The sequence below is a fragment of the Schistocerca serialis genome, chromosome 1 (genome assembly GCF_023864345.2).
Source record: "Schistocerca serialis cubense isolate TAMUIC-IGC-003099 chromosome 1, iqSchSeri2.2, whole genome shotgun sequence".
Classification (NCBI taxonomy): Eukaryota; Metazoa; Arthropoda; class Insecta; order Orthoptera; family Acrididae; genus Schistocerca; species Schistocerca serialis.
Genome location: NC_064638.1, coordinates 307,214,311 through 307,502,668, shown reverse-complemented (window position 1 = coordinate 307,502,668; position 288,358 = coordinate 307,214,311). Strand labels below are relative to the sequence as shown.

The 288,358-nt window shown below is 42.6% G+C and overlaps 2 protein-coding genes and 1 long non-coding RNA gene across 3 annotated transcripts; 1 reads left to right on the top strand and 2 right to left on the bottom strand.

The window, feature by feature from the left end:
* Positions 1–33,760: 33,760 nt before the first annotated feature.
* On the bottom strand, positions 33,761–80,816 carry LOC126469197 (uncharacterized). Its single transcript, XR_007585999.1, has 2 exons — positions 80,684–80,816; positions 33,761–36,353 (listed from the first exon to the last, which is right to left on the bottom strand). It is a non-coding gene; the product is annotated as an uncharacterized LOC126469197 (long non-coding RNA).
* A 158-nt stretch (positions 80,817–80,974) lies between these two features.
* LOC126469365 (glycine-rich protein 1-like) lies at positions 80,975–81,547 on the top strand. Its single transcript, XM_050096631.1, has one exon. The coding sequence runs from the start codon at positions 80,975–80,977 to the stop codon at positions 81,545–81,547; it is 573 nt and encodes a 190-aa protein (XP_049952588.1).
* A 3,124-nt stretch (positions 81,548–84,671) lies between these two features.
* On the bottom strand, positions 84,672–267,716 carry LOC126469208 (regulator of G-protein signaling 11). The gene is made up of 12 exons (XM_050096618.1): positions 267,578–267,716; positions 246,057–246,107; positions 225,235–225,344; positions 206,578–206,694; positions 179,648–179,719; positions 176,602–176,735; positions 166,445–166,669; positions 161,790–161,863; positions 156,534–156,663; positions 151,599–151,820; positions 133,851–133,951; positions 84,672–85,003 (listed from the first exon to the last, which is right to left on the bottom strand). The coding sequence occupies exons 1-12, from the start codon at positions 267,714–267,716 to the stop codon at positions 84,672–84,674; spliced, it is 1,707 nt and encodes a 568-aa protein (XP_049952575.1).
* Between the last annotated feature and the right edge of the window lie 20,642 nt (positions 267,717–288,358).

The following is a 288,358-nucleotide window of genomic DNA, read 5'->3' as shown; positions in this document are numbered from 1 at the left end:
GCATCTTGCAAGGCTCAAATGGAATGGTTAACATATTTATATGAAGCTTAATGCCTGATGGTCACAATAGACTTTTGTATGTGCTCCTGTTAAGTAATGGTGAAACTTCTTGAAAGACTACACAACCAAAAGTGCTTTTAGTTCCATGGAGGTGTAAGCTAATATGCAATCCCACAGATTTTGATTTGTGAATGTAACTGCATGAAATATTGGTGTTAGTTCTATGTACTTAATTGATAGACAGGCACCTAATCTGATAGATGATGCATCTGCCAAAAACTCAAATTCAAGTGACACAGTAAATTCCTGACAGGATTAACCTTCTTGCTGTCAAGTAAGGGCCCAATTGATATAAATAAGAGACCAAGAAAGTTTAACTGCTGGTGTCCAAGCTCTGATTTTTTTCAGGTTTTCTTTTTGTTACTCTCACCTTGAAAAATTCTTCTTGCACTTTCTGCAACAGTGCAAGTTGTTTTTATCACATATGAGATTCTATTAATAAGTCAACAATGAACAATGTCACTTATTTATTTATTTATTTAGCATCCAATAGATCACACATATGATATAAGGTTTGTCATTTTAATACACAACACATAACAACACATACATATAATAAATGGACAAACATATACAAACAGCAAAACAAATTACATACACATAGTACATAAGTAGTGTACAAGAACTTATTACACAAAAACAAAAGTACGTGCTCACGATAAACAATTATAGATCGTGAACTATGCCTTATACACAAAATGTATTACGGATATTTAACAGATTTTTCATAAGTACCATAATTACGAAGTTGAAAACATAATTAAATTAGTTTGAATTTTTAAAAAATAAGTACAGTTTTCAATCCACAGTCTGAGACAGGTATTCATTTACACTGTATTAGCATTTTCCCATCAAGTATTTTTTCTTTGTTTTTTTTTTTTTTTTTTTTTTTTTTTTGTTTAACACTCGAAATTATTTTTGCCTTTCAACTCTTTAATTTGAGATGGAAGTGCATTTAAAAGCTTTATTCCTAAGTGGCTAACATGTGAAAGTCTTTACAATGCCTTGTATTGTGATCATGGTAGCTTGAGTTGGTTTGGAGATCGCAGTTATTTTTACTGATCATTTCCAGGCATTTAAAAATATATGTCGATGGTATTGTCACTATCTTTAGTTGTCTGAATAAGGGTCTACAGTGACTTTGTGGTGGGCTGTGTGTCATGATACGAATAGCTCTTTTTATTTTTTTTAATAAAAATGTCATTTAGTCTTGACCTGGTTTTCCCCAAAAACTTATGCCATAGCTTGCAACTGATTGGAAATAACTAAAGTACACCACTCTAATACATTCTTTGCTACATACCTTGGATATTATTCTTAAGGCAAAACATGCTGAGCTAAGTTTCTGAGTAAGATATACACTGTGTTCATTCTAGTTTAAATCTTGGTCAATTCGCATTCCCAGAAACTTTGTGATGCACACTTTTTCTATTTGTTTGATATCCAGCATAAGGCACATATTTTCCCCTTGACATTTGCTTCCATACTGTATAAAGTTTGTTTTCTTTGTATTTAATGTCAGCTTATTTGAATAAAACCATGACTGTATGTATGAGAGCATTTTTTCTGCTGTAGTACACAATTATTTTTTTATATCACTAATTATGATACTCGTGTCATCTGCAAATAGTAGAATTTTGGCTCAGCTGTCTGGAGCCTGTGTATCATTGTTATAAATTAGAAATAACAATGGGCCCAGAATGCTGCCCTGTGGAACACCTATTTCAATTTGTTTTGGTTCAGATATGAGTTTAAAATTTGTGAAGATTGTTGGATGACCTCAGATCAACAACTTGTGGCCTGTTTTGCAGATAAAATTCAAACCATTTTTTAACAGTTTCAGTTGCTTATTGCTTCAAGTTTCCCTAGTAATATTACATGGTTCACAGTATTAAAGGCTTTGGATAAATCTAGATTAATTCCAACAACCTGTTATTTGACGCCAGATTTCTTACTATTTCTGTTGTGTAGTCCAATATGGCTGTTTCTGTACTGTGCCCTGCTCAGAAACTATGTTGACTGTTATTTATTAGTTTATGTTTTTCTAGATATTTTGTAATCCTGATTTTCATTAATTCCTCAAGTATTTTGGAGTAGGCTGGGAGGAGAGATATAGGTCAGTAATTTTCTATTTTATGTCTGTCACCATTTTTGTATAGAGGTATCACTTTAGAGATTTTAAGTTTATCCGGAAATATCCCATCACTAAGGGACAAGTTTGCTATGTGCACTATAGGTTTGACAACACATGGAGCAATTTTCTTAATTATTGATACAGGTACATCATCCAGCTCAGAGAAAATGTTGGATTTCAAGCATTTAATGACTTTTAGAACTTCATGCTCATCTGTTGGAATTGCCATCATGCTGATATTTACCATTGGAGTCGTCACTGTTGGTTGTTGCTTAAATTTATTACTTAAAGTAAGGGGAATATTTACAAAATAATTGTTTATATAGTTTTCCGTGGTATCTTTTTCTATGGGGATATTTTCATTATTTTTAAGATTGATTCCCTGTTCTTTAGTTTGACCCCCAGTTTCTTTTTTTACCATTTTCCACATCATTCTGGACTTTTGCTATTACTTTGCGGTAAGTCTTTTTGTATGTCCCCACATACTCAACAAACTGCTGATCATGACATGTTTTTAACTTTAAACTTAGTAATTTCATGGTTTCACTTGACTTTTTAATTCCGGGTGTAATCCAGGTCACTTTGAATCCAGATGATCTATAACTCAAAAGCTTTTTTGGGAAACACATTTCAAAGTATGTCATAAAAGTGGAAGCAAATATATTGTAAGCATCATTTGTGTTTGTTTGTGCCAAGACTTCTGACAAACCTGCATTTTTTAAATTATTTTTGAACTGATTACAATTGTCAGTAGAGAAAAATCGTTTGTACTCTTTTTTATTTTCCTCCTCCTTGGGAGTTGCAGTGAGATTAAAAGTTAGTGCATTATGATCTGATAATCCTATATTCACATTTATAACTGCAACTTCATGTGTGACCACATTTGAGAAGATGTTATCTATTAGGCTTTCACTGGAATCTGTTGTCCTAGTGGGAGCTGATATGTGGGGGAACATGTTGAACCTTTTTAGTATGTCTAAAAACTTGTTTTTTACTGAACTCTGGGCCAATAGATTAATATTAAAGACACCACAAAGAATTATGGTAGAGTTCTCATTTGAGAAAATGTTGAGCATTTCTTCCAAATTCTTAAGAAAGACTTCAGTATCTCCAGATGGTGATCTGTAAATTACTGCAACAATTATTTTCTTCTTTAAACTATATAACTGAATGGCTACTGCTTCAAAATCCTTTTCTATGATTAATGATTTAGCCTCATATCTTAACTTAAATTTAAGCTAGGGATTTAGATAAATGCATACACCACCACCTTTGGCATTTTGCCTATAGTACTGACTGGCAAGTTTATATTGGTTTAAGTTTATGCTGTTCAGTTCACTGTCCCTGCACCAATGTTCCATAACACATAAACAATCAATATGGTCACTATCTGCTGCTACCTCAAGTTCAAGGTACTTGTTTTTAAGACACTGAATGTTCAGACTCATAATTCTTAGCTGATTTGAACAATTTGACTGACCTGTGACTTTACACTCTGTTGAGGCATTTTCTCTTACACTGTTACAAGATTTCATACCTTGTTGTAGATTCCTCTGCTTGCAAACATTTACCTGTTGCCCCGTTATGTGCTGTTGTTCACTGTTTTGCCCCAGCAAAAATCCTGGCTTCTCAAGGGTGGCTGCCTTCTTCTGGTGTGACGGTTCAAATGGCTCTGAGCACTATGCGACTTAACTTCTGAGGTCATCAGTCACCTAGAACTTAGAACTAATTAAACCTAACCAACCTAAGGACATCACACACATCCATGCCCAAGGCAGGATTCGAACCTGCGACTGTAGCGGTCGCCCAGCTCCAGACTGTAGTGCCTAGAACCGCACGGCCACTCCGGCCGGCCTTCTGGTGTGATGACTGCTCCTATTACCGCTGCTGCTACTGTGTGCTGTTGCAGTGAATGCCAATGATTCTGGTTGCTTGGTTATTGATGTTGGATCTACTGCTTCTGATGTTGCTGTGACTGCTAATGATTCTGGTTGGTTGGTTTTTGATGCTGTAACTATTGCTTCTGATGTTAGTTCTGCTGCTGCTAACGTTGGTTCAGTAGTAGGTTTTTCTGTTGCTCCTGTTTTTTGGATGGTGCATTTGCGTGCTGCTGCTGTTTGTGCTGGTGTTTCTGCTACTGGAGATTTATACCATCCCAGTTCAGTGGCTGTCACTTTGGAATTGCATTTAATTGCTTCCCTTATTAAGTTTCCATACCTGGCCTTCCCATTTCTGTTAAGGTGAAGCCCATGTTTCATAAAACATTCTCTATCAAGTGTGCTTGAGTCAATTAATTTCACATTGCTGAGTAGCCTACAACTACTTTTAAGTTTCGCATTAATTCTGTGAATTTCCTTATTCACACATGACCATTCAGGTAAATCATGCCTGCGGGTAAAGTTCACCAGTAAAATGTTTGTATTTGACAGTACTAGCAAAACACTCAAGAGCTGTTTATACATTTTCATAGCATTGTTTTCGTAAATGTCTTTAACTCCAGTGCAAATTACAACACTGTCCTGCTTGTCATAGTTATATTTTACAATGTTTTTTGCCACTTCTTTGAAACCAGCACCTGGTTTAACCATTCCTGTGACTGTCGTTGATTTACTGTTTACTTGCAGTTCTTGAGAAATTCCTTTGGTGTGACTGTCTCCAAAGATGTAGACTTTTGATTCTTTCTTCTTTGTCACACACGTCGGTTTTTGTTTATTTGTATTTTCACTTTGTTGCAAAACATTGTATTTGTTTTTATCGCAAAATGTGACAGATTTTACAGAGTTTGTTATTCTTTTAGTGGATAAGGGATTACCTTTGAGCAACACTTTTATCTATTGAGACGTTGTTCCACTGTCTTGCATCACTTCACTAGCGTTTTGCTTATCCTTATTGCAGTCATCACTACTATTTGACAGAACACTATACCTGTTTTTATCTGTAATTATAATTTCATTTGCTGCCTTTGATGCCTGTCTATCACTTCCTTTCTGCTTCTCATAACTCACCAGGTTCCTGTTTTGTGGCTTAATTCTTTTATCATTTAGAATATGGCGCAACTTCTTCAGCTCACAGTTTTCATTAGTTATATGTGAAATCTCATGTCTTAGAACATCTACAAATTTTTGTAAACTTGAAATGCATTCATTTAGTTTTTCAATTTCAAGGCTGTGATAAACACACTTGAATTTATGTTGTGTCCAAATGACAATACTTCTCCCAGAATAGATAAACAGAGTGTATTTTCTCAATGATAGGTGCAAGGGAATTTGAGTATGAGTTACTAGTTGTAGTAGTTTAAGAAACCCAGACCACTGGGATTTGGTCAGTGAGGTTGATTAAAAAATATTGGACTTAATTTGTTCCTCAGTTGACAGAACACCCTTGTTCCAGGCTGCCGTCTTCTAAATCTATTACAATCATTATCTCTCCACTTGCTCATAATGAAGCTTGGATTGTTACATTTCCTAGTTTCAGAGTAAATCATGTCTGCACCCTCACATTTCTTGACTGGCTCCCAACTGCACCAATGATTCAGCAGGTAGTTATGGGAAAGATAGGTACTTCCACTTCCTTCGATATTCATCTGAGTAATTCAGTCAAAATCACATTAACAGCTGAACCCATGTCTTTGACTACTTTAACCTGTCTACCTTCAATTTCTGCATCTGTGATGGACTATGGCAGAGCCAATTTATTAATCTGCCATGGATTAACATTTTTGGATGCTTGTAGCCTGGATTGTACCATGTCTATTATGACTGTTATTATTAGTCCCACAGTTATTATTTCCACAATTATTCCCACAATGCTTATTTGGTAGGTTTGTAACCCATTATTTTGTGCCCCACAATAATTACTGGTTCCACTGAAGCCATGATAGTAGTGTGCACCTGGTATAACTGCCTGATGGATAGCTTGCAATGTCCTGGATTTTGCATCTTCAAGTGTTATGTCAGACTGCTCAAAGACCAACATAAACTCTTCCAGATTTGCTTTTGATATATGTATTAACTTTTCATGTATCTCTGTTGGTGACTCATCCTTTAAAATTCTTAAGATATCTTGATGCAGCAGTAGTTCATCACACTTTTATTGATACACTTCTCAAAACATTTGCAGAAACTGTCTTGTCTGATGTGGAGAGGTCATGGACTGAAGGTTTCTTTCCTTAATCATGTTGTACTCCACTGGACCAGTACTTCACTAAAGATACTCTTTTGAATTCTTCATAAGTAGCTCTTGATTGCATCTATTATCTAGAGATTAGATTAGATTAGATTAGATTAGATTAGATTAATACTAGTTCCATGGATCATGAATACGATATTTCGTAATGATGTGGAACGAGTCGAATTTTCCAATACATTACATAATTAGGTTAATTTAACAACATACTTAAGTTAACATAACAACTTTATTTTTTGTGTTTTTTGTTTTTCTTTATTTTTTATTTTTATTTTTATTTATTTATTTTTTTTATTTTTTTTAAATATTTTTTTTTCTTAATTTATATCTAAAAATTCCTCTATGGAGTAGAAGGAGTTGTCATTCAGAAATTCTTTTAATTTCTTCTTAAATACTTGTTGGTTATCTGTCAGACTTTTGATACTATTTGGTAAGTGACCAAAGACTTTAGTGCCAGTATAATTCACCCCTTTCTGTGCCAAAGTTAAATTTAATCTTGAATAGTGAAGATCGTCCTTTCTCCTGGTATTGTAGTTATGCACACTGCTATTACTTTTGAATTGGGTTTGGTTGTTAATAACAAATTTCATAAGAGAGTATATATACTGAGAAGCTACTGTGAATATCCCTAGATCCTTAAATGAATGTCTGCAGGACATGTCATTATCGATGATTCCACTTATGTATCCTATTTTCTGGTCTTCACTCCAAGAGCATGGTAGTGCACTTCTAAAAGCTTGTTTAAACCATTCCATGGCCATTGCAATAGATTTTCTTCCAACATACTTTTAATATTGTAAATTTCATGGTCAAGGTCTTCACCTACACTGTCGTTCTTTTGCAGTAGTCTCTACGACAGCCTTAACCTCCTCTACTATTTTTAAAGCTAATTGTGCATCCTTTGCAGGTGTCCATATTGCTAATTCAGCAGTAAATTTATCCTGATGAAGGGCAAATTACTAATTAATCTTTCTTTCATGTTCTAGAGATAGAGCAATAAAATGTTCCAAGAGTTTCTCTTGATTCAGGTGTATCTCAACTACCTCACAAGTTAAAAATGTGATAGTCTCCAGTAAATGGTGATGAGATTTTTCTAAATCAGATGTCTCATTAACTAAAGTTGTATATGATTCCAAAATATTCTTGTGCACGGCAGCCTGACTCTCTGAAATCTCATTTGTTAAACTCTGATGTCGGACAATTAAATCTAATTTTGTAAAAGTTACACACTGCGTTTTCGACACTGCTTCCTATTTCTCAGTAAGTACACCATCCTGATTAAAAACTGCAACTAACATTCCACCAGTTTTACCAGTCCTACAGAATAATTGCACTAAAATATCAGCATTCTATTTGTCCTTAGGGACAGTCTCAATGTTATGCACTACTTGTTGAATGTTACTTTCCATCTTTGTTATCCATTTTTGCCCGACAATGCATTTTTACCATAACCCAAAAAGTACCAAAAGGAATGAAAATGCCCTAGTGACAATTAAAACACTAATAAAGCTTCTCAAACACACTTTTATTAACTAAATATTACAACAATTAAGTTGAAATATTGAAGGAAAGGTGAACAACGTGGTAACACTTTTCTGTAAGCTGTGATAAAGGGGCAATTCTTATGCTAGAAAACTCTTAAATTACTACAAAAGTACTAAAAATGAGATCTGACAAAAATTTAACGTTTCTTGATACCCTGGGCACAGGCAAGGTGAAAAGTGGAGTAAGTATGATGCATGTTGCTGCTGCAATGTAGTTTGTATTCATCAGATTACTCCTGGCATTTTAGTTTCCTTGTCCTTTTCCTCCACTCAGGACACAAATCAAGGAGCAGAGAAACATACAAGACATGCTATGTAATATACACGATACCCAGTTTCAAAATGCTGTATAATAAGAACCACTGACAGAATGTCATCAAAATTGAACACGGGAACAGGGGAAATAGGGTCAGCTACAAATAACAGATGAATCACAATACGACAGTTATGGTTTGAGTTGCACATTACACCATATGCAATGTTCAAAGCACATGACTGTACAAGTTCAGTAGACAGTAGTTATGGCACTGTTAGTTAGGTAAGCCCATCCACCATGGCAATGTCGTAGCATATTGGGTGGGAAAAATCAGCTTTTAACTGCCCTGAGGCCAAAAACCACATAAAAAGCAAAATGGGATTGATTTTTAGTTGTCATGGAGTACTTATTGGCTTCTCGTTATTGACACCTGCTCTAACTTTCCTTTCATTGTCCATTACACGCCGCCTACCACCATGGCAACCACCACTGCTCTAGCTTGCATTTTCTCTTTGGAAGGCCTTCCCTCTACTCTTGTTACTGATAACGGTCCACAATTTGCCCATCCAATTTTGCAGATTTTTGTGCCCATCATGGCGTCATGCATGTCACGGCCCCTCCGTTCGATCCACGGTGAGGCTGAACGACTGGTCCGCACATTTAAGGCTCAGATGAGGAAACTCCTGACTTCTTCTGCTGCTGATGATGTGCTTCTCCAATTTCTGGCTTCTTTCATTTCACCCCCATGGGTGACCACAGCCCGGCTTACATGGCTGACAGCCTCGCATGCTACTTCATCTTCTAAGGCCTTCCACCTCACGGCCGCGGGTGCCTTCGCTTGGCTGGTTCACCGCTGACGACCTTGTATAGGTACGGGGATATGGCAGGTGGCCAAAAATGGAGTCCTGGCCACATCTTACGACACCGTGGCCAATGCTTGTATGAAATCCAGACGGACATGGGTGTTGCAGTGCGTCATTCGGACCAGCTTCGGCCTTGTGTGCCGGCAACGCTTGTTGCGGATGCCACTACACTGCCTTTGGCTCTACCTGACACTCGGGATACTGGAATCTCTCAATACTCACAACGCAGTCCTCTCACCATCATATTGGTGCCAGCAAATGAACTGATGCCACCAGGAGATGTGCCCATGCAGGAGCCAGATGACCATCATCTGTTGGAGCAACTCTACTCGCCTCCTTCTCCTACGGACGCGGACACATCGCCCATGTCTCCTGTTGTAACAACCGGACTTGCTGCAATGGGCAAATTGGTGCACAGGGCCCCATCAGATTCGACCCCCAGGTCTCCTGTCATCTCGATCCATTATCATCGGGTACACTTCCATCCGTACGGGAAGCCTCCTCCTTGAGACTTTACAGCCAGTCAAACAACACCTATGGACATTAGCAATCTACAGGTCACCTCCATCAAGACCTGTGCAAAAAATTCAAAGTGGGGAAAAGTTTTGTGACTCGCCGATCTTTCAATGTGCTGCCGCGCAGTTACGTGCATCCTCTACATGCGGCGCTGTCTGCCAGCTATGCAGCAGCAGTGCCACTTAAGCGGCCACCCTGCCAGCGGCCGCTGGGCTTGGACTCAGTTACATTTTGACTGTTAAAGTGTACACATATCTTACTCTGTTTTCTTGATCTGTGACTTTCATGTATTGCGTCTTCCTTGAAATATATTTGTTCAACTTGAAGTTACTACAGATCCATATTCTCAAATATTTTTTATTTCATATATTTCTTTTCTGACCTGAAACCTCAAGATTATACACTGCTATTCATGCCATATGTCCTTATTCTACTTTAAATCATACCATTGGCATTTTTTCATTTATATAAAAATAAATTTCTAATTTATTCTTCCACTAATCTATTAATATGACTACTCCACAATGCGCTCTTACTTTTTGCTGTATTCTTCTAATCTAGGTGAACCAGGCCTCCACTGACAAAATTTTGGAGGTTGTTCAGGTATATTCTCAAAATATTTTGTTATAAGTGACGCAAGGTCTCCAGTGACTCACTAAAATTTAACTCATTATCTTTGATTTATTGTACTGTATTGGTATTGCATTAAAAATATGAGTATCTGCACAATAATGTCAATGTTCATGGTAAGTGCTGTGTGCCCATTTTGGAAACAAATTTGTTCCAGTCATTCACAATAGTAGCTCTTGACAACAATGAGGTTTACTTTACTGTTGGTAATCAAGCTTGCATTCAGTACTGCTTGATCCTGCCTCAGTTTCTTGTGGCAGTATATTAACAGTGATATACAACAAAATAGATAATTTTACTGATGAAGAACTGGCTGACATGTATCTCCTATTGGTTCAAATCCCTCATTACTTTCAATTTATCTTTCATATCAGTTATAGTAAGTTTATTTATGTCTTTCATCTTTAATTCTTCTTCCAATTCTTGCTCCTTCCTGTTTATACTCCTCATATTCCATGTACCAAGTTTTAAAATGTCTTTTATTTGAGATCCAGATGTAGTCCTCTTAACATATCCAGGCCAATTTCCATGACATCCATCTGACTGTGTATTTTTTTTTGAGTCATCAGTCTTTTGACTGGTTTTATGTGGCCCGCCATGAATTCCTCTCCTGTGCCAACCACTTCATTTCAAAGTAGTACTTGCAACCTACATCCTCAATTATTTCTGTATGTATTCCAATCTCTGTCTTCCTCTACTATTTCAAGTACTATCAAAGTTATTTCCTGATGTATTAACAGATATTCTATCACTTGTCCCTTCTCTTCATCAGTATGATGGCGCAAAGCATACATGTGTTTGGTGAAAAACAGAATAAAAGTTATAGTTTTACAGTGAAAAAAACTAATTCATGGGCACTACAGTAATGAAATAGTGAAAATTCATAAATGCCTACTCATTTTACAAAAAAGCATTGATGCCTTGAATTGGGAAGTACTAAATCTTCAAAACAAAAACGAGGAACTGCAACAACAGGTACAAAATTGTTAATCAGAAGAAAATGATCGTATATGATAGTTCACCAAATACCTACTCATGCACTGATAATATGACTGCTAAGTGTTGTGCGTGCAATGAAATCATAACAAAAGGCTTTCAGACATGTGCAGTCTCTCAGCAGTGGGCACAAACTATCTGTTCATGTTCAGTAAACAAAAACAACAACTTCAAAGAAGTGCGGCAAAATCATAACAAAAGGTTTTTTGACGTATGCAGAATCACAGCAGTGGGTACAAACTAACTATTCATGTTTAGTAAATAAAACAACAGTTTCAAAAAATGTGAAGTGGGAAAGATAGCACAAGAAAAGCACGTAAATACGTCAAAGGAGTTGCAATTGTTTGATGAGTTTTCAGATGTAGAAATTTTCTCAGACAGTCACGAATGAAATCTTCCAGAAATATTTTGCTATGACCTTAATGTGAAAGCATGTGGACACGTTAAACCTGGAGCACCTATGAAGGATGTTACAAAAAACATAGGATTAGTAATAACAGAGAAGAAAAATATAAGCTTCATGTTGATTGCAGGCGCAAACAATGTTTACAGAAACAAACTAGCAGCAGCAACCTACAACCTAAAGCAAGCCTTACACCTCATAAGAGAGGGGAGCATTGTCGTTAGTGGAATACCTCACAGATATGATGTAATGTCCACCTCATGTGTAAATCTTGAAATCAGAAAGGCAAACAAACAGTACCGTAAGTTCTGCAAAATAAGCCGAAATGCATATTTTCTCAGTATGGACTTTCTCCAAAGGAGTCACCATACAAAACATGGAATGCATTTAAACAGAAGTGGTAAGCCTTTACTAGGTACAAAAATTCTTCATATGTTAGAAAAACTCAGTCAACAAAAAAATGGTACCGCCATCCCAGTGATGTTATCAGGAGCAAAAGAGCAGCCTTCAACATCAAATAACCGCTAATACAAATGAGATGATACTGCAAATACTACTCTACTGGATACACAACCACAGACAAAAATAACAGAAGCAACTGGACAACCGATAAGAAAGAAAACTTCAGAAACCACAAGAAAAACAGTTAAGCAGCCATTAGCTTCTCCAGCAGATGAAGAGACTTCCTCAGTTTTTCCACCAGCAATAAACAAAAAGACGCCATCAGAAACCAAATCAGTCAACCCACCATCAGTCTCACCAGCAGTGATAAACAAGGTGACACCTACAGCAGAGAAAATGGTGGTCTACAGAAGAACTGTTGTTCCTCTTCCCAGATTCAACGATTTTTTGTGGACAGGACTGAAGAGGAAAAAGCCACCACCAGCCAGCTGCAGCAAGTAAGGTAGAACCAAAAATTTTGTCAACAGTGTTCAGTACTTTCTGACTCTTACAATCAGCAAATTTACTTCCACAATGTACAAGAACTCAGAAACAAAGTGAGTGAAATAGAAATTTTAATAAATAGAAACAATGAATTATCAAATATCCAAATACCATGTATTACTGAGCTGTTCTGAAACTGAATGTGTTATGTTACCACAGTTCAAACTGGTAAATCACTTCTCAAGGAAAAATTCAGGGGTGGAGGGAGCTGCATATCTGTAAAATACAATACTATTGCTCTACCACTGGACATATGCAACTCCCACAGCACTGAAAAAGACATAGAATTATCAGGCATAGAACTCACTGAACATTGTGTTTACTTAATATCAGTATATAGATCACCTTCAGGCAATCTAAGCTGTTTCTATAAGAACTTGGCCTTAGTATTAGAAAAACTAACAAAACGGAAATCCTACAGTATTGTAATCTGTGCCAATTTCAACAAAGATTTCCTTGTAGAAAATAACGACCATGTAAACTTCAAAAACTTTATGAATCTCTACAATTTGGAATTAAAGGTTAAATCCCCAACCAGAACAACCAACCACAGTGAATATTGTCTTGACCAAGTAGCTACTGACACAGAATGCACAGCATGATACGTAAAGCTAGGATTCTCTGACCACTTCCTGTCCCACATGCAAACTGGCAGGATATATATCAGTCTCAAAATGTAGATAACAAATTTGAGACTTTTCTAAATACTTTTAGTTATTATTTCAACTACCACTTCCAATTAAAAACAAAAAAAACCATTTCCAATAACAGTAAATCCTCCAAGTGGATAACCCCAGGTATTATCACCTCAGCAATAAGAAAAAGAGAACTCTTCAACCTCAGCAAGACCGAATTTGGCAATACTGAAGAATTTACGAATTGCTTTACCATATCTAAGAAAATCTTTACAAATGTTGTTATGCAGCCAAAAAACTGCAAAATGATAACCTGCTCAAATTATCACCTAACAAAAGCAAATGCATGTTGAAAATCATTAATACACACAGTGGCAGAAATCAACAGCTGATACGCAATATGAACCTAAAAATAAATGGGAAATCAATAACAAACAATAAAGAAGCAGCAGATGAATTTAACTCATATTTTATTAAAAATGTTGAAAGTCTCACAGACCACCTTAAAAATAATCATCTCTCAAACTTATAACAAAACAACTGCACTAACACACTGTTCTTATTACCAACAACAGAGGCAGAAACAGAAAAAATTAATCATTCAAAAATTAAGAAAAAAATCCTCTACAGGACAAGATCAGATCCCCTGATTTCTTCTCCATAACTGCAGAAACCTCATAAGTAAACCACTGTCCCACATAATAAATCCATTCCTCAACGGAATATTTCCTAATAAACTCAAGACCGCAAAAATCATACCCATTCATAAAAAAGGAAGTAAAGATGATACTAGCAATTACAGGCCAATAACAGTACTCTCAGTATTCAGTAAAATATTTGAATACATTATTGCAGACAGACTAAATTCATTTCTGGAAAAAAGAAATGCCATATTACCTGCTCAGTTTGGTTTTCCAGGAGGAAAAACCACAACTGATGCAATACAGCAACTCCTAGATTACACTTGAACATCTACATCTACATTTATACTCCGCAAGCCACCCAACGGTGTGTGGCGGAGGGCACTTTACGTGCCACTGTCATTACCTCCCTTTTCTGTTCCAGTCGCATATGGTTCGCGGGAAGAATGACTGTCTGAAAGCCTCCGTGCATGCTTGAATCTCTCTAATTTTACATTCATGATCTCCTCGGGAGTTATAAGTAGGGGGAAGCAATATATTCGGTACCTCATCCAGAAACGCACCCTCTCAAAACCTGGCGAGCAAGCTACACCACGATGCAGAGCGCCTCTCTTGCAGAGTCTGCCACTTGCGTTTGCTAAACATCTCCGTAACGCTATCACGGTTACCAAATAACCCTGTGATGAAACACGCCGCTCTTCTTTGGATCTTCTCTATCTCCTCCGTCAACCCGATCTGGTACGGATCCCACACTGATGAGCAATACTCAAGAATAGATCGAACGAGTGTTTTGTAAGCCATCTCCTTTGTTGATGGACTACATTTTCTAAGGACTCTCCCAATGAATCTCAACCTGGTACCCGCCTTACCAACAATTAATTTTATATGATCATTCCACTTTAAATCGTTCCGCATGCATACTCCCAGATATTTTATAGAAGTAACTGCTACCAGTGTTTGTTCCGCTATCATATAATCATACAATAAAGGATCCTTCTTTCTATGTATTTGCAATACATTACATTTGTCTATGTTAAGGGTCAGTTGCCACTCCCTGCACCAAGTGCCTATCCACTGCAGATCTTCCTGCATTTCGCTGCAATTTTCTAATGCTGCAACTTCTCTGTATACTACAGCATCATCCGCGAAAAGCAAAATGGAACTTCTGACACTATCTACTAGGTCATTTATATATATTGTGAAAAGCAAGGGTCCCATAACACTCCCCTGTGGCACGCCAGAGGTTACTTTAATGTCTGTAGACATCTCTCCATTAATAACAACATGCTGTGTTCTGTTTGCTAAAAACTCTTCAATCTAGCCACACAGCTGGTCTGATATTCTGTAGGCTCTTACTTTGTTTATCAGGCGGCAGTGCACAACTGTATCAAATGCCTTCCAGAAGTCGAGGAAAATAGCATCTACCTGGGAGCCTGTATCTAATATTTTCTGGGTCTCATGAACAAATAAATTGAGTTGGGTCTCACATGATCGCTGTTTCTGGAATCCATGTTGATTCCTACAGAGTAGATTCTGGGTTTCCAAAAACGACATGATACGCGAGCAAAAAACATGTTCTAAAATTCTACAACAGATCAACGTCAGAGATATAGGTCTATAGTTTTGCGCATCTGCTCAACGACCCTTCTTGAAGACTGGGACTACCTGTGCTGTTTTCCAATCATTTGGAACCTTCCGTACCTCTAGAGACTTGCGGTACATGGCTGTTAGAAGGGGGGCAAGTTCTTTCGCGTACTCTGTGTAGAATCGAATTGGTATCCCATCAGGTCCAGTGGACTTTCCTCTGTTGAGTGATTCCAGTTGCTTTTCTATTTCTTGGACACTTATTTCTATGTCAGCCATTTTTTCGTTTGTGCGAGGATTTAGAGAAGGAACTGCAGTGCAGTCTTCCTCTGTGAAACAGTTTTGGAAAAAGGTGTTCAGTATTTCAGCTTTACGCATGTCATCCTCTGTTTCAATGCCATCATCATCCCGAAGTGTCTGGATATGCTGTTTTGAGCCACTTACTGATTTAACGTAAGACCAGAACTTCCTAGGATTTTCTGTCAAGTCGGTACATAGAATTTTACTTTCGAATTCACTGAATGCTTCATGCATAGCCCTCCTTACGCTAACTTTGACATTGTTTAGCTTCTGTTTGTCTGAGAGGTTTTGGCTGTGTTTAAACTTGGATTGAAGCTCTCTTTGCTTTCGCAGTAGTTTCCTAACTTTGTTGTTGAACCACGGTGGGTTTTTCCCATACCTCACAGTTTTACTCGGCACGTACCCATCTAAAACGCATTTTACGATTTCCTTGAACTTTTTCCACAAACACTCAACATTGTCAGTGTCGGAACAGAAATTTTCATTTTGATCTGTTAGGTAGTCTGAAATCTGGCTTCTATTACTCTTGCTAAACAGATAAACCTTCCTCCCTTTTTTTATATTCCTATTAACTTCCATATTCAGGGATACTGCAACGGCCTTATGATCACTGATTTCCTGTTCTGCACTTACAGAGTCAAAAAGTTCGGGTCTGTTTGTTATCAGTAGGTCCAAGATGTTATCTCCATGAGTCGGTTCTCTGTTTAATTGCTCGAGGTAATTTTTGGATAGTGCACTCAGTATAATGTCACTTGATGCTCTGTCCCTACCACCCGTCCCAAACATCTGAGTGTCCCAGTCTATATCTGGTAAATTGAAATCTCCACCTAAGACTATAACATGCTGAGAAAATTTATGTGAAATGTATTCCAAATTTCCTCTCAGTTGTTCTGCCATTAATGCTGCTGAGTCGGGAAGTCAGTAAAAGGAGCCAACTATTAACCTAGCTCAGTTGTTCAGTGACTACCTCAAAGACAGAAACCAATATGTCAAAACACTAGTAGACAAGAAGCTTCCAGCCATAGGCATTTTTCTTGACCTAACGAAGGCATTTGATATGGCCAATCACAATATACTGCTCCAAAAAATGTATTCCCATGGAATAAAGGGCACTGGCCATGACTGGTTGAAAAGCTACCTCAAAGACAGAAACAAATATGTCAAAATGAATGCAACGAATCGACCAGGAATTGCTAATATTGTGCAGTCATCTACCAAAATCACAGAACATGGAGTTCTCCAAGGCCCAGTGTTGGGACCCTTATTACTCTTACTTTAGGTAAATGATCTCCCCTTAAATTTACACAATAAAAGAACCTTCCTCTTTGCTGATGATACCACAATTATGATATCTGACTCAAATGAACATCTTCAAGATGCAATAAACAGGAGCACAGCACAACTAAACTCATGGCTTAATTCAAACAGACTACTCCTATATATAAAAAAGATAGCTGGTATTACTTTCCACACAATACAAAATAAAAACCTGCAAGTACCAAATATATCACTGAGTGATGATAAAATAAATTGTGTAAAGGAAACCAAATTTTGGGGGGTTACCATTACTGACACACTTACATTGAAAAGTCATATTGATATAACCTGCACCAAATTGAGTAAAGTATGTTTCATGATTAGACAAATAAGGAATATTGTTAACAACAGCACCCTCATATCAATGTACTATGCTCTTTTCCACTCTATATTAAGCTACAGAATTATCTTTTGGGGCCACAGTGCAGAAGCAGTAAGACTGTTTAAACTCCAAAAAAAGTAGTTAGAACAATATTAATCAAGCAGCAGAAAGAATTTTGTAAACTACTGTTCCATAATCTGAACATATTACCCCTCCCCTGTCAGTACATACTGGACCTACTATGTTTCACCAAGAAAAATATTAGCAACTTAGATATAAGCTCAAACTGGCACCAACATGATACAAGGTCAAAGAACTCTCTACGAGTAATTCCCCATTCAACAAAACTATACAGTAAAGGTGTCAAATATATGGGAATAAAACTCTACAGTCATTTCTCAATAGCAATGAAGAACATTACACAAGTGAAGGGTTTTAAAGTAAAACTACAGTCACTCCTAATTAAACACTGCCTCTACAGCATACAGGAATTCCTCAAAAACAACCTGCTATAAGGAACTGCTATAAGGAACTGCTCAACAAAAACATCAAATAATGGATCCCAAACCATTGACTTTATGTAACATAACTGAATGTAAGTTTTATTGGTATAAATGCTAAATTCTGGTACAGAATAAATATAAGACCTAAGTACATTACACGTGATACAAATATGTAATCATTTTATATAGTCATAGATATGTACCTCTTCTTATAAATGCCTAATATGTATCAAATGACCTGTCCTATCTCACGATGTGCATTTCTGTGCAATGTATGATTCAGAGGATCAAAACAAATAAATAAATAAAATTAAAAAAAAATTCCACATATTCCTCTCCTCTCTGGTTCTTCACAGAACCTCCTCCTTCCTTACTTTATCAGTCCACCAGCATTTGTCTGTAGCACCACATCTCAAATGCTTTGAATGTCTTGTGCTTTTTTTTCATATATGAAGAGGAAAAGAAAAAAAAATTTTGCACCCATCCGTGCACGTACCCGTGTCCTTTCGTATCGCATTCCCATGCTCTAACCACTTTTTTTTCCCCTAGAAAACAAAAATGAAAAAAGAGGAATAAGGGTTTTGGAAGGCTTGGTTTTTATTTTTTATTCATTTTATTTTATTTTATACAAATGGATAAAGGAAAGCTGTTCCTCTTCAGCTACATAACCAGAATAATACAAAGCCATCCTGTTACGACATAAGGAATTGTTTGATGACTGTCATCTCATTGCTGTGTTTTTTCTACTGTTTGTTCAATCTCATAGAAAAAAGAAACTGGAAAGAGGTGCAATGGTTATCTTCTCATGTCATCGATAATCCATCTGTGAGGCGGATTACAGAATGTGCTCCAAAGAGAATTAGAGAAATATCGCCAGTATTTAGGGTTCTTGACAATCGCACAATGTCATTCGTTGAGGTAATACCAAAAATTGGGTACTGTTTTTTCGCCATTACCGAATAGGTCGTGAACAGCATGGCTGCCAATCCATGTGACAGTTTGTTTTTGCTTTTGGGAAATAGATATCATTGAGGAAAAGAAGTGATTGGGTAGTTATCCTTTTGGGAGTCTTCTGTATGAGAAAAGCCAATATCTGGTGCTCCAAATACAAAACGTCCTTTGCCAATCCGCATTCAAAACGATGTTCATCCGTGTCAATCACTTGGCATGTGGCATGCAACGGTGAGTTGGCGAGGTGGATGTGATGTAGGCGGGACTGGCACAACTTTTTCCCATTAACAGCTACATACCATGCAGCCTGCATGTCAGTATCAAGGGTGATGGCATTCACTGCCTGCCACACAGCATGCCACTTTGTAGTGGGGTGTTTGTTTTCAATCACATTCGGCATCCTGTTCAGTTGCGTGGCAGCATAAATTGTCCTCATCATCATCAAGCGTGTGGGTAGTAGTGCAGTATGGATGTAGCTTTATTCAAGGAAGAATTGGCTAATGTAGAAGAAAGGAGCTGGGATGTCCATTACCATCACAGGGGGTGCGAGTGAGGTTGGTCGTAAGGCCTCCAGTAAGAGACTTGTGAGGAACATCAGGCTTCGTCGCCACAGCTGTAGGTGACAGCTGACGAACAGGGCCTTCACTCTGTTCTGAACATGACAAAGGCCTAAACCCCTCTGCTCCTTGGTAGGGTTAGGGGTTCGTAACAAATCTTAAATAACATGCCCGTATTAACAAAGAATCCCAAAACCGCCAACATGTGGTGAGTCAGAGTAGATGGTATCGGGAGTATCTGTGTGAAATGGAGGATATGTGACACCAAATAGACATTAGCATATCGCGTCCGTTGCAGGAGGTCTAGATGTCTAAGATGGTGGTCATTTATTCCTGCCCTCATCTCATTCAATAAACACCTGTAGTTAAGGGCTGTTGAATGCTTCATGTCAGATGTGAAATCAATGCCAAGACAGCGGATTGTGTCACTGATTTGGATTGGTGTGACGCTCTTGTCGGACAGACTTCTGCCTATAGAGAGGGCATGAGATTTATGAAGATTGAGATTGCTCTCCAATGCCGCGCCATAGGTCACCACCCATGCCAGTGCTGCACGAACATCGTCATTACTGCAAAGAAGGAGTACCAGATCATCTGCATAGGCAGTGCAGCAAAAAGTGTGTCCACCAAGGGACATCCTGGTCAGGTGTTGTCGGAGACCGCAGAGGAGTGGTTCCAGGACGAGGGCTTACGATATCGCTGAAAGAGGGCAGCCTTGTTGCACCGATCACTGGATCTGTATCGGTGGCATGAGATGGCCATTATATAACACCTTGGACATCGTGCCACATAGGAGATGCATCAGTACCTCAACTATGATGTATGGATACCCCATGTGTTGCAGTACCTCCATCAAAAATGTATGGTTGACTCTGCCAAAGGCCTGGCTAAAGTTGAGTGAGGCCAAAACTCCTGGCAGTTGGCGAGCTTTGGCTAGTGCGATCATATCTCGATATCGGCACAGTGCAGTGTGAATATTATGGTCACCTCATAACAATGCCTGGTCCTGCGACACAACACATTGTACCGATCACTTTAGGTGTGCCGCCAGACGCCAGGTGAAAATGTTCATGTCACTGTTGAGTAAGGTCAAGGGACGATAATCACTGATCCTGGATCTGCCTCATGGTTTGAGTATGGGGACAATCAGTCCTTCTAGGAATGCCCAGGGATCTGCGTTGTGGGTAACATAAGATCATGGCAAATATCAGTCCATACTGGTGCCAGCAATTGTTGATATGTCCAATAAAATTCGAGAGGAAGGCCATCAGGTCCTGGGGACTTATGATCAGCTCCCGCCTGTATTGCTTCAATGATTTCCTCTTTCGTTACATCAGCAGTCAAATCCGCTGTGCTGTCGGAGAGATCGTGCCATAGGTGAGTTGAGAGACTTTGGTGATCACCTCTGGGGGATGTTGGCATTCTGAGTACAGCCTAGTGTAGTGGGCATGAAGGGCGTTTCCTATATTGCGCTGGGTATCAAGGTGTCGTCCGGCTTCCATCGTGACAGCTTGGATCAGTGTCCTGTGTCGGCATTGTCATTCTGCAATGATGTGGTACAAAGAAGGTTCTTCCTGGGCCACTCTGTCTTGAGTGCACCCTCAAGGTGGCAATGTGTTAATCTGATGATCTGTGCCTTGGTACGGTTCACCGTCACCTGCCTTGCAGATGAGTACAGCAATGTTGTACATTCCCTTAAGATGCTGTAGTAAAAGTCCATGGTATGTCTCTTCCATGCTGCTACATCACATCCATAGCCTATCAAGGTCTTCCGGAGGGCTGGTTTGGCACAGAGTAACCACAACGACAGTGCAGACTGGTAGGTGCCACACCAGCGCTTACAGGAATCCCACATGTTCTGTATAAGGCGTCAACATTCCTGAGAGGCTAGGTGGGTGACGTTCAATGTCCAAGGACCACAGCTGCATCACACCTTCTGGTGGCTGAGGGTAATGGCGCAGATGTAGGCCTTGTGGTCAGAAAACGCTGTGGGCCAAACTTCGACAGCTCTTGTCGCCACAGCTATGGAGTGCAAGATGTAAATCCGGTCAGTGCGGCTGGAGGAATGGCTGGTGTAATGTGTAAATCCGGGCCAATCGCCACGAACATGTTCCCACGAGTCCACCAATTTAAGATTATTTATAATTGTCGCAAGCTCTGTGCAGGGAGAATGATGTGGTAACTGATCCTTAGGTACTTGGCTACAGTTGAAGTCCCCTCCGAATATCAAGGTGTTCTGACGGCCCATAAAGAGGGGTGTGATTGTATGAGCATAAAAGGTGGATTGTTCATGACACTGACCAGATCCAGATGGCGCATAGGTGTTAAAAAGTTTGACTCCTTGGATAGTAAGAGCCATGCCTCTGGCGTCAGGGAGATACTCGACGTCTTCTGTGGGTACACCTTCATGGAGAAGGATTGCCACACCACTGCCATTGCCCGACACATGTGAGACCCAAGTTGGGAGCCATAGGGTTCCATGAAGTCTGTGATATACACCTCTTGAAGGAGCACAATATTGATGTCTGCTACATTGAGCAGATCCTGTGGCATCGCAAGTTTATGTTGGGCATGTATGTTGTTAATGGTAATCATTGCTAGATGGTATGTTTGGCCAGCCAGGTAGGCAACTGGGTTGTTTAGGAGGTCAGGTGTGGGCGGCAGGGGCGGCCCCACGGAGGTTGATGATACAGCCGTAGTCACTGTGGTTGGTCGGTGCTGGATACAGCGAGGGAGCATCTCTGCCCTCGGCATCCTCCGAGTGCTGTGGCTCATCCATCAGGATGCTTAAATTTAAGTCCATGAGCGTGTCGGCACACAACATCAGTGCACACCTCTTCATTGATCAGTTTTATGTATGTGATGATTCTTAATGATGTCTTGAGGTGCAATATGAAGCTCTTTCCGGATGAAATATTCAGTGTCAAGTGCTCAAGGTCTGCTTGAAATGTGATCTTAATTGTGGACTTGTGCTACGAGTGTGCCATGGCACTACCGAGACATGGAAACATGACACTCGCCGCAGCGGAAGGTAAACAGGAAACACACGTGAGTGCAGTACGCAGACAGGCGGGACACAGGCACGACAACCTTGCCCCACTGATGCTAACAGTGAACTGAAACCTTTAGACCATGGATGCTGTGTACTAAAAAACAAGTAAGTAAAATTTGATGTTGGAAACACACCAGGATTCGGAACAACACTCTACTGGAAGGTGAAATGTAGTACGTAGCAGCTCATTCTTCATATGATTCCAAAAACTATTTTAGCTTTTCTTTCACATAACACCAAGGCTAATTCAAGTTGCTTAGTGAACTAAAGTATTATATCATTTGATAGAACCTATGTAGGTAATTTCACCTTTTGAACACTGAAATGTAATTTTTGGTAAAATGATGTCTAAGTTCTAATCAATATTACAGCCACCCATTGCTAGGAAGGTGTAGAATCAATTGCTATGGTTATAATTAGAACAATTCAGTTATGAACAATAAAATAATGAAAGAGATACCAAAAATAATGTTTTTAAAATGTTTTGAACCTTTAACAACTTCGATTAACACACTGTCAGCTTAGTAATGCAATAGCTAATCACAACAACACCTAATTACTTATTAATTACTGAAACTCATAAAAAAATATTATTGATGATAAACAAAACGATTATTTGGACTACTGTACTATTTATTGAAATTCTGTTAACACCAAAGAATAATGTATGTATATTTGAAAACTCAAACGGGTTAGGAAGATTAGCGGTTGAGTAATTTCTGCATAATTCAAAAATGCACTCAGCATGGCTTATTCAATTTTACTTAAAAATACAGAGAACTGTGGCTGATTTTTTATCACATTTCATTTGAAACTACTGGATGAGGCCATTTTTTTAATTACTGATAGGTTTTGAAATTGTAATTGGTGAGCTTACTGTATGGAACAATGTACTGAGTGTTATAAAAGGTATATAAATAGTGTAATAGGGGAAGTATGGATGGCCTGTAAGATGTGAGACTTCAGTGAGGACTCTGTGATGTAATAAATAGTGCACCTGAAACAATAACTGTCTTTATACAGTTATTGAGAAACCATACAGTTTTCCAACCCCTTTTTAACTTAACAAAACTTCCAGGAAAACAGCATCCACAGTGAACTTCAATGGCATCAAGAGAAAGGTAAGTTGGTGACAAATTATTATTCTGAAGATACTGAGTTACACCCACCAAATAACAAGATCTTTATTTACAGCTACTATTAACATTATAAAATGATAATTAATTTCAATATATTTTCTTTTTGGGACAACTTCCTTTTATCCCTGTGTTGCAGTTACACCCCAAAGGGTAGTTTTTGTTTTCAGAGCTCCTTTTCCTAGAACACTTGCCTTCACAATGGTTCATGAATGTGTTCTATTCAGGCTTTTATTGGCAGTCATGTCTTAGATAAGATTAGAGATTGAAAATGAAAGACACCCTCAGGCTCCACAATCTAATAGTGTTGAGGATAAAACAAAAACAACAGTTCACCAAGAGAGGCCAATAGGTAAGGAAAGAGAAACAGTCTCAAAAAAGTAAGTGGATGAAATATCAGACTTAGCTAAGGGTGCATGTAGTTGTGCACACATACTCCCAGAAGAGAGCCCTCTTGGGGGACTTGTTCTTTGTCTGATGTCTCACCTACTGACCAATTTGGCATGAGTGACCCTACCAGGAGCATAGTTTCTACCATGCATAGTTCCTACCAGCATAGTTCTGTAAATCATTGAGAAGCATGAACCTCCTCACAAGAAGCACTGGATAATGAAATTGAATGTTTCAATAAAAATAAAACCTGGAAAAGATGACATAATGAGTTGCAGACAGATTTCAGACAGGCACAAACGAAAAACAGTTATACACATTTTCAGCCAATGCCTTCTTCAGAAAAGAAAACACACACACATTCACACAAGCAAGAACACCTCATACATACATGATTGCTCTTTCTGGCCACTGTGGCCAGAATGCAGTGGTGTATGTCAAGTGGAAACTCCAATCTGGAGTGGGTTGTGGAAGGGGTGGAGATACCAGTGTATTGATGGTGAATGGGAGGGGGGGGGGGGGGGAGAGGGGGAGAGAGAGAGAGAGGATTAAGTGCTGCCTGACAAAGTGGCCAGACAAGGCTGCCTGGCACAGATTTGAGAAGCTGTGGATGGTAGGGATGGGAAGTGGAAAAGGAGAGCAGAAGAGATAAGGAAAGGACCAGTGATGTAAGCAGAGAGCAGAGCAGAAGAAAAGTGGGAGACATGAATTTGGAGGAGGTTACAGGTCAGATGATGATGATGATGATGATGATGTTTGGTTTGTGGGGTGCTCAACTGCACAGTTATCAGTGCCTGTACAAATTTCCAACCTTTGCTCAGTCCAAACTCACTTTCATGAATGGTGATGAAATGATGAGGACAACACAAACACCCAGTCATCTCGAGGCAGGTAGTTATAGGTCAGAGGTGCTGGAAACTGTTGAGTGGAAGTGTGGGGCAGTAGGTAACCTTAGTTGAGGCTGGGATGGTTTTCAGAGCAGCCAGTGTGTTGTAAGGATAAATCCCATCTGCAGAGTTCACAGAAGCTGCTGATGGAGGGGAGGCTCCAAATGGCTTGGCTTATGAAGCAGCCATTCCATACAAGCATATTATGTCACAAATAAGGTCTACATTGCTCTTAGATATAGTTTGAGAGTGTCCATTCATACCAATTTAGAGGCCACATCACCTTTGAAAGTAGCGATGTCATACACCAGTTCTGCTGCAACCACTGAAGAGCTTTTTATACTGGTATGATTACCAGCCAGTTCTTTACCAGTACGAATGGCCACTGCTGAACAGTGACCAAGAGCAAAGTGGGCCACAACATGCAGCTGAATATAACATCCTTTATTTCAATGGCTGCTTCACAATCTGGGCCATCTACACACACACACACACACACACACACACACACACACACACACACACACATATTCGCACAAGCACAATGCACACAAACATGGCCTCTGTCTTCAGGCACTGGAGCCTGACTGACTTAATTGTATGATAAATGGATGTACAGACTGAATTTCTTAATGATAAAGTCTTCTCAGAAATTTCTGTAAAGCAACCTCCCGGACAGAAGAATGGGCAGGTGGAGTTTTTAAATTAATTAAGGTTTTATATGACTTGAGAGAAAATTGTCAAGCATGACACCATTAATTGGATGTGTTTTTAAAAAGTCTAAGTTTTAAGAGAAGTTTGTATTATTATTACCTGTATATACTGATAACTGTAAATTACATGATTTATATAATTGTGTTTGTTGATAATTTGCTAATTTGCTCTAAAAGTAAAGGAGAAATACGAGAAATCAAGAATCAGTTATCCAAGAGATTTCAGATGAAAGACTTAGGTAAAGTAAAGAATTACCTGAGGATAAATATTAATAATGCAAACAATGTAATGACTCTCAATGAGGAAAGCTACACTGCATCTTTAGCTAAGAAATATCATTTATAGTATATGTCCATAGTGTCACTAGAAAACAAAGTGGAGTTTTAAGTCCAAACCAAGCACTGGTGAGAAAGTGTTATGCTTGGTGGGCCAGCTAGTTTTCCATCAAAATTACAAGCTGTTTATGCACTGTGTGGATTGTCTAAATGTCAGCAGGCACAACAAATACAGCATGTGTCATCTGCTAATTTGGATGGATTTTGCTGTATTGCTTGTGGATTTTTATAATATGAAAAGAAGGAAGAACTCAAACAAATAAACAGTGAGCTTTACAGTTTAGCATGCAAACATCTCAGCTTCTGGTACCATACTAATGTAAGCTAGTGATTAACTTTTTTAATTGTTTAATGGTATTTGGGAGTATTTGTGAAGTTGTATACTGTGAGTGGTATCCTGTATGTGGCTTATCTTGAGGTGTGATGAGTCTGTATTTGTGTGTCAAACATGTTTTTGTTGTTTTTGTGTAGTTGGACTGACATTTACTGCTGCTGATTTGTGAATACTGTGTCTTTTTAGGTTGCTGTGTCTTGGATACATGTTTCACTGCAGAATTTTTGTTTCTATAATTCCATTTCACAACTGTTTCATGTAATATGGTAATGCTAAACAATTTGAGGCAACTTTATGATGCAAGGAGAATTGAGTGGATGCCCCCTCCTACTTCCTGTTGAACGCCTTCCTGTCAAGGACCTGCTCATTAATGTGGATCCTACCCCAGCCAATGACATCAACTGAACCACATCATTGACTCCATCACACCTGGTCATTATCTGTTGCAACATCCAACTAGTTCTATTATCACTAAATTATCCAAGAAACCGAAACCAAACTTTTCCTTATTGTGACCATTTTGCATATAACACCACAGTGACAATTTCTTTTTAACAGGAATAGCTAAACATCTTTCTAGATGACAGGTCATGTAAAACATTTATGAGAAGAAACTAGATTTGCAAAAACTCCAGAGCTACTAAAGCCAAATATATTGAGTTACACCAGTAATTGTGAACCAAATACAATGACAACTTGTTTAAAAAAATCTGTCTTCATCAGTTTGTCACTCTGTAAAGTATACCATAGTATTTCCTTCATAGAATGTAAAATCGCTTACGTTACTTGTAAAGTGACCCTGAAATGGGCAAATGTTTGTCTAAATGAGGGTATAACTTTTTATTTTGTCTGTCTTAGTCACACTGACACAAAATTTTGCTGCAGTGGTTACCAGTTTCAGGCTGACATACCCACTATCAAACCACACCCCAAAAATTGCAAAGTACATGCCATACAATAATGTATACATACGTTATGCATGTCCATATTACAAGTATTTATATGCTTATAGACACACATTGTTATTAACTGTAACTATTCATACAATAACACTATGATGCCAAAAGTCACAAATAGCTTCTGTATAGAAAGGTGCACCTTGGGCAACAAGTAGCCCCACTGGTACAAGCCTATGTGTGTGTTACACCTGATTGACACAATCAAACTAACAAACACAGTAGTCAACATGACACCTTGGTAGGTGTCACCCTCATATACACTATGTGATCAAAAGTATCCAGACACCCCCAAAAACATATATTTTTCATATTAGGTGCATTGTGCTACTACCTACTGCCAGGTACTCCACTTCAGTGACCTCACTAGTCATTAGACATTGTGAGAGCGCAGAACGGGGTGCTCTGTAGAACTCACGGATTGCGAATGTGGTCAGGTGATTGGGTGTCACTAATGTCATACATATGTACACAAGATTTCCACATTCCTAAACATCCCTAGGTCCACTGTTTCTGATGTAATAGTGAAGTGGAAATGTGAAGGGACACATAGAGTACAAAAGCATAAAGGTTGACCTCATCTGTTGACTGACAGAGACCACCGACAGTTGAAGCGGGTCGTAATGTGTAATAGACATATATCCAGAGCATCACACAGGAATTCCAAACTGCATCAGGATCCACTGCAAGTACTATGACAGTCAGGCGGGAGGTGAGAAAACTTGGATTTCATGGTCGAGCAGCTGCTCATAAGCCGCATATTATGCTGGTAAATGCCAAATGGTGCCTCACTTGGTGCAAGGAGCATAAACGTTGGGTGATTGCATGGTCGAAAATGTTGTGTGGAGTGATGAATCATGGTACACAATGTGGTGATCCAATGGCAGGATGTGGGTATGATGAATGCCCAGTGAACATCATCTGCCAGCATATGTAGTGCTGACAGTAAAATTTGGAGGCAGTGGTGTTATGGTGTGGTCGTGTTTTCCATCAAGGGGCTTGCACCCATTGTTGTTTTGCATGTCACTATTACAGCACAGGCTACATTGATGTTTTAAGCAACTTCTTGCTTCCCACTATTGAAGAGTAATTTGGGGATGGCGATTGCATCTTTCAACACGATCAAGCACCTGCTCATAATGCACAGCCTGTGGCGGAATGGTTACATGACAATAACATCCCTGTAATGGACTGGCCTGCACAGAGTCCTGACCTGAATCCTATAGAACACCTTTAGAATGTTTTTGAACATGACTTCGTGCCAGGCCTCACCGACCTTCATCGATACCTCTCCTCAGTGCAGCACTCCATGAAGAGTGTGCTGCCATTCCCCAAGAAACCTTCCAGCACCTGACTGAATGCATGCATGCAAGAGTGGAAGCTGTCATCAAGGCTAAGGGTGGGCCAACACAAAACTGATTTGCAGCATTACCGATGGACATTGCCATGAATTTTTAAATCATTTTCAGCCAGGTGTCCAGACACTTTTGATCACATTTGTATATGTGCATGTGCACATGGCTACCTATCAGTTCTGTATGGTGCTGCTGCAACCATCATAATTTATTAATAACATTGTTAAAAAGTAAAGAAATGTCATGTTCACATTACAGGAAATGTTAACAATTTTGTTTTACAAAATAATGTAGCATCCAAATGAAACATACAAATTCAGGAGGTGATGACAAAATGTGCTCTCCTGTATACAACCCTGTACTTTTTTAGCAGAGTACAGTATAAAACATTACTACGTTGTATATAGGGAGTCAATGCTAAAATCTAAAATATGTTGTTTTTATTGCATGTTATCCACAAACTATCTAGAAATAAAATAAGATGAAAGACATAATATGGTTACATCTTTTTCAAATTACATTATTAGTGTAACATTCAGTAACAAACCCACAGCAACACAATAAATGGACATTATGCAGAACTGAGGATCATCCTACATAATCATCATTCATTGTGTGAAGCCCTCATTCAATACCAAAACCTTATTTGTGCATTTATCACATTTACATAAAAATCATACATATAAGTATTATATAAAATGCCAGTAACACATCATTATACAGGCCTACATTACAAAAGAGCATGTTACAAATAATATGTGCCTTCACAAGATATGCAGATACTGGTCATACACATTTGGATTAGTATATCAAACAATTATGCTTGCACTCATCATAAGCAGGCTAGTAATATATCAACATATGAATTTCACTCAGAAAAGGAATAACCATAAGTATTGCTGACACATACAGCACAGCACAGCACATTTTTGTAACCAGTGACTACTGTACAGTGCCTATGTTGTGGAATCAAACCCCTTACCACCTTTTGTATCAAGCACTAAATTTTTTCTTATTAAAACAGAATCTCCTATTGCTTACAGGTATCATGATTAAAATATGGAAATGTTATAAAAATGTAGTTCATGTGTATATGCAGCTATGTGAACAAATATCACAATATCTGATACCTTCCTAAATTTCATATATAAATACAGTTATTATAACTAATTTCTATGGATAGTTCTTGTGGCATGACATCATATATTATAGCACCCTGATATGTATTAGCCTAGTTATTGATAGTGCAATATAGTCTAATGTATAGTGCTCCTATGCCCTAACATCCATTTCGGGTTTCCGATTCAAACCCACAACCCCCCTATATATCTGGTGCTAGCTACTACGTATCAGGAAAATTACAAATTGCTTGTTGCTTACACAGCAGTCTGAATGCATTTTCAATTATAAGTGGTGATGTTACATGGTGCTAGCTACAAAAAGTACCTAACAAATCATACTTAATCCAGACATGAAAGAATATGCGCATTGTAGACTGTAGTACATATATGTGTGGTCATGCTAACAACTAAAGTTGTGGTGAAGTGCGAAGGAATGGATCATGCCTACATGACAGTCACAGCAATGATCCTCATATCACATGAAATGGCACCAGTATAAATCACAATATTTATCTGTTTCAACCAAATGGAAAAATTCATACACTATAGTCCCAACTGCCTTGACATCCTGTGGCAGCATGTCTCAAATAGCCTTTGTCTGAGACATTCAAGGGGCATTGTAATAAATTATTGCAATTTCGTTGAGCTAATCATTCTGGTGTTATAATTAACTCACATTCTTGTACTGAATGTATCCATGACTGAAGTTCAATTATCATCTGTTTTAAAAACAATGTGAAGAATACAGGTATAGTCTTCTTCTAGAAACCATCTTGTCTCATGTCTTGCAGAATATAAACATACACATTTCTTGCTCTCTGTAATGTTGTCATCAGTATAGAACTATGTTTTTATTTATTAAGTACTACATCACTACCCTTTACTAATAATATGAAAAACCTTTCTTCATATTTCAGTTTTAAACCTTTCTTCATGTTTCAGTTTTTTATAAAGTTGGGAAGAGACTGGTTTGGTGACATGTCGACTGTATATCTTCCATGCATCATTGCTTACACATTTCATAAGTCAAACCTTGCAACTGAAATTTCTTGTCACAGACTCTTATCACTGTTTTTCTTTGTGTAACACACATTATTCCATTGCATTGTACAATACATCATAATTGCGTGATCTGCCATTACGAAGTTTTTCTACTCACCAATAACGATTCTGCAAATGGCTCTAAGCACTATGGGACTTAACATCTGAGGTCATCAGTCCCCTAGACTTAGAAACTACTTAAACCTAACTAACTAACCTAAGGACATCACACACATCCATGCCCGAGGCAGGATTCGAACCTGCGACCGTAGCAGCAGCGCGGTTCCAGACTGAAGCGCCTAGAACCGCTCGGCCACCACGGCCGGCAATGATTCTGCACCTTACTACAAAGGCAAAAGGTAACAGAGCCATACTGGCCAAAATAGGAGGTTGGTGAGTGTTCAAAACATTATGTATGCACACAATTATTTATTTAATAGAATACAGAATTGTGGGAAAATGTTGTCCCCACTATTAACCACAATCAGTGTGAGGAATGACTGGCAATATCTATGGATGACAGGTATGACCAAGCAGATAATTGATCAGTCATGATAATTGTATTCCTGCAGGGAGACTGGCACTCAGTCAAAATTTTTGCCTTAAAATATCTACTGAAAGCTAAACAAGAAAGAGAAGCAGCATCTTATATCAAATATTGTTTAATACTATCAGATACATTATCAAAGCTTATAAGCAGTGAAGTAGAAAATAATATTCTCCTGACAACTTATTAGTAATAACATAACAGTAATACTAGACAGATCCTTCCAGCACTCGATACTCAACTTGTGTTATGACAGTAAATTAATTTTAGATTCCCACAGTAGCAAGTAGGAATGTTATTTTTTGCTGCAACCAAAGAAGGACTAATTTATCAAAAAACAAAGATGATGTAACTTACCAAATGAAAGCGCTGGCAGGTCAAAAGGCACACAAACAAACACAAACATACACACAAATTTCAAGCTTTTGCAACAAACTGTTGCCTCATCAGGAAAGAGGGAAGGAGAGGGAAAGATGAAAGGATGTGGGATTTAAGGGAGAGGGTAAGGAGTCATTCCAATCCCGGGAGCGGAAAGACTTACCTTAGGGGGCAAAAAGGATGGGCATACACTCGCACACACACATATCCATCCACACGTATACAGACACAAGCAGACTGCTTGTGTCTGTATATGTGTGGATGGATATGTGTGTGTGCGAGTGTATACCCGTCCTTTTTTCCCCCTAAGGTAAGTCTTTCCGCTCCCGGGATTGGAATGACTCCTTACCCTCTCCCTTAAAACCCACATCCTTTCATCTTTCCCTCTCCTTCCCTCTTTCCTGATGAGGCAATAGTTTGTTGCGAAAGCTTGAAATTTGTGTGTATGTTTGTTTTTTGTTTGTGTGTCTTTCGACCTGCCAGCGCTTTCGTTTGATAAGTCACATCATCTTTGTTTTTTGATAAATTTTTCCCACGTGGATTGTTTCCCTCTATTATATCAAAGAAGGACTAATTTTGAAATGGGTAAATAGTTGGAACCAATCAACTTTGTTTATTTTACATTTATTTATTTAAACACTCACATTTCTTTTCAAGAAAGACACCTACCTGCAAATGACTCAGTACAGCATGCATCTTAACTTGACTCGTTCTCGAGAGTGATGCATCATAATGAGTGTTGTTAATGATAACAAAGGCAATATGTAAACAAATAAATCATTCCAAAATAAAAATGACTAGTAGCTGGATTTTAATCTGGTTTAGTTCACTGAATGGTCACAGTCTTCTTTTCATACACAACATACAAACTTTATTTGTGTGTTAAAGAGAAGTTAGCATAACTCACACACAAAAGCAGTTATAAAATAATTGTTTCTGTCTCCATTCGTCAGGCTCATCTTATTCTACATAAAGTATATCAATCAGACTGGAAATGCACTAGCAAATTCAGTGTGAAACACTTTATTTAGAAATTGCTTCACCTGACTTGGACAAAAACTGATTGCAATAGAATTTTGGCTGGACACTGGAAATCATTAAGTAAATAAGTATTGGTTTCAAGTTTTAAAACACTTTATTTTTTATTATTTTTTTAAACCACAGTAATCTACATCATTTTCATATACAACATGTTAACAGCTTTTCCTAAATGTGTAGGTATTAACTAAATACATTTATATATGCATAACATTACAAAACTAATTATATGTACAGTTCAATTAATTCTTTCATTTAGTATCTGCCAAATCATAATTCTTTCCTGTGACCATATATGAACCTGAACGTTATTCTTGACTGGTGTGTATCCAATTAAGTCAGTTGAATAGTGAATTTTGAAACTTCAATTTGAATACATTAATTAGCCACAACTCTTGAGTCATACATATTACCATTTTCTGATTGTATTATTTAACTTTACTTCTAAATTTTTAGTCAAGAATATTTCAAATTTGACAGGACTGACTTCACTAATATTAATCAACTTACTTTAAAACTGAAATAGTAAACAACAATATAATTATTTATGTTTTTGTTTTAAGGAAAAAAATACACACACGCACACACACACATATATATATACACACACACACTCTCACGCACACACACAGAGATAGGTGCTGACAATAGTGAAAGGATACAGAATCACATTTTCATTACTTTTATGTTATTCATGAAATACAGTACACAAAATTTTCTAGGCCCATTACAGACATTTATCATTGCTCTGTAAAGTAGAATAGAAAAGATCCATCAGGCTCACCCTAGTTTCAATAGCACACTGCTTAAATTATGAGGAGAAGGACATTATAAAGGTAATAATACACAAAAGTGTTAGTATATGATTTAATTTATTACTACAGAATTACTTAAATATTTTATGTTAGCAGGCAAGGTCCCAGTTGTGGCCAGTATTCAAGCACAATGAATCTAGGTGAGGGACAGATGGGTTCATTCTGCATGCTCTAAATGTAGTTCAAAGTATTAAAGTAGTACTGTTAACTTGCGTATGCTGCACAAACATTTATTCTCACTAGGTCATTTTTTGTTTTACTTGGCTTAACACCACAAGCTGCTACAACCTAATTTTAATCCATCACATTGGTCCACATAAAAAAAAGCAACAACACTCAGATTATCTTCTTTTAATCATGGTATTTCTTCATTGTTAATACTCAGTTTCTGCTCTTGGTTATTTGAAGTAAACTTATATGCAAATGACTACATTATTTTTCTTAACACTTTAATATATACATTTATAGTATGTCACTTACTAACAATTACTAATTCTCTCACTTTAAAAAATGCTATTTTTAATGGAAAGTGTACCATTTAAATTAATTTCATTTGTTTTGTTGGTAAAATAAGCAGTTACAGATGTAAACAAATAAATCTAAGAGAAGGAATAAAACAGTTTATATGCCAATCAGTATCTGAAATATGAATTTTGTGTATTGTTCTTTTACTATTCCAATTCTATGTAGTAATATATTTGATTGTGTTTAGTTGAAAATCAGTTAAGACATGTAATTTCTATTAACACAATGATTATTAATACATTATGACCACTTTAAAATAGGCTTATTTTAGACAATTACATAAAAATGTAAGTAATACTTTTAATTTGTTCACATTTTAAATTATGTGGAAGTCTGATTTTTAAAAGCACTCTCTTCACAGTGCTCCACATTAGGTTATCAGTGTGGGCTGTTGGCATGGGGTTGTTCGAGCATGTTCAAAATTTCAGATAAATTACATTAGTTATTAACACTTCCTAGCATTTGTACTGTCAGCATTTCCATCAACTGCATTCCATAAATGAGGATCCACATCACTCATGGTCAGAAGAGCACAACACAGATATTCAGATTGTAGATATTGTGTGGAACAGATGCTAATTATAGAATCTTCTTTGTTGTGGCTATCAATCTCATCTTTGTAACTGGAAAAGTTGACTGTCCATTTCATTAAAATTATATTAAAAATAAGCAATTGCACAGTCTAAATGAAGTACATATCTTCAAGATAAATCTTTATCCAAGATCCAATATTGTATCATCATGACTCAACTATTGTGTAATTAGAGCTTTCTGCTGATCAAAAAACTGTTACTAACTTTAAAAATAATGTCAAGCTACTATGATGACTTGGCATGATTAACTACAAAATCTATGACACATTGTCTAACTGTACTGAAGTAAACAAGCAAATGGTGTGCATCCACACACATAAAACATCGCAAAGTTTATACGAAAGCTAAAAACTACAGTTCAGTTTAATATATTTATAACTATGTGTAATAATTATAATTGAGTAATTCACATTCATCCACGACATCCAATATAACCACATAATTTATTTGATTATGTTTGTATGTGATAGTAACACACACACACACACTTAAGTTAACATGCAGATAATTATATAATAATCTGATACAGTACTTATGAATGTAATATGTGTCTATATATAGATATACATATATATATGTAGAGTAGCACACTTAGCTACATTGCTTATCAAAACAGAGCAATAAATTTCATTTTATTAATACTGAAATTATATATTATGTTAATACAGTATTTTTTCACCCCAACTACATATTGGTCCAGGGTTCTGTATTATAGCCCACATCCTGTGGTCTAGTGACTTTTATAAACTTTCCTTGAGAGCATTAAATGTGGATCAAATAATTGTTTCTTTCTTTTATTTATTCTCTTGGCAAATTTTTCAGTACTGAAAATGTTGATAAAATCTTTCCTTTGACAGACTGAAACAAGACCACATGGACTCAGAGCTGATAGTAGGAAGGAAACCAGCTTTCTTTAAGATACTTTATTGAGAAGATATGATTCAAGATACTGTGTTGAGCAGACAAAGCTTGGCTTTTGTGAGGGGCGCCGGGGGCGCAGAAGAGTTGAGCCCATTGTGGGACGCAATTGTCAGGCCGTGGCTGTTACAAGGGCTCAGTTTTGCAGCTCTTCAGTCCTGACAACATTTGCCTCACACTGAACAAACTCAGCGCCAGCCGGATCCACCACACAGATTAACAAGGAAAATGATGCTGCTGTTTACATGTTTATTAAATCTAAGCTTGTCCTTACACACAGTCCTACATTTAACTTCTATTTTTTCCCTTTAAGCAATTTTTATTAGTTATTAATACAAGTCACAATATTCTAAAGCAGCACAAACATCATCATTAGTATATGACACAGATCATTGATATATCAATGAAAGCTCTTTGGGTGAGCAACATGAAATATGAGTTAAATAGTTACTTGTACAAATAAATTAAATATTCAAGAAACAACTCTAAGTCATGCCAAGCCACCAGGAAAATAATATTCCAGAAGCTTCATAAAAAAGAGCAGAAATTTTAAGGACTCAACATAATTTAATAAATCTGCTCAAATAATAATGATAAATCATTCTTTCAAAGAGTTTTGACAGTGACTACATTGCATTCTACCATTTGCCATTGTATACCATGCCATTCTATCTTTTATTCAAGGGACAGAGCTGCTGACACTACGAATGTAAAGTGAATAACAACACAGATCTCAACAACTCACTTCTGAAGGCTTCAACTAATCTATTATGCTAACTTAATGTTTTTAGGATAAATTTTTCATAAAAAAACGTTTAAAGGTAACCAAGTGTTGCATAAGTCTTCACATATGGAGCATCCACCTTACAGCTCTCCCTGTTGAAAGAAAAAAAGAATTATGTAATGGATTTTACAGGCAATCAAAAGATAATTCAGCACACTTCAAGTACCCAGAAATATGTTGTTTCATCTACATTCAAGATTGTTTCACCTGTATATGACAGCAATATTTAAGTAAACAAGAAAGATATATAGCAAACTGAATACTTCTTCATACCTACAGGCACTGAAAAATTATTTAATTATACAGCACAACAAAAATGTACATTGATTGAATTAAATAACAGCAGGGAGCCACCCAAATATTCTGTAATTTGCATTATGAAAATACACTTTGTATCACAAAGTACGATGCAATAGAATTTTAAGACCGAACTCACTTCTGCCCTCTGTTAATAAAGTAAGATCAACCAAAATACTTATCACTCAGACTCAGACCTCAGACCTACCTAGTTGGTGTTTTGGTTTCTTTATAACATCAGTTTCTAAGTGAGTAGAGGAGTAGCTTTGAAAGCCCAGGCACATTTCTTCTGTAGTTCTTACAAAACAAGTACTCAGATCTACTGGTTCTATGGTCAATATTTACATGACAAAATGAAATCTCTAGTTAAAAATATTTATGTTTAATGGGTAGGTTACATACAATACTTTTCACCATTAATGTGGACCAGGCTCCTGAGATATTAGCAAAATGCAGGTAAAATAAAAACAAACCACTCTTTTCATAACAAAAGATGACATTGATTGGAGGCAAACTCATGAAGTATCATTTCATACCCAGAAATTAATCCAGAATGTGTTCCATTTAGTAATGACTCTTAAATTACCATCTGTCATGTAAGTTGAACAGACAGACAATTCACATCACAGACAACTACCCTGTAGGCCCTAGTGTAAGTCTCTCTTACAGCTGAGAATTGAGGAATTAACTTGGTATTTAGAAGATGCTAGCAAATTTCACTAATCTTTACAGTATGTATTATTAAATAAAGCAACCCACATTAAACTAAAATGCACACCCACACCCACCCACCCACCCACCCACCCACACACACACACACACACACACACACACACACACACACACACACACACACAAATGCAGAAAATAAAATGAGCTACTCATTAAAAGTATTTGCTCTGTCTATGAACATAACTGCTGTTTGTACCTAGGAGAGCTGCGAAGTTCAGAAGGAGTGGTGAGAACCACGGGAATATAGACACAAAGTGTGAACATAAAGACTTTTTGTGCAATCTGTTATTGTTTTCAATTCATACAAAATTAGCTTTTAATGTTTCTATATTATGGCCCAGCTGTATAACTATTTATGTACTGTACCTTCCCCAGTCTGTATGATTCTGGTAAATCTATTGTTCAAGCAAACAAAGTTGACACTCAGCGCGGTGGGCGATGGGAGTGACTGTAAATGCGAAATGCCTTTACCGAGTGTCAACTTTGTTTGTGCGTATAGTAACGTCATACTAAATCATAAACTAAGAAATACTAAAACTGCAAATGCCCCTATAGTATGTTCCTGTTACAGTCACAGGTGATATTTCCCAAGGATTAGCACTTTAGTACAGGGAGAGATGTGCTACTGCTCCCTCTCCCTCCAGTTGCCACATGAAGCAATATCTGGGTACCCTCAGTGTTGATTATAAAAGATGAAGGCTGAAAGTAATTAAGAGCTTCATGGCTGATAAGGTTTCATTTTAATTTTTAGTATTATTAATACTGAATTAGATAGAAGCTGCACTATAACTTGAGCATTCGTCTGGATTTCCGATGATATGTGGAAGCAGTCAAGGCTTCTCTACACAGTTGCAATGATATAGCACTAGTAGTCACCTGAATGAAGGCTTCCTGGTTCTTTTACTCATCTCATAACATTATTAAACATCAAAAAGGATGTTATGGAAACTCAAAATCTATACCAAATGGTACTAGGAAAACAATACATAAATTCTGAGAAAGCTTTCAGTCACTCTTCAAGGAATAGAAGACTATTATGATCTGAACTCAGATGCTATAGCGATTCCAGAAGGTACAAAATAGACCAACCTATCATGCATCTAATAGCGCAATGAGATGCAGTACAAGACCACACGTATAGATTGTCATCTCCAAATTCTACTACAATAATGAGAAAATTTTTGAAGCTGCCAAGTCTGAAAGCTATGTTGCGAGGAGCCTTCTCTCTCTCTGAGAGACTGAAAATAAACAGGTGATCTGGATGGGGCTGCAGGCCAATAGTTCCCCCCCTCCTCCACCCCCCCCCCCCCTCCCTCCCTTCCCTCTGAGTTGCAAGGAGGTTGTCACTGGTAAAATTTGTCTGTAAGGATATCATAGAAGCTTCTGAGCTCATAAGCGTAAAAACTCTGAGGACTTCATGAAGTACTACTGCAGAGCAGTTGTGAACTCAAGGTCATTTGCAGAGAGGGGTAGTATTTTAAAGACAGCACACAGAGAGGAAAGATACATACATAGTGAACCAATTGAACAGGGAAATGCCACATAATGGTACTAATGGTAGGAAACTGCACGAAAGAGTTCCTGTCAACTGTGGAAACTGTAGTTCTGTGTGGCAAATATGACTCTGGAAATTCAGTGTCACATGTTGATGAGTTAAATGATGGGAATTTTCATTCTGTCCTGAGCTTCTGAGCTGAAGCTGATGATTTAGTTTTGCACAGGTGTCTTCAAAAAAGTACTAAGAATCCACAATACATCGCTGCAGCTATTCAAACCAAGATAACAGATATATAAGGTGAAATTATAAGAGAACAAATTGTTCATAGAATGAACAGTTTTAAGGACTTCATTGTTCTTTGTGCCAAAATGACAGACATTGCAAGAAATAAGCAACTATTTTTCTATGAAAATTTAGGATTAAATGTGATTTGTGTAAGTTTGATGATGTTTATACCTGCTGCATACTTAACAGGGTTTGTATTGGAGAATTTAAGACTATCCCATTTGAAACTATGTGGTATCAATCGTGAATTTTTTGTTGGTCAGGAGTACAACAGTTCAGTGGTAATGAGTGGTAATTTATGCAGAGAACTAGCTTTCAACAGAAGAGAATATAGTATCCAATGGCTGTTTGTATATATTGCTGTAGTATTTGCTGAACTGCGTTCTCTGCAGGTGATTGGTAGGCTTAATATATGTCCAGGATTAGCCAGGACAGTTCTGGTGTTTTAGTGTTGTCTGGGGTAATATCTGGGTTGAAAAAATGTCTGAGATTTGAGAATTTTATAACTGTAAAGGAGTTTTCTTTTTTTTTTTTAACTTTAGACCTACGTGTTTGACATGACATTTTTAAACATTCTCTTGTGGCCATGTCCCTTCCAGCTGAAGGAATAAGCACTCACACTGATGGGCAGGCATAACTACCAGTTCAGCCATGGTTTTTAACTTAGTCATTTCACAACAGAACAGGGGCAATGGGTTATGTTGTTTTCATGTTTGAAGTAACTCATCTTTGCATTTTTGATCATTTTACCACTATTATTTTTTGTCTGATCATTTAGCGAGAGACAAAAGAGAGTGTGTGTTTAGTGTTAACTTGCTACAGGAATGTAAATTTTTGAAATTGTGTAATGACAGCAACAATGAAAGTCTTTATTTCACACTATCTATTGGAGAAATTGCAATTGTATATGAGGAGAGGTTAGTATCAAAGATTGACATTTCATGTTGCAATCTCACTAAAATGGTTGAATGCAATATCTTTGTCTTTGACATCTGCTCCAGATGAGAGAAATTTTTCAGCTACAGTGAACACTTGGTCTGCAGAAGTGAGTAGACTTTCAGTAACTACTGTTAAACATCTGCTAAATGTTAAAATTAATTCAGAACTTCAGCGATGTGAATTGTATGATGTAATTGAAACAGACAAACCATTTCTGAAAAAAACAAAGGTCTTGTCCAGTGAAAATACAGTTGAATGAATAAACTTTAATGACTCAGTAAACTTTTAAGACCTTCAACTAATTTCGGGATTAAGTCTTGGGTTGAACCCAAAAAAATATGGTAATATGTCCTAGGTGGGATACAAAAAATACGACAAGCATAGTTATCAGGAATTGCATGGGGTCACTACAAGCCATCAAAAAATTCTTTATGGGTCTCATTAAACATAATTACTTTCTGAAACTGTTCAAAATTGAAGCAGTTTCTTTGTTAACACGTGATTCTAAATGTTACAAAAAATCCACTGTGACTAAAAAAATTTTTTTAAACAGCAGAATTGCCTCATGTTCTTAAATACATGCATTTTGCACATTGCCAAAAGTGATGAGTGTCTGGTTGCTATGCTGTAATGAATTTTGAGCTGTTTCAGAATGTCATTATGTTTAGCAGGGCAGTTCATTACAGTACGGCAACCAGACCCTCATCACTTTTGGCAATGTGCAAAATTTATCAATTTAAGAACATGAAACATTCTGCAGTTTTAAAAAATGTTTTCGTCATGTGGATTTTTTGTAACAGTTAGAATCATGTGTTAACAAAGACACTGCTCCAAGATCATTATTATTAGCTGTTACTCAGAGCCACTGCTTCTGTTGTACTAACAGCAAGCTACTGGTATGGAAAAAATCTTCCCCTAAACCATTTCTCTTGGCAGAAGACTGCAAAGGGATAACTGTGATCTTATTGCAAAATTAGAATAAGTTAGCAACGCGTCCAGTGACTTAGAAGAAATTATACTGGATAGCGATAAAATCTATTTATTTAGACCTTTAAAATCATAGAAGAAGATGAAGTAGCAATCACAGTACTAGTACTACCGAGCAAGGGTGCTTATGCCCAGAGGCAGTAGGGGGAGGGGGGAGGGAGGACTGCACCCTTCTCCCCCCCCCCCACCACCACCACCCCAAACTCACAGACAAAGGAGAAAAAAGTGTAATCAGATGTCTTTCTTTCAAGAAAATGATTTAAAAGTCAGTACTATCTAGGTTTTAACAGGCCATAATTGCAACTTTTTTATATCTACTTACAAGTCAACATTTGTCTTCCAAAATATTAAAAATACTCAATACCTAAAGGTTCAACACACCTCCTCCTCCCCCCCCCCTCCCCCCCCCTCCACAAACCAAATGGCCTATCATGTGGGTGCCCATGGTATCATGGTCTAATTCCACAATGAAATATCAAGACAATAGTCCTGTTTGCAGCCCAGAGAAATACTACAGAATGAAAGGAGACTCACCTTTCTTTCATTGTATAACACACCAACTACAAGTTAGGTTTCAGAACTATCAGATTTAACTGAATCCTTTCAGGGCATAAATCCAAAGTAGATGGTACCAAACTAGATTCCATAAATTTTTAAAAGTCAGTGTAACCAAAGCTTTCCTCTGTGGCTGGAGAATTTTCCATTTGTAAACAAAAGTGACTTAAACAAGGTCCAACTACAAGACCAGAGTACACTTTGCTAGTGTTACAGATACACATATCAAAACTTTTTTGCAATATTAGGATTCTGCATGGAATTATAGTCACCCTCAAGTTTGAACAGAAACACCAGAAATGTAATTTTCGACTTAAAACATTTAAAAATCTACCTAGAAACAGCACAGATCAAAAAAGACTGAGTGGTCTTGCTCTCCTCAATGTGCAGTGCAGCATTACAATTGATCCACAGGTAGTGGTCAACCACTTTTCCTGATTTTTTTTCTTTATCGTTTTTGCTGTCAGCAGTACAGGCAACCTACTATTCAGCCAACTGGCAATAAAAAATCAAATGAAACGAAAAAACGACAAACAGATAGAGATATTCACACTGAATTTAAAACTTTCTGAAGCTAAAAAATGAAATGGAAGTTGTTAGATATATAATAGATGACTTCTTGCATTGGTAGTTAAAACAATAATAATAAAAAGTAAAATGAAACACTGATATTTGAAGGAAACACTTTCCTGTCATTAGAAAGTGAAAGGATGTGTCACGGGATAGGGAGTCAGTTGCTGAAGGAGAAAAGGTTGGCCATTGAGGATGGTAGGAATGTGGTGGTATAAGGATGGAGGACTGCTGGATAGCAATGATGGAGCAGGAGTGGCTGTGGGAACAGAAGAGGTGGTAGAATAGAGAGGAAGTTGGGGGTACCAATAGTTGTTGGGGAAAGGGTGTGGGGAAAGGAAGGCAGATGGGGAAAAAGGGGGTAATGAAGTTTGGGGAGGGGAGAGGTGGGAGAGGAAGCCATGATAATGTGGATTAGGTGGGGTAGACATACAGCTGGCATGAATGGATAGATGTCAGGCTTCATGGTCTGCGAGGGGGAGATGATTGAAGTTTCTCTGGGAGAGTATGTGGAACATGTGTGGGCGGAGGATTAGTGGGATGTGTCGGTAAAGGCATGGCGGTATATGAGGACTGGAAAGTAGAGGAGAAACAATAAGATGATTGGCTTGGAGTTTCCATATAGTGTAGATTGTTCAGAGGGGTTCAGTGTGAGTGAGGTGGAATTTGATGAGTTGGTAAAGGATCTTTGTGGGGAAAAGGTAAGCAGATGCAGAAAGTGAGGTGGAGTGCATGAGTTCCATCCAATACTTGTGTAGAAATGGATGGGACAGATCAAGGATTTATAGGTGTGGAGGACAGTTAGTAGTTTTCATCTATTGTGGGCTTTTTGTTGGATGATTAGTAGGTGAAGTTTCGATGTTAGTCCAAGATGTTTCAGCGTGTTAATTACCTGGATAGGACAAACAGAAATGGTAAGGTAGAGGTCATGAAGATAGAAGTTGCATGTGGCGCTTCCTATAATTATTGCCCGTGGTTTGGAAGAGTTGATCTTGAGGAGCCACTAGTTACATCAGGAAGTAAACTGAGGGATGGATTTGGAAGGATCATTGAGATTTGTGGAGTGTAGGGTTGAGAGCAAGAAATGCGGTGTCATCAGCAGGAGGTGAAATGATGGAGATGGTTTGGGCATACCAGCCATGTAAAGGAGATAGAAGAGAGAAGACAGAGGCTTGGGGTACACCTGCAGTGGGATAGAAGGTGTGGGAGTTGGTGTTGTTAATGGTGACAAAGAATGGGCAATTAGAGAGGAAGGATGCAATAAGGCAGACATATTTCATTGGCACTGCATAAGTCTGGAGTTTGAAAGCAGACTGGAATACCATAGACGGTTGCAGGCTTTCTCTAGGTTGAGAGAGACAAAAACAGTGGATTTTGGGTGTTCAACTGGTGGGAAAGGAGATGGATGAGGTGCAGGAGCTGGTCATTAGAAGAGAAGATGGGATGGAACCCACAGTGGTTAATGGGAATGATGTAGGGTTGATTCAGGTGTTGATGAGTATGTTGGGAGAGGATGGATTTGAAGATCTTGGTGAACACTGAGATGTGGCAGATGAGATGATTGGAGGAGATATCAGTGGAGGTTTCTGTGGTTTAAGGAAGTGTAGATTTCAGATGTTTTCCACAGCTTTGGATAGTAACCTGTGGAGAGGATAATGGTATAAATAGGTGCCAGGCTGGCAAGAGAGGGGCATTCTTTAAGGTGCTGATAGGCGATGTATTCGTGACTAGGTGATGGGTTGTATTTGCTATGGTACTTGTTTCACGTCATGCACTGTGATTGGTTGGGAGCTGAGAGGCAGGGGTGGGGCAGCAGTGTTAGTATATTTGTGGCTGGTAGGGAAGTGGGAGTAATCAGAATGAGTGTTTCAGGGATGGGGAAGATGTTGGGGAGATAGGATGCAAAGTGATCAACTTTGGTCTGCTTGTCGGGTAAGGGGTGGTTGTTGTGGAGGAGCGGATACTGAGCTACAGGGGTATTGCCAGTGAGTTGATGGAATGCTTTCCAGCACTTGGAAGAGTTAATAGTGTGAGGTAACGGGCGAATTGTGGTACCCTGAAAACATTCTAAGTTTGAAGTTGGCATGGCTGAGTGGACCGCTCGGCAGGCCGACCGCATAGTGCCTGAAAAGAGGGGTAGCCCCAGCACACGGTCCAGGGGCTGCTTGGCTGAGAATTCTACGGTGATGCTGTGTCGATGAAGGAGACATGCCGGAAGTGCCAAAGATGGTGGACTTTGTGAAACCTTAATGGCAGACATTTCACAGTTTGTATGGAAATTAACAGTAGCCAGATGAATCATGATACCTCAAAAAGAAACATGTACATTACCATTATTTGCACGACGATTCTGATAGAGTAATCAGATTTTCAATAGGTTTATTACTTTAAAGCTTAGTATTTGATGATAAATTATACAAATAACACCCAGCCACGAATTTCCAAAATCTAAATGATTCATCTGATTTGGTCGGATCGACATGTCTTTAGAAAGCTATTAGTGTAAACCTAAATTGTTATAAATTACAGGCATGTAACTTTAATAGCACGTGAATTATTGGAGGTCAAAGTGACCTATTACTATTAATCGCATCAGGCCATAAGTACTCCACAGTTACACGTAAAAACGGTAGCAGCATGCTTATAAATATATTTATTCATCTATGCCTTTGTTTATATCCGATATATACCGTTCATTAAGAAATTGATCAATTATTTACTGTGTTTTAGAAAGCACAGAGACATTAGCCTACTGGCTTACTTCTGTTCTATTCCTTTGATATATGTTTATTTAATTAGTTTAGGTATTTAATAATGTGTGTTAGAGCGTGTTTATGGTCCAGCTGTAGGAATATTTATTTATTTCAAGTTATTTAAATGTAAATCCAGTATTTCGAATGTGTTTCATGAAGTTTGTGAGTGTGCATTGGCTTGGAGAGAGGGCGGGAGCGCTCTAACCAATCACAGCGATCGTTCCAAAGAGGACATGTGGAGAGACTGTATGGAAGTGCGGCGCGAGGGACAGTACGGGAGGGGACAGAGGCGTGCTGCAAGAGGTGGTGTGATGGGCGGTCACGGGAAAGACTTGGAGAGTGGAGCAGTTCACGCATGGTCATGAGAGATAAAAATATTTCATAGTGCCGACTTGTGCACTTGTGAGATTTCTGTGGCTTATGCAGTGAAGACGTAGTATGCATTTAGAAGTGAATATCTCACGAGCTATGTTGTTGCTCACAACTAATTACATCAAGTAGGAATCTATTGTTTCCCTGTTATTCAACATATATTTTATTTAATTGCTGGACCATCGACACCAGTAAGTGTTTTGCTGTAATAAAGGGCATTCTTAAAGGTACTAATGCTATCGTATTCATCATTTAAAGTCGTTAGAATAGTACCTGCAGAATTTATTTAATTGCTATCTTTCATTTATAAATTTGTATGTTACATTCATAATTCGCTATTCTAAGTTCTTTTCATTTAGGTGTATCCATATGATTTCTATCCCATAAGCCAGTATCGGTGTTATTTTTGATTTGAAGAGTGCCATAGCTGTGTCTAGATTTAGTGTTCTGATGAAACTTATTTCATTTATCGCTCTGATGGCCTGTGTCGCTTTCTCTGTTGTGTGTTTAGTGAAGCACTTTGAGGACGGCTGCAGTGTTATACCTAGATATCTGTAATCTTTTGTGATAGATATTTGCTTTCCTTGTAGTGCAATTCTTGTCGTTTTTGGGATTTGCCCACCTGGTCTGAATACCATCATTTCCGTTTTGTCGGTGTTGATTACAAACTTGTATTTTCTGCACCATTTTTCCACGTCTTCTATAGTCTCCTGTAGTTTCTTTAAGTTTTTTGAGCCTATCACAATGTCGTCCGCGTAGGCATATGCTTCGACATCTTCGTCATGAGCGATTTCCATAATGTTAGAAACATTGGAAAGAGTAAAAGCAACCTATATCAAAAGAGCATTAGGGGTAGCAAAAACCACAAGATCAAGATTAGTCTACCTTCTCGCCCGAGAATCTTTCCTCATCGAGGATCTAAGGACAATGCTCTTACTTCCCAACACATCAGCATCGGAGAACCTACTAAGATCACTACTCAAGAAAAGAGAGGAAGTACCAACGGAATTCTATGGATCCGGGGCCATGATCGACCGCACTTGGACAGCAGCAAACTTTGAGATGAGACACGTACTTACAAGACTCGCAGTACACGGATTCCACCATGAAATTTGTGCAAATACAACATACCACGAACCGACAAACCTCTGCAAGTGTACACTATGTGGACAGTCTTGTGAGAGATACCATATAGAAATATGCAACAAGAGGACCAGATCAATTAGAGACTATGCAATAAATGGTCCAAATGATAATCTGTTATAATACCTGCACTGAATGTAATCTACTAAGAATTATGCAGACACTCAATACATCCTTGTAATTAACTCTCAAATGATTGTAATCTAATGTATAACTATAATGACTATTTTGCTGCAATAAATCGTTTATAATTCGCTATTGGCAAGTGATAGGAACCTTCGACCATTCGGTACATGTGTATATTCATATTATATACTGTAGACTCAGCAGTATTTGGCTTGTAATGCGGCAGCTACATATCCCAGCCCCTAGACAACGCAACCAGCCAAAACCTTTAATATTTCAACTCTTCAGTCTGAGGGTACATAGTTGAGGGCCACCACACCACATCATTTATAATTTGGAATGCCCGCAGTAGGAAGTGTAGTATTGAGTCTGATGCATGTCTGGCGCCAGTCTCAGCGTTTTTCAGCATTTGATTTTCCCGACTGCCAAGACAGATAAATACTTCCTGAAAGCGTTAGCAGCTATTCTGCGTTTGACTGTTTGGGTAGTATGGATAAATGAACTTACATTGTGAACATTATGACCTTAAGGTGTCTGCACACATTCATTATTTATTGGCCGGCCGGTGTGGCCGAGCGGTTATAGGCGCTTCAGTCTGGAACCGCGAGACCGCTACGGTCGCAGGTTCGAATCCTGCCTCGGGCATGGATGTGTGTGATGTCCTTAGGTTAGTTAGGTTTAAGTAGTTCTAAGTTCTACGGGACTGATGACCTCAGATGTTAAGTCCCATAGTGCTCAGAGCCATTTCACCATTATTTATTGAAAATTCTAGTTTGTCAAATTTCTCTCATATCACCACTAATATTGTCAGTTGGCCAACCAATTTCACAAGGTCAAGATCAGCGTTGCCAATTTGACGTATTTCCCGTAAAATTTGACGGAATTTCGGGTTGTGTGACGGGTAAAATTTAGTTTTCAAAAAAAAAAAAAAAAAATGGTTCAAATGGCTCTGAGCACTATGGGACTTAACATCTATGGTCATCAGTCCCCTAGAACTTAGAACTACTTAAACCTAACTAACCTAAGGACAGCACACAACACCCAGCCATCACGAGGCAGAGAAAATCCCTGACCCCGCCGGGAAGTGAACCCGGGAACCCGGGCGTGGGAAGCGAGAACGCTACCGCTTAGTTTTCATGGTTGACAGATTTTTTGATGGATGTTATTAAAACTGGGCATTTTTTTTGATGAATTTTTCTGGTCTCATTTAATTATGAAAAAAAATTCTTTGATAAAACTATTACGAATGCAAATCATTGTGCACCTGCAAGACAGTGCAATCCATGGATGTATTGCGCTAAAACTAAGTTTCATTCAGTGTGTTGCAAAAACGGGTAATATTTCATTCAGGAAATACATGTAGGGTGTAACCGAAAACTGAACTGGAATTAACTCCTTAGATTTCCTTGCTATTGAGCTACGTACGTGGCTATTTGTTAGCAAATAGTTTCAAACATCTCTGACTGACAAACTCAACAAAGCAAAGATAATGCGGTGGCAAATGACTCTAATGTCTGTTGTAAGCAAAGATACAATAGTATGTAAGTGTCTGAGCGTAGGGAGCGGAAGCAGGAATCCTGAAACGCCATCCTGGGAAGGGTCCGAGTGGAGGTGATTTGCCATTGGCCTCCTCCGACCTGTTATGAAGCTTCGAGCGTGTTTTCGTACATAGGGCATAACTGTGATGAGTGCTGGCAATGTGTGGTGTGTTATGGATGAAGAGGGTGAGGTTAAAACTCGGTGCTAGTACATAGCATTATTCTCTCGAAAAGCATCAATGGGGACGCTGTACTTAACATTCCCAACCGATGGATGAATCACTGTCAACAGTGTTATGTGTTCTCTCTTCACGAGAGATTGTGGAGAGGTTTGGAATTTAATCCAGGACATTGGCGCAAAAACTGGCGATCAGTATGTTTAAAACTATCATCTCTCATCTTCTGGCTGGCCAAATACTGGCAGCGAAAATATCATCCACCCCCAGGATTTGTACTGGCTTTAACTATACAATTCGCGCCTCTAGCACCAGCAACACACTGACAAAAATATTCTTTGCTCTATGAGTTAATGTCGAGAATTCTGGATAGTGAACGCATTACATTAGTTTATGGTACCTCCCGCGAATTGTAACTTGGCATCTATCGAGGATTGTGGGCAGAGGAGAGAGTGGACAAGCTATGTATGCTGAGCGGAGTGATGGATTGTGAGGCGTGGAAGGTGGTAAGGGGGGGGGGGGGAGAACCAGCTCCACCTCCACGTGTTGTAAGCACCCATTGAAGGCAACAGAAACCTGTGTTTTGACCTCCCATGAGCTCCTGATAACCGGCTTTATTTTCCGAAATGGAGAAGAAAATAGCCTCTGTGATGAGCCAGCAAGCCCATCATCACTCATTTTCATAAAAATCACAATGAATATACCGCAACAAGAGACAGACAGCGCAGTTCAACAACAAAGAAGACGACAATGCAGTCAACACCTGCTAACTGTATGGTGCGCTGTTGGGCACCGAACATTTGAAAATCACTAGAGCACGAATTCTCCCAGCTGCTACATAACTGGGGAGCTGCGTTCCAGGTTACAGACTACAGTGTTGTAGTGAGTTATTGTGTGCTTAACAACTGGTGCCTAGTGCTATTTTTGTTTGTTTTACGACTGACTGAACATGCTTGAAAAGAATGTCAAGCGGTATGTAGGACATTTTAGTAAAGAGTGCTTAAGTGATAAACAATTAAAGGATTGGCTGTTAAACGTGCCTGGGGAACCTAGTAGTGCGCGGTCTAAATATATTGCCAATCCAACACGAATGTGTGTTTGTCAGTTTTACTTTTGCATTGAAAAATTAAGAAACATTTAAAAGCATCTGAATCTTTTTCGTCTTCACGACAGTCAACATTATCATTTTGGTCTATGAAACATACGAATGTACATGCAGCTGCTGAAACTTCTCTTACATTGTTTGTAGTTCATCCGTGTGCAATTAGGTCCGTTGATCATTGATGTTGGTAATGGAAATTTTAGTCTTCTTATAGATGATTCTGAAGATATTTCTGTAACCAAATTGTTGGCTGTGTCCATAGTGTATTTTTCAAAACAACAAAGCAGAGATATTTCCACCCTTTTAAGAATTCGTGAACTAGAACAGGGAAATGCTAAATGTATTCTTACGGCAGTAAAATAATGACTTTCATATTATAGTTTAGACATTAAAAAAATGAGAGGAATTGGTAGAGATACTGCCTCTGTAATGGTGGGTATTAAGAATGGGGTTTACCAGAAACTGAAATGTGAGGTCCCTGATCTTGTATTGATACCCTGTTTTTGCCTTTCAGTTCAGTTAACAGTGTCCTCTACCGTCCAATTGTGAAACTTATTCTTGGTTTTCTAAATCTTATTCTAGACAAGTAATATGTATAGAGTTGTTTAAAGCAATAAATGATGGAGCCGAACCCCTTAAAATTATACACCAATCGATCGAAGTTGCTGTTACTGCATTTTGGGTCAGTGGCTTGAACTACAGACACATTTTGAAATATAGCTGAACTATTATAGATTATATACTCTGATGCCATCAATAAGCTTTATCTTCTGTTTCTTAGACCAGTTCTAGAAGAATGTCAAAAGGTCAATAAACATTCCAGTCAAGTACGACAGACCGTTCAAAGCTACTGCAAAACTTAGTGCTTCATACTGTAGGTCTTATGAGGTGGATTGTTGTCACCAGTTACAAGGAGGATTTGCTAACGGTAGACGATAGAAAATACAAATCCCTTAATATTTATCTTAGCCATGAAGTAGAGGTTTCATTGTTAAATATGATGAAAGAGCAAAATAACGCAGAAAGCGTAGAAGTTTTTCACAGTAGATACGAAAATTTTCTGCTTAGCTTAGCTGAGGAGCTGCTGAACAATGTCAAGGTTTTGCAAAAAGTGTGCCTAATTGCTCCATAACAGTATTCGAGGGTGGTGAAAGAGAACATAATCCTGCTAGCTCAGGAATTTCAATTACCTGACATAGAAATAACAAAAATTGACTTTCAGTGGTCAAAATTAACTACTGTTCAATGGAAAAAATGTCGATAGAATTTTGGCAAAAGATCGCATCATATAAAGACGCTAGTTCCCAAAATCCATTGCAGGAGCTCTCAGATTTTGCTATGATACTTTTGGTGTTACCTTGCTCAAATGCTGAGGTCGAAAGAGCATTTTAGCGTGCTCAACAATGTGAAACCTCCCTCAGGAATAGACTTAAAAACAATATGGTAAATGCAATTCTCACTGTGAGGGCCGGAATTAGGCGTGTTACGTCTTATCAGAGCATGTTTTGAGGCAAATTCGCACAATGGCTGTGTACCGAGGAGACCAACAATCAAGCACATCAACTGAGGTAGAGGCAGAGGACGATGTGGATTGGCCGAGTTCGGCTGGTTTTAAATGTTTCTCTGTCTCGGACACTAGGTATGAGTATAATTTTTAAAATAATTTTAATTTCGTCTTTTTATTTGCAATAAAATACGGAGATATCTGATTTTGACGGATTTTTGGGTGTTGGTTAGACGGAAAAAATAATCATTTGTTGGCAACACTGGTCAAGATGTCGAACACCAAAAAGAAAGCGTTTGCTGCAGTTATTTTAGCTATAACTGGTAAACAACAGAAAACAATGAAAAAGTGGATGGATCCGAGAATGTCGGCAATATAAGCTACTTGTCATATGTTAATTTACTGACTAAAATGATGTGTGAACCCGAAAGATTTTATAAACTATTTGTAAACGAGTTATGCATCTCACGGACAAGATATTATGCCGATACGACATACAACATAGAAGTAAAACACGTTAAGGAGAGAGCCAGTCCTGGTCAACAATAGATTAGGTGTAACTTTGAGATTTCTGGTGACAGGCTTGATATTCGAATGCTTGGTGGTTTAGTACTGTAATATCAGCAAACATAGTCAGCAGAAATGTTATTGAAACCTGTGAAGTAATTATAATTGTCCTGCGATGACACATTAAGGCGTTTGGCGTCAGTGGCCGGGAGGCCCCTTGCGGGGCAGGTCCGGCCGCCTTGGTGCAGGTCTTATTACATTCGACAGCACATTTGGCGACCTGCGCGCCGGATGGGGATGAAATTATGATGAAGACAACACAACACCCAGTCCCTCAGCGGAGTAAATCCCCGACCCAGCCGGGAATCGAACCCGGGCCCCTTAGTACAGCAGTCCATCACACTGACCATTCAGCTAGCGGGGCAGACATTAAGGTAATTACGTGGGATTTTTTTTTTTTTTTGGGGGGGGGGGGGGTTCTGTGGCGACGCTGACTGTATTTCGATAAACTCCTAGCCTAGTAGTAAAAACTTGGATGTACTTTTCGAAGTCGTGATGACTGTTGCGTAATTCAACAAGCTAACAAGTCTACTATATTTTCAGCAACGCGAGACCGAATCCTTTTGTTACTTTGTTACTACACCTGCGTTGTTTACCAATCATGACTGGACAGACTGCGTCAAAATTACGCACATAAAGGTTTTACAATTTTTCATATAGCACACTGACATGAAGAAAATTGGTCACAATAAGGATATACAGGGTGGTTCATTGATCGTGACTGGGCCAAATATCTCGCGACAATGCACAGCTACCTCTACTAACCTAAGAAAACGGCGGGAAAATAGGTCACGTGAACTATTTCCACTAACCTAAGTCATCTGACTGCCACCTCTTTCTAGGAATTGGCGGGAAAAGGACTTGGCCTGTGCTGGACGTAAGTCTTTATTTAAACAATTTGAGGCAGTACCTCCATCCAGTGTGTTCACCATGGGGTCCAGATTCCAACTGACCTAGTACACTGTACTGCCACCAGAGGGCACTGTCATCTATACTATGATGTAATCCAAGCTGGCAGTTCGGGGTGGGAGAAAATGGTGGCAAAAGGACTCAGCCTGTGCTGGATAGGATGAACCTAAGTTGTTATTTTGCAGGCAGTCCATATTTAAACAATTGGAGGCAGTACCTCCACCCAGTGTGTTCACCACGAGGTCTGGAGTCCAACTGACCTAGTACACAATACCGCAACTAGAGGGTGCTGTCATCCCTTCCATGACGTAATCCAAGATGGCGGTTTGGAGGGGGAAAATGGCGCGAAAATGACTCAGAGAGCACTAGGCTGCTGGAGAGAGGAAGGAGTGTACTTTTTCTTGGGAACAATATACTTGTAGACGGATTTCACGTAGTTTATTTATTACACTGATACAAAACACACACTCTGAACATGCTTGGGGTCAAGCCACACAGCCTAGAGACCCACAAACTACTCGTAAATTACCAAAATAACGCATGTTAAATGCTCTGCATACACGCAAACCACTCCTAAATTACCGAAATAATGCATTAGACAGCACACTGACATACAAACTACTCGCAAATAATGCAGTGCACTGATGTGCAAACACAAAATCAACTCACAAATTGTCAAAATAATGCAATACACAGCATGCAGAATTGCGAACTACTCGTAATTCACTGTAAACAATGTGGTACACTGATGTGCAGACTTGCAGACTACTCGTAAATCACTGAAATAATGCATATATAAGGCTCTGCTAATACGCTCACAATGCTTAAACAGCCAGAAATAATGTAGTGCACAAACACTCACTGCACGTAAAAACGCTTTTGAACTATTGTCAATGTATGAGAGGCTCCAAGGGTGCGCACACGTAGATGCCCCGTGAGCCACCACCGGACGCAAGCCAGCATGAACCATCACTTTCATGCTGCTGCCGCCTACAGCAAGCAGGTGATAGTTGCGTCTATTTTCGAGTATACAGTTAGAGTTCTTCGAATGTCATACTGATGTCACAGAACTCCAAGGCGCGATCATTGTGACCCCATACGCTGAACGCATCTAGGCAAATGTGTTTACTGTTGCTTGCACAATGCCTGTGGATACTGTTGTCACAGATCGCGCTATAGAAATCTGTTCCATAATAGCATAGGCTGTTTCTCCCTAGCGATGCTAACAGGACATATGAGCTGCATCTAGCCTTGCATGCATGCTTACCTCCCAAGTGTGGTTGATGCATCACCGTAAAACATCCGTGTGGCAACTCACCATCTAAAAGGTTCTCAATTTTATACTGACGTCACATGGCAATGTAAAATAATAGCCAAGTTGACCTCTCGGAAATTGTAAAGTGTTCCAGAAATAGTTAACGGTTGCTTTTGTAGGTGCTTTTATGGTGTCTCAGCTTGCCTGCATGGAAATTCTTGTCCTAACAGAACCTGTTTACGAAAATCCTGCATTCAACAAACATCTCTGAAACGCAAACATCCTCACCACTACGTAATTCTCCTATGTCCTGGCACAAAGGATGTCTTTTGAAATGAATGGAGCATTATGATTGGTTGTTATAGAATTTTCCCACCGAATAAGTGGTGCCGCTGGTGTGGAAGAACTGTCAGCATTCCTTTTTTTCTTTCTCCAGATGAGACTTTCAGCGGTAAAAAAAATTTTTTGCACAGATCACAATATTGCACTGACAATTAAACCTTGCAAAGTGGCCTACAGATCAGAAAGACTCTTACTCAATTACACTGCTCTGCCACTGAGGACAGGAGGTTGATTATTAGAGTGTGAAACCGATCTCCAACCTAGCAATATATCACCATGTTCCAAGTCGATGTAGTAAACGTACAATTCATATCCAGCGCCATACAAAAATCGCCCCTTTTACATCATTCGTATAGCTATCTACCACCAGACACTCAAACATATACCACGAAGACAGACAGCACCATATATACTCCTTGCAGCATAGATATTTTCCTGCAGCCTATGGTCACAAGTCATTCACTCTCAAGGCGTGACCAGAGCGCCCTCAGCAGATCGAAGTCACTCTCAGAACTGTTCTACAAATTCGGGCTCATTTCCCCTCGGCACAAATGCGTTACTGTTTCTGGTCCAGACATGCTTGCTTGCTTGCCTTTCTACACCCATCTCCAGACTCTGGGATTACAAGAATACATGTATCTTCACATAGTTTGTCATTATATTATACCATTTTCGCTGTACTTCTCGATATCAAGCACACAGCAGTATCCTATTAATCGCTCGCACAACATAATTCCGAAGATATAGACTGGTAATTATTTCTCTACAAACTCGAAATTTTAGCGAGGTGGAATGTGCTGTAAACCACTGAGTAACTAGAAAATTATCACGTTTGCAATATCCTTTACGTGAGAACTCGAAAAAAGTAGAGGTTACTGATATTTACACTCGCGAATACGATGTCGGTGATGTAACAGATTCCAAATCATTCCTATAATTTACAAAGTCAACTAAGGTGTTTCTCATGTCTACAGAACCAGTGAATGTGTCTTCCACCCGTCTTTCACCTGCTAGGTGCACACACCACAATCGATGTTAAAAAAAAAAAAAATTGTTCAAATTGCTCTAAGCACTATGGGACTTGACGTCTGCGGTCACAAGTCCCCTAGACTTAGAACTACTTAAACCTAACTAACCTAATGGCATTACACACACATCCATGCCCAAGGCAGGATTCGAACCTGCGACTGTAGCAGCATACTGGTTCCAGACTGAAGCACCTAGAACCGCTCGGCCACAGTGGCCGGCAATCGATGTTCCGTTAACTAAATAAAGGCGGGCAATGTGCAGAAGCACTCAACAGAACAATTTACATGGGAGGGAATAGGGGCCAGGGCGAACACTCGTCCATATTGAATCATCTCAAATTTCGAAGCAATCACGAAAGCTATCCAACGCATACTAAGTTTTAGTTCGCTATTTGGCCGTCTAGAGGACAACACGGTTAAGTCAGCTACATTCCTACACTCCAACAGGCCTCTCCATTTGGACGGCTTCTACCGTTAACAGGAAATGTGAATCATTCGCGCCACAGGTCACCGTCGCTGCACACCAAGCACGCATAAACAGAATCTTCCTAGGAAAGAAAACCAGCCTCATATATATTTTATTCCTGTACTTACAACTAAATGTTATGATTGTGTCTCAGTTGAACGACATTCGACAATGAGCGAAGTATAAGAAATACACCGTGCTTACGACTGTGAATCTGGAAATAGAAATATCGGTACTATTCTTATGACTTGACATACTCTTCCCTTTGCTATCACAGTACTCACATCAAATCTATACCTTCCTTATGACTGGACATAGTAATTCCCTTTGCACATGTCACAACACAAACACACACTTTATAAGCCAGATGCTCAAGGCGAACCTATCACGCAGTTCCTTCCAGGAAGTATAATACTTCGTCCATAACTGATTGTAGGCGATACGAAATTATACTAAATTGAAATCAACGATGGGTGGACATGGGTCACAAGTTTTTCTAGTTAGTGCTACCACCATGTCTTAGAAAGAGAGGCGTAATCGTCTTACAAACCACTATATGTTAAAAAAATACACAACCATATTACCATCACAAGCAGTCTTGGTTCTATAGCTGCATACAAGTATCCATGTTAAAAGCTATACTGGCTTTATAAATCCACATATGGCATTATCTATGAATGACGTGGTTTTTCCAGACAAATACCGTGACACTGAATATATATGGTGATCGCTGGAGTGTATTTATCAGACCAGCAGTGCAGTTACACGACGCCGATGGTGAACCCTTGTAATAAAATTACCGAATTTTGAAAGTGATTTGGCTAAGGAGCGTGGTATGAAACCGATATTTGCAACTCCCTGACGCCGCCACCACTACATATTTCTCCAGTATTTGTAACGCATTCTGTCTCGATGCCATGTCAGACGTTCTGCGATATATCCACTGAGTTATAGGCCATGATTGATTGAGAAGGATCACAAACAGTAGTAGAAGGTGTGATAATTGTGGTCGTAAGAAATGTATACTAGCTTTTCAGATCTCTAGTGCTACGCTTTCGGTAGAAAAGACGTCTATGATTTGGAATCAAGTCTTTCCATTCAACCACATACCTGCATTGTATCCTATGGAGAAGTCCTTTAATGAGTACAGCCACTAGTGAATCATATTTCTGGCACTCTCATATCTCGAAACGAGCCACTTTTCTCGAACCTATCTGCTACAGTAAAATTCCAACATGGTTTTAGGTAGCTCCTACGAATCTTGCAACAATCCCTGAGACTCTACGAAACTGTCCCTGCAGCTTTGCGCATGTGATCGTTCCAATGTAAGTCGGAAGTGAGTAGAAGTCGTAGAAAGCAATATCTAGCACCTTCTGTATCCTGTGTAGTAACTGGCGAAGCTGAGTTACTCTAAACGAACGAAGATTAATGCGATGTACTCCATGTCCCTGTCGCATCTTAAGTGTAAAATCGATACATGAGTCTCATAACTAAGTTAGCGATAGGTGTTTGGGAGTTACTGCAATCCCCTGTGTATACATCTGCTTGACAGATGTGTTGTTTACATACTGTCGGCATGACGTGTAATTTCATATGTCGGACGCTGCTGCTATGCATTTATCTGTTTCCTTGTAAGAGGTATTCTCCATTACTAATTATCATTTTATATAGGAATAATATGGGCATATTATAATTTCTGAACCGTGATCGGATGTGTACAGTGGAAGCTATACATCACTGGAAAGCTGTATTGTGCATGTATCACACAGAGCTGCTGTTTTAAGGAAGTAGTTTTCTCGCTTTTTGGTTCAATACTATAGTTTATCGTAGAGAAACCTGCAAGAAGGATGTATGTCATGCCCTGGAAATATACTTCTTACATTGGAATATTAACAGTGGTGCATTCCACACGACTGACAGTTTGAAAACTCAAGCGAATTAACAGTATAGCCTGTTTGAAGTGGAAAACGTTGTAGCCTTAGGAGTGAATGTGTTTATCTTCACTCTTAACAGTACCTTCCAGGTACTGATGCTAGACTCTAGAACAATACTTTAAGTTTATAGCATAGTTGATTTACGTAAAATGCTTCGAACTCCGTACGTCTGGAGCTCCATCATGCATAAAAACCACCCGTTTCTTGTTCTTCTTAACCATCTGCTATTGCAACTCAACACTTTCAAATCTGTTACTATACACCGATAAGGAGTGCTAACCTCCTCGAAATGGGTGCATCTGGAGGAATCTCGTTTACTTGGATGGGCTAGCTCCATTCATTCACGAGACGTGGAATGTAGCAGTTTACTTCTGGTCGGTTGCAGATTAAATTGGTAACGGTGCTGCAGGGCAGGTTGGTCAATGACAGTGTGAGGGGGAGTCTTCCAGTCTCTAATTTTATCCTAAGACTGTGAGAATGCTCTGTGGCCCCCATCAGCATAGAGATAGACCGTAAATTAAGCACTATGCTCGAGGTGTTAGAAATATGTAAAGCATTGTCTGGTATGCTTTGATGATGCATGTGTTCGACAATTAACAATGAATGGATGTACTGCACAGTCATCTATCTGCATTTGCAATGATACTCACAAAGTAGAGAGTGGGCGGTTTAACTATGATAATGAAATTGGGAAACATGCTGTCACAGCATTGCTCGGTGTTGAAATTACTGTAAAATTGATAAAATTGTTGGAACTATCAACTGTGATGCTTATTATTAGAATACGTTGATGGCGTCTTTTCCATCCCATCCGTCCACTGGTATGCTGTTGGATACCATATGATGATTGACTGACATCGCTTGTTTGAGTTGGAGAAAGAGTTTTGGTGGAGGGACAACACCTTCTGGTGATGGATAGCACCGAAACAGTGATCGCATACGTGACTGCAATAATGAAAAATCAGTCGAAATGGAACACAGAGCCATCACCTATTCCGTCACTGTGACATATGAGTTTAAATGTAGAGGTCGTCAATCACTTTCAGACAGCAGTCTGGAATCTCTCCACAACGCCGCCAGACTCTTCCAGTTTCCTTATGTTGTAACGGTCTTTTATTTAAAATCAACCAGTGTATGTGGTGTGTTACGGTATCCGCAGTAACAACATGATTTACACCATGTGACGTCTAGTTTTCTGCTAGAGGCTATGGATCAGAACATGTTAATGTCAGTTTAGAACCTGACACAGACCTCGAGTTCGTGGTGGAAAAACAAAATGTATGGCAGTGTACAAAGCGCGTTACAACAGAAAAGAGAATGTTTCAAACAATGACACAGGGACTGTCTCTTACGACTTATAGTATAGTCTGTGGGATACGGTCATCCTCTTACAGTGCAGGTGATGAAACTTTAAACAAGGTCTGTGCAGTGGATCAATACTTGTACACTCCTGGAAATGGAAAAAAGAACACATCGACACCGGTGTGTCAGACCCACCATACTTGCTCCGGACACTGCGAGAGGGCTGTACAAGCAATGATCACACGCACGGCACAGCGGACACACCAGGAACCGCGGTGTTGGCCGTCGAATGGCGCTAGCTGCGCAGCATTTGTGCACCGCCGCCGTCAGTGTCAGCCAGTTTGCCGTGGCATACGGAGCTCCATCGCAGTCTTTAACACTGGTAGCATGCCGCGACAGCGTGGACGTGAACCGTATGTGCAGTTGACGGACTTTGAGCGAGGGCGTATAGTGGGCATGCGGGAGGCCGGGTGGACGTACCGCCGAATTGCTCAACACGTGGGGCGTGAGGTCTCCACAGTACATCGATGTTGTCGCCAGTGGTCGGCGGAAGGTGCACGTGCCCGTCGACCTGGGACCGGACCGCAGCGACGCACGGATGCACGCCAAGACCGTAGGATCCTACGCAGTGCCGTAGGGGACCGCACCGCCACTTCCCAGCAAATTAGGGACACTGTTGCTCCTGGGGTATCGGCGAGGACCATTCGCAACCGTCCCCATGAAGCTGGGCTACGGTCCCGCACACCGTTAGGCCGTCTTCCGCTCACGCCCCAACATCGTGCAGCCCGCCTCCAGTGGTGTCGCGACAGGCGTGAATGGAGGGACGAATGGAGACGTGTCGTCTTCAGCGATGAGAGTCGCTTCTGCCTTGGTGCCAATGATGGTCGTATGCGTGTTTGGCGCCGTGCAGGTGAGCGCCACAATCAGGACTGCATACGACCGAGGCACACAGGGCCAACACCCGGCATCATGGTGTGGGGAGCGATCTCCTACACTGGCCGTACACCACTGGTGATCGTCGAGGGGACACTGAATAGTGCACGGTACATCCAAACCGTCATCGAACCCATCGTTCTACCATTCCTAGACCGGCAAGGGAACTTGCTGTTCCAACAGGACAATGCACGTCCGCATGTATCCCGTGCCACCCAACGTGCTCTAGAAGGTGTAAGTCAACTACCCTGGCCAGCAAGATCTCCGGATCTGTCCCCCATTGAGCATGTTTGGGACTGGATGAAGCGTCGTCTCACGCGGTCTGCACGTCCAGCACGAACGCTGGTCCAACTGAGGCGCCAGGTGGAAATGGCATGGCAAGCCATTCCACAGGACTACATCCAGCATCTCTACGATCGTCTCCATGGGAGAATAGCAGCCTGCATTGCTGCGAAAGGTGGATATACACTGTACTAGTGCCGACATTGTGCATGCTCTGTTGCCTGTGTCTATGTGCCTGTGGTTCTGTCAGTGTGATCATGTGATGTATCTGACCCCAGGAATGTGTCAATAAAGTTTCCCCTTCCTGGGACAATGAATTCACGGTGTTCTTATTTCAATTTCCAGGAGTGTATATTTAATAGGATTGTCACATGTGCCAATGCCAACATACATGTGGTATCTGTTTTCTATATACGGAAGAAGAGAGATGTGGTAGAAATTTTATTTAGTACTCTATCAAATGAAGTTAGTGGAGCTTTTATAGTTCGTAATTTTTCTCTGGTGCATGGTTCAGAATAACGATGATAGAATGTAGGGGCGATAGGCGTGAACTGGCTCTGAGGGACGTAGCTCTGTAGTACCTGCTTGTAGTTTGGAGAAGCACCACAATGCAGTAGCAAAATCCACGTCCTTCACCAAGTTCCCGTCCTGTCTTTTATACTACCTCATGTTGCAGGAGCAGGCTTCGTTTCTGTCGAATGGACAAAATACATTTCTGTCGCAGTAACTTAGCTACCCCTGTTTCTACACGGATTGCAGAAGGTGGTAGATATAGCTTTCTACGACTTGTCAGTTCCGACTTACATTGGAACGATCACATACGCAAGTCTGCAGGGATGGTAGCGCAGATTCTCAGGGATTGTTGCAAGATTCGTAGGAGCTACCTAAAACCATGTTGGAATTTTACTGTAGCAGATAGGTTCGAGAAAGGTGGCTCGTTTCGAGATATGAGAGTGCCAGAAATATGATTCACTAGTGGCTGTAATCATTAAAGGACTTCTCCATAGGACACAATTCAGGTATGTGGTTGAATGGAAAGACTTGATTCCAAATCATAGACGTCATTTCTACCGAAAGCGTAGCACTAGAGATCCGAAAAGCAGTATATATTTCTTAAGACCTCAATCATCGCACCATCTACTACTGTTTGTGATCCTTCTCAATCAATCATGGCCTATAACCCAGTGGATATATCACAGAACGTCTGACATGGCATCGAGACAGAATGCGTTACAAATACTGGAGAAATATGTAGTGGCGGCGGCGTGAGGGAGTTGCCAATATCGGTTTCATACCACGCTCCTTAGCCAAATCACTTTCAAAATTCGGTAATTTTATTACGAGGGTTCACCGTTGGCGACGTGTAACTGCACTGCTGATCTGATCATATACAGTCCAGCGATCATCGTCTATATTCAGTGTCGAATGTCGTTCAACTGAGACTACAATCATAACATTTAGTTGTAAGTGGAGGGATAAAATATATATGAGGCTGGTTTTCTTTCCTAGGCAGATTCTGTCTATGCGTGCTTGGTGTGCAGCGCCGGTGACCTGTGCCGGGAATGATTCATATTTCCCGTTAACAGTAGGAGTGTCCAAATGGAGAGGCCTGTTGGAGTGTAGGAATGTAGCTGACTTAACTGTCAGCCCCATGAACCATGGACCTTGCCATTGGTGCGGAGGCTTGCGTGCCTCAGCGATACAGATGGCCGTACCGTAGGTGCAACCACAACGGAGGGGTATCTGTTGAGAGGCCAGACAAACATGTGGTTCCTGAAGCGGGGCAGCAGCCTTTTCAGTAGTTGCAGGGGCAACAGTCTGGATGATGGACTGATCTGGCCTTGTAACATTAACCAAAACTGCCTTGCTGTGCTGGTACTGCGAACGGCTGAAAGCAAGGGGAAACTACAGCCGTAATTTTTCCCGAGGAAATGCAGCTTTACTGTATGATTAAATGATGATGGCGTCCTCTTGGGTAAAATATTCCGGAGGTAAAATAGTCCCCCATTCGGATCTCCGGGCGGGGACTACTCAAGAGGACGTCGTTATCAGGAGAAAGAAAACTGGCGTTCTACAGATCGGAGCGTGGAATGTCAGATCCCTTAATCGGGCAGGTAGGTTAGAAAATTTAAAAAGGGAAATGGATAGGTTAAAGTTAAATATAGTGGGAATTAGTAAAGTTCGGTGGCAGGAGGAACAAGACTTTTGGTCAGGTGAATACAGGGTTATAAATACAAAATCAAATAGGGGTAATGCAGGAGTAGGTTTAATAATGAATAAAAAAATAGGAGCCCGCATCTCGTGGTCGTGCGGTAGCGTTCTCGCTTCCCACGCCCGGGTTCCCGGGTTCGATTCCCGGCGGGGTCAGGGATTTTCTCTGCCTCGTGATGGCTGGGTGTTGTGTGCTGTCCTTAGGTTAGTTAGGTTTAAGTAGTTCTAAGTTCTAGGGGACTGATGACCATAGATGTTAAGTCCCATAGTGCTCAGAGCCATTTGAACCAAAAAAATAGGAGTGTGGCTTAGCTACTACAAACGCATTATTGTGGCCAAGATAGACACAAAGCCCATGCCTACCACAGTAGTACAAGTTTATATGCCAACTCGCTCTGCAGATAATGAAGAAATAGATAAAATGTATGACGAGATAGAAGAAATTATTCAGGTAGTGAAGGGAGACGAAAATTTAATAGTCGTGGGTGACTGGAATTCGTCAGTAGGAAAAGGTAGAGAAGGAAACATAGTGGGAGAATATGGATTGGGGGGAAGAAATGAAAGAGGAGGCCGCCTTGTAGAATTTTGCACAGAGCATGGCTTAATCATAGCTAACACTTGGTTCAAGAATCATAAAAGAAGGTTGTATACCTGGAAGAATCCTGGAGATACTAAAAGGTATCAGATAGATTATATAATGGTAAGACAGAGATTTAGGAACCAGGTTTTAAATTGTAAGACATTTCCAGGGGCAGATGTGGATTCTGACCACAATCTATTGGTTATGAACTGCAGATTGAAACTGAAGACACTGCAAAAAGGTGGGAATTTAAGGAGTTGGGACCTGGATAAACTGAAAGAACCAGAGGCTGTAGAACCAGAGGTTCTACAGAGTTTCAGGGAGAGCATAAGGGAACAATTGACAGGAATGGGGGAAAGAAATACAGTAGAAGAAGAATGGGTAGCTCTGAGGGATGAAGTAGTGAAGGCAGCAGAGGATCAAGTAGGTAAAAAGACGAGGGCTAATAGAAATCCTTGGGTAACAGAAGAAATATTGAATTTAATTGATGAAAGGAGAAAATATAAAAATGCAGTAAATGAAGCAGGCAAAAAGGAATACAAACGTCTCAAAAATGACATCGACAGGAAGTGCAAAATGGCTAAGCAGGGATGGCTAGAGGACAAATGTAAGGATGTAGAGGCTTGTCTCACTAGGGCTAAGATAGATACTGCCTACAGAAAAATTAAAGAGACCTTTGGAGAGAAGAGAACCACTTGTATGAATATCAAGAACTCAGATGGAAACCCAGTTCGAAGCAAAGAAGGGAAGGCAGAAAGGTGGAAGGAGTATATAGAGGGTTTATACAAGGGCGATGTGCCTGAGGACAATATTATGGAAATGGAACAGGATATAGATGAAGACGAAATGGGAGATTAGATACTGCGTGAAGAGTTTGACAGAGCACTGAAAGACCTGAGTCGAAACAAGGCCCCGGGAGTAGACAACATTCCATTAGAACTACTGATGGCCTTGGGAGAGCCAGTCATGACAAAACTCTACCATCTGGTGAGCAAGATGTATGAGACAGGCGAAATACCCTCAGACTTCAAGAAGAATATAATAATTCCAATCCCAAAGAAAGCAGGTGTTGACAGATGTGAAAATTACCGAACTATCAGTTTAATAAGTCACAGCTGCAAAATACTAACGCGAATTCTTTACAGACGAATGTAAAAACTGGTAGAAGCGGACCTCGGGGAAGATCAGTTTGGATTCAGCAGAAATGTTGGAACACGTGAGGCAATACTAACCTTACGACTTATCTTAGAAGAAAGTTTATGGAAAGGCAAACCTACGTTTCTAGCATTTGTAGACTTAGAGAAAGCTTTTGACAATGTTAACTGGAATACTCTCTTTCAAATTCTGAAGGTGGTAGGGGTAAAATACAGGGAGCGAAAGGCTATTTACAATTTGTACAGAAACCAGATGGCAGTTATAAGAGTCGAGGGGCATGAAAGGGAAGCAGTGGTTGGGAAAGGAGTGAGACAGGGTTGTAGCCTCTCCCCAATGTTATTCAATCTGTATATTGAGCAAGCAGTAAAGGAAGCAAAAGAAAAATTCGGAGTAGGTATTAAAATTCATGGAGAAGAAGTAAAAACTTTGAGGTTCGCCGATGACATTGTAATTCTGTCAGAGACAGCAAAGGACTTGGAAGAGCAGTTGAACGGAATGGACAGTGTCTTGAAAGGAGGATATAAGATGAACATCAACAAAAGCAAAACGAGGATAATGGAATGTAGTCAAATTAAATCGGGTGATGCTGAGGGAATTAGATTAGGAAATGAGACACTTAAAGTAGTAAAGGAGTTTTGCTATTTAGGGAGTAAAATAACTAATGATGGTCGAAGTAGAGAGGATATAAAATGTAGACTGGCAATGGCAAGGAAATCGTTTCTGGAGAAGAGAAATTTGTTAACGTCGAGTATAGACTTAAGTGTCAGGAAGTCGTTTCTGAAAGTATTTGTATGGAGTGTAGCCATGTATGGAAGTGAAACATGGACGATAACTAGTTTGGACAAGAAGAGAATAGAAGATTTCGAAATGTGGTGCTACAGAAGAATGCTGAAAATTAGATGGGTAGATCACATAACTAATGAGGAGGTGTTGAATAGGATTGGGGAGAATAGAAGTTTGTGGCACAACTTGACTAGAAGAAGGGATCGGTTGATAGGACATGTTTTGAGGCATCAAGGGATCACAAATTTAGCATTGGAGGGCAGCGTGGAGGGTAAAAATCGTAGAGGGAGACCAAGAGATGAATACACTAAGCAGATTCAGAAGGATGTAGGTTGCAGTAGGTACTGGGAGATGAAGAAGCTTGCACAGGATAGAGTAGCACGGAGAGCTGCATCAAACCAGTCTCAGGACTGAAGACCACAACAACAACAACACACACACATATATATATATATATATATATATATATATATATATATATATATATATATATACACTCCTGGAAATTGAAATAAGAACACCGTGAATTCATTGTCCCAGGAAGGGGAAACTTTATTGACACATTCCTGGGGTCAGATACATCACATGATCACACTGACAGAACCACAGGCACATAGACACAGGCAATGCACAATGTCGGCACTAGTACAGTGTATATCCACCTTTCGCAGCAATGCAGGCTGCTATTCTCCCATGGAGACGATCGTAGAGATGCTGGATGTAGTCCTGTGGAATGGCTTGCCATGCCATTTCCACCTGGCGCCTCAGTTGGACCAGCGTTCTGCTGGACGTGCAGACCGCATGAGACGACGCTTCATCCAGTCCCAAACATGCTCAATGGGGGACAGATCCGGAGATCTTGCTGGCCAGGGTGTTGACGTACACCTTCTAGAGCACGTTGGGTGGCACGGGATACATGCGGACGTGCATTGTCCTGTTGGAACAGCAAGTTCCCTTGCCGGTCTAGGAATGGTAGAACGATGGGTTCGATGACGGTTTGGATGTACCGTGCACTATTCAGTGTCCCCTCGACGATCACCAGTGGTGTACGGCCAGTGTAGGAGATCGCTCCCCACACCATGATGCCGGGTGTTGGCCCTGTGTGCCTCGGTCGTATGCAGTTCTGATTGTGGCGCTCACCTGCACGGCGCCAAACACGCATACGACCATCATTGGCACCAAGGCAGAAGCGACTCTCATCGCTGAAGACGACACGTCTCCATTCGTCCCTCCATTCACGCCTGTCGCGACACCACTGGAGGCGGGCTGCACGATGTTGGGGCGTGAGCGGAAGACGGCCTAGCGGTGTGCGGGACCGTAGCCCAGCTTCATGGAGACGGTTGCGAATGGTCCTCGCCGATACCCCAGGAGCAACAGTGTCCCTAATTTGCTGGGAAGTGGCGGTGCGGTCCCCTACGGCACTGCGTAGGATCCTACGGTCTTGGCGTGCATCCGTGCGTCGCTGCGGTCCGGTCCCAGGTCGACGGGCACGTGCACCTTCCGCCGACCACTGGCGACAACATCGATGTACTGTGGAGACCTCACGCCCCACGTGTTGAGCAATTCGGCGGTACATCCACCCGGCCTCCCGCATGCCCACATACGCCCTCGCTCAAAGTCCGTGAACTGCATATACGGTTCACGTCCACGCTGTCGCGGCATGCTACCAGTGTTAAAGACTGCGATGGAGCTCCGTATGCTACGGCAAACTGGCTGACACTGACGGCGGCGGTGCACAAATGTTGCGCAGCTAGCGCCATTCGACGGCCAACACCGCGGTTCCTGGTGTGTCCGCTGTGCCGTGCGTGTGATCATTGCTTGTACAGCCCTCTCGCAGTGTCCGGAGCAAGTATGGTGGGTCTGACACACCGGTGTCAATGTGTTCTTTTTTCCATTTCCAGGAGTGTATATAATGACTTTTGAATACTATTAAGGTAGATGCATTGTTTGTTCTCAATCAAAATCTTTCATTTGCTGATTATGCCTATCAGTAGTTAGTGCCTTCAGTACTTAGACTCTTTTATTTAGCTGACAGTAGTGGCGCTCGCTGTATTGCAGTAATTCGAGTAACGAAGTTTTTTGTGAGGTAAGTGATTCATGAAAGGTATAGGTTTTTGTTAGTCAGGGTCATTCTTTTGTAGGGATTTTTGAAATTCAGTTTAGTGTTGATCAGAATAAGTAAAGAGAGAAATGTCTGACTACGTTCAGTTTTGCTCAGCTGTTTGAAAATTATTTGTCAGCTTAGTGTTGATCAGAATAAGTAAAGAGAGAAATGTCTGACTACGTTCAGTTTTGCACAGCTGTTTGAAAATCAAATAACGTAAGAGGTTTATCAGCAGAGTAATTCAGCACTGTCATTTATAAAATTTTTCTAAGGGGACGTTTCGCAGTGTACTGCATTATTTGCGAGTAGTCTGTCTGTCTGTGTGCTGCCTAGTGCATTATTTCGGTAATTTAGGAGTTGTTTGCGTGTCTGCAGAGCACTGAACATGTGTTATTTCAGTAATTTCCGAGTAGTTAGCAGGTCTCTAGGCAGTGTGGCGTGACCCCAATCATCAGAGCATGTATTTTTTTTGTCAGTGTAATAAATAAACTACGTGAAATCCGTCCCTAAGCGCCGGCCGCGGTGGCCGAGCGGTTCTAGGCGCTTCAGTCGGGAACCGCGCGACTGCTACGGTCGCAGGTTCGAATCCTGCCTTGGGCATGGATGTGTGTGATGTCCTTAGGTTAGTTACATTTAAGTAGTTCTAAGTTCAAGGGGACTAATGACTTCAGATGTTAAGTCCCATAGTGCTCAGACCCATTTGAACCCATTTTCGTCCCTAAGCAAATTGTTTCAAAAATAAACAAAGTACACTCCTTCCTCCCTCCAGCAGCCCAGCACAGGCTGAGTAATTTTCGCGCCATTTTCCCTCTCCAAACTGCCATTTTGGATTACGTCATGGAAGGGACGACAGCACCCTCCAGTGGCGGTATTGTGTACTGGGTTAATTGGACTCCAGACCCTGTGGTGGACAGACCAGGTGGCAGTACTGCCTCAAATTATTTAAATATGGACTGCCTGCAAAATAACGACTTAAGTCCATCTTATCCAGCACAGGCTGAGTCGTTTTCCCGCCATTTTCCCCCACCCCAACCGCCATCTTGAATTACGTCACTCAAGGAATGACAGCATCCTGTGGTGGCAGTACAGTGTACTAGTTCAGTTGCAATCACACACTGGATGGAGGTACAGCCTCAAATTGTTTAAATAAAGACTTATGTTCAGCACAGGCTGAGTCCTTTTCCCAACAATCCCTAGGAGGAGGTGGCGGTCAGATGACTTATGTTAGTGGAAGTAGTCCAAGTGACCTGTTTTCCCGCCATTTTCTTAGGTTAGGAGAGGTAGCCGTTGTATGTTGCATTGTCCTGATGGAATTTGAACTTCCCGCCATTTTCTGGTGGAGGGGAGGGGGCTAGGTTATTGGAGGTTGTCCAAATGACCTATCTTTGAGCCAAATTTCAAACTTCCCACCAAAAGCTGCCATCTTGGATAACGGTATTTGCGTCATCAGCTGACGTCATGGCCACCATCTTGGATGACATCATGCGCTGTTGCTAGGTCTACAGGCCACCATCGTGGATGACGTCATCGCCTCCATCTTGGATACATCTGGCAACAATGGAGAATGGGGTAGTGTCCTTGTTGTCCCACTACTAACATATTGTCCATTAGTCTTGTTGTCAATTTGCATGGAACAAGTTGCAATAATTTATAAAGTAGTCCATGCCTCCAAACAGTGTGATTTTCTTGCACTTTGGTCAACGAAATAAACTGATGTTTCTGTTTCATTTGGTGTTCTGACTCAATAAATGTTGTCAAAGTTAACACCTGATCAGCGTAGCTCCGTCCTGGTTGGAATCCAACTTGCTCAATAGGACGGTACTGAAAGATTAATGGACTAATCCGATTGTATACCATTTTTTCAAGGAACTTATAGTGCTCAGTAGTGCCATTGGGCGATATTTCTTAGGCTGGTCTGGTGTCTTGGCTGGGCTTGAGTACTGCTATGAGTTTTGATTGCTTCATTTTTTGTGGGACTGAACCAGTGTCAGGGAAGAAATCCGCAAGCCACCTTTTTGCGTACTTCCCACTAAGCAGAAGCAATTCATGGTTGAATCCGTCACTTCCTGGTGCGTTTCCGGGTTTTAGAGTTTTAAGAGCAGGAGAAATTTCATGTATAGAGTAAGTTCTTGAGAAGTCAGACTGTTCATTCGTGTTCTTTTTTAGCAAAGTTCTCGTCTTATGTATCTTATATGAATCTTATCCGTTTGTGCTCTTGGTGTGGACAGTAAATGCAATGCAAGCAGAGGAACCAGGTAATCTCAATGATCTCCTGGCTGAAATGAATATTTCTGAAGAACAAACCGTACCAGTACTAAAAAAAATATTACGTGTGTTGGAGAGATCTCAAATATAATGTATCACTAAAACTGCATGTTATTGTAATAGGCAAGTGTAAATACAGAAAACTCAAAGTATGGCATGTTAGCTCCGCACAAGTGCGAATGCAAATGTGATTGTAAGCGATTGTTACTAAATGCGAAGATGAAAAAAACATCCTTTTTTTTTCTTCCGTTTCGTAATTTGATATGGCTAACCACATGCCCACAGTGAATACATGCAACCGATATAATTATTATTCATCTTGGGATGTCCTGAAGGCTTCACCGCCCATGCATCATTATTTGACTTTTAATAACTAGAGCTCGTACAAAGGATGATATGTCTGTGACAAATATTCTTGCGGCATTCCCTTGAAACGGTATAATTACTGCAAGTAATAATACAGGGTTATTACAAATGATTGAAGCGATTTCACAGCTCTACAATAACTTTATTATTTGAGATATTTTCACAATGCTCTGCACACACATACAAAAACCAAAAAGTTTTTTTAGGCATTCACAAATGTTCGATATGTGCCCCTTTAGTGATTCGGCAGACATCAAGCCGATAATCAAGTTCCTCCCACACTCGGCGCAGCATGTCCCCATCAATGAGTTCGAAAGCATCGTTGATGCGAGCTCGCAGTTCTGGCACGTTTCTTGGTAGAGGAGGTTTAAACACTGAATCTTTCACATAACACCACAGAAAGAAATCGCATGGGGTTAAGTCGGGAGAGCGTGGAGGCCATGACATGAATTGCTGATCATGATTTCCACCACGACCGATCCATCGGTTTTCCAATCTCCTGTTTAAGAAATGCCGAACATCATGATGGAAGTGCGGTGGAGCACCATCCTGTTGAAAGATGAAGTCGGCGCTGTCGGTCTCCAGTTGTGGCATGAGCCAATTTTCCAGCATGTCCAGATACACGTGTCCTGTAACGTTATTTCGCAGAAGAAAAAGGGGCCGTAAACTTTAAACCGTGAGATTGCACAAAACACGTTAACTTTTGGTGAATTGCGAATTTGCTGCACGAATGCGTCAGGATTCTCTACCGCCCAGATTCGCACATTGTGTCTGTTCACTTCACCATTAAGAAAAAATGTTGCTTCATCACTGAAAACAAGTTTCGCGCTGAACGCATCCTCTTCCATGAGCTGTTGCAACCGCGCCGAAAATTCAAAGCGTTTGACTTTGTCATCGGGTGTCAGGGCTTGTAGCAATTGTAAACGGTAAGGCTTCTGCTTTAGCCTTTTCCGTAAGATTTTCCAAACCGTCGGCTGTGGTACCTTTAGCTCCCTGCTTGCTTTATTCGTCGACTTCCGCGGGCTACGCGTGAAACTTGCCCGCACGCGTTCAACCGTTTCTTCGCTCACTGCAGGCCGACCCGTTGATTTCCCCTTACAGAGGCATCCAGAAGCTTTAAACTGCGCATCCCATCGCCGAATGGAGTTAGTGGTTGGTGGATCTTTGTTGAACGTCGTCCTGAAGTATCGTTGCACTGTTATGACTGACTGATGTGAGTGCATTTCAAGCACGACATACGCTTTCTCGGCTCCTGTCGCCATTTTGTCTCACTGCGCTCTCGAGCGCTCTGGCGGCAGAAACCTGAAGTGCGGCTTCAGCCGAACAAAACTTTATGAATTTTTCTACGTGTCTGCAGTGTGTCGTGACCATATGTCAATGAATGGAGCTACAGTGAATTTATGAAATCGCTTCAATCATTTGTAATAGCCCTGTACAAAAAAGCGAAACTCGAGGATACCAGCATGGTGTCTGTCGCATCGAGTGTCATCTCGGTTTGACGTCACTTCTCTGCAGCGGCTGCTAGAAGGGGGAAGGGTGGGGCATTCTTCAACGTTTGCTGAAAAACATGATAGCCATTTTAGAAATCGCCATCTAAGATACAGCTCGTGATTTTCAGATGGAAGGAGGGTGTTGTAACAGAACAAAGAGATAGATAATTACACGAGAGAAATAATGGTGCTTTTCATTAATCACATAGCTTGATTCATTCCCATTTTCTCCCTTACAGGCGACTTGAATTTGATCCAGTTTAATCTTGGTACCTCTGAAAAGAGGAGTGGAGTGCGTGTTAGCGTCTTTAGCATTGAGAAACAGCTGAAATCGTTATAAAGGAACGTAGCTCTGGGGCCTTATGGAATCCCTGTCAGACTCTACAATCAATTTGCGGTTGAGTTAGCCCCTCTTTTAACTATAATGCTTATTATATCCCTCAGACAAAAAACCGTGCCTAGTAGTTGGAAGAAAGCATACATCACACCGATCTACAAGAAGGGTTGCAGAAGTGATCTAAAAGACTATTGTCCGATATCTGTAACATAGATCTGTTGCACGCTCTTAGAACATATTCTGAGTCCAAACACAGTGATGTATCTCGAAGAGAATCACCTCCTCCACGTCTACCAGCATGGATTCCGAAAACATTGCTCATGTGAAACTGAACTCGCACTTTACAAATATGGCATACGGAAAGCTTTACATCAAGGCAGTCAAATATATGCAGAATTTCTCGATTTCCGATAAGTATTTGACTCAGTACCACATCTGGGATTATTATTAAAAGTAACGATCGTGTGGGGTATCAAGCGAAATTGGGGCTGTAGTGAGAAGTTGTTTTGGTAGGGAGGATGCAGCAATTTATCTTGGATTGTGAGTAATCGACAGATGTAGGGGTAACTTCGTGTGTGCACCAGGGAAGTGTGTTGGGACCCCTGCTGCTCATTTTGTATATTAATGATTTTGTGGGCTTTCGCAGATCATGCTATTACCTATAATGAATTCCTGTCTGAAACAAGCTGCATAAATATTCAGTTAGATCTTGATAAGATTTCAAAATGGTGCAAAAATTGGCAACGTGCTGTAAATGTTCAGAAATTTGAAATTTTGCACTTAAAAAAACGAAAAAATGTAGTATACTATGTATGTAATATCAGTGAATCACAGTTGGAATTGGTCAACTCAGGCAAATACCTAGGTGTAACACCTTGTCAGGATATGAAACGGAAGGATCCCATAGACTCAGTCGTGGTGGAATACTAGGGAAATGCAAATCACTCTACAAAGGAGATTACTTACAAATCAGTCGTGTGGCCCATCCTAGAGTATTGCTCAAGTGTGTGGGGACCGTTTGAGATAGGGCTAACAGGGAATGTTGAACGTATACAAAGAAGGGCGACATGAATGGTCACAGGTTGTTTGATCCTAGGGAGGGTGTCTCAGAGATGCTGAAGAAACCTAACTTCCAGACTTTTGAAGACAGACACAACCTGTTCTGAGAGAGCCTAATTACAAAGTTTCCAGAACTAGCTGTAAATTATGACTCTAGGAATATACTATAACCACCTACATACCGCTCGCGTAGGGATCATAAGAACAAGATTAGGTTAATTACAGAACGCATGGAGGCATATAAATGGTCATTCTTTCCACGCTCTATACGTGGTAGGTATGGAAAAAATTCTAACAACTGGTAGAATGGGGTGTACCCTTTGCCGTGCTATTCACAGTGTTTTGCTGAGTATAGATGTGGATGTAGTAGGCTGGTGGCGTTAACACAATCCGAATGTACTGAGGTCGTTCTGAAATATGCTATCGGTAAAGGGAGCACCCATGTTGTCTCAGAGGATTTCAAGCAAATTGGCACGGTTATCCTGTGTACAGTCGTGAAACTTCTCTAAAAATTTCTTGAAGTTGGCTCTATCGACAGACAAATCTAAAGCTGGACGCTCAAGAACGGCCACAGGTGAAAGAAAAAAAAATCAATCAATGTTCTGGCATCGTTCAGTAAAGAACCAGAGTGAAGTACTTGTTGCAGGAAACTAGGGTCAGCCGGACATCATTACTGATTATTTTGGCCGCACATAAATGGTCATGATGATCTACTGGAGTGGTAGCCACTTACCCCAGATTTAAATCTCGTAGATTCCTATCCATGGGGCATGTGTGGGCAACTGCGCATGTGGTGAAGATCAGAAGGCCTACACACTATAGGGAACGGATTGTCGATGCTTGTGCTCGCATTCCAGTACGTGTTTCGCTTAGAGTCCATGAGGAATAGGTGAAGCAGATCACAACAAGAGCCATACAATGTGATGGACAACACGTCGAACACATATGTAGTCTTTACGTGTTATCACCAGAATTCGCTTTGTTCTGAAAAAAATCCGACCTAGCTCGAAAATGAATGAAGACACACTGAAAGAAACTATTATTTTTCTTGTGCGATTCTCTATCTGTGTGATAGGCCACATGACCACTTGCCGCCTGAAAATTACGAGTTGTATCCAAGACGGCGATTTCCGAAACGACCGTCATTTAGGTAATAGACTCAGACATTTACCCCTTCTCCCATCTCACAGTACTTGACTTTAAATTTTTGTTTATCCACCTGTTTCTGTTTTACAAGTGTTTTTGACGCATATAGACAACAGTGTGTTTCAGACGAGACCAGGTTTCTGCCCGTGACTTCACCTGTGTATGCGTACATCATATATTTCACATATATACAGGGGTGAGGCAGCTAAGACAGCCCATCCCAAATATATCCAGACTGAATAAATATGTCGAGGTGCGGTTTTCGCCAAGCTAAAATGGACAATATGGCGAATTTCATGACTGTTGCAAGTAATTTTTGTCGTTTATGGTCGTCGAATTACAACTACTTTATTTCTTTCTTTTTTTTAACGGAGCCATACACTTTTTTCGGTGACGTTTGGAAGTAGGTTCTAAGGAAGTGTCAACGACACGACGTGTTTGGCGCTTGATCAAATACAGAATCCGCCAGAAAAATATATACACTCTTTGTTGGGCTCTATCGAGATATGGATATTGTCGTTCGATTTGAGTTACGAGTGTGTTGTAGTATGATCTTTGGCTCAACAGATGTTAGTACTTTCATCACAATATTGAGAAAAATGATGGCTAGAACACGCTTGACATTCGAGCAACGGAAATGTGTTGTGAAGTGGTTTTTCAAGTTTGATAATGATGGTGAAGTGCAACGTCAGTGGAGGTGGGAGTTTGAAACAGAATCGCCAGCCCACCTAACAATTGAACGCATCGTTGACAAATCTGAATTGCATGGAACGATTGAGAATATTCACTAAGGAAGATCAGGAAGACAGCGTACAGCTACAAGTCCTGCTTCGTCGGCTCTCGTGTTGGAAACGTTTGTTAATTCTCCACAGAAGTTTGCTATGCAATGTTCACGTGAAGTGGGGGTTAGCAGTACAAGTGTACGAAGAATTCTTTAAGTTGCACGCGATTAATGACTACGATACTGATTGCCGAATGCAATTTTGCGAAAGGTGTCAGCAAATGGTAGCTGATGACGAACAATTTGTGACGAAAATAGTGTGGAGTGACAAGGCACAATTTAAACTTAATGGAACCATGAATCGGCATAACAGTGTGTACTGACCACCGCATAGTCTGCTGTTTTTGTGGATAAAGTGGTCAATCTACCAGGGGTACATGTGTGGTAAGGACTATCACATAGGGGCTTAGTAGGACCCTTTTCTTTGACGCTACTGTCACTGGAGAATGTACCTGGAAATGTTATGCACATCAATTTTGCCAGGTATACGTGCACTTTATGGAGCTGATGAAGAGGCCTTCTATCAAAAGGACAGGGCGCCACCACACTACCACCTAGCCATATGAGCTTCCTTGGAAGACAATTTTCCGGAGCATTGAACTACCGACGAAAAGGGCCCATTGAGTTCCTTCCATGGTCGCCAGATCTAACACCTATGGACTTTTACTTGTGGGGAACTGTGAAAGATAACGTATATCGACGTAAGCCACGCACACTGGAGGAACTTCGCTAGGAGATTACAGCGACATGCGCAGCGATCTCCGCTGTGACATTGACTGATGTAGTTGCGGCGACCGCTCGTTGTTCTGTGTGTGTACAGCCGCCAACGGTGAACATTTTGAACACTTAAAGTAACCGCGTGCTAAACTGACAGTTGTGCAACATGTGTGATCAATTATCTAATGTAAAATAAACAAATAAGTGATACTTTTCGTTCCTTAAAGTGTGTATAACATTTTTCTGGCGGACTCTGTATCATCAAGATAACAGCGCCGCAAACCACCGTCACTCCGACAGGATAAGACGTTCCACGAAAGTCTGCCCTATTATACCAAATGTAAGCAGACTAGTAACTCAGGTGTGGTTCTTGTCTTTAAATAAGCTCTTGAAGCAAATCAGTCTGTGTTGTGCTATTGTAGCAATAAGATAACTAGCTTCTAAAGCTATTGAGACATTCACTACAGATATGATAGTCGAAAATGTAAATATTGTTTACGGCAAATGTCGCTAAACCATGAGGAGTAGTCAAATGAAAACCAAACATCTACCACAGCAGGACCTTGGAACTGTTCCATTCAAAAGTAGTCAGAACGCGTGTAAAGGCATTTATGTCACTGAGAGACGAGATATTCAATTCCTGTTTCGTAGAACGCACAATCGCACCCGCTCTTACGCTTCGTCATCCCAGTGAAACCGACATCAAAGCATGTCTTTCTTCATGTCGCCAAAGATTTTAAGATCACACGGTGAAAGATCCGGGCCATACGAAGGATGTTGCACTGTTTCCCACTGAAGCGTACCTTCCGTCTGGTTGGCAGTGTGGGGGCCGGCTTTATCGTGAAACGGGATGATTCCGTCCGACAGTATTACTGGGTGTTTTGAGTTTATGACGCATCGCAGTTTATGCAAAGTGTCTTCATAGCGCTGCGCATTGATTTTGATTCCACACTCGAGGAATTCGACGAGTTGAGGGCCCCTGCAGTCGAAGAAGAGCGTAACCTTACGTGGTGCCATCATTTTGAGCCCGAGTTCATACGGCGAAGCCAACATTGAAAATATCCCACATCTCACTCGCCATGATGACGTCCTTCTTCGACTGCAGAGGCCCTCTGCTCGTCGAATTCCTCGACCGTGGAACCACAATCAATGTGCAGTGCTGTAAAGACGCTTCGCAGAAACTGCGACGCGCCATAGAGTCAAAATGCCAAGGAATGTTGTCGGATGAAATCTTCCCTACTTTCCTGTGCCCATATTGCCAATCGGACGAAGGCTACACGTCGGCGATTTATCTGGGAAACACTGCATCATCCTCAGTGTAGCTCGGATAGTTCACCGTTTGATTTTCACCTATTTGGCGACATGACAAAGATACGCGTTTACGTCGGTTTCAGTTGGACGAGGAAGTGCAACAGTGAGCGCAGATGTGGATCCGTGAGCGACTGGCTACTTTCTACGAAACAGAAATTAATCGTCTTGTACCCCATTGAGATAAATGTCTTAATGCGTGTGGTGATTGCTTTTGAATGGAACCATTTCATGGTCCTGTTTTGGCGGGTGTTCGGTTTTCATTTGACTGTCCCTTATATTAGATCTGCAGTACGGTTGTGTGCTGAGGAGTATCCAGATCTTTCCATGCACTCACAATCTCTCTTTGCAGAAAATTATTAAAAAAAGTTTTAGAAAATTGTAATGTGGAGAAAAAAACACGCCAAGAAAAAATAAGAGCAAATGATGAAAGAAATGAAACTAAGATTTTAGCAGTAGTAACACACAATGTTATTAAGAAGCGTGTTGGAAGTAGGAGAGGAATCAACCAAACGAGTTTTCTGCGAACACTGGAGTTCCGTCGCATTTCAAAAAATGGTTCAAATGGCTCTGAGCACTATGGGACTTAACATCTGTCCCCTAGAACTTAGAACTACTTAAACCTAACTAAGCTAAGGACATCACACACATCCATGCCCGAGGCAGGATTCGAACCTGCGACCGTAGCGGTCGCGCGGTTCCCGACTGTAGCGCCTAGAACCGCTCTGCCACTTCAGCCGGCCCGTCGCATTTCACCCTCTTCACAGCTTTATGACAATGACTTTCATAATTGGATATAGTTCTCCGAATTTTGTCTATGAAAAATGCAAAGTCATGTTGCATATCTATGTAAAATTTGGCTCAGTTAAGAAACACTATTTACAAACCATTTGGCAAATGAATATTTCCAGTATGGTCTAGTTGTCAGTTGAAAATTCACGGGGACTGGAGGAAGTGGATTAAAATAATATTTTTGGTGCGTGTTTTTCAAGACGCTTTTCAAGTACGTTTTTTTAACATTACCTCCGCTATATTTATTCGGTAATCAACATATTGCACCCCAGCAAGAAATGTGACACATCAAAAAACGGCAGTTTTTAGTATTTGGGAGCGAAAAATACGTGTGAAGCACTACAACGTGCACGAAAAAATTTGTTCACTTCAGGGCAAATCTATCAGTTCTGTTGTGAGGTAATTCGCGGTTCGCCACAACGAGAACAGTGTTGCTTCAGCGTTGCTACGGGTGCTTATTCACGGGGCATTTGCGAAGAGCGACACATTCTAGGTTGTGGAACTTTTCATGTACGGTGTAATTGTTAATATCATTGATTATTAGAATGTCAGTGTTTATGTAGTGCCTGTATCTTACATTACGATGTCCTTCATATATGCATGAATGTCTAAAGGAACAAACACTGTTTTGACGATTACAGCTGGTGTAAATATTACGAAATATCACGCGTTGCAGAGTACAAAAAAAGTTCATACCGAATCCCTTTTCTCGGTGAAAAGTATTCCTACATTGTACACGCCCATTTATGATACTATGTTTTTGAAAATCGTAATCTTAGTTTGTACCTAGTTGATGTTCCTTATTAAGTTGTAACAGTTTTCATAAACTACAACTTTGCATTTTGTATTTTTGTAATGCAAGAATTTCAACTTTTTTTAAGTTAAGTACTAATTGTGTCTAACGGAGGTTCGAATGAGGTATACCTGGTATACAGGATGTTTCAGAAATGATGGTTAATAATTCACACATAGAAAATACAGGCCTAAAGTAGCTAAAAAGCTCCAATAAACGTGGGTGCGCAAATGAACCGTTGCTAAGGAATCGCATTAATTCGAGTTGGGAACCAAACCACCTGTAAACGTTCCTGGATACCGCGGTATTTACGTTGTATCTCAAGGTTTGCGGTCGTCTGTTCGTTAGGCATGCGCAACTATTGACATGTACCCCCCCCCCCCCCCCCCCACCCCCGTGCACACTCTGCCGTACCGGTATCACAATCACAATCACTTGAGGGCACCATGGACAGAGGTTACACCAATGAAGAGGTCGCTGACACGCACTCCATATATGGCAAATCGAATGGCAGTGCCCTTGGGACTGCACGACTGTATGAAGAAGCATAAATATAGCAGGTTATATCAGTGCCTTAGAGAAACTGGGAGTTTCGCACACCATGCACGATGACGTCGAGCTCAGATGTGTTAGACCTCATGTTGAGGAAAGGGTGTTACGCATTGTTCACGGAAGTCAGAATACTTCAACAACGAGGATTGCCACTGGTAAGGGTCCCAAACCGCGCAGCAGTATTCTAAAAGAGGACGGACAAGCGTAGTGTAGGCAGTCTCCTTAGTAGGTCTGCTACATTTTCTAAGTGTCCTGCCAATAAAACGCAGCCTTTGGTTAGCCTTCCCCACAACACTTCCTATGTGTTCTTTCCAAGTTAAATTTTTCGTAATTTGTATCATCACAATTGACATTACTATTGAGATGACTGAATGGTCTCGGCCCGAAAGCCAATAAATTGAGGGGGAAAAAATGACACTGCGGACTCACTCGTGTGCATGGGGCCGAAGGCCGGTATTACACTATCAAATTTCTTTGTCAAATCTCTTTGTCCAATATCTTTGTCAAAGATATTTGATGGTGTAATAGGGAACTTTGTCAAATGTCGTCCAATATTTGATCAAATCTAGGGCCTCACTGTAGATTTGATCAAAGAAGTCGCTTGTCTTCTGTTCACTGCAATGTGACATGTTACCACATGGAGCGCTAGCATCGCTGCATTCTGTCATCTGTAGTGTTTTTATAAACATTGCCGGTAAATACAATTGGTGTGTGCCGACAACTACAAAATTAATAGAGATGTATGAAGCTGATGAGGCGCTTTACAACGTGAGGCACGCTGAATACAAAAATAGATTACGAAGATTGGAGACCTGACCTAACCTAACCTAACCCTCTCCTGTAGCAAGGAATTGGAGTGTTACAGTGAGCCTGTCTTCTGCATATGTAGCAGTTCTTAAGTGAATATTGTGCTTTGTGATATGAGGATACACTTCATCGAGTACATACAGAAATGTATGCTCATCCATTCTTAAGTAATTGATGAACGACTTGACGTCCTCCACTATAAGCTCACGTAATAAGTTTTGTTGAATGCTTTTATCGTGTCGTCGTAAAACCCACGTTTTCACCCAGGCATGTTTCCTTTTTTCCCCCGCTTCTCTTCCGCATGTGCACACAGTGCAATTGTGGTACATGCAACTGCTGCGGTTAATAACAAGTTGTTGTTGTCAGCCATCTTGAGCTTTGACGAAAAATATGATGACAGTGTAATAGCCCTTCTAGCGCTACGTCAAAGATCTTTGTCAAATATATTTGACGGAATATTTGATCACATCTTTGATCAAATCTTTGACAAAGAAATTTGATAGTGTAATATCGGCCTAAGTGTGTACGTTGTGCCTTTTTTTTTTAAGAAGCGTCAAATGACTCTGTGTATGTTGCAGGTAGCTGAAACTGACGTGTTCACGGGGGTCGCGTCCTGACGGGATTGATGGTGGCCCTTTTTACTACGGCACATCCGGGCATCCTCCTTCAGTACATTTGTCTCGCTTATATCGATACTGCGTTTGTCGAGTGGAATTAGGGCTTACTGTAATCACCTTATATGTTGAAGTTAAGTATGTCCTTTTGTAGGGCGCGAACCTTTATGGATAAAGTCGCATTCTCATCTGTAAAGATTGATAGTGGTATTCATTCGTTCTCGTCATATGTATGATTATTTATCTTGTTATATTTAATGTCAGTAAAATGTGAGTGTTAGCGAGGTCCGAATTAGGACGTTGTATTCTCCTCTTGAGGAAACAAATTTAAGTGATTTTATTCCTTTTTTTAAGTAGCCTTTAGATGCGTATATTTTGCCTCCATGTTTGGCGTTTTTATGGCTTCCACGTCAATTACAATTACTATAAAGGTAAATTTGGCAACGGAGGGTTTCGTATATTTATTAGTTGCTAAGTGGATCCTAAGTTAAGTGCTGGAACCCTACCACTGACGTGTATTTTTTTTTTGGTTCTGTACGTAGTGAATAGAGCGTATATAAAACTTTGGTCCGACTTTCATTCTCAGGAGTGTGACTCGTGATGTTTACATTTGCTCCCACATTTCCTTCCACGAGTCGGGACTCATCAAAGTACGGCAGGGGGATAAAAAATTGGGAGTTGGCAAGCACGCCCAGAATGACGCTGTGACGCGGCAGATTGCCGAGCGAGGAGGCCCGGGTTCGATTCCCGGACAGGTCGGAGATTTTCTTCGCTCAGGGACTGGGTCTTGTGTTGTCCTTACATTCGATCATCATAATTTCCATTACTATTGAGATGGCTGAATGGTCTCGGCCCGAAAGCCAATAAATTGAGAGGAAGAAAATTACACTGCGGACTCGCGATAGTAAATCACTCGTGTGCATGGGGCCTAAGTGTGTGCGATAGAGTGTGGGCTGTGCCTACTCACTCGTCCTCCCAGGGACAGACGTCGTTCCCCTTGCGGGAGGCGGCGCCGGCGGCCGGCTCCCAGGCGCAGGAGGCCACGTCGAGGCTGCCGTCCTTGCGCACGGCGGGCCGCGCGCCGCCGGAGTCCGCAGCCGCCGCCACCGCCGCCACGGAGCGCTTCCTCTGCGGCTGCCTGCGCGCGCCGCCGTCCTCGCCCCCCGCCCCCGCCATCGCCGCCGCCCCCGCGTCCTCCGGCGACACGACGACCGAGGGCCGGCGCGCGTCCGCCGCCGAGTACTTGCGCACCGTCTGTATGCGCGCCACCACGCGCTCCTCCGATGTGGCGCGCGTAGCCTTCTCGGGAGGCGGCTGCGTCGGTGGCGGCCCCACGCCCACACGGTGCAGGCTCAGCTCTGAAGAGGAGCTGGCGGACGAGTCGCGGCGCCGGTGCTGCAGCGGCAGCGGCGCCGGCGCCGCCTCCTCCCACCTGCGACGCGAGCACGACGGGCCGGGGGCGGCGGAGGCGGCCGGCGGCGAAGCTGGTGGCGGTGCGGGGGCGGGCGCGGCCTCTGCCGGCTGCTGCTCGCCGGTCCCCGGCAGCGCCTCCACCTCCTCCTCCACCGACGCCGCCGCCACCGCCACGAGCGGCACAGCTGCTGCCTCTGCCCCCTCAGATGTAGCTGCGGGTGACAAGGGGCTCGACTCCAGAACCGCCCCAGGAGAGCCTTCCACCGCCTCCGTCACCGCCGCCGCCTCCGCCGCCACCACCACCTCCTCCTGGCCACCCGCGATGCTGCTGTCTTCTTCTTCCTCTCCTCCGCCCCCGCTGACCCCAGCTTCCTCGCCATCGGGTTTGCTACTGCTCGTTGGAGCAGGGTCCCTGTAATACAGATTGCGTCGTTATAGCTTCGATTCCCAGCAGTACTTCAGAAAAAAGCAGATTTCATACCCAATTTGTTAAGGCTTCCGTGGCCACTTGTTGACAAACTACCTATTGGCTTCTGTCTCTGGTTCTTCCGCCGATGTTCATCTGATGATTTTACTGACGTTTCGCCAGCACGAGTGGCTGGCATTGTCAAAGCTTCACCCTCCATTGCTTGTGGTGAACTGGAGCCGAGCTCGCGGCCGCAGACTATATGTACCTGGCGCGCCAACGTCCGAGGGCTTCTGCGAGGTCATTTCCGGTGCGGTTCTTCTCTTGCTACCTGCGACGGTCGTTCGCCGCAGTACGGGAAGCCAGGATCCGTTTACCTTAAGGCTTTCCTCTTTCTTTTTGAAACTGTTCGCGTTGTTTTGTATTTCCACAACTTCTCTGAACAAGCGCGTGTGATAGTACTTCTCTACAGCCAGAACTTCCCTGTCGGCGAATTTTATTGGGTTCTGGCTGTAGAGAAGCACTATCACACGCGCTTGTTCAGAGAAGCTGGGGAAATACAAAAACACGCGGTTTCAACAAGAAAGAGGAAAGCCTTAAGGTAAACGGATCCTGGCTTCTCGTACTGCAGCGAACGACCGTCGCAGGTAGCAAGAGGAGAATCGCACCGGAAATGACCGCGGAGAAACCCTCGGACGTTGGCGCGCCAGGTACATATAGCCTGCGGCCGCGAGCTCGGCTCCAGTTCACCACCGGCAATGGAGGGTGAAGCTTTGACAATGCCAGCCACTCGTGCTGTCGAAACGTCAGTAAAATCATTAGATGAACGTCGGCCGAAGAACCCGAGACAGAAGCCAAAAGGCAGTTTGTCAGGTTTAATACCCTTGTACATATCTTTAGAAACTCGGTGCTATACGGGGTCTCCCATTTACACTGACCACCGAAAATAACTTTTTGTCCCGAAGCAAAATAAAAAAAAGGTCAAGCAAATATTGTTTATCGAATGAAACAACAAGTTTACTGTTGTAAAATATTATATACGAGGGACGCTGAATAAGCAAAGCAACACGTTTTTTTTCTGAGAGTAGGTTGAATTTATTCAGGAATCCTACTCACCACATCATTCCCAATTCTTTTGGTTGCAAAACCCTATTTTTCAAAATAATCTCCGTTCAATGAGGCGGCCTTACACCACCTTACTGGGTACCATTCTAGTGTCCGACGTCGGAGCCAACGTCTTGCTACATCCAGTAACCTTCCCCGTCATCCAGCAGAGACATTCAGTTGAGCAGCAATGAGTTCGGTTGTGATCCGTCGATTATCTGAAAGGAGAATGTCCGCAAATTCGAACACTGCAGGAGTCAGCTGTGTGCGGCCGGCGGGCACGTGGGAGATCGGACACGTTTGCGCGCCCTTGTTTCATTGTCAGGTCTACGTAGACAGTCTGCAAGTGCCTACGAATAGCTGCAATGCTCTGGCTTCTCGCCCAAGGAAACTCAATGACAACTCGTCGCTTGGAGTGCAACTTCGTTAGAGACGCCATTTTGAAGGGTACGTATCGTAACTTCATGAAACTACTGGGGCTGAACCGGGATTATTCCACGATGTCCCACAACAAATTCCGCATTTTTACAATATACACTGGCTGAGAGAAAAAAAATGTTGCGTTACAATACTATTGAACGGCTCTCGTAGTCAGGGCAACGGCAGCTGCGATTCTGCATCTTCGAAAATAGAAAACCGCCTCAGCCGCACCAAAAATCTTTTTTTTGGACTCACATGTTCCTTGCCATCAAATCCATATATTCAGGTAGTCATACCAGTATTGGAACGTGTGAGGTGGTTTCCGCTGGACCTTGTGGGATCGGGTGCTTGAATAACAATACTAATTTTTCTACAGTGAAAATACAACATTGAACTTATCACCTGTTTCCGTTATTTGTCTCTCGAATTGGTTGACATTTATACCATGACATTTTAACTTTCCGTCGTACTAGCTGCTACGAGATCCGATCGGTACGTGCAGATTTTATTTTTGACTTTCGCCTCTTTGGTGGTTTACTTTTTTACCCTAAAGTGATGACGAATGTTGGGTCTTCCGTATCACCCCAGTGTTGCTCATCTTATGACTTGATATGTACGTTCACCTGCAGATGTGGTTGTAGCTCCACGTCACCGGTTCTCAGTCCAGTATAGAAGGATGTCCGCAGATCTGAAACTGTTCTCTGCTTTCCAAGATGAAGTATACCGTTACCATCCACATTTGAATTTGTTTATTATTTCCGCTCAGTCCGACGGCTTTACACCACCTTACTGTGAGGGCCTGTATGCCCGCAAGGTATTTATTATTTCCAGAATACGTTTCACATGTTTAAAGCCCATCATCAAGACAATTTATTTGTGTTAATATGACGTGTGTGTTTTGTTACGAATTTGGAGTAGCTTGTGGGACTGTCTAGTAGAGAAACAAAACACTGTTTCAGAATGTGGTTTTGTGGAGGTGTTTGACAAAAACTGAACGATAATACAAAATGAAAAATAAAACAACTAAAATAAAACACCACCAGTGGTTACAGGCTCCTTTCTCTGTTGTGATACATCACATATAACTATCACACTTTGCAAAAAAAAAAAAAAAAAAAAAAAAAAAAAAAAAAAAAAAAAAAAAAAAAAAAAAATTGGTGTCTAGAAACTGACAGGTGCAAAGAACATATAACAAAAACAGAAATACTGTTTCAAAATACAAAGAACAATAGAAAGCAAAACCATTATTTCGGAGTAAGTCTTAAAGTATAAAGGAGATCTTTGGGTGGGTAAGGGAATACATGTGTTACATATTTCGAGTGGTATACCAATCCTTTTCTCTTAAGTTTATATAATTTAAACTTATTACTGTTTTATGTAATCAGGTGACATTGCAAGGTGGCAACCGGTGTGGCCCTTCCACAATTAGTGCAAGACCCACTTCACTCGCCCACCTTGCATTTTTAATACATAACCAAGCAATTCGCATACGGTTTTGCGGAATCATTCTGAATATTTCTGTATCCTCACACAGGTGTAACCAAGTGGGGCCAGAGGTGACTGAATGTCGCATTTCACACAAATAGTCAATTTGGTAGCAGATGAATATAATTCAGTTAGCTTCGGTTTCTGTGAGCGAGCCACAACGCACCCTGCGCAGTGAAACGAGGGAATGGCCGAGCCGGGGCGGTTTATAGCGGCCTCCAAGGGCGGCTCGAGAGAAAGCCAGCGGACACGCCGCCCCCACTTGGCGGCAGCCTTTGTACAGGACGGGGGCGCAAAACTCAGAGCTGCGATTTCTCCACTTCGTGGAAAGCTTGCCCAGGCTCAGTTTTTTGCGACCAAGGCGCCGATTAGCACCAAAGAGTCCGGCGCCGCTACCGGCCGTGTTGGCGAGGTGCGCTCCTTGTAAGCCCCTCACACCACTATTGTTGGCGTGGGACTCTGCAGAAACATTCAGATGGTTCCGTTAGCGACGCAGAAGCCTCGAGATGGTTTCAACTTAATACGTCTCCCAGAACCCACCCAATGGCTGAAATTGTGTGACATGGGCGACGATTCCCGCTCACAATGTTTGGAGGGAAGACAGGGATTAGCGGAAATTTTGTTGAAAGCAGATGATTGGGCCGCCGCTGGTGCAGTGCAGGAGACACTGAGGCTACGCTCGATCTGAGAAAATCGGATTCGTGTTCTGACTGATTTAGCAAGTAGTCGTAGTATTCTGTGTATTACACTACTGGCCATTAAAATTGCTACACCACGAAGATGACGTGCTACAGACGTGAAATTTAACCGACAGGAAGAAGATGCTGTGATATGCAAATAATTAGCCTTTCAGAGCATCCACACAAGGTTGGCGCCGGTGGTGACACCTACAACGTGCTGACATGAGGAAAGTTTGCAGCCCGATTTCTCATACACAAACAGCAATTGACCGGCGCTGCTTGGTGAAACGCTGTTGTGATGCCTCGTGTAAGGAGGAGAAATGCTTACCATCACGTTTCCGACTTTGATAAACGTCGGATTGTAGCCTATCGCGATTGCAGTTTATCGTATCGCGACATTGCTGCTCCCGCTGGTCGAGATCCAATGACTGTTAGCAGAATATGGAATCGGTGGGTTCAGGAGGGTAATACGGAACGCCGTGCTGGATCCCAACGGCCTTGTATCACTAGCAGTCGAGATGACAGGCATCTTATCCGCATGGCTATAGCGGATCGTGGAGCCCCGTCTCGATCCTTCAGTCAACAGATGGGGACGTTTGCAAGACAACAAGCATCTGCACGAACAGTTCGACGACGTTTGCAGCAGCATGGACTATCAGCTCGGAGACCACGGCTGCGGTTACCCTTGACGCTGCATCACAGACAGGAGCGCCTCCGATGGTGTACTCATCGACGAACCTCGGTGCACGAACGGCAAAACGTCATTTTTTCGGATGAATCCAGGTTCTGTTTACAGCATCATGATGGTCGCATCCGTGTTTGGCGACATCGCGGTGAACGCACATTGGAAGCGTGTATTCGTCATCGCCATACTGGCGTATCACCCGGAGTGATGCTATGAGATGCCATTGGTTACACGTCTCGGTCACCTCTTGTTCGCACTGACGGAACTCTGAGCAGTGTACGTTACATTTCAGATGTGTTACTACCCATGGCTCTACCCTTCATTCGATCCCAGCGAAACACTACATTTCAGAAGGATAACGCACGACCGCATGTTGCAGGTCCTGTATGGGCCTTTCTGGATACAGAAAATGGTCTACTGCTGCACTGGCCAGCACATTCTCCAGATCTCTCACCAATTGCAAACGTCTGGTCAATGGTGGCCGAGCAACTGGCTCGTCACAATACGCCAGTCACTACTCTTGATGAACTGTGGTATCGTGTTGAAGCTGCATGGGCAGCTGTACCTGTACACGTCATCCAAGCTCTGTTTGACTCAATGCCCAGACGTAACAAGGCCATTATTACGGCCAGAGGCGATTATTCTGGGTACTGATTACTCAGGATCTAATCACCCAAATTGCGTGAAAATGTAATCACATGTCAGTTCTAGTATAATATATTTGTCCAATGAATACCCGTTTATCACCTGCATTTCTTCTTGGTGTAGCTATTTTAATGGCCAGTAGTGTATCCGCTACGGAGTACGGAAGGAGTAGATTTACCTAGGAACACGTTGTTTACCGCTATCGCTCATCCCCGTCGCGGTTGCCGCTCCGTGGGTCATCTACATAGCGACCCATCGAGCAATGCAGACAGTCGACGGCAGCACCGGGTACAGCTGCAGTTGTTACTGCAAATGTACTGTAAATATACGCGACACCGGCGTACTTTGATCAACCTTGCTCCGTCTTGCAAGAGCGATAGAACTCGTGACATTTTCTTACCAGTTCGCACCATTCGTCATCGCCATTTTACATAATTTTTTTGGATTGACTTGTGACAGGAAACACAAAGAATTTTGCGCAGTACATCTTGATAGGGAGAATGCCAGACCTCACAGAAGCTATTTAAAAGTTTACTGTGTAGATTTAAATTGTTCTCTTCTTACCATTTAGGGAAAACTTTTAATAACAATCTGACTGTTTTGTCTCTGCTGAACTGAACAGATTCAATAATTGTTCTGGTACTCACAGCACTTATCTGTTCAGAATATCCGTTCTTTGGCTCCTACTAATCTTTAATTTTGGAGGTTTATAAAAAAAAAGTAAAGATATACATAACCACATTGGACACAGTCAAGTTAGTTGCATAGCAGGGTGAACATAACAGTGCCACATGCTACTGTATCTTTCTTGTGACGACTCGGTGGCCAGTTCACAACATGTTGAAAACGTTAAGTGGAATAATTATGTTTCATAAATAAGAATTTAGGTTGGGGTTCAGAGACAGAGGAGCACAAACTTGGCAGACAAGTATTCAGGTACCATTCTAAATATTTAATGTAACGTACCTATTCATGTACTAAGCCAAAAATCTCCACAATGCTTTAAGACTTAGTCTGAAATGTTTTGCAATATATTCTTTGTATTTTGAAATAGTATTTCTGTTTTTGCTATAGGTTCTTTGCGCCTATCAGTTTCCAGACACCATCTTTATTTACAAAATGTGACACTTGATATGTGATGTATTATGACAGATAAAGGAGCCAGTGACCACTGGAAGTATTTTGTGTTAGTTATTTTATTTGCACATTTACATTTACGTCCAGTTTCTGTCAAAGATAACCACAAAAACGTCCTCTAAAATAGCCACAGGCTATGTCAAATTCGTAACAGGACAAACAAATGTCATATTAATACACACAAATCCACCTGTTGATGAAGGTTTAAGCTTTTGCAACGCGTTGTGGAAATAATTTAAAGCAGTGACTGATAACGGTAAATTTGTTTTTTCATTCGATGTCAATAACAGTTACGGTAAAGCCTAAGCTAAAATGTTCACATTTAAATGCTGTTTAACTACCACCGGGACATTAACTGCATAAGGGGCCCATTTATAACTTCCTTAGTTACTAAGATATGAACAGCAGTACGTCATTTTTCAGTAGGACCCTATATTTTTTATTGAAACATCTACTTCCTCTCCTCAAGACCAGTCCAAAAACATACCACAGTATAATATTCAGGATAACAGACGTTACTAGAAACGTAACACAAAACTGAATTTAACTCTTATGTACTAGCATTCGCTGCAGGTACTTCGGATAGTGTAATTCGTCCAATTGCTAGGCGAATTGCTAAACGAATGGAAACAGAGGGAAAATGCACACTGGTCATTTAGTCAACCGCCTTCAAGTTTTCTGGGAGTACACTGACTTGGTAAATGTCATGGCACAGGCGCCTAATATCGCATGAGTCCTCCTCTGGCCCTGCGGAATCCACTAAGACGCTGTGGAAGCGAGTCTACACGTCCCTGGTATTCCTGTGGAAGCAGCTAACACTAAATCGTTTGTAGAGCGTCAGCCAGTTCTGGTCTGTTCGTGGGTGCAGGATCCATGGCACAATGCCTGCGTTCCATGATAATCCCACATATGCTCGATGGTGTTCGAATCTGGGCTCCCCTGCATCTTCCAGGAATCATCTCCAGGTGACGTGGGAGCGATGTGGCGGCACGTTATCATACTGAACACCGCAAAACCGCCACAGTGTTGGAACGCCAAAAACGGGTGGAGATGACCTCCGAGCAGCTCATCATACAGCGGACCTTTCAAAGGCCCTCCCAGAACAACTTGGGGGCTCATTTCATAGCAGGAAAATACACCCCAGACCATAACGGAGACACCACGGCCTTGGACCACACCTTGGCTGGCGGGATCCAGCGAGACATGTATTGCGCGCGACACGCAGTCCCTCCCATCGGGATGGTGCGGTGGAAATCGTGCTTCGTTACGCCATTGTTACTGTGTCCATCCCTGGTGACTGTCGGCAAATACAAGCCACTGTGCCGCATGTCGTTGGGTTAACAGTGGCACACGTGAGCGGCGCCGGCTTCCGTACCCTATGGAAACCCTGTTGCTACGGTTTGTCAACTGGGAGACGTGTCTAGAACGTCCTGTGTTGAACTGAATCGTGATTTGTTGCACTGTTATCCTTGTGTCATTATTGACGATCTGGCTCAGATGTCATCGATGGTAGGTGGACGGCCGACAGTTCGTCTGTTGTGGACTGTGACACGCTCATTCTACCATTCACGATACATCCTGGACCCAGTTGAGCGTGTCAAGCCGAATTCCTGCACCTCTGCCGAAATCTAAATTTCCACCCGTCTGGCAACGACCATCATACTGGAGCAGCTCATGACGACGTTGCTTTCTACAGAAATTGCTTGCACAGCCATTTCTCAGAAGTTCTACACAACTGCAGCTGACACAGGAGGAGGATGGCCGACATACAACACCCTCTGCCATCTGTGCCCCACTATCCCATGACATTTGTTAAGTCAGTGTACAAAGCACACTAGCGAAGAGAAGCTACAACTGCAAATCATCTGTAAAGAACTACAGTACTATATTACACACCGTAAATCAGAAAGCCTTAGTGCAGTTATGGTTCTACTGAGCACAAATTCTATCTTTTCTTCATTGATGCTCACTATACTCACGCAAACCTTCAGACTGAAGGCGGCTGATGGTATGGACGGTGTCATTTTGAATGTGTTACGTTACGCTGTGTATCTGCACTGTGTGTTAGCACAGGAGAATCAAAGTTTATTATGAGTTATGTTTTTAACGAGCGGTATATGGTGATACATTTTTGAATAGGTCTTGACCAGAGGAAGTGAATTACGTAATAAGAAGTACAAGCCAACGTTGAAATGTACTGTTGCTCATACTTTCCTAACGAACAAAGTTGCAAGAAATGCAGTAACGCTGGTTAATGTAACTCTGGGAACTAATCAACATTTGCATGAACAACCGACAATATGAGACTGTGGATGCGCCATGATGTAAAACACTTTTGTTTTATTCATATTTTTTCCCAAACTACTTTAACACTTTTGTTTTATTCATGTTCTTTCCCTTAGTTTCAGCGACGTTTTCGCCATCATCAGTGTGCCTTTCTTTATTCTAAGACATGCAAAATTAGCATCATTGTAAAGATTACAAAACTTTATTACACGTATACTGTTTGTTTCCAAATGTTGTATTCTGTGAATTTTTTCGTAATACATCGTTTACGTTAAGTCACACCATCGTTTCTACGTTTGTTGTCGTTATTTCCGCCATATTATCCGTGTTTTGTTGCCTGTTTTGCGGCATACAGCAACTGTATGAGCACCTGTTATTAACAAGTGTAAAGAAGTGAACTTATTTGCATGATAAATTTTTCTCTGTAGTTCTGGACAAAAAGTTATTTGTGGTGGTCGAGATAAATGCTACACCCCGTAGAAAGATGTTGAATACTTCGTGTACTGATGAGGTAACCAATCAGGAGGTTGCCTTTAGAATCGCTGAAGAGAGGAACAGAAGGAAAACTTTGACAGTAAGAAGGCACAGAATGATACGACACCTGTTAAGACATCAGGAAGTAACTTCCATTGTAGTGGAGGGGGGCGGGGGAGTAGGGTGGCTGTAGGGGAAGACGGACATTTGAATATATCTAACAAATAATCGAGGATGTAGGATGCAAGTGTTACTCCGATATGAAGAAGAGTAGAGTAATTCGTGGCGAACCGTATTAAGCCCGTCAGCAGGCTGAAAAAATTCTAGGATTTCGTAAAATCCAGAAAAAATCAATATCATACCAAAGTCAGCGTAACAGCCGCCGTGCAAACCAAAGATTTAATTTTATCTGTTCTTACTGGTCCAGACCCTGTGTTATGTGGGCTATTCTGAACCGTAAGGTCAGTCTGCGGGGGATGATGGCTGAAATGCTAATGAACAAGTAAAGACAGGTACGATATTAGGGTTTAAAGTCCTGTCTATGACGAGGTCATTGGAGCCCGAGCTCAAGTGCAGACTTAAGAAGAAGGGGTGAGGAATTCGGGCATCTATTAACAGAAGAACCATTAGTATGGCCTTCACCTCAGGTGATTTAGAGAAACAGCGGTACAGATAAATCTGGACGCTGGAGAGGAATTTGAACCGTCGTCCTCCAGAATGCGAGCCCTATGTCTTAACCACAACGCCAACGCGCTCGACAAAATGAACGAATAATGTTCATACACAGACATCAAAGTGCTTGGCTTGAGAGGTGTTAACGGAAAAAAGCGTAAAACTAAAACTGGAAAGAGTGTAGGATGAAGTTGCTCATACCACTACTTTTGCTTAACCTTTTATTCAAAAGGCTATGAAGATTTTCAAAGGAAAATGATCTGTAAGGAACGGAAATCTCTTTCAATGCAGAAGAATTGCGGTTGATTTAAGTCTTATATCTGATAATGAAAAACATTATACATAATATATTTTCTAAATTTTGAACAGCTCTGAAAAAGTTTGAGTTTAGAATTAATACACAAAAAAACCAACGTTACTAAAGAAAGCACATCGAAGATAAAAGAGATACATAACATCAAGCAGGAAGATACAAAATAGAAAGAGTTTTAAATGTGATTATTTAGGCATTTTAAATGCGGAATAAAACAGATGCTGTAAGGAAATCAGAAAAATATTACAGTATCAAAACGTGCTTTCAATAAAAAAAAGTCAACTGTCAGTGAACGAGTCATTTAGTATAGAAAACAAGAAAAAAACTTGAGATTACTAATAAATTTGCCTCTGGTTGCAAAAATGAACTTTGGTTTCCGTTTATTGTGCCATGGTGGATTTTGGAACTATCGTCAGATGCACCTGGTATACACAGAGGCGACAAAAGTTATGGAATACTCCTGATATCGTGCCGGACCTCCTTTTGGCCTGTGTAGTGCAGCAACTCCGCGTGACATGGAATCCACAAGTATTTGAAAGTCCTCTGCAGAAGTACTGAGCCATGCTGCCTCTGTAACCTTTCATAACTGCGAAAGTTTTGTGCACTAACTGACTTCTCCATTATGTTCCATGGCGGGCGATTAGGGTGGCCAAATAATTCGCTCGAAGGGTCCACAATGTTCTTCAAACCAATCGCGAACAATTGTGGGCCGATGACGTGGCACATTGTAATCTATCAAAATTCCATCGTTGTTCGGGAAAGTGAAGTCCATTAATGGCTGCAAATGGTCTCCAAGTAGCCGAAAAAACCATTTGCAGACAGTGATCATTTCAGTTGGACAAGAGGATCCAGCCCACACCATTATGGAGCAACCACCAGCTTGCACGACGCCTTGTTGACAACTTGGATCCCTGGCTTCGTGGGGCCTACGCCACATCGAAGCTTACTATCAGTTCTTACCGACTGAAGTTGAGACTCATCTGAGCAGGTCACGGTTTCCCAGACGTCTAAGTCGAACCGATATTGTCACGAGCCCAGCAGAGGCGCTGCAGGCGATGTCGTGGTGTTAGCAAAGGCACTAGTGTCATCGAACACTGACGCCAGATTTCGCCACACTGTCGTAACGGATACGTTCGTAGTACGTCCCAAATTGACTTCTGCATTTATTTCACGCAGTGTTGCTTGTCCGTTATGACAACTCTACGCAAACGCCGTTGCTCTCGGTCGTTAAGTGAAGGCTGTCGGCCACTGCATTATCTGTGCTGAGAGGTAATGCCTGAAATTTGGTATTCTCTACTCACTCTTGACACTGTGGGTCTTGGAATATTGAATTCTCCAACGGTTTCAGAAATGGAATGCCCCGTGCGTCTAGCTACAAATACTTTTTAGCAGTCTGCTAACTCCCGTCGTGCGACCATAATCACGTCGGACACCTTTTCACATGGATCACCAGAGTACAGATGACAGCTCCGCTAATGCACTGCCCTTTTATACCTTGTGGACGCGTTACTACCGACATAAGCATATGCGCATATCGCCATCCCACGACTTGTGTCACTTCAGTTTATGTACACGTAATCGATATGAGCGTGCTCTGTAAAACCTGTGTCCACGGCACCACTCGGGTTGGGTCACAGTGGGAAACACGGTTGCAGGGTCCGCTACTTCTGAACGGTGATGACAGCAAGTTGTGGTCCCAAGAAAAACGTACCTCGTAGCGATTAGGTGTATATGTACCAGGTGCATTAGACGATGGGGCTGGTAGTTCCAAAATCGATCCTGAGACAGTAAAAAGAAATGAAGATCATTTTTGTGGTAGGAGAAAAATTTATTCCTGTGCTCAACATATTATACGGCTGCGTTGCTGTTCCCATCACAATGGCAAGTTTAAAATTTACTAATACACTCATCAGTAGCGTCGACTTGTATGACTATTAAAGCTATACACTTCTGATGACAAACAGAAAGTGCTTATAAGGGATGAAAATATGGCTTCAAATATTTACAGGTAATTTTAGTAGACATTACTATGGGGTGTGTCCACGAATTGCATTTACGATGGCATCAAATCTGGTGGGGAGGACATTTTCAATGAGGTGTCTGACTATCTGTGGAGTAATGGCAGTTCATTCTTCATCAACAGCCCAAACCAGAGAAGGTAGTGATGTTGGACGCGTAGGTCTGGAGCGATGTCCACGTTCTAACTCATCGCCAGGTGTGTTCCATTGTTTACATGTCGGGACTCCGGGTAGGCCAGTCGTTTTGGCAATGTTATTGCCCACGAACCATTCTATATGACAGGATGCATTGTCATGCTGTAAAACAATCATCGTCTCCGAAATTCATAATGATGTAAAAAGTGTTCATATCACTGCATATTCAGCGTTTTCTTGAGCACAATATGGGAAACGTATTCTAATTACGAAAACCACCCCAAAACCAGAACTGCAGCTGCTCCGTACTTCGCTTTTGACACTACACGTGATGGCAGATGATTTTCTCCAGATATGAGCCAAAATCAAACCCCTCCATTGGATTCACCATTTCAAATGACTCGTTTCGGTCATCAAGCTCTTTACACCATGGCAAGCGTTGCCTAGCTCTGGCTGCGGAAATGGGTAGCTTGGCTTATGAGGGGCTGCTTGGTCCCACTCCTTTTGACTCCATACGCACAGTCACTGTGTCAGATGGACTGCTGATAACGCTCTGATACTCACGAGAAATTCCTTTCGCTGATTTCATGCAATTTTTTAGAACTACCCTGCGCCATGCTCGACGCTCTCTGGGCGTCAGTACGTGAGGTCTCCCTAGTCTTGGTATAGTTGCTGCTTTTCCTATGTGTTTCCACCTTACAGTCACCTCGAAAACAATCGACCTGGACAGATTTTGAAGGATTGAAACGTTCCTGATCGATTTCTCACTCAGCTGAGATGAAGTAACTACTCCACGTTCGAAGCTACTGAGCTCTCCTGTTACCGATAACAAACTACCCTCCGCCTGCTTTAAGACGGGCGGTTCCGCATTACACAGGAGTGTCGGCATGCTTCTGATCAGATAGTACGGGTTTGTATATTATATTATTGAATGACCTTTGTAACTCTATATTCGTTCTGCTCTCCGGACTCTGTAGTCTACTGCATCATTGTATGTTAACCAGGAACCTAGAAACGACGGAGAGGCTCCGTCCCCGCCGCAGCCGCTGTGGTACACAACCCCACGACGACTACCGCAGTCGACTTCACCCCACCGCCGCCACACACCGAATCCAGGGTTATTGTGCGGTTCGGCTCCCCCCCTCCCCTCCCCCTCCCCCACCTCCAGGGAACGTCTTACAACAGACGAGTGTAACCCCTATGTTTGTGTGGTAGAGTAATGGTGGTGTACGCATACATGGAGAACTTGTTTGCGCAGCAATCGCCGACATAGTGTAGCTGAGGCGCAATAAGGGGAACCAGCCCGCATTCGACGAGGCAGATGGAAAACCGCCTAAAAACCATCCACAGACTGGCCGGCACACCGGACCTCGACACAAGTCCGCTTAGTGGATTCGTTCTGGGGACCAGGCGCTCCTTCGCACTCCGGAAAGCTGTGCGTTAGACTACTCGGCCAACCGGGCGGGCCTACTGCATCATACATTTAATGCATAACTCAAGTTCCTGAAACGAGTAATGCTCTATATTCAACAACCAGTGATACGTTGTAATAACTGGCAAAGTTGACAGTGGGCATATCATAGGTTATTGCGCAAGGTGACCCTAAAGTCCGTTATCAATTTGAAAATTCAATACTTGACGGAATAATGTAGATAGAGAGGTAAAAATTAACACACAGGCTTGAAGTGACACGGAATTTTATTGAAACCAAAAAAGTGCACAAAATGACCAACACATGGCGCTTCATATGACACAAAAGCAATAATTACGAAAACAATTGATTTTCAGCAAAGGAGATATTCTCTGTAAAAAATGCTGAACATGTCGTCTGTCATTCATCAACAATACCTATAGTCGAGAGACAATGTTGTAGACAGCACTGTACTGCATATCAGTAGGTACAGTGAGAAACTGCCGTCGGATGTTGTCTTTAAGTATCCCTAATGAGGTCAGATGACGGCAGTAGACTTGCGACTTCAGGTAACGCCACAACCAATAATCACACGGATTGAGGTCTGAGGAACTGACGCCAAGTAAGGCGGAAGTGACGGTGCAACACGCAATCCTCACCAAACTATGTGCTCAAGAGGTCCTTCACACGTGTAGCAGCTTAGGGCGGAATGCCATCCTGCATAAAAGTCATACATTCCAGCAGCTTGTAAGACGTCGTGGTCTCCTAACCTTCATTGCTTACATATTCCGCCCTCACAATCATATTCCGCACATCAAGACGCTTCATTCGAACCCAAACTCGATAAGATAAAGCCAATGTTGTATGAATTCATGTAAACGATATGCAAATAACTAGTAAATCGTAAATGCGCAACGAGATTGAAATACTCGAGGTTGGCATACACACACACATTCCAGACACGATGGTCACAGGAGCTTTTAGTTCGGGAGAGGCAGACCGCATGCCCAGAGGCCAGTCTCTTCAGAGGACGATTCAGCCAATCTATGTCGGCCAGCGACCGCCTGTAGAGCAGACAACGTTTGCCTGAGTGAAAGGAAGAACGATTCCACGTTCGGCTTAAAAGCAAATTCCGCTACATTGTGTGGGAGCGCCCAGCCTACCCATTCTTTACAAACATAGCACGCAGTTTCAGAGGTTTTCACAGGGAGACATCAAACGCCAAACGCCGATGCTACAGATTTCCAGATTGATCGCCTTAAACGAAATGTCATTCTCCCGTTTTAGAAGAGCAGTGCTGATTGGCATACGATATTCCTGATGCCTTGAGCTGAAGGAGTAATGGAAGAGACCGAAAGATATGCCCCTTCATGTCTGGCGTGGAGAGGGGCCATTCCGTTGTCGCTCTTGGAGCGAGAACACATAATGAGAGCGTGTGCGCTCGTACGTGTACTCAAAGAGCGAGGAACAAGTCTCTCCTCAGTACTTCACTGGGAGAGCACCTCTGTCGAGAGCGAATCGGAGTGCGACTCTATATTGAGTCCTTGCGATTAAGCATTGTTCACTGTGTTGGCTGACACACTTATTGTGCCGTGTGAACAGACCGAGTTAAACCCCTGTGAGCGAATTTTTGAATGGCATAATGGTGGACTGGTTATCCGACTGGTGTACGATGCCAATAGTTAGAATAGGGGCGAATAGGAGTCCTTGACTTCATCAAGGCGTAGGGAGAGTTTGATTGGCGAAGGTCAATCCAGATAGAACGAGAGTTATCTTATTTGTCAGCAGAGAGTAGCGCAGACAGCAGTCATCGCAGCTTACGGTATTGTGTGCTACAGCTCTTGCGAGCCCCATATTTCCTCCACAACAGTACACTTCACTGCATTTCACACGTGACAGCCTCGACCGTACTTAGCAACATTCTAATGGATAATTAGTAGGCGCGGCTCTCAGCCATTCTGCCAAGTCAATAACAATCTTAAACTTTGTATAGAAATTTCATTAGCGAATCCTATCCTTAAGAGGTAACTTCACATTCCGAAAAGAACACGGGAATAACTTGCTCAGTTCATAACTAAAAGTGCCATTGTGATTTCTCAGAATTTTTGCAAAATAAATAATCATTTTCGTTAGTTTCATGTTTTTCTTACACTAACTGGCACTACTCCAGTACCCAAGTATCCCACTAGTTACGTAAGAAATTTTGTGAATTTTTGTGTCATTTCCTTACAGCGGACGACTCCAGAAGATATTTATTGCTGAAAGTTTTTCGGGCATTTCTCTTTAGAACGTTAGGAGCGTCTGTCTGACTTCTGTAGCAGTGTGGGGGTGGAAATTGCATCTTGCTGGAGCCACAGGGTAAAGGGTACATCTCAGATAATCCGTTGCGCAGAATGACAGAATAGGACCCACACGCTCACAAGGTGTTTATCAGTCAGTCTAGGGATGATGTGATTCCGTAATATATCGGCCTACCTCGCACACGTCACGCTGACAGTTTGAAAAGCATTACCCCTCTGTCCAGCGCCATCTGTTGGCCTATTTTTGCACTCGGTTTTTTTTTTCATAGAAATCCCGTATCATTACAGGCACGTGTGTCACGTATTATCTCTCTCCCTACATTATTCCGTGAATTACTGCATTTTCAAACGTTAACGGTCTTTCGGGTCACCCTCTATACTGCAGTGCCAACAACGTTGTTGCGGCAGGCAGTTGCCTGTCATGGTTGATAAGCATTGTAAAATCGCGAGCCTCACACGCATTGCTCATTCTAGACGTCGTACCATCTGATATACTTTTACAGACCGTTGGCTAATGATCTCAAAATACTGGGCGTGGGATCTTCTTCTGGCTGTATAATTTTGACCCTAAGAATTTGCGACGTCTTTTAAGTAACTTCTGCAAATACAATTTCTTAACATGTTTTGCTACCTGTAAACAATGATCGTTTATTTTTTTCTCAGAATGTGACCTTAGAATATAAGGAATGATATGTAGGCGAATATTTTTCTTTAAAGCTTATATACATGTATCCATTATTTACACGGAATAATGCACAATAATTACAAAACAAATAGGTGAGAAAAAAGCAGAAAACATACAGAGCATAAAGTTTGTAAATAAAAAAAATAAAGTTACTGAACGACTGCTAATGATTACCATGCCGCCAAGTACGAATAAAACTTATAAAATTGTTATACTGTAATCAAGTTTCATGGAGAATGTAGTTGCAATCTATTTTCCATAAACGCATGCACTCTCATTATATATCAAGAACTGAATGGTAATACCAAATTAAACAGTTCATTTGCCAGCACGCACAAGAGCTGCGTCTGTAGCAGCTACTCTGAAGTAAAATAATGCGCAAGTGAACAAATACAGCAAAATATTCACGTGAACAAGGTGAAAATTTTTAACCTAGCAGAGAGGTGGCGTTTTTATTAATGAAAAGCTGCTATCTTTAGCGTCACTTTTTACGTAAGCAACAATTCACAAATCGTGTTATCCACTAAAACTACACTCCTGGAAATGGAAAAAAGAACACATTGACACCGGTGTGTCAGACCCACCATACTTGCTCCGGACACTGCGAGAGGGCTGTACAAGCAATGATCACACGCACGGCACAGCGGACACACCAGGAACCGCGGTGTTGGCCGTCGAATGGCGCTAGCTGCGCAGCATTTGTGCACCGCCGCCGTCAGTGTCAGCTTGTTTGCCGTAGCATACGGAGCTCCATCGCAGTCTTTAACACTGGTAGCATGCCGCGACAGCGTGGACGTGAACCGTATGTGCAGTTGACGGACTTTGAGCGAGGGCGTATAGTGGGCATGCGGGAGGCCGGGTGGACGTACCGCCGAATTGCTCAACACGTGGGGCGTGAGGTCTCCACAGTACATCGATGTTGTCGCCAGTGGTCGGCGGAAGGTGCACGTGCCCGTCGACCTGGGACCGGACCGCAGCGACGCACGGATGCACGCCAAGACCGTAGGATCCTACGCAGTGCCGTAGGGGACCGCACCGCCACTTTCCAGCAAATTAGGGACACTGTTGCTCCTGGGGTATCGGCGAGGACCATTCGCAACCGTCTCCATGAAGCTGGGCTACGGTCCCGCACTCCGTTAGGCCGTTTTCCGCTCACGCCGCAACATCGTGCAGCCCGCCTCCAGTGGTGTCGCGACAGGCGCGACTGGAGGGACGAATGGAGACGTGTCGTCTTCAGCGATGAGAGTCGCTTCTGCCTTGGTGCCAATGATGGTCGTATGCGTGTTTGGCGCCGTGCAGGTGAGCGCCACAATCAGGACTGCATACGACCGAGGCACACAGCGCCAACACCCGGCATCATGGTGTGGGGAGCGATCTGCTACACTGGCCGTACACCACTGGTGATCGTCGAGGGGACACTGAATAGTGCACGGTACATCCAAACCGTCATCGAACCCATCGTTCTACCATTCCTAGACCGGCAAGGGAACTTGCTGTTCCAACAGGACAATGCACGTCCGCATGTATCCCGTGCCACCCAACGTGCTCTAGAAGGTGTAAGTCAACTACCCTGGCCAGCAAGATCTCCGGATCTGTCCCCCATTGAGCATGTTTGGGACTGGATGAAGCGTCGTCTCACGCGGTCTGCACGTCCAGCACGAACGCTGGTCCAACTGAGGCGCCAGGTGGAAATGGCATGGCAAGCCGTTCCACAGGACTACATCCAGCATCTCTACGATCGTCTCCATGGGAGAATAGCAGCCTGCATTGCTGCGAAAGGTGGATATACACTGTACTAGTGCCGACATTGTGCATGCTCTGTTGCCTGTGTCTATGTGCCTGTGGTTCTGTCAGTGTGATCATGTGATGTATCTGACCCCAGGAATGTGTCAATAAAGTTTCCCCTTCCTGGGACAATGAATTCACGGTGTTCTTATTTCAATTTCCAGGAGTGTATAAGCTCATGAAACTTACGCTATAAAACGTTCTTTCCTTACGATAACAGTATAAGAAATATCTTTAATATAGTCATGTACCTGGAAACATTATATAATGCAGTTATTATATACATAAAACAAATATGTATTACATGACACTGAAGAGCTTCATAGAAAAAGAAGCGACGTAAGTGCACAAAAAAACAGCCTTTCATTTAATTGCACAGATAGACCATATCTCCAAGGAGATTCTTATTATGTTGATATATGTTGCGCAATAATGTGAGTCAAGTCTCAACTTAGCGCTTTTTAAAGTAGTTGTTTTAAGCGTATTTCGTTCAAATTTAGATGGAATAATCACACGTTTTGTTTTCTTTTGGGTGGTTTATCGTTAACGTAAAATCATCAAAATCTGCTGAAGATATTTATCGAGAATCTGCTTACTCATTTTGAATAGTTAAGAAGTGGCTAGTAATATTTCGAAGGTAACCAATTTGAAGCATGTCCCAGCCAGAGTCTACATGAAGAGCTAATCATGAGAAAATTTTGCGCAACTTGCACATCGGATCTTTTGTTGGACGCTACCTAAAGTAAATGCGAAAACTAACTTCCCAGTAAATTTACGCTTTGAATCTGTATAATAGATGTGGATGCCTTACTTCACGCCAGAAACGAAAGAGTAGTCATATCAGTATGTGGAAGCCTATAGCACTGAACCAAAAATAACCGAAGTCAATTTCATGTGACTGAATGCTTGCGAACAGCATTTTCTAGAATGAGAAACCGATTCATCTTGTTTGCTAACCTTGCAAAGCACAATATAGTAATGGGTGAATGTTATGCAAGTGTGGACGTACTGCGTGAGAACAATACAGTGCTTGAGAGATCAACGCAGCTGCTAGCAGCGGCACTTTGAGACTGGGGAAAATGACGGTTCTGATGTACGCACCGCTGGAATTCCAAACAACTCATCAGATTTGGGCTCCTCTGAAAAGTACAGATTCCAGTGTCTACATGTCTTTGTAGCTGGAACAGCCTCGTAGACCAGATCGCTAACGTACAACTGCGCGGCGGCGGTCTCCTAGGAGGTTGCTGGTTCGAACACTAGCTGTGGAAGCAATTTTCACCGCCAATAGTTGACCGCAAAGGCGAAGAGCGTTGGTGGCATAAAGTCTGGCAATCAGGAGCTCCTGATCACCAGGCTTTGCGACAGTATCCGGGATTAAATTCGAAACCTCTGTGCAGTCTCTCTTGGAGCGGGTACATGTGACGGTGTTAATGATCCGTCCGTCGGATGGAGATGTTAAATCCTGCGCCCGCTCACCTCCACCCCCCTTCTTCCCGTTGCTATTCGAGTAGAGTATGCTAGCGGCAAGACACAATCAATGCGCCGTGCGGGGTAGCCGGGTGGTCTAAGGGGCATTGTCACAGTCTGTGCAGCTTCCCCCTCGGAGATTCGAGTCCTCCCTCGGGCCTAGGTGTGTGTCTTGACCATAGCGTAAGTTATATTAAGTAATGTGTAGGCTTAGGGACAGATGACCTCAGTAGTTTGGTCCCATAAGACCTTACCACAAATTTCCAATTTTCCAATCAATGCCTTTTCTGCGCGATAGCAATAGAGATACTATCGAATACAGTGCTGCCAAAGCAGAGTTACTGAACACAGCCTTCTCAAAAGAAGACGAAGTAAATATTCCAGAATTAGATTCAAGAACAGCTGCCAAAATGAGTAACGCACGGGGGTAAGGCAATTATTATCCGCAAAGTAGTTATAAAATTTTATTGTAATCAAATAGGAAACTTATAAGAACGTCAGTTTTCGACATAGTCTCCTTGCGTTTAAACGCTCTTGGTCCATAGTTGTACAAGCTTCGCGATGTCCTCATAAAAGAAGGTTCTCGGTTCAGCTGCGAGCCAGGAATGTAGCGCTTCTTTCACCGTTCCGTCCGAGGCAAATCGACGGCCCCTTAATGCCTGTTTGAGTGGACCAAACAAGTGATAGAAGGGGCAAGGTCAGGATGATCCAGTATTTCAAATTTAAATTTCTGGAGCGTTTCAGCAGTGTGGGCAGTAATATGCGGACGGGCATTGTCGTGCAACAACACAACACCTTCTGACAGCAATCCTCGGCGTTTGGTTCTAATTGCAGGCTTTAGCCTGGCAGTAAGCATCTCACTGTAACGTACACTGTTTATTGTTGTGCCCCTTTCCCCATAATGTTTTAGTACTGGGTCTTGTGCGTCCCAAAAATCCGTAAGCATCAGTTTTCCTGCGGGCGGTTGGGTCTTGCACGGTGAATTTTGATGTTGCCATTCCATACTCTGCCGTTTACTCTCCGGCTCGTACTGATGGATCCATGTGTCGTCACCAGTAATGATCCTGTCTAAGAAGTTGTCCACTTCGTTGCCGCAGCGATCCAAATGGTTTTTGCAGATGTCCAAGCGGGTTTGCTTATGCAACTGTGTGAGTTGTTTTGGGACCCATCTTGCACAAACTTTATGAAAACCACGTCTGTTGTGGATGATTTCGTAGGCAGAACCGTGACTAATTTGCAGACGATGTGCCACTTGGTCAATAGTTAATCGTCTTTCTAAGAGAATCATTTCATGTGATCGCTCAATGGTTTCTTCTTTTTTGGTGGTAAACGGTCGTCCGTCTCGGCAGCGATAACGAAACTAACCTAGCAGCTTGAAAATAGCAAAGATATAACAACAAATAAACAAAAGCATGGGTCATCAACGTAAAACGGCAGTACCGCCCATATAAACAAAAATATAACAAAATTGCAGATAACAATTGACTTACCCTCGTAGAAGTAAATATCCTCGGAGTAGTGAAGCAACTTAAATAACTTAATAAAAGCAAGTCTTCTGGCCCAGGCTGTATACCAATTAGGTTCCTTTCGGAGTATGCTAATGCATTAGCTCCATACTTAACAATTATATACAACCGTTCGCTCCACGAAAGATCCGTATCCAAAGACTGGAAAGTCACACCAATATTCAAGAAAGGTAGTAGGAGTAACCCACTAAATTACAGGTCCATATCGTTAACGTCGATATGCAGCAGCCGGCCGCGGTGGTCTCGCGGTTCTAGGCGCGCAGTCCGGAACCGCGCGACTGCTACGGTCGCAGGTTCGAATCCTGCCTCGGGCATGGATGTGTGTGATGTCCTTAGGTTAGTTAGGTTTAAGTAGTTCTAAGTTCTAGGGGACTGATGACCACAGCTGTTTAGTCCCATAGTGCTCAGAGCCATTTGAGCCATTTTTGATATGCAGCAGGATATATTGTGTTCAAACATTATGAATTACCTCGAAGAAAACGGTCTATTGACACACAGTCAACGTGGGCTTAGAAAACATCGTTCCTGAGAAACACAACTAGCTCTTTATTCACAGGAAGTGTTGAGTGCTATTGACAAGGGATTTCAGATCGATTTCGTATTCCTGGATTTCCGGAAGGCTTTTGACACGGTACCACACAAGCGGCTTCTAGTGAAATTGAGTGATTATGGAATATCATCTCATTTATGTGACTGGATTTGTTATTTCCTGTCAAAGAGGTCACAGTTGGTAGTAATTGACGGAAAGTCATCAAGTAAAACAGAAGTAATTTCTGGCGTTCCCCAAGGCAGTGTTATAGGGCCTTTGCTGTTCCTTATCTACATAATCGATTTGGGAGACAATCTGAGCAGCTGTCTTAGGTTGTTTGCAGATGACGCTGTCGTTTATCGAGTAATAAAGTCATCAGAAGATCAAAACAAATTGCAAAACGATTTAGAAAAGATATCTGAATGGTGTGAAACTTGGCAGTTGACCTTAAGTAACGAAAAGTGTGAGGTCATCCACATGAGTGCTAAAAGGAATTCGTTAAACTTCGGTTACACGATAAATCAGTCTAATCTAAAAGCCGTAAATTCAACTAAATACCTAGGTATTACAATTACGAAAAACTTAAATTGGAAGGAACACATAGAAAATGTTGGGTGACGGCTAACCAAAGACTGCGTTTTATTGGCAGGACACTTAGAAAATGTAACAGATCTTCTAAGGAGATTGCCTACACTACACTTTCCGTCCTCTTTTACAATACTGCTCCGTGGTGTGGGATCCTTACCAGATAGGACTGACGAAGTACGTCGAAAAAGTTCAGAGAAGAGCAGCGCGAAATATGGGAGAGAGTGTCACTGAAATGATACAGGATTTAGGCTGGACGTCATTAAAAGAAAGGCGTTTTTCGTTGCGATGGAATCTTCTCACGAAATTCCAATCACCAACTTTCTCCTCCGAATGCGAAAATATTTTGTTGACAACGACCTACATAAGGAGAAACGACCACGACGATAAAATAAGGTAAATCAGAGCTCGTACGGAAAGAGATAGGTGTTCGTTCTTTCCGCGAGCTACACGAGATTGGAATAATAGAGAATTGTGCAGGTGGTTCGATGAACCCTCTGCTAGGCACTTAAATGTGATTTGCACAGTATCCATGTAGATGTAGGTGTAGATGTTACGGTTCTCAGAGAAACGCTTTACTGGTATAGCTTTTTTATGCTTCATGCATTACATTTTAACCATATTTATTGTGTTAACTACGGTTCTTTTGCCACAGTGCCTCACCTTACGCACTATTCGCCCCAATGCAGCTTATTATTTGTTGACGGCTTCTCCTCTTCATGGGACTGAACTATGTGGCAAATACGCTGGGGGCGTCTCCGTGTCCTAATCTGTGTGAGATTATTGGAAATAACTGTATTTAGGTTTACTTTTACATTACGTGAATGCTTTCGTTCGTGTGTAGAACAACAACGTGAAGATGCTGCTTTAACTCAGAGAAACCAGTCGTTAACGTCCGCAGCTCGTGGTCTTGCGGTAGCGTTCTCGCTACACTTGTCCGTCCTCTTTTACAATACTGCTCCGTGGTGTGGGATCCTTACCAGATAGGACTGACGAAGTCCCGACCCGGGTTCGATTCCCGGCGGGGTCAGGGATTTTCTCTGCCTCGTGATGACTGGGTGTTGTGTGTTCTTCATCATCATTTCATCATGATTGACGAACGCAAGTCGCCGAGGTGGCGTCAACTAAACAGAACTTGCAATACGGGGGCCGAACTTCCCCGCATGGGGCCTCCCGGCCAACAATGCCATACGATCATTTCATTTCATTTCAGTCGTTATTAAATCATCAAATATCAGCTGTTGGCGGTTTATTGAAGTTCAGTTTACTTAAATAAAATTCTAAATAATAAAATGAAAAATGGACGGAAGATTGGGTTTAATATGCTGTCGACATCTAGGTCATTAGAGACGGAGCACGAGCTCGAATTGTGTCAAAGGAACCACCCCGGCATTTGCCTCGATCGAATTAAGGAAATCACGGAAAACCTAAATCTGGATGGTCGTCCTCCCGAATGCGAGTGCATTAGGCTAATCACTGCGCCACCTCGCTCGGTAATAGTAAACAGTACACCAAAGTTGTATGTGTATGCACGTAAAAGATACGTTCTTGTAACTTGAGATGATTTTTTTTGAAAATGAACGTTCGTACTCCTACAAGTAAGTTAATCTTTACTCCCATACTATGTCTTTATTCATGTGTAAGACATAATCTTGTGAAATAGAATGAGTCTTTCCCAAACACCCTGTACAAGAATTCTTAATGTGCGTGAAGAAAATCTTACAATAATCTTGTGACTGAAGGGGTAGAAAACGGTAATGTGTGTGTGTGTGTGTGTGTGTGTGTGTGTATGTGTGTGTGTGCAGCATTAAAAACACCAACACAAATCTAGCACAAAATACATAAAATGCAAAAATCATGCTATTAACAGGCTACACATCATATATATCAAACAACTGTTCATTCTTCAAGGGAAAGACCAAAAGTGCATTGCAGATGTGAAGATACGATAATTTAATGTAACTACTATCAAAAAAAGTTGAATGGGAAGGTAATCAGGTACTGTACAAGGACTGAGAAACATGTCAGTACAAATATAGGTTAGTAGTTTTGAAACATCAAAGCAGTCGCTCCAACTGTCTACAACACAGAGATGATAAAACATGAAGTATAAATTGAATCACAACGAAAACGAACATCGGACACGTAGCAAAAGCGGAGGGCGTCCTGGCGAGTCACTTACGGGCTGAACCACCGGACCGCAGCCGCATACGGCCGGCTCTCCAGGTCCCCCCTGAAAACCAAGCCACACACACACGTGCAGTTGTCTCCGTGGTCTCCAGCAGCAGCACCCTAAGACACTGCTACAATCGAAAAGTTTCCAACAGAACTGAGTTTCTTAATTCCACATGTTGGCAATTGTCAATTTCCTCACGAGAACAGACATTCAATTGTCTAGGCACTGTTTGTACACTGAGGTGACAAAAGTCAGAGGGTAGCGAAATGAACATATAGAGAGGGCGGTGGTATTGCGTACACAAGGTATAATAGGCGGAGCTATCGTTCTACTCAGGTGATTTCTGCGAAAAGGTTCCGACGTGATTATAGCCACACGACGGGAATTAATAGTCTTCCAACGCGGAATGTTTGTTGGAACTAAACGCGTCGGTCATTAAATTTCGGAAATCGTTAAGGAATTCAATATTCAGCGATCCAAAGTGTCAACAGAGTGTCGAGAATAGCAAATTTCAGGCGTTAACTCACACCACGGATAATGCTGTGATAGACGGCCTTGACTTAACGACGAGAGCAGCAGCGTTTTCACAGAGTTGACAGTGATAAAAGACTAACAACACTGCGTGAAATAACCTCAGAAACCCACCTGGGACGTACGACACACGTATCCCGTAGGACAGTGTGGCGAAATTTGGAGTTGATCGGCTATGACAGCAGACGACCCACGCGAGTGGCTTTGCTGACAGCACGACATTGCCTGAAGCGTCTCTCCTGGGCTCGTGACCATATCGGTTGGACGCTAGATGACTGCAAAACCGTGGCTTTGTCAGATGAGTCCCAAATTCAGCTGGTAAGAGTCGATGTTAGGGTTCGAGTGTGGTGCATCCCTACGAAGCTATGGACCCAAGTGTCGACAAGGCACCGTGCAAGCTGGTGGTGGCTCCATAATGGTGTGAGTTATATTTTCATGATAAGGACTGGGTTCTCTGGTCCAACTGAACCGACGATTGGTTATGTTCGGCTAGTTGGAGATATTTTGCAGTCATTCATGGGCTTCATGTTCCAAAACATGTCACTGGGCCACAATTGTTTGCAATTGGTGTGAAGAATTTCTGGACAATTCGAGCAAATGATTTGGCCACATATATCGCCCAACATGAATTCCATCGAATGTTTATGGGACATAATTGAGAGGTCAGCTGCACCACGCCAAGGAAACAGAGGTTCACCGCGATATTACGAGCTATCCCATGACTTTCGAGGCCTCAGAATATAACTGTCACTTTCATAACAAATTATGCTCCATGCAGCACTTAAGATTTCTCTCATCAGTCTCTTGCAGGTACAAATGATAATAATCCAAATTTTACACCGAGTCTGGTATATTTCTTCCTTAACTGAAAATCAGTACATTTATGAAATGAGCTCACTTTATATGCGCAAAGTATGCAAATCATAAAGTATCCTTCTCTGTACTTAATGTAAAGTGGGTATAAACACTGCCAACTAACTTCAAAAGTGCTTAAGAAAGTTTGCTTATGACAAACTTGGATGATCATATGTATATATATATATATATATATATATATATATATATATATATATATATATATATATATATATATATATATATATTCCTTTAGTGAGTTTCAACCCCCCCAAAGGGGGCGGGCTGGTAGCAGCTTCGTACGCTGCTCTTCAGCCTTCAGAATGTGTTTTAAAAAAATGAAGATAATAAATAATAAAAGCTGGCAATGAAATCGGTGACTTAAATGGTAAAATGGCGGATAATTGTGGAACTTAAAACATAAAACAAAGGGTTGGTGATGATAAAATACACAAGAAGCAGACAAGTAAAATAACAAAACAGAGAATTAGAAAACACGGCGACAGTCTGGTTTCTGTTCGCAAGAGATATAAAAATCACACCCAGTGACAGCATGATTTCTGTCCGCAACACTTTGGAAAGATCCAGAACACTGAACACTCACTTGAACACTGCACTAAAAAGTTGGCACAAATATGACACACTACAGCCGAGGGCAGATGGGGGGAACCTGGAGAGATGATGGGAAAAGAAAAGGGGGGAAGGAGAGGAAAAATGAAGTGGAGGGAGGGGAGGGGGAGGAGCCGATGGAGGATGAGGACTCATAAGAGGGGGGGGGGGGACTGGGCAGACAGAAGAGGGAGTGGGGAAAGGCAGAGGAGGGGAATGCAAAAGGACTCGGGGGGGGGGGGGAGGGGGGGAGAGGGAGGCAGAGAGAGGATAGGCTGGGAAAAAACAGGAGGGGGAGATGAGGATCAGAGTTGATAGGAGGGATAAATGGAGGGAGAGAGGGCATCATCCGGGAGGAGGAGTTGACGGAAGCCACCTTGGGAAAGGAGATGAAGGGTGTAGAGATGTAGGATAGGGGGGACACCACAGTGAAGGCGCGGCAGAGGGCAGGGGTTGGAGAGGAGAGGAGCAACTAGGGGGTGAGGGGGAGGTGATCATTTATACTTTTTACCTACATTACAAATATATGAAGACCTGTTACACAATGGCGATAGTTTTATGGACTTTCGTGCAACGATTATCTGCGAAAATCAGATGTTAGCTCTTTGAAAGCTCATATCGATACTTAAAAAATAAATATGTACGCAGAAAAAAAGCATTGGAAGTAACCGCAACATATCGACTTTACATATATGGAATCTGTAGCTTGTGGGCAGAGACATCTGTGAGCCATACAGCTAACCGCCATGGCGTACGGAATTCAACATAGCGATGAAAGTAATACCCTGAACGTCAAGAAATGGTGGACACTTCTGAACAATAAATCAAGTCGGACAATAAATAATTGTCAGTATTGCACAGTAGCGAGATCGTTTTTAATCTGTCGAAAGTCTGACGAGGACGACAGATTTATGCCGATCCACAGGTTTGAAAGTTGGGTTGAGAAGCACAATTCATGTGTAAAATCGATCTTGCTTCCTTCTTTAGGATCGGTTGGTACTGAATTTAAAGCGATTATAACTCTGTATGTGAGATCTAGTTTAGATACGATCAATATAACAAGGAGAGAGCACTTCTTTTTTTAAAATTGTGGTGGCAGTTATTCAACAGAGAATTAACTTTTTTTAAAATTATTTTGATCGTTGATATCTTGGGGTTTTGTACTTTGTAAGGCACTAAATTGCTGGGACTAGTGGCTACTTCTGTTGGTGCGTGATAAAAAAAATAATAAACTAGATCTCGGGTTGAATGTAAGTGCGGGCTACTGAAGTACAGCGTGAGACACCCTCTTAACCTCCCTGAATCACAAAAAATGGTACAGCCTAATCCAGTTAGACAGTAATGAAGATGAGCTAATCTCATTCTGTAGTTACGTAATATCAACCGTTGCGTCAAAGAAAAAGAATCAAAGCAAAGATTATTTTGTACTAAGAACACATAAAAATGTTTTTGTTGTGGTTCCGATCATTGCACTACAACGGAACAAAGTAAAATTAGCACTGTGCATTTGTAGACGTTAACAGCACATTCGAGCTGTACACGAGAGAGCCCCGCACTACCGCCAACTTTTATATTGTTTGTTACGAAAATCAAACAGGCAGAAGTCACATTCCACTTTAGTTTGCTTTTGCAATACTAATGCATCTAATGAAGATAAAGATACGACAGAGTAATGAAAAGTAATGCCTCCGAATTTTTTATGTGAAAGCTCTCAAAGCGTTTCAAATACAGGTAAAACAAACTTTATTAACATTTTACAACTTTATTCCTCATGTCTAGATATTTATTTGTCATTATAGTCATCCAGGTGACGAATACAGCTCGTTGATAGGAGATTCTGGTTGATACGGTGACTGCAGAATGTTTGATTTTGTTGATGGAGCCACAAACTTACCTCTGCTTGCACCGCTTCATCATTATCAAAGTGAAGTCCTTGAAGACATTTTTTAAGTTTTGGAAACAGATCAGGGGTGAATAAAGTAAAATGGAAAGATGACTATAGGGCAATATCAACAGCAGCAGAAAATGGTATAACGAGAGTAGGATTCGTTATGAGTATGAAGGTAGGCAGAGAGTGAGTTACTGTGAACAGTCCAGCCATAGGGTTGTTCTCATCATAATCAATAGAAAACCAACAGCGACAAAAATAGTTCACATATACGTACCGACGTCGCAAGCTGAGGATGAAGAGATAGAGGAAGAACATGAGGACCTTGAAAGGGTAACACAGTACTTAAAGCGAGATGAAAATCTAATAGGCATGGAGGACTGGAATGCGGTTGTAGGGAAAGGAACAGAAGGAAAGGTTACAGGAGAATTTGAGTTTGAGACAAAGAATGAGAGAGGAGAAAGAGTAATTGAGTTCTTTAATAAATTTCGGATAATAATAGCGAATACTGTGCTCAAGAATCACAAGATGAGGAGGTATACAGGGAAAAGGCCGGATGATGCGAGAAGATTTCAGTTAGAATACATCAAGGTCAGACAGAGATTCCAAAATCAGGTACTGGGTTTTAAGGCGTACCCAGGAGCAGATATAGACTCATATGACAATGTAGTAATGATGAAGAGTAGACTGAAGTTTAAAAGATAAGTCAGGAAGAACCAGTAGGCAAAGAACAGGAATATGGAAGTAATAGGGAATGAAGAGATACGCTTGAAGCTCTCTAAGTCATTATATACAGCAATAAGGAACAGTTCAGTAGGCAATAAAGTTGAAGAGAAATGGACATCTCTAAAAATTGCAGTCAAAGAAGTTGGAAGGAAAAACATAGGTACAAAGAAGGTAACCATGCGTAACAGAAAAAATACTTCAGTTGATCTATGAAAGAAGGAAGTACAAAAATGTTCAGGGAAATTCAGGAATATAGGAATAGAAGTCGTTGAGGAATGAAATAAATAGAAAGTGCACGGAAGCTAAGACGAAATGACTGCATGAAAAATATGAAGAAATCGAAGAAGAAATGATTGTCAGAAGGACTAACTCAGGATACAGGAAAGTCAAGACAATCTTCGGTGAAATTAAAAGCAAAGATGGTAACGTTAAGAGTGTAACGGGAATACCACTGTTAAAGGCAGAGGAGAGAGCAGGTAGGTGGAATTTAAGACCTCTATGAGGGGGAAGATTTGTCTGATGTGATAGAAGAAGAAAGAAGAGTCGATTTAGAAGAGATAGGGGATCCAGTATTTAGAATCAGAATTTAAGAGAGCTTTGGAGGACTTAATATCAAATAAGACAGAAGAAGAAGACAGAATTTGTAAAATCATTGGGGGAAGTGGCAACAAAACGATTATTCACCTTGGTGTGTAGAATGTATGAGCCTGGCGACATACCATCTGACTTTGAAAAATATAATCCACACAATTCCGAAGACTTCATGAAATGACAAGTGCAAGAACTATCGTACAATCAGCTTAGCGCCTCATGCATCCAAGTTGCTGACAAGAATAATGTACTGCAGAATGGAAAAGAAAATTGAGGATGTGTAAGACGACGATCAGTTTGGCTTTAGGAGAGGTATAGTCACCGGAGGGGCAATTCTGACGTTGCGGTTGATAATGGAAGCAAGACTTAAGAAAAATCAAGGTACGTTCATAGGATTTGTAGAACTGGAAAAAGTGTTGGACAATGTAAAATTGTGCAAGACGTTCGAGATTCGGAGAAAAACGTGTATAAGCTATAGAGAAAGACGAGTAATATAGAATATGTACAAGACCCAAAGGGGAATAATAATAGTGGACGACCAAGAACGAAGTGCTAGGATCAAAAAGGGTGTAAGGCAGGAATATAGTCCTTCGCCCACACTGTTCAGTCTGTACATCGAAGGAGCAATGATGGAAAGGTTCAGTAGTGGAATTAAAATTCTATACGATTCGTTGATGACATTGCTATCGTGAGTGAAAGGGAAGAAGAACTACATGACGTGCTGAATGGAATGATCAGTCTAATGAGTACATTATAGAATTGAAAGTAAACCGAAGAAAGACGAAAGTAATGAGAAGTAGCAGAAATGAGAACAGCGAGAAACTTAACATCAGGATTGATCGTCACGAAGTTGATGAAGCTAAGGAATTCTGCTACTTAGGCAGCAAAATAACCAATGACGGACGGAGCAAGGAGGATATCAAAAGCAGAATATTACTGGCGAAAAGGGCATTCGTGGCCAAGAGATGTCTACTAATATCAAACATAAATCTTAATTTGAGGAAGAAATTTCTGAGAATGTTCGTTTGGAGTACAGCAGTACAGGAGAGAATCGAAGCATTTGAGATGTGCTGCTACAGACGAATGTTGAAAATTAGGTGGACTGATAAGGTAAGAAACGAAGATGTTCTTCGCAGAATTGGAGAGGAAATGAATGTGTGTAAAACGCTGACAAGGGGAAGGGACAGGATTGTGGGACATCCGTTAAGACGTCAAGGAATGACTTACATGGTACTAGAGGGAGCTGAAGAAGGCAAAAGCTGTAGAGGAAGTCAGAGACTGGAATACATCCAGCAAATAAGTGAGGAGGTCGCGGGCCGCATCAAACCAGTCAGAAGACCGATAACTAAAAAAAATAAAAATAAAAAAAAAGGACGATGATCATGGCAGTGAACCCAAGGCCCCAAATCGTTGCAGATGTCGCAGCGCTCGTGTGTGAAGCTCGATTACAACACGCTGTCTCTCATGCGACGACGGAGCCCTCTATCGGCGGCGTGCGCAAATTTGTAGACATGAAGAACGAAGATGCAGAATGTTTAAAAAGTATGGTTTATTTAAAAAGCTTTAAGATTTTCACATAAAAAATCCAGAGGCATTACTTTTCAGCCCATCATTGCAAATAACAGGAGGTGAGTTAGTTGCTGAATGGTTTGATATTACGTTCCTTTGTTATGACTCGTTACAGAATATATACTTTCGCTCTAATGTCGACGGGGCATTAAATTCCTAATAAATATTTTCATTCATTTTCTTCTTCCTGTTATCTTCGTACCTGAGGAAAATGTTTGTATATTGTATTTGCAGACAAGCATATTCTTTGACTCGCAGTGCAACTTAGGTGGCGAATCGTTATTGGTGAGTTTGTTGCGAAATACCGGCGAGATTTGCTACTGCACGGTCATTCCAAGACACGCGATGTTGAGCCTGATCCATTCTTCTCAAAAAGGGGAGTATATTTCCGCTAGTGGTCTTCGCTGTACTCGTATCTTCGACAACTTTAGAGACGCCATGGCGAGGAAGAATATGGATTTTATTGCTGGTCGTTTCACTCGCAGCAGTTTAAGTTGTTCTCTTAAATTTTTTCCTAACTACACACTATGAAATCACCACATATACGGAAATAAACAGTAAATGTAAATAATATCGAATATTGCAGAACGGGATACTAGACTCGTAAGCGCCAGAACGCGTTAAAACCGCTAAGGTGAAAAAAGAAAGGGGTATAATGGGACATAAATCTACTTTCTTCGACTCTGTAATCCAAGTCTTTATCTGTTACACTACGCTGAAGACATGCGTTCTTCGTCTTTTGTGTCGGCTATCATCGTATCTCTTGAAGGCTTCTATAGTTATAAATCACTGTGTACTATTTAGGGCCGTTAATCAATTTTTTCGGGTCGGTAACTATTAGCCTAGAATACAGTACCGCTTACATTGTAAACTGGTAGTGTTGTTACTATTCCGTGTCATCTTCGCCGCTGGGAGCTATTTTGTGGTTTTTGATCTATTGCCGGTTTTGGAGTTCGAAGATGAGCGATGAGGCAGATTAACTATACGTCGAATTCGCATGTCATACCCGTTTTCGCACAGAAAAAGCAAACAAAGCAATAAACCCAGCAATATATTGATAGACTACGCCGATAGCGATCGAAGAACTGGCAGTAGCGATCGTCGTTCTTCGACATGTATCGATTCCTCTACTTGTGACAGCCACTATGCCGACTACCTTTGTGAGTCACGCACATAAAATAGTAATGGAGGTTTGAGGGAGTCATACCTAGCGCCGTAGGTAGTCGCCGATGTGGTACACGTCTTCAATTACTAGTATTTTTTAAAACAGAAATAAAATGCAAATATGTAGTTCAGTTAAGAGGATATTTGATATATAATACTCGTGTGCTGGTACTAGGGACTTCATGGTATTTGATACGTACGATGTGCGTCGACAATATCTTAAAAACGGTGTGTTTTTTGAATATCCCATCTTCGTACACTCCCCATTTCTACATTTCATCAGATATTTGCGCATTCACTGCGGAACGACTCATCACGCGAGCTGTTCTCCATCTACAGCCATGCTCTGCAACGTACTGCGAAGTGCATAGTAGAGAGCACTTCTGTTTGCATCGTTATTGCTGTTTCTTCCCGCTCCATTCACGTATGGAGCGAGGGGGGAATTATTGTTTAAACGTCTCTATGCGCGTTGTAATAATTAGCCTAATCTTATATTCGCGATCCATACGGGAACTATACGTAGGGCGTCCTAAATTCATCAGCTACATCTGGTTCTTGGACCTTTGTAAATAGGTATTCTCGGTATAATTTGCACCTATCTTCAAACGTTTGTCAGTTTAGTTTCTTTAGCATCTTCATGACACTGTCCCATGGACCGAACAAATTAGTGGTCATTCGTCCTGCCCCTCTCCGTATGCATTCAATATCCCCCGTTAGTACTATTTGGTATGGATCCTACACATATGAGCTATGTAATAGGATGGATCCCACGAATGTTGTATCAGCGGTCTCCTTTGTAGACCAATATCATTTGCCTGCTGTTCTACTAACAAACTGAAGTATGCCACATTCTTTACAAACGACTGCGCCTATGTGATCATTCCACTTCATAGCCCTACAAGTTGTGACGCCCTGGTATTTTTATGAGTTGGCTGATTACAACTGTGACTCGCTGATATTGTAGTCATAGGATAAAGTTGAGTATTTCCGTTACTCTTCATCTGGAGGCCTCATCCCTCTACTGCTGAGCACTATCTGCAGTTTCAAAATGTGATGCATGGTTTTTAGGCACGAAAAAGTAACAACTCCTGCATCATTTTGTGGGATGAAGCGATGAGCGCCATAACGATTCTACTGTATGAACGGCTTCTAGCATCGAACTTAACGTATGAAAAGTAATGTCTCCGAACTTTTTATATGATAACTCTTAAGGCATTTTAAATAAAACAACATTATTAATATTCCACTTGTTTATTCTTTATGTCTACGTATTTATTTCTGAACATAGTCATCCTAGCGACGAACAAATTTCTCCCAACGAAAGATCTGATTGTTGCTATCGTCGCTGTAGAATGTCTGACTTTGTTGACGGAGCCACAGCCTCACTTCTACCGGCAAAGAAGTTTTTTAAGTTTTGGAAACAGATGCAAATCGGATGGGACCAAGTCGCGACTGTATGGAGGACGATCGATGACAGAGAGCCCAAAGCGTCGGATTGCTGCAGATGTCGCGGCGCTTTGTGTGGTCTGATGTTGTCATATTGAAGGAGAGAGTGCTCCAGGTCTGGACGAGCTCTTTGAATTCAAAACCTGGCTACAGCACGCTTTTTCTCACACAGCGACATATTTACGTTACAAACCACCATGTTACATGGTACAATTCGGAGCTCTGTAGCGGCAGAGAGCTGAAAATATGTAGACACGAAGAAGAAAGACGTAGAAGGTTAATACTATTGTTTAAAAAAACCTTTAAGAGTTTTTACATAAGAAATTTTGAGGCCCTACTCTTTAGCATGCCCTCGTTTACAGTAAAACTCGGTCCTAGGCGCTTCAGTCTGGAACCGCGCGACCGCTACGGTTTCAGGTTAGAATCCTGCCTCGGGCATGGATGTGCGTGATGTCCTTAGGTTAGTTAGGTTTAAGTAGTTCTAAGTTCTAGGGTACTGATGACCTCAAATGTTAAGTCCTATAGTGCTCAGAGCCATTTGAACCAGTTTTGAACAGTAAAACTGCAATTGGAAATAGGCGATGGTGAAAAACTGTTTACTTCTATCTCAGCTGGAGTACGACTGGTAGACAGAGCACTGTGAGAGATAAGTCGAAGCAAGATACTTGTAGGTGACATTCCTTAGAGTCATTGAGATCCTCGGGAGCTATGTCAAAACCATTGAACTAGGTGTGCAAGATATATGAAACGGACGAAATACCCTCAGACATGAAGCAGAATGTAGTAACCGCAATGGTACAGAAGGCTGGTGCTGAGAAATGTGAATGTTATCGAGTCATCAGTTAAAAATACATGGCTGAAAATATTAGGACGAATTATTTGTGGAAGAATAGGAAGCATGGTAGAAGGCGACTTCACGTACCGGAGATGTTCGCGAACCCGTGAAAAAGTATTGAGCCCACAACCTATCATTAAAGTAGACTCAAGACTAGGAAACCAAATTACGAGTATATAACATTTCTAGATTTTGAGAAAGCTTTTGATAATGTTGATTGAAATATATTCTTTGAAATTCTGAAGGAAAATTTAGGTAGCGGAACATTATACATAACTTATTCAGTAAACAGACTGTGGTTCTAAGAGTCGAGGGGCATGAAAGGGGAGCCGTGGTTGACTGGCAGCCTGAGTGATAACCTCTCTGCTTCGTTTTTCAGTTTGTGCAGTTGGCAAGAAGTAAAGAAAACTGAAGAGAAATTTTGAAACTGAATTAAGGTGAAAAGGGAAAATATTGAGGTTTCTCTATGACATTGTAATTCTCTCAGAGATGGCAAAACACTTGCAAGACAGCTGAGTGGAATGGATAGTTTCTTCTAAAGAAGTTATAAGATGAGCGTCAACAATAGTAAGACGGGGGGTAATGGGATACAGTCGAATTAAATTGTTCAAATGGCTCTGAGCACTATGGGAGTTAACGTCTGAGGTCATCAGTCCCCTAGAACTTAGAACTACTTAAACCTAACTAAAAAAGAACATCACACACATCCATGCCCGAGGCAGGATTCGATCCTGAGACCGTAGCGGTCGAATTAAATCTTGCAAAGCTAAGAGAATCGTTTTAGGGAACGAGCTGCTAAAAGTAGTAGATGAGTCTTGTTACTTGGGCAGCAAAATAACTGATAATGTCCAACTTAGAGAGAAAGTAAAATGCGGACTGGCTGTAGGACAATATGCATTTTTGAAAAAGAGAAATCTGTCAACATCTAATAAAAATTTAAGTGTCACGAGGTAGTTCCTGAAGGTATCTGTCGGGAATGCAGCTTTTAAGGAAGTGAAAAGTGGAAGATAAACAGTTCAGATAACACGAGAATAGAAGCAATGTGCTGCTACAGATGAATAATGAAGTTGATATGGGCAGACTGAGTAAATATTGAGGAGGTACTGATTGAAATTATAGAATTGTGGGAAAAAAGAAATTTGTGGCTCAACTTGACTGAAAGAAGGGATCAGTTCATAGGACACATTTTGCATTTTACCCTATTTCTGCAAACGGTGTCAGCGACAGTGACATGGAATGGCGTGTGGCTAACGTACGTATCTCCTGGCTGTTGCCTTTTCAAAACGATAGCTGCCACTTGTTACTCAGAAGGCCCTTCAGTTTTCCTCAAGTGGCTGAGTGCATCCTATTTCAGTCTTCCTGCCGAAGGAAGCGCCTTCGAAGTAGCAGGAAAAGAACGCAGTTCAACCGGGCAGTAGTCAAACACGGTGATCACTCAGTTATGCAGGCGGACGGAAAAACAGCGAACTTTGCATCTTACTTCCCACTTTTTTTGATTCTACATTGTATACAGCGATTGAAAAATCGAAACAACCGAATCTAGAAGGATAAAATCCGCAAGAACTTGTATGTTGAGCTATCAATATTCATCTACTGAAAGCTTATGTGCTGGGTGTATAGATGCCTTTGTGACTGGATCTCGCGTAGTTTTCCTTGAATGTACCTTGCAGGATGTCCCGGAACGTGTGCTTCTTCTGACAATTCATAAGTTTCTGTTGTTTCAACGTGACGAACAATTTGCACATTTTGCACACCCTGTTAGGCCGACATGTTCCATGGCCGTCTTCGTCACTGGATATGAAGCCAATCGTTTTTTTTTGTTTTGGGGGAATGGGGAGTGTGTAGTGTGAAGAACTTAGATTACGAGAATCAATCTGTTTCTCAGGAATATTACAAATGCTAAAGTTGCGCGCCTATATTCTAAAATTCTAGTAATAGCGCGGAAGTCCTCGATGGAGTCTGTTATATTCGTACACTGGACTTTTACGCAGCTGCTTAATGAAACATTTCCTTAAGCTGTAATAAAAGTGTACCTGGTATACCAGAGCGTCGTTGCATGATGTCTGTAATTTGGTTATAAATTTTGAGTGTCTGTTCTTGTATACATAACGTTAAATTTGTCAAAATGTAATGATCTGATGACTGATTTATTTTTTACATCACTGTCCAATTTACAGGGACCCAAAATCCTCATACACCCAACAAACTGCCATAAAATTATTCATCAGTGGAATTTATTGTATCAGCAGACCTAATGAGCAGTCCTCAACGACATCTGAAGTGTTACTGGTAGCCTTCACACTGACCAATTACATGTTGGAAGTGATATACAAATGTCCGATGCCCAACAGAATGACGGAACTTTTTATGTCTCTTGAACTAAAGCAGATTTCAGTATTATTATGAGTTCTTCAGTTGCCTCAAGAGCACCTGAAAGTCTGATTGAAAATATAGAAATATGGTTTCGAAAACAAACCATCACTAAAAAGTCAGTGGGTTATTACGTACATAGCAGGAAATATGGAATACGCAACTTCTTGCACAAAATGTAACAACAATTGGAAACACTAATAGAAACCAACAGATTTAATTTTCTGAAAAAAATATCTCGTACTTGAGTACAACATTAACCATATTTTTATTATAAATGTGGCTGCTATCGATATATCAATTGTAATCCTGAAAATTAATAATATAATAAGACAGTTTTGATTTCATTAATGTTTCAATGATTGTTATCATTATCATTAAATAAAAATAAGACGGATAATATAAGTATCGTAAGGTCACCCCTGCAGTCCCTCATTCTTTTCACAGTAATGTTGGTGCTGTAACGTAAGAAATCTTAAGAGACTACTTTGTTACAAGAGAAATGATGAGAAATAGCGACATTCGATTTTAAAAAGTGCGACTTGTTGTTCACATGTGTTATAGGTGGGACAATAAAGTAACGTTTGCCACTATAATGGTTTGAAAACTCGTATCATTTTTCTGACACTGAATTGTATTTAAGCATCCTAAAGCGAATATATTTATCAAGTGAATAACGTAAATCGTAAAGTAACATTCTATAGTGAGAGAAAGGTAAACCACTGGAGTATAGCTATCTCTAGGAAATCACTTTTAGTTTGTCACTTGTGTACTGAAGAATGAGTGACGAAACAAAGCTTAACATGAAATACATTGGAAGCTACAAAACAATTAGTCTGCTTTTAGTAGCGCTCGTCTTTCCCTGAAGTTCACAAACGCACTGCACAAAGTTTTACAAGTACTTTACGAGAACTTTTTTTTTTAATTTCATACGAGCGTTTCTGGAGGTTAGACTGAAATTAAGTACAGAGTTCAGTTTTACACATCATTATTACAGTTTTGTTGACATGCAACGTTGCATCTGTTCTGATGATTGCGAATACCCATACTATTAATATTTTGTGTAATATTATTGGTTTGTATTTCATTACAATTTTTAATTTTGTTCATATGTCTATTGTAAGCCTTTTACACTACCTATTATTGGAAGAATTCTTTTATAAATTGATTCTAATTTAGTTATAAACACTAGCGTTATGTTACAATCCCTGTGCCTTATGAATACAAGAGAACTCGGTTGTTGTTGTTGTTGTTGTTGTGGTCTTCAGTCCTGAGACTGGTCTGATGCAGCTCTCCATGCTATCCTATCCTGTGCAAGCTTCTTCATCTCCCAGTACTTACTGCAACCTACATCCTTCTCAATCTGCTTAGTGTATTCATCTCTTGGTCTCCCTCTACGATTTTTACCCTCCACGCTGCCCTCCAATGCTAAATTTGTGATCCCTTGATGCTTCAGAACATGTCCTTCTAATCGGTCCCTTCTTTTTGTCAAGATGTGCCACAAACTCCTCTTCTCCCCAATTCTATTCAATACTTCATCATTAGTTATGTGATCTACCCATCTAATCTTCAGTATTCTTCTGTAGCACCACATTTCGAAAGCTTCTATTCTATTCTTGTCCAAACTATTTATCGCCCATGTTTCACTTCCATACATGGCTACACTCCATACAAATACATTCACAATTGACTTCCTGACAATCTATACTCGATGTTAACAAATTTCTCTTCTTCAGAAACGCTTTCCTTGCCATTGCCAATCTACATTTTATATCTTCACTACTTCGACCATCATCAGTAATTTTGCTCCCCAAATAGAAAACTCCTTTACTACTTTAAGTATCTCATTTCCTAATCTAATTCCCTCAGCATCACCCGACTTAATTCGACTACAATCCATTATCCTCATTTTGCTTTTGTTGATGTTCACTTATATCCTCCTTTCAAGACACTGTCCATTCCGTTCAACTGCTCTTCCAAGTCTTTTGCTGTCTCTGACAGAATTACAAAGTCATCGGTGAACCTCAAAGTTTCTATTTCTTCTCCATGGATTTTAATACCTACTCCGAATTTTTCTTTTGTTTCCTTTACTGCTTGCTCAATATACAGATTGAATAACATCAGGGAGAGGCTACAACCTTGTCTCACTCCCTTCCCAACTACTGCTTCTCTTTCATGCCCCTCGACTGTTATAACTGCCATCTGGTTTCTGTACAAATTGTAAATAGCCTTTCGCTCCCTGTATTTTATCCCTGCCACCTTTAGAATTTGAAAGAGAGTATTCCAGTTAACATTGTCAAAATCTTTCTGTAAGTCTTCAAATGCTAGAAACGTAGGTTTGCCTTTCCTTAATCTTTCTTCTAAGATAAGTCGTAGGGTCGGTATTGCCTCAAGTGTTCCAACATTTCTACGGAATCCAAACTGATCTTCCCCGAGGTCGGCTTCTACTAGTTTTTCCATTCGTCTGTAAAGAATTCGTGTTAGTATTTTGCATCTGTGACTTATTAAACTGATAGTTCGGTAATTTTCACATCTGTCAACACCTGCTTTCTTTGGGATTGGAATTATTATATTCTTCTTGAAGTATGAGGGTATTTCACCTGTCTCACACATCTTGCTCACCAGATGTTGTCAGATGTTGTCTACTCCCGGGGCCTTGTTTCGACTCGGGTCTTTCAGTGCTCTGTCAAACTCTTCACGCAGTATCGTATCTCCCATTTCATTTTCATCTACATCCTCTTCCATTTTCATAATATTGTACTCAAGTACATCGCCCTTGTAGAGACCCTCTACATACTCCTTCCACCTTTCTGCTTTCCCTTCTTTGCCTAGAACTGGGTTTCCATCTGAGCTCTTGATATTCATACAAGTGGTTCTCTTTTCTCCAAAGGTCCCTTTAATTTTCCTGTAGGCAGTATCTATCTTACCACTAATGTGATAAGCCTCTACATCCTTACATTTGTCCTCTAGCCATCCCTGCTTAGCCACTTTGCACTTCCTGTCGATCTCATTTTTGAGACGTTTGTATTCCTTTTTGCCTGCTTCATTTACTGAATTTTTATATTTTCTCCTTTCGTCATGTAAATTCAGTATTTCTTCTGTTACCCAAGGATTTCTACTATCCCTCGTCTTTTTACCTACTTGATCCTCTGCTGCCTTCACTACTTCATCCCTCAGAGCTACCCATTCTTCTTCTACTGTACTTCTTTCCCCCATTCCCGTCAATTGTTCATTTATGCTCTCCCTGAAACTCTGTAGAACCTCTGGTTTAGTCAGTTTATCCAGGTCCCATCTCCTTAAATTCCCACCTTTTTGCAGTTTCTTCAGTTTTAATCTACAGTTCATAACCAGTAGATTGTGGTCAGGGTCCACATCTGCCCCTGGAAATGTCTTACAATTTAAAACCTGGTTCCTAAATCTCTGTCTTACGATTATATAATCTATCTGATACCTTTTAGTATCTCCAGGATTCTTCCATGTATACAACCTTCTTTCATGATTCTTGAACCAAGTGTTAGCTATGATTAAGTTATGCTCTGTGCAAAACTCTACCAGGCGGCTTCCTCTCTCATTTCTTAGCCCCAATCCATATTCACCTACTATGTTTCCTTCTCTCCCTTTTAGTAGAACTTGGTTAGTATATGAAAATTACAACTGTTTTTATATTCGGCAGAGGATGATACACAGGTCTATATTTGTTGTCATGTTGCCCTGTAATGATTATGCTTTGTCAAATGAGTTACACAAATCTGCTATGTTCCATGATGGCTATCCAAGGCATTTCTGATTATCGCTAAGTTTATTGGAACCGAAAAAATCATGTAACCCTATTCATTTTTTTTTGCCACTATTTCTTCATCCATTTCATATGGTATATTTCCAATGTTATGATACCAGAATTTGTAACGCAGCTTTTTATCGTTTAGCTTGATTCATCACCAATGTTCCTTTGTCCTGGTGTTTTGCATTAGACTTTTGTTGCGTTCAATGACAGTGTACGTGGAATAACATACTGGAAGGTTACAATCATACTTTATGGGACGAGAGATCGAAAACAGAAGAGTCGATTGTCATTACACCTAAAATAAGTATTTATGAAATAATGGAGGGGTATTAATGTCACCGACTAGTCGACATCTAGAGTATTAATAAAAAAAACAGGACAGTCTATTTGGAAATGAGTGAATGAATAAATGAGTGAATTATTGCAGTGACAAAACCTCACATCTAAAATTGTGTAAAGGTATTGCCCCAGTTTTCTTTTAAAGTTGTTTCTCCAGTTTCGTCCATCGGGCAGTCTGATTTCTGAGAAGGGTTGATTCCACCCGAATGAATTCATCAGAGTTAATAGAACTTGCTGCATCTCCTCGAACTGAATTTGCATCTGCTGCGGTTTAGCTGAGGAAATGGAAAATGTATCCGGCGTTCACCATACAGTTGTGTGTTGAGCATCTAACAGATGTAACCCTTCCTGTCCTCATTCGAGGACCACATTATACCGCCTGAAGAGTGCCTTTCACTTCCTCTCTACCTGCCTCGCCATCTCATTCAAGGATAGTTTCTAAGTAAATGCATTTGCGGGGGCGCGTCGCTATCACTGAACTCACGGGTGAACAGGTTTGTTTTCTGATCTTGTATAGCTATCTGCGCCAGCTACAACATCAGTTCTACCAGAAAACCACTAAAGATACGATATATTGACACTATAAGGATACGTCACATTACGAATGCTCTTCCCCCTCCCCACGCATTAAAGAATCCAACTTCATGTATGAAACAGCTTAAAACTTTTGATTACTTTATTGATAAGTTAATATGTTAAACATTTGACACTAAGCAGGCAAGCGAGAAAAAAATTTTAGAAAATATTTGAAATTATATGTAAAGTTTGTCGCAAGTCATTAAGTGTTCTCATTCTCAAATACTGGATGGGTAAATGGCGCGCGCCTCAAGGCATATACACAGTTTCTAACTGAAGTAGTTAAGTGTCTTAAAACTGTAAGAGACGATTATACCCCTGAATGAATATATTATAACTGCATTTTACATTTTTAAGTTCTGTTAATAAGCCTATGAAATACCGAAAATAACATTTTTATAGTTCCTGGGGGCAATTAGATAGACTACCTGCAACTCGAACTACGCACCCTGCCCCGGATCAGCCTTATAGTACTACACAGTAGATTATGTTACCTGAAAGCAGCGCAGTGCAATAGAAGCGGAAATTCAGATTCCTATACGACGATCCAACATGTACTCAGAAACATACATCACCTAATCCATACAAGGCTGCCGTTGTAACCTAAGATTATCGAGTGTTTACGGGACACGATCCGTCGTCAACCAACAAACCTCTTGCAACGCTCATAAGTCTGTACGTTTTCTGGGGTTTCAGACGTTTGGGGGATGCTCGGTAAATGAAGGAAGTGTGGGGTTTAAGTCCCATCGATGCCTAGATCAGAGAGGAGGAACAAACTCGGACCGAGAGAAGGATGGTGGATGAAATCGGTCGTTTCTTTCCAAAGAAGTGCTTTAAGGAAGCCACGGAAAACTTAACTTTGCGTGATAGGGCACGAACTTGTGCCACCGTCCTTCCAAATGCGAATCTAGTACCTTACTATTGCTGGCTGATTCCCGGCAAGCATTTTCAAAAGTTATACAGACTGAATACCAGATATAAAATTTTGAGACGATACGAGATGTGCGAAACTGCTACAAACTACTCAAGCAAAGTTGTAGACGATATAGATTATACTTAGAAGGAACCCCTTGAGTGCGAGGTTGCAAGTTCAATCTTTAGTAAGGCTCATTTTAAAGTGTTGTTTCAACACTTATGACAGAAAAAAATATTAGCTGCTTATCAATCACCATGTGCACCAGGAGACTGACAAAAATGACTGTCCGGGACGTACAGAGAGCAAATGTGTATATTAAACTTCACAAACTGGACATCGTCGACATCCAAGAAATGTTCAAAACAAACGATTGACTTGCACCATTAACACCGAAATGGCGCTCCACAGTGATCATGAAGGTTCGCACCGTCAAGAAGAAAGGCGAGGGAGATTAAAAACCATATCGCCATCGCAACATATCTCCCTTGCCCTGGCTATTAAGGGCGCTATTAAATACTCGTATATCCAACGATAGGTGGCATAGTACATCCTGGAGCTGATGGGCAGGTCTTTTTCGAGTCAGTGCACTGAATCAATTTCCTACAGCAGTAAGATGCAATTATACACCGAAGAGCCAAAGAAACTGGTTCACCTGCCTAATATCGTGTAGGGCTCCCGCGAGCTCGCAGAAGTGCCGTAGCACGACGTGGCATGGACTCGACTAATGTCTGAAGTAGTGCTAGAGGGAACTGACACCATGAATCCTGCAGAGCTGTCCATAAATCGGTAAGAGTACGGGAGTAACAGCTTCTTACAAGGTATTCCAGATATTCTCAATAATGTTCAAGTCTCTGGAGTTTGGTGGCCCGCGGAAGTGTTTAAACTCAGAAGGGTGTTCCTGGAACAGATCTGTAGCAATTCGGGACTTGTGGGGTGTCGCATGTCCTGTTGGAGTTGCCCAAGTCCGTCTGAATGCTTAATGGACATAAATGGATGCAGGCGATCAGACAGGATGCTTACGTACGTGTCACCTGTTAGAGACGTATCTACACGGATCAGGGGTCCCATAAGACTCCAACTGCACACGCCCCACACCGTTACAGAGCCATCACCAGCTTGAACTGTTCCCAGCTGACGTGCAGGGTCCATGAATTGATGAAGTTGTCCCCATAGCCGTACACGTCCATCCGCTCGATACAATTTGAAACGAGATTCGTCCGACCATCCAACAAGTATCCAGTCATCAACAGTTCAGCCCGCAGCACGTGGTCGTGCGGTAGCGTTCTCGCTTCCCACACCAGGGTTCCCGGGTTCGATTCCCGGCGGGGTCAGGGATTTTCTCTGCCTCGTGATGGCTGGGTGTTGTGTGATGTCCTTAGGTTAGTTAGGTTTAAGTAGTTCTAAGTTCTAGAGGACTGATGACCATAGATGTTAAGTCCCATAGTGCTCAGAGCCAGCCATCAACAGTTCAGTGTCGGTATTGAGGCAGACGTAAACAGTAATGAAATCCTAAACTCAGATTGGAATGTATACCGCAGAGACAGGCTGGACAGTGAAGGGGGAGGCGTGTTTATAGCGATAAGAAGTGCAATAGTATCGTAGGAAATTGACGGAGATCCGAAATGTGAAATGATTTGGGTGAAGGTCACGGTTAAAGCAGGCTCAGACATGGTAATTGGATGTCTCTATAGGCCTCCTCGCTCAGCAGCTGTTGTGGCCGAGCACCTGAAGGATAATTTGGAAAATATTTCGAGTAGATTTCAAATCAAATGGTTCAAATGGCTCTGAGCACTATGGAACTTAACATCTATGGTCATCAGTCCCCTAGAACTTAGAACTACTTAAACCTAACTAACCTAAGGACAGCACACAACATCCAGCCATCACGAGGCAGAGAAAATCCCTGACCCCGCCGGGAATCGAACCCGGGAACCCGGGCGTGGGAAGCGAGAACGCTACCGCACGACCACGAGATGCGGGCGAGTAGATTTCCCCACCATGTTATAGTTCTGGGTGGAGATTTTAATTTGCCGGATATAGACTGGGAGACTCAAACGTTCATAACGGGTGGCAGGGACAATGAATCCAGTGAAATTTTTTTAAGTGTTTTATCTGAAAACTACCTTGAGCAGTTAAACAGAGAACCGACTCGTAGCGATAACATATTAGACCTTCTAGTGACAAACAGACCCGAACTATTTGAAACAGTTAACGCAGAACAGGGAATAAGCGATCATAATGCGGTTACGGCATCGATGATTTCAGCCGTAAATAGAAATATTAAAAAGGGTAGGAAGATTTTTCTGTTTAGCAAAAGTGACAAAAAGCAGATTTCAGGTTACCTGACGGCTCAACACAAAAGTTTTGTCTCAAGTACAGATAGTGTTGAGGATCAGTGGACAAAGTTCAAAACCATCGTACATTATGCGTTAGATGAGTATGTGCCAAGCAAGATAGTAAGAGATGGAAAAGAGCCACCGTGGTACAAAACCGAGTTAGAAAACCGCTGCGGAAGCAAAGGGAACTTCACAGCAAACATAAACACAGCCAAAGCCTTGCAGACAAACAAAAATTACGCGAAGCGAAATGTAGTGTGAGGGGGGCTATGCGAGAGGTGTTCAATGAATTCGAAAGTAAAGTTCTATGTACTGACTTGGCAGAAAATCCTAAGAAATTTTGGTCTTATGTCAAAGCGGTAGGTGGATCAAAACAAAATGTCCAGACACTCTGTGACCAAAATGGTACTGAAACACAGGATGACAGACTAAAGGCCGAAATAACAAATGTATTTTTCCAAAATTGTTTCACAGAGGAAGACTGCACTGTAGTTCCTTCTCTAGATTGTCGCACAGACGACAAAATGGCAGATATCGAAATAGACGACAGAGGGAGAGAGAAACAATTAAAATCGCTCAAAAGAGCATAGGCCGCAGGACCTGATGGGATACCAGTTAGATTTTACACAGGGTACGCGAAGGAACTTGCCCCCCTTCTTGCAGCGGTGTACCGTAGGTCTCTAGAAGAGCGTAGCGTTCCAAAGGTTTGGAAAAGGGCACAGGTCATCCCCGTTTTCAAGAAGGGACGTCGAACAGATGTGCAGAACTATAGACCTATATCTCTAACGTCGATCAGTTGCAGAATTTTGGAACACGTATTATGCTCGAGTATAATGACTTTTCTGGAGACTAGAAATCTACTCTGTAGGAATCAGCATGGGTTTCGAAAAAGACGGTCATGTGAAACCCAGCTCGCGCTATTCGTCCACGAGACTCAGAGGGCCATAGATACGGGTTCACAGGTAGATGCCGTGTTTCTTGACTTCCGCAAGGCGTTGGATACAGTTCCCCACAGTCGTTTAATGAACAAAGTAAGAGCACATGGACTATCAGACCAATTGTGTGATTGGATTGAGGAGTTCCTAGATAACAGAACGCAGCATGTCATTCTCAATGGAGCGAAGTCTTCCGAAGTAAGAGTGATTTCAGGTGTGCCGTAGGGGAGTGTCATAGGACCGTTGCTATTCACAATATACATAAATGACCTGGTGGATGACATCGGAAGTTCACTGAGGCTTTTTGCAGATGATGTTGTGGTGTATCGAGAGGTTGTAACAATGGAAAATTGTACTGAAATGCAGGAGGATCTGCAGCGAATTGACGCATGGTGCAGGGAATGGCAATTGAATCTCAATGTAGACAAGTGCTGCGAATACATAGAAAGATAAATCCCTTATCATTTAGCTACAAAATAGCAGGTCAGCAACTGGAAGCAGTTAATTCCATAAATTATCTGGGAGTACGCATTAGGAGTGATTTAAAATGGAATGATCATATAAAGTTGATCGTCGGTAAAGCAGATGCCAGACTGAGATTCATTGGAAGAATCCTAAGGAAATGGAATCCGAAAACAAAGGAAGTAGGTTACAGTGCTTTGTTTCCCCACTGCTTGAATACTGCTCAGCAGTGTGGGATCCGTACCAGACAGGGTTGATAGAAGAGATAGAGAAGATCCAACGGAGAGCAGTGCGCTTCGTTACACGAACATTTAGTAATCGCGAAAGCATTACGGAGATGATAGATAAACTCCAGTGGAAGACTCTGCAGGAGAGACTCTCAGTAGCTCGGTACGGGCTTTTGTTAAAGTTTCGAGAACATACCTTCACCGAAGAGTCAAGCAGTATATTGCTCCATCCTATGTATATCTCGCGAAGAGACCATGTGGGTAAAATCAGTGAGATTAGAGCCCACACAGAAGCATACCGACAATCCTTCTTTCCACGAACAATACGAGACTGGAATAGAAGGGAGAACCGATAGAGGTACTCAGGGTACTCTCCGCCACACACCGTCAGGTGGCTTGCGGAGTATGGATGTAGATGTAGATGTAGAGGCGCCTAGGAGAGGTGTAAAGCTTTGTGTCGCGCACTCACCAAGGGTACACGAGTGGGCCTTCAGCTCCGAAAGCCCGCATCGATGATGTTTCGTTGAATGGTTCGCACGCTGACACTTATTGATGATCCAGCACTGAAATCTGCAGTAATTTGCGGAAGGGTTGCACTTCTGTGACGTTGAACGATTCTCTTTAGTCGTCGTTGGTCCCGTACTTGCAGGATCTTTTCCGGCGGCAGCTATGTCTGAGATTTGATGTTTTCCGGATTTCTGATATTCATGGTATACTCGTGAAATGGTCGTACGGGAAAATCCCCACTTCATCGCTATCTCGGACATGCTGTCTCCCATTGTTCATGCACTGCCTATAACACCACGTTCAAACAAATCTTGATAACCTGCCATTGTAGCAGCAGTAACCGACTAAACAACTGCGCCAGACAGTTTTAGTGTTATATAGGACTTGCCGATGGCAGCACCGTATTCTCCCTGTTTACATATCCCTGTATTTGAATACACATGCCTATACCAGTTTCTTTGGCGCTTCAGTGTATACAAAAACCTGGAAAAACATGCATTCGAAAATTAAATAATATCTGAGGACTGTTAAGTGTAAAACACTTCTAGATTATTAACACAGTCGCTGTTAGATAAGTGCATAAAAAGGAATGCATAGGAAGTCCTGTTCCCATGCAGTCGCTGGTTCGATTTTCATTTGCGGCAATTCTTTTTTCTTCTGTTTTATTTCTGTACTCATTATGGTACTCAAATTCTAAGTAATAAATATAGAACTGCAATTTTCCATTAAAAGAACACATTTTATTTTAATTATTGTTCATGTAAAATAAAATTAAAATTTGATACAAGCATGCGAAATGTCTTACTGTTCAATGAAACAAATATATCAACGGTACTATTCTGTCTTTAGAAATAAAAAGTACGTTATTACTGCTTGATGTTTTTCATTTTTGTACCAAATTTCAGTTTGTCGTGAATACTTCCATTTTCATGTGATTGATACTGAAATTAAAAATGTGTTGATTTATTAAAAATGACACAATATTTATTAATTAATACTTCCATTTGTAAAAATACATGGATTTTATATAAAAATATTAAAAATTGCTAATAGTGAGATTTGAACCTGTGATTTCTCAACTATAAGACTTTTACATTACGCACCCGGCTGCTGGTGACAATGCTGCTTATTTACAGTAACCTCTAATCGTTTGTTATTAATAACGCTCCGAAATCTTCTAATCTTTGAAGATGACTTTTTCGAGTTTTTTTTTAGACTTGCATAGTACTGCCTTAAGAATAGTTGGTAAGAACCACTTCTCTGTGACTATCCCAGGTAAGCAGGTGTTTCCGATCAACTGTTGGTAATAAACTTACAAGAAGTCTTGGTGGGAGGGAGCACTTTCCCTAAGAGTGATATTAGCAGGAACAGGAAACGACCAGTGGAAACGACTGAATTCTGCCTCTAAGGCACATTGGCTGAAAGGGTTGGATGTTACAACATTTTCACGGGGATATTTAGGGTTCTTCAAATTGCGGGGTTGGCCAGCAATCCTCCTGGGTGTAGGACGCGAATCAGGTGCCTTTTGGGGCGGAGATGATGTTTCGAGAATATTGATTACATCGAATCGGGAATGATGCTTAGTGATCAAAAAATTCAATTCATTTCCGACTTTAAGGAGAGTAATGTTTGTTAGTGCTGATGTGCATGCGATTTGTCAGACATATACAGTACCAAATAGTCCAATGTTTTGCGTCTGTAGCTCTTCACGCGGTGACGTGCATGGCGTCTCGGTAAGCAATTCTTATCATATCTTAGAGTACTGAACTGAAGGTCTACGCTGCGTATGTGTGGTGTGGAGGGAGAGGGGGCAGATGTGAATAAGCGTGTAAATTTGTGGCCATACGAACTGTGGAAATAGGCATGGAGAATGATGCTGGCTAACTGTACTGAGGAACACAACAAAAGTAACGAATAAATATAAAAATCTTGCATCAATCTCAACCAAACACGGTACGATTAAGGCATACTATATGAGAACAAGTATTGTGAGACGAGACAACTGTATCACCACATGGGAATGAAAGTGAAACTCATCCAGTTTCAAAGAATCTTGTCGCACATGTGAATTAGAATCTGCAGCAAAAATTTGCAGAGACGAAAATAAGATAATAATACTACCCTATGCGTAGTGGCGGCGCTTCTCGGTAAGCGATTGCTACCTATGTGGAAATCTTACGGTCTTTTATTCCAAGTTCGTCCCCGTGAGAATGACGTACAAGCAGTTGTCACCACTTTCTTGGTTTTACGAAGACTACGAGATTGGACTTTTCTCCATTTCTCTTCTCCTTAGCATCTGTGAGAGCCATCACGAACAGTCGCCGTCGTCTTGGCGAATAATTGTGTAGCCTCCGTTCTTTTTAGACAGTCCAAAAATGTAAGAGAATTTTCAAGTTAAGTGTTTATGATACCACTTTAAAATTTTATTTTGTGTCATTGGGTGTTTGTTTAATCTGTTAATCCAATGTCGTTGTACTCATACTTTACTGTATTATATTTCATATACGACTGCTGATAATGAACCACTACAGCCATTAAACAAATTGTAAGAGTACTGACTGAAATACATTTTATTGTTATAGTGCGGCAGAGAGTCCTCTAAAATATTCTGGGGACAATTCAAGACCATATTAACGTCTAGAGAACATGTTGACATAACTTATTAAAATTATATATTTAGAGAGAACTTTCGAGTATGTTCATTGGAATAGAGACTTTGAAATTCTGTAGGTATCAGGGATACAATAAAGGGAGAGAAGTGTTGTTTACAACTTATACAGAAACCAGAGTTCAGTTGTACGAGTCGAAAGACGTAAAAGGGAAGCAGTAGTTCAGAAGGGAGTAAGCAGCAAAGAAAATTAAGAAGAAATTTGAAGATGTAACTAAAATTCAGGGAGAAGAAATAAAAACTTTGAGATTTGCCAATGACATTATAATTCTACGAGAGATAGCAAAGGACTTGGAAGAACAGTTGGATGAAATCGGTCGTGTATTCAAAAGAGGTTATAAGATATACATCAACATAAATAAAACAAGAGTAATGTAGTCAGATTAAATCAGGTGAAGCTGAAGACATTAGATTAGGAAATGAGACAGTAAAAGCAGTAAATTAGTTTTGCTACCTGGACAGCAAAATAACTGATGATGTCCAGAACAGGGAGGATGTAAGATGCAGACTGGCTATAGCACTAAAATTACCACTGAAAAAAAGAATTTGTTAATATATAACATAAATTTAAGTGTTAGGTAGTCGTTTCTGTAGGTACTTGCCTGAGGTGCAGCTTTGCATGGGAGTGAAATGTGGATGACAAACAGTTCAGGCGAGAAGAGAACAGGAGCTTTCGGCATGTAGAGTTACATAAAAATGCAGAAGATCAGGTGGGTAGACTGAGTAAATAATGTGAAGGTGAAGTTGAATCGAGTTGGAGAAGAAAGAAACTTATGACAGAACTTGTTTGATTGCACACATGACGAGGCGTGAAGAAATAGTCAGTTTGGTAATGGAGGGGAGCGCTGGGGGGCAAAAATTGTAGGGGGAGCCCAAGGGATGAACACAGTTAGCAGGGCCAAATGGATGTAGGTTGCAGTAGTTATTTGGAGATGAAAAGACTGGCACAGGTTGCAGTATCATGGCGAGTCGCATCAAACCAGTCACCACACTGGAGACTGAAACAACAACAACATCATCAACAACAACGACAACAACGACAACAGCAAATGCAATAACAACAGCAACACCAACAACAGATATTGGAACAGCAACCAAGACAGTTGAGAAATATTTGCTTTAGTCTACAGTCACACCGTTATTTTTCAAATGACGACGGGTTTCGGTACTAAGTGCAAGGCTTGTCCAGAAAGTAAGTTCCGATCAGTCGCGAAGTGGAAACTACATTGAAAATCAGAAATATTTTATTTGCGACAGTTGGCTCCACCTTCCAGCTTCTTCTCTACATAGTCGCCGGTCCAACTAGAACATTTGTCGCACCGTTATATCAACTTTCCAATACCCTCGCCATAGAAGGCAGCCGCCTGTGCTTCTTGCCAATTCTCTACGCTCATCTACAGCTCGTTGTCTGTTCGAAAATGTTGTCTTCATAGTCAATAGTTAATGTGAGCAGAGACGAAACACAGAGGGAGCTAATTACCGGCTGTAGTGCGGGTGGTCAAACGCTTCCCATCGAAAACGCTGCAGGAGCATTTTCATTGCCCCTGCAGATTGCGACCGAGAATTGTCACGAAGTAGGAACCGTATGACAGTTCTATAATGTGGGCTGCATAACAGCAGACGAAATCTCTCACCAGGACCTCGTACTTGGCGGGAGACACTATTTTCTACACATCTTTATGTGCTCACCATGCGCTCAGAACTGAAAAGAGCGAAGTGATGCAGCCGACAGGGATACTAAGACACTGTCAAACACATATGTGCAAAGCTTTATTAGATTTTCACAGTGGTTTCCATTTCTTGACCGATAGGAACTTACTTTCCGAATATCCCTCGTATAATCAGGCCATCTGAAGATCAAAAACCTTACAGCGCACGATTAAAATACTCTCTAGGAAACATTCATGAAATGATGAAATCTTCTCGGGTTATCAGCCGAGCAAAGCCATCCTGCTGCGGCAACGTTTCGACGGGGTTTCTTACTCGTCATCTTCATGAGAAGACAGACAGAAGATGACGAATAGGAAACTTGTCGAAACGTTGTCGCAGGACGACAGCTTTACTCGGCTGATAACTCGAAAAGACTTCATAATCGGAATTCGCCGAGAAAAGGTGCATTCTCACCTTTATAAAACATTTCTCAAATTTATATTTAAAAAATTTTAGTTAAAAATAATGTGCTCACTGATGCTTTCTGACAATAACACGGTATACATGAACAATCTCAGACATCGCTAGCGATGCGGTAAAAGCATGTGGGGTGGAGAGGACTGCAGTGATGGTACCTGTAGGGGATGTCGCTGAGGTTGGACTGGCTGTGTGAGTGCGGCACGCGCGGGGGCGGCTCGCGCACGCCGGCGGCCACCAGCTCGTGCACCGAGCCGGACAGGCTGCGCTCGCTGCCGCGCCGCCGCCCCAACGACACCCCACCCCCGCCGCCACCCACGCTGCCGCCTCCGCCGCCCCCGCCGGCCGCCGCCGCCATCTGCTGCTGCAGCAGCGCCACGTTCGGAGGGTTGCACGTCGAAGATTTCTTCTTTGCTGGACCACCGAACCCGAAGAACCTGCAAGCAAGCACGCGTCTCACATACTAGCTAAACACGATCCGAACTGCGTGCAGTTGATTTTTTAAAAATTTCATTTAAGTAAGATGTGACACATAACGATCGAGAAGGAGGAACACAGGGTACGAGAAGATTCACAAAAGGAAACACACTATTTTACACATATACAGGGTGGGCAGAAACAGTCTGAAAACTTAAATGGATGTTCGCGGTAGGTGGCGATGAGAAATAACTTAAAAAAATCCATAGGTTGCGCCTCTTGGCCGTTAATTAGCACTGAAGTTAGCCAATCAGGCATTGGTGCGCACAAATTCAAGCCACCCATCAGGCACCGACAGAGCGGTGCAAGAATTGGACATACGACGGCAGTAACGATGGAGCCTGAAACAAAGGCAAATTAACTCGGAGAAACGGCGCAACGTACCGAAATGTTTTCATAACAATTATTTCTCAACACAACCTACCCTGTAACACCCTTACAAGCTTTTCCAGATTTTTTCTGGCCACCTTGTATAAATACATTGTTAATAAACTGCAAAAGGAGATGTATAATTTAACTCCTTTTTGAAAATGATTAGGTGGTATTGGCGAATACAGAAGACACCTACACCGAACTGTGTGGTTCTTACATAAGATGACAAAACAATAACTGTACCCCAAAAGAAGAATAAAATTATCGCCTTTCTAGAAAATCATAATCGAGAATAACGTACTGGAACAAGTCCATATATTCAGCTATCTGGGTTGTGATTCTCTCATCACAATGATCCTGAAAATCTATAAAGTTACTCACACGTCAGCTGTGATTAAGAGACCACTCTTAAACCAGGAAAGAGCGAATATTTATGAGGGCGTTCGTAAGTAATGCAACACTTTTTTCTCGGGCATTTTCGGTTGAAAAAATGCGGAATTTGTTGTGAGACATTGTGGAATATTTCCGTTTCAGCCCCTGTAGTTTCATAAACTTCGGATCGGTGGCGGCGCAATACGTAGCCTTCAAAATGGCGCCTGCAACGGAGGTGCTTTCCAAGAAGAGATCTGTCACAGTCGCTACAAGGTGGCATAAACGTGTCCGATCTCCCACGTGCCGCCGGGGCGCACAAAATTTTTGGAAATTTGTGGTAACATCCTGTAGGTCCAAACTGCAGATGTCATCGGTCCCTAAGCTTACACACAATTTAATCTAACTTAAACTAACTTAAGCTAAGGACAACACGCACACCCATGCCAGAGGGAGGACTCGAACCTCCGACGGGGGAAGCCGCGCGAACCGTGACAAGGCGCCTAAGACCGCTCGGCTACCCCGCGTGCCAGGCCGCACACACCCTCGGGAAACTGAAGAAGCGACTTGACCGTGTTCGTAGCCACAAAAATGGAAACGACCTTCTCCTTCTTCATGGCAACGCAAAGCCTCACACAAGTGTGTGCACCAGAGAGGAGCTCGCAGAACTTTATTGGACTGTTTTTCCTCTTTCAGCCTACAGCCAGAATCTCGCAGCTTCCGAGTTCCATCTGTTTGGCCGAATGAAGGATGCATTCCGAGGGAAGCAGTACGTGGATGATGAGAATGTTGTTGATGAAGCAAGACTTTGGCTACGGCGTCGACCAGTAGAGTGCTACCATGCGGGCATATGACTTCTGCCTTCAACCAGCTTTCTGTTCCTAATACAGTCTGTGCATTATAATCTTCAATAAGTGATACTAATTCTGGAACCTTTCCTTGGATGCTCCTGCAGTTTACTAAAATCGTATTACTCTCTTCTATCTCTGGTCTGCGAGGACCAAGATTCTCTGAGGTCGCTGTGGCTGAATTAACAGGTAAATCGTGTTTGCTCTCAGGGGTGGGGTCCTCTAACCTAAAAAAAGCCCCATGTGTTCGCTACACGTACTCCGCTACTCCAGCAGCCGCTTCCTGGGTGTAGTGCACGCCTGACCTGTTATGGGGAGCCCTACAATTCTGCACCCGACAGCGGAGGTCGAGAAATTCGCATCCGGTTACCGTCGCAGAGCCGTCTGAGCCTCTGGTGTAGACCTTCCGCTCTGCTCCAAACCAGAGGACCGTGATCAACCCTGGGTACGATGCTAGACAGCTTAGCCTGCACCTCGCGAGCATTGCTAGTTGCCTTCACCAAATCAGCCAGCCGCCGAAAGGAGACGAGGATGGCCTCAGAACCTAAGCGGCAGGCGACATTCGTGCCGACATGTGCCACTACATGCAGCCGGTTGCACCCAGTGCGCTCGATAGCCGCCGGCAGGGCCTCCTCTACACCACGGATGAGACCTCCGGCAAAAATACCGAATGACCACTGGAATTCTTTCTCGCCTTGCGTGCTATCTCCCTGAGGGGCTCCACCACCCGCCTAACATTGGAGCTCCCAATGACTAGCATGCCCACCATCTGTACTGGTCCGCACTGGGCAGGAAAATCGACCGCTGACCCAACAGGAGAGGCATCCCGTGCTGGCTCAGAGTTATCATCAACACTGGAAAGCACCTCGTACCTGTTGGTAAGACGTAGGGAGCCATCCGCACGGCCTGCTCCCTCTTTCGCCTTCCACCCCAGTGATAGTCAAACCCACCACTGTCTGCCACCCACTCAGGAGCGAGGACGGACCGGTCAGTGGCGTCCGGGCCACCAGGGGATTCCAGTAACACTGAAAGTGTCGCAGGTCTCGTCACTGGCGCCCCGATGTGACCGCAACTTTGAGCATTAGCTAGAAACTTGTCGACGGTAGCCAACACAGCTTCCAGATGTTTACGGACAGCAGCCAACTCTCCTTGTTTCCGCTCACAAGCACTGTCACTAGCGATATCTTACTGTGTATAAAATAGATATAAAGTCTCAAATGGCGCTATTGAGTTTGAAAATATACCAAAGGAGAATAAAGTAATACTAAAAGTTGGTGTGCAGATTTCTCACTAAACCCTGAGACCGCAAGCTATTAAACAGAAATAAATTTCTCTACTCGGAAAATTTACACAAGGAAGCAGCCCTACACAAGGATATTCACAAAATTTACGCAAAAACAAAAACTACGATTAATTTTCTAACCACTAGTCTACGCAGTAAAATACAGACGTACAGTTCACGTCTTGGAAGAAGCACGTGAACAAAAAACAAAGACTACATTAATTTACAGTTTATCACAGAAGTGCTGCTGCTGCTCTGCTGCTCGTCCTCTCGGCTCGGCGTCTGCCACTACAGTGAGTATTCACCGGTCAATTACTCAACTGAGTCACGCGACGGGCATTTGCTGCTCAGTGCGTCCATGCGCATTATGCGCCACTTACCAATGTTTGCCTTTTGATAGTGTCTGCTTATCTCTTATTTTATTTTATTTACACGTCAAGTTCCGTAGGACCAAATTGAGGAGCATATCTCCAAGGTCATGGAACGTGTCAGTACATGAAATTACAACATAAAAGTAATAACAAATAAAAATAAATGTTCATGAACCTGAAAAAAGTCAGTCCATAAGTTTAAGTAAACGCTATCAGCAATACAATAAGAATCAGCTTAATTTTTCAAGGAACTCCTCGACAGAATAGGAGTGACCCATGAGGAAACTCTTCGGTTTCGATTCGAAAGCGTGTGGATTACTGCTAAGATTTTTTAGTTCGAGTGGCAGTTTATTGAAAATGGATGCAGCAGTATACTGCACACCTTTTTGCAATAGAGTTAAGGAAGTCCAGTCCAAATGCAGCTTTGATTTCTGCCCAGTATTAACTGAGTGAAAGCTGCTTATTCTTGGGAATAAACTCATATTGGTAACAAGAAATGACAATAAGGAATATACATATTGAGAGGCCAATGCCAAAATACCCAGACTCGTGAACAGAGGTCGGCAAGAGGTTCGTGAAATCATACCACTTATTGCCCGAACTGCCCGTTTCTGAGCCAAAAATATCCTTGTAGTATGGGAAGAGTTACCCCAAAATATAATACCATATGACATAAGCGAATGAAAATAGGCAACGTAGACTAATTTTCGTGTCGAAGTATCACTCACTCCTGATACCGTTCGAATATTAAAAATGGCAGTATTAAGTCTTTGAAAAAGATCCAGAACGTGGGCTTTCCTCGACAGCTTGCTATCTATCTGAACACCTAGAAATTTGAACGGTTCAGTTTCACTAATCATATGCCCGTTCCGTAAAATTAAAACGTCAGGTTTTGTTGAATTGTGTGTTAGAAACTGTAAAAACTGAGTCTTACTGTGATTTAACGTTAGTTTATTTTCTACAAGCCATGAACTGAGGTCATGTACTGCACTATTTGAAACCGAGCCAATGTTGCACACAACATCCTTTACTACCAAGCTACTTTCATCAGCAAACAGAAATATTTTAGAGTTACCCGTAATACTAGAGGGCATATCATTTATATAAATAAGGAACAGTAGCGGCCCCAACACTGATCCCTGGGGCACACCCCACTTAGTCTGTTGGTTGGTTGATTTGGTGGATGGGACCAAACAGCGAGGTTATCGGTCCCGGCGGAATAAGTAAGGATGGAGAAGGAAGTCGGCCGTGCCGTTTCAAAGGAACTGGAATTTGCCTGAAACGATTTAGTGCAACCACGGAAACCCTAAATCACGATGGTCAGACGCGGGTTAGCCGTCGTCCTCCCGAATGCGACTCCTGTGTGATAACCACTGCGCCACTTCGCTCGGTATCTTCGTCAGTCGGTGCATGTCACTATCCTTGTTCGTGCCGTGCAAAATGTCTGGTCGATCCAATGTCACACGTGTTTTATATAAATGTTTTACGACAAAGCTCCACAGTGTTGGGCTACTACCTTCAATTACGCATTTTAACTGTTGATACTTGTGGTCGACATGCACACTGTACAAGACATACGTTGTTGTTAACATGTGATTCTATGACACTTTTCTATAAAACGTTTTTAATTTTATCGATTATGGTTCCTTCTTTGTACATTTGTAAGTATTTTGTAATAATCTGTTGAATAGATCCATTTCTCTTCCGAAGCAGACCAATTTATACACTCCTGGAAATTGAAATAAGAACACCGTGAATTCATTGTCCCAGGAAGGGGAAACTTTATTGACACATTCCTGGGGTCAGATACATCACATGATCACACTGACAGAACCACAGGCACATAGACACAGGCAACAGAGCATGCACAATGTCGGCACTAGTACAGTGTATATCCACCTTTCGCAGCAATGCAGGCTGCTATTCTCCCATGGAGACGATCGTAGAGATGCTGGATGTAGTCCTGTGGAACGGCTTGCCATGCCATTTCCACCTGGCGCCTCAGTTGGACCAGCGTTCGTGCTGGACGTGCAGACCGCGTGAGACGACGCTTCATCCAGTCCCAAACATGCTCAATGGGGGACAGATCCGGAGATCTTGCTGGCCAGGGTAGTTGACTTACACCTTCTAGAGCACGTTGGGTGGCACGGGATACATGCGGACGTGCATTGTCCTGTTGGAACAGCAAGTTCCCTTGCCGGTCTAGGAATGGTAGAACGATGGGTTCGATGACGGTTTGGATGTACCGTGCACTATTCAGTGTCCCCTCAACGATCACCAGTGGTGTACGGCCAGTGTAGGAGATCGCTCCCCACACCATGATGCCGCGTGTTAGCCCTGTGTGCCTCGGTCGTATGCAGTCCTGATTGTGGCGCTCACCTGCACGGCGCCAAACACGCATACGACCATCATTGGCACCAAGGCAGAAGCGACTCTCATCGCTGAAGACGACACGTCTCCATTCGTCCCTCCATTCACGCCTGTCGCGACACCACTGGAGGCGGGCTGCACGATGTTGGGGCGTGAGCGGAAGACGGCCTAACGGTGTGCGGGACCGTAGCCCAGCTTCATTGAGACGGTTACGAATGGTCCTCGGCGATACCCCAGGAGCAACAGTGTCCCTAATTTGCTGGGAAGTGACGGTGCGGTCCCCCACGGCACTGCGTAGGATCCTACGGTCTTGGCGTGCATCCGTGCGTCGCTGCGGTCCGGTCCCAGGTCGACGGGCACGTGCACCTTCCGCCGACCACTGGCGACAACATCGATGTACTGTGGAGACCTCACGCCCCACGTGTTGAGCAATTCGGCGGTACGTCCACCCGGCCTCCCGGATGCCCACTATACGCCCTCGCTCAAAGTCCGTCAACTGCACATACGGTTCACGTCCACGCTGTCGCGGCATGCTACCAGTGTTAAAGACTGCGATGGAGCTCCGTATGCCACGGCAAACTGGCTGACACTGACGGCGGCGGTGCACAAATGCTGCGCAGCTAGCGCCATTCGACGGCCAAAACCGCGGTTCCTGGTGTGTCCGCTGTGCCGTGCGTGTGATCATTGCTTGTACAGCCCTCTCGCAGTGTCCGGAGCAAGTATGGTGGGTCTGACACACCGGTGTCAATGTGTTCTTTTTTCCATTTCCAGGAGTGTATTTGTTGAAACCGTGTTAAAGGATTAGTAAATCTTTAATTCTGCAACGGTTTGGCTATTATTTTCGAGTTCTGTTAAGTTTCTACATTGACCGTTGCTGAAGTGCAGCTATGTATAAAATTAAAAAAAACTGTCAAATTTATTGACTTCATTCTGTTTATCAGTACTCTCTTTTATTAGCCACATAGATGAAATAATCATCAAATACGATGCGCATTTTGCATGGCGTACGATTTGAGTAATACTCATCTACAATTTCAGGCTTTTTTGTGTAGTATGCATAATGTATGTGGTACCGTTAGCACCCACCAATGCTTGACAGCTATTGGGTGTGGTAGATATAAGGTGGTTAAAGAGCTCCTTTGGTATTCGATAGTGTTATCGAGGTATGTTCAGAGATGAGAAAGAGTCATAGATGGCGGCTGATGGCTTTCATACCAATACCTGTCTTTGCACTAAATATTCCCATCCGTAAGCAATACTTCCACTAGAGCACCTTCATGGGGACGCAGGACACGAGGAGAAAGTCTCGACCAACTGAAATGCTGAAACTTCGTATAAATGGTTCGAGGAACACATGCTTAGCCACATAAGGACCTCATCAATGCTAAAAAGATATATTTATATGATGTTCCTGTGATTATATCTTTTACCAGGTTGCCTCTAGATAAATGTGTGAGAAGAATCGCTCTCAAAATTCAAGCTGCATCTATCTACATTCTCCAGTCACATTAACGTGACCGCGTGTCAGAAGCCCGAATAACCACATTTCGCAGCGCGGACTACAGAAAGAGTGTCTATAGGGTTTATGAATGTTCCGACAGGGGTATGGAGCTATGCTGACTGCAGTGCCATGGCCAGCTGCGGTGGGTTTCTCGGTTGAGGATCCATGGGGCGAACAACCCGATCGAGGTGATCTCACAGATTCTCGATTGGGTTTAAATCGGGGGGAGTTTGATGGGCAGAAGGGTGCGATAAACTCATCCTGGTGCTCTTCGAACCACGCACGTACACTGCGAGCTGTGTGACACGTTGCACTGTCCTGTTGCTGGATGCTGTCTTGCCGAGGAAAACCAAACTGCATGTAGGGGTGGACATGGTCCCCAAAGATACATGCTTACTTGTGTTGATCCATTGTGCCTTCCAGAATGACGAGGCCACCCAGGGAATGACCTTCGGCTTGCATCTTTTTGACGATTGATTCAAATGGTTCTAAGCACTAAGGGACTTAACATCTGAGGTCATCAGTCCCCTGGACTTGGAATTACGTAAACCTAAATAACCTAATGACATAACACACATCCATGCCCGAGGCAGGATTCGAACCTGCGACCGTAGCAGTTGCGTGGTTCCGGACTGAAGCGCCTAGAACCGCTCGGCCACCGCGGTCGGCTTTTGACGATTGTTACAGGATGTTTGCTTTCAGACGTTTCATCCCGTACACGCTAACAGCCATCTGTACGATGGAGCATGAAACGGGAGTCATCTGAAAAGGTCACCAGTCGCCACTCAGTGGGCGTCTAGTTCCAGTATTGGCGTGCAAATTTCAGCCTTCGTTGCCGATGATCAGCAGTCAGCATGGGTGTAAGGAACAGGTGCCTGCTACAGTGGCCCACACGCAGCAATGCTGGGTGAGCAGTCGTTGAGGGGACACTGTTGGTAGCCCCGTGGTTCATCTTCTCGGTTGGTCGCTCAGTAGTTAAACGTCTACTCGCTCGTACACATCTTTGCAGCCGTAGTTCAGCCTGCTCGCCTACGGCCCGTGGTGCACCACAGTTCGCCAGTTTCCGTTAGCGCTATTTTGCCATTCACGGTACACTTTAAACACGGCGACAAGCGAACAATTTATAAATTTAGCCGTTTCAACACTCTTTCACCCTTGTCTCGAAAGTCAATGCCCTTCTGGACGTCAGATAACGCTCCTTTCCTGCGTTACAACGACTGCAGTGTTTCCCGCGTCCCCTGGACACGCTTTAGATTGGGCTGGCAAAAGTCATGGGACACCTTGTGGTGTCGTAGCGCAGCAACTCTACGTAGCATGGACTCAATGAGTCACCCCTTTTTTTTTTACTTTTCTTTTTCCCAATTACGCTTGCGTTATGGACACAATTGTACGTCCATGGCTATTCCCTATGTCAAGAACTGTCAGACCGAGGAACGTATGTTTATTTTCCACGCCTACATCTACGTGATTACTCTGCTATTCACAATAAATTGCCTGGCAGAGGGTTCAGTGAACCATCTTCATGCTATCTCTCTACTGTTCCACTCTCGAACGGCACGCGGGAAAAACGAGCATTTAAATTTTTCCGTGCGAGCCCTGATATCTCTTATTTTATCGTGATGATCATTTCTCCCTATGTAGGTGGGTGCTAAAAGAATGTTTTCGCAGTCGGAGGAGAAAACTGGTGATTGAAATTTCACGAGAAGATCCCTTCGCAACGAAAAACGCCTTTGTTTTAATGATTGCCACTTCAATTCACATATCATGTTATGACACTGTCTGCCCTATTTCGCGATAATGCAAAACGAGCTGCCCTTCTTTGTACTTTTTCGATGTCATCCGTCAGCCCCACCTGATGCGCATCCCACACCGCACAGCAATACTCCAGAGTAGGGCGGACAAGCGTAGTGTAAGCAGTCACTTTGGTAGACCTGTTGCACCTTCTAAGTTTTCTGCCAATGAATGGCAGCCTTTGGTTTGCCCTACCCACAATATTATCTATGTGATCGTTCCAATTTAGGTTATTTGTAATTGTAATTCCTAAGTGTTTAGTTGAACTTACAGCCCTCAGATGATTTATCGCGTAATCGAAATTTAGCTGATTTCTTTTAGTACTCATGTGAATAACTTCGTATTTTTCTTTATTCAGGGTCAATTGCCACTTTTCGCACCATACAGATATCTTATCTAAATCATTTTTCAAGTCGTTTTGATCATCTGATGACTTTACAAGACGGTAAATGACAGCATCATCTGCAAACAATCTAAAACGGCTACTCAGATTGTCTCCTATGTCGTTAATATAGATCAGGAACAATAGAGGGCCTATAACACTTCCTTGGGGAACGCCGGATATTACTTCTGTTTTACTCGATGACTTGTCGTCTATTACTACGAACAGTGATCTTTCTGACACGAAATCACGAATCTAGTCGCACAACTGAGGCGATACTCCGTAGGCACGCAGTTTGATTAGAAAACGCTTGTGAGGAACGGTGTCGAAAGCCTTCTGGAAATCTAAAAATATGGAATCAATTTGATATCCCCTGTCGACAGCACTCATTACTTCATGAGTATAAAGAGCTAGTTGTGTTTCACAAGAACGACATTTTCTGAATCCGTGCTGACTATATGTCAATAATTCGTTTTCTTCGAGGTACTTCATAATGTTCGAATACAGTATATGTTCTAAAACCCTACTGCAAATGGACGTTAGTGATATAGGCCAGTAATTCAGCGGATTACTCCTACTTCCCTTTTTGGGTATCGGTGTGACTTGAGCAATTTTCCAGTCTTTAGGTACGTACGAGTGAGTATCTTTCTGTGAGCGAGTGGTTGTATATAATTTATAAATATGGAGCTAATTTATTAGCATAGTCTGAGAGGAACATGACTGGTATACAATCTGGACCGGAGGCCTTGCCTTTATTAAGTGATTTAAGCTGTTTTGTTACACCGAGGATATCTACTTCTATGTTTCTCATCTTGGCAGTTGTTCTTGATTGGAATTCAGGAATATTTACTTCGTCTTCTTTTGTGAAGGAGTTTCGGAAAACCGTGTTTAATAACTCTGCTTTAGTGGCACTGTCAGCATTTGTTGTTATCGCGAAGTGAAGGTATTGATTGTGTCTTGCCACTGGTGTGCTTTATGTATGACCAGAATCTCTTTGGGTTTTCTGCGAGATTTCGAGACAGAATTTCGTTGTGGAAATTATTAAAAGCATCTCGCATTGAAGTACGTGCCATATTTCGAACTTCTGTAAAACTTTGCCAATCTTGGGGATTTTGCGTTCTTTTAATTTTGGCATGCTTTTTTCGTTGCTTCTGCAACAACGATCTGAGCCGTTTTGTGTACCATGGGGAATCAGTACCATCATTTATTAATTTATGTGGTATATTTCTCTCAATTGCTGTCGATACTATCTCTCTGAAAACATTCCACAACTTTTCTGCACATGCATAATCAGATCGGAAGGAGTGAAGACTGTCTCTTAAAAAGGCGTTAAGAGCATTTTTATCAGATTGTTTAAATAGATATACTTTGCGTTTCTTTTTGGTGGTTGTAGGTGTTACGGTATTCAGCCTAGCAGCAACTGCCTTGTGGTTGCTAATCCCTGTATTCGTCACAACAGTCACTATTTGTCCAGGATTATTTGTTGCTAAAAGGTCAAGTATGTCTTCGCAACCGTTTACGCTTCGAGTGGGCTCATGAACTAACTGTTCAAAATAATTTTCTGAGAAAGCATTCAGTGCAATTTCGGATGATGTTTTATGCCTACCGCCGGCTTTAAACGTATAATTTTTCCAGCATATCGAGGGTAGATTGAAGTCACCACCGACTATGATTGTATGAGCGGGATACTTATTTGAAATGAGACTCAAGTTTTCTTTGAACTGTTCAGCAACTATATCTTCTGAGTCAGGGGGTCGGTAAAACGATCCAATTAATAGTTGAGTCCGATTGTCAGGTATAACCTCTACCCATACTATTTCATGTGAACTGTTTAGGCCTATTTCAATTTAGCTACAAGGCAAACTACCTCTGACACAATAAATACTCCACCACCAACTGTATTTAATCTATCCTTTCTGAACACTGTTAGATCGTTTGAAAAAATTTCGACTGAACTTATTTCCGGCTTTAGCCAGCTCTCTGTACTTACAACTATTTGAGCTTCAGTGCTTTCTATTAGGGCTTGGAGCTCTGGCTCTTTCCCAACACAGCGACGACAATTTACAACTACAATACCAATCTTTTCTACAACTACCTTACTGTGTTTTACATGCCCATTTTCTGACAGACGCCCCTTCTGTGGTTCCCTGAGACCCGCTAACCTAAAAAAACCTCCCAGTCGCTTCCACACAGCTCCCGCTACCCGTGTAGCCGCCTCCTGTGTGTAGTGGACTCCTGACCTATTGAGCGGAACCCCGAAACCCACCACCCGATGGCGCAAGTCAGGGAATCTGGAGCCCACACGGTCAGAGAAACGCCGGAGCCTCTGATTCAGACCATCCACTCGGCTCTGCACCAAAGGATCACAGTCGGTTCTATCGACGATGCTGCAGATGGTGAGCTCCGCCTTAATCTCGGAAGCAAGCCTGGCAGTCTTTACCATTTCCGCTAGCCGCCCGTAACCAGACAGAATCTGCTCCGATCCAAAGCGACACACGTCATTGGTACAGACATGAGCCACCACCTGCAGTTGGCTGCACCCTGTACTCTTCATGGCATCCGGAAGCACCCTTTCCACATCCGGAATGACTCCCCCCGGAATGCACACAGAGTGCACACTGGCTTCCCTCCCCTACTTGGCAGCCACGTTCCTAAGGGGCCCCATTACGCGCCTAACGTTGGAGATCCCAAGTACCAGCAAACCCACCCTCTGTGAATGCCCAGACCTTGCGGTCCGAGAAACTTCCTCTGGAACGGGGTGGACGACTGCATCCGGCTCAGAGACATCGTCAGCCACAGATAACGCCATAAATCTGTTCGTCAAACGAACCGGGGAGGCCCTACGATCGGCCCCTCGGAAAGTTTTTCGCTGCCTGCCAGACTTTGGAATGATCTCCCACTCGACCACGGGAGAGGGATCAACCTCAGTGCAGGCAGTACACGGGGAGGTCACAGCAGTCGACCGATCGGAGGACACGTGGGACGTGCTCGACGTCCCTCGCATCCCCGCGTTCGATCCCCCACAATGACGTCCCTTGGCAGCAGCCTCAAGCTGTGTGACGGAAGCCAACGCAACCTGAAGCTGTGAGTGAACGGTCGCCCGGTCAGCTCGCATCTGTACACAACAATCACAGTTCCTATCCATTACTGCACTGCTCCTGTTTGAAGCTCGTAAAAATATGTAACAAGCGAACGGTGTACTCGCCTTAGTAGTAGCAGGAACTAGCTATGCGCTCTCTCTGACGGTCTAACTGACACAGAGCTGTTCTAACCAAACAAATCACGTCTGAATACATATATAACAACAACTGAGCAACATAACATCTCTTGGGGGTGTAACTCATACCCCATTAATCAACTGCGTAATGTGGTGTGTGGAGAAAGTGTGATGAACTATAATTAGCTTTTAAGTACTGCCTAAACTGATAATTCCCTTCCACATTTAATGTTAACTTATGCATTCCCACTGCATGAAGTCTTCCCGTTTTCCCACCACTATCAAACATCTAACACTGCACACAGAGACGTGTCCGATGTTAATTATGGTTGGGTTTATTCGCATGTGGCTCAAATATATTGTTCTACATGAGAATAAATCGAACGAGAATACTTTCATTAAAATTGACACTTATTATCTGTGGACAGCGCTTCATTAAGCGTCGACATACATTTGTTCACAGCCTAGTCTACACATTTCTCTACAATTGTGGAGGATTTTATGAGCTCGAGTCGCGACTCTAGGAAGACAGACTTCCCTCCAGCAACGAAAGGTGAACGGGGTAGCCTGTAAGCAGGCAAAGCGATCCCACCGAACAAATCTAGCGTCTGACTGCAGAGAACGTCGGCTGGGCAGAACTATGTTTCACGTCACACATCACGTGGAACAAATAGTGTGGAGCTTAGTATCACACACTAACTCCATCCGAAGAGAGACCGACCGACCGCCGTGTCGTCCTCAGCCCATAGGCGTGACTCGATGCAGATATGGAGGGGCATGTGGTGAGCGTACCGCTCTCCCGGCCATCAGTTTTCGTGATCGGAACTGCTACTTTTCGATCAAGTAGAGCCTCAATTGGCCTCAAATGGGCTAAGTGCTGCCCGCTTTCCAAAAGCGCTCGCCAGACCTGAACGGTCGCCTATCCGAGTGCTTTCCAAGCCAGATAGAGCGACAGCGCTTAATTCGGTGATTTGACGGGAACCTGTGCTACCAAGGTAGCAAGGCCGTTGGCAGCTTAGTATCACTTCTGACTAGGATACAAATCACCTTGCACAGCATAACTGGCAGTGTTCCTCGACTGTCTCTACGACATTGTGCCCCAGAGCCTCAGTTCGAAACACCGCAGCCGCCATCATTCCAGTTCATAGCAGATCACTGACGGAAGAAGGATCCGATGCTCTTCTATAATGCATCAAAACGCATCGCAGTGCCTGCACCGGATAGAAGGCTGTAAAGCGCACCAATTGGACCTAGACTTAGAGCAGGACTGTCGTAGGTTGAAAAATTGTAGAACAATCTTTGAAAGTTGAATATATGTGTACCGTTGAATAAATATCTGTTTTAGACACAGAACAGTAGTCAAGACAGTAGTTGAGCTTATAGGTATGCGTGGCTGATGTTCAGCTGGAAGTCGCACCCGTTTTTATATAGGTACAAATGGCATCTCGATGTTTATTGTTAATATCGTATGTCCGTGACGAAGTGTAGCTACAACAGAGAATTTTCATTCCAAGAATCTTTTCTACTACTCAGTATATTAGGATATCGCTACCAAAATGAGAGAGACCATTTAAAAGTCAGTTGGTTTTACGACTCAATTTTGTGTTGTTTACTGTATATGAAGACGAGTCCGAAGTTCTGGTCACTTAGTCTCGTACCCTCGTGTTATCAGTCCAGGTGTTTTAAAGCCAGGAAAATCGACAGTTGGTCTAGCTGCGATGATTTCTGGCTCTAGCTTTGTACCTTGAAGTGGCTGTTGCTTAGCTTCACCCAGGCGACACGCGTAGGTTAAGGAATGGTATGTACGAGAACAGCAGGTGGCAGTATGTGCTTCTCCGCTGTGAGATTCGCGGAACACAGCTCCTCTGTGTTGTTGAGTAGCAGCCACGTAAGGAAACCAGACGTCAAACTGCACAACACGATGCGTATCGTAAGTGGATGCATCAAAAATACACCCCTGCAATGGTTACCAGTGCTGAGCCACATTGTCCCATTCCCGCTACGCAGAAATGGCTTCTTGGTCTGTTAACTTAAGAGCATTTAAAGTGACGCAGAACTGGCAGTGCATGAGAACATTCCTTATTTATCGCTGAGAAAGTTGAGGTCCAGGTAGCTGCAATAAGTCTTAGCGGAGCAGTTACTAGACACAGACCTCAACATCATGGTATAGTGGCGTACAGACTGGGTCGCCGGCAACTTGACGATTGACTGGCCCAGCTCCGACCATACACAAATTACACCGACTGGCTTCGAACTTCCCCGCAGAGAGTGGAAAGCTCTTAACAGGTTTCGAGCACCACATGGAGACTGCCAGAACTTTCTTTACAAATGGAGCAATTATTCAAGCCCTCAGTGTGACTGGTACTCTATGTCACACAAATGGCTGTATTGTGAGTGGCTGCAACATCAGAGCGTACCCAGAACCAAAACAGATCTGTACGAAGTGAAGGATGCTGCAGTTTCCTGGCGGGATGGCTTAGATATTAATATATAACGACACTAGTATAACCGATCGCGGAATTGGAAGGCAAACACTGTCGTTTACTAGTGGCAAGGCGTCATGAGCAGATGAGATAGCTGTAAGATTCTGCAAAGATTAAGTTAAAGAACTTGCTCCCTTCTAGCAGCAATTTATCGTACTCCTAGATCGTCGGAACAACGAAGGTTATCTAGCGAGTGGAAAAAAAGCATAGATTATTCCCGCTTTGAAGAAGGGTCGTAGGACAGATGCACACGATTATAGAACTATTTAGTTGGCGTCAATCTGTTGTAGAATTGTGGAATATGTTTTATACTCATGGTTTATGACGTTTTCGGATAATAAAAATTATAAAAGTGAATATGGATTTCGCAAACAGAAATCTCTTCCATGAGATCCATAGAGCAAGAGACGTCGTCGCTCAGGTTAATACCATGTTCCACGACTTCGGGAAGTTTTTTGGCAGTGTCACGCACTATCAATTACCGAAAAAAGAACGAGCTTATGGAGTATCTAACCAGATTTGCTACTGGAAAATTGGATATGTATGGTAAGTTCTATAGGACCAAACTGCTGAGATCATCGGTCCCCAAACTTACACACTACTTAATCTAGCTTAAACTAACTTACGCTAACGACAACACACACATCCATGCCAGAGGGAGGACTCGAACCTCCGCCGGGGGGAGCCGCGCGAACCGTGACAAGGCCCCTTAGATCGCACGGCTACTCCGCGCGACTTTGCGACTGAATTGAAGACTTGCTTGTGGACAGAACTCGACACATCGCTCTTAATGGAACAAAATCGACAAATGTAAAAATAATTTCCGGATTAGCCGAAAGAAGTTTGACAAGATCGTTATAGTTTACAATGTATATAAATGATCTAATAGAAAGTGTCGGACGTTAAGACTGTTCAGATAATGCGATTGTCTATAAGAAAGTGGTAACGCCAGAAGACAGTAACGAAAAAAAAGAACGACCTGCATAGGACTGATGGATGGCGCAGGCTCTGGCAGTTGAGCCTGAACATAGATAAATGTAACATATTGCGCATACATAAGAAAAGAAAGCCAGTGTTTTACAACTACACTTTTAATGCTAAACTACAGGGAGCAGTATCTACCATAAAATATCTAGGAGTAACTATCCACAGCGACTTTAAGGGAAATGACAACAAGAATAAATAGTAAGATGTCAGACTGAGATTCATAGGGAGAATCTCATCCTCGAAGGAAGTGGCTTATGTGGAGCTTGTGCGAGCGATTATTGATGATGATGATGATGAAGTTTGGTTTGTGGGGGGTCAACTGCGCTGTTTTCAGCGGCCGTACAAATTCCCAACCTTTGCCCTGTCCAATCTCGCCACTTTCATGAGTGGTGATGAAATGATGAGGACAACACAAACATCCAGTCATCTCGAGGCAGGTGAAATCCCTGACCCCGGCGGGAATCGAACCTGGGACCCCGTGCTCGGGAAGCGAGAACGCGATCGCGAGACCACAAGCTGCGGACTGCGCTTCTTGAGTATTGTTCATCAATATGGGATCCTTATCAGACAGGCCTGATAGAAGAGGTAGAGAAGATCCAACGAAGAGCGCGCGTTTCACCACAGGACCGTTTTGTCGGCTGGCTCTGAGCACTACGGGACTTAACTTCTGAGGTCATCAGTCCCCTAGAACTTAGAACTACTTAAACCTAACTAACCTATCACACACATCCATGCCCGAGGCAGGATTCGAACCTGCGACCGTAGCGGTCACGCGGTTCCAGACTGTAGCGCCTAGAACCGCTCGGCCACCCTGGCCGGCCGTTTTGTCGGGACGAGAGCGTTACCGACATTTTAACAAACTCCATTGACAGACGCTCTAAGAGACGCGTTGTGCATCACAGTGAGATTTACTAATGAATATTTGAGAAAGCACCTCCTTGGAGGAGTCGGACAACACGTTACATCCTCCCGCGTACATCTCACGTAATGACCAAGGCGAGAAATACGAGAAATTAGAGCCGATAGAGAGCATTGCTGACAATCACTGTTCCTACGCCCCATTCGCTTGTGAAAAAAGGGAGAGGACATCAGTTAGTGGTATCTTAAGTACCCTCAGCCACCCATCACGAGTTGGCTTGCGGAGATTGATGTAGATGTAGATTACACTTGCTGCCCATGTTCCTCAATCCACTCAACTTTATTTGTATAAATTTAGTACCCTTTTCATTGTTTTTTATTACTTATCTTATTGTTCATTTTAATGTTCTTTTTATAGCTAACTTTAATGTTCATTAACTGCTTATCTTAATTCACACTTTATTGGTATTCTTATTGGCACTTGTGACAGCCTATTTTTACTGGTCATTTTATAGTCTATTGCATCACACACGTTGCTGTTAATTTCACTGGATATTTCATATTTGTCTTACAAGTAATGTACAGAAAACTCGATGTACTTATTTTCTTAGCCCCTCAGATTATATAATGTAAACGTCCAATATACCATATACGTACAAGTGTTTGTGCCAAACGATAAAGAAATAAAATAAAATCTTGTATCAAGCAGCAGATGATTTCTGATTGAGTGACATTAGTGTGCGATGCAAAAGGGGCCAGACAGACAGAGAGGTCACCTCTTTTTCTGCAGCGGCTGGACGCCGGCGGCGAGCAGCGCCTTGTACTGTTCGGAGCGGACGAAGCGCGGGTAGCAGTCCTTCTTGAGCAGCAGCGTGTACACGTGCTCCGCCGCGGAGTCGAAAGTGAAGCGCGTGGGCGTTCGCAGCTCCTGGTGCACCTTCTCCATCGTCTTGCCGTCGATGTTGATCTCGCATGGCGCCCCCGGGGCCAGGAACTCGCTGAAATGTACAGCAAGTCTGGTTCGGCACACATCGATGAAGCGTTTTCGCTGTACGTTTGTGTATGTGTGTGTGTGTGTGTGTGTGTGTGTGTGTGTGTATGTGTGTTTGTGTGTGTGTTTGTGTGTCTTGGCAAACCTGAGTTGTAAACACGTCCACCATTTGGACAATTCTGATTAATTTATCGCGAGCAAACTATTTTACTGATAAACAAAAAGAAAGAAATGTTAGAGTATTTGTCAGCCTGAATGCTCCCTCAAGTAATACAATACTGGTGGGGAGTATACTATATTGCAACAGAAATTTCCATCCCCTCTGTCGAAAAAGCTATCTCATATCTCCGAGTCCGTAAGGTGGTAGTACAGCTTATCCAAGGTCAGGAAAAATTATGAATGAAATATGCTTTTCACATCACAGTACTGCAATTTTTAGCGGGGTTTCCATATGTCATATATTAGTTTAACATTGTTTCGATTTCTGCTGGTGATCTTATCTGTGATGCAGCAAATACAGTCGTAAACTCTATTGAAAACTGGAAATTAAGGTCTATAGTCGCAAATATATTACTCAGGTAAATGAAAGGGTACCCCACCACATACGTTCTAAACTGCATGGTGGTGGAAAGATATACAATCAATGGAAAGGTACTGACTTAAAAAGGACGCATAAACCTTAATCGTGTAATCCGGGACACTTTGGTGTAGCTAACTCATTTACGAAGAGAAGAAAGTTTGTAACACAGATAGATTCCGTAAGATGAAGATAATGACACTCGTAACATCCCCCCTTACCTCCTTTCATATTAATTTTCGGCAGTGGAAATTGTTAACTTAAAGACCGCTCTTAGAGCCAAATAGACTGCAGAAAAAAATAAAGCGTTACTAATTTGAAAAAGCGTCACTTTTCCCTATTGCAACGCGGAGGTGTGAAATATGACTCAAAAGTGCCTAAAAACGTCTTCTGTAATAATGCAAAAGCGTGGTACCGTGCGGCGTTATCCTCGGATTGGGCGACACTTCAAACAACAAGGTGTTCACATACGCGAAAAAGAAGGTCAGAGCTTAGAAGTTCATGGCAGATTTAAGATGAGTTAATGACGTCATATTCGCACCAAATTTCACCATTGTTCTGCACAACGCCAACGTGGACGGTTAAGTGATGGGAAGGTCGTCACACTCGCTGTTACCCACATCTCATCCCTACTCTTGAAGCCTCTGCGATGGAGGTCACAATCGCAAAGTCTAGCGTTGAAATCGTTTTTCTTATGAATGGTCGAGGAAGACATTTTAGACACACTGACGCTTGAAACCGACACGAAAAGGCCTCAGGGAGTGGCATAAAGGGCGTCTGTGAAACCACCTCTTCACTTGGAGCGTTATCTTACACATATTTCGCCGTCTAAAACGACAGTTTACAGTGCAATGTTCAACAGAACGAAATTATTGACAATCTTTGACACTACTGAGAGTCTCTGTACGATTCAATCCCTCTCTAAGTCCAATGTGAGGGAGAGTAGCATGGCCGCAATTTTGCTCTATTACAGAATATGGAAACAGTAGATACCGTTAAAAACCATGCGACGATGTTTAAATGTGATCTGAAGCAGCAAAGGGTGTTTACGCTTTTTCAGTCCTCCTGTGGCATGATACTTGGGGGGAGGGGGTGGGGTGGGGGCGGCGGATGCGACATCGTGAATCAAATGGCAAAGTGTCAGTCTAATACCCGCCCTGCTCCCTATTTCAGCAACACCCTCGGTGCCAACGGCATACCTTTGTTGACGACTTTGAAAATATAACTGTACATAGATAACCCCCTTGACCGACTGCAGACAGACAGCCCCTTCAACACCCCTCAGATCCCGCACGCCTGCAAGCAAGCATTAGAGCAGCATTTGAGCGTCACTAAGCAGACAAGAAATGGTCAGTCTTCCTGCTCCACTGAGTCTGCTACAATTTTTAGTACGTACTTTAGCTGAAGTTAAGATCATTTCTGCTCATTATTTCACCGCATAATCTAAACTAAAATTTAATGCGCTTCTTACGTCTCCTGTTCTCCATGAAAAAGTTTTAGACGCAAATTGTGAATAATATCAGTTGGGCTTAATGCCTTTTGGTTTGCTTTTCCAATCAACGTTACAAAATTATTTTGCCTTGCACCATTAAAATATACTGGTAATACAGGTCCTGTCAAGTTGCTCTTGATTCTCATCGTATCAAAATCAGCTTATCAAGTACATCGACTATACACCCTACGAACCCTTATTCTTATTGTAATTATGGAAGAAAGCAGTAGGCAACACGCTACAGTTATTTCCTCCACTTTCCGTGTCCAAATCTTGGGCTGAAATATGTTACAAATGTTATAGGAATGTTTCTCAGGTGAGATGTTGGATGACATTGTGAAATTTTTACAATATTTCATCGGCAGAACCGATGGACATCTTCAGATGCGACGAACACACAGCTCAGCCAAGACTAAAGCCTCCCATTTGTGCTAAACTAAGTAAGAAACGCACAGGCGTGAAGGTGAGAAATTCGATGACCAACAACCAAGATTTTCCAGTCGGTAGCAGCAGGGACAGCTATGCCCCCTGTAGGACAATGAACCAAGGACTTCACCGCAAGCGCATTCTCTGCCGTTCCTACTGTGATGCTGCTTTTAGCCGTGCCAGCGCCTTCTTTCTGGAGCCGCATGCCGAAATACGCCTCTGCAATGGCGTGTGACCATCCTCGCTGACGTCATCTGAATATTAAAGTTGCCAAGGAAGTGTAATCCGTTGGAAGACCAATAGTTTCCTTTGCGATCGCTGTGACTCAAATATTTGCAGCGGTGGATTAAAGACGTGTTCATTGGAATCCATATCTCTGTTACAAGATTCGTCGAGCTCCGAATTTTCACCACTGCTGTCACAGTGCGAAGAAGTCGACGAGAGAATTTTAATACCTTTTGTGGTGTCACCGCCAGACACCACACTTGCTAGGTGGTAGCCTTTAAATCGGCCGCGGTCCGGTAGTATGCGTCGGACCCGCGTGTCGCCACTATCAGTGATTGCAGACCGAGCGCCGCCACACGGCAGGTCTAGAGAGACTTCCTAGCACTCGACCCAGTTGTACAGCAGACTTTGCTAGCGATGGTTCACTGACAAATTACGCTCTCATTTGCCGAGACGACAGTTTAGCATAGCCTTCAGCTACGTCATTTGCTACGACCTAGCAAGGTGCCATTATCATTTGCTATTTATCTTGTGATGCATGTACCGTCAGACCGATGTTCACCAATTATGGACTAAAGTTAAGTATTCCAACAGAAACGTACTATTTTTGCTAGTCTCATATCCCTGACCTGTTTCAGACCTCACGCCAGCCTGCGTGAGCTTAAACGCGTGCCTTTCGGCTACCCGTCACTGTGGATTGGCTGTCTTGCCAGTCCACAACACCTTTGTATTCCATAGCTCGGCCACCACAGATTTCTCTCGTTGGTCCAGTCGTGTGTGTCGATCATTCGCAGCCTTTGTCCTACACGACGCAGCAAGTTTGTTGGATGTATGACTTTCCGCAGCTACGAGGAATCGTATAGATACCGGATCTTCTCAACCAACATTGTCCTTCATCGAGCCTTGAAGAGATACAAATTTCCTTGGCGAACGGAAGTCGCATTTAACTTTATGTTTCTTCAGCAATCTTCCTCTTCTGGAGGAAACGCCGCCGACCTGTGGCAAGCGATCATTCCTCTTTGTTCTACACTTTCATTTAGCGTCGCAGATTTTTTGACATGCTCCAAGTGTAAGGAAGGACGAATCTCCCGTCCGGAATATCCACTTTGCTGGGTACAGTACGAAGGTGGCGAAGCTCACTGAGTAAGTTCGTCCTCTGTGGACCAACGGCAGAAGCACGCTACGGTTGCGAAGGATAGTGATGGTCTGTAACTATAAATTTGTGTGCGTTGGTTTATGCCTTTCGAAATACAGCGAGACTCAAGAGGCCACCCTGATATCTTTGCAGCAACGCGTCCAGGAAATGTAGTTCGCCGTTTTTCTCAATGTCCATTCTCAGTTTCATGTTAGAATGAAGAAAATTTAGCCGTTGTAGAAATACGTCCAGCGATGCAGTGCAGTGTGGCCAGATTCCTAATGTGTCATCCACCTGTCGCCAAAAGCATGTGCCGACTGGAGTGCTCTCTCTTTGAAATCTTCCACAAAAAGATTAGTCATAATGGTCACAAGGGACTATGATTTGCAGCCCACAGTAATAACTGCCAGCTTTGCGCTTCCGCTGAGGTCCTTAGTTCCCCGTCCGACAGATGGCAATCTGTACTTCCCGTTACTGTTCAGATGATCTTCGCCACTGTCCACCGACTTTGGCTTCTTCACACCTGTACACTTCCCACTTAGAATTAGGCTAGCATAAAAGAAGGCTTATAGTCATATATATTCATATATATTAGCAGTGGTTCCATAACACCTAAAGATGTCCTTTAGACGCACTGATGCATTGTTGCTTGAGCAGTTCACAATGACATCCGATACCCTCAAGCAACCAACTTGTTAAAAATATATATATGACGATATCACTGCTTAGAAATAATTGGCCTAGATAAATTAGAATTGCATGACGTCACATCAGAAGATAATAATAACACATTTTTATCCGAAATTTATTTACCAAACGGACATTTAATATCGTGGGCTGCTGACAATTTGACAATAAAACTTACTCAAATATCTCCTTTACTTTGCGATGAATCTGTGATTGCGCGCTCCTCCTTAGGTCGTTGACGGCCATCCAGAACCGGATATTCTCGTGGCTGTATTCCTTGCGCAAATAGTTGGTAAACTCCTGTAAACCTGAGAAACAGTGCAGTGTCAAATTAATGTAGTTTGGCAGATTACATAGCAAGGTAATGCTGATAATAAAGGGAACAGCAGCTTTCAAACAAACATAAATTTTCTATTCTTGAATATGTACTTATATGTATTAGTTCAGCAACGCGTTGGTTCACCTTTGGAACACAATACAGTAGCGTTTCATGGATTAGAAAAGTCATTTGTCGCTTTCTGGAGGTATGTGACACCAGATCTACGCATAGCTCACGCAATTCTCTTAAACCACAGACTGATGGTTTGCGGGCAAGGAGCTGGCGCCCGATATCGTCCTAGGCGTGTTCTACCGAGTTCAGATCAGGCGAACTCGATGGCTACGACATCAACATTTCACTTATCGTGCTCCTGAAACCGCTGTAGCACAATCCTGGCCCTGTGACAAAGACAGTTATCTCACTGGAAGTTGCCACTGCGATTGAAAGAGAAGACGAGCATGTAGGGATACACGTGGTCCGCAGTAATGTACACGTAGTCCACAACTGCCACGGCGCCAGCGAGTACTACCACAGATGACATGGACGCCCAGTTGAATTTACCCCATTGCATAATATTGCTCTCACCGGCCGGCTTCCGCGGCCTTGCGCACGAATTGAACAACATCCTCTTGGATGACTTCCATTGATCCACGATACAATCTCAATTATTCCATTACCCAACGCCGTTTGCGAGATGCTCCTTCCCAGGCGCCGGGCGATAGCAATCTGCTCTTTGACAAAGACGCTTGGTAAGTGGATTTCCCCATTTATTGCTCGTATCGATGCTGGAATGATACTCCAACGTCTTGGTGTCTGTTTCTTAGAAGCACCACAGAGCTTTGCCACTCAGCCTTCTAGTATAGGATGTATGCCTGTTGGGTGTAATCTGGTATAGCCTAATTTGTCATCGAGAAGTACAGGCAGAACACAGGAGTCCGTTGTATGGAGCATCATCATGACTTTTGTGCGTATGATACGGAATAAATAGTGATTTTACACTAGTGGGACACGATATCCGCATAAACCGCCAGTTTAAATCACAGTTGCAGGTCTTCACCCACAATGGATGTAATGAATTGAAGCATAACGGTTTTAAAATATAACTCAGTTTATTTACCTATTTACGTGATGCTCAACGGAGCGAACTGTCTTGTAAAACTACGATGCGTAATACAGTGAATTCCTGTGTTCTACATCTGTATCTACATGTACATACATACTCACCAATCCACCATACGGTGCGTGGCGGAGAGTACCTCGTACCACAACTAGCATCTTCTCTTCCTGTTCCACTCCCAAACAGAACGAGGGAAAAATGACTGCCTATATGCCTCTGTACGAGCCCTAATCTCTCATATCTTATCTTTGTGGTCTTTCCGCGAAATGTAAGTTGGCGGCAGTAAAACTGTATTGCAGTCAGCCTCAAATGCTGGTTCTCTAAGTTTCCTCAGTAGCGATTCACGAAAAGAACGCCTCCTTTCCTCTAGAGACTCCCACCCGAGTTCCTGAAGCATTTCCGTAACACTCGCATGATGATCAAACCTACCAGTAACAAATCTAGGAGCCCGCCTCCGAATTGCTTCTATGTCCTCTCTCAATCCGACCTGATAGGGATCCCAAGCGCTCGAGCAGTAGTCAAGAACAGGTTGTATTAGTGTTTTATAAGCGGTCTCCTTTACAGATGAACCACATCTTCTCAAAATTCTACCAACGAACCGAAGACGACTATCCGCCTTCCCCACAACGGCCATTACATGCTTGTCCCACTTCATACCGCTCTGCAATGTTACGCCCAAATATTTAATCGACGTGACTGTGTCAAGCGCTACACTACTAATGAAGTAGTCAAACATTACGGGATTCTTTTTCCTATTCGTCTGCATTAATTTACATTTATCTATATTTAGAGTTAACTGCCATTCTTTACACGAATCACAAATCCTTTCCAAGTCATCTTGTATCCTCCTACAGTCACTCAACGACAACACCTTCCCGTACACCATAGCATGATCAGCAAACAGCCGCACATTGCTATCCACCCTATTCAAAAGATCATTTATGTAGATAGAAAACAACAGCGGACCTACCACACTTCCCTGGGGCACTCCAGATGATACCCTCACCTCCGATGAACACTCACCATCGAGGACAACGTACTGGGTTCTATTACTTAAGAAGTCTTCGAGCCACTCACATACTTGGGAACCAATCCCATATGCTCGTACTTTAGTTAGGAGTCTGCAGTGAGGCACCGAGTCAAACGCTTTCCGGAAGTCAAGGAATATGGCATCCGTCTGATACCCTTCATCTATGGTTCGCAAGATATCATCTGAAAAAAGGGCGAGTTGCGTTTCGCAGGAGCGATGCTTTCTAAAGCCGTGCTGATGCATGGACAGCAACTTCTCTGTCTCAAGGAAATTCATTATATTCGAACTGAGAATATGTTCGACTATCCTGCAACAAACCGATGTTAATGATATTGGTCTGTAATTTTGAGGATCCGTCCTTCTACCCTTCTTATATACAGGCGTCACCTGCGCTTTTTTCTAGTCGCTCGGGACTTTACGTTGCGCAGGAGATTCGCGGTAAATCTGGAAGTAAGGAGCCAATGCAGTAGAGTACTCTCTGTGAAACCGAATTGGAATCCCATCAGAACCTGGCGATTTATTTATTTTCAGCCCATTAAGCTGCTTCACAACCCCAGGGATGTCTATCACTATGTCCTTCATACGGGAATCTGTACGGGACTCAAACGGCGGTATGTTTGTACGATCCTCCTGCGTGATAGATTTCTCAAATGCTAAATTTAAAATTTTAGCTTTCGTTTTACTGTCTTCCGTTGCCAGGCCAGACTGATCAGTGAGTGACTGGATGGAAGCCATCGACCCGCTTACCGATTTTACGTAAGACCAGAATTTCCTTGGGTTTTCAGCAAGATCTTTTGCTAAGGTATGACGGTGGTAGTGGTTGAATGCTTCGCGCATCGCTCTTTTTACAGCAGCACGAATCTCTACTAACTTTTGCCTGTCCTCATTCTCCCGATCTTTCTTGTACCGCGAGTACAACTGTCTTTGCTTCCTGAGCATTCTCCGAATTGCGCTGTTAAACCACCGTGGGTCTTTCCCGTCCGCAACCCACTTTTTCGGCACATGATGGTACATGTAGATGTCAACGAATCGTCCGCCACTGTTATGTTGGTAAAATTTGTCCACCTGATTATTCTTTAAGATTGAAACTAGTTGAAAACAATAAAAATTAACAAAATAATAGCTTTTAGCTGTTCCGCGGGTCATTTGCTTATCAACTGGGTCAACCATAGACAAAGATCATTGATTGTCTGTAAAATTAGGTTTATCTATTTAAATTAATAAGGAGTGATTTATATGTGTGTTCTTTCGGTTATGTCCGAAAAAACAGACACCACATACTTAAAAATATATGCACCTAGCTGGCAAATTTGACCTTCAGTGCTGGATGCACTTTTTGTTCGATCTCTTTTGGGAATCAGTTGAGGCTGCGAGCAATAAGGACAATGGACATGGGGATACTACGTATGTAGCGTGCGACACATGGGAATTTATATTTGACGCGAGGCTTGCTCATATAGCCGAAGGGGTTATGCTAAGCGCTCGCGATAAGTGGCAAATCTGGATTAGAGTTCCCGTCCGCCACAAATTTTTACTTGTTGCCATTGGATTAATTTCAGTGCTCGATAGTTGCTAATGTCGCAATTTCTGTTTCGTAAAGTCAATGGGCTCCAACGAAAACCTAAGAAAAAAATAATAAAACGAGACGAATCGTTATTACATCGTTCTCATTATCGAAGAATCTCTCCTGTTACCATAATTTCTCGAGAAAACTAATGAAGAAATCTAATCCTTCACAGTCGAAGAAATTGTCAAGGTAAATTCTACCAGCACCATCGGTACTGAAGGAGTTGCCCCAGAAATTTCTTAGACGCAAAATGCGAAGGATGAAATCTGAAGGTACAAAATCTGGGGGTATAAAATATGTGAATATCTGATTTCGTCGTGTTAGTGCCATGTTGATATTGCATTATTATGTTGCAGCAGTAATAATATCTGCATGTTTTCTGCAGTTTTGGCCACAATGCAAACAAACTGATGGTTATATTTAGATTCATGGGAAGTAGTTTTAATATCTACATAGTCTTCTACGACTCCTAAGACAGTGGAATGTTGCTTCTCGCTTCCTTAAGTCTGAAGTTTTTATGTTAACCTAAAGACAGCTTTTCATCTCGACAGGAAAAGCTGTGGATAGCAACGAAATATGTTGCTTACGAGGTACTTGGCGATCGACGAGCAGAGACGAACAACAGGTAGACAACTTATGTCTTATCTTTTCCCATTATCTGTTTGGGTGGCCAAAGAATGGATTTTATAGGTCTATTCGCAAAGCAAATCTTTCAAGATGGTTGAATGGCCAAAATACAGCCCATTTGCTGACTCGGGATGACCGTTGAGGACAGTTACGGATTATGTTATTGAGATGGTCCTGTAAGCAGATGGTGTAGTTAGATCTATAGAATAACTCACGTCAAAGTGAATGTCTTTGAAACGGTAGCATAATTTTTCTTGCTCTACATTGTACATTCAGAAATGTTTAGTTTCTTCCATTACCTGTGCCCCTTCGTTTATCTAAAATGTCAGATGTTTTATTTTCCACTCGATACTGAATCTTTCTTAACTAATTGAAAGAGAGGCGTACTTACAAGTATAATACTTCAGATAACGGCTACAAATAACAAACAATAAAGTAAACAATGCATTGTCTACGAACTCTTGCGGTAATGAAATAAAGAGCTACAAATGTGCGACCTAAACTTAGGGGGCTTTCCCAAAAACGGCAAGTACCTATGTTTCAGTAGGGTAAAGAGGGTCCTATGTGATATAAGTTAGCTAGGTATCCGAAGGTCTTGACACTTGCAAATGAGGCGCAATGTAGGTAAGTTGAGACTATAGTTCATACTTTATCATAATGAAAGAACACAGATAATGGGCTTTTACTAGTAAGATTCACCTAAATTATATAAAACATAGTCTACAAGTGATAAAGATATTGAAACACATAATGGGTGAGTGAGTGAGTACTCACCTGTTGGGTCGGAGACGAGTTCTTCCATGGATAACGCCCAGCGTTTCACTCTCTTCTCTGTTGGAACTTCGACTCTGGGTAGCAGAAATGAGACAAGAAAGATTAGAAAGTATTATGACACATCAAATGCAGGCTTTAAGTAGTTAGCGCCCTATTTAAAAACAACAAGCTTCGAACTCGCTTTAGTCGTTGTACATAAATTGAGTATTTAACTAGATTGCTTCAAGACTACCTGATTGAAAAATTAACAAGTTGAAAACAAATTCCACATTAGTTTATCGCGAAGGCTTCTAAAAGTTTTGAAAGGAACGATTTGATGACTTCTTGTTCCTCTCAAAGATAGCCAACACTTGGAAAGACAGGGAAAGATTTTTTTCTTTTTTTTAAAAAAGTTGTTGGCTGTTGCACAATAAAATGATGTACTACAATATTATGGCAGCAGGTTAAAAATAGTTAGATTACGATTTGCACAATGTATAAATCTTTTGAGATTCAAATATCTGTTGGATGCAGGCAGACATACGTTAATCATACATTAATGTACTATCATGTCATGTATTGCTTGCAAGCAACTGCTATGTCTAAGAGAGAGTGCTGCTGTTCTCGCGGCAAATGAAATTAACAGTGTCCGGGCGCCTATTACTGGACATTAACGTGGGTTGTGTCCACCCTTCGCCTTAGCTTGAACTCTGCAGGGGACACTTGCAATGGGATATCTGAATGTCTGTGGAGGAATGGTATTCCAGCTGAAACCAGAGGAGGTCCGGAGCGATGTCGACTTTTTAGGTCACACCCAGAGTTATTTCGTTGGGTCTAGGTCAGAACACTGAGGAGGCAAGTCCATTTCTGGACTGTAATTCTCCAGAAACCATTACCTCATAGATGCTACTTCATGACTGAGTGAATTGTCACGCTGATACAATTATCGTCTCTGATGTACGCAGTGCTGTAAAATGTTTTCGTATCATTGCATATTTAGTGATTTCTTAATCCTAACCGGGGGACACACCCCATACTATAACACCAGCTCCTCCGTACTTCACTGTTGGCACACTGCACATGATGACAGGTAATACACTCCAGGAATTCGTCAAAACCAAGCCCTTCCATCGCAGGGTATAGTGTGAATCAACACTCCAAATCATTCGTTTCATGCGATATTTTGCAGCCACCCTTCGCAATGCTCGACAGTTCTTGGCCATCAGTACATGAGGTCCGCCTGGTCTTGATTCAGATGTGGTTTTTCCTCCGCGTTTTCACATCATAATCTCATCACCAACAGTCTACTTGGGAATAGTCCACGTTCAAATCACTGAACCCTCCTGACCGACCCATTTTGCTGCTGCTGTTCTGTCAATTCTGCATTACAAAAGGGGCGTCCGAATACTTTTGATTAGATAGTGTAGTTTGGTGTGTCTAGTGAATCAGATGTTATCATATTTGTGCTCACCTTTGACACGAGAGCCAATTGCGGGACAGGGAGTATACGCAATGAAAACGCTTGGGTTTATGATGTACTGTACTCTCCGTTTTAAAGGCTTTGTAGGTTGTGAGATTTTCACGTGCCGCTGTATCGTTGACATAAGTGACTACCCCAATTAGGGGATAACCACTTGTCGATAGTCAATTGCTATTGGAAAACGTGTCGATGGCAGCGATTGGTCATCGACTATCGCAGAATGTAATAGCAGACAGGCAGACAAGTTACTTGCCAACTCAGGAATTAACAACAGCAATATGTGAGTAGCTCTCTTTCCCATTACAGTATCTAGAGAATCAGAGGGAACAGAGATTAGAATGGGTGCACGAACACTACCGTTGCGTGCTCGACGCCTGAGAAGAGGGCGCCTGGGCTTCTGCGTCACGATATACGTTGGCACTCTCCAGTGGCGAGGTACGAGCGTGTTTAAAACTACGTGAAACGATGGCTCGTAGTAATACCCCGTTAAGGCAGGCGGTGGAGGTAATCTCGTGTGAGGGAAAGAAATAAAGTTGTATGACATTGTTGGCTGGGAAACCCGAAGAGTAGTTCAGCAGCCTTGTCCATACGAGTTTCCTTCCTTCGCACCATTACGGTGTGTGAGATTCGTTTATCAAGTTCAGTTTATGGTATATGACTAGAAATAATACGTGTGTTAGCTGTGAATAAAAAGTGTTAATTCGTTTCCAATTCATCATGTCAGGTCGTATTCCAAGTACAAAGACACATTGAATCACAAAACATTTCCACTATACATATATATTCTCCACAGCTGTTAGATTATACAGTAGTTTGTTTCGACAAAAGGAGATAAGTGAAAAATTTGAAAGAAATGACATTTCCAATTTTTCCTTCTGTTACGTTTTTAAGTCTACAGAAACTGTAGAGGATGGATTTCACGAAGTTCTAATTTTCATTACAGAACGTCATAACTTAAAGTGCCAAAGGACCTCCTCACAGCACAGCTTATTTTGGAGTAGTTTCGCCTAATGCTTTTAGAGTGACTGTGTTCATGTGTCTAGCACCGGTGACACTATTTCACTCCCTCACTGGAATTTGGCTGCGGTACATTGCTGCTCTTCAGTCGACAGCATTAATTTACAAAATTTACAAGCACAGGTTTCTACAAAATTTAAAAACTGTGAAATATGTACAGGCTTCTACTATTATTAAAACTAACGATTCTACATTGAAAATTTAAGTAAAATGTTGTTGTCTTTTAAAATACAGAGACTTGACAACGGTGCTTATAAAACAACTGGCTAGGCGCGAGTAGGACTCGCGTATTGAGGGTTCCGTACAAACTCAGTTATACGTGTGAAAAGTTCAGCCACCGCGGGAATCGAGAATCTCGACGAGTTTTGGCTGTTACCGACATCGATAACACAATATCTGTTAGGGGTAAATTTGGAGTGGGAAAACAAATGACAAAATAAATATTTTTGTGTGATATACGGTGGTTATGCGGAAAGTACGGAACGATCGGTCGCGAAATGGAAAATACAGTGAACATCTGATGAAGCTTTGCACAGATGCATTGGGCACTGTGTCTAGTATGCCCGTCGATTGCATCATGTCGCTCTTTTCAGTTCTGAGCTCACTGGGAGAACGTAAAGATGGCTAGAAATTAGCGTCTCCCGCCAAGTATCAGGACCTGGCGAACGATTTCGCCTGAAGCTATGCAATCCACATTACATAACTGTCATGCGGTTCGTTCTACACTACAATTCTCTGCCGCACTCTGCAGGGGAAATGACGATACTCCTGCTGCATTTTCCATGGGAAGTCAAATGAACCGCTGGCTATGAAAACAATATTTTGACATAGCCAACGAGCTGCAGTCCAGAGTAGAAAATTGTTGAAAAGCACTGGCAGCTGTCTTCTATAACGAGGGAATTAAAAAGTTGGTACAACGCTACGACAGATGTCTAAGTCTGGGCGGTGACTGTGTAGAGAAGTAGCTGGAAGGTGTAGATAAACGTTGAAAATAAAACAATTGTGATTTCCACTGTGGTTTCGATTACGCGACCTATCGTTGCTTACTTTCCGAATAGCCCTCGTATTTGCAGATTAACATTTTCTGATTTTCACCTTCACTTGTGTTAAGGAACCATGATTCCAGGTAAATTTCATGATTACAGGTCAATAACGGGAAATAACGTGTAATTTCTAATTAGCGATTTTGCGAGTATCAAAATTTGTGACAACTACTCGTATTTTTTGATTGCATTGACTTAGAAGCTCCAACTTGTTACATCGCCAATGGACCGCGGACCATATTATGTAACGTAAATTTCAATTTGATATGTCTCCCGCTCCTGAGAAAAAGGGGTTTTAAATTTCGGACAGACAGACGAAAAACAAAATGATCTCACGAGGATTCCATTTTTACCGACTGAGGTACGTAAGCCTAAAAAGGAACACTTGATTTTTCTGGATCGAGTTACAGTACGTGAGTTGTAGTACATAACGAGAGTTGTTAGAGGGAGAGGGTTCTGGAAAGGTTGTGGGGTGGAAAAGTTGGGGAGGAGGACACTTGCCAAGCTTTTGGAAAGGGAGGCGGGGAATTCGGGAAATGGAAGTCTGATATGGAGCGGAAGGATGGGCCTATCTCTGGGCGGATTCCACTGTCAGGTAGAGAGGGTTGGTTGTGTCTCATAGGGATATGTCGGGCTAGGATGTATAAATGTGAGCAAATGGTCCCACAAGGATTGTGCTGGTGAAAATGACGCAGAGCACGATGGCAATAATCAGGGATAGAGCGGTAGGTGTCATATTCGCAGCAAGTGTAGAAAATCCTAAAATTTTCAGTCTGCGAGAGCAAAGAGGGCGGCAAGGGATCGTACAGGCTATTGGAGGACAGTACACAGATACCGAAGGCGATACGGAATGCATGACGTTTGAGGATTTGGAGGGAGTGCCAAAAGTTTGGAGAGACAGAGACCAGGAGACAATGGCATAAGAGAGGATTATTCGGATTAAGACTTGCGATCCTCGCCTTCAGCAGGTTAATAGTTTTCATAGTTTTAATCTGTTATGGGATTGTTGTTGCGTGGTTATTAGGTCTACCAGTATGTTAGTTAACTGGATACGTTTATCGTCATGGAAGTGTAACCCCTGTAAGAGCACGTCTGTGTGTGTGTATATATGATTAAGGCGGAGAGCACACACTCACAGGGGACTGTTGAGCAGCCAGAAAGCGGGGTCATCGGTGGTCCAAGGGTTGGAAGGCTGCACGCCGGACAGCAGCGGGTCGTACTCTACGTAGGTGGTGCAGTGCTGCACCAGGTTGTCCAGCGCCTGCGACACCTTGACGCGCGTGCGCACCAAGCAGCTCCTCAGGAAGTCCACCTGCAACGAGGCGTGCGTGGCAACGGCGCTCTGAGTCGATAATTCTTCGCTAAAACCACGTGCCGAAGCGATAGTAATTAGATAAAAACAGCAATAATTAAGAAATAAAGCATCCAGTAGGGCCGGGGGGAGGGGGGCGAAGTGAATCTTTACGTGTTGAGACAGTGTGATTTTATATGAGTAATTAAAACATTGAGTCAAATTTATAAAGACGTTGGCACTAAGAGTACACTTACCATTATTATATTGCACCCCCTCTGGCCTAGGTGCCTGCACTGATGCTGCTGAAAAGGGTGTCAAAGTAGTTGTATCCCATCCCGAAGGAAGCTGTGTAACAACTGTTGGGGCTGGTCCTTGGTATCCTGGATACTGATATTGGGACAGTATTGATGTCCGACTTGGTTTCACACATGTTTCTTTGGGGAAGACCTGGGGAACTTGCTGCCCACAGAAGTACCTCAACATCATACATACATGTAAGCGTAGGCTTCCGCGGCCATTGTCTTCCTCAATAAAATTCTTCAGGGTATCAGACCGCATCGTCATAATTTAAAATGCGCCAACGTTTCGGCCAGCGTTGCAGCTAGCCTTCATCAGGGCCTTACGTTAAGAATTTTATTGAAGATCATACATACAGTTCATAGAGATACGTGCCACGTGTAAACGAGCGCTACCTTGTTGAAAAACGACCCAACGATATTATCATATGAAAGGGAACACATGAGGAGTCAAGGCGTCCGTGACAACATCGGAATCCCCTCAATCTCTGACAACCGTGACCTGTAGTTATACTCGATAGACCTCACACAATGTCGCCTGGAGTAACAACGCTATGCTTGAACGAAACATTGAAAGAGTAGAACCTCACCCGAGGTCGTCATCATACTTGCCGACGATGGTATCCGGTGTAGTGCAGGACCACAGTTCACCGGACAAGGCGTCGCCATCCGTCAGCAGTCTATGCCTACCAGACACGGCATCACTCCAGACGCAGCCGTTTGTGTTGTCCTGTTAAGGGGAGCATACCCATGGGACGGTAATTACCTAGTGCATCTGCTGTTAGCCTCCGACCGATAGTTTGCTACGACACAGAATGTTGCAGGGAGTAAGTTACTTGCTCTACGATGTCAGCTGCAGATGTGAAAGTGTGATCGACTGGTATCTTGAGGACGAGCATGCCTGCCCTCCAGTTCCAAGCAGTCCAACTGCGCGGCACTGTCATATACGAATGGCCCACAAATCTACATATTTGCACGATTCGATCATCTGGTTAAATGGATATCCACAACGAGCCCATTTCTGACTATGTCAGTTGCTGATAACACTGTCTCGCACGGGTACATGGCATCCCTGTTTCTTTCACAGTGATCACTCTACGTCTAACACTGTTCACGCCACTTACGTACCCTAACGAGACTAGTAACAACACTTAACAAAACAACATGCTGTTCTAGATGTCACAGAGAACTACAACTCTTTACATAATTCTCCACGGTGTGTCAGTGTACGATGTTACATCGACATCTGACCGTGTCATCTCGGTGCTTCATTGTTTTTGTCAGCCAGTGTATTAACGGTATATTAGAACCGTCTTTGCAGCTACACACAACAACAAAATTTTGCATCACCCCTGTTCCCAGAACTCCTGAAGATAGACGTTGACTGTGGATATTGTATCACAGTCCCTTTGACCGTTAAGAGGTGTCACTAAACCGGCCCAAAGATGCAAACAACCATGAGCAGCGCATATTAGACGAAGAGCGTCCGACAGCCGATGAGTTCCAGTCATTCGAACGAGAAGGAGGTACACGGCTCATGTTGTCTGTAGTTCAACCACGCCTTGACGGTGAATACCACGGTTCGATGGCGTCCACATTGTTACTTCGTGCCAGGAAGTGCTTTCAACAAGGGAAGTGTCCAGGCGTCTCGGAGTGAACCAAAGCGCTGTTGTTCGAACTTGGAGGAGATCAGAGAAACAGGAACTGTCAATGACATACCTCGCTCAGGCCGCCCAAAGGCTAATACCGCAATGGATCACCGCTACCTACCGATTATGGCTAAGAGTAACCCTGACAGCAACGCCAACGTGTTGAATAATGCTTTTCGTGCAGCCACAGGACGTCGTGCTACGACTCAAACGGCTGCATGATGCGCAACTTCACTCCCGACGCCCATGGCGAGGTCCATATTTGGAACCACGACATCATGCAGCGCGGTACAGATGGGCCCAACAACATGCCAAATGGACCGCTCAGGATGGGCATCATGTTCTCTTCACTGAGTGTCGCATATGCCTTCAACCAAACAATCTTCGGATCTGTGTTTGGAGGCAACCCGGTCAGGCAGAACGCCTTAGACACACTGTCCGGCGTGTGCAGCAAGGTGGAGGTTCCATGCTGTTTTGGGGTGGCATTATGCGGGGTCGACGTGTGCCGATGGTGGTCATGGAAGGCGCCGTAACGGGTGTACGATACGTGAATAACGACATCCGACCGATAGTGCAACCATATCGGCAGCAAATTGGCGAGACATTCGTCTTCATGGACGGCAATTCGCGCCCCCATCGTGCACATCTTGTGAATAACGACATCGCTCGACTAGAGTGGCCAGCATGTTCTCGAGACATGAACCCTATCTAACACGCCTGCGATATATTGAAAGGGGCTATTTATGGACGACGTGACCCACCAACCTCTCTCAGGGATGTACGCCGAATCGCCGTTGAGCAGTGGGACAATCTCGACTAACAGTGCCTTAGTAAACTTGTGAATAGCATGCCACGACGAAATACAGGCATGCATCAATGCAAGAGGTCGTGCTGCTGGGTATTAGAGGTACCGGTGTGTACAGCGATATGGACCACCACCTCTGAAGGTCTCACTGTATGGTGGTAGAACATCGAATGTGTGATTTACATGAGCAATAAAAAGGGCGGATATGATGTTTGTGTTTATCTCTATTCCAATTTTCTGTATAGCTTCCGGAACTCTCGGAACCGAGGTGATGCAGAACGTTTTTTGATGTGTATACTACACGTGGAGTACTATTAATTTAAAACAGTCTCAGTGGTAGCATTTTAATCTAATTTTCGCCTGTATATGGAAGTGTTGTCTGCCTGCGCATTTCACGGTGTTTGCAATGATGTGTTTGGTATAATTTCAGCTAAGCTTGCTCAATTACTCATTTTCTTGACGAAAAACATTACAAAGTATTGCGCCACTAGTGGTTTTTTATGTTTTCCTAGATAAGTGTAGGAAAACGGCCGGCCGGAGTGGCCGAGCGGTTCTAGGTGCTACAGTCTGGAACCGCACGACCGCTACGGTCGCAGGTTCGCATCCTGCCTCGGGCATGGGTGTGTGTGATGTCCTTAGGTTAGTTAGGTTTAAGTAGTTTTTAGTTCTAGGGGACTGATGACCTCAGAAGTTAAATCCCAAAGTGCTCAGAGCCATTTGAACCATTTTTTTGTAGGAAAACGTAAATAAATTACTTCAGGATTGACAGCTGCGATGGAAGTAGTGGAGTGTGCCCCAGGCAGGAGGCACAGCACGCATTCCGCCAATCCTACGAGATGTGTAGCCGCAGCACTCACCCGGAGTTGCCACACTTTCACTCTAGCCATTACAAAACTTGCCGCTTGCACTGTGCTTCAGTTTCAGGCTGCCTGCTGTTCTGTTTGATCGTTCGTTGCACCCTGTGATTTTGTTAGCTTTAGTTTTTATGGTTGCAGGGGTTTACTTCATTTATATTTATTTTTTAACGTTACTGTAACACTGTACTCACTTTGCATGTCCGTGTTTTCAGAGCTACATTCGGTCCTTACTACATTTTTTATTGACGATAGTGCGGGATCGCACTGAACACAGCAGGTGGAGGAGCTCTTCGAACGGTAGGATTTTCGGCGAATGGACTGGCCTGCTCGTCCCCCGACTTAAATCCTATAAGAGTACGTGTGAGACGCGCTAGGGAGACGTATTGTTACGTGTCAACATGCAACAGCGACCATTCAGCAGTGTCGTCCGCGCTGGTGGAGGAATGAACGCCCTAGTTAAGGACTCCCTAACAACCTTCTGGCCAGAAAGAGAGCACGTTGCAAAACATGCACTGCTTTTCGTGGTGATCACACACCCTATTAAAAACAATGCCCCGCTGTTAGTAACGTACAGAGGACAGTTATGAATCTAGGTGACTTAATAGTAACGGTTATTTTTTAATAAAACTGTGATTTATTTCCGGCTCATTGGGTATTTATTTCAGTTACCTTCTGCGTATACTGTAGCAGTTCTTTCTTGAGCCATGTTACTTGGTGGTGACACATCATGCAGAAGTTACTTTCATCAATAAGTCTTAGACACCAGTGTACTTGATGCGTAGGTGTGACACTGTGCATCAAATGCAAGCAGATGATCTCGCTTTGGAGATCTCTCACAGAGTTCCCGTTTCGAGTAGATGAAAACGAGATTCCGTTAGCAAGAAGTGTTCAACAAACTTTAATAACACAAAACTACCCTGAACGTCGAAAATTCGGTAGCAGCGTCAGGAAATGCGTTTTCATAAGCTTTCCTTATCTCATACTAATAATTTGTTATCGTAAATAAAACTGAAATGAAAACATGGCCCATCTCTCCCAGAAGGACCGAGCGAGGTGGCGCAGTGGTTAGGACACTGGACGGACGATGGTTCAATCCCACGTCCGGCCATCCTGATTTAGGTTTTCCGTGATTTTCCTAAAACGCTCCAGGCAAATGCCGGAATAGTTCCTTTGAAAGGGCATGGCCGATTTCCTTCCCCGTCCTTCCCTAATTCTATGTGACCGATAACCTCGATGTTTGGTCTCTTCCCCCAAAAAAGCCCAACCAAACTCTTCCAGAAGACACTATGCCGCTTCTGTCTTCGCACATTGAGTAATTTGCCTGTTTGAGCGAGTTGAAGGGAATGTAAGATTAAGTGTGTGTTCTAAGTGGGACGTGGTAACTTTGCTCGGTGACTCCATGTGCTTCTGCCGAACTATCAATCTTAAAGCGATTCTGACGGACCACAGCGTTGCAAAACAGTGTCATGTTCGACCGCAAGCACAATTTGAGCGTTTCAGTCGCATATTGAGACACATATGAGGAGTGTATCCTCTGGCGTCCTTTGTGAGGGGAAAAGTTCACGTCGTTCGAAAAACGCTGTCACGAATGTAGGCCTGCCTTTGTCAGCAATAAATTTAAGCAAATTAAATACAGAATATCGTCACTTTCTTTCAGGAAACTGATACTTTCGGAATAATGCCGGCCATATTCTTCATTTGTATAACCCGTTGTATATTAATTTATTAAAGTTGATACGTGTATGGCCGGCCAGAGTGGCCGAGCGGTTAAAGGCGCTACAGTCTGGAACCGCGCGACCGCTACGGTCGCAGGTTCGAATCCTGCCTCGGGCATGGATGTGTGTGATGTCCTTAGGTTAGTTAGGTTTAAGTAGTTCTAAGTTCTAGGGGACTTATGACCACAGCAGTTGAGTCCCATAGTGCTCAGAGCCATTTGAACCATTTTTTTTTGATACGTGTATGTAATCATTAAAATGATTTTTCTTGCCACGAAGCGCAATTAAAACATCATCATTCATAGATGTTTCTCGACTCTTTCTAGTTTACTGAGAAAATGAAATGTCTGCATGATGTAGTATAACGTCTCTTATTACATCCGTGCCCAAGTAATCACAATTAAATTTACATACTTCAGATCTTGCACGCTTTTTATCAGGAGCACAGAGGGGATACACCTGTGGAAACTCCCACTTTTCGATTCTTTTTAACAGATCGTACTGATACGCCAGCATAATAGGCTATCAGGTTGACAAAATTGTTGAGGCAGCAGATATAATCCCAGTGGACAAGGCTCACCTGTCATTGAACTGTGCATTGTTCTTGACAAAAGAAAAACAATTACAAAGCAAAACAGGAAAACTATACACATACAAACAACTGAGAAATATAATCTACTAATTAAAAAACATTAAGAGATTAAACGACAAGAAAGACACATTACTAGATGAATACTAACTTCAACAGTAAGTATAGTTGCGTTATACTAAAACTACAATTCGGTAGTTTTGGTACAGTACATAAATGATGTAGTAATTGATAGGTCTACAGGCAGTATTGGTAGCATTGGCAGGGAAACAAACATAAATGCATGTGTAAGAGAGAACTTGCGAGTCGACGATTGCTCTTTGTATTTTGTTTGTTTGGTTGTTTGTTTTGCACACAATTACAACCCCACATCATGCAGTGTTAGTCCATTGGGTATTTTATATCCTTACAGAATATAAATTATATTTTATAAGAAATAACTCCTTCACTTTTATGTAACCAAGTTAATTAATTTTGATGGAAGTATGGAAGTACAGTTCAAATTTATGCATGCCTGTATTTCGTCGTGACATAAAATAAAAAACTGCAAAAGAAAAATATGTCAGACACCGCTTCAGTACTACATCGAATACATATAAAACATAATTCAACTACCCACAAACAATGTTCGCATTTATCACTAATAGCGGAAAACTCTTGTGTTTGATGATGATGAAGAACCATCTGTTGAGTGCAAAATAACAGCTATATATATTTTGCGCTCAACAGATGGTTCTTCATCATCATCAAACACAAGAGTTTGCTGCTGTTAGTGATAAATGCGAACGTTGTTTGCGGGTAGCTGAATTACGTTTCATATATGTTCGATGTAGTATTGAAGCGGTGTCCGACATATATGTTCGATGTAGTATTGAAGCGGTGTCCGACATATTTTCCTTTTGCAGTTTTTTATTTTACATTTTTTGAGGAGATTGCGTTTTCTAGCGCTATTTGATAAAACTGTATTGTTTTCTTTATTTTTAATGCAACATCCTTGTGTTTCACGATACAGATCAATTGCTTTCGAATGAAAACTGAATTAAACATTGAAAATTTGAATTTTGCTATAAATACAGTTTGTTTTTGCTTAACAGGCAGGAGGATAACTACGTACAACGAAAATGTTACACAGGTTAGGCGCAACTTTATACTATCCTCCCACAGTTTCTGGACTATTTCTAGGGGAACGTAGTCAGATACTGATTGCATACGTAAGGAAAATGATCGCCATGAGGAAACACCCGGTAGGTACTCAATACACCTACCGTACAAGCAATGCGGCTATGACCTTAACTGACCAAAGCTACTAGGAAAACTACCGTAGGCTTACTATTCTAGTAGGAATGCAATATTTTTTGGACGTCCAACAGTACGTCTGGCCGTATGCGTGGTGTCGAAGGGAGCAGATGTGAGGACTGCTTTCCCTCTCCCTGACTCACCTCTCCCGCAGTGCCACACTGTTAGCGCCACAACCACAACGCTAGCCGAGCAGGCGCATGCGCGAGTCGCCTCACCATTGCGTTCCAAATTGCACCGATAAGTAACAAAAATGCTCGCTGCTCTGTGCCGATCAACACGGGCTAACGCGTCTCAATTTGCTCAAGCGTCGGCGTGCTGCAAGAAACGTGAGTTACATACACACATCAAAAAAAGTTTTGCATCATCTCGGTTCCGGAACCTGTACAGAAAATTGGAATGCAGATCAACATAAACATCATTTCCAGCCTTTTTCTTACTCATGAAAACCACACATTGCATGTTGTACCACCATACAGCGAGACCTTCAGAAATGGTCGTCCAGATTGCTGTACACACCGGTACCTCTAATACCCTGTAACACGTCCTCTTCCATTGATGCATGCCTGTATTTCGTCGTGGCATACTATCCAATAGTTCATCAAGGAACTGTTGGTCCAGATTGTCACACTCCTCAACGGCGATTCGGCGTACAACCCTCAGAGTGGCTGGTGGGTCACGACGTCCATAAACAGCCCTTTTCAATCTATCCCAGGCATGGGCGATAGGGTTCGTGTCTGGAGAACATGCTGGCCACTCCAGTCGAGCGATGTCGTTATCCTGTAGGAAGTCATTCACAAGATGTGCACTATGGGGGCGCGAATTGTCGTCCATGAAGACGAATGCCTCGCCAGTATGCTGCCGATATGGTTGCACTAGCGGTCGGAGGATGGCATTCACGTATCGTGCAGCCGTTACGGCGCCTTTCATGACCACCAGCGGCACACGGCGGCCCCGCATAATGCCACCCCAAATTAGCAGGAAACCTCACCCTTGCTGCACTTGCCGGACTGTGTGTCTAAGGCGTTCAGCCTGATCGGGTTGCCTTGAAACACATCTCCGAAGATTCTTTGGTTGAAGGCACATGCGACAATCATCAGTGAAGAGAACGTGATGCCAATCCTGAGCGGTCCATTCGGCATGTCGTTGGTCCCATCTGTACTGCGCTGCATGATATCGTGGTTGCAAAGATGGACCTCGCCATGGACGTCGAGACTGAAGTTGCGCATCATGCTGCCTACTGCGCGCAGTTTGAGTCGTAACACGAAATCCGAGCCATAATCCGTCGGTAGCGGTCATCCACTACAGTAGTAGCCCTCGAGCGGCCTGAGCGAGGCATGTCATCGACATTTCCTGTCTCCCTGTGTCTCCTCCATGTCCGAACAACATCGTTTTGGTTCACTCCGAGACGCCTGGACACTTCCCTTGTTGGGAGCCCTTCCTGGCACAAAGTAAGAATGCGGAGGCGATGGAACTGCGGTATCGACCGTATAGACATAGTTGAACTACAGACAACAAGAGCCGTGCACCTCCTTCTTGGTGGAATGACTGTATCTGATCGGCCTTCCATGACCACCAGCGGCACACGTTGGCTCCGCATAATGCCACCCTAAAATATAACCTCCACCCTGTTGCACTCGCCGTACAGTGTGTCTAAGGCGGCCACCCTGACTGGGTTGCCTGAAAACACATCTCCGACGATTGTCTGTTTGTCCGCAGCTCGTGGTCGTGCGGTAGCGTTCTCGCTTCCCACGCCTGGGTTCCCGGGTTCGATTCCCGGCGGGGCCAGGGATTTTCTCTGCCTCGTGATGACTGGGTGTTTTGTGATGTCCTTAGGTTAGTTAGGTTTAGGTAGTTCTAAGTTCTAGGGGACTGATGACCATAGATGTTAGGTCCCATAGTGCTCAGAGCCATTTGAACCATTTGATTGTCTGTTTGAAGGCTTATGCGACACTCATCCGCGAAGAGAACGTGATGCCAATCCTGAGCGATCCATTCGGCATGTTGTTGGGCTCATCTGTACCGCGCTGGATGGTGTCGTGGTTGCAAAGATGGACCTCGCGACTGACATCGGCAGCAATGTTGCGCATCATGCAGCCTTTTGCGCACAGTTTGAGTCGTAACACGACGTCCTGTGGCTGCACCAGAAGCATTATTCAGCATGGTGGCGTTTCTGTCAGGGTTCCTCCGAGCCGAAATCCGTAGTTAGCGGTTATCCACTGCAGTGGTAGCATTTGGGCGGCCTGAGCCAGGCATGTCTCTCTGTATCTCTTCCATGTCCGAACAACATCGCTTTGCTACGCTCCGAGACGCCTGGACACTTGCCTTGTTGAAAGACTTTCCTGGCACAAAGTAACAATGGGGATATGATCTAACGGCGGTTTTGACCGTCTAGACATGGTTGTGCTACAGGCAACATGAGCCGTGCACATCTTCCTGGTGGAATTACTGGAACTGATCGGCTGTCAGACCCCCTCCGTCTAATAGGCGCTGCTCATGCGTGGTTGTTTACATCTTTGGGCGGGTTTAGTGACATCTCTGAACAGTCAAAGGGACTGTGTGTGTGTCCACAGGCAATGGTTATCTTCAAGAGTTCTGGGAACCGGGATGATGCAAAACTTTTTTTTTATGTATGTATTTTGGGAGGAAGCCTCTAGTGCCGCACCAGGAACGCGCACGTGTGAGTGCGAATGCGAGGTGCGAGGTCGCCGATTGGCGGGCGCTCACCCACCTCACGCTTGACGTCGTCTGAGGAGCGCCTCTTGGCGCGCGCGGCGGCTGCGGCGGCGCGCCCCCAGGCGGGCACGGGCGCGGGCTCCAGGTGGTGCGTGTAGCCGGGCGGCGGCCGGTACACCCGCCAGTACGCGCGCTCCTGGCTGTCGCTCACGATCTTGTCGCCCTTCTTGCGCTCCTTCGCCAGCCGCACCTGCAAAAACCGCAAACGACTTCAGCTGCCATCTCCGTGCGCTCCGGGCTTCACGAAACCTCAGATATTTCCGCAGTTGTAACCGTACAAAGTGTTTCAACACTGACAGTGGTATTATTATTAGAAAGAGGCACCAAATAGCTGCGTATAACTAACTAATCTTTATTCAGACAGAGTATTTCGGAATTTATCACCATTGTCAAGTGCCTGTGAATACACACTGAAACGGCAAAGAAACTGGTAGAGACATCCGTATTCAAATATAGAGATACGCAACAAGGCGGAATACGGCACTCCGGTAGCCAACGCCTATATAGGACAACAAGCAGTTGTCAGATCGGTTATTGCTGCTACAGTGGCCGGTTATCAAGATTTAAGTGAGTTTGAACGTGGTGTTATAGTCGGCGCACGAGAAATGGGACACGGCATCTCTGAGGTAGCGATGAAGTGGGGATTCTCCCGTACGAGCATTTCACGAGTGTACCGTGAATATCAGGAATCTGGTAAAACATCAAATCTCCGACCGCTGCGGCCGGGAAAAGATTCTGCAAGAATGGGACCAACGACGACTGAAGTGAATCGTTCAACGTGACAGAAGTGCAACCCTTCCGCAAATTGTTGCAGATTTCAATGCTGGGCCATCAACAAGCGTCAGCGTGCGACTCATTCAACGAAACATCATCGATACTGGCTTTCGGAGCCGAAGGCCCACTGGTGTACCCTCGACGACTGCACGACACAAGGCTTTACGCCTCGCCTGCACTCGTCAACATCGACATTGGACTGTTGATGACTGGAAACGTGTTTCCTGGTCGGACGAGTCTCATTTCTAATTGTATCGAGCGGATGGACGTGTACGGGATGGAGAAAACCTCTTAAATCAATGGACCCTGAAGGTCAGCAGGGGACTGTACAAGCTGGACGAGGCTCTGTAATGGTGTCGGGCGTGTGCAGCTGTAGTGATGTGGGGCCCCTGAAACGTCTAGAAATGACTCTGACACGTGAAACGTACTTCGGCATTTCTGACACTTGTGGAAAAATCCAGGTCTCTAACGTATCTACATAAACTCTTAGACATAAGACCTGGACGCCGACCAGCCGCCGCAGAGAGTCATTCACTTATGGCGCCAATAAAACTGGCCATCTGCAGGATCTGCCAACGCTGTAGGACGCGGAAGTGTTGTTGCCCGCTCGGGATGCTACAGTGCTGTGTCTGTTCCTGGTCTCGTGGTAAACTTCATGCAGCGTAGACACTGAACCGCAACTTTCTGACCACTCCTTCCTGTAATCTTTTAAACCTCATTTCGACTGTCTGCCAAAGGTGTCGTTCTGATGGCAGCTCAAAGAGAATATGTGCCGTTTTATAATCCACTAATAACAGCAAAACCTTCGGTGAAACAGCTCGTGGCTGCGGCAAGACCCTTACAGTTTATGCTCGCGAGTCTCGCCCTACAGCGTCCACCTGTCACAATCTACTGGGTGCCTTGACTTCAGCCGTCGTTCGATCTGTAATCGCGGCACGGCATCCTTCGGCCGTTTCTGCTCTCGCATTGTTAGCATAAAATTGCTTCTTACTGTAGTTTGATAATTCACACGAAATAACTTCGATAAGCCAAGCGAACACTATGAAGTTACCTAATGTCCTCAGCAAGCATGAAGTGAAAGTGATTTTTCGCCCTCCACCAAAGATAGCAGCACCCCTGGGTTCCGTTAAAGATGATTTGGCGCTTCGGAATTCTGGGGTTTACAAGATCCCTTGTGAGTTCGGCCGTTCATACATCGGACAGACGTCACGTACTATCCAGGAGAGATGCACAGAGCACCGCAGGTACACCCGGCTCTTACAACCTAATAAATCTGCGGTGGCCGAGCACTGTATTGACACTGGGCACTCTATGGTGTACGATAACGTCGAAATTTTAGCCTCGACTTCATCAATCTGGGACTCAGTAGCGAAGAAAGCAATTGAAATTCGCTTGGCGATGAATTTAATTAATAGAGATAGCGGCTTCAGCTTGAACAAATCTTGGAATCTGGCAATTTCTGTGATAAAATCGCAAAGACGTCGCGACGATGCAGCTTACTGTGATACATCGATATCACCGTGTGGATCGACTGCGCAGCCATAGATCTATTTCCACGCATATGCCATACGTCTTTGGTGCCGATTAACGTCTCTGGCGCCTTGGGTATCTGTGGCCGCATGCGCAGTGGTGCGGTCCACGGCTTTAAAAGGACGGAGAAAGTGCTGGAGCGTCAGTCACCTCGGCTCACTCTGAAGATGGCTGGACGGTATTCAGCCAAAATATTGGAAGAAGAGGTCAAATTTATGCGGCTGCATCCCAGAAATTTTATGGATCGGTATTTGCGCCGCGAAAATATGAAGATGCACACTACTCCGTTTGACAGGTGCCCTCACCTCATCGTTGGCGTGGTTTTCCGTTGACCGAAATGCCACCTTTCATGCAGAACATCTGTTGACAGTTTGCATGATTATATCGTGAATTAGACGCAGTAAGCAGAAATAGCGGTTTATTGCTTCAATTTTGGACACCAGTGTAGCTAACTAACGAGGCAATATCTTACTTAACTTTTCTGACGGTGAGTGACCAAAACATAACCAACGGAAACAATAGCAAGAATGTAGTATTAGTATTAATGGCACAAGTTTTAGTAATGGTTGTTGCTGAATCATAGTAAAGGTGACTGCTATAGTTATAGGGCCTACTAATATTTTTGTTGTAGTAAAAGTAGTATAAATTGTTGTAGTACTAGTAGCAATATATGTAGTAAGTAATTCTTTATTTCATGCGCTTTTTCCAGTGTTTATGAAACTCTGAAATTTATGGGAAAATGCATTTTTAAAAAAAAATCTGCATCACTATTGCCTAAGCGACAAGCGATTGATTTACCTGTTCTTCAGCTTGCATCGTTATGAAGTCCCACTTGTTTTGCAGATTCTTCCTCAGACTGGTGAGTGCATCCTGAAACAGGACAAAAACTATTAGTAGAAACACATAGCCTTGCAGACCAAATGCAATGGTTGCTTGACCCATCGGAACAAACTTAATTCCGCATAAACGTATTTCGGCTGTCCTTGATCTGAATTTAGCCCCGAATTTGCAAGCAGGGCTTCGGAGATGCTGTCAGTTGTTAATGATGTTTTTCACAGCAGGTTATTCAACCTTTATAACTGGTACAGAACAGCGGAAGGCCTACGTGTTTCATTGTACTCTCGTGTTTTAGGCCTTGTTAGAGAATGAGACGTCACTAAAAGTGCGACTCAGAATACATCATTCACATAGGCGAGATGACGACGAGTTGATGGGAAGAAGGGGGAGGGCGCGCGGCGAAGACAGGTATACAATTTACAGCTATAGACGTCTAACTTACTGCTGGAAATTCATTCAGCATAAACGCTTGTGGTTATGATGATGATGATGATGATGATGATTGGTTTGTGGGGGGCTCAACTGCGCGGTCGTCAGCACCCGTACAAACTCCCAATTTTTTCACACTCCAATTTTTTACGCAGTCCAATCTAGCCACTATCACGAATGATGATGAAATGATGAGGACAATGCAAACACCGAGTCTCCGTGCAGAGAAAATCACCAACCCGGCCGGGAATCGATCCCGGAACGCAATGTTCTAGGGGCAGTAGCGCTAGCCACTAGACCAGAGCTGCGGGTTAGATGAGCGCCGCTAGACGGTGCTAGCGAGACACTGATGTCTCTCCCAGGAGGGCTCAGAGTTCAAGACTCGAAAATTGCCTGGGTTGCCAGTAGGAGGAAACCGAGACGCAAAGGCTCTCTAGCAAAGAAGAGATATAACGGTATAGGAAATTATGCTGAATTACTAATCGTAGCGCAAATTACTTATATAACTGAATCCTTACGACTGATTTGCGTCAGTATACTTGATAAGTGCAATGCAATGTTTCTTTAAGTCGCACTGTGTTCGGAGTCATCTTCAATTTTTTGACATCTAACAATCGTTTAAGCAGAAAGGTTGTCGTATCACTTTGACACGTACGCGGGCGTGCTGAAAAGTAAATGAGAACACATTAACAGAGTGTCTGGCAGACATTTGCATTACTTTGCATCTGCACTGATTGTTATATAGAGCAAAGTTCTCTAGTGGTCTCTTGTAGCAACCATTTTGTATAGTCAAACGACTGCACCGAACAGAGTTTAGGGTCTCTACAAGACAATTACGTTATGAGGGTCGCATACGAATCAGGCGGAACTCAATTCACGTCGTTGCAATTCATGTTTTTAGCAACATGGTGCACTATCTTGTTCATATGAGGTTTGACAATTTGGATTACTGAGAAGAAGATTATTTGTCCATCCACAGCTGCTTACCTGAAACAAATTTATTTTCTTCACACTAAAACCCGAATAGTTTCCGAAGGTAACTATCACATGAATCTCAAATTGCCCTTTTCACAATCAATGCTCTTTGAGCTTCCACAACGCTTTCTATTGAACACAACACTGACGCCTACAATAGGAAATACGTCTGAGTGGGATATCCAACCAGGCTTTCGGTTTAACTGAAAATTCCTTAGCAGGCAGAACGCAGCACACTTCTATATACGGTCATCTGAAGACACGGAAGTGATATTTAGTGTGGGCCAGGAGCGAGTGATATCACCATTAGCATTTATTTGATACGTGAATGACTCGCTATAGAGAACAGGGTCCAGTGCCAGAATTTATGCCGGCGATGCGGCTGTCATATACACTATCTGATAAAAAATATCCACGGCTATGTAACGCGAAATTGACCACAGGAGAGTTCAGTAACTCCAGCGCGGACTAGTCACTGGGTGTCATCTGAGCAAAAAATCCGTTGAGGACTGTTGGTAATGTAGTTGCGAAGTGATCAGCGTCAAACACTAAATACGGTGTGCAAGTTGCACAAAATTTTCTCACGATTAATTCTTCGAATAAGTCTGTGGTTGGAGTATTGTGGATATCCTTCAAATGGATTATCTTCAAAATATGGCTAGTCATTTCTTAACTATTCAGAATGAAGAAGCGTGAAGGTTCCATCTAAATTTCAATGAAATACACATAAAATAACTATTTCAAACTCCATAAAAGACTATGTATTCTCATGTATTGTCCTACGTTAGTGCGCAGCATGTATCAGCGTACTAAAATTATTCCTAGAGTTACGTTCCGTTACGTAACTTAATGGAAGGCTGTTTTTTGTGCCATAAGTGTTTCATTCATTTTTATTTTTGAAAGATTTTCAATGCCCTGTAATACGAATTTGTTTTATGTGGATTAATAACTACTTTATGTGATGTGTCCAAAGATTTTAAAGATTTTTGTTTTATGTGTATTAATAACTGCTTTATGTGATGTGTCCAGATATGTTACTATAGTAAAGATTTTTCTCATTCTCTTACTGTTATGTAAGGACGTTTTTTGGTACAAGTTCCATAAGGTTAAATTAATACTTGATTCTACCTACGATTGTCTGAACTCATTATTCCATATGTGTGGTCCTGGAGTTGTACTTAGTTCTACCGCAAACACAAAAATGTCGATTTTCGGTGATTTCACGTCAATTTCACTCGAACACTTCGCTTTGACTGTGTGTTGGTTGTGTGTTCACTTTATGTAGTGTTGCCAACTATTGCTGTGTGTTTTTCGGTCTCCTTTTGTTTGTGTTCTGGTATCTGTATACAGTTTGAGAATCGGTTATTTACTACGCTGGTGCGTGTGTGGTGGGGCGTACTCTGTAAAGCCTGATGGGGATTGTGAGTGGCCATAATCGCAAATAATAGTATCGTTTCATATTATAAATTAGTGTAGCTTATTACTTAGTCAGATTACGGTCTACATCTCTGTTTGTTATTGTTTTACTGGCTAACATGATCTGTGAATTGTTGCTTAGCATAAAAAATGTCGAAAACAAAAGCAGTTTTTCATTAATAACAACGCCATCTCTCTGCTAGGGTAAAAGCTTTCAAATTGTCCATGTGAGTGTTCTGCTGTGCTTGTCAGGCACGCGCTGTATTTTACTTCTGAGTAGCTGCAGCACACACGGCAACAATTCGGGCGAGCAGTCAAATGAATTGGTTAACTTCATAAGACCGTTCGGTCCCCGATGTACAATATGAGCGAGCGCATGCGTTTTTGGAAAAATACCCTGCAATCTAAATTCTCCATTACATTTGATAATATGATAGGTAATAATTTTACTGTTTTTTCCTTCCTTGGCGGCATGTTAATCTTTAGCCACAGAATGCTTGGGTTCAGCCGTAAAATATTTTTTTAAATTTACAAACGCCGTGCTCTGTATTTTTTCTGCTTTTCGTTTCATCTATTTGTTTTGTAGTTGTTGTGTATCAGTCCTTGTAAATAATCCACACATTTATATAAGCCTTAAAGGAAAGTATTCACCTACTCATCATCCCTTTTATTCGAAAGTCACACTTTAAGAAATAAATAAACGATCATTGCTTACATGTAAAAGAATCTGTTAAGAAATTATATTTGCAGAAGTTGCTGTACAGGGCGTTCCAAACCATTATGATCAAAATTGCAGCCGGAAGAAGACTCTAGGCTCAGTATTTTGAGATCGGGAGCCAATGGGCGTTAACAAGTATTTCAGCAAAGTCTTGAACGAGCAATACATGTGAGGCACGCGTTTTTCAACTGCTTATCAGCTGTAACGGACAACTGCCCGCCGCAGCAATGTTGATGCCGCCACAATACACACAATCTTCTGATGTGTCCACTGTGAAGTTTACCTATTATTACAGTTCGTGATTGGTTGCTGAATATAGACCATTGACCGTATTGGGAACTTGCAATTATGCACTAATATATGGTGCACCAGAATATAGTGTCCGGAGAGCCGTTCGAACATACAGATACGATGGTCGTACAGTAACGTAACAAACATGTACTATCAGATGAAAATGTATCAGGACACGCCTATGTAATGCGGAATTGACCACTATATGTCACGAGAGACGAAACTGACCGTATAAAAGGAGGCAGGAAGTATTGTGCCGTTAGTAGAGATGCAGTAACACCATAACCGGTTGGTCAGAAGAGTTCAGTGACTACGTACGTGGAATAGCTATTGGATGTCCCTTTAGTAACAGCCACTCGTGAACTCCAAAGCGCTACCAACAATCCAGCTAGCAAAACGACTACGCGTAGGGTGTTAAATAGAAATGCACACCAAGGTCTAGCAGCTCTTCATAAACCACGCATTTCTGCAGTCAGTCCTATGGGGCGCTTGAGAAGCTTTAAAGAGCGATGCCACCGGACAATGGATGACTGAACGAGTGATACGGAGTGGCGAATCACGCTATACCCTGTGGCAATCCGATGGAAGGATTTGAGTTGGGCGAATGCCTGGAGAACGTTACCTGGAAACGTGTGTAGTTGCTGGTAAGCCTTTCGGGATGTGACATCGTGGCCCAAGAAACTCTTCTGTTCCTGGCGTTTCGTCCAGACTGTGCTGGACATCCTCAGAGGCGCTCCTCCGCTGAGTCTAGACTGACAGCTCTTGCTGTCATAAAGCAGCATCTGTGAGGCAATGTTTTGTTGACAATTACATGATTACATGCCTGACATGTGCTGGCCTGCCCAGAGTCCCGACATGTCCCCAATGGAATGAGTTAGTAGAAATTCGACTTAACAACAGATCCCAAGTCCAAAATCACTACCTTCTTGAATATCGGCTCTTGACAAAGAATGGGTTGAAATACCTCCACAGCCATTCAGACACCTCGCGGAAAGTGTCCCCAGAAGCCATCAGAAGGGGAAGGGATTGACGCATCCCGTATCAACGTCCACTAGTAGGGGTCCGGATACTTTTGATCAGGTAGTGAACAGGTGGATTAAAATTTAATACTAGCTTGGTGAGAATACTATCATCTTGTGCTTAATAGAGAGGAATCTAGAGTTTTGCCCACCAGTAAACGTAAAAAGATGGTAGACTTTCACTACACCTTTAACGGTTCGCAATCAGAGACATTCATGTCATACAGATACTCGGGAGTGACAATGTGTAATGAAGTGAATCAGGCACAATGCCAGTTGCAGATAACCGAAATAGGGTGTTACGAAAATTTAGGATAAAGATGCTGTGTACCTCACGAAAACATACTTGCTGAATTTCCAGGAACAATTTTCGGAGAGGGAAACCTACAATAATCTTCAGCCCCCTAATATAGAGCTCATGCAGTTTGTAAAGATTGTAGGGTTGCATAAACATGTCCAAGCATTAATTCCTCCTAAACCTCATTCGTGAGTGTGATGGAAATAAATATTAATTTATGACAGAAATTACCCTACGTCACCTACTTGACAATGTTTTGCTGGGTATAGGTAAGGATATGTATAGTTTTAATTTAATTTCATTATGAAATTGTAATACGCGATTCCACATGCAGACTGTATGAGAGATAAATGCGAACAGTTACCTTACGTACGTGCGCATGCATAAACATGCATACCGCACAAACACACACACACATACACACACACACACACACACACACACACACACACATTACAAATATTTCTTTATTTAACTGTTTTCGTAAGAACATTGAATGGTTATATTTATGTATTTGCGATTCTCAGATCATAACAGTAGTTCACAATGCCATTAACCTCATTGATGTTGTTCTCTTTCTTCTACACCCGCATGAATTCCTCGAACTACGGTCTGTGGCACTCTTTCGACGATCCCCAAAGCACGATGAATCGTTTCTATGGCTTCTCGTCATGTTGATCAACTATCTTTACCTTTTTAACTGCCGTTCCCTAAGTTAATTATTTTTGTGTTTCTCCATACACAAGAATCCAAAGGACGTCACGCAGTCGAGGAATTTGCGGACTGTGGGGAAACTATCCCATGGAAGCTTACTTACTTAAATGAGAAATCTACGAATAAACAACAATCTCTAACGTATCGCTCCCGTAGGGATCGGAAGAAAGGCAACCATAACACTTGGTACAAGGCGAGTAATCACTACCATAGGCTGTATAGTGGCTTTGAGAGTGTAGATATAGATGTTGAATAAACCGTCGTCCAAACAACACGAACAAGTCAGAAACATGTAAGGTGACTGCGAGGACCGCCACTCGCGTTAGTGAAAGTAACTTGATTCCACTAACGTACACTGCCTGACAAAAAAACTGGAAGACTGTGAAGTCATATTCGGATGTCAGAGCATCTTCGTTACCTTACACAAAATAGGTGTGTATGTAAATGATTAGAGTTGCATTTCTCTATGACAGATACAACTGCCACCAGCGTGGATTATTGTTAATCGCGTTGAGTGTTGTTTCCAGGCCGGACTGCGTATACAAGGAGCGGCACATGTAGAGAGACCACTGTAAAGGACACAGAGATGCCGCGAACTTGCGTGAGACAGTGTTATCAGCACCTAAGAAGTTGAAATTGTCTTAACTGTGGGTCTCATGTAGTCGTTTGGTCGACTCGTGCAAAATTGAAATTTTTTGGGCAATTGGATGTGACAGTCGTCCGACATTGGACTGCGTGCGAACCTGAGGTCAGGCACATTCGTTGGCAAGGTTCCGGTATACTATCTCTGACCACCATAAGGCAGGATCGCCGTATTGTGTGCCAAGCGCATCGTAATCACTGCACATCTGTGCCTGCTACCCGAGATTCCGAGTGATGGGCTCCCTGCAGCATTCTGTTTCGCCTTGCACCAGAGGTCCGAGAACTAGAGAACTGCCGTTCCATGGGCAGGTTGTTGTTAACACCAACTGTGGTGTCTTGACGGGGAAGTTTGACTACTGATGAGTGGCGTCGCAATGTTTTCAGCGATAAACTGTGGTTCTGCGCTAATTACAGATGATCATGGTCGGTGAGTATGGTAACGACTTCTGGAGCGGTCCCAATCTCCCAATGATTTGGAGAAACATGTGAGGCGTAGCTCCATATACCGAACCTGCCTTGGAGGGGGTTAAGTGGGAGATGTGTCTCAGAGCTGTAGAGTGACAGATGGTGACGCGAGACTGGACGCGCACGTAGTTTATGTATCAGCCGACAGAGGACAATATTGGATAGGGGGACTGTGATTTTAGTTTCCATTGTGCCCAATAGAGTGCACTAAAGTAATAGAACGTTTTCATGAACTGTTCTAGTATTTTCATAAAGTGTTATTATGTCTTTTTGTGCATGTACAATGTTATAAATGTGTTTTAGTAGTATGAATGACGCGTGAGTGTGGTTTAAGGTTAATATGAAGATAATTGTTTAACGAGTTATGTAGTAGGATTTAGTGTGGGAACATTTTGAAGAAGTATGGATATGGACAAAGGGGATTTTTGTAGAATAGATTTGTAAAGTAAGTTTATGGTAAAGGGAAAGTTAATTCAGGTATAAATAACAATAGTAAATAACTTTATGCATAAGCAAAACTTCAGCATATTAGATAATTACGTCGGTAAAAAGTGCAGTCGTTAGGTTTACTATTTTGCGATTGGTTATTGATGAAAAGCGCGGATTGACGCGGGAGAATGTTATTTTGCTATTGGCTGCTGAATAAACTGACCAATGGTAAAGCAGTATTCTTCGCCCGCCTTTCTCTGCTGGTAGAGAAGACTTGGAGTGTTCTAGAGAAGTGTCGGAGCCTAGCCATGAAACAGAGTGGACGTGTGTAGTAGTAGTTCCGATGGAAATGATAAGTTGCCGGATCTAGCAGTGTTTCATACATTAAATGTGTGGTAAAGTGACGGCATAATTATTCCGATGGGCGTGTAGAAATTTCGGAATTTTAAGTGAATTTTGTGGCGAGAAAAGACAGATATTCCGCGTGGCGTATTGAGCAGGTCGGTGGCTAAAAACTGTGACTGCATTTGGTACCGACAGACTTAATATTTGGCGAGCATTCTGAATCAAAAACTATCCGTATATTTGTAGCTATTACGTTTTCTGGAAATGCAACACCATAAACTTGCTAACGTGAGTGAAAGGGATTGTGAGTGACTGTGTTAAGAATAGCACGGGCTTGGCAGTGATACTTGTTCACCTAAGTTTCAGACTATATTAATTGAGGACAAATTTTCCAACCTTTCATTTGCGTGAAAACTTTCTCCCGAAAAGTTCATGCCGAAGTACAGTAGGTTTCATTCGGCTTCCCTGCTGATGATATGCTGAGACAATGTTCACAGGTAGGTGCAGGTTCGTCGTAAAGGGACGGAAAGAACCGCGCCGCCGCACACGGAAGTACCGCTCCTGGCATCACTGTATTGGGAGGCATTCGGTTTAGCTTCATTTCATGGGAAGTGGTGGTTAATGTAACTCTGATGGCACAAACGTACGTCATCACGGACACCTTATGTCTTCATGTGTTATCTCTCACAGGAAATCATCTTGGTGTCATTTTTCAACTTGCCCCTTCATGTGTTACCTCTCACAGGACTACACCTTGGTACCATTTTTCGACAGGCCACTGTGTGTGATGTTGAGAGATCCCTGTGGCCAGCAGGATCCCCAGATTCGTCGTCAACAGAACACTTGTGGGACCAGCTTGGACGTCAAATCCGTCCCATTGCCATTATCCACGATATATCAAGGATCTGTTCAACAGTTGTTGGACAGCTCGGCTCAGGAGAGTGTACAACGGCGTTCTGGCACCCTTCCCAACTGAACCGCTGCATGCATCTAGGCTATAGGAGATGCACCGTCGTACTGGTAAGCTGATTCATACTGCCAACTTCTTTGCGAATTTGACTCGGTTTTACAATCAATGAAATGAAATTACATACACTCTCAACCCGTGAAGTTTCATTTCGTTCCGTCATTCCCTCCTGGGTTGTTCACTTTTTATGCCACTCAGTGTACATGCTCGCGTAATAGATCCTTCTCTTTTATGGGCATTCGATAAGCCGATGGTTTGTTTTACATCACATTTTCATAAATCTTTTGGAAGCATATAATGATACTGAATTTTTACAGAGCAATATCGTGCAGAGACAGGTGTATCAGAAGCGGCCAGGTCGCAATTTGGGTTCGTCTCATAAACGTGTTTTTCCCAATAATTCGCCGCTTGATTATGTGCATCCATTAAACTGAACTAACGTTTCTTCAATTATCGGATTTTTCGGGTAAACAATGTTGTTGTTTGGCTAACTGTTTCGCTGAAACTCATCTGTTCCACGTCCCATTTTTAATCAAGTGCGGTTTCGCGTGTTTATATGTGTTTTTCCACCGAGCTGGATGGCACAGTGTCGTTAGTACACTGGACTCGCATCAGGTTCACCCCGGCGTCCGGCCGTCCAAACATGTTTTCCGTAATTTCCCTAAATCGCTCTAGGCAAATGCCGGTATGGTTCCTTTGAAAGATCACGGCCGATTCCCTTCCCCGTCCTTGACCCAATTCGAGCTTGTGCTCCGTCTCTAATGACCTCGACGTCGACGGGACGTTAAACCCAACCTTCCTTCCGTTTTATCTGTGTGGTAACAATGTGTGTACAAAAGCGCCTTGTACGACGATGGTAGTCGAATATAACAAAGAACGTAGATATGTGGGCTATTACACGTTATTTGAAACGTTGAATATAGTACTGATGCTCACCCTCTTTCGTAATACTGTTAGCTTTTTTGCTGATTTTTTATTGTTTATTGTTCAGTAACAGATCTCAAGAGCAAGATCGTATGCGTGGAAGATACTCCGAGACACAGAAAGTTTACAGACTGATTATGTAAACCGAAAACATTTCCGGAAGCAGATGCGAATTCTGACCATAAATTATTGGTTATGAACTGCAGATTAAAACTGATATTGCAGAAAAGTAGGAAATTAAGGAGATGGGTTGTTCAGAGCTTGAAACAAAGAATTAGACAACGATTGATGGAAACAGAGGAAAGAAACGGAATGGAAAGACGGATGGGTACTTTGAGGGATGGAATAGTAATGGCAGCATAGGATCAGATAGGAAAATGAGCAGATGCATTAGAATTCCTTGGATAGCACATGAAAATCTGAATTTAACTGACGAAAGAAGAAAATAAAAAAGTGCAGCAAATGAAGAGGGAATATAGACTTTTGCAACACGAGATGAAAATAGGTGCTAAATGGCAAAGCTGGAATGACTAGAGGAAAATGCAAGGCTGCAGAAACACACTTGGTTAGGGAACAGATAGACGCAGAGTACAAGAAAAAGAAAGAGACTCTTAGAGGAAAGAGAAGCAGTTGTATTATGAGTATCTGGAGCTCAGATGGCAAGCCAGAACTAAGCAAAAATGCGAAAGCTGAAACGTGAAAGGCTTTTATGCAATCAACTTGAAGAAAGTATTATGGAAACGAATGAGCAAGTAACTTCAGACAAGACGGAATATTTGATATTGTGGGAAGAAACTGATAGAACACTGGAGGCCTTACGTCGAAAAAATGTTTTTCAAGCATTCTTTCTGAATTATTGATATGTTTTAGTGAATCAGCCACTAAAAATATTTCCATCTGGTCTGCAAGATTTATGAGGCAGATGAAATACCCTCACACTTTAAGAAGAATGTAATAATTCCAATTCAAAAACTATAGATGCTGACAGTTGTAAATATTACTGAACTACCATTTTAATAAGTCGTGGTTGTTAAATAACTAAGACGAATTATTTACAGAAGATTGGAAAAGCTGATAGATGCTGAACTCATAGAGGATAGATTTGGGTTCCTGAAAAATGTACGAACATAAGAGGTTATACTGATCCTAGAATTTATCATATTATGTTGGTTGAAGAAAGACAAACCAACATTTATAGGATTTAAGGATTTAGAGATTGCTTTGGACGTTGTACACTGGAATACACACTTCGAAACTCTGAAGAAACCAAGGGTAAAATACAGGAAGCGGAAGATTAACTACAACTTTTAAAGAAACAAGATTGGAGTTACAGGGCTCAGGGGACGACACGGAAGGAAAACAGTAGCTGAGAAAGAAGTGCGACAGGGCTGCAGCTATGAAGGAAACCAAGGATAAATTTGGAGGGGGAATTCACGTTCACGGAGAAGAAATAAAATTTTTGAGGTTTGCTGATACCACTCTTATTTTACTAGAGGAGGAAAAGGACTTAGAATATTTGAACATAATGGACAATATCTTGAAAAGAGGGTATAAGAAAACGTCAACAATATAAAAGCAAAGTAAATGAAATCCAAACGAATAACATCAGGCAGTGCTTTGGGCATTAGATTAAAAAAAATGAGGCACTGAAGGCAGTCAATGACTTTTGCTTTTTGGGTAGCTAAATGACTGACGATGACCAAAGTAGAGAGAATATAAAATTCAGGCCTACAGTAGTAAGAAAAGCATTTCTGAAAAAGAGAAATTTGTTAAAACACTGAATGTAAATTTAAATCTTACGCAGTATTTTCTAATTACGAGTATATTTGGAGTGCAGCCTTGTACAGAAGTCAAATGTAAACGATAAACCATTCAGGGATAGAGTAAAAGCTTCTGAAATATGATGCTACCAAAGAACGGTGACGATTACACGACAAGATTGAATAACTAAGGAGGAGGTACTGAAACGAATAGAGGAAAACAGAAAGTTATGCACAATTTGACTAAAAGAAGGGACAAGCTGACAGGACAAATCCTGAGGAATCAAGAAACAGACAATTTTGTAAAGATGGGAAGTGTGTTAGATAAAATTTGTAGGCGGAACCAAGGTTTGAATACAGCAAGCAAGCCCAAATTGATATATTTTGCAGCAATGATGCAGAGATGAAGAGACTTTCACGCGGTAGATTAGCATGGGGAGTTGCATCAAACCCGCTGTGTCGGAGGCCTACCCCTTTGCTACCAGCAACACACATTATTCAGAAGATAAGCGGGCAGCCGTCTTTCTTACAGCCGACACTTGAGAGATTCCACGCTACAAATGGCCACCAGACAACGACTGAAACGCCAGCAGAGGTCGCTAGCCCCATGGATTTCTTTCATACGCTGGCTACGTGACAGGAAGCATGACCGGCTGTACCCTGGCGGTGAGGATTGTACTTAGGCCAGCTCACGGGTCTTGAGCAGCGAATCTACTCCGAGTCGCCTTCCTGCGCCAGGGGCCGAATGCTTTTGTATTGCTTCACTCGGAAACGCACTTTGGAGCCGCTACAGTGATGACGCAAACTTCGTTTTAGTGTTTATGTAAGTAGACTTATCGGAATTCTGGACTTTATCTTATTTTGCGACACACCGATCGTTTTCATCATACAGGAAACTTAAACTTGGGACTGTCCTGTCTGGACTTGAACATTTGTTTTGGGGTAGCATTTTCTTTGAATAATAGTCAGTAGCATTTTACGGCAGCGTTTGCTCCTGTTCTATAGGCTTTCTTCGTTCGGATTATATTTAATTCTTTTTTGTCACTGACTGCACTGAACTCAGAAAATTCGCGGACTTGTCATATGTTTGTGTTTGTCTCTTTTTTGGGCTCGCAAAACTCGTAATTTTTTTCTAATTTTGAGCTTTGACTCTAACTGGTTCTTTCCAGACCTTGTTTCTGCACTCTAACTGGTCCTTTCTAGACATTGTTTCTGCACTAAAGTTGGAAAAGATTCTCTCTGGTTTCGAACCGCTAGCTGAAGTGGTAAAGACTGCCAGTCTTGTTGGAGAGATGAATGCAGATCGTCGACAGGACCGTTTGCGGACCTTCGGTACAGAGTCGAATGGAGGGTCTGAATCAGAGGTCCAGACAATTCCGCGATCGTGTAAGTTGCAAATTTATCGACTTGCGCCAAAGTGTGATGGGGTCAGATGTCCTATACACGCACAAGCGGCTACACGGGTAGCAGAACGTTTGTGGAATGGACTGTGAGATTTTTTAAGTTAGATGGTCTTGAGAAAGTGCAGCAAGGGCTTGAGATTCGAAGGGAGGAGGACGAACATAGCAAGGGGGTTGACACAGAAACAAGCAATACTGTAATTATAAACTGTCGTAGCTGTGATAGGAAAGAACAAGAGCTCCAAGTGCTAATAGAAAGCGCTGTAGCACAAAAGATTACAGGTACCGAAAGCTTGCTGAAGCTGGAGGTAAGTTTAGCCGAAGTTTTTACAGAGGACCTAACTGTGTTAAGAAAGGATAGATTAAATACAGACGTCATTGATTCTGTTAGTCGTAGTTTATCTTGTATTGAAATTAAAGTAGATAGTCCCTGTGAGTTAGTATGGCTAGGAGTTATACTTAACAACCGGAATAAACTAATAATTGGTTTCTTTTACCACCCTCCGACTCAGATGACACGGTTGCTGAACAGTTCAATGAAAACTTGAGTCTCATTTCATACAATTATAGTTACTGACGACTTCAATCTACCTTCGATATGTTGGTAGAAGATATAAAACGTCGTCTGAAATCGTACTGAATGCTTTCTCAGAAAATTATTTTGAACGATTAATTCAGGAGCTGACTTGAAGTGTAAATGGTTGGGAAATCACTCTTGACCTCTTAGCAACAAACAAACCTGAGCAAATAGGCAGCATCTTGACTGATAGAGGGATGGGGGACCACAAAACCGTTGCAGCGAGACTGACTACTACAATACCCAAATCCACCAAAAGTAAAAGCGAATTATATCTGTTTAAAAAAAGCAAACAAAAATTCGCTTGATGCCCTCCTAAGAGACAATTTCCACTCCTGCCCAACTAAATATGTAAGTGTAGACGAGATGTGGTTTAAATTGAAGGAGTGTCTGACGCAGTTGAGAATATTTATACTGAATAAACTAATAAAAGGTGGTGCCGATCCCCCACGGTACATAAAACAGATCAGAAAAATGTTGCAGAAGCATTGAAGAAAGCACGTCAAATACACGGGGACATAAAATCTCAACTTTGGCGATGTTTTACTGAAGCTCTAAACTTAGCCGGACTTTAATGCGAGTTGTTATTAACACAATGAAACTGTGTCTCGAAATCTGACGTTTTCTGTAATTTCTTCACCACAGAACAAGGAGTAAAAATTCCAGAATTCGAATCGAGAACACTTATCAAAATGAATAAGTTAGAAATACATATCCTCGGTGTACCATAGCGAAACACCTTAAAGCAAAAAAAAAAAAAAAATGGTTCAAATGGCTCTGAGCACTATGGGACTTAACATCTGAGGTCATCAGTCCCCTAGAACTTAGAACTACTTAAACCTACCTAACCTAAGGACATCACACACAGCCATGCCCGAGGGAGGATTCGAACCTACGACCGTAGCAGTCGCGCGGTTCCGGACTGTGCGCCTAGAACTGCTCGACCATCGCGGCCGGCTAAATCGTCACCTTGAAGCATTCAGTAAAAATGGTTCAAATGGCTCTGAGCACTATGGGACTGAACTTCTAAGGTATCAGTCCCCTAAAACTACTTAAATCTAACTAACCTAAGGACATCACACACATACATGCCCGAGGCAGGATTCGAACCTGCGACCGTAGCGGTCGCGCTGTTCAGGTAGCATATCAATAAGGCTCCTCGTAGAGTATGCTGATACAATAGCCCCACATTTGGAAATCATATACAACCGCCTGCCTGATGAAAGATGCGTATCAAAAGACTGAGAAGTTGCAGATGTCACACTAGTGCTCAAGAAAGCGTATAGGAATAGTACGATGAGTTACAGATCCATATCACTGACGTCGATTTACAGTAGAATTCTGGAACATAGATAGCGTTCGAAAATTACGAATTGCCTCGAACATAACGGCCCATTGCCACGCAGCACGATCCCATAAAGTACAGTTCTTGTGAAACACAACTATCTCTTTATTTGCACTAATTACTGAGTGCTATCGACAGAGGGTCTCAAATTGAGTCTATATGTTGAGACAGCAACCAGCTACAAATTTATTTTAAGTTCTTTTATTCAAAAGGTACCATTACCGGTTTCGCACAATTACAATTCATCGTCAGACGGCTTTCATGCTTTCATTAGAACATACATAATTATAAGCACGCCACACAGATGGTTGCGTCACAGATTTGCACTAGTATGTGCCCTACGTGAAATGTCGGTCTGGAGTATTTGTTTTCATAGTTTTCGTCCAACAAATGATATTGAAAACAAATACTCCAGACTGACATTTCATGCAAGTCACATCCCAATGCAAACCTGTAACGTAATCATCTGTGTGGCGTGCTTGTACTTATGTATTATTTATATTTTAGGACAACTCATCAATAAAAAACGCACCAAATGTTCTAATGAAAGTATGAAATCCGTCTGACGATAAATTGTAATGATTCGAAACCGGTAATGGTACCTTTTGAATAAAGGAACTGAAAATAAATTTGTGGCTGGTTGCTGTCCCAACACCACCAACATTTGTTTTCAAATAACAGCCATGGTCTTCAACCACGTAATCATACAAAAAAATTGCATTGATTCTATATGTCTAGATTTCCAGATGGCTTTTGACACTCTTAGTCACAAGAGACTTATAATCAGTTCTCCGACTGATTTCGTGATAGTTTGTCAGAAAGATCACAATACGTAGTAACCGACGGAAAATCACCGACTACAACAGAAGTGATATACGGTGTTCCCCAACCCCCCCCCCCCCCCCTGCCACCAAGGAAGTCTATTCATAATCTATATACTTGGTTTAGGAGACATTCTGAGCAGCCTTCTCAGATTGTTGCAGATGATCCTGTCTTTTATAGTATTCTAAAGCCTTCAGGAAATCAAAATCAATTACAAGATTACTTAGACACGATATCAGTATGGTGCGAAAAGTGGCATTTATCTCTGAATAAGTAAAAGTGTGAGGTAATCACACGAATGAAGGGCATCTCATTTTATATTATTGCGAAATAGGGGAGAGAATGTTACGGATATGATACGCCAATTTGGATGGCAATCATTTAAACAAAAACGTTTTTCGCCGTGGCGTGATCTTTTCATGAAATTTCAATCACCATCTTTCTCCTCTGAATGTGACAGTATTTTATCGCCGCCAACCTACATAGGGAGAAATAATCACTGTAATAAATTAAGAGTAATAAGAGCTCGTATGTAAAGATTAAGTGTTCATTTTTACCATGCGCTGTTAGAGAGTGGAACGGTAGATAAATAATCTGAAGGTTATTCGAAGAACCCTCTTTCAGACACTTAAGTGCGAATTGCAGATAGTCATGAAGATGTACAGTCGTGGACAAAACGAGCGAGACCCCTCGCCTTTTCGTTATGCTGACCCGCACAGCTTTAAAGTCTGCTACACAGCATAACAGGCAAGGCCACGAAGTGCTACCAACATATTATGCGCAGGCGTGAAATTGAAAAACTATCAGAAATTTGTCAGACTGTTTTCAATCATGTTAAAGACTATATTAATGCTGATTAGTGTGTTAACCACGACACCTAAATATAAGATATTAATGAAAGAAGAAACGCTAATTAGTATGAACTGTACTAATAGAAATGAATTTCAGCTTATCGAGATAACTGTTTTAATAAGACAAAGTACCCCGGATCGTTACGAATTAGCAAAATATTATGCACATTCGGCCGCGAAATGGTCTGTGTCAACGTTCAGACCAGTCATACTGGATTACCGTTGCTGACCTACCATGAAAGTGTGCAAATTTAGCAATGCGTGAAGATTCATAACGAAATTCAGTTAAAAATTATTCAGTGCCACACTTAAGTCAATTCAATTAATGACATAAGCGGAAAAAGTAGGCAGTAACAAGTATGAAATTCTACAAGAGTTTCATATCGACATCCACAAGGCGACGGTACAGAATAAAGGTAGCAATAAAACGAATTGGGGGCGCGAGAATTTCTTAAAATTCCTTTACTGATAGTCTATCTGCTTCCATCGAGACTAGAAACTAAAAAAACCAGACCTCCATTGCAGTAGCAAACACCTTTCACTATGCTAGCAGACAACCCAGGCAAAAAGTTTTTGTTTTTTGTTTTTGGAGGGAAGAGACCAAACAGCGAGGTCATCGGTCTCATCGGATTAAGGAAGGATGGGGAAGGAAGTCGGCCGTACCCTTTCAAAGGAACCATCCCAGCATTTGCCTGGAGCGATTTAGGGAAATCACGGAAAACCTAAATCAGGATGGCCGGACGCGGGATTGAACCGTCGTCCTCCCGAATGCGAGTCCAGTGTCGAACCACTGCGCCACCTCGCTCGGTTCAGGCAAAAAGTCCTCTGTTATTATTCCAGACATGAATAAGCCGGCAATTTCGCAATAAAATGGCAAAATGATCTGCATAGAGCTTTCTGGACTCAAAAACATGAATTGTCTACCTTTATGTCATCGCTTATGTGAAAATCATTCGGGATGTTTATCGAAATAACAAAAAACTGTTATTAGCGAGTAAATTTAGTAGGATAATTCTGCATCACCCCAGGAAATAAACTGCGACATAGCTGCCAAACGTATTCTACAATGTTTCGAATTCTCCATTAGACGTATCACAGCCAGGAAACGTTCATTAGCCGAAGTGTTCCTTAAGGTAGCTAGCAATGGTAACGCTCGCACATCTAAAACGCGGTGGCATTAATAGTGGGATCTGAAGTATCACGTGTATAGGCAAATGGATTTTATTTGCATTCTTCTAAACGTGGTTTGGATCGAAAGCGTAGCTACGATTAATATGTTGCTGTATCGACTGCAACTGGAACATTTCGAATAAAGAGTAGGGGAAATTATTATGCGGCCCTCATCTTCAGTAACTGTGGTAGCTATTTTCGTTGTTAGGATTTCGTCACGTAAATCGGTGAAAATGGAACCCTACTAGTCTGACTTTCTTAACCGTCTGTCTGTATACCCAACCCTTAAAACATGTTTACCTCGAGTACGGGTAAACATAATGAGCGGAAATGTATCGCACTTCCTGCGGTATACGGTCTCTTGGTGGTGTAAAAAAGTGAGCTATGTCAACGCAATCTAAACATACGGCCGTTTATGTAAAGAAAATTTACGCGAAAGGTCAAAACATGACTCCAAGAACTATGCCACCAAACTGCTTAGGTCATCAGTCCCCTAGATCTAGAACTAGTTCAACCTACCTAACCTAACACACATCTATGCCAGGAGAAGGATTCGAACTGACGTCGCAAGGAGCGATATGACGCCGTTGAGCGAACGGCTAACCCGCGCCGGCAAGCTGTTAATATCATCTGGTGTTACTAAAAAGACATTCACTTCTGGTGAATGATTTTCTGCGCAGTTCATATTTGATGTTCCGGATGAGGAAGGAAGCATAATTCATTTCCCCTTGTCTTTATTCATGATTTTAGATTCGCAATCTAAGCATAAGTACTATCCATAACCACACTTTAGATCCAAGTCGTAGTTGCAGATATGCAAATACAACACATTGGCTTATACTCCAGGTATTTCGTTTCCCACGAAGTGGTGGCAGACGATGCTGTGGCGTCTTCGAAGCGCGAGTTTCTCCAGTGCTAGCTCAGCACATCAGCTGAGCGAACTTGCATAGTATGTTGGTAGCACTTCGTCGCCTTACCTGTTATGCTGTGTAGCAGACTTTAAAGCTGTGCGGATCAGCATAACGAAAAGGCGAGGGGTCTCCCTCGTTTTGTCCACGACTGTACAAAGGGCGTTCAGTAAGTAATACAAAGCTTTTTATCTGAAAGCAGGTTCGTTTTATTCAGGCTTCCGATACACCATATGTTGTATACCCGCATGGTACAATCTACCGGTCGATGTCGGCGCCAACATTCTGGCGAATCAGTAACCTCCCTATCATCCTCGTACTGCTTTCCGTAGACTGCATCCTTCATTGCACCAAACAGATGGAAGCTGGAAGTTCCGAGATGCGGGATGTAGGATGGATGGGGAAGAACAGTCCCATGAAGTTTTGTGATATCCTGTTGGGTGCGCAGATTTGTATGAGGCCTTACGTTTTCATTGAGAAGTTTGTTTGCAATTTTGTGGCAGCGAACATGCTGAATTCTTTTCTTCAATTTTCTGAGGATAGCACAGCACACTTCATAGTTGATAGTTGCACGATGAGGGAGGACATCAAACGGAATAACCCCTTCAGCGTCCCAGAAGCCGGTCACCATGACTTTAAGATGGCTGAGGGCGCGGCTTTACTTTTATTCCAAGGAGAGTTGGTGTGGCACCACTTCATGGGTTGCCATTGTGTTTTCGATTCGAAGTGATGAACACCCACTTCATCACCTGTGGCGATATTCGACAAAAAATTGCCACAATCAGCTTCGTAATGCGCAAGCGTTTCTGCATAGACGGTCCTTTGTTGCTCTTGTGAGGTAACGGATGAATTGTGGCGCCCTGCAAATATTCTAAGTTCGGAGTTGGCGCGGCTGCACGGGCCTCTCGGCAAGTCGGAGCTCGTCAGCAACCGCGTGATGCCGAACGTTAGCCGGAGCAAGAGGTCGTGGTCGAGGCCGACCGCGGGGCTGGGAATTCCATGTTGACGCTGTGTCGAGGGCTGTGCTTTGTGTCGACGAAGGAGATTTGTATGCCGGGAGTGCCAAAGATGGCGGACTTTGTGAAACTATAATGGCAGACATTTCACAGTTCATGTAGAAATTAATAATAGCCAGAGGAATCATCATACCTAAAAAAGAAATATGTACATTACCATTATTTGCACAACGATTCTGATGGTGCAATTAGATTTTCAATATCTTTATTAGTTTAAGGTTTAGTATCTGACTGTAAACTACACTCCTGGAAATTGAAATAAGAACACCGTGAATTCATTGTCCCAGGAAGGGGAAACTTTATTGACACATTCCTGGGGTCAGATACATCACATGATCACACTGACAGAACCACAGGCACATAGACACAGGCAACAGAGCATGCACAATGTCGGCACTAGTACAGTGTATATCCACCTTTCGCAGCAATGCAGGCTGCTATTCTCCCATGGAGACGATTGTAGAGATGCTGGATGTAGTCCTGTGGAACGGCTTGCCATGCCATTTCCACCTGGCGCCTCAGTTGGACCAGCGTTCGTGCTGGACGTGCAGACCGCGTGAGACGACGCTTCATCCAGTCCCAAACATGCTCAATGGGGGACAGATCCGGAGATCTTGCTGGCCAGGGTAGTTGACTTACACCTTCTAGAGCACGTTGGGTGGCACGGGATACATGCGGACGTGCATTGTCCTGTTGGAACAGCAAGTTCCCTTGCCGGTCTAGGAATGGTAGAACGATGGGTTCGATGACGGTTTGGATGTACCGTGCACTATTCAGTGTCCCCTCGACGATCACCAGTGGTGTACGGCCAGTGTAGGAGATCGCTCCCCACACCATGATGCCGGGTGTTGGCCCTGTGTGCCTCGGTCGTATGCAGTCCTGATTGTGGCGCTCACCTGCACGGCGCCAAACACGCATACGACCATCATTGGCACCAAGGCAGAAGCGACTCTCATCGCTGAAGACGACACGTCTCCATTCGTCCCTCCATTCACGCCTGTCGCGACACCACTGGAGGCGGGCGTGGGGCGTGAGCGGAAGACGGCCTAACGGTGTGCGGGACCGTAGCCCAGCTTCATGGAGACGGTTGCGAATGGTCCTCGCCGATACCCCAGGAGCAACAGTGTCCCTAATTTGCTGGGAAGTGGCGGTGCGGTCCCCTACGGCACTGCGTAGGATCCTACGGTCTTGGCGTGCATCCGTGCGTCGCTGCGGTCCGGTCCCAGGTCGACGGGCACGTGCACATTCCGCCGACCACTGGCGACAACATCGATGTACTGTGGAGACCTCACGCCCCACGTGTTGAGCAATTCGGCGGTACGTCCACCCGGCCTCCCGCATGCCCACTATACACCCTCGCTCAAAGTCCGTCAACTGCACATACGGTTCACGTCCACGCTGTCGCGGCATGCTACCAGTGTTAAAGACTGCGATGGAGCTCCGTATGCCACGGCAAACTGGCTGACACTGACGGCGGCGGTGCACAAATGCTGCGCAGCTAGCGCCATTCGACGGCCAACACCGCGGTTCCTGGTGTGTCCGCTATGCCGTGCGTGTGATTATTGCTTGTACAGCCATCTCGCAGTGTCCGGAGCAAGTATGGTGGGTCTGACACACCGGTGTCAATGTGTTCTTTTTTCCATTTCCAGGAGTGTATACAAGTAACACCCAGCCACGAATTTCCAAAATCTAAACGGTTCATCCGATTTCGTCGATCGATGTGTCTTTAGAAAGCTATTAGTGTAAACCCAGTCTTCAAGAAGGGTCGTCCAGCAGATGCGCAAAACTATAGACCTATATCTCTGACATCGATCTGTTGTAGAATTTTAGAACGTGTTTTGTTGCTCGCGTATCATGTCATTTCTGGAAACCCAGAATCTACTCTGTAGGAATTAACATGGATTCCGGAAACAGCGACCGTGTGAGACCAAACTCGCTTTATTTGTTCATGAGACCCAGAAAATATTAGATACAGGCTCACAGGTAGATGCCATTTTCCTTGACTTCCGGAAGGCGTTCGATGCAGTTCCGCACTGTCGGCTGATAAGCAAAAGTAAGAGCCTACGGAATATCAGACCAACTGTGTGGCTGGATTGAATAGTTTTAGCAAACAGAACACAGCATGTTGTTCTCAATGGAGAGACGTCTACAGACGTTAAAGTAACCTCTGGTGTGCCACAGCGGAGTGTTATGGGACCATTGCTTTTCACAGTATATATAAATGACCTAGTAGATAGTGTCGGAAGTTCCATGCGGACTTTCACGGATGATGCTGTAGTATACAGAGAAGTTGCAGCATTAGAAAATTGCAGCGAAATGGAGGAAGATCTGCAGCGGATAGGCGTTTGGTGCAGGGAGTGGCAACTAACCCTTAACATAGACAAATGTAATGTATTGCGAATACATAGAAAGAAGGATCCTTTATTGTATGATTATATGATAGCGGAACAAACACTGGTAGCAGTTACTTCTGTAAAATATCTGGAAGTATGCATACGGAACAATTTAAAGTGGAATGATCATATAAAAGTAATTGTTGGTAAGGCGGGTGCCACGTTGAGATTCATTGGGAGAGTCCTTAGAAAATGTAGCCCAACAACAAAGGAGGTGGCTTACAAAACACTCTTTCGACCTATACTTGAGTATTGCTCATCAGTGTGGGATCCGTATCAGGTCAGGTTGACATAGGAGATAGAGAAGATCCAAAGAAGAGCGGCGCGTTTGGTCACAGGTTTATTTGGTAACCGTGATAGCGTTACGGAGATGTTTAGCAAACTCAAGTGGTAGACTCTGCAAGAGAGGCGCTCTGCATCGCGGTGTAGCTTGCTGTCCAGGTTTCGAGAGGGTTCGTTTCTGGATGAGGTATCGAATATATTGCTTTCCTCTACTTATACATCCCGAGGAGATGACGAATGTATAATTAGAGAGATTCGAGCGCGCACGGAGGCTTTCCGGCAGTCGTTCTTCCCGCGAACCATACGCGACTGGAACAGGAAAGGGAGGTAATGACAGTGGCACGTAAAGTGCCCTCCGCCACATACCGTTGGGTGGCTTGCGGAGTATAAATGTATATGTAGATGTAAATTGGTGTGAATTACAGGCATGTAATTTAAATAGTACATGAGTTATTAAGGGTCAAAGTGGCCGATTACTATTGATCGCGTCAGGCCATAAGTACTCCACAGTTACACGAAAAAACGAAAGCAGCATGCTTGTAAATATATTTATTCGTTTATGTATTTGTTTATATCCGATATATACTATTCATGAACAAATTGGTCAAATAATTACTGTGTTTTAGAAGGCACAGAGACATTAAGCTACTGGCCTACTTTGTTTCTGTTCCTTTGATATATGTTAATTTCATTTATTTATGCATTTAATAATGTGTGTTAGAGAGTTTTTATGGTCCAGCCATAGGAATATTTATTTAATTTCAAGTTATTTAAAATTAAATCCAGTATTTCGTATGTGTTTCAGTATGTTTGTGAGTGCATTGGCTTGGAGACATGGTGGGAGCGCTTTAGCCAATCATAGCGTTCGTTACTTCGATAGGCGACGACAGAAGTCAGTGGAGGGACTGTATGGAAATTGGGGAGGAGCATCATTTCCATAAAGGACACGAGGAGTACTGAACAGGACGGCGTGACGGACGGTCGCACAGGACACGGAGAGTGTTGGACGGGGAGGCGCGATGGATGGTCGCGGGAAATACTTGGAGAGTGGAGCAGTTTGCGCGTGGTCGCGGGAGATAGAAACATTTCGTAGTGCCGACTTGTGCATTTGTGAGATTTCGGTGGCTTCTGCAGTGATACGTAGTATGCGTTTAGACGTGAATATCTCGCGAGCTATGCTGTCGTTCATAACTAATTATGTGTAGTGGGAATCTATTGTGTCCCTGTTATTAAACTTATATTTTATTTAATTGCAGAGCCATCGACACCAATAAGTGTTTTGCAGTAATAAACGGCATTCTTAAAGGTACTTCTGCTATCGTACTCATCATTTAAAGTTGTTAAAAATAGTACCTGCAGATTTTATTTGCCAGCCGCGGTGGCCGTGCGGTTCTAGGAGCTTCAGTCCGGAACCGCGTGACTGCTACGGCCGCAGGTTCGAATCCTGCCTCGGGCTTGGATGTGTGTGATGTGCTTAGGTTAGTTAGGTTTAAGTAGTTCTAAGTTCTAGGGGACTGATGACCTAAGATGTTAAGTCCCATAGTGCTCAGAGCCATTTGAAAGATTTTATTTAATTGAAATCTTTCATTTGTAACTTTCTATGTTACATTCAAAATTAGCAACTGCCGAGTGATAGGAATCTTTGACCATTAGATTCATGTGTATATTTATATTTTTAACATTTTTATGCAGCGACAGCAACTGATATTGTTTATATAAGAATATACAGCCTGCAACTGTAGGCTGTATATTCTTATGTATATTTATATTATATACTGTAGACTCAGCTGTATTTGGCTTGTAATGCGCCAAATACATATCCCAGCCCCGAGACAATGAAACCAGCCAAAACCTTTAATATTTCAACTCTGAGTCTGAGGGTACGTAGTTCAAGGCCACATTTTTTTTATTTTGAAAGCCCGCACTCTTTATCATCATCTTCCGTTAGGCGGCGAGGAACGCAGTGGGCACGTAACTTTGAGTACCACAACTGGTGGACGAATGTGACAGCACTGCCAACAGACACGTCCAGCCGAGCAGCGAGTTGTTTGATTGCGATCCGTTGAGCACCACGTTGCAACATTGCAATAGTCATAGCTGTGAGGATAAACTTGCATGCTGGAGATCGGGGAAGTTTGCGCGACCATGTTGCGATGATGACAGACATCTCACCTAACGACTCTCCGTGCTTTTGTTGACAGCCAAGTCTCCATACATACTCTGGAAACGCCTATGAATATCTGGTATGTTCTGGTTTTCCTTCGAAAGAAATTCAGTGACAACTCTCTGCTTGGAACACACATCTGTTACAGATAACATTTTGAAGGCTGTGTAAAGCGCTCAGTCTCAGTCTTAATGTACACTACTGGCCATTAAAATTGCTACACCAAGAAGAAATGCGGATGATAAACGGGTATTCATTGGACAAATATATTATACTAGAACTGACAGGTGATTAAATTTTCACGCAATTTGGGTGCATAGATCCTGAGAAATCAGTACCCAGAACAACCATCTCTGGCCGTAATAACGGCCTTGATACGCCTGGGCATTGAGTCAAACAGAGCTTGGATGGCGTGTACAGGTACAGCTGCCCATGCAGCTTCAACACGATACCACAGTTCATCAAGAGTAGTGACTGGCGTATTGTGACGAGCCAGTTGCTCGGCCACCATTGACCAGACGTTTTCATTTGGTGAGAGATCTGGAGAATGTGCTGGTCAGGGCAGCAGTCGAACATTTTCTGTATCCAGAAAGGCCCGTACAGGACCTGCAACATGCGGTCGTGCGTTATCCTGCTGAAAAGTAGGGTTTCGCAGGGATAGAATGAAGGGTAGAGCGATGGGTCGTAACACATCTGAAATGTAACGTCCAATGTTCAAAGTGCCGTCAATGCGGACAAGAGTTGACCGAGACGTGTAACCAATGGCACCCCGTACCATCACGCCGGGTGATACGCCAGTATGGCGATGACGAATACACGCTTCCAATGTGCGTTCACGGCGATGTCGCCAAACACGGATGCGACCATCATGATGCTGTAAACAGAACCAAGATTCGTCCGAAAAAAAATGACGTTTTGCCATTCGTGCAACCAAGTTCGTCGTTGAGTACACCATCGTAGGCGCTGCTGTCTGTGATGCAGCGTCAAGGGTAGCCGCAGCCATGGTCTCCCAGCTGATAGTCCTTGCTGCTGGAAATGTCGTCGGACTGTTCGTGCAGATGGTTGTTGTCTTGCAAACGTCACCATCTGTTGACTCGGGGATCGAGACGTGACTGCACGATCCGTTACAGCCATGCGGATAAGATGCCTGTCATCTCGACAAGGCCGTTGAGATGCAGCACGGCGTTCCGTATTACCCTCCTGAACCCATCGATTCCATATTCTGCTAATAGTCGTTGGCTCTCGACCAACGCGAGCAGCAATGTCGCGATACGATAAATCGCAATCGCGATAGGCTACAATCAGACCTTTATCAAAGTCGGTAACGTGATGGTACGCATTTCTCCTCCTTACAGGAAGCATCACAACAACGTTTCACCAGGCAACACTGGTCAACTGCTGTTTGTGTATGAGAAATCGGTTGGAAACTTTGCTCATGTCAGCACTTTGTAGGTGTCGCCACCGGCGCCAACTTTGTATGAATGCTCTGAAAAATTAATCATTTGCGTATCACAGCATCTTCTTCCTGTCGCTTAAATTTCGCATCTGTAGCACAACATCTTCGTGGTGTAGCAATTTTAATGGCGAGTAGAGTAATACACGAATGTTACGAAGTATGTTTGCAATGGGTAGACTACGAGATGATGATGATGTTGCTCATACATTCGCTACGCAAGCTGTAACTTCCGCCACAGTGTGCCACACTTTAATGTCGATATTTAAAATAAAATAATTTAATCAGAGGCAACTTACGTAATTAGTATTACAGTAAACAGTGATAATAGTAATGGTCTTTTAAGCATTCTTTAATTTTGTGAACATGTCGGAATCCTTTAAGATGGGTAATTACCTCCAAAGCTGGGAATCACTCTATTTCTGACAAGATATTTTGTTTTCTCACATGCGCACCGAAGTGGTCTGTGTAGCACAACAAAATATTAGATATTTCAGAATATTTTTTTAAACGTATTATGAAATTGTAGGCTGGCAATGGAAAGGAAAGCGTTTCTGAGGAAGATAAATTTGTTAACATCAATATAGATTTAGGTGTCAGGAAGTCTTTTCTGAAAGTATTTGTGTGGGGTGTAGCCATGTATGGAAGTGCAAAATGAACGATAAACAGTTTAGGCAAGAAGAGTATAGAAGCTTTCGAAATGTGGTGCTACAGAAGAATGCTGAAGATTAGATGGGTAGATCACGTTACTAATGAGGAGGTACTGAACTGAATTGGGGAGAAGAGGAACTTGTGGCACAGCTTGACTAGAAGAAGGGATCGGTTGGTAGGACATGTTCTGAGGCACCAAGGGATCACCAATTTAGTATTGGAGGGCAGCGTGGAGGGTAAAAATCGTAGAGGGAGACCAAGACTTGAATATACTAAGCAAATCCAGAAGGATGTAGGCTGCAGTAGTTACTTGGAGATGATGAAGCTTGCACAAAATAGAGTAGCATGGAGAACTGCATCAAACCAGCCTCTGGACTGAAGGCCACAACAACAAAATTACGAAATTGTGTTAGTAAAAGTGTCTCGCTAATGATTTTAGGAGGCTCGAATCGAAGGCAGACACTTACCAGCTCGTAGTCTTCGAGCCCGTGGCGCTGCTTGTTGCGTAGTGTGCGTTTGGCCAGGTAGATGGCGTACTCCACGTTGTCCGGCATGCGGTGTTGCCAAGGCCAGTAGTAGGGGGTCTGCAACAGACAACACGTGGCTAGCCGCACACCAGCTACAAGCTGAACAGTGATTTCACAAAAGTTCTACTTCACTCTTTACCGTAAATGTGGCGTTTAATCATTGAAAAGCGGAGTTAGTTAAAAAGTGGACTGATGTACAATCACAGAACTCATGCAGTATAGCTAAGTTTAAAAATCGAACTACTCTTAAGTGAGCATATGCATGTGTAATTATTTCTCTGTTTGAAACAGTTTATTTAATTATTTATGCTTTAAGAGTCGCAAGAAAATAAGTGAGCTTACAGCAGCGGTCGCGTTATTTATATTATTTTGAGATGATCATACATGTATTACAGCCAGTTTAATATTGTGAATATTTTTAGTCTTAATGTGCGATTTAAGATGTGTACTGTTGCGAACATCCTTTAGACGAATGACTATGTAACACATTCAAGAGAGTGCCAGTTGCATATAGAAGTTGGTATGAGCACGTAATTTAGTTCCTTAGTGTTGTACTAACAGCTTTTTTCTTTCATATCATTTGATTACGACTTTCCAGGAAATCTAAACAGATATGTATGACATTAGGGTGACCAAAAGCTGGAAAATAAAAATGTTTATTTTCAACACAGACATTGTGTTTCACGTACGTAGTCTACATGCAAGGAGACAGTTATTGAACTATATGAAATTAAATCGTCATAATTTCTGAACGGTTTGCGTTAGGACGTCCAAACTGAACGGTTGGCCGTGGGGCACGATGGGAATTAGTATGCGCATGCGCATTGTTTGGTTTAGCGACGTGCCCTGCTTTCTTCTGGGTGGGTTCATCAATAAGGGACTGAGAAACCACATTTCGCGATCGAGAAGTCTCTTCACACTCAACGGGTAACTGTCTGGTGTACAATGTCTAGTCACGGACTAATTGGTGCGATATTCCTTGATGGCACTGTCACTGTGACTACCGAACGGTACGTGAAGGTTTTGTAAGATGATTTCATCCCCATTATCCAGAGTGACCCTGATTTAGATAAGATGCGGTTCATGCATCGACCCCATCGAAGCAGGAGTGTGTGTGTTTGTTGTACTGGAGGAGCACTCTGGGACCGCAACCTGGCTCTGGGTAGCCAGAGGTGACTGGCGTGGGCCTCGATTGGCCGCCATATTCTCCGGCTCTGAACACATGCCACTCCTTTTTGTGGGACTAAAGATAAGGTGTACAGCAATAACACCAGAACCATTGCTGAGCTGAAAACAGCCATTCAGGATGTCATCGACAACATCGATGTTCCGGCACTCCACCGGGTCATGCAGAATTTCGCTAATCGTCTGCGCCACGTCATCGCCAATGATGGCAGGCATATTGAAAATGCCGTAACCTAAATCCGAATATCTGCAGTGACGCATATATTTGTGAAAAGAACACTGGCCCACTGTCCGGCCGTCCAGGTGGCATGCTGAAGTCTCCATTTTAGACGTTCCCTTCTGTAAAGACACGCCAGAGGTAAACAGACAGCAGGTCTCCAACAATAAATGCAACTCTACTGGAGCCTTCCGTACACCGTTTGCCTCGGTGCAACACGTTCAGGGGATACTGCGAGGTCAGATGCGAGCTGCAATGCAGTAACACGGCAGTACTGTCGTGTCGTTACAGCCAAATAACGGTCCTCTCTTTCTGCTGTCACACATGGTCGACCCTGTCCTCGTCTCCGGGATAAAGTTTAGATCTCTCTGTCGCCTCATCCAAGAAATTAAGCCATCGGGCCACATCAGTTTCCGTCTATCCTGCTTTCATTCTCCCTATGGCCCTCCACAGCAGAGAGTTTATAGGCCACACCGCACTGTCTGTGACTGTGTACACAGCGACTGTGGATGTGCGACTACCCGGCAAACACTACTGCGTTTGATAAGTGCCCAGACGTCATCGTTGGCGTGGCTGTCCGTTGATCGCAACACCATCTTCTGTGCAGAACACGATCGTAACGACATCTGTTGACGTTTTGTATGATTATATCGTGAGTTAGCAGAGGACGAGGAAATAGCAGTTTGTTGATTTAATTTTGGACGCCAGTGTATTTCGAAACCCTTGCGATTGGGCTTGTCCCATCAGAATGATGTACATGACCAAAGTCTTGTCCTGATTCAACAGAATGATCCGAACATAGATCTTGGTCTCTTCTCTTTCAGAACAATACGTAAACTCACCAACATACCAATAATTTCGCTTAATTTAGATACTTTTTATCCTTTTCTGAATATTTAACGTAGGTAATAGTGTACAGGTCCCGAAAAGAAGTCATTACTTTACCAACATACAGAAGATTTTAGACTTCTTGGAACATTTACACCGTTAACAACTGTTTTGCAATGCCGTTTTGGCTATGAGGTGCCAAGGTGCACCCATTTTTCACCCTTAATTACACCAAGATGTCAAATGACTTTCGGATTAAGCTAAATTACGCGCTGTCTTAACTTCACCTACAGCACTTTTAAAATATCTTACAATAAGCTCAGTGTTTTCGGTCTGTTGCAATCCTTTGTTAGTAAAATATGTTCTAGTGTGGACATCTGAACATTAGTTACGTTAACAATCCAAAAATAAAAGTTATGTCCTTATCCTAGGATGAGTATTTTATGTGAAGATTTACTGCCTTTATGCAATAGTTATTTAAGGCAAATCCGACCACACTCTATTGGTTATGAACTGTAGATTAAAACAGAAGAGCCGGCCGCGGTGGTCTAGAGGTTCTGGCGTTGCAGTCCGGAACCGCGGGACTGCTACGGTCGCAGGTTCGATCCTGCCTCGGGCATGGGTGTGTGTGATGTCCTTAGGTTAGTTAGGTTTAAGTAGTTCTAAGTTCTAGGGGACTTATGACCTAAGATGTTGAGTCCCATAGTGCTCAGAGCCATAAAACAGAAGAATTGCTAATGGTGTGGGCAGGGATTATGTTTATCTCTCGAACTCCTCTTCATGAAATTGTACAGGTGAATCAGCAAGATTTAACTGTTGTCAGGTACCGTGAGGAGATATTGATATTTCATGCGCGAGTTGTTGCGAGGTGCTATGGGCTCATACTTCGTATTGATGGATGATTATGCTTGACATCGTAGAGCCCGGTTGTTTGATGTTTTTTTTGTTAAAGGAAGATATTGCACACAAGGCGTGGCCTGCTCGCTCTCCCGATTTGAGTCCCATAGAGCATATCTGGAATGCGCTAGGGAGACGGGTTACATTACGTCAGCATCCACCAACCACTCTCCAAGACTTGTGAGCAGCTCTGCAGGAAGAATGGGCGTTGTTCCCTCAACATAAGATTGATGAAGTCATTCACAACATGTCCCGCCACTTTCAGGTCTCTATTCGTGTCAGAGGTGGTCACATTAAGCAGCTGTCATAATGTGTGTACAAATCCGTTAAGTTGGAAAAAAATGAAGAACATTTTTGTCTGCCATTATGTATGTTGCAGTTGATTGCGTATTGTACACTTTACATTGTTTCTATTTTACTACCACCTGTTGATACTGTTGTGTGGCAAAATAAACCCAAACTTGCAAAATTTCCGTGTGTTGTTTTAATTTTCGACACCAGTGTAGTTTCCCACTGCATCATTCGATGAAACAACAGGATAAAATAAGGTACATTCAAGGAATTATGATCATGGCATAGCCGAAATCATCATCCATATTACTGACATGCGGCGCGCAAAATCCAGCCACAAATTGTACAAGAGACAAGGCCGCTGTACGGAGAGTATCTTGAGAGCCCCCAAGAAGTTCCACCCAGTTTCCGTATAAATTTGTTCTGGTATTTAACTTGTCTGAAAATTACGTGAGGTGAGTTGTGAATGACAGCGAACGATCGAGTGTGTTTTCGAGATACTTAAGGTCAGGGTTGTCCTTAACTGCTTTGTACAGAAGGTGACTACTAGCGGCTGGTTTGCTAAACGGTTGTTGGGGTGGAAAACAATCACTCCGGTTTTTTTCTGATTAGGTCAAGACAAGTCTAATAGTATGAATCATAGGCCTTAATTTGAGGAACAAATTTCTGAGAATGTATGTTTGGAGCACAATATTGTATGGTAGTGAAACATGGACTGTGGGAAAAGCGGAACAGAAGAGAATCGAAGCATTTGGGATGTGCTGCTACAGAGAAATGTTGAAAATTAGGTAGACTGATAAGGTAAGGAATGAGGAGGTTTTGCGCAGAACCGGAAAGGAACATGTAGAAAACTCTGACAAGGAGAAGGGACAGGATTATACGACATTAGGGGATGAGTTCCATGGTACTAGAGGGCCAGTACAGGGGAAAAAAACTGTAGAGGAAAAAAGAGATTGGAATATATCTAGCAAATGCACAGAGGTTGAAATTGCAAGTGCCACTTTGAGATGAAGAGGTTGGCACAGCAGAGGAATTCATGTCAGGCCGCATCAAACCACCAGAAGACTGATGAAAAAAAAACTGTCTGCTACGTGCTTCCTACAGTTTCTGGCATGTCCCTTATGTGCAGACTGAACAACAGTGCGACAATGACAGATCCTAGAGCAGGACGGCTAAAAGTCAACACAAACGGCAACCGATACAGGCAGCCTTTATGTAGATTAATAATTGATTTTGTTGTTATCGATTATTGGAAACTTGTCTTTTTTCATATCTTGTGGTTCAATGCTTAAAATTTTATGATAATGCAGTAGGGAAATATAAGTAAGTGAGAAGCTTTGGAATTGCCGACACGACGAGAATGAAAGCAAATTGTGTGGACGTGCTCTAGATGTTAATGGACGTCCCCAGCATCAAAGCTAGTCGCTAGCTGAATCACAGACGTTCACAACCTAAAATGTTACTGTTGTTAAAAGTGTTAATAACGCTCTTCCATTGTCTTTTAGTAGTTATGGCTCTAGTGAAGAATTGGTTTTCAGAGTAGTTGAGCTTTTGATCGGGAGTCGATTCAATAGGTTAGTCTATCATGCTAGGTCACTTAAATTGTTGCGAGAAAATAAGCTTATTGTGGTCAAAGGAGCACAATCCGCTCTATTTGTTGATCAGTTCCTACTAAAACTACTTTCCTGGCCAGATTCCAGCTTGTAGTGGGACGAGAAGGTTCCTCAATAGCTCTCTTGGTCAGCGCAAAGGATAAGCGGATCTTAACAGGTAAGTGTAGCTGTTAAATATTTTCTTGTTTGCGGATTGTAAGGTGTTTGTTTATACTGTGTCTAAAAACGATGTTGTTTTCCCTACGTTACATGAGCGACGATGCGGCAGTCTGCATCTACACAGTGAGCCGTAAGAGTTTCTGGTCAACTTCACAATACGCTCGACGGAAACGGGGAAGAAGATGGTCGCTTGCGCATCGACTCCTGACTGCGAGCATTCTTGGGAAAAAAAGGAAAATTGTGGGGAGTTAAGACTGTTGTGATACAATATAATGAATATCACTAGTCGTCATTACTTACGTTAAGTGATTCACGTTGTACGAGTAGAGTGACATAAAATTATCACGAAATGTGAGAAGTTTCTATGAAAAGTTTTTATTTGATTTAAAAAAATGTTTCGTGAAATATTTGAATCTACTATGAGGTAAAAAGATTTTACCCAACTGTGAAAAATTTATGGAAAAGTAAAGTCAATTCGTTCGCTATACAGTTAACAACGAGCAGCATTTTTAAGATTTGTCGCACTTCATTTATAGTGAAGTTAGCTCTTACTACTGCAGTCCATGAAAACAGATTGCAGTGGAATATTTATTTGATTGACATTTCAATTTGGAAGTGACATAGTAAGTGGAAATTGGAGAGATTATGTATGATAATTTTGACATTTTTTTTTGTAAACACGAACTAGTAACGTTAGACCTAAAGAGAGCGTAACCTTGCCTCACCCCCTCACCCCTTTTCAATCCAGTTAGGAAGGAAACCTCTGGCGAGTTTAGCGAACGAAAATGTTTGTGAAAATGGGATATTAATTAGTTTAACTCAAATGGACTTTGACAACATGTAGAGCGAACGAAGATTAAAGCGGAGAAACGTATGTATCGTGATGTGCTACAATAACATGAGATACATCTACTGTAATTACGAACGCGTATTGATTTTGCAAATTCGCTGTCAAAGGTAAATACAGGTTTGGAGGTAGTCACAGCAACTAGAGATACAGGTGAAAATACGACTGAAATTAACATCACCATACTAAGCTGACACGTTTATACCTGCCCACACAGAAAATGCAAAAAAAAAAAAAAAAAAAAACACCGAATATGTATAATTTAGATAAAAATTTCTTCGGAGCTAGTGGGTTGGTTGGTTGATTGATTGATCCGGGAGCAGGGGACCAAACAGCGAGGTCATCAGTCCCATCGGATTGGGGAAGTCGGCTGTGCCATTTCAAAGCAACCATCCCGGCATTTGCCTGAAGAAATTTAGTGAAATCACGGAAAACCTAAGTCAGGATGGCCGGACGCGTGTTCGAACCATCGTCCCCCGGAATGCGAGTCCAGTGTGCTGACGACTGTGCCAGCTCGCACGGTAGCAGCTAGTGGACGGCAGCCTAATGTCGGTTTGAACTGCTATCGAAAGAGCACTGCAGTGCGTTGCACGTAACTGCTGCTCGACGTATTGAGCACAAGCCACTACAGAAAATGTACCGCTACGTTTCGCAAAAACCGTAATCGACTGTTATTTCCGAAGTATTAGAAAATGCAGTAAACGAATCATTGGAGGAGCAAAATCAGAGTGGTCATTAGTTGATCTTTGAGTCAACAATGACTCGAACGAACTGTGTAGACGTTTGACAGGGAGTAGCGTTTGATCGGTAGTATTTTCGGTCATTATCCGGTTTGAGGCAGCTATCCAATGGCAAAATATTATCCAGTGAAACATTTTACTATTTCTTTTTTCATGTTTGATATGTTACGGATAGTTTGAATTAAGTTCTGAGAAAGACTCAATCGCAAAGTGACAGTGAAACGAAGGCTACTAAACTGTTCATTGGATAGTTATAGAGTTATTATGTGACATCATTAATAGTAAATGGAACCTAGAAACAGTCAAATTACCTTTTTCTCTAGTGATACTGAAGAACTATAGACGAAATAGAGATTTATTTGCAACTGAAGTGGATGAGACTTGTTAGTGAAATTTTTAACAGATACGGCGAACAGAGTCGAGCTCGAATGCAGTGAATGTACACTTTAAAAATGTGATCTCGCAATTCAGAATTAAAATATAACTTTCACCTCTATCTTCTAGTCAGACGTAATAATACGCAGAAAACAAGGGGCTATGAGACGGTCCTAATAGCTATAAAGTTCAGAGACACAAAAAGGGTGAATTATCATGTAAATGTCAGAGTAATTACAAACTCATAATTAATTCTGAAATTACGGAAAATAATATAAAACACGTAGTCAGTCATAAATTAATGAGCAACATTCGGTAAAGCGAAAGCAAACAGAGTTAATTAAATTTCTTTTGGATTTATAAATGAATCTTATTAGCAAACAACCACAACTGGTGCGAGTTCTCTCTGAATGGAGAGGAATAACTTCGGTGAGTTTTTTTCCGTAGTTTGGTAATAAAGAAAGGATTTATTCCGTAAATGTCTGCTTTTCATAATTCTAGGTCTTTACTACTTGAGAAGAAGATTTAGTTACTACTGAACTATGGTACTGTAAATAGAAAATCTTTTCGTTGGCGAAATTCGTTAGTGATACACACTGGGACGGCAGACGTTATTGGATAGCGATATGCACATATACGGATGGCGATCGTATCGGCAAACACAAGTTAGGAAAGGTCATAGATGTCATTTGTACGAGGACAGTTCAATAAGTAATGCAACACATTTTTTTTCTCGGCCAATTTTGGTTGAAAAAACCGGAAATTTCTTGTGGAATATTTTCAAACATTCCCGCTTCGTCTCGTATAGTTTCATTGACTTCCGACAGGTGGCAGCGCTGTACGGAGCTGTTAAAATGGCGTCTGTAACGGATGTGCGTTGCAAACAACGGGCAGTGATCGAGTTTCTTTTGGCGGAAAACCAGGGCATCTCAGATATTCATAGGCGCTTGCAGAATGTCTACGGTGATCTGGCAGTGGACAAAAGCACGGTGAGTCGTTGGGCAAAGCGTGTGTCATCATCGCCGCAAGGTCAAGCAAGACTGTCTGATCTCCCGCGTGCGGGCCGGCCGTGCACAGCTGTGACTCCTGCAATGCCGGAGCGTGCGAACACACTTGTTCGAGATGATCGACGGATACCATCAAACAACTCAGTGCTCAACTTGACATCTCTGTTGGTGGTGCTGTCACAATTGTTCACCAGTTGGGATATTCAAAGGTTTGTTCCCGCTGGGTCCCTCGTTGTCTAACCGAACACCATAAAGAGCAAAGGAGAACCATCTGTGCGGAATTGCTTGCTCGTCATGTGGCTGAGGGTGACAATTTCTTGTCAAAGATTGTTACAGGCGATGAAACATGGGTTCATCACTTCGAACCTGAAACAAAACGGCAATCAATGGAGTGGCGCCACACCCACTCCCCTACCAAGAAAAAGTTTAAAGCCATACCCTCAGCCGGTAAAGTCATGGTTACAGTCTTATGGGACGCTGAAGGGGTTATTCTTTTCGATGTCCTTCCTCATGGTCAAACGATCAACTCTGAAGAGTATTGTGCTTCTCTTCAGAAATTGAAGAAACGGCTTCAGCGTGTTCGTAGGCACAAAAATCTGAACGAACTTCTCCTTCTTCATGACAACGCAAGACCTCACACAAGTCTTCGCACCCGAGAGGAGCTCACAAAACTTCAGTGGACTGTTCTTCCTGATGCACCCTACAGCCCCGATCTCGCACCGTCGGATTTCCATGTGTTTGGCCCAATGAAGGACGCAATCCGTGGGAGGCACTACGCGGATGATGAAGAAGTTACTGATGCAGTACGACGTTGGCTCCGACATCGACCAGTGGAATGGTACCGTGCAGGCATACAGGCCCTCATTTCAAGGTGGCGTAAGGCCGTAGCATTGAATGGAGATTACGTTGAAAAATAGTGTTGTGTAGCTAAAATATTGGGGAATAACCTGGTGTATTTCAATGCTGAATAAAAAAACCCTGTTTCAGAAAAAAAAGTGTTGCATTACTTATTGAACTGCCATCGTACTTAGATGATTCATGTGCAAAGGTTTCAGACGTGATTATGGCAGCACGACGGAAATTAAAAGTCTCTGAACTCGGAATGGTTGTTGGAGATAGTCGCATGCGACATTCCCCTTCGAAAATAGTTAGGGAATTAAATATTCCGGAATCTACAGTCTCAAGAGTGTACTGGGAATACCTGATTTCAGGCATTAACTCTCATCACGGACAGCGCAGTGAACTACGATCTTCGTTTAACCACCGAGGTCAACAGCGTTTGAGAAGAATTGTCAGAGCTGAAAGCCAAGCAACACTACGTGAAATGACAGCTGAAATCAATGTGGGACCTACGACGAACGTCTCCGTTAAGACAGTCTGGCGAAATCTGGCGTCAATGGGCTATAGCTGCAGACGACTAACGCGAGTGCCTTTTCTAACAGCACGACATCGCCTCCAGCGCCTCTCATGGGCTCGTGACCATATCGGTTGGACCCTAGACGACTGGAAAACCGTGGCCTGGTCAGATGAGTCCCGATTTCAGTTGGTATCAGCTGATGGTAGCGCTCGAGTGTGGTACAGACCCCGCGGAGGCAAGGGCGCAGGTTGTCAACAAGGCACTGTGCAAACTAGTGGTGGTTCCATAACGGTGTAGGCTGCGTTTACATCGCATGGACTAATTCCTGGTAATTTTCGGCTACTTAGAGACCATTTGCAGCCATTCATGGACTATATGGGCTATAGCTGCAGACGACTAACGCGAGTGCCTTTTCTAACAGCACGACATCACCTCCAGCGCCTCTCATGGGCTCGTGACCAACGATGAATGTTTTGTGGATGACATTGCGCCATATCACTGGGCATCAGTTGTTCGCGACTGTTTTGAAGAACATTCTCGACAGTTCGAGAGAATGATTTGACCACCCAGATCGTCCGACACGAATCCAATTGAATATTTATGAAACATAATTGAGAGGTCAGTTCGTGCACAAAATCCTGCGCCGGCAACACCTTCGCAAGTATGGAGGGCACCAAATACAGCACGGTTCACTTGTTGAGTCCACGCCACGTCGATTTCCTGCACTGCGCCGGCTAAAAGAAGAAGTGACGCAATATTGGGAGGCATCCCATGACTTTCGTCAGCTTGGTGTATAAGCCAGATATTAATATTAGCTTACCGGACTTACGATCGATAAGATTTTGACTCTGTGCAGCATTTGAATTTCTTCTGCAAAGGAATCTTCTTTCTTTAAAAAGCTCTTTTATGTAAAATTATAATAATGGATATAAATAAGAATGATACCAACATTTACTTATAGTGATTAGCATAATTTAAACAGTGTTATGGTATGATCGCTCAGGTTTTTAGTTGTTGTTACCATATTCTGCACAGCATTCCGAAGAGCAACCCAGCCGTCTTTTTCAGGTAATGCGAGTTTTACTATTATCTGTACTCGCTGACTGGACTTCAGTTGCGCCCTTTGATTATCTTTTGTTTTACGGAGCACCCTCCGTGAAACGACAACTCCCTCAGCGTTTTCCAACTCTGATGGATGTGATTGTCAGCGAGATTTTAGTAAACGGAGTGCCGACCCCAATTGTTATTTAAAAAATTGGAATTTCCATCCTTGTTTATTAGGTTTTCTGACGTCTTTATTTCGATAAAGTACTTAATTATGCTATCCCGAAACGTGACGTTTGCATTGTGGTACTGGTCTCTTGGTAATTCATTTCATGATTACATTCGAGACGGTGCTCTGCGACAACTGGTTTGCTTGTTTGTTTTAGACGGGTACGTCGCTGATGTTCCTTGCATCTCTCCACGACTGTCCTAATAGTCTGTCCAACGTAAGACATAGCACATTTGCATGCAATGCGATACGCACCCAATTTCGGAGACTTGGATCGTCTTTACATTACAAGCAATACTTTTTATCTTAGCTCAAGCTAGCGAAATGCACTAGACGCCATGTTTGCGTAGGAGTTACCGATATTTCCGGATATTGGGCCAGCATAAGGCAGACAAGCGATTTTTGACTTACCTTCATGGGTTTCAGTCTCAGCTTCTTTCTCAGGCGTTCTTAACTTTGGCTGCATCTCCCATTCAGTATGAAACTTAAGAGTATCCATTCGTTCGGAACATCAACTGCCGGTGTTGTAATTCTCTGGCGAAGCTGTCTTTCTCTAAACGTGTTCGAGCTCTATGAGCCATAGTCTTTAGTACAGAGTTTTGTGATGGGTCGAGGTGTAGAGGCAGTCAGTTGTCGTAGTTTTTCTATACACACTGTCAATCAGGGATCTTTCCGGTCTTCTCTCAACTAACACGTCGAGGAACAGTAGTTGACCTTTTTTCTCCACCTCCATCGTGACTTTTTATTACGACGGATAGAGTTTAAATATTCCAGGAACTCTCTTCCACAGAGCTCGAGCACTCGAGACTGAAACCGAGGAAGATAACCCAAAAATCCCTTATATCTGCCTTATGCTGGCTCAAGAGCCGAAAAGATCGGCAGACTCCTACGGAAACATGGCGTCTAGTGTATTCCGCTCGCTTCAGCTAAGACATAAAGTGTTCCCTGTAATGTTAAAGACGTTCCAAGTCTCCGACACTGGGTGTGTATCACATTCCATGCGAATGTGTGATGTCTTACGTGGTGCAGACTATCATAACAGTCGAGGAGAGATGCAAGGAACAAATAAGCAAATCAGCTGTCGCTGAGAACCGCCTCGAATGTAATCATGAAACGAAATACGACGAGACCAGTATCACGGTGAAAACGCCACTTTTCTGGGACAGCATAATTAAGTAGTTTATCCAAATAAAGATGACAGAAAATCTAATAAACTAGGATGGAGATTCCAATTTTTTAAATAACAATTGGGGCCCGGCACTCCATTTATCAAAATCTCGCTGACAATAGCATCCATCAGGGTTGGAAAACGTTGAGAGAGTAGTCGTTTCACGAAGCGCGCTCCGTAAAACAAAAAATCATCAAAGGGCGCAGTTGTAATCCAGTCAGCGAGTACAGCACCTGAAGAAGACGACTGAGTCGCTCGTCGGAATGTTGCGCAGAATATGCAAACAACAACTTGGCTGAACACCTGAAAACTCACTATTGCTACTAGTGTAGCATTCACGTAACTGTAATCAGGTTAATTTATTTTTTTAAAAAGTTGTTTTTAGTTGATCTATTGTTAGCGTGATTAGACGTCTTGTCCATCTCAAGTTGGCTACATATGCATAGAGATAATTTTATGTATTGCTCTCATGTGTAGAAAAAAAAAGTTGAGTAGCGTCAGGGTATACTTTGGGTCAGTACAACTTGCACTCCCTGTCATACTTTTAACGCCCCCGATGCGAGCATAAGCTAGAGATTTTAGTTCTGAATGACCGAGGTTTCCCGGTTTTTATTTGTTTTCGGTTATAAGAGATACATTTTTTTCTTTTTTCTAATAACCGTGTAAAAAAATCGGAATATCGGTTAGCCCTAGCGGAGGTGCTAATGTTTTAGTTATTAAATAAATCTTTTTTTTTATCAAAAAAGTAATTTTTATTCGTAAAATTTGCATTGCTTTGAAATAATGCGTTTTTATAGCAAATGCGAATAGCTGACAGTGCTGTTTTAATAACAATGCCGACAGAAACGAACAAGAAACACAAGGCATAAGAAGTGATGCTACATTGCTGAGACGATAATGTTCCTGTCACCATGAGGCGTGGCCAATTAAATGGTATGCGTTACGAGCAGTGTGCAAGATGGTGCCTTTTGGTATACAGGGTAGTTTCTCACTGTGGTCGCCGGACATCCGTTGTATATCAAAATTATACCAACCCTAGTCTGCAAGCGACGTAGCGAAGAAATTCAATGCTTCATTTGCTTTAGATATTTACAATTTGTCTCCCATTAAATGGAATAATAAAACGACGAACGAAATTATATTAAAGGTAAGAAATTAAAAAGTTAGTAACAGTTCATTTACAATAATGATAGTCTCCTTCGATCATTATCGTAGATAATAAAAAGAGACTTAAATGTCTCAGGAAAACATTTAATTATAAGTTCATTTACAGTTAACAATAAAAACAGAAGGTACAGGGTCTGCTGTCTGTGCGTACCTTTATTTGCGTGCCTTTATTTGCTTGAAGCCATCGAAAATGGACAAATTAACACGAAAAATATAGTTCTTCAACCTCAGTTGTCAATCTATACTAAATACTCGTAATGCCCAAATAGTGGCATGGTCCCAGATTACAACATCAGTTTCGGGCAGAGTTTCAAAAAATTAAAATCGTTAGGAGAATGGTGGTGATTTTTTTTAACATTCAACCACTTATCACTTTTCGACAAAAGCAGCTACTGATGGACTGACTAAGTTTTCTTTTATATCCTTATTTGAATTAATATTTTGATTGTACGTATTTTGAAACTGAGGTGGTCAAAATGTTTCAATCTCTGTTTATACGAAATATTTGTAATAAAAAACTCAAAATTGTTTGTTTCAGAAACCGATTGTTTTGAGCGTTTTCTTCAGTCGCGTTAGACTGGCGTGAAAAAAAAAAGCGGATAAAACAGAAAACCGGTTGTTTCAGTGATAACCGCCTAGCCGCCGACAGTAAATGAGGTCATCCCAGGTGAGCTAAACGATAGATGGAAGTGGCGTTAGCAGTCTCTCTTTAAGGATGAGGCTACGGCCGAAAGTGTGGTCCAAATTATTTAGACGGGTAAGAAACTTTAGATAAACTACACAGTGTCGTTCTCATCTGCTGAACTCGATAGTTACGGCAAGCACCTTCAGTTAATCACGAAAATGGTAATAAATGACGCAATAGTGATACGAAGGTAGTTCAGGGGGGGGAAATGAGCATTTTGATTGGATCTTTTGTGACAACTTTCTTGCGAGGTAGAGCAGAGCTGTTTCGAGCGGCATGAATGACTGTCTATCTAATATGGAAGGAGAAGGGTGTGTTTAAGTTTGAGCACATGAGCGAAAAATCATACGCTCTTAGTCATTTGGGCAGTGTAGGTTTGCACGTTGATCTGTTGGTTTCATGTTGTGATACTGTAGTAATCCTTCTGATAGTTAAATTGACTGAATATATTTATCATTATCAATATATATATCATTCAGTTCAAGAGCATGTGTCTGTCCAGCTATGACGACTTTTTCCTTGTGGCTGATTGTACCCAACTCTTAGTTGATCGAAATCATCATCATTTCCTTGGGCCTTTGTCCCACTTCAATGCGGGGTCGGCCTTGTGCTGTCGCCACCCTGTAACCCCCACCCCCCAGAACAGATTGAGTGTACCCCAGCTGCCTGCAGTTAATGTTAAGTTGTGAAATAGTGAAAACGTTTTAAAACTCCTGCGAGTCGTGTAACAGAGGCGGGACGTGGGGACCAGCCCAGTATTCACCTAGTGGGATGTGGAAAACCGCCTAAAAACCACATCCAGGCTGGCTGGCACACTGGCCCTCGTCGTTAATCCGTCAGGCTGATTCGATCTGGGGCCGGTGCGCCTACCCGAGTCCAGGAAGCAGCGCATTAGCGCTCTCGGCTACCCTGGCGGGTGGTTAGCTGATCGAAATCATAAATGTATTTTGTTTTCAAACGATATTCACATTTTTGGGTACAACCCAGTGGAGATCTTCCAAAGAACCTAATATGAGTATCTGAATAGTTCTAGTTCTAGTTCCCTATAGCTGCATCGCAAAACTCGATTTTGTTGTACCACCAACCCATTTCTCAGATTAGACTCGATTTTGTTGTACCACCAAAACATTTCTTAGAATAGACCCCACATAACTTTCTGTTTGTCATCCTCAACAAATTTTCGTCGAATGACGGGGATATCTGTGCTTTGGATATTATAAAGAAGGGGAAACAAATTTCTGGTTTGGGGATAGATAATTAAAACGTGTAACCTTCGTGAACCAAACGCAATGAAGTCAATGGAGATTAATTTGACAAACAAACGCTTGCTTTTGAAAATAGGCATATGGTTTCAAACAAGCTTTCAGTTCAAGCCCCTTAACTCGAAAACTGGGTCTGAAGAGATAAGAATGCAATGTCTTTACATTAGTTTCACTTTTCGCAGTAATTACATCATTTCGTCTTCCAGAGTCGCTCACCATTCTTAATAAGGGGACGGATAATTTTGACCACGCCTATGAAGAAGGATTTCTTCCACATACATATTGTAAAATGAAAAGGAGACCGGTATGCATCGTCATTGTTCCTTTTAGGGATTTCCTACGCTTATACCTGAAGCTATCAGTAATCTGTCATAAATAGTCGTCATGATGGGAATGGAATGATATTTTCGTTGCTGTAAGGCCTAACGTGTGGTTTGACAGCCATCTCTGTCATTACAATGACTCCATTTATCAACGTAGCTAGCGAGGCTTTATCGAATGACCTACCTGTGATTCAATGGGTACAATTAAGCGCTTAACACACAGTATGTAAACTGTATAAGCTGCCAAAAAAATGCTGCCAGTGGAACACAAGTAATTGATTTAAAATATCTAGTAACATGTTAGTCCGTTTCCTACGGTTGTCCCAGAAGAAAACAGTTAATCTGAGCCAATATTTTTGGAAATGTAGACACTGGACAGTGGACGCGGCTTAGACGTGACTTGTGTAAACATTATGCAAAGTAGACAGGGAGAATTCAGTACCATGTATTAAAACACTACGGTGTGCCTGTTCCGCACCCTCTCCAAAAACAGTGGAGACTTACGTAAGCAATCGGTTCGTGTTATTTATCGCTGCGCGTATTGCCATCCTGAGCGTGAGCCGCAAACACATAGACAACTACGGCCTGCGTGGTTGAGTCATTGTAATACGTCGATCGTCGACAGTCGTCGAATGGCCTGTGGAGACGTTATTGTATTGTAGCTCTGTTAAACATTAGAATGTAAGAGAGATTTACTATCGCTGAACTACGCAATATTCTTTTAATTAGTAGCGAAGCAAAAGGTGTTGCCTGGGCAGCAATACGAATTTATCGAGGGCACTTCCCACGGCGAAGACTTCATGCACGATCAACATTTGTTGCTGTTCACCAACGATATATATCATCATAAATCTCTACTTTTACTAGATTATTTTGCAGTTCATTTGTAACATAGTGCAGTATTTATCTTTACCTTTTTACGTTTAATTCTGTATGCAAAACCTATTGTCTGTTTTGATGTGCTTTCATTTTATTGTTTAATAAATAATGACAGAATACCACTTACAAGTGCGTATTTAATGCGCCTAGATTGAGAGGTACTGGCTCTTCACTGCCCCGCGTAGAAGATGTAAGTAGGCTGTTTAGGTTTTTATATTGGTAACGCCACGTAGCGCTCTGTATGAAAATCACTGGCTGTGCTGTGAGCAGTCTGTGGCTGGCTGGCATTGTTGTAATATTCGCTATAGTAGTGTTGTGCAGTTGCATGTGAACAGCGCATAGCGTTGCACAGTCGGTGAGCCGCCAGCAGTGGTGGATGTGGGAAGAGAGATGGCGGAGTTTTGAGAGCGGATGATCTGGACCGGTGTCCATCAGAGAGAGTAAATTTGTAATACTGGATGCCATGAACTGATATATATGTATATTATGACTTTTGAACACTATTAAGGTAAATACATTGTTTGTTTTGTATCAAAATCTTTCATTTCTTAATTATGCCTATCAGTAGTTAGTGACTTCAGTAGTTAGAATCTTTTATTTAGCTGGCAGTATTGGCGCTCGCTGTATTGCTTTAGTTCGAGTAACGAAGATTTTTGTGAGGTAAGTGATTCGTGAAAGGTATAGGTTATTGTTAGTCAGGGCCATTTTTTGTAGGGATTATTGAAAGTCAGATTGCGTTGCGATTAAAATATTGTGTGTCAGTTTATTGATGATCTGAATAAGTAAAGAGAGAAATGTCTGTGCACGTTCAGATTTGCTCAGCTGTTTGAAAACCAAGTAACGTAAGGGGTTTATCAGCACAATCATTCATAAATTTTGCTAAGGGGAGGCTTCAAAGACAGAGGATCATAAGGCGAAGAACGTACATTGGAAGCTGAGGAACAAATTCTGGACCGCTACCACGAAAATCCTACCTCTAGAGTACTTACTAGAAGCATCGCCCACCAAGTGGTTGTATCGCACTCTGTCGTTCATCGCACACTGAAACAGGAGTGTCTGCTGCCTTACCACATTCAACGCGTACTAGCTTTGGAAGAGCAAGATTTCTTTCCACGACGAGAATTCTGAGTGTTAGAAAGTGCTGAACATGATTTTGTAAACGAAATATTCGTCATAGATGAAGCGTGTTTCACTCGCGATGGAATAACAGATTTCCATAACATACACGCTTGGAGGGTACACAGTCCGCGCCAAGTAGCAGCAACACATGTTCAGCGCCGCTTTTCCGTAAATCCATGGACGGGTATAATCAATGATTCCATTATTGAGCCTTAAGTTTTGCCTGCACGACTGACTGGTAACAATTAACGAACCTTTTTAGGAGAAAGATTGCTACCAACTTTATTAGAGGATACTCTGTTAGCATATGTCATAACATGTGGTTCTCCATACCACATTGGTCACAGATTATGAAGATTTTTGAATAAACGATTTCCAGGACGATGAATAGGACGTTTTGGACCATGCTGATGGCCAACTCGCAGTCGTGATTTAAATCAGCTGGAGTCTTACTTTTGAAGCCATTTGAAGGAACTTATCTGTGCTCAGCTAGTAAATAATGTGGAGGAACTTAAGCAGAGATTTTCAATGCTGACACTACCATAGAGGCAAATGTGTATGTGTGTGAACTAGTGAGACGAAACTGGGTTCGCCATGATGAAACCATGTACACGTCGTCTATCATTATAGAAATACGACACTGTTCGTGATCGCGACAAGAATAATCATTGTTTCTGTAGTTTTATTTACCGAATCTGTCTGGAAAAGACACAGTGATATAAAGTTATTATTATTATTATTACTGTAACAGAAAACACTACGCTGGATCTGGTATTTTAAGACTAGTTGGATACTTCCAAAGCGCCTAGGATTGCGTGACAAACCGATGGACAATGTGCACAAACCCATAAAAGTAGCATTTCATAGCTGGTAGATGGATATTTTATCAATGCCAGTAGTTTTCAAGTGTCCACTAATATCTTTTGGCTCTCTTCTCGACGTGACAAGAACTACCGAGGCCACTTTGCTGGTTTGCTCCCAGTCGCTACGTGGTTCCTCCTATCTGATAAGTTTTTCCAGTTGTTTCTCGTCGCTTCACTTGGGATGGCAAAGATAATGACCCACACTTTCTTTTTTTGCACGGTTGTGTCTGGCTTTATTATTATTATGTCGTATCCATTTGCTACTAAAACTTCCAGGTTTTCAAGGTAAAAAAATGAAAATAACTCGTTATGAAGAGAGCTAAAATAATGAGCACCACTTACCTGGAAACGATAGAGGGAGCTGTCGTCCTTTACAATCAAATTTTTGGAGTCGCTGACAGGGAAGTAGTATCCGTACTGGCAGAGTTGATTGGCTAAGTGGACCGCCTCAGCTGAAACAACACACGCTAGATTAGAACGAAGCTAAAATAAGTGAATTCAGCTCACAGCTAGCGCGGAGCTGCAGTTTGCAATCAGCGCGAGACGGCAATAGGAATAGGGTCGAAAGGACATTTCACAGTGTATTTGGTACGGTGCCAAGAATATTATAGCTACTTATTTATGGCGGAGGCGAAATTTACGACTTCCGCCAGCACTCATTTAGGCCCACATCGGATGCAGAGCGGTACGACTCAGGCGAAATGCAACAGCATGCGCGCAGCACCGGCTGCTCGCGGCATATTCGGGAGCTACGGCGTCAGGAAGCACTCTTAATCAGATTCTGGCGACGCTACTTTCCGTCTCAGCAAACTGACCAACCTGTGAAATGCACGAGTGAGAAGATGAATTTAAGCTGCGATGTCGTATATAGAAAAGTGAAGCTATGTGAAGGTACCATTCAATATCTGGTGGTACAGATCGTCGTGCAACACAGTGAATCGAGAGTCAGAGAGGTTGTAAAGTTTTCATATGTTTGCTGCCGCTGTAAATTATTTCGCCTTTACTGTACTGGGACAAAGATAAATGAGCGCGCTGTATAAGTAGTAGATAAGATCCTTGACTCTGTGTTCAATGTAATCTGTGGTGCGCTTGGCCGCTAGTCAATTTTGTTGCACCGAGGCATTCTTATTGCAGGCATAATAGCGAGCTGATAAATTTAACAGAGGGAGATCTGATATTTGTGAATCTAGGAGAAATTATCTGGAGAATTTTATTACGGAGATGAAAACTTGTTTTTAATGAAATTTTCTTGAATGTATAGATGGAGAAGATTTTTGGAGGAATATTTCAAGGCAAGTAACGCACGCGCAAGAATGAAATGTTTGTTTTGTCAGAATTAATAACCGAAGGAAATCTTTGTCCCTTAGATAATGAATAATATTCATGATTAATGTTAATTTGATCTCTTTGTTTTCGTTATATCACAAATAACGTAACTGGTTTAAATGTCTGTAATTTCTGTAATGAACGAATTTCGTAGTTGTTAAGAGTCTTCTTATGTTGTACAGTGTTTTTTTGATGACAATAAGAGTTTAATTCTTCAAGAACGGTTTTCTTTAAAGTACAACTCTCCTCCATCATTCTTAGTAAAGTTGTAAATATTTTGTCGTGTGTGCATTGCACCTTATGCCACACGTAGCCACAGATCGTTTCTGACAAGCAAAGAAAAATTTAGTAGTGAGTAGATTATTTTTCTTTAGCTGCTCCAATTGCTGATTTCAGTTTGTTTTCGAGAACATCGGACACAGATTAGCTTGATGAACAAGAAGTAAGTTAGTTTTCTTTCAAGCCAGATCTCAATTTTCAAACAGCAGGTACTCAGAATTTTCAGATAGCGTGCTAAGTAAGCAGATTAATTTACATTGAACAATGACGGTAATCTTAAACGGTTATTTTCTTCGGAGCTGAGCAGTATTTTATTTTGTGGATATTTCAAGTCAGGCATTGCACTTCATGTTACTAACTTTCATAACGTACTTCAGTATTGAGTTTCAGTTAAATCGTTTTCACTGAGTACACAATTAGTTTCTGTTGGGATTTCGTTAGATTCATCTTCATAATTTCAAATTAATCACTTCACTAAGGTTACAGTCTTCTATCACGACACTATTCACAAGCGCAACACAAGGCCAACCAACAGTCATTATTGCTCAGCGGGTAATACGATACTGTATTCTGCGGACTGTAAGACGCACTTTAATTTTTCAGCATTTTTTAAAATAACGTTTTTACCTTTTTATTGTTAGACTGCAAAGCCAGACTAAAAAAAATCTTAGTTTATAAAACCGAACTGACCTTTAAAATTCCTGAAAATCGTCATCTGAGCTTTCTTCTGCTTCTCCTTCTTCTTCTTCCTTGTAGTTGTCATTGTTGTCCTCTTCATATATACGAATAATCGTCACTGCCATCGAAAGAGTTACTTATGCCGCAATTCTTTAAATATTTAACAATAATGTCTTCTCTCATTCTAAACCACGACTGCTTTATCCACTGACACACTTATTTGATTGTAGATGGTTTTGAAGCTCGCTCGGGCGTAAATTCACTTTGGGTTTTGTCCATCATCCATTTGTTCCATTCCTCTCTGACATACACTTTAAATAGTTTATTTATCAAGACATCAAGAGGTTGCAATTGTGAAGTAGGTCCTCTCGCAATAACAGCGAGCTCTTTATTACTTTCTCAATTTCTCTTTCACAGAGTTTTTCAGATGGGTACTACACTGATCTGGCACAAGAAGAGAACTCTTCTTCAATAAAGCAGCTTTACTTCTCTCCCACACTCTATTAATCCGTGTTTGTTTCAAAAGGTTTTGGCATTGTTCTGCGTTTGAAAATGATCACTGGATTAAGCTTATTACCGCCAGAATGACATGAAAGGACAACAGTGTAGAGATTTTTTTTTTTTTCTTTTTGATGTCCAGTTGTTTTTATAGTTAACAGTTCTAGCACCTTTGATGACAACAGTTCTGTTACTCGGCACATAAAATATCAGTGTAGTTTCGTCCATATTCGCTATTTGGCTTAGTTACACACCGGTTGTCTTTCGACGTTGAATAATAAAGCGATGGGAAGATAATATTTTCGCTCATACTCTTGTGGCATTTTCTGTGGTATTTTGGTTTTGGTTCGCTTGCTAAATCTAAGACCTTTCATAAACCTGTAGCAGCAACCAAGTACACTTTTAAAGTCTGTTAAGTTCCATTGTAGCGCTAGCATACGAGCGTGCATTTGAACCATTTTTGTATTAATTCCAGTGCCATTTCGAGTGTGTCCTTGAATCCATTTCAATACGTCATCTGGATTTGGCCATTTTACATTCAGTCCTCTACTTGGACATTTAGTCTTCCTCTTTTCTTTTCAGTTCTTGTTTACTAGCTCACGAAGCGCGAACGGTTTTTTATGTTGGTGGAGGGCCGAAACGCCGCTCAGCTGTTCTGTTTCCATATTCTTCTGCATATGCTGTTACTTTAGATTTATAGCCCGCATCGTAGGAATACCTCTTATTGTTTTTCCATTAAGAAACTAGCTACTAACAAAAATATTGTACTGTTACCGATGACACAAATCACTTTCTCAATTCATGTTCGCCGGCACCGTGGATTGGAGTGTCGCATCAGAGGCTAGACAGTGTTTTGGGTTTGTTATGGCGGGGCAGGAGAGAGACAGAGTTAACAAGCTTCTGAATCCCCGCAACTCATGTTCGACGCATCGATGCACTGCTGCTGCCAGTAGAATCCAGTGTTGCCAGATAGAGATAGGTTTCAAAAATGGTTCAAATGGCTCTGAGCACTATGCGACTTAACTTCTGAGGTCATCAGTCGCCTAGAACTAAGAACCAATTAAACCTAACTAACATAAGGACATCACACACACCCATGCCCGAGGCAGGATTCGAACCTGCAACCGTAGCGGTCGCTCGGTACCAGACTGTAGCGCCTAGAACCGCACGGCCACTTCGGCCGGCAGATAAGTTTCCCGTGGCATCGACTTTTATGGCAATTTTTAAGACTGGCGGTAAATTTAAATAAAAAACTGGACATTTCCAGTTTAAGACGCATTAGAACTTTTGAGTCAACAAAAAGAGCGTCTTATAGTCCGTAAAGTACGGCATCTTAAGGACACGTTACACGAGGAGAAAGTTTTTGAAAACGAATACTGAGCATTTCATATATAGACAATTTGCGTAGAGAGCTTACAAGGCGAACCACATTCGGATCGAATACACACGTCGATTCACCCACTGTCGGTCTCACTCGCCGACCGGCCTGATTAAGGATTTTATACTCTTTTCAACACCTGCTTAGGCAAATGCCTAGATTGTTCTCCATCTCCACCGTGGAGATAAGGCACACAGAACACAGTTTACAGCTTTCACCGTCGAATGATCCTCCTCTGAGTTACTCACATTTGTGGTGGCAGCACAGGATTTAACATTTATAAAGTTGAGTATCCATCAAGTCGTAAAGCTGTGCAATTTGTGGTAATCCCTACTGTTGTGGAGGCTTTCGTCGTGGTGCCGAGTTAGGCATCACAATCCGCCTGGAGCCAATACAGTCGCTTTCTATTGGCTGACGGAAGCCGACCATTCCAAGATAGTGAAGACTTTTCAGGCCCCTGATTGACCAAAAGCTTTCAGAAACCCACGCCATTGTCATTGCTGGTCAGAATCGGGTGCGGGCCGTGGTTGAGCATGCTGGAGTTCGATCGCGTATGCGACGCCACTATCAAGAAGTAATGCATTATTACGGTTGCACGGTGAGCGGTCGCGAACGTGATGGATGTAGTCAAGTGCCGTCGCATATGTTTCATGTATTCAAACTGATGACTGCATTACAAGGGTGCATTTCATAATGTCCTGCAGACCGTTGTCGAGAACGGCCGAAGCCAGTTCGGTCGCGAGTGTAATTTTTTGTTAATTCGTAGTATGAGCGGTGATGTGCATAATTTCGTTCAATGCTCGGATTATTTGTGATAAAGTGTTATTAAGCGTTATTTGTTTTAGTAATTATATATTATATAGAACAGTCTTGATCGCATAAAAACACTTTCATTCTTAATGGTGACCGGTTTCGATCAGGTGTGAGTCAGCATCGGACCATACTCCACAGATGATGTGTAGAGAAGATGGCACGGAGCAGGAACTGTGAATATCACACACTGATGTCGACATCAGTGGGTGGTATAAAGATGGTATCTGTTCTTTCGGACATGTCCAAATGAACAGATACCATCTTCATATAGAAAAGGCTTACAATGATCTTCTTCAGTGCGGGTGCACTCACATTGCTCGATCTCTTACGGGAATCAATAGACTGACTGCCACGAGTAATGAGTGTAGTGGGCAAGGGCACTACAAATGCAGTGTGTGGACAGTAAGTTGGGAATGGAGCGTGCCAGAGATAAGTCCCTGCAGTCGCACTATTTCTCTGTCGTTGATGGCTCACTCGGATAGGGTATCTGCCATATAAGCAGGAGATTCTGGGTTACAGTCCCAGTGGGGGCACACATTTTCAACTGTCCCCGCTGATATTTATCAACGCCTGCAAGCAGCTAACGGTCTGGATTTCATTGTAATTTCATCAATGGGTGGTATCCGCAGTTCCTGCTCCGTGCCATCTTCTCCACGCGTCAGAGGAGTATGGTCGAAACCGGTCACCACTTATGAATTAAAGTGTTTATTATGCGATCAAGACTATCCTATGAAATACTTTATTACTAGTTACTTACGATTACTGTTGTTCTCAATATATTTACAGAAATGATTGGATTTGTGTGTTAGCGATTTTCACAAATAACAGATTGTGTACTCATTTGGTGGTAACGATGCTGTGGCAAGGACTATAGCACGGAATAAAACAAGGCTTCCCCTTAAATTATGCTGAGGTGCTCTTAACTGAGAAGTAGATTCTCATTTTCCTATAATCATAACAGTTACAGAAATAATTCATAAACGGTACCACGACTGAGCATATTCCATTATCGTGTTTTCCCTTTCATTTATGTTTGTCTTATCTCTTTTCAAAACGTTATCCTTTCCATTCAACTGATCTTTCAAGTACTTTGTTGTCTCTCACAGACCTACAATGTCATCGTTAACTCTTAAACATTTTGTTTCTTCAGTATCAACATTAATTATTTTCCGAAATCTAGCCTTGGTTTCCTTTGGTGATTTGTCAATATAAAAGATTGTGAACACTCCATGCTGAACTACTGCGTCCCTCTCATGTATCGGGTGATCAAAAAGCAGTATAAATTTGAAAACTGAATAAATCACGGAATAATGTAGATAGAGAGGTACAAATTGACACACATCCTTGGAATGACATGGGGTTTTATTAGAACCAAAAAAATACAAACGTTCAAAAAATGTCCGACAGATGACACTTCATCTGATCAGAATAGCAATAATTACCATAACAAAGTAAGACAAAGCAAAGATCATGTGCTTTACAGGAAATGCTCAATATGTCCACCATCATTCGTCAACAATAGCTGTAGTCGAGGAATAATGTTGTGAACAGCACTGTAAAGCATGTCCAGCAGGTGTTTATCAGTCAGGCTAGGGATGAAGCGATTCTGTAACATATCGGCGTACCTCTCACCCGTCACGGTAGCAGTTTTGCTGTCCAGCTCCATCTGTCGGACATTTTGTGAACTTTTTTTTGTTCTAATAAAACCCCATTTCATTCCAAGCACGTGTGTCAATTTTCACCTCTCTATCTAAATTATTCCGTGGTTTATTAAGTCTTGAAATTTATACTGACTTTTTGATCACCCTGTACTTTCATTCTTGTAGCTGCAGTCCGGTTTCTCTACAAGTTGTACATAACATTTCGTTCCCTTTATTTTATTTCTGCTTCTTTGAGAAGTTTAGAGTGAACTCAAGTCAACATTGCCAAAAGCTCTCTTTGCATCTACTAATGCTTTTGGTAACTTATTATAAATGATTGAAGCGATTTCAAAAAATTCACCATACCTGCATTAGCTGTCATATTGAAACAAAACTCAACACTCATAGAAAAACTCAAAAAGTTTTGTAGTGCTGCAGCCGCAGTTCAGATTTCCGCTACGAGAACGCATCTGTGAGCAGTTAGGCAAGATGGCGACAGGCGCCGAGAAAGCGTATGTTGTGCTTGAAACGTTTTCATATTAGACTGCCGCAACAGTGCAGCCCCACTTGAGAACGAAGCTCAAGATCCACCAACTGCCAACTCTATTGGGCGATACTCATAGTGTGCACAGTTAAAAATTTCAGGAAACGCATGCAAGGGGAAATTAGTATGGGGAACATAGGAGCACTTTTAATACGTAAAAAATAGTTTTGATGTACGTATGCAAAGCTGTCTGACAATTCGTCAAATAATTTAGCTACAGAAAATCTGTGAAATTTCTTAAAACGTATGATAACCTTGTAGTTTTGCTTTTCTTTGACTAACGTGTGAGACAAGTCGTAGGCAATGGGCGTATTGTCTCGTATATTTCTAAATTTCTCAGCTTTTATCTGTCTTTCCGTTATTCTGAGAATAATATTCCTATTATTTTGCAACCATTACTTGTTAAATTGATGTTTCGGTAATATTTACACCTGGCAGCATTTCCTTCCGGCCCATAGAACTAAAATGAAAATAATTTCCAAAGCGTGACCATTATCAGCGACCCCACCATAGGCGGTACAAAAATTTAAGAAAAAGATGGGCAGAGTTAAACATCTACATCTGTACTCCGCATGCCAAAATATGGCGTATGGCGGAGGGCACTTCGTGTATTACAATCACTCTCCTCTTACTTGTTACAGTAGTGAATGGTGTGTGGGAGGAACAATTGCTAGCAAGCCGCCTTGTGAAGTCAAATCTGTCTGATTTTACCTCCGTGGTCTTATCGTGAGATACACGACGGAGGAAGAAATACACGCCTTTTCTTATCGTTGTAGCGACGTAAATATTTTATTACTACACTCCTGGAAATGGAAAAAAGAACACATTGACACCGGTGTGTCAGACCCACCATATTTGCTCCGGACACTGCGAGAGGGCTGTACAAGCAATGATCACACGCACGGCACAGCGGACACACCAGGAACCGCGGTGTTGGCCGTCGAATGGCGCTAGCTGCGCAGCATTTGTGCACCGCCGCCGTCGGTGTCAGCCAGTTTGCCGTGGCATACGGAGCTCCATCGCAGTCTTTAACACTGGTAGCATGCCGCGACAGCGTGGACGTGAACCGTATGTGCAGTTGACGGACTTTGAGCGAGGGCGTATAGTGGGCATGCGGGAGGCCGGGTGGACGTACCGCCGAATTGCTCAACACGTGGGGCGTGAGGTCTCCACAGTACATCGATGTTGTCGCCAGTGGTCGGCGGAAGGTGCACGTGCCCGTCGACCTGGGACCGGACCGCAGCGACGCACGGATGCACGCCAAGTCCGTAGGATCCTACGCAGTGCCGTAGGGGACCGCACCGCCACTTCCCAGCAAATTAGGGACACTGTTGCTCCTGGGGTATCGGCGAGGACCATTCGCAACCGTCTCCATGAAGCTGGGCTACGGTCCCGCACACCGTTAGGCCGTCTTCCGCTCACGCCCCAACATCGTGCAGCCCGCCCCCAGTGGTGTCGCGACAGGCGTGAATGGAGGGACGAATGGAGACGTGTCGTCTTCAGCGATGAGAGTCGCTTCTGCCTTGGTGCCAATGATGGTCGTATGCGTGTTTGGCGCCGTGCAGGTGAGCGCCACAATCAGGACTGCATACGACCGAGGCACACAGGGCCAACACCCGGCATCATGGTGTGGGGAGCGATCTCCTACACTGGCCGTACACCACTGGTGATCGTCGAGGGGACACTGAATAGTGCACGGTACATCCAAACCGTCATCGAACCCATCGTTCTACCATTCCTAGACCGGCAAGGGAAATTGCTGTTCCAACAGGACAATGCACGTCCGTATGTATCCCGTGCCACCCAACGTGCTCTAGAAGGTGTAAGTCAACTACCCTGGCCAGCAAGATCTCCGGATCTGTCCCCCATTGAGCATGTTTGGGACTGGATGAAGCGTCGTCTCACGCGGTCTGCACGTCCAGCACGAACGCTGGTCCAACTGAGGCGCCAGGTGGAAATGGCATGGCAAGCCGTTCCACAGGACTACATCCAGCATCTCTACGATCGTCTCCATGGGAGAATAGCAGCCTGCATTGCTGCGAAAGGTAGATATACACTGTACTAGTGCCGACATTGTGCATGCTCTGTTGCCTGTGTCTATGTGCCTGTGGTTCTGTCAGTGTGATCATGTGATGTATCTGACCCCAGGAATGTGTCAATAAAGTTTCCCCTTCCTGGGACAATGAATTCACGGTGTTCTTATTTCAATTTCCAGGAGTGTATATTAGTTGGCTCCCGTAGGAACGCACGCTCTCGGAATTTTAACAGTGAATCACATTGCGATATACAACGCCTCTGTCATGGCGTCTGCACTTGACTTTCGAGAGCATCTCTGTGACGCTTTCTTGTTAATTATGAGCACTAGTGCAAGGGAAGGAGTAAGAGTGACTGTTAGAGCAAAAATAGACAGAAGAATTGAAGCACATGACCAGGTACATAAATGGCTCAAATGGCTCTAAGCACTATGGGACTTAACATCTGAGGTCATCAGTCCCCTAGACTTAGAACTACTTAAACCTAACTAACATAAGGACATCACACACGTTTATGCCTGAGGCAGGATTCGAACCTGCAACCGTAGAAGCAGCGCAGTTCTGTACTGAAGCGCCTAGAACCGCTCGCCACAGTGGCCGGCCATAATTGCAGATGAATTGAGTTTCTTTAATGTCTTAGCAATTTTATCTGTCTTGAAAACGAAAATTTACGTTAGTTTGGAATAGCTTCTATTTGAAAATATGTGTAACTTGCAACTCGTTTCTGATAACAGTTTTGCTTCATTTTATGTCAGTTACTGATTATTGGTGTCTATGTAACATACAGAGCATTAAATAAGTGTTTACAAGATTTCATCGATTGCAACGCTTTTAAATTTCAGTAGAATATTGGTTCCTACGTACACGCCCATCTTGTATCCTGGAATATATTTTCACATTTAGAAAAACTTTAACTTCTCGGCATAATTTTTGTAATTTTAGAGAAAGGCCGCAGCACATAAAAAGCGAATGCCAACTTTCAAAAACGGAACAAGGAAATACACTGAAGGAAAAAAATAATCGCAATGCGAAGAAGGGGTAGTGGGATATGAACGAAAGCTGATATGCGTCCTTCTACATCTGAAAGAGGAAGCCGATTCAAATTTCACGCCATTAATGTAAGAGTGGCGATAGCAGTGCCAGTAGAAGGATGCAAATCAGGTTTGCTTAAAATTCACGTTATAACACAAGTGAGTGTTAGTTACGTTTGAGATTGGAAGTGGTGAGTTGGTCAAGAATGCCTTACAGGCGACAAAGACGCCATTGTAAACACCTTACTGAGCCTGAACATGGTAGTATCTTAGGGCTACAATAAGATGCATGTTCCTTCTGCGATGTTGTAGAAATACGTGGCAGAAATGACTATAGACGACTGCTGGCAGCGGTGGTCACAAGAACACCGAGTTCCGAACGGTCACATGGCCCACCGAGAGGGAAGACTATAAATGTGTTTGGCTGTCTCTGACGCAACGTAGTGCATCTGCAGCAGAAATTTGAAGGCAGCTGGCACCACAGTGACACAACGAACTGTTGCAAATCGGTTACTTGAAGGGCAGCTCCGAGCCAGACGCCCTGCAGTGAGCATTCCACTGACCCCAAACCACCGCCATTTGCGACTTCAGTGGTGTCAAGCGAGAACTCATTGGAGGGCGGCCACAGTGGAGGTCTGTTGCGGTTTCTGATGAATGGTGATTTCTCCTCGGTGCCAATTATGGCTGTGGTTTGGTTAAGAGGAGGCCAGTTCAGGACCTACAACTAACCTGTGTTTTGGACACACTGAAACATAAACCTGGAGTTATGGTCTGGGGTGCGACTAGTATGAGGAGGAGCACTTTCGTGGTTATCCTACGCATCGTGACTGGAAATTTGTACGCCAGTCTGGTGATTCGACCTGTTGTGCTGCCATTCAAGAATAGCTTTCCAGATGGTGTTTTCCAACAGGATACCGCTTGCTCACATACCGCTGTTGTAAGCCGACATGTCGCTTTGGCCTCCGCGATCACCAGGTCTGTCTCCATCGAGCACATACGGTTTATCATCGGCCAACTCCAGCGTCATCCACAAACAGTATTAACCGTCCCTGAATGGACCGACCAAGTGCTACAGGAATGGAACTCCATCTCACAAATCGACATGCGGCACCTGGACAACACACTGCATGTATGTTTGCATGTTTAGTCTCAATATTCTGGTGGCTACACTGGTTATTAATGTACGAGCATTTATCTCGCGCTTATATTAAACTATGATCTTGCAATGTTAATCACTCAAATATGTTACCTGGGCAAAGGCATTCCTGAAATTACTATACACAAATTATATTTGGATGTTGCGATTTTTTCCGTCAGTGTGTATTAAACTTCTATTACAGGGCTAGAGGCGAAAATCTGAAAAGTTTACCACAGTACAACACTCTCCCCTATTTACTTACTTGTTCATTTATTCATCGCTTAGTAGAAGCCTGATGCAATCTTAGTCGATCTACTATGTGAGCTAATTTATCTACTGAAGCATGCTGAAAATAATTGCAATTCAGATGCGAATCAGTATAGTCACCGAGTAGGTATAGATGTTAGCTGTCATTTGCAGCTGGTTACCAGCCCGCTTTAAATCGATGTAGACAGCACACAGTTTTCACAATCCTGCAGCTCTTAGAAGTTTCTTTCACAAAAACCGAAACTAAAGAACTATGAAAGAGATGAAGGGTAATGTAAGAGTCGAAGAAAGCACGCGTTTATGATGGGACAACAAAGTACAGGATAGCGCACGAAATAACAGCCCCCAGTACGGACTACTCGCTTATTACGAGTACGTACAAATTATTGCCCTCCACGAACAGATACAACAAATAGGTAAACATGTAATAAATAGACAACGAAGAAATAACAAATAAAATGATGCAAAGGTCTACATTTACTGAATTGATCTTGTTTTTTCATTACATTATATCAGGTGCTGAATATGACATCCTTGTGTTTCAGTGCGCTTTTGCGTGCGCCCTAACATGTTAAAGTACACTTTGCGCAACTCTACCGCATCCGTTCCCAAAATTTCATTACGAATGCTTTCCTTCAACTCCTCTAACGTTATTGGGTTATTTGTGCATACTTTCCTCTTTGGACTGTCTCACTAGTCACAGGTGGTTAGCTCTGGCTAATGCTGCGGCCACGATCCTTTGATGACAACCTTCTTCTGTGAATATTCCGTGAACTCGTCACTCACGTGAACTGTGACAGGTGGTCCCATACAGTTACAAAAAGCATACATATGATCATGCGGGGTCAACTGTGTGTAAAATTCGTCAAAGATTCGTGTATACACATCAGTGTTACTATTGTTTCAAAAAATAAGAGAGCCACAGTCAGATTTGCTGACACGACACGACACTCTCTGATTCTTCCACCGTGAAGAGGTTCATCATTAATCGAATAGGGACTGTAATTAGTTTTCACATGTCCTGTCAGATGGAGGAAGGCTTCATCACTGATGAAATACGGCGGTGGATCCAACATTCCACTATCAATCGTTTGACACACATATTATCTTGAGGGCTTCGTCCCTATACAGTATGTTGACATGACCTATGTAAAACGTTCACTTGCGACAATTTACGTATCGACTTCTTTGGACTCTGGATCGTTCGTGCTCGAATGGTGTACTAGCGGACGGGGCTCGATTCTTTCTTGCGTTTGCGACTGACCCTGTCGTACTTCACTTTGTCATCAAATCCTACATATCTCTTTTTGCTGGTATTGACACGCTAGGAAACTTATTTGCAAAAATGCCCCTCGTTTCCTTAAATAACTGATAGACACTTACGCCTCCACTATTGCGATTCCTTTTTGAAGAGGAAATATCTCGTACAAATCTTAACCAAGACGCAACGGGTGTGGTACCGATAATACAATACGTTGTAGCAACAGCTTCGAAACAACGGATGACAGCTGACCGGCGACAATGAGCGTGTAGTACTCGGGGCCGGATTTCGTACGCCGTTGGATTGGATTGTTTGGGGGAAGAGACCAAACAGCGAGGTCATCGGTCTCATCGGATTAAGGAAGGAAGTCGGCCGTGCCCTTTCAAAGGAACCATCCCAGCATTTTCCTGGAGCGATTTAGGGAAATCACGGAAAACCTAAATCAGGATGGCCGGACGCGGGATTGAACCGTCGTCCTCCCGAGTGCGAGTCCAGTGTGCTCGTGCGCCGTACTTAGAATTTTTAAGCAAAACAGCGTCACATAAATTGGTATTGAAATGACAATTAAAGACATGGGATGGATGAGGAAGGAAACAGATCGTGACCTTTTATAGGAAAAATCTCAGTTTTACATCCAAATCACGTTAGCTGTAGCTTCTCTAAAAAGACATGTAGCATGCATATAGGGAACAACATCCAGAGACATGGTTCATAGCAAAGAACACATCCTGAGCCATTTTTCAGGTACGTGTGCACAATTCTGAAACATTAAACTTAAAACCCTTCTAAGAGAGAAAGAGGCTGTTTCTCAGCAACGTCACAGTTTCTTCCCAAATTCAGAAGCGTTTATTTTAGTATATACATACTCTGTGGAAAACATATTTCTATTTCGTTAATATTCGTTCTGTTGCCTGTGGTAACTCAGCACACTGGAGAAGCTGGCAGAGAAAAACTTGTGTAACATGGTGGCCACCGTGATGGCGCTTGTTAGTACTGTAGTCATTCATAGGTAATCTTTTAATGTAACATCTTGTATTAATAATGTAAGAGTTCGGGCTACAAAATTTGAGGTGGATTTAACGTTATACACTCAATCTCCAATGGTAAGAATCTATAGAAGTCAAATAAATGAAAATTTTAATACTGAGATAAGTGTAGAAATTTTTCCATTCGAAATAAACTGTTTATACCTTACATTACGCTCATGTTATGTTTCCCGGCTTGGAAGAATCCATTCTGTTGGAGCATAAAAATTATCGTTTCACCGATTTTCTAATATTTTCTAACCTTCTATATGCGTCTGTATTGCTTGTTTTAGTTTCTTTCGAAGATTAGGTGCTCCCACTGAATAAACCCTTTTTTATGATTGAAGAAGCTAACTGGGATTTAATTGTATTTCTGCAGCTTAGTATTCTATTAACATTAAGTAATTTTGTACATCATGGCGGCAATTGTGGAAAGCATTTAGTCTAACATGGAAATGGAGGCTGTCGTGGGTTGAGCGGACAATTACTTTTGGCAGAGACTGAGAGCATTCATCCGACTTGTATTAAAAAGGATACTTCAGGGGTTCACCCCAATTGCTTTAGAAACAGAATTACCTGAGCGAGGTGGCGCATTGGTTAGGACACTAAGACTCTCATTCTGGAGGACGACGGTTCAAACCCGCGTCCGGCCATCCTGATGTAGGTTTCCCGTGATTTCCCTAAATCGCTTCAGACAAATGCTGGTGCGGTTCCTTTGAAAGGGCACGGCCGACTTCCTTCCCCATTGTTCCGTAATCCGATGGCATCGATGACTTCGCTGTTTGGTCCGCTCCCCCAAATCAGCCAACCAATCAACCAACAGAATTACCTGTGCCTTAAGACTCAGAAAGTTTCCCGTGCTGCTTCACAAGAATTAATTACGAAGAAATACCTGAGCAGCAATTAAAATGAGTCTTGTTAATGCCTATAAAGTAAATGTAAAACTACGAGTATTTCGCATTTCAGTATGAATTTTAACAGGACTGTTGGCACAGTAAATACTTGCTACTGATTTAGTTAAATGTCTCATTATGAGATAACGTAAAAGTTATGAGGTGCAAATGACTGCTTCGTTCAGAAAAGAGTATGAAGAGTTTCCTAAACTCGAGGTCGATAAAAAAAAAAAATTCTGAACCCGCATTCAGCTGACACCACAAATCCAACTTTCGGATTTCATCAGTAGCATGACGAATTAATGAAACTGGCTGTGGTCTGTTCCAGGAGTCTGGTCCCAGAGTTCACTTGTGATAAGTAAATTCTAATACGTATCCATACCAGGATGTTTATTATTTAAACACAATTCACAGAGTTCACTATAGCGACAGGCAATGATTGGCCATATTTTTGCGCTGCTGCCAACTTACTTTTGGGTAGATAGGTAGGTAGGTAGTTAGTGTTTAACGTCCCGTCGACAACGAGGTCATTAGAGACGGAGCGCAAGCTCGGGTTAGGGAAGGATTGGGAAGGAAATCGGCCGTGCCCTTTCAAAGGAACCATCCCGGCATTTGCCTGAAACGATTTAGGGAAATCACGGAAAACCTAAATCAGGATGGTTGGAGACGGGATTGAACCGTCGTCCTCCCGTTACTTTTGGAAAGTATTAAAAAAAAAAAAAAAATAGAAGTGCTGTCGTCTCATCGACCTACCTCAACAGCAGCTCTCGCTGAAATGCCTTGTGTGATTTCTCCGAAATCTATGTACAGACATGCTTCTCCCCAGCATTTTAAGGGATGTGAAATTTAAAAATCGATGTCTATATGTGTACTTCATAATAGAAATAAGCATCCAGATCGCTAGGACAGCTTTATATTACTTTTAACCCAAAAAGGGTTTATTCTGTATATTAAGTTAATAGTACCATATACAAACGTGGCGCAACAGCAGTACCTACGACCAAGGCCAAACAACCGTACCGTGACGTCAAAGGCAAGCAGAAAACGCCAGAAAAATTGTGTGGCTTGTAAAACTAGTGAGTTATAAGTTAATACTTCAATGAGGTTAGATAACAGGGAAAACACAAGTAGTTGTTTGCATGAAATTGGACAAAAACAATTAAAAAAGCATAGCTGTGGTTAATTTGGTGCACAGCATACACGACATCTGTTAACGAAGCTACTCCCGTCTTCGAAAATTTTTTTTTATTTTCGTGGATATGAACTGTTAGGAACACCTGGAGTAATTTAAAATGTACAACAAAGGAGGTGGCTTACAAAACACTCGTTCGACCTATACTTGAGTATTGCTCATCAGTGTGGGATCCGTACCAGGTCGGGTTGACGGAAGAGATAGAGAAGATCCAAAGAAGAGCGGCGCGTTTCGTTACCGGGTTATTTGGTAACCGTGATAGCGTTACGGAGATGTTTAGCAAACTCAAGTGGCAGACTCTGCAAGAGAGGCGCTCTGCATCGCGGTGTAACTTGCTCGCCAGGTTTCGAGAGGGTGCGTTTCTGGATGAGGTATCGAATATATTGCTTCCCCCTACTTACACCTCCCGAGGAGATCACGAATGTAAAATTAGAGAGATTAGAGCGCGCACGGAGGCTTTCAGACAGTCGTTCTTCCCGCGAACCATACGCGACTGGAACAGGAAAGGGAGGTAATGACAGTGGCACGTAAAGTGCCCTCCGCCACACACCGTTGGGTGGCTTGCGGAGTATCAATGTAGATGTAGATGTAGTTGTTTGATAAAACACCCACATTTTCCAAACAACATCTTTATACAAAAAACACTGAGGCATGCACATCACAGTCGGTTGTATTCACTCAATTTTCTGTACTATAACAACGTCAGGAACAAATTCAAAGGTTATAACTTTGTTTAATGAAACTCCTTTTGAATAGATCTACACTTTCAACTGATTACCACTCACAACACACACTAAGTAATTGACCTCCACAGACAGATCTATATACATAAAAATAATACAATCTTATTTCACTGTTATCACCCTATTCCTGTGTAAATACATTAAATTCATTTTATCTTTCACTTTCTGTAGGTTGTTACATGATTTTTTTAAATATTCATAATGGCTGGCTACACTAATCTTGGTGCTCTCTTGCAGTGCTGCTGTCTACAGCATGCTCCTTTTGTCTTCTGTTCTCTTTCAGAATGGTCCTGCAGCTGTAGATGCATGTGTGTTAGAAAAGTAATGAGACTGATTTTTATCTTTTTTATTTTTTCAAACGACGATATTGTCCCCTTTGAAATAGCTTCCGTCGGTAGCGGTACACCAGCGAAGTCGTTGTTTTTAGCCTTGGCAGCAGAAGTGATGGGTTCAGTTGGCGTGGTCTTTAACAGGTCGGTCACATTTTTTTGAATGTTCTACAAAGCCCCAAAAATATATCGTTTTAAGACATTTTTCAATTTCAGGAGAAGAAAGAAGTCACAAGGACTCAGATCGGGTAATTAGGGGAGCTGTGGACCAACAGGAGCGCCGTGTGACATTGGCCGCTGCAATGTTGCAGCATAGACTTGTCTGCGGTGCCCGGTCTCACAGGATTCAATCTTTTCCTGAGGCTGTCAACGATATTTCTGTAAAACACTCGATTGACAGGCTGTCCTGGAGGAGGAATCTCACAGGAGCACGAATACGTTCGACTTTTTCGTCGAAATTGAATGTCTCCTCAAGCGAGATTCATCTTCAATGTGTTCTTGGCCTTCCAAAAATGATATGTGCCAGCGATAAACATTGCAATTGGTAACGAATGTTCCCAAAGGCCTGTTTCAACATTTAAAAGGTCACACTCACTGATTCCCCAAGTTTAACACAAAACTTGATGCTATAACGTTGCTCTTAATTCCTCTGTTCCATTTTCGCATTGCACGACAAAAGCACAACTTCACTGATGGCGGTCTCAAAAACCACGTGATGCCTGTACAGAGCTGAAACTCGGTCTGAGCATCTGGAAGAGACGAACTCACCGGTCTACACAAGTAGAACAATACAACGTTGACAAACCGCTCGCAGTGTTGTCACTCTCATTACTTTCCTCAGACACCTCGTAGGTAAGCTGGACAGATCGGAAAAATTCACGGCACGGCATCTGAACCAATCTGTGGTTCTGTAAAATGGAACAGTTGTGGCTTTTCCGTCTATGGCAGATACTCCCAACATAATGTGCTAGCTTTGAAATGCCTCTGACAAACCTGAAAATTGACAGTGAAGTACGATAACAATATACTCAAACAAAGTGATACGGCAACCAATATACCATTATCTAAAACATGTATTAGTAAAATATTCAAAACAAGGACTCAGCTCTGGTTAAGTATGGGGGCTGTGGACCAACAGGAGTGCCGTGTGACATGGGCCATTGTGATGATGCAGCATCCACTTGTCTGCAGTGTCTGGTTTCACGCGATTCAACCTTTCTCTGAGCCTTTCGAGGATATTTCTGTACCTGTAACTGTGAAATGCTGTCTTGGAATTGAATGGCGCCGTTTCTGTTTCATTATACCGTCCTTAGGAAACTTGATCAAACGAACCTTCTTTTCTTTTGTGTAGTTTCCATCAGCTTTCGATTACGTAACACTTCTTAAGCATAATAAAGACAAAACTGAATAAACGTATATTATATTGCGTTAAACACACACAAGCACCACGTAGTAGCACACAATATGATTTCTGTGTACTTAAGTGACAACTCGTAAGAATAACACAGCGCAACGAGTCTTTTTTATGTCCTATACGTTGTTGATACAACACATGACAGCTGTTGACTGTCATCGCTTGTCGGTGACATCAAGACTTCGAGTTGTCGCAGGTCTCCCACAGTGTAACCGTCACGACCACAGTGTAACATAGGAGTATGTGTCAGGCTATGGTACCGAAACTCCTATTCATTTTTGCTAAACAAAGTTTTTACAATAATGAGAGTATGCAGTGCCATAAAAGTGACAATAACTACAAAATTATATGACGTTTGTCTTTATTTAGTTTCTAACGACCCTGGAAGGTATGAAGTTGTTTTACAGCACTCCCATTTAGGTGTTACAACCAAATTTAACTCAGTTATTCCTTCTACAACCCGTAATGCCATATTAGCGAACTTAATTTTTGTGGTATTTAAAGGGCTGTGAAATGATGTGAAAAATGTCTCATTCTAAACGAATTTGGGGGCATGATTCCTTGAAAGTGAGACAACCTATTTCCATCTTCAATCTAATCTTCTCCATCACTTACGACATCACTTACGACATTAGTCTGTAATATTGCCGAAGTTATGGAGACTCTAACATTATATTGAAAGTTAGTTCAAAAGATGCGTTTGCCCTACGGTTGTACGTATAAAACATCTGTAGCCCTTTACCACAAGTTAAATGAACGTTACCTTTGAAAACCGTCATTTAATTTAATTTCAATACTGCATCACAGCTTCTTTCGTTAATATGTGATACAGTTTTGGAATTGGCCAAGTGAGTAGGCCCGTCATGAAACCTGTTATGCTATCACGTTCCTTAGATGATGATAGCAAAATGAAGGGTGATGAATTTAACTCGTTTCAACATTCGAAGTACAACTTCAGGAAATTGTATGGTAACTATGTAATCAGCATGAAGTTATCAATGTTGTACTGTTGTTATAAACATGTCTTATGTATAAGAAATAGAATTTATGTTCTACAAATATAGTTGAAGGTCAAAGACTCCGTTACTAGGTGTCGCGATCGAATTGCTTCACTAATTGATAATCGATTATGAAATAATGTCTTGAGCTGAGCTCAACAAAACCCCAGTTTGATAGTTTGGGTAGGGTACATGCATGACGTAATAAATGGTAAGATTAAAGGTAGTACTGCTAGCATCGATAGGGAAAGAAACATAAATGAATCTGTAAGAGAGGACCTGGGAGCCGACGACTTCGCTTTTTTTTTTCTAAGCTATTAGAGCCACGCGTCATTCAGTGTTAGTCCACTGAGAGTTTTGTATCCTTACACAACATAAATTCCATTTTATAAGTATTAAAAATTCGTTGACAACGTATCATCTGCACTTTAATGTAACCATAGCACTTACCTTTGATGCAAATACAGTTTACATGCATAAAAACAAAATAATATATACAATCATTATTATTTTGTAGTCGACAGAACGTTCTTCAGCATGATCAAAAGCAAGAATTTCCTATTATTACCGATAAATGCGAAGATTGTTTATGAATAAAAGAAACCTGTTTTATGTAATGTCAACGAGCTATTGAAGTGATGTTTGATTTATTGTTTCTCATTTTTAAAAATTATTTTCTATTTTGAGGAAATTGCTTTTCATAGCACTATATGATAAATCTGTATTTTCTTAAACTTTTGCTACAATATCCCTCTGTTTCACGTTACATACAAACAATTTTCGAATAAAACCTGAATTAAACACTGACAATTTCAATTTTGCTATAAATATCATTTAGTTTTAAGTAATAGACAGTAGGGTAATCCGTGTAGAACAAAAATTTTCCATAGGTTACGCTACCCTTTATATATCTTCGCTCAGTTTCTAGACAGTCTACCGCCTCCAGTTTCTAAAGAAATTGCATACGTGAACGAAGCTGTCGATATGAGGTAAAGTCCGATAGGTAACGCCCATACGACCTTAACTGACCAAGGCTACTAGGAAAACTACCGTCGCCCACGCTTATTTATGATAGTCTATTTAAGCTTACGGCAGTTTTACAACTCTAATCACATGTAACAGTCAAATTCATGATGATTAGAGATATGCAGTTATTTAGCTGGTAATCTCCCGTCAACAAGTGGTGGATGAAGTCTAGATGAGGTTGGAAGCTGATGGTTGTGAGTTGACAGATTCAGGGAATGGGAGTAGGGAAAGAAACCTACTAAGAATTATTGTATATTTAACACACTTCATTATGAACAGACGTGAACCCTCGTTTATGAATGGTTCAGTGAATTCTAATTTTGGACGCAAAATGTCATCAACATTTGCTCCATATTTAACATACTCGGTATTAATAATTATCATTCCAGGTATTCTGATTTATATGTCATACCCATGCCGTTCATCAACTACTAGAAATAGAAGAAGAAGGGCACAACGTAACTCCCACTCTGCTCTCCACACCAAAGTACACATTCTAATAAGAGTTCAAGATGTTACTGTACTGTTTACTTATACATAATGAGACTTTAACATCTCGTTGTTACTTCCATCTAAAACAGAAATGTCTGCATAGTGTAAGTTCTACGGCTAAACTAAGTTTTACATTTAATTAATAAGCCAGTCCGAGAACACTCACCAGATTCTTCTATGTTGAGGCGCTCCATTAGCCATTCAATGAGATCGTAACCTAAAAAAAAGAAAACACCTTTAGTGGGAGGTCGAATAAGTTATTTTCAGCAGATAAATATTTGGAGCGATCAATTGACACAGATAAACAATGGACTCATAATTAATTGGTGCCTGCAGTAACAAGCAGTTACACAACAATATTACATCGTTAGAAGTTCTTCTTTGCCATTAGGTACCCTCACAAGAAGTAAAATCTTTGTGTGTATCTATCAATGCAGTGTAAATATTCAATAGCGTATCTGATAAGTACGTAAGTTATAAGAGCAAGCTTCATTATTGCAACAATATTAAACCAGTGACAAAACTTGAGCTGTACTGTGATTACATACACATTATTAATTCAACTCTGTTTGGAATACACTGCTTACTAGCCACTAAATTCGTTGTATTTATGTTTCTCTCCGTATCGTATAATCGATACAGCAGCGCAGTCGATGCCATAATTACCAAATGGGAACAATATTGTGACCGAAACAGTTGTGAATAAAAGAAAAATCCTGAAATACTGAAAAAAATAAACACTCCAAAGAAAATAAATGAATAAATAACTTAAAAATCAGATCTCTCTATAATAATAATAGTATAAAAACTATTATAATTATTATATGTAACTTGTACGCAAACGCTGTACTTGTACGATACTATTTAACAAACATTTAATTATGATAATGTTGTCATATACTGAAATCTTAATTTTTGCCAAATTCTCTTGTGTTTGTAAAGAATATATTTTATCCCAGCAGTTGGTGTACCTACCAAACATTAACCTTTGAAGCGACGAAAATAAATTAGTAACAAATGCACTAACTTAATTTCAAAGTAATTAATAGCTTAGGTAAAACATTTCTACTAAAATTTACGCGAACTCACTAGTGCAACTGGGTAGAAATAATTACTGTATATGAAAGTTCATTCAGAGCTGAATTTCCATTCCCTATTCAATCACCCATAAATGTAAATCTTCATTGGTAATTTGTGAATATCAAAAGAACAAAAAGATACAAATTCAGTTTTGATTATTGTAATTTTATAAAAGGAGCTTGTTGGAAGCCATGCTAGGTTCAGTCTACGGTGAGTTTTGAACAGAGCAATATCTATTTCCGCCAATACCGTAGTATGTACCGCAGTCGATTTAGTATAGATTACAACCGGAAAGTGTAAATCGTTTTACCTTAGTTTTGCGTCCGATAGATTATTCAACAATTTAGTGACTATTTTAAACGATTAACAGAACGTGTAATTTTTCTCATTAACTGCATGAAACTACAGTAATGATTATAAGCAACTGTGACAATGAGACTACGTATTTAATAATGTTGTTTTCAAACGTTATAAGTGCTATGCATATTTCATTCGTTCTGATACGATTATCGGCTTGAAAAGACAATGTAATGAGTGATTTATACAGTGACTGTGTTAATGATTTTCTGCCACACTGTGACTGATTACGTTATGATTAGGTTACTGCCCTCGACTAATATTATAGGACATCAACTGAGTGAGGTATGTGGTTACTTGTTTATCAGCGCATAATTGAAGTAGATGAGACTCGAAATGGCCATAAACAGTAGCTTATACGGCATCCAAGAGCAATTAAAGTGTGTGAATTGCAATTTGGGTGTATACTACATTATTTGCTGTAGATTTTTCCCACCACTAACATTCCAACCAGTTTCGACGGAGGCGCTGCTATTGAGGCTGACTGCACAGGGAGAACAGGTAACTTCATCGGGACCAATTCCCTCCACATACTCTCCCTCCATTCGTTTTTTCTTCGTTAAGAAACGATGATAACAAAATATTAATTGCTGGTATTATAGTACCATCGAAACGTAGCGTAGTTAGATGTAAACAATTATTCCAATGGATCAAGTATCGTTAACTTTCGGGACGTTTAAGTCAGATAAAACCAAGTCGAAGCAATATATGATGTACATCTACTTCCATAAATTAAGGAAAAATCCAAAAGCTGCAGTGTGTGGTAAAAGATAAGGCGTGCACAATGCTACCACACGCAAGTCAGCGTCACTCCAACCGGCTTGAGTCACGTGTACACTGCAGACAACCGAATGAGAGTAGCACACAAAGAGAAAAAGCAGTTGGAAATATTGTCTTGGCCGTATGGTGTCGACGGATCATTTACCGAAAAAACCACTATTGAAAATTTGGAAGCAAATAAAATCCAAGTGTGGTCGAGTTGTTAAATTTTCATCTTTTTCTTATTCGAAAATTATTCATTATATCTTATTATACCTTATTATCTTTAGTGATAGTTTCAGTATCCAGAAGTTCAGCTAAGGACTAGTAAGGCATAAAGACACTCCGTGGCCAATATTTGCTGCCACTCTCTCTGAGGGAACATCGTACTGCTTGAGCAACGTTCAATCTGCAGGATAGTCACTCTGTAATAAATTTTTACACTTTAATTCTCAGTTGTGAATCGTTAAATTTTCAGGATTTCCCTTCATGAGTGATAGATGCTGTATTTCCGGCTGTCCTGCGTGGCTGCGGGTCCATGCTTTTTTACGATAGTTTGTTCTATATTGCTACGAGCGATGATTTCAGATCTATATCTTATGTGATCATCAATTGTAACATTTGACGTAAATGACTAGTTCAGTCTCCAAAATGTTGTCCAGAATAATAGAATCGCCAACGGACTGGACATGTAGATATAAAATATGTGCTCAAAAGTATCCGGATTTCATATTAGGTGCATTGTGTTGCCATCTGCTGCCAAGTGCTCCATATCAGCGACTTCAGTAGTCATTAGTCACACTGAGAGAGTAGAATGGGGTGCTCCGAGGAACTCACGGACTTCGAACGTGGTCAGGTGATAGGGTGTTACTTGTGTCCTACGTCTGTACGCGAGATTTCCACACTCCTAAATATCTCTAGGTCCACTGCTTCCGATGAGACAGTGAATTGGAAACGTGAAGGGAACCGTACAGCACAAAAGCGTATAGGTCGACCTCGTCTGTTGATTGACAGAGACTGCTGCATTTTAAGAGGGTCGTAATGTCCAATAGGCAGACATCTACCCAGACCATCACACAGGAATTCCAAACTGCATCAGGATTCACTGCAGCTACTATGAAGCTAGGCGGGAGGTGAGAGAACTTTGATTTCATGATCGAGCAGCTGCTCATAAACCACACATCACGCCGGTAAATTCCAAACAACGCGTCGCTTGGTGTAAGGAGCGTAAACCGTGGAGAAACGGTACACAATGTGGCGATCCGATGGCAGGGTGTGGGTAGGGCGAATGCCCGGTGAACGTCATCTGCCAGCGTGTGTAGTGCCAACAATAAAATTCGAGGGCGGTAGTGTTATGGTGTGGACGTGTTTTTCATGGAGGCGGCTTGTACTCCTTGTTGTCTTGCGTGGTACTATCATAGTACAAGCCTACATTGATGTTTTTAGCATCTTCTTGCTCGCACTGTTGAACAAATCGGGGATGGCGATTGCATTTTTCAACACGATCGAGCACCTGTTCATAATGCACGGCCTGTGGCAGACTGGTTACACGACAATAAAATCCCCAAGAAATCTTCCAGCACCTGATTGAACGTATGCTTGCGAGAGCGGAAGCTGTCATCAAGGCTAACAGTGGGCCAACACCACACTGAATCCCAGCATTGCCAATAGAGGGCACCACGAACTTTTAAGTCACTTTCAACCAGGCGTCCCGATACTTTTGATCACATAGTGTATATCTTCCACTTTCCATTTCAGTACCAAACATATACTTCTAGTGAAACAATCAGAAGTTTGTAGAAGCGTTACTGACCAAAATTTCTGTTCTGGGAGTTATTGACTCAAATACTAAACTATAATTTTTTTTTTTGCAGATGGCTGTTTTATGTTACGCACGTAAATTATTGTTAGTATATCTTTTGTTAAGGGCAGGGAGGGGGGAGAAGTGGGGAGGGGGGGATGAGTCTTTCGGCTTCTGACTGATTAGATGCAGCCAACTACGAATTACTGCCTTGCGACAGCCTCTTATTATAACGGATTATAAAACTATATCTTTCCTATGAACAGGAAAATTTTAAGTTTTTATAATAAAAAATTTGTGATTTTGAATTGAAAGGAATCGAAGGCATATTAATTGCTTGAAAATATTATTTCAGAGTGTCTATATTATTACGCTGATAGTGAAACATTGAGGCTATACAGCTGTGAACGTATTGTACAATACTTTATAGAATCTTACATACACTGATGGAAAAAAAAATCGCAGCACCAAGAAGGAGATGTGCAATCTAAACGAAAGTTGGTAGGTCTACGAGTGTTTCCACATCTGAAAGATGATGTCTATTCAAATCTCGCGCCAGTCGCATAAGAGTGGCGCTAGTAGCCCCACAACGATGAATGCAAATCAAGTTTGCTTTAAATAAACGCTGTGACGATCGTGATTGTTAGTTACCTTTGAGACTGGACGTGGTGAATCTATGCTAGTGAAGAATGCCCTTAAGCCGACAAACACGCCATTATCTGCACCTTACTGATTTTGTACGACGTCATGTAACAGGGTTAGGAGAAGCTGGCTTTTCCTTCTGGAATACTGCAGAAAGACTTGGCAGGACAGTAGCCACTTTAAATGTCAGCTGGCAGTGGTGGTCACGAGAATTTACGGTCGCAAGAAGACCAGGTTCCGGTCGGTCACGTGGCACTACGGAGAGGGAAGACACTCGTGTTCGGCGTGTGGCTGGGTCGCATCGTGCTGCATCTGCAGCAGCATTTTGAGCAATACTTGGCTTGACAATGACACAGTGAACTGTTACCTCTGCGAAGTCGTTATGGCAACCTTAAAAGAACAAAGAGTGTGTGTGAAATTCCTTCTTAAAAAACTGCAACGGAGACACACCAAATGCTTCAGGAAGCTTTCCAGGAGGACGCTATGAGCCGCACACGGGTTTTCGAGTGGTCTGGGTGCTTTAAACGTGGTGAGATGTTTGTTGAAGACCAAGCTCGTTCTGGACGCCCTTCAACATCGCGAAATGAGGAGAACATTGAAAAGGTCTGCCAAAAGATCAACAAGGATCGTCGCTAAACGATCGACCAAATTTCAGCAGAGACAGGAATCAGTTGGAGCTCGTGCCAGCGGATTTTGAGTGAGGATTTGCACATGAGACGTGTTGCTGCTAAATTCGTTCCGCGCCTTCTCACACAGGAGCAAAAAACCATCCGCATGAATGTGTGTCAGGACTTGAAAACAGAGATTGCACGCGATCCAAACTTCTTGAACAAAGTTATTACAGGGGAAGAGAGTTGGTGTTACGGGTATGACCCAGAAACCAGGCAAGCGTCAAGCCAGTGGAGGACTCCCAACTCTCCCAGACCAAAAAAAGCAAGGCAAGTGAGGTCTAATGTGAAGACGATGATCATTGACTTTTTTGATGTTCGTGGAATTGTGCGTCGGGAATTCGTACCCCCTGGCCAGACTGTTAACCAGCACTTTACTTGGATGTTTTAAGGCGTCTGCGAGAGGATGTGAGGAGGAAGCGCCCGGAACTTTGGCGATCAGGTGACTGGTTTCCGCATCACGACAACGCTCCGGCACACACGGCCTTACGAGTGACCCACTATTTGGCATCTCAGAGGTGGTCTGTCGTTCCCCACGCTCCGTGTTCACCGGACCTAACCCCGTGCGACTTTTTCCTATTTCCACGAATGAAAAAAACGCTAAAAGGGGAGCGTTATGACGATGTGGAGGCGGTAAAAACAGCTTCGCAAAGGGCACTGGACAATATCAAACTTGAAGAGTTCCAAACATGCTTCCAACAGTGGGAAAAGAGACTTGACAAGTGCATTGCATATAATGGAGAGTATTTTGAAGGTGACTGAAGTAATTTTGTAAAAAGGTTCATCAATAAATTTTTTGTGACAACAATCCGGTTTCTTTTGGGTCCCCCCTCGTACACCTGGAGTTATGGTCTGGGGTGCGATTTCGTACAACAGCAAGAGCACGCTCGTAGTTATTCCACGCACTCTGCAGCAATTTATACGCCCTGTTGTGCTGCCATTCATGAACAGCATTCCACGTGGTTTTTCCAACAGGATAACGCTGTCTACATACTGCTGCTGCAACTCAGAATGCTTTACAGAGTGTCGACACGTTGCCCTCGTCTGCTCGATTACCAGATGTGTCTCCAAACCGAGCGCATATGGGACATCATCGGATGACAACTACAACGTCATCCACAAACAGCATTAAACGTCCCTGTATTGACGGACCAATTGCAGCAGGAATGAAACTGCAGCCCACAAACTGACATCCGGCCATTGTACAACACAATAAATACACGTTTCCATGCTTGCATTCAACATTCTGGCGGCTACACCGGTTTTAATAACCCGTTTTCAATGGCTTATCTCACGCTTACATTAACTTGTGATCTTGCAATGTTCAAATGGCTCTTAGCACTATGGGACTTAACATCTGAGGTCATCAGTACCCTAGAACTTAGAACTACTTAAACCTAACTAACCTAAGGACATCACACACAGCCCTGCCCGAGGCAGGATTCGAACCTGCGACCGTAGCAGTCGCGCGGTTCCGGACTGAAGCGCCTAGAACCGCTCGGCCACCTAGGCCGGCCTTGCAATGTTGATCACTCAAACATGTTACCTAGACAAATGTATCCCTGAAATTTCAGTACTCTACAGTAATTAATTTTTGGTGTTTTTGATTTTTTAAAATCCGTCTAGCACGATCTAGATTTCGAAATTAATATTAGTTTGCATGAAAAACAGTCTGGATCGAAAGAAATTGAAATACCAGGTCCTGTGTCTTCTGAAACTGAAAAGTACAAACGAGCTCTGCTAATCTAAAGCAGTACTGAATTTTCGCAACAACAGCTTATAGCATTTTGGTAACAGGAAGTTGGAGAGTTAACGTTGCTCTGGCACCCAATATAGCTAATCTGGTATCCAGTCCTATGAGATAACGGAGACTCCAGAGCTACCGAAATCATGTTTATCGAGGCATACAGAATTGCAATGCGTACAATTATCCTATGTATTGGTTGTTCGGGTCCTGGCTAATTGTTGAACCAGTAAATTAAAATTAGGCAACCATTCGGTAGCAACCACGGCACCCTGCGAAGTACGCACTAACATATTCTTCTTTACAATTCCCTCTGCTGTTTTGCTGGAGTAATAAATTAGCTCTTTACACCACTGCGACCGAATCTGGCTGCCCTCTGATAAAGTCGCTAGGAAGGGGCAGAGGAGATAAACAGAAATTGCCTGCTGCGGCTGAACTGGTGCGCTGCTAATAGCGGTGCTCCCAGCAATGGCGGGCAATCTGCTCTTGTCCACGTTCTTTTTATTGTGTAAATCCTATGGATAGCGATACTTAACATGAACAAGGTTACTGACGGATATAGCTCTCTGAATGGTGGGGCAGATCACACGTACCGGTGATTACGACATAATTCTGTTGCCTCGTTAAGAGGGTTTTCTCTTTGCGTCATTTTCCTTATACATACACCAACGATTTAGTAATATTCTAGTTACTCCAAGTAACAGATTAACACTGTGTCCATTTTCACTTTGCTAACAATAAATAAAGTGCCGTCTCATATCTCCACTAAGCAGTCAGTTTATATCTTGCCTTCTACGCGTCTATGTTCTTAGAATACATTTCATGATAATTAAAATAGTTTTCTGTGACAGTCACTTGCTTTTCATACCACTGCGCATTTCGATGGTTCACAGCATCATCTTCAGGTGGAGGATTACATTCTTGGTGCTGTTTCAGAACACCAATTCGTTTCGACAGCAGCAGAGCAAGTGAAAAACACACTTTGCTTCGTCATTAGAGGTAAAGCAGAAACAAACAGATGCCTCATACTGTTATATGTTACGATGTTATCTGTTACGATTACTCTTCGCTGTGTATGATGTATTACACCGGTTTTTTAGTTTATAACTACACTCCTGGAAATGGAAAAAAGAACACATTGACACCGGTGTGTCAGACCCACCATACTTGCTCCAGACACTGCGAGAGGGCTGTACAAGCAATGATCACACGCACGGCACAGCGGACACACCAGGAACCGCGGTGTTGGCCGTCGAATGGCGCTAGCTGCGCAGCATTTGTGCACCGCCGCCGTCAGTGTCAGCCAGTTTGCCGTGGCATACGGAGCTCCATCGCAGTCTTTAACACTGGTAGCATGCCGCGACAGCGTGGACGTGAACCGTATGTGCAGTTGACGGACTTTGAGCGAGGGCGTATAGTGGGCATGCGGGAGGCCGGGTGGACGTACTGCCGAATTGCTCAACACGTGGGGCGTGAGGTCTCCACAGTACATCGATGTTGTCGCCAGTGGTCGGCGGAAGGTGCACGTGCCCGTCGACCTGGGACCGGACCGCAGCGACGCACGGATGCACGCCAAGACCGCAGGATCCTACGCAGTGCCGTAGGGGACCGCACCGCCACTTCCCAGCAAATTAGGGTCACTGTTGCTCCTGGGGTATCGGCGAGGACCATTCGCAACCGTCTCCATGAAGCTGGGCTACGGTCCCGCACACCGTTAGGCCGTCTTCCCCTCACGCCCCAACATCGTGCAGCCCGCCTCCAGTGGTGTCGCGACAGGCGTGAATGGAGGGACGAATGGAGACGTGTCGTCTTCAGCGATGAGAGTCGCTTCTGCCTTGGTGCCAATGATGGTCGTATGCGTGTTTGGCGCCGTGCAGGTGAGCGCCACAATCAGGACTGCATACGACCGAGGCACACAGGGCCAATACCTGGCATCATGGTGTGGGGAGCGATCTCCTACACTGGCCGTACACCACTGGTGATCGTCGAGGGGACACTGAATAGTGCACGGTACATCCAAACCGTCATCGAACCCATCGTTCTACCATTCCTAGACCGGCAAGGGAACTTGCTGTTCCAACAGGACAATGCACGTCCGCATGTATCCCGTGCCACCCAATGTGCTCTAGAAGGTGTAAGTCAACTACCCTGGCCAGCAAGATCTCCGGATCTGTCCCCCATTGAGCATGTTTGGGACTGGATGAAGCGTCGTCTCACGCGGTCTGCACGTCCAGCACGAACGCTGGTCCAACTGAGGCGCCAGGTGGAAATGGCATGGCAAGCCGTTCCACAGGACTACATCCAGAATCTCTACGATCGTCTCTATGGGAGAATAGTAGCCTGCATTGCTGCGAAAGGTGGATATACACTGTACTAGTGCCGACATTGTGCATGCTCTGTTGCCTGTGTCTACGTGCCTGTGGTTCTGTCAGTGTGATCATGTGATGTATCTGACCCCAGGAATGTGTCAATAAAATTTACCCTTCCTGGGACAATGAATTCACGGTGTTCTTATTTCAATTTCCAGGAGTGTATAAAGTAAAGAAACAGTGAGAGCTAGTCAAACCTAATGTTTGGACATTCATTGCTTCCTTCGTTGATCTCTTGGAGACTGTTACATGGCCAAGATGTTTATCATTACTAAGGTTCCCAGGAGGCCGCCATGTCTTCTCATGTCTTCTGGGTATCTGTTTTATTTTATAAAGTACTGACATTACTTGAAGATGGAATGTTCAACGCAAATCGAGTACCATATGATTGACCTGTAACTTGTTCTAATTTTACTTTCACTTTGTCTCCTTTATAATGTTATATGTGTCAGCGCCATGTCCATTGAAGAGTGAATGTTTGGTTACAAATTATGAAGTTGAATTTAATCTAGTTTCAGACCGTTAACCATAGTTACAGACTTGATGCTGCTGCTGATCCGGAGTAATCGTTTAAGGAGATCAAACAGCTAAGGTCATCAGTTCGCGACTAACTCCACAGGACAGAAGCAGTCCGCCCAATTCTCTGTGTGGGGGGTAAATTTTGTGTTCAAGTGTGAGAAAGTGTTCTAAATGTTTGTGTAGCATGTATTTGAGGCGGAACTTGGGAACCTGCTCTGTATTCACGTAGAGGGCTGTGGAAAACTGCCTAAAAACCACATCCAGGCTGCACGGCACACCAATCTCTCGTCGTTAACCCGCCGGGCGGATACGATCCAGGACTGGCATACCTCTCCGTCCTAGAAGTGGTCACTTTAACACGCACGACCACCCTGGAAACTACTACTGATTCTAAGCTGTTAAAGGAAGTATACTGCAAACTCTGTTAAGATGTAGAAAAAGTTATGATTTTAACTAGAAGTATTCTGTAGAAAATGCTTTTTATTTGCATTGTTTGAATATGTACGTCCAAAAAGTTGTGTAAGTGATTTTATTCCTGACGTATAAGTGACGTCAGCGCAGTGAGTACGGTATCAGCGTGAACTAACAACTGTAAACATCGTATGTGCATTCGGCCAGTCGGTTGTCAGCAGGAAATTTTAAGTAGTGGGCGTGCTATCGCAGTGTGTCAAGGTTGCTGTGTCACAAATCGCGGGACGGCAACACCTCTAAATCAAGTTTTCATGACATTCTCTAAAGGATTTTGAAAAGAAATGTGTATGCAAAGTTCGGCCCGCACACCTTGACTTCCGAACAAAACGACGCATGGACGCCTGCCGCGACTTGACTGAAATGCAGAATGTGGACAATTCTTTTTCGGTAAAAAGTCATCAAGGTTGATGAGGCTTGGTGTTATCAATACGAACCTACCACAAAACGACAAACTACAGAATTTCAAGTGAAGTCAACGTTTTGGCGACATAAACGACATTCAAGGCATGTGATACGTGGCTTGAGAAACGCCTAAGAGAACTATTCTGAGAGTTCGACATAGTTTTGTGTGTTGACGACATAGGTTTGTGTGTTGAACTCGTGTAGATCACCTGCAGCATTAAAACCGTCAACTAAACTTTTCCTGTTTTTTGTTAATCCAGTCTGAAAACTTTTTGGATTGACGGGGTAGGCATTTTGAAGTGCGTGATCCAGAGTCAGTCTAATAAGAAAAAAAGACCTTTGTGACGAAACCTGTGTGACGAACTTTACTTTTGTCGATGGTATAATAAATCATACGAATGTTATGATTTTTTTGTGTACGCCAGAATAGCTCTTGTGTCAGAGGAGGAGGGTTAAGCGCAGACCGTGTAGTGTTCTCCCTGTGTTGTGCTCTCGATTGTTCCGAAATCATGATAAAAAATGACGGAATCTTGAAGAGACTCTGGTCCTGTAGATGACTGTCGAAGGAGGTGTGCTTCAATTATGCGCTAGAAAACGCCATTTTGTCTATACGAAAATCATGTATTGGTCGACTTAGTTATTCGAGACGTTAAGTAAATGTCAGCATATGGTGAGACTAGAATACGTAATCACTGATTTTCATGTAAATTATCACTCTGGACTTTCTCGCCTTGATCCTTACAGAGAATTTTTGCTCGGTATGATGTTTATTGACGGTTACCGGTGAGGCGAGCTGGGACCCACAGTTTCTGTGACGATTTGAATTCAATTAATTTCTTCTAACTATTAGAAAATTATCAGCACCAATCATTAGCCGATCACGGACGAGCTGGACTACGCGCAGCTCTGTACCAGCCAGCAACAATAATAAGGCTTTATGAGTGAAAATAATAACTGTGTGTAAGGGAAATGTTCGGCACAAGTGATGGATTTATTTATAACTATCTACAAATAAAATTCAAAGGAAATAGTTATCCAGGCCACAAGTCAAAATTTGAACATAAGATCCTTAACACGAAGCTCAAATCCGCAGCCCCCCCCCCCCCCCAAAAAAAACCTACGGACTTATTGCATACATTATGTGCGTCGACTGGGGAAGGAATCTTCTGTCTGTAATACTTTATGTACCCCTGTTTTTATTACACATCGTCGGGTAACTTCAGTGATTTCAGCGGTGAACAATGATAACATATGCAGCTACATTTGATGCATAACGTAGTGCGATGGAACTCATGCACGCAAAATACTAATATCTTGGTCCTATCCTGCACAGTTTACTGCGTAGGAACAGTTTACCCAGCGACCAGCCGTAGAGTTCGAAGACAACACGCCTGAATGGTGAGCTAATTGCAGCAAGTTTCGCCGTTAACCAGAAGCCGTATGCCCTGGAGATCTCTCTGCAACCAGCGCAGGAAATGTATGAATACAGATGTGCGTTAAGAGATGCCTGCAAATATGGCTGGAACTGTGAGCTATGTGCCCCAGTGCCCCAGACGCAACACGACCCCTATAGAGCTGTTAGCCCACCGGCAGCGAGCTAACTACTGCAAGGCGCCTCTGCCGACACGGAGAACGTTCTTGCAAACTTGCAAATATGAATTGAAGAGACCGCACCTTTGAGTTTTGGGGTTTCTCACTTCACTTTCAAAACCTGATAGTGAGGACAAACTAGAGATACTAATGACAGCATATAAAGAGGAGGAGGATATTTCAGTAATGACAACAGAGTACTAGTAATAAGGAAATGTAAATAACAACTGAAGGAAGGAAGGTGGTTCAAATGACTCTGAGCACTATGGGACTTAACATCTGAGGTCATCAGTCTCTTAGAACTTAGAACTACTTAAAACTAACTAACCTAAGGACATCACACACATCCATGCCCAAGGCAGGATTCGAACCTGCGACCGTAGCAGTCGCGCGGTTCGGGACTGAAGTGCCTACAACCGCTCGGCCATAGAAAGTAGAAATTAGCCATTACTGCAAAAGTGTATGAAGGAGGTGACAAATTATGTGACACTTTTTAAGTAACAGTAAGTCATCTTAATGGCTAGGGTACACTATGTAGCCATTCCTTTTCGCACTAGCTTTAGGGGCCTCGTGGGTGACACATAAAGTACTAACGATCCAGACTCCTTTTCAGGCTAGACTTCGGATCCGAATACAGTTCAGCTGCAGAAACAAAAACAATCTGACATTTTACTAGACCAGTCGTATCTTTGTATCGAATCGTTCCCCTTCTCTGTGACACATCACTTCCTTCTGCCGTAGGCACGCGTTATCTGGTCTGCTTGCTCTTCTTTGACAGTCTGTGACAATAATGAAGTTATTTCATTCAAGAAACGAAATTTCAGTAGGCTGGAATTTTCTGAAGCCCTTCCACCAAGAAGGACCAAATGCTGAACCTTCTTTCAGGATGAGGTCAGGTGCATATGCGGCCAAGAGCGTCCGTACCCGGTGGCTAGGGTAAGTTGTCTCCTCTCCCCCCCTCCCCCCCCAACCTCTCGCTCCAAATAGCTCTCAAGGAAAGGGAAAAGTAATGTAGAAAGGTATTTTTCTTTCACGAAAATTGCCCACGTGTGAGGAGGACTCGCGCACTAAGGGTTCAGTGCAAACTTATATCGTCTATCCTTGGAATCAAGAACCTCTACTTTTTTTGCCTATTTTCGATGTAGATACTGGCAATGTATGAGCCCTGGGAATTCAAAAACCTATCAAAATCTCTACAGTATGTACACTGATTAGCCAAATCATTAAGACCACACCCGACCGTGATGTTGGATGCCGCCTGGTGGCGTTGCGAGAACGTGAGGCGGCAACAAAAGTACGTAAGCGGAGCAGACATGGTCGGAGGATCACCCTAGCGATGACATGGGCTGTAAATGGGGAACTCCACTGAGATAAGCGACTTTGACAAAGGGCAGATTAATATTACACCGTACGTAGTACACTGTTGAAAATGCAGCTCCACAGCACACCACTTCTACGTTTTCATATGTTGGTGCCTAGACATCATCAATTACGACTGCAGTGAGCACAGGACAATCGGAATTCGACCGTCGACCAATGGAAACGAGTCGGCTCTTCGGGTGCATCATATTTTCGTCATCGAGGGGAATGGCGGCTCGAGACGTGCAGCGCGCTACGAACGCAAGACTTTGGGATAAGTATTACGCTATAGGAGACATTCTCCTGCCCTTGCATAGAACCTGTGCTAGTAATCTAAGACACGCTGACAGCTGCCAACTACCTTTATCCCTTCATGCTTGATGCCTTCCCAGACCGCGATGTCATCTTTCATCAGTATAATTGTCTGTGTCTCGGAGACAGTGCTACAGTGGTTTGTGAAGCATTATAGTGAACTCAGGCGGGTGTCTCGGCGACCAAATTCGCCTGATGTAAAACCCATGTATCTGATCTTGGTCGCTAATGGGCGCCATTACCGCATACGAAAATCAGAGGCCCATTATTTACACGAATTACACTTTGAGATCAAAAGTATCCGGACATCCTCAAAACATATGTTTTTCATATTAGGTGCGTTCTGCTGCCACCTACTGCCGGGCACTCCATATCAGTGACCTCAGTAGTCATTAGACATCGTGGAAGAGCAGAATGGAGCACTCCGTGGAACTCACGGACTTCGAACGTGGTCAGGTGATTGGGTGTCACTTGTGTCATACGTCTGTACGCGACATTTCCACACTCCTAAACATCCCTAGGTCCACTGTTTCCGATGAGACAGTGAAGTGGAAACATGAAGGAACACGTACCGAACAAAAGCGTACAGGTCCACCTCGTCTGTTGACTGACAGAGACCGCCGGCAGTTGAAGAGGGTCGTAATGTCTAATAGGTAGACATCTATCCAGACCATCACACAGGAATTCCAAACTGCATCAGGATCCACTGCAAATACTATGACAGTTAGTCGGGAGGTGAGACAACTTGGATTTCATGGTCGAGCGGCTGCTCATAAGCCACACATCACGCCGGTAAATGCCAAACGACGCCTCGCTTGATGTAAGGAGCGTAAACATTGGACGATTGAACAGTGGAAAAACATTGTGTGGAGTGACGAATCACGTTAGAAAACGTGGCGATCCGGTGTCAGGGTGTGGGTATGGCGAATGCCTGGTGAACGTCATCTGCCAGAGTGTGTAGTGCCAAAAGTAAAATTCGGAGGCGGTGATGTTATGGTGTGGCCATTTTTCATGGAGGGGCTTGCACCCCTTGTTGTTTTGCGTGGCACTATCACAGCACAGGCCTACATTGGTGTTCTATGCACCTTCTTGCTTCCCACTGTTGAAGAGCAATTCGGTGATGGTGATTGCATCTTTGAACGCGATCGAGAATCTGTTCATAATTCACTGCCTGTGGCTGAGTGGTTACAGTACAATAACCTCCCTGTAATACTGGCCTGCATATAGGCCTGCCAGGCCTCACCGACCGACATCGATACCTCTCCTCAGTGCAGCACACCGTGCAGATTGGGCTGCCACTCCCAGAAATCTTCCAGCACCTGATTGAAAGTATGCTTGCGAGGCTGGAAGGTGTCATCAAGGCTGGGCCAACACCATATTGAATTACAGCATTACGAATGGAGGTTGCCACGAACTTGTACGTCATTTTCAGCCAGGTGTCCGAATACTTTTGATCACATAGTGTATATGACTGTGCGTAAACGTCTAATGCCACATGCTTCCACAACACTACCAAGAAGCGGTCGAATCTCTGATACGCAGAAGCAGTGATGTATTTCGTTCCAAAGACGGAAAAAACAAGTTGTTAAACAGTTTGTGCCGGTCTTGTGGCCGAGCGGTTCTAGGCGCTTCAGTCTGGAACCGCGCGACCGCTACGGTCGCAGGTTCGAATCCTGCCTCGGGCATGTATATGTTTGATGTCCTTAGTTAGGTTTAAGTAGTTCTAAGTTCTAGGGGACCGATGACCTCAGATGTTAAGTCCCATAGTGCTCAGAGCTATTTGAAATTTTAAGCAGTTTGTCATAATGTTTTGGTTCAAATGGCTCTGAGCACTATGGGACTTAACATCTGTGGTCATCAGTCCCCTAGAACTTAGAACTACTTAAACCTAACTAACCTAAGGACGTCACACACATCCATGCCCGAGGCAGGATTGGAACCTGCGACCGTAGCGGTCACGCGGTTCCAGACTGAAGCGCCTAGAACCGCACCATAATGTTTTGGCTGACAACCTACGCATATAGGTTGGAATGACAAAAGATATTTTTTACGTAATATAATTACAGTTTAACAATTTTGCGATTTTTTCCTTTACTTGTAGCGTGAAATTGTGAGTCTTTGCAAATTTCGTGATTCCAAGTCAACGGGAAGTATCCTATAGGTTTTAATGAGTGAGTTTTCGAGCATCAAAATTTGTGACATAAATGGCGGTATCTTGTGACTGAATTGACTCGTAAGCTTAATGTTTTTACAGCACCAAGGGACCAAAGCCTTTAATATGTGACATAAATTTGAACTTCATTCGTTTAGTCTACATCTACATCTACATCTATACTCCGCGAGCCACCTTACGGTGTGTGGCGTAGGGTACTTATTGTACCACTATCTGATCCCCCCTTCCCTGTTCCATTCACGAATTGTGCGTGGGAAGAATGACTGCTTGTAAGTCTCCGTATTTGCTCTAATTTCTCGGATCTTTTCGTTGTGATCATTACGCGAGATATATGTGGGCGGTAGTAATATGTTGCCCATCTCTTCCCGGAATGTGCTCTCTCGTAATTTCGATAATAAACCTCTCCGTATTGCGTAACGCCTTTCTTGAAGTGTCCGCCACTGGAGCTTGTTCAGCATCTCCGTAACGCTCTCGCGCTGACTAAATGTCCCCATGACGAATCGCGCTGCTTTTCGCTGGATCATGTCTATCTCTTCTATTAATCCAACCTGGTAAGGGTCCCATACTGATGAGCAATACTCAAGAATCGGACGAACAAGCGTTTTGTAAGCTACTTCTTTCGTCGATGAGTCACATTTTCTTAGAATTCTTCCTATGAATCTCAACCTGGCGCCTGCTTTTCCCACTATTTGTTTTATGTGATCATTCCACTTCAGATCGCTCCGGATAGTAACTCCTAAGTATTTTACGGTCGTTACCGCTTCCAATGATTTACCACCTATGGCATAATCGTACTGGAATGGATTTCTGCCCCTATGTATGCGCATTATATTACATTTATCTACGTTTAGGGAAAGCTGCCAGCTGTCGCACCATGCATTAATCCTCTGCAGGTCCTCCTGGAGTACGTACGAGTCTTCTGATGTTGCTACTTTCTTGTAGACAACCGTGTCATCTGCAAATAGCCTCACGGAGCTACCGATGTTGTCAACTAAGTCATTTATGGATATTGTAAACAATAAAGGTCCTATCACGCTTCCCTGCGGTACTCCCGAAATTACCTCTACATCTGCAGATTTTGAACCGTTAAGAATGACATGTTGTGTTCTTTCTTCTAGGAAATCCTGAATCCAATCACAAACCTGGTCCGATATTCCGTAAGCTCGTATTTTTTTCACTAAACGTAAGTGCGGAACCGTATCAAATGCCTTCCTGAAGTCCAGGAATACGGCATCAATCTGCTCGCCAGTGTCTACGGCACTGTGAATTTCTTGGGCAAATAGGGCGAGCTGAGTTTCACATGATCTCTGTTTGCGGAATCCATGTTGGTTATGATGAAGGAGATTTGTATTATCTAAGAACGTCATAATACGAGAACACAAAACATGTTCCATTATTCTACAACAGATTGACGTAAGCGAAATAGGCCTATAATTATTCGCATCTGATTTATGACCCTTCTTGAAAATGGGAACGACCTGCGCTTTCTTCCAGTCGCTAGGTACTTTACGTTCTTCCAGCGATCTACGATAAATTGCTGATAGAAAGGGGGCAAGTTCTTTAGCATAATCACTGTAGAATCTTAAGGGTATCTCGTCTGGTCCGGATGCTTTTCCGCTACTAAGTGATAGCAGTTGTTTTTCAATTCCGATATCGTTTATTTCAATATTTTCCATTTTGGCGTCCGTGCGACGGCTGAAGTCAGGGACCGTGTTACGATTTTCCGCAGTGAAACAGTTTCGGAACACTGAATTCAGTATTTCTGCCTTTCTTCGGTCGTCCTCCGTTTCGGTGCCATCGTGGTCAACGAGTGACTGAATAGGGGATTTAGATCCGCTTACCGATTTTACATATGACCAAAACTTTTTAGGGTTCTTGTTTAGATTGTTTGCCAATGTTTTATGTTTGAATGCTTCTCTCATTGCTCTCTTTACGCTCTTTTTCGCTTCGTTCAGCTTTTCCTTATCAGCTATGATTCGACTACTCTTAAACCTATGATGAAGCTTTCTTTGTTTCCGTAGTACCTTTCGTACATGATTGTTATACCACGGTGGATCTTTCCCCTCGCTTTGGACATTAGTCGGTACGAACTTATCTAAGGCGTACTGGACGATGTTTCTGAATTTTTTCCATTTTTGTTCCACATCCTCTTCCTCAGAAATGAACGTTTGATGGTGGTCACTCAGATATTCTGCGATTTGTGCCCTATCACTCTTGTTAAGCAAATATATTTTCCTTCCTTTCTTGGCATTTCTTATTACACTTGTAGTCATTGATGCAACCACTGACTTATGATCACTGATACCCTCTTCTACATTCACGGAGTCGAAAAGTTCCGGTCTATTTGTTGCTATGAGGTCTAAAATGTTAGCTTCACGAGTTGGTTCTCTAACTATCTGCTCGAAGTAATTCTCGGACAAGGCAGTCAGGATAATGTCACAAGAGTCTCTGTCCCTGGCTCCAGTTCTGATTGTGTGACTATCCCATTCTATACCTGGTAGATTGAAGTCTCCCCCTATTACAATAGTATGATCACGAAACTTCTTCACGACGTTCTGCAGGTTCTCTCTGAGGCGCTCAACTACTACGGTTGCTGATGCAGGTGTTCTATAGAAGCATCCGACTATCATATCTGACCCACCTTTGATACTTAACTTAACCCAGATTATTTCACATTCGCATTCGCTAATAACTTCACTGGATATTATTGAATTCTTTACTGCTATAAATACTCCTCCACCATTGGCGTTTATCCTATCCTTGCGGTATATATTCCATTCTGTGTCTAGGATTTCGTTACTGTTCACTTCCGGTTTTAACCAACTTTCCGTTCCTAATACTATATGCGCACTATTTCCTTCAATAAGAGATACTAATTCAGGAACCTTGCCCTGGATACTCCTGCAGTTTACCAATATTACGTTAACTTTTCCTGTTTTTGGTCTCTGAGGACGGACGTTCTTTATCAACGATGATAATGTCCTCTCTGGTAAGCCGTCAGGTATTTTATCGTTTCGCCAAAGGGGGGGGGGGGGGTCCCTCTAACCTAAAAAACCCCCGTGTGCACGCCACACGTACTCACGTACTCTGCTACCCTAGTAGCTGCTTCCGGTGTGTAGTGCACGCCTGACCTGTCTAGGGGGGCCCTACAGTTCTCCACCCAATAAAGGAGGTCGATGAATTTGCAACCATTAAAGTCGCAGAGTCGTCTGAGCCTCTGGTTTAGACCCTCCACACGGCTCCAAACCAGAGGACCGCGATCGACTCTGGGCACTATGCTGCAGATATTAAGCTCAGCTTGCACTCCGCGTGCGATGCTGGTTGTCTTCACCAAATCAGCCAGCCGCCGGAAGGAACCAAGGATGGCCTCAGAACCCAAGCGGCAGGCGTCATTCGTTCCGACATGTGCTACTATCTGCAGCCGGTCACACCCAGTGCGTTCAATAGCTGCCGGAAGGGCCTCCTCCACATTACGGACGAGACCCCCCGGCAAGCACACCGAGTGCACACTGGCATTCTTCCTCGACCTACCCGCTATTTTCCTGAGGGGCTCCATAACCCGCCTAACGTTGGAGCTCCCTATAACTAATAGGCCCGCCCTCTGTGACTGTCGGGACCTTGCCGGAGAATCGGCCACTGGCCCAACAGGCGAGGCATCCTGTGGTGGCTCGGAAACGATGTCATCACCACTAGGAAGCACCCCGTACCTGTTGGAAAGGGGTAAGGCAGCTGCCACGCGGCCAGATCCCACCTTCGCCTTTCGGCCAGGCACACGCGAGCCCACCACTGTCCGCCATTCACCCTGGAGTGATGGCTGACCGGTAAGATGCTCACTGCCGGAAGACGCAGCGACATCAGGGGTTCCATGTGATTCCAAGGCCACCGAAGTAGGCATAGGTCTCACCACAGTTGCCCCAACGCCACTACGAGCCGACGCCTGCGCCTCGAGCTCGATGAGCCTAACAGACAAAGCCTCCACCTGCCCCCGAAGAGTGGCCAATTCTCCTTGCGTCCGCTCACAACTACCACAGTCCCTACACATGACTATGTTTACCCTACTCTATACGGTGACAAATTCCCAAGATAATCTTCTGATGAGCTACTCTGATAATCAAGAAACACTCACTGAAATACGAGACGCGAAAACTACGCTAGGTTTTCCCAGAAAAACTATTTAAAAGCTAAGCGCAGCAAATAAGTACAAAAACGCTTTATACAAACAGTACTCGCTGCTGCTGGTGCTCTCGCTCTGGCTGTCACAAGACGGAAAAAGAGCTCTTAACCGTTGGACAGACAGAAAGACACGGAGTCAACAAAACGATCATGTAAGGATTCCCTTTTTACAGACTAAGATATGTAACGGTAAAAATGATGTATTAGTCGGTATTAAGCAGGTTATTATCAGCGTCGGAACTGGAACTTTTTTATGGCTACTACAAGTCGCTATTCTTCTTCCAAAATCTTAAAAATACTCCATACCCCACGATTTGCCAAGCATCGTAGCAGAAACTTTATTTAACCGGTTGTGAGCTCTGCAAGATCCATGTACTAATTTATATTTACGTGACAAACCCTAATTCTAGGGCTATATTTTAATTTTGACAAATGGATCTATGCCGACATTTGTAAAAACGGCGATGGTACATTAGTCCTTACTAATGTAAAATTGCCACCTTCTGAAGAAGACAAATTTACATTTGTCGAAACCTAGGTAAAGAATTCTTTATCCATTGCAACTGGTCGGCTGTTTATAATTTTGTTACGTGGAACCGTTATTGTTGTGCAGCAATGTTTAAAATATTTTAGTTCTAAGTTCTAGGCGACTGATGACCTCAGAAGTTAAGTCCCATAGTGCTCAGAGCCATTTGAACAATTTTTAGCCAATCTGCATTCGTGTGATTGTAACGAAGCTGCTGTAATGTAGTGAATCAAATGCATAAATACTGACACTCTTAAACAAGGAGTCAGACGAGGTTTTAACATACCGCGTTACAGGTGAGTCCGACTCTACAACCAAATAATACAAACGCAAAATGTTCTGTTCTCTTTCTGTTTAAGCACGTATGTCGTCAGACGGCAGTCTCCCAGACATGACGAAATTTACACTCTGTTGAACTGAGAATTGCATATGATTCACTAACTAGAATAGCTGCATCACATCTGTCTTCGAACTGGACTACAACAAATTTGACAACAGTATTCTTATCACTCTCGAGACATAGTGGTTGTGCACGACCTATCTACATGAGAGAGAGAAAATTCATTCGCGAGCAGACTTGGCGCTGAGGCATTAAGATAGCAGTAAGCGGTGCGCAGAAGGCGATGTTGACTTGGTGCAGTGCAGCTAGAGTCGGACTCACCGGAGCAGTCGTATTATTGGAAACGGAGGCCGATGACAACAGTGACGGAGAAGTGCTTGCTGGCAGCTCATTTGTTCGCACAGTTTGCAGCCCGAGTGTCGCTCGCTGCGGACTCGACACTGACAGCCGCGAGCAAGATGCGGGCCGCCGCCCGCGGCGCGTTACTGCCGAGGCCGTGCGGCCGCGCGCCGCCGTGTGCTCCAGCCTCAATGAGCCGCATCCTGTCCAGGGCACGCCGTGCCAATTACAGCCACGGTGCGCTGCTCACACACGTGCTGATTTGCAACGACGGGTCATTGGCGTTCCCGTTGTATGACTATGGACTTGGGTTATTACGGAGTGAGAGTAAGTAGCGTACTGACATTGCTGCCGACATCATACCGGAATTGTCAAGCGACTGCAGTACTATCCGGTGTAGCGAACTGAATACCTGGCCACGGTGGCAGTACCGTTGTATCTACGCTCAAGAACGAGGGAGCAGAGGCAATAAATGCGTATGCTCCATTATACCGGGTGATCGAAAAGTCAGTATAAATTTGAAAACTGAATAAATCACGGAATAATGTAGATAGAGAGGTAAAAATTGACACACATGCTTGGAATGATATGGGGTTTTATTAGAACCAAAAAAACACCCCATACTGCTAGACGCGTGAAAGATCTCTCGCGCGCGTCGTTTGGTGATGATCGTGTGCTCAGCCGCCACTTTCGTCATGCTTGGCCTCCCAGATCCCCAGACCTCAGTCCGTGCGATTATTGGCTTTGGGGTTACCTGAAGTCGCAAGTGTATCGTGATCGGCCGACGTCTCTAGGGATGCTGAAAGACAACATCCGACGCCAATGCCTCACCATAACTCCAGATATGCTTTACAGTGCTGTTCACAAATTATTCCTCGACTAGAGCTATTGTTGAGGAATGATGGTGGACATATTGAGCATTTCCTGTAAAGAACATCATCTTTGCTTTGTCTTACTTTGTTACGCTAATTATTGCTATTCTGATCAGATGAAGCGCCATCTGTCGGACATTTTTTGAACGTTTGTATTTTTTTTTGGTTCTAATGAAATCCCATGTCATTCCAAGCATGTGTGTCAATTTGTACCACTTTATCTACGTTATTCCGTCATTTATTCAGTTTTCAAATTTATACTGACTTTTTGATCACCCGGTACTTAACAATATAGCACTCGCACTGCTTGAGGGTAGTCTATTAATCACGTGAGCTCAAAATGAGGGGGGGGGGGGGGAGGGGGGGAGAGGTGACTCCAGTAAAATCACACCAAACCTAATTTAAAGCGATGGGGGAAATGAAAATCTCACGTCAGCTCTTCAATTCAGAAAATGTACATTATTACGAGAGATACCATCTTGTTTTCCAAAAATAAAACCGAGTATAGAAAATAATAAAGTGCCCACCGATATATGTGGCAAGTCTGAAATGAGCTGAACTGAATGCTCTACATGTGTGCATGCTGGGGATTCCCCGATATGAAATGCGTGTCTCACAAGTGTCAGATTTCATTCACTGCCGTGGTGATCGAAATCACTGCGTGTCAGTCAGCGAGCTAGTCCTGACATTCTGCAATTCATATAAAGTCGATGTTAACGTATTCAACGCTAATTAGTATCAAAACTTTTACAATGAGTATATTAAGCGCCATGCCGACTGGTCGAAATAAACGTGCAAGAAAGAAGCTAATCGTTTGTGGTAGGACGCTAAGCTGAAGTTAACCGACAAGAATTCTCTTAGTGATCATATAAATGCGGAGACTGAAAAGCTACGTAATCAAAGCTTTCAAGGAAACTTGCAAGATAATTTTGTCTTTCGTCCGCAAAGTAAAGGCCCAGTGCCGGAGCCTGGGAAATACAACAGGAAGTAAACCGTTTCGGCAATCTCTTACGGTGTATTCTAAACATGCAGGCTATTCCCAAATGCCACACGATTACTGCTACCCATCTCTTTGGATGAATGATCAAGTTATCCATCACAGATGCTGCAAGACTTGCGACATCTGGTTTGTTTAGTGTGTGAACCCGCAGAAACACAGGTAGACGCTGCGTGCAACTCCGCGAGCACTTGTGGCCAGGATTCGACCAACACATGTCGTCTCCAGTCGGGCTGAGAACCTACTGTGCGCCGTGGACAATAGGCTTGAGTAGCTGCACAGGTAGGATGTAGATATGTCTAGCGACTGTCTACTGCCAAAACACACAAATGTCATGTATCCTATCGTTATAATAGAAGAAGGACATTGCTGCAGCCGGCCGGAGTGGCCGTGCAGTTCTAGGCGCTGCAGTCGCAGGTTCGAATCCTGCCTCGGGCATGGATGTGTGTGATGTCCTTAGGTTAGTTAGGTTTAATTAGTTCTAAGTTCTAGGCGACTGATGACCTCAGAAGTTAAGTCGCATAGTGCTCAGAGCCATTTGAACCATTTGAACCACATTGCTGTGGATGGAGTGAGTGAAGAATTAGGGAAGATGGCGTCGCAGCACTATTTGTGTTTGCTTCTTTGAGAAATTTATTTGCAAAAACCACCATATGTAGAGAGCCATTTCGCATTTTGAAGGGGTTCTTAAACTTAGTTTTAATTTTCACCTCTAATTTCGCAAAAAATGTAGTACATAGAGGATATGATTTATGTGTTTTTATGAAGCAAAAATATGAATATATCAAGTAAATTTAATTATTGAAAATTACTGCCTAAACCTCACGTGAGAGGGGAGAGGAAGTCTCACCAAAGGGCGAGAGAAGAGTGGAAATTTATAAAAAGAACGTCCTTCGTCTGTACGTGAATGCCCAGAGGAACATAATAATTAAACATTACCCGGCACTTCTGTTTGACAATACTCCTACCAATATGCCAACATTCGTTTATAGCATAAGATGTATGAATCACTGTAACTCTGATGGCTCATATTTTCGTAAAATTCTGACGTAGTTTGGCTTTTTTGAAACTATGTAGTCTCGCCCGCACATAATAATTAATTTATTCTCGCATCTTTTAGAAGCAAAATTTCATAGCCAGCACAATTTTTTTTCACAAGGGGAGGACGCAGCTCAGTGGATCTGAGTACGAACTTGAATTATGACTTAGTTTAAGGTGCCAACTATCTCACACTAAAGGAGAGGCCATCCTCGGAAACCGGACGAATAATGACGAGTCTTTTATTCTTTGGTCAGCAGTCTTCTGGCTGGTTTGATGTGGCCCGCCACGAGTTCCTCTCCTGTGCTAACCTTATAGTAGCATTTGCATCCTACTTCCTCAGTTATTTATTGCATGTATTCTAATCTCTTCTCCCCCTACAGCATTTTAGCCTCTACATCTCCGTCTAGTACCATGAACTTTATTCCATTGCGTCGTAACACATTCTGTCCCTTCTTCTTCCCAATGTTTACCACACGTTTCCTTCCTCGCTGAATCTGCGGAGAACCTCCTCATTCTTTATCTTACCACTACACATAATTTTCAACATCCTTCTATAGCTTCACATCTCAAACGCTTCGCTTCTCTTCTTTCCCGGTTTTCCCACCGTTCATGATTCGCTAACATGCACTTGCCCGCGAAACGCAAAGGTCCTGAGTTCTAGTCTCGGTCCGGCACACAGTTTTAATCTGTCAGGATGTTTCATATCAGCGCACTCTCCGCTGCAGAGTTAAAATCTCATTCTGCAGTATTGTTCTTTCTTTCTCGAATTTCTGAGTTTTTCAGGTCGCATTAATGCAATTATATCAACACTTGCAGGGGTTGTTATGTCGTTCACTGCTGGTTTCTGACGGACGAAATTCCACATACTATCTCTGTGCCCACAACTAATTCTGTGGATTAAAATATCAATATTTCCACGTATAATGCAGTCTTCGGTCTGACTGACTGTTTCAATCTTCTGACTGATTTCATGCGACTCGCCACGAATTCCTTTCCCGGGCCATCCAGTTCATCTCAGAGTAGCACTTGGAACCTACATCCTCAATTATTTACTGGATGTATTCTAATATCTGACTTACCTTACATTTTTACCCTAACTTCCCCTAGTACCATGCAACTTATTCTCCAACGTCTTAATAGATGTCCTATCATCCTGCCCTTCTCCTTGTCAGTGTTCTTCATATACTCTTTTCTTCTCTAATTCTGTGCAGAACATCTTCAAAAATGGTTCAAATGGCTCTGAGCGCTATGGGACTTAACATCTATGGTCATCAGTCCCCTAAAACGTAGAACTACTTAAACCTAACTAACCTAAGGACATCACACAACACCCAGTCATCACGAGGCAGAGAAAATCCCTGACCCCGCCGGGAATCGAACCCGGGAACCCGGGCGCGGGAAGCGAGAACGCTACCGCACGACCACGAGCTGCGGACAGAACATCTTCATTCCTTACCCTATGAGCCCACATAATTTTCAACACTGCATCTCAAATGCTTTGATTATCTTTTGTTCAGATTTTCCCCCAGTCACACCATAAAATTCTGTGCGCCAGACGTACATTCTCATAAATTTCTCCCTCAAATTAAGGCGTATGTGTGATACTAATTGACTTTTCATGGCCGTAAGTGAACTTTTTGCCAGTGCTAGTGTACTTTTGATGTGCTTTTTGTTCTGTCCGTCATCGGTTATTTTGCTGCCTAGGTAGTAGAATTCCTTAATTTCATCTACCTCGTGACCATCAATCCTGATGCTCAGTTTCTGGCTGTTCCCATTTCTGCTACTTCTCATTATTTCCGCCTTTCTTTGGTTTACTTTCAGTCCATATTCCGTACTCATTAGACTGTTCATTCCATTCAGCAGATGCTGTAATTCTTCTTCACTTTCACTGAGGACAACAATGTCATCAGCGAATCTTATCGTTGATATCCGTTCAGTTTGGATTTTAATTCCACCCTTGAAACTTTCTTTTAGTGCCATCATTGATTCTACGATGCACAGACTGAACAGTAGGGACGAAAGACTACATTATTGTGTTACCCCTTCTTAATCCGAACACTTCGTTCTTGGTTTTCCGCTATTATTATTCCATTTTGGCTCTTATACATGTTGTTTGTTACTTGTCTGTCCCTACAAATGGTTCAAATGGCTCTGAGCACTATGGGACTTAACATCTATGGTCATCAGTCCCCTAGAACTTAGAACTACTTAAACCTAACTAACCTAAGGACATCACACAACACCCAGTCATCACGAGGCAGAGAAAATCCCTGACCCCGCCGGGAATCGAACCCGGGAACCCGGGCGTTGGAAGCGAGAACGTCTGTCCCTACAGCTTACCCAGCTTACCCCCATTTTCTTCAGTATTCCGAACATCTTACATCATTTTACATTGTCTAACGCTTTTTTCGATAATTCCTATGAATAGGTCTTGATTTTTTTTTTTTTTTAGTCTTGCTTCCATTATCAAAAACAACATCAGAACGGCCTCTCTGGTGCCTTAATTTTCCTAAACCCAAACTGTTGGTCATCTAACACATCCTCAATTTTCTTTTCCATTCTTCACCTCCTCGTCATGTGATCCTTGAACAGAGTATTCGCATTTACTAGCTGAAATTTATTACGGAACTCAGTTAGTCTTTCTCCTCTCTAATTCCTAGTACCAAGCCCATATTCTGCCATAACCCTTTCTTCTACTCCTTCCCCTACAATTGCATTCCAGTCGCCTATGACTACTAGATTTTCATGTCCCTTTACATACTGTGTTCCCATTAAGTAGCTTGATATACTTTAACATATGTTTTTGGGTGGGGTCCACCTTTAGCAAAACGCAATGTTTCACTGCAGTTGCAGCATTATCAGTGGGTTTTTTATTATTATGGCTGTTAAACATAACATGTTCTTTACTGTTTAAGTACGTGTAAATATTAGTTTCTAAATCGAAACTACAGATTTTTGAGGAGCACATAAAATTGTGTATTCACACATTCTTATAGCATGTTGTGGTTTTCTTGCTGAATTACGTTTTTACAGTGTCTGTTTTTCTTTACAGTTTGTCACCTGCAACTATATATAACTTAATGTAGGCAAAATATCGACGCAAAAATTACGATTTCTAAACTGTTATGGATATGCCTGGGATTAATAATTTATGTGAAAGGTTGTGTGTGTGTGTGTGTGTGTGTGTGTGTGTGTGTGTATCTGTTTATGTTATGTTTCACTTACGTTTCCTTTTTTCGTCATTGTCAGGTTCTGTGTACTGAGTTTTCATTGTCCCTGTTTACCAGCTGTGCTAACAAGTTGGCGGGCAGTGGAACAGTTGAAGGTGTGAAAACAAGATGGCGGACAGTGGAACAGTTGAAGATTTCATTGTCGATGTTGGTTTGCTGTCGATTCACTGAACTGATCATAGTAACACACTCTCTGCCCTACCTTCCTGTTCATAATGCATCCTAGTGTCGTTATACCGATTTTCGCTGTTGTTGATATTAACCTGTACTCATCTAACCATAAATCCTTGTATTCTTTCCGTTTCACTTCACTGACCCGCTCTATATCAAGATTGAGCATTTGCATTTCGCTTTTCAGATGTTATAACTTCCCTAACACGTTCAAGCTCCTGTAATTCCACGCTCCGATTCGTAGAACGTTTTCTTTTCATTGGTTATTCAACCTTTTTCTCATGGCCGCCTCCCTCTTGGCAGTCCTCTCTCCGAAATCCGCATGGGAGACTATTCCGAAATCCTTTACCAATGGAGAGATCGTGATAACATTTTTTCAATTTCAGGCCACACGTTCTCTGGATACACCTTATGTCTCTTTAATGCAGTGAGTAACATTGCTTCTGCATCCTCATGCCATTTATCATTGCTGATTCTTCTCTGAATCCTTGTCTGCTCCTCCACCCTCTTTGACAACGCCGTTGGCAGTATGAGTGTGATGTCTGACTAATATGTAGTTTAAGGAGTTTTTCATAGGTGGAAAATCTGTGATTATGCGATGATGTACAATTTAGATTTCATGGTAGATGTGAGATCAACGTTATGTGTGTTCCTCCAGATGATGTTATGTTTTGATCAGTGATATTTTTCTTAGAATCGTTTACAGTGGGCTGTTGATGTCAGGATATAGTAAATGTCTCTGTTGCTAAGTAGTTTATCCATTTTGTAGTTTATACAACTGAACTTATGGTAGTACCATCTGATGCATTGATATGCAATGTTAATTTCAGGTAGGTTTGTCTATAGCTTGGTTCTTCCTGGCTTACATTTGAATACTAAACTTCAGAAAAATCTTGGATATTGCTGTACTACTTCGTTTTTATGTGCGAGTGATTAAAAGTGTTCAACGCTTAGGTCTCACGCTAACAAAATCAAGGACTCTCTACAAATGCTAAGGTCTGTAAATAAACAGCCATGCACATGGGAATTATAAACGTTTCAGACAGATGAAATGACACTGCAGAATACAATCTTTCACGCTATCTGCTCATATACCGGTAAAAAATACAATCACTACAGCACCAAGCTATAATTCAAGAGGATGATGTTGTTTTGTACACTATAGAGGTCCTGTTTTACGAGCGCAATGATGTATTCTGCTAGCGTTTACGAAATGTAAAAAACATATCGTGAAAACATGTCTTGTAAAAGAACCTCCTAACGTCATCCAGTAGCGAACCTTATAAGATTCCACCAATACATCGAAATACTGTCTGCATGCAGACATCTGCCATCTTTGCTCCACAACTCGCCTCTACCAACCTGTTTGTAAGGCTTCTGTCACGCAGCAGATCATCATTCGCAATAACATCAGATTCTTGTGTTGTAGCTTCATAAGCAATTTGGCCATCACAGAGCAGCCTGTTTCATGCAGTATAATCATACGTTGGGAAAGACATTATCATTTCTAGGTTCCACAATGGGCTATGATTCAAGTCATAGTTATTTCATAATTAGAGATTATGACTTTCAAAATAATTCAGGACTTGCAGTAATACATATTTTTAAACACACAATCGTGACAGTAATAATAAAAAGAGTCTTGATTCCACGAAAATAGATACAGTCGATTTCTACTAGTTTTATTAGCAAAATCAGTGTAGTTAGAGAGCATTCCTTGTCTTCAAATTACAAATTATCATGAACGAGGGCATTACATTCATTTCCGACATATGAAATACTGATATACAGGGTGATTCAAAAAGAATACGACAACTTTAGGAATTTAAAACTCTGCAACGACAAAAGGCAGAGCTAAGCACTATCTGTCGGTGAATTAAGGGAGCTATAAAGTTTCATTTAGTTGTACATTTGTTCGCTTGAGGCGCCGTTGACTAGGCGTCAGGATCAGTTGATGCTAAGATGGCGACCGCTCAACAGAAAGCTTTTTGTGTTATTGAGTACGGCAGAAGTGAATCGACGACAGTTGTTCAGCGTGCATTTCGAACGAAGTATGGTGTTAAACCTCCTGATAGGTGGTGTATTAAACGTTGGTATAAACAGTTTACAGAGAATGGGTGTTTGTGCCATTTCAGCCAATAAAGTTTTTGGTCCCTTTTTCTTCGAAGGTGCTACTGTAACTGGACTACAGTATCTGGAGATGTTAGAGAATTGGCTGTTCCCTCAGCTCGAACAAGAAGCACAACAATTCATATTTCAGCAGGATGGAGCGCCACCACATTGGCACTTATCTGTCCGTAACTACCTGAACGTCAACTACCCGAGGCGATGGATCGGCCGCCAGGCAGCCCGTGACAGAGCACTTCATCACTGCCCTCCAAGAAGCCCTGATCTTACCCCCTGCGATTTTTTCATATGGGGGTATGTTGAGGATATGGTGTTTCGGCCACCTCTCCCAGCCACCATTGATGATTTGAAACGAGAAATAACAGCAGCTATCCAAAGTGTTACGCCTGATATGCTACAGAGAGTGTGGAACGAGTTGGAGTATCGGGTTGATATTGCTCGTGTGTCTGGAGGGGGCCATATTGAACATCTCTGAACTTGTTTTTGAGTGAAAAAAAAACCTTTTTAAATACTCTTTGTAATGATGTATAACAGAAGGTTATATTATGTTTCTTTCATTAAATACACATTTTTAAAGTTGTGGTATTCTTTTTGAATCACCCTGTAGATCAGCGTCTATACAGTCATTTATTATGTTTATGAGCACTCCTCATAGTTATTTCGTAACATCTAGAGTAGGTCAAGAAAAATATGAACTATCTGCATCCAAAATTAACATGCCATACCACCTCCTGTAATAGAACCGCCTAATGTCACCCTATAAGATTTTACCGTGTCTCTCTTTTCTAATCCAAATACTGTCGGCATGTTGACATCCACGACATTACCTATACACGTATTGCTTCAGTGGAGTAGATGGATAGTGATTGAAGTCACTTACACTGTGTGAAGTTTTGTTGCCTGTCTTAGAAGAAGACCATATCCCACAGGCTATCAATTATATTCGACGTCAACGTGAACCCACCACTCTGAGACAGCAGATGGCTGGTATTAGCACTAGCAGCCGTTGTCGTAATGTAGAAGTGGAACTATTTATCTGATGCTCAAAACGCATTTAGTTTCTGGGCTACACATGGAAGCAAACGGCTAAGTCTGTAAACTGTCAGCCTGCCACCGTGGTTAAAACATATCGCGCATGACAAAACAGGGCTATCCAAAACCGGCGCCGAGGAAACTGTGATGCACCACGGCCATAGACGTCAGGGGTGAACGTCGGCTGCGGAGATGTGTACTGTCGTATAGACGCGCGTCCACGGGCTAATAGACAGTGCCGCCGAAATGACTAAGGGGCTACAAACAGTATATCTTTCACGACTGCTCAGCTGCCTTCGCAGCAGGTGTCTGGTTCGTGTACTTGTGCTGACTACTGTTCATCGGCGACGAAGGCTGAAATTTGCACGCCGATTCCGCGACTAACGGTCATTGAAAGGCAGTTTGGTGCTCAATCGGACAGTTGGCCACTGGAGTGTACGGCGGGAAACGTCTGAAAGCAAATACCGAGCAAAATTCGTCGTAAGAGGGGAGATTTTCATGGTATTCTCTGGGTGATCTCGTCATTCTGGAAGGCAGACTGGATGGACACAAGTATGCATCTATCCTTGGGGACCTTGTGCACCTATACATGCAATTTGTTTTTCCTCGGCACAATGGAATCTACCAGCAGAAGAATGTAATGTGTCACTCAACTCGCAGTGTACGAGCGTGGGTAACGAATTTGGCTTCCGGGCCACACATGGAACTAAACGGCTAAGTCTGGCCACCGAACTCTCCAGATTTAAACCCAATCGGGAATCTGTAGGAACACCTCTATCGGACTGTAAGAGAAATGGATCTTCAAACGAGAAATATAGAGCAGCTGGTACAGTATGGTTATGTATGATTATATACATGTGAAATGAGGTTTTCACTAAAGTTTTCGGTTACATGAGGAGGAGAATTTGGTGGTCGATAGAAGGACTCTATTATAATTTTTTGGCCACCCTTGATACTGAGTCTTGCCCAAACAATGTCAAATGCAGCTTCAACTTCTATCTCACGGCTCCTCATCTCTGCCGATACCTTCCAGATCCTCGTTGACTCCCTTTCTGCTCTTGTCGCAGTGGTCCGCGCTGCGAAAGGTGGTTAATCAAGCTTTTGACAGTAATGTGACAGGACAGTGCAAATCACACATCAGATGCAAAAGATCCCATCTATAAAGCTAGGAGCGTAAGTTCTACCGGCGAAGCGAATGTAAATGACTTTTCTGTAAAGCCTCGTCGCCAGTTTTGTAATGCCCTCGTCGGTACTGCTATGGAGGCCGAGTTGCCGCTGTTGTTACGGTAGGCCGAGTTTGTGAGTTCGTGAAACAGCTTCTGGTGCAGTACACCGCTAAGACAATTTCTCCTTGCCACTATTACACAGCTATGCCCTAGGGTCAGGTAACAGAGCAGGAGAACGAAGGTTCAACAACACTCCAACAAATTAGTAACAAAGCCACACAAGTGAGTTAAAAAGGTTTGCTTATCTTTGTGACTTGTCAAATAATTAAGTCTGCAACGCTGCTTGTAATATAACACAAAAAAGGCCCTCAACGGCTAAGTGCAAACAATCATAGGTAAACTTCACAGTACATAGCATATGCACTTCACAACAACTGTCTGTTCACTTCTAAGAGTTCACTAAACTACGTCAGCATTGGACTACGATCTATAACAAAGTGGACGAGAGCTGCTCTTCTGTCCTCCGAATAGGCTCCTGTCCGTTGTTGTTCGGTCACTGGCGGATCGTACTTGGCCGGCAATTAGCCGAGGCGAAGCCGATATCCTCAGAGCTACCCGTGGCGCTGGTGGAACTCGCGCAAGTGGCGAGTCTCTACGGCTCTGGCAGCAGCTCACATCTTTGCGCCTGTGGCGCTTTCACCCTGGCTGTGTCTTGTTGTGACGACACAGGAGTCTTGACCTATACACACACTACTGGCCATTAAAATTGCTACACCAAGAAGAAATGCAGATGATAAACGGGTATTCACTGGACAAATATACTATACTAGAACTGATATGCGATTACATTTTCACGCAATTTGGGTGCATAGATCCTGAGAAATCAGTACCCAGAACAACCACCTCTGGCAGTAATAACGGCCTTGATACGCCTGGGCATTGTGTCAAACAGAGCTTGGATGGCGTGCACAGGTACAGCTGCCCATGCAGCTTCAACACGATACCACAGTTCATCAAGAATAGTCACTGGCGTATTGTGACGAGCCAGTTGCTCGGTCACCATTGACCAGGCGTTTTCGATTGGCGACAGATCTGGAGAATGTGATGGCCAGGGCCTTTCTGGATACAGAAAGGCCCGTACAGGACCTGCAACATGCGGTCGTGCATTATACTGCTGAAATGTAAGGTTTCACAGGGGTCGAATGAAAGGTAGAGCCATGGGTGGTAATACATCTGAGATGTAACGTCCACTGTTCAAAGTGCCGTCACTGCGAACAAGAGGTGACCGAGATATGTAACCAATGGCTCCCCATACCGTCACGCCGGGTGATACGTCAGTATGGCGATGACGAATACACGCTCCCAATGTGTGTTCACCGCGATGTCGCCAAACACGAATGCGACTATCATGATGCTGTAAACAGAACGTGGATTCATTCGAAAAAATGACATTTTGCCATTCGTGCACCCAGGTTCGTCGTTGAGTACACCATTCCAGGCGCTCCTGTCTGTGATGCAGCGTCAAGGGTAAAGGCAGCCATGGTCTCCGAGCTGATAGTCCATGGTGCTGCAAACGTCGTCGAACTGTTCGTGCAGATGGTTGTTGTCTTGCAGACGTCCCCATCTGTTGACTCAGGGATCGAGACGTGGCTGCACGATCCGTTACAGCCATGCGGATAAGATTCCTGCCATTTCGATTGCTAGTGATACAAGGCCGTTGGGATCCAGCACGGCGTTCCGTATTACTCTCCTGAACCCATCGATTCCGTATTCTGTTAACAGTCATTGCATCTCGACCAATGCGAGCAGCAATGTCGCGATACGATAAACCTCTATCGCGATAGGCTACAATCCGACCTTTATCAAAGTCGGAAACGTGATGGTACGCATTTCTCCTCCTTACACGAGGCATCACAACAGCGTTCCACCAGGCAACGCCGGTCAACTGCTGTTTGTGTATGAGAAATCGGTTGGAAACTTTCCTCATGTCAGCACGTTGTGGGTGTCGCCACTGGCGCCAACCTTGTGTTAATGCCCTGAAAAGTTAATCATTTGCAAATCACAGCATCTTCTTCCTCTCGGTTAAATTTCGCGTCTGTAGCACATCATCTTCGTTGGTGTAGCAATTTTAATGGCCAGTAGTGTAGATTGTAAACTACGATGAACAGCACATATAAATCAAGTAGTAGTGACATGTGAGAGAAATAATACGTGTTAAGAGCATGGCAGGCGTAACATGGTGTGCAGATTGCACGACCTGCGTGAACTTGTATTCTGGTCTAGTGCGGTCGCGCCTGGACTTCGAAGGTATCTTCTACCGTTCGGAGGCGGACAATTTACCTCAAAAACTTAATAAAATACAATACAGCGCGCTCTGAACATCCTTTGGTGCCAGGACATCAGCCCAAACAAATGTTATAGTTTTGGAAACTTACGTACCACTTTTAAAGCTACGACGAAAACATTTGTGCATAAAATTCCTATTGCAAAGGGTTCAGTTTTCAGCGGGTGCCTTGTCGTTCTCCATCCTGAGACATTTTGTAATATATTACACATACAATAACTGGTTTTGTACGAATCTGCCTCCAGTAGCAAAGAAATATACAAAAGAAGCAGCGGACATTAGATAAATCGTTTCTGCACGACAACTGCTCATGTTTGATCAGATTCACTTCTCTACTGCTGTAGAACCTAAATTGAGATCTGATCAGCAATTTTTTCAACTATTTCAAACAGAGCCTTGCGCGGGCTCCGAGCCAAATACCTACAAGGAGCGTACTCTCCACAGACCAGGAGCGAACGGGAGGGGAGGAAGAAAGGAAGATTAGCGTTAGCGTCCCGTAGACAACTATGCCGTTAGACACGGAGCTCAAGCTCGGAATGTTTCAAGGATGGGGAAGGAAATTGGCGGTGCCCATTCAGAGGAACCATTCCGGTATTTGCCTGGAACGATTTAGAAAATTAATCTAACTTAAACTAACTTACGCTAAGGACAACACACACACCCATGCCTGAGGGAGGACTCGAACCTCCGACGGGGGTAGCCGCGCGAACCGTGATAAGGCGCCGCAGAGCGCGCGGCTACCACCCGCGGACAACGTTTTTGAGAAATCACGGGAAAGATAAATCTTGATGGCTGGACGCGGGTTTGAACTGTCGTCCTCCCGCTTGTGAGTCTAGTCTGCTAACTACTCACTATGTAGGAGAGAACAGGATACGACTTCTGGGATTCTCGTGTGCAAGTAGGATTTAAGCACAAGCTGCAATAGGCAATTACAATAATGACAACAGAGCTTGGGGTGATCTTAAGTACTGTGTTAGAGGACTGCTTGTGGACATATGGATTTATATCTGGTCTATTACTCTAGGCGTTAATTTGCTGTCGTTCTGATAAGAATAATCGTATCACTGAACTGTTCATACTAACTCACTCTGTCCTGCCTTCCTCTTCATGACAAATCCTACTCCATTACACAATTTCCTTCTGTTGCTGATATTTCTCTATATTCGTCTGTCCAGACATCCTTATGATCTTTCTGTTTCATTTAACTAGTCGCCACTATATCTAGTCTGAGTGTTTGCTTTCCCGTTGCAGATTTACTAGCTTCCCTACCACATTAAGATTTCTGGCATTCCATGTTTCGACTCGTGGAATGTTACCCTTTCGTATGTTATTCTTCTTCTCATGGTAATCTAACCCTTGACATCCCCTCCCGGAGATCCGAATGGAAGACTAAATCGGAATCTGTTGCCAATGGAGAGATCATCGTCTTCCAAATATATGCATCACGTGCCCTTTGAATCGTGAGGCCTTAATGCAGTGGTTCCCGTTACCTCCGTCACGCTCATGCTGTACATCATTGCTGAGTCTTCAGTATTCCTCCTCCTTTGACAACGCCGTTGGCAGAACGAGAGTGAGTCCTTATGTCGAAACTCTTCAGCCGCCATTAATTAAGATTTTTATGCAAAATTTAAGCAGCGTCTGGGTTAGAACCCGGGATCCAGGACGCTTTGATTACTGTCCAAAGACGCTACTGCCAAACAATGAGGAGTTACTGAAATGTATTGCAGGAAAATAAATTTGTGGCACAACTTGACTAAAAGAAGGTTCAAAATGGCTCTGAGCACTATGGGACTTAACATCTGAGTTCATCAGTCCCCTAGAACTTAGAACTACTTTAACCTAACCAACCTAAGGTCATCACACTCATCCATGCCCGAGGCAGGATTCGAACCTGCGACCGCAGCGGTGGCGCGGTTCCAGACTGAAGCGCCTAGAACAGTTCGTCCACACCGGCCGGCCTAAAAGAAGGGATTGGTTGACAGGACACATCGTGACTCATCAAGAAATCATCAGTTTGGTAAGGAAGTGCGAGGAAACCGGTACCTGAATACAGTAAGTAGGTTCGAGTGGCTGAAGGTTGCAGTAGTTAGAGAGCCAGAAACCAGTCTTCTGGGTCATAGAATTATTTCAGCGCGTGATACATCTCTAATTTACTGCATGCTATAGTTCCATATAGACACTCTCTCTGGTGTAATAGAAAGCCGTTTCGAGAAGCCGCCCCAGCAAAATTTATTAAAATAGAAACTCGGCTGTATGATGAAGTGAAGTGCGAAAGCTAAAAATTTTACGGTCTCTATACATTCTTTTTCTATAATATAGCTGCGTGTCACAAACAAAATAAATGAAAATTATTGATATGCCTGTGAAACGCGTGTACAAAACCGAGAGTACTTGGAATAGGATCTGTCTGCACCAGCGATGTAACGACATTCAAACTCTGCAGAACGCTGGCAGCCCGAATTTTACTCCATACCATACTCACTTAACTTTGGAGGCAATATCCGAGGAGAGCGTGGATAAGCGTAACTCTTCATTGGATCTTATCAACGTATGATCGTCTCGTATTTGTGAGACGAGTACATTTGTGGCAATAATACCTAGCTGCTTCGTTTTGTTAAAACGCAAACGGGAAAGAAAGGTCAGTGAACAGTTTTATACTTCGACCACTGCCTATCAGCCCGGACGTTGAACTGAAGTCAACAATGCATATGAAAGCCTTCATTGTACTAGTGTCAAAGACTCTTATTTTGTAATAGCGGCCAATGAGAAATTTATCAACGTGTTAGATTACTGGAGATTATAAGCATGTATTTCGAAATGTGTTGGATCCGTGTTAGTCTGGTGGAGAGATTTTTTTTCTATACTGAAAAGAAGAAGAATGAAACCTAATACGTTCCAATATAACGTGAGACCAATTATTGCGTCAGCAAAATGACACCGTGCTATTGCATTTCTAAATGAAAGGCGGAACATGGTGAAATGCAGATGAGAACCCTCTGAAATAGAGAATATCATTTAATTTCTTGAGAGTATCCAACAATGAAAAGCACCGAATACATCTAGATTACGGGTAGTCAACCGTTTTTACCTGTCGCTCATTTCTGTGTCTCCACTAGTAACAAAATTTTCTAACCGCCCACCAGTTCCTCAGTAATAGTGATTTAAAAAGTACAAAAGTCACTGTATCTTATAAAATTTGTAAATCAGCGTTACAGCAAGCTAAAGCAAATAAAAATAATTACTTACCAAATAATTTGTTAAAATTTTCTGAAAATCTACTGAAAACACTTTTAATACCCCTAGAAGCTATCGCCCACCAAGAAATCTGGATCGCTCACTACGTGGCGGTAGGCACCACACTGACTACGACTGGCGTAGATAGTGAAACAGCTGGAAAAAATGACCAGATCGGGAAGGTACGGCAAGTCACTTGATGAAGCTGCATATCCACAGTACTGCACACTTCACCGGTGGTTTTCACAACGAAAATTAGTCTAAATTATGACGTCTCAGCCTCTCTTAGCAAAATGTTTTTGTTCGATCTCGTAAAAAGAACATGCCGTTGCAGACATTTAAGAAGTGTCGTTGCGGAGCTGTTGATCTACACTCCTGGAAATGGAAAAAAGAACACATTGACACCGGTGTGTCAGACCCACCATACTTGCTCCGGACACTGCGAGAGGGCTGTACAAGCAATGATCACACGCACGGCACAGCGGACACACCAGGAACCGCGGTGTTGGCCGTCGAATGGCGCTAGCTGCGCAGCATTTGTGCACCGCCGCCGTCAGTGTCAGCCAGTTTGCCGTGGCATACGGAGCTCCATCGCAGTCTTTAACACTGGTAGCATGCCGCGACAGCGTGGACGTGAACCGTATGTGCAGTTGACGGAATTTGAGCGAGGGCGTATAGTGGGCATGCGGGAGGCCGGGTGGACGTACCGCCGAATTGCTCAACACGTGGGGCGTGAGGTCTCCACAGTACATCGATGTTGTCGCCAGTGGTCGGCGGAAGGTGCACGTGCCCGTCGACCTGGGACCGGACCGCAGCGACGCACGGATGCACGCCAAGACCGTAGGATCCTACGCAGTGCCGTAGGGGACCGCACCGCCACTTCCCAGCAAATTAGGGACACTGTTGCTCCTGGGGTATCGGCGAGGACCATTCGCAACCGTCTCCATGAAGCTGGGCTACGGTCCCGCACACCGTTAGGCCGTCTTCCGCTCACGCCCCAACATCGTGCATCCCGCCTCCAGTGGTGTCGCGACAGGCGTGAATGGAGGGACGAATGGAGACGTGTCGTCTTCAGCGATGAGAGTCGCTTCTGCCTTGGTGCCAATGATGGTCGTATGCGTGTTTGGCGCCGTGCAGGTGAGCGCCACAATGAGGACTGCATACGACCGAGGCACACAGGGCCAACACCCGGCATCATGGTGTGGGGAGCGATCTCCTACACTGGCCGTACACCACTGGTGATCGTCGAGGGGACACTGAATAGTGCACGGTACATCCAAACCGTCATCGAACCCATCGTTCTACCATACCTAGACCGGCAAGGGAACTTGCTGTTCCAACAGAACAATGCACGTCCGCATGTATCCCGTGCCACCCAACGTGCTCTAGAAGGTGTAAGTCAACTACCCTGGCCAGCAAGATCTCCGGATCTGTCCCCCATTGAGCATGTTTGGGACTGGATGAAGCGTCGTCTTACGCGGTCTGCACGTCCAGCACGAACGCTGGTCCAACTGAGGCGCCAGGTGGAAATGGCATGGCAAGCCGTTCCACAGGACTACATCCAGAATCTCTACGATCGTCTCCATGGGAGAATAGCAGCCTGCATTGCTGCGAAAGGTGGATATACACTGTACTAGTGCCGACATTGTGCATGCTGTGTTGCCTGTGTCTATGTGCCTGTGGTTCTGTCAGTGTGATCATGTGATGTATCTGACCCCAGGAATGTGTCAATAAAGTTTCCCCTTCCTGGGACAATGAATTCACGGTGTTCTTATTTCAATTTCCAGGAGTGTATAATCAACGGCAAACATATTTCCAAAACACATTTCTTCCATTGATACGGAGATGGTAAAAATTATACAAAGTACTTGGAAAAACTCCGCCTCTCAACATATTTCACCACGTTTAATATTTCGTGTGCTTCAAATTAAAAATTATTGCTAAGGAGACATAATGTTGAAGCGTTCTTGTAATACATACAAATCCAAGTATTATTATAATTCACATATTTGATAGGGGTGGCTCAATACTGAAGCAACGGAGATTCTGCTCAGTGATGCGTGTTAAGACTTGTGTCCACCAAAATTCTGCGACATGCACCAGATATATGCATGTGAAGTATTGCAGACACTACTAGAAACAGAATATGAGTATGGTATTCATACTTGCAAACATTAAAACCAACTCATTACATTAAAAACATAGCATATTGGTATTAATAGTCAATGTCGGAGTTCACATATAAACGAACACTCGCTTGTCGAGTAAGGGATGAAGGCTAACAATAAATCAAGCGAAAATACTACGTTGTAAGTCATGACAAAATGACTTGTTTAGCACATATGTTGGTAGCAGTTGATCCTCAGAGGTTTGCGGATGTTTTTACGCTATTGACGTGGTACATTGACAGCTGAAAACACGAAAAACGCAATTTGCCTGAAATGCTTTGAAAAGTCGAATGTGCTGTGCTGAACAAATTACGACGCTCGAGTGTCAGTAATTGATGGAAGCGGATAAACGCGTATATTACGTTTGCTGGCTGTGTAGCCCACACTTGCTGTGACCCAGTTATGGTTTGCGGCAGTAAACATATTTCGCCACAGAAAAACAGGCACTTTAACCAGAGAAAATAATGTGAAAGAATGTACGAGTCGTGCTGTTATCAAGTGCATTATCAATATTAAATAGAAAACACTTCTTTATCTTCTGCAAAATTATATTTATCTGGTCACGAATCGGTTTTTAGATTGTTAGGCCATCTTAAGGTGACAACTAAATGCCGCAAACACAGACGAAAGCGCCTTGCGAGCTACACAGATATTATTTATACAGAAAGTACAAAAGATTCAAAGATGATGACATGTAGAGTGCTCACATCTGAAAGCGTTATATGTTCTGCCACACGGAAATAGTTAATTTAACTAAAAAAGAAAACTAAAAATTTAGCGGGTAGGCACATTTAACAACAGATGAGAAATTTGAACATTAATCTCAGGCAGTTAATCAGAGAACAGACTCTTGAAAATACAATATGTGATCAAAAATATCCGGGCACCTGGCTGAAAATAACTTTCAAGCTCGTGGCACCCTCTATCAAATGGTTCAAATGGCTCTGAGCATTATGGGACTTAATATCTGAGGTCATCAGTTCCCTAGAACTTAGACCTACTTAACTAACCTAAGGACATCACACACATCCATGCCCGAGGCAGGATTCGAACCTGCGACCATAGAGGTCGCGCAGTTCCAGACTGAACAGCCTGGAACCGCTCGGACACAGCGGCCGGCGTGCCCTCCACCGGTAATGCTGGAATTCAGTATGGTGTTGGCCCACCCTTAGCTGTGATGACTCTCGCAGGCATACGTTCAATCAGGTGCTGGAAGGTTTCTTGGGGAATGGCAGCCCATTTTTCACGGAGTGCTGCATTGAGGGGAGGTATCGGTGTCGGTCGGTGAGGCCTGGCGTTCTAGAACATCCCAAAGGTGTTCTGTAGGATTCAGGTCAGGAATCTGTGCAGGCCAGTGCATTACAGGGATGTTATTGTCGTGTAACCACTCCGCTACAGGCCGTGCATTATAAACAGGCGGTCGATCGTGTTGAAAGATGCAATCGCCATCCCCGATTTGCTCTTCCACAGTGGGAAGCAAAAAGATGCTTAAAACATCAATATAGGCCAGTTCTGTGAAAAGTGCCAAGCAAAACAACAAGGTACGCAAGCCCCCTCCATGAAAAACACGACCACACCATAACACCACCGCCTCCGAATTTTACTGTAGGTACTACACACGCTGGCAGATGACGTTCACGGGGCATTCTCCATACCCACTCTGATATCGGATGGCCACATTGTGTACCGTGATTCTTCACTCCACACAACGTTTATTCGCTGTTCAATCATCCAATCTTTACGCTCCTTAGACCAAGCGAGGTGTCGTTTGGCATTTACCGGCGTGATGTGTTGCTTATGAGCAGCCGCTCGACCATGAAATCCAAATTTTCTCACATCCCGCCTGTCATAGTACTTACAATGGATCCTGATGCAGTTTGGAACTCTTGTGTGATGGTTTGGATAGATGACTGCCTATTACACATTACGACTCTCTTCAACTGTCAGTCAACAGACGAAGTCGGCCTGTATGCTTTTGTGCTCTACGTGTCCCTTCACGTTTCCACTTCACTATGATATCGAAAACAGTGGACCTAAGGATGTTCTAGAGTGTGGAAATCTCACAGACGTATGACACAAGTGACACCCAATCACCTGGCCACGTTCGATGTCCATGTGTTCCGCAGAGCGCTCCATTCTGCTCTCTCACGATGTCTAATGGCTACTGAGGTCGCTGATATGGAATACCTGGCAGTAGGTGGCAGCACAATGCACCTAATATGAAAAAAGTATGTTTTCGGGGGTGTCCGGATACTTTTGATCACGTAGTGTAACATCGCACACCTGCCGGTGATTCGACTCGGCTTAGAACAGGGAATCAGTGATCAGAGGCAGTTACAGCATCACTGAATACGGATGTAAAAAGGAATACAAATAAAGATAACGGATCTTTCTGATTAGAAAACAAAAGACAGATTTCTGACTACCCGATATTTCAACTTGAAAATTTCTTCTCCAGCATT

Bases quoted from the DNA above. Each gene is read 5' to 3' on its own strand.
- LOC126469365 (XM_050096631.1), top strand. From the start codon at position 80,975: ATGCGCGCCACCACGCGCTCCTCCGATGTGGCGCGCGTAGCCTTCTCG.
- LOC126469208 (XM_050096618.1), bottom strand. From the start codon at position 267,716: ATGCGGCTCATTGAGGCTGGAGCACACGGCGGCGCGCGGCCGCACGGC. The intron at 166,670-176,601 runs GCGCGCCGCCGC...ACGTGGTTTTAG, and splicing joins GCGCCCGTGCCCGCCTGGGG to CGAAGAATTATCGACTCAGA. The intron at 151,821-156,533 runs GTAAGTTTTATT...TGTACATTTCAG, and splicing joins AAAGTAAAGGAGATATTTGA to CGAGTTCCTGGCCCCGGGGG.